This window comes from Bufo gargarizans, chromosome 5, assembly GCF_014858855.1.
Source record: "Bufo gargarizans isolate SCDJY-AF-19 chromosome 5, ASM1485885v1, whole genome shotgun sequence".
NCBI classification, from domain to species: Eukaryota; Metazoa; Chordata; class Amphibia; order Anura; family Bufonidae; genus Bufo; species Bufo gargarizans.
The window spans coordinates 5,135,821-5,409,967 of NC_058084.1; the positions used below are offsets into that span (position 1 = coordinate 5,135,821).

The window sequence follows — 274,147 nt, forward strand, 5'->3', positions numbered from 1 at the left end:
TAGACCTTTTGGTCCCAAAGCTTTTCAGCGTACACATATAAAAATTCCCCATCATTCGTGACATCTCCTCCAGCCTTGTTTAGATGCTCACACCATCCTCTGGTGGAATCAATACTTTATCCTCCGGGCATGCTGACATAGTAATTCAAGATTAAACTCTAAGTGTCAATCCTCTGATAATTTCCTTCACCAAATTTTCTCACTTTGTGATGCTCTATAAATTAAATTACAAAATGCGGCCACGGCTCCATCTCACGGGCACATTAAATACATTTATAAGGCTAATTTGCTGTCTTTATTAGCTGCTCTGAGCAGACACTGAAAAAATGCAATGTTTGCAGCCTCCTGATCCTCATTGAGAACCTGTTAAAAAGACATTCCGAAGCCTAATTCATAGGACATTTTATGGGATGTAAGTCTATCCTGCCAGCGGCGTCTGCACCCCTGACTTTTACTGCACAGTAACTGCCACTCAAATAATTACAGTGGTTGAAGCTGGAAGCAGAAGAATTGGCATGGCTATTGCTGGGGCAGGCACTGAAGTGTAGTGTGTAGTACTGAAGCTCTGCTCCCATTCAAGTGAATGGAAGCTGAGCCAGACTATACATTACCAGAACCTACACAGTGGATGGACACTTCTGCTTCCAGCTCCAACAGCTGCATAATTTTGGGCTGCATTGGAACTACGTGGAGCACCGGAGCTACTGCAGAACAGCTGATCATTGGGAGTGGCGGGTGTCGGACCCCAACCAATCTGATATTTATTACCTCTCCTGAGGATAAGCCATCAATATCTAAGTCTCTGAAGACCCTTTAACATATTAAAAGCTAAGCTCCAAGTCCCTAAAGCATAATCAGATTCATAACTTAGAGTTCCAGTGCCCATATGTAAAATATGTGACAGAGCCCCCACTTTCCATATATTATTTGAAATATTGGTTTCTTTTTTGTGTGGCAGATAAGCCTTTGAGTCCACTCAGAGCCCATGTGTGACTACTATGCCAGTACTCCCTATAGACAATGCATACATTTAGAAATACTTGGGTGCCCATGGACTATGCTAAGAAGCTCATCAATCCACCAGGTTTCATTTTGGCATGGTATGGTCAAGGAAATGTGGAGACTAAATGGTATAAAGGTATGAAGGACCAATTTGATTGTTTTACTTATGTGATTACTCATACAATTGGAGGAATAACTTGAGCCTTCTGGGTCCTAATGCAAAATCTGAAACAGGGCTTACTAAGCAGTACATGTGTAGTGTCCCACTAGGTAAATGTGGGCACTACACAAGGGTTAATATGACCATTGTACTTGATATGATGTTTTATGTGTATCTGTGTAACAGGCCTGTTAAGGTGTAGTTCCTCCTCCTAGACAGTAGAGGGAGCTAGGGAACCCCTAATATATATATAGTTAGGCCCAGACAGGAAAGGGTAGTGTAGTCCAGGAGGCTAGTGAGTGCAGTCTAGCCTGCCTGAGGTTCCTGAGCCAGAGTTAGCTCAGAAGATTGTCACCAGGGGAAGTGTTACCTCCTGAGAAACCAAGTTCCCACAACAAAGCAGAGCAGAACCAGTATTCCAGCCAGACAAGAGAGCTGAAGGGAAGAAGGATTTTACCTAAAGCAAGGATATATACAGTATATACCTGAGGAAGTTTTCTACCAAGGATAAAGCCATCACAGGAATAGTTCTGAGGAATAGTGCACAGGATTTCTGAGGAAAAGTGCAGCCTGGTCTGTAAGTGTTTTTACCCTCTGTGTATCTTGCAAGAACATTGTGCCTGCCATATATATAAAGCCTGCTTATATCTGCTGCTGTCATATGGAACTTTACCAAAGACTGTATAAAGTTAACTGTTTCCACTAAAGGAAGTTTTGGTTCACAACAACAACGTGTTCCTCAATTATTACTACTATAAATCGGTGTGCCACCGTTACAGGCACTGGCGTCACGAATCTTAAAGGGACCTTGCCCCCGGCACATTAAACATCTGCAACATCCAGGGCACCTCACCCAACATCAGGCCTGGTACCTATACACCGAGAGTGCCCCAGAGGACCCCTGTGCCAGCCTCTCCATCACTGCTGTACGCCTGTCCAGGGTCTCCCATGAACTGTGAATAACCAAGAGCAACCCTCGTTTGCCTATTAACCGTGATCTCACAATCGCAATACCCTGCAGGGCTGCGTACTGCATATGCCTTCTAAAGTTATGGTGTCCTTTTACATTGCAAATCATCAGGGCCAAGGTGCGGCTGCAAACTCTCCACTCCCTGTAATAGAGCCCATGCATGTAACATACTGTGACTGTGCCAGTTTCACATTTTAACTGATTCTTCCAACTTAATTTTCCAAACAAACAAGAGAAAGTAGACCCCACATCCGTTTGTGCCTGTTGTTGCATATTATACCCCATTCCAAGTGTTTATTATGTGTCCATGGCAGGTTGGGTCCAGGAGTGCACCACCAATTAGACCAGGTGAGGCGATTGCCTCAGATGTCAAGACCTAAAGACAAGTGGGGGCAGTGGCAGGACTGTGGGAATATCTTTCTATATTCAACTGTATCACAGAATGCCTTAAACAGAAGGGCTAGGGTGATTGGGCGCCGTTTCAATTTGCATCTCACGCAGCAGAAAGGCTCGGTGCATCCCTGTTACGGATTTTGCATTAATGCCCAGAATCATGTTTTTCTTACCTTGCAGACTTCTTCCTGTACCACTGCTTGAAGAAGGTGTCTTCCAGAAACTGGCAGTAGGACTGGGAGTTGAGGTTGACTCCATCCTCAACCCAAAAAGGCCCCACAAGCTCATCTTTGATGATACCAGCCCAAACCAGTACTCCACCTCCACCTTGCTGGCGTCTGAGTCGGACTGGAGCTCTCTGCCCTTTACCAATCCAGCCATCTGGCCCATCAAGACTCACTCTCATTTCATCAGTCCATAAAACCTTAGAAAAATCAGTCTTGAGATATTTCTTGGCCCAGTCTTGACGTTCAGCTTGTGTGTCTTGTTCAGTGGTGGTCGTCTTTCAGCCTTTCTTACCTTGGCCATGTCTCTGAGTATTGCACACCTTGTGCTTTTGGGCACTCCAGTGATGTTGCAGCTCTGAAATATGGCCAAACTGGTGGCAAGTGGCATCTTGGCAGCTGCACGCTTGACTTTTCTCAGTTCATGGGCAGTTATTTTGCGCCTTGGTTTTTCCACACGCTTCTTGCGACCCTGTTGACTATTTTGAATGAAACGCTTGATTGTTCGATGATCACGCTTCAGAAGCTTTGCAATTTTAAGAGTGCTGCATCCCTCTGCAAGATATCTCACTATTTTTTACTTTTCTGAGCCTGTCAAGTCCTTCTTTTGACCCATTTTGCCAAAGGAAAGGAAGTTGCCTAATAATTCTGCACACCTGATATAGGGTGTTGATGTCATTAGACCACACCCCTTCTCATTACAGAGATGCACATCACCTAATATGCTTAATTGGTAGTAGGCTTTCGAGCCTATACAGCTTGGAGTAAGACAACATGCATAAAGAGGATGATGTGGTCAAAATACTCATTTGCCTAATAATTCTGCACGTAGTGTAGTTCTCTGACTACACTTCTAAGAAGGATTAGTGCATCCAACGTGGATGTTCACCTGCTCTTTCCTGCAGATGTAGATGTTGTTCTTGACTAGACACAGGTCATAAACCTTAACTCATCCAAGAAAGAGAAAACTTTCCTGACTTCTTCTTCATTACTAAGACTTCAGCCATAAATTAAGATGATTATTTGTTGGAATAAGGAAACTCTCCCAGGTCCCTGTGTAATTGTATCTTCAATATGCAACAGAAACATCTCCCACATCCTTCAGGAAATTGTCCTAGATGACCTCACAGAAAAGTATTTACTGGCCCGTTACGTGTAGAAGTCCTGGATTATTATACCATTCACATCCTACTGTAAAGCTAGAAATAGGATATCAAGCGTAATCATGAAGTTCTTATGCCTAGAACAAAGAAAAACTTAATATGACCATAGACACAATGAGCCGCACTGTGCTATAAGGCCATTAAGCAGCTAATGTGCATCCACAAGAAAATCATTGCGTCTCTTGGAAAGCAACTGATTCAATGACTCCAAAATATTTTATTCAATTGTAGCATTTTTTGAATCTTTTTAAAAAAAAATGCCCTCAGATATTGGTTATTGTTATTAAGTGTTATGTAGACGCGACTGTCACAACCAGACAGCTGAGAAGCTCTGACAGAAGCCTTTCAGAACCTCCTCCTTGAGTTTTCTTTGTTTTGCTTTTCAGTTCCTCATCTCGTTAGCCTCTCTCAGCTGTCATGTAGTTGGACTGATTGCATCCCTTTAAATTCCTCCCCATAATGCATTAATGTGCGGTTTATACAGCTTCCTGGAGTGTGTGTGCATGCTGATCCTATTTCCCAGTCTTCTACAAGTTAAGTGTTGTACATTCATTTGTGATTTTCTGTTTGCTGGATCCCAGGTGACCCTGACTCCCTCCGTGTCTAGTGTAGGGAGCCGGTGGTCGTGTCCCTTCACTATTGTAGGGTGTTCAGGTGTTATATAGTCGAGGTACGAGGATATGCGATCATCCACCATTGGTATTATCGCATAGGCTGAGCAGTAAGGGAGAGAGCCAGGTCTGATGCAGGGGTCTCCCTTTTTGTTCCTTAGTTTTGGATCCAGTGAGTCACATATTCATTTTGCATTGTCTTGTTTCCTGTACACCTTCCGTGACAGCTACATCGATGATTTTCATATTTTGTATTACTGATGTCCTATCCTCAGGATAGGCCATTAATATCTTATCAGTGGAGCTCCAACACCTGGCACCCACACCAATCAGTGCTGGAAGTCAGTGGTGGAACTCAACAGCTCCATGAGTTCTGGTTACTACAGTGCTACTTCCATTCAAGTGAATGGTAACCAGCCTCTAATGTACAAGAATATAACTACTATAATTCTGCCCTCTATGTACAAGAATATAGCTACTATAATACTGCTCCTATGTACAAGAATATAACTACTATATTACTGTCTCCTATGTACAAGAATATAACTACTATAATACTGCTCCTATGTACAAGAATAAACTACTATAGGGGCGGAGCCGAGCCACGCTGCTGAATGGCCGCACGAGCTTGAGCTCCTCCAGCATTCCGGCTCATTTACCCTATAAAAGCTTGGATTTTACCTGATTATGGGGAAACCTGGCAAAGAAAAGACAAGAGGAAGCTCAGAGTCTACCCCACAGCGCTCCAGACAGCCTGAGATGGAGAAATTTCTCCGAAAAACGCCGAGAGCTGCCGCACAGAAAGGCGCCAATATGGCGGCGTCTACTGCTCCAGACTCCGACGCAGGAGACCTATCGGATGCGGGCAGCGGCTCTGATATTTCGGATAGGAGGCCTAGAGATCCACCGCTGTCGGAACGAACCCTTCGTCGGGTTCTTGAATCTGCCCTCACGCCACTCAAGCAAGATTTGGCGGACATTAAGGACGATATAAAACATCTCGGCCAGAGAGTGGTCACGCTGGAAAGCACGCAAGAAGCCATACTGACCTATGAGGGCAAAGCTGCGGAGGTGCTTGCTTCTCACAAAGCCCTATTGAATGATGCCTTCTTGAAATTGGAGGATCAGGAGAACCGGAGTCGCCGGCGCAACATACGCATTCGCGGCCTACCTGAATCGCTAGCGGCGGAGGCCTTGCCGAAAGTGGCGCGAGAACTGTTCTCCACGATGCTTGGGCCTGATAGAGCGGAGGGGATAGTGGTGGAGCGCATCCACAGGGCATTGCGCCCTAGGCCTAAACCCCAAGATCCGCCACGCGATGTAATTTGCGGCCTATTGAGCTACGTGGACACCGTAGCTCTTCTGAAAAGGCAAAGAGAGATGGAAGTGCTGGAGTATGACAACGTACCGCTACAGATGTTCCAGGACTTGGCGCCATCTACCCTGGCAAAGCGACGCTTGTTCAAGCCTCTCCTGGATGTTCTTCGCAAGACGTCTACTCCGTTCAGGTGGCTGTATCCATTCGGTCTGTCGGTGTCCAGGAATGGAAAACTGCTCACGGTGCGGTCACCTGCGGATCTGGAATCGGTCTGGAGGTCCCTAGATGTCCCTCCAGTGGAAATTCCCTCGTGGTTGCCAGCCGACCAAGATGGCCCCCTGCCTTTACCGCCGCGAGTATCTGCCTGGCAGACGGCATCTGCGGGCAGGCCGGATCGATCGGGACGCAGCAAGTCGGACAGGGCTCTCACCTGAGCCTGTGACAAGGTTTTTGGCTGTTTGTATGAGCATGAACTGCTAATGCCATGCTTTATCTCACTCCGTTAATGTGAAGAGTTGGTTACCTCTACCTCTGTGCAAAATGTTTTGTTTAGCGGACTCTGGCCTTTCCCTGATGGCCCTATGTTTCGCTGCTACTCAGCTCATAGTCTATGTTTTTTATGAAACGTTATGTCTTGAATGGGATGATTCCCTGCTGAAGCAGGCCTCCAAAAAGGGGTCTCTCTCCCCTCATGTGCAGGGTAATGACCGGATGATCCCGGTGCTGGATGTGTTTTCTTTCACTTTTTTCGTTCTTTTTTGGTCTATATGTTAGAGACCATAAGCGCTTCACTTGCCCCCTCACTAGTCCATTTCTATTTGGACTGGTGATAAGTGAGGCGCTCGTCACCTCTCGGATGGGTTGCTTGTCCGAGCAGGTCATGTGTCTGTCCACTATGTTCCATGTTGTTCCCCTTATTTTTTGTTCCTTGACCTCTTTCCCTCCCCTCCTTTCCGCTGCTCTTCTTATCTTGGTGCTTCTTTATGTGACCTGGTGTACCATATGCTCATATACAGTTGTATGTATACAAAAATGTCCTCCATAACTGTAGCCTCACTTAATGCACATGGTCTGAACGAGCCATGCAAGCGGGCTCAGACACTTTCCCTCCTCCTGAAGGATAAGGTGTCAGTGGTCTTCTTACAGGAGACTCATTTTAGGACAGGCAAAATTCCCAAGTTACCCCCTAAGAAATTTGTGCAATGGTTTCATAGCACACATGATTCGGCTAGTAGGGGGGTTAGTATTGCCATACATAAGTGCCTTCCTTTTAAGCCCCAAACTATATCCGCTGACCCCTGAAGGCAGATTCCTGTTTGTAAAGGGCGTCTTGGGGGACTCCCCGGTAACGCTCGCCAATTTGTATGCACCTAATAAAGGCCAAATCCCATGGCTCGTTCAGACCCTAGCTGCACTCTCATCCTTCTCTGAGGGGTTATTGATTCTGGGGGGCGACTTTAATGTTGCCATGGAACCAGCGGTGGACACTTCGGCGGGCAGACCCTCTGTGTCTTACAGGTTATTAAAAAGGCTAAAAATTTCGCTGAGGAAACTAAAAGTTTTAGACGTCTGGCGGATCATGAATCCCAATGGACGGGACTATACGTTTTACTCCCATGCTAAGACGTCCTTCCACAGATTGGATTATTTATTCATATCTGATTTATATATACGTAATGTCTCTGGAGCCCGGATAGGCAATATAACGTTATCTGATCATGCCCCTGTTTTTATAAGCTTTTCTTTGACAGGCCCGCAAAGGAAGGAACGTGTGTGGCGCCTTAACGACACTTTGGTCTCAGACCCCTCACACGCAACCAAACTTAGGGCCTCGATCTCGGAATTCTTTAGTATTAATGACACCCCAGATTCCCCCCCCTCACCAGCTATACTTTGGGAAGCCCATAAGGTGGTCATTAGGGGAGAACTTATTGCCCTGGGGGCTTATGTAAAAAAGCAAAGGACAAAGGCTTTAGACGCTTTGTTAGCTACTATTGCTCGTTTGGAATCCTCCCACAAGGAGTCACAGGCTATTCATACCCTAACGGAATTGACCGAAGCCAGAACGCGTCTTAAAAACTTATTAAACGTCACTTCTGCAAAATTAGTGTTGAGATCCAGGTTCAGGGCCTATGCCCATGGGAATAGGGGAAACAAACTGATGTCGGCTATTGCCAAAAAACAGTTTTCTGACTCCTTTGTTTCCTCTATTAAGGATCCCAAGGGGTTGTTACATAAGTCCACCCCAGACATAGCCAAGGCATTTTGTTCCTTCTATGAAGCCCTGTATAATCTACCCCCGCCGGCAGGAGCTACGCCTGGTGACCTAGCGGAAGCCACTGATAAATTCCTGCAGACCCTTAACCTCCCTTCTATCTCCTCATCTAAGGCCTCTCAACTAACTAGGCCTATTTCAGAGTCAGAAATCCGCAAAGTTCTTATGTCAATCCCGTCAGGCAAGAGTCCAGGGCCTGATGGTTTTTCCATCGTGTATTATAAATCATTCCAAGATGTTTTAATCCCTCGTTTTCAGAACCTGTGTAACTACCTCCTGACTGGTGGTTCGCTTGCTCCCCACTCCTTGTTGGCACACATTACTGTCCTCCATAAGGAAAATAAGGATCCGACTTGCTGCAGTAATTATAGGCCGATATCCCTGCTTAACAATGATGTGAAGTGGTGGGCGAAGATTCTTGCCTCTAGGCTTCAGGATGTTCTTCCTGACGTGATTCATGAGGAGCAGGTAGGCTTTGTCCATGGCAGACAGGGGTCGGAGAACACGGTGCGGCTTCTTCATCTGGTGAATTGGGCAAAGAAAGCTTCAAAGCCTCTGGTTCTGGTAAGTACAGATGCGGAGAAGGCCTTCGATAGGGTTAGCTGGCACTTTATGTCGCGGACCCTGGCGAGGTTTGGCTTCCCAGACCAGTTTGTTACTGCTATCCATACCCTATATTCGGCCCCCTCTGCCATGGTCAAGGTCAATGGAGCACTGTCCCCACCATTTCGCATCACTAATGGGACGAGGCAGGGATGCCCCCTCTCACCCGCACTATTCGTTTTAGTGATGGAGACCCTACTGTGTAAAATTAGAGATGATCCAGATATTATGGGCCTAAGGGTTGGCTCTGGCTACCATGTTACTGCAGCATTTGCGGATGACCTTTTAGTTCTGACCTCTAACCCTTCGGAGTCCTTGCCCAAATTGTTAGATATATTTGAGGACTTTGGATTCGTGTCCAATTTTAAAATAAACTATGGGAAATCCATGGCTCTCAATATTTCCTGCCCCAAAACTGTGATTAATGACCTTAAACAACGTACCCCGTTTGCCTGGGCCTCCAGAGACATTACGTTCTTGGGGACGCGAGTCTCGGCTAATGTCCAGGACTTAGCCTCTCTCAACTTTGCTCCACTTTTGCAGGATGTGCGTAATCATTTACAAAACTTGAAGCTTCCATTTGTATCTTGGGTTGGAAGGAAAAATTACCTTAAGACATTCATTCTCCCCAAATTTCTATATATGCTGCAATCCCTCCCTATTTGGTTGCCGAATTCGTATTTCACAGAGGTCCGCCGAGTGTTCACGCGCTTTCTATGGAATAGCAAATCCCCGCGCATTGCCTACCATGTTCTGACAAGGGATAGAAGGTTTGGAGGTTTTGGGATGCCGGATGTAAAATTATATTACACTGCTGTTCAATTATGCAGATGTGTAACAGCCTTGTCCCGGCCATCTAGCTCACTATGTTCAAGCCTTGAGTCTGCATTGATCTCCAATCAGGAATGGCTTACCCTGTGGGGTGTTCGGCCCTTTTCAGCCAATCACTGCGCCTCTTCTCCGTTTTTGAAGGGGATGCTGGTAGAATGGTCCAAGATGGTCCAATCCCACCTGTTCAACTTTCCAAACTCCTGTATGCCACTCAAATTTTTGCAATCTCATATCCACCCCTCCGTGTCAAACCCCTCTGGGATTTGGTCCAAGCTCGCTGACCTCACTTTGCGAGATGTCCTTCTTCCAGATGGTAGTTTGGACTGGAATTTGATACTGAACCGCCCCGAAGTCAAAACTGCTCCCTTCTTTCACCTGGCAGATTTTAAGAGAGATTCAGTTAAGTGTACTGGATCCTTTGCGGGGAATGGTTCTTCTTCCTGGCTGGAGAAGAAAGTCCTAGCGATTAAGCCCCCCAATAGGCAACTTTCTCTGATGTATAAAGAAATGCTCTCCAGCTTGCCTCCGGAGCTCAGTTATATGGCCTCTTGGGAAAAGGAGCTATCTCTGTCCTTTACAGAACCAGAGAAAGCCTTTGTTTTAGCTCATTCACATGGGTTTAACCGATGTGTTAGAGTCCAGGAGAATTCTTTTAAATTACTCAGCAGGTGATACAAGACGCCCGAATTCCTGCATAAATTGAACCCAGAAATTCCTGAAACATGTTGGAGATGTGGCATAGAAACTGGATCCCTGTCTCACATTTGGTGGCTGTGTCACAAGATTCAGCCGTTTTGGAAGCAGGTGGAGTCTCTGATTAACACTATTTGTAAGACCAAGATTGTACTAGATGCTAAACTTGTTCTGGTATGGTGCCCTAACGATACCCTTACTCCTGCTAAGAATAACCTCCCGACAATGCTACTTACCGCAGCGAAGCTGCTTATCCCCTTTTTGTGGAAAAATGATTCCCCACCGTCTCTCCATATGTGGTCAGATAAGGTTGACCAGATCTACCGTTTTGAGGAGTTGGCGCACTGGGAGAGTAACTCACGCTCTCGCTTCTTAACACTGTGGTCCCCATGGAAAGTATATAGACACTTTGCTTGATAGAGCAGAAATGTATCACTTCCTGTTTCCCCTCCCTCCTCCCCTTCCTGACTTTTCCTCCTTTTCCCCCCCCCATCTTTTTTCATATGTCATGTTTGTATGATTTGCTCATTGACAATGATAGCTTGTGATGCCCTCACTTGACATGTATGCTGGATGACTATTCTGTATTTTTGGCCATTGCCTCGGCCTTGATTTTCTTTCAATAAAAAGAAATATGGTTAAGAATAAACTACTATAATACTGCCTCCTATATACAAGACTATAACTACTATAATACTGCTCCTTTGTACAAGAATATAACTACTATAATACTGCTCCTATGTACAAGAATATAACTACTATAATACTGCTCTTTTGTACAAGAATATAACTGCTATAATACTGTCTCCTATGTACAAGAATATAACTACTATAATACTGCTCCTATGTACAAGAATATAACTACTATAATACTGCCTCCTATGTACAAGAATATAACTACTATAATACTGCTCCTATGTACAAAAATATAACTACTATATTACTGTCTCCTATGTACAAGAATATAACTACTATAATACTGCTCCTATGTACAAGAATATAACTACTATAATACTGCTCCTATGTACAAGAATATACCTACTATAATACTGCTCCCATGTACAAGAATATAACTACTATAATACTGCTCCTATGTACAATAATATAACTACTATAATACTGCCTCCTATGTACAAGAATATAACTACTATAATACTGCCTCCTATGTACAAGAATATAACTACTATAATACTGCTCCTATGTACAAGAATATAACTACTATAATACTGCTCCTATGTACAAGAATATAATTACATGTAAAATTCATTGAAGGTATTTTTTAAACCCTTTATGGGTTTAGGGAGTTTGTGTTTGTGTTAGGGCTCTTCATTTGTGATTTTCTGTTTGCTGGATCCCAGGTGACCCTGACTCCCTCCGTGTCTAGTGTAGGGAGCCGGTGGTCGTGTCCCTTCACTATTGTAGGGTGTTCAGGTGTTATATAATCGAGGTACGAGGATATGCGATCATCCACCATTGGGATTTTCGCATAGGCTGAGCAGTCAGGGAGAGTGCCAGGTCTGATGCAGGGGTCTCCCTTTTTGTTCCTTAGTTTTGGATCCAGTGAGTCATATATTCATTTTGCATTGTCTTGTTTCCTGTACACCTTCCGTGACAGCTACATCGATGATTTTCATATTTTGTATTACTGATGTCCTATCCTCAGGATAGGCCATTAATATCTTATCAGTGGAGCTCCAACACCTGGCACCCACACCAATCAGTGCTGGAAGTCAGTGGTGGAACTCAACAGCTCCATGAGTTCTGGTTACTACAGTGCTACTTCCATTCAAGTGAATGGTAACCAGCTCCTACCACTACTCGATGGATGGACCTGTCTAATTCCAACACCAACTATTATAACCGCAGCTACTGCAGAACAGCTGATCAAAGGGAACGCAGGGTGTCAGATCAGATATTGATGCCTGATCAAATAAAAATAAAAAATAAATTAGAAAAAAGCGAATGGCAGAAAAGTGAATCCACAATGATCATTTGAGTTTCAAAATATGCCACTAGGATATTCTGAAATAGTAGAGGAAGAATAGCGGGAAGCCAGAGTGCATACAAAGAATGTCTCTCACTCTGGAGGACCCATCATATCCAAGCATTACACAGCGAGTCCATTTGCATCACTAAGCACTATGCTGTTTCCTTTCCCTGCAGATGCGTTGAAGGGCAAAAGAACGCTTGTTACCAGGTTTTCTCCCAGATCACTGCTGAGCCCGAATTATTACTAAGACAAGTGATCCAATTTTACTCCTATGTAGACAACAGCAGTGCTTTTTCTGAGACATTACATGAGGAAGAACAGAAGACTAAGATAGCCAAGATTAGTGATGGAGGAGGACTCAAAGATGGGCAACCAATAATCTAAAATGAATGCCCTGGCTTTCATAAATGTTAGTGGAAACCAACAGGGGCCACCCTTACTGCATCCATGAAGGTTGTCTGCCATCTTTCCTATACTTCAAAATGGTAAATCAGCCAACTCATAAATGTTTCTTTCCACACTGGTGCATGGGAAGAATAATTTACTGTTCATGCATCTGGACTGCTGGGTGTGACCCCCTCCCCCACAGGATCAATGAAATAGTAGCCATGTCTGTTGTCAACAAGATTTACAAGAAGCAGCTAAAATGATTTTTTTAAATTGTTCTCCACTTTGGACAATCCCTTGTTGGTAGAAGGATCTCTTGACAACAAGTTGATCCCAAAGTGTCCTCCTGCCGGGACCTCCAGCGATCAGAGTAAACCTGGTAGTAAGTATTAAATTTCCCTACAGCACCGACACAGAAGAAATGAGGCATTACACAATGTCTAAAAAGCAGAAGAGGACAGGTCCTCCAGAAGGAGGGACTATCTTTTCAACTATCCTGTAATTTGCTCAATAGATGAAGATCCTAAAAAGAGGGCACCTTCTTTTAACTCAAAAATTGCAGGTATTTTAATTTTAATTTTATTTTTTAAACTGGACAACCCCTTCAGTTTGAGAAAACTTACTCCACATTCTGTAGTTTTCTCACTTATTTGACCATTGATGGATAGAGAAAAACGGGCAGCAAACCTCCTCGTCATTGGCCAGTTCTCTATTCTCCAGGTCCCTTTGTTAACTTCGAGAGACAGGAGGATATGAGCCGGCCAGGAGCGATCTTTATAGAAGGGCATAAGGTTACTTTTTCAAACACTGATTTCCTATTTAGGCTCAGTTTGTTCACTTGGAAAAGTCTGAAAGACAGTGGAGGTCTGTAAAATAAACTGAAGGTAGTCTGTCAGAGGTCCACAAATCCTACGGCTCTGAATAATGGAGGTTCCATTAAACGCCATGATATATTGACAGAGAAAATAGACTCTTCATATATTAATGTTCATATAAATGTGAAAACTTCTTGAAAGCGTCCAAGTATTTATGCCACCAAGAATGTGGTAACCAAAATGATACAGTAGCACATGTTGTTATAGAGGTATGCAGCCGATGTAAGTAAAGTGTAGCTTAACCACACAACCTTGGTCAAAAAAGAACAAAAACACTCTTACTAGAGGAAGCTCAGACAGTGTTGGTGGATAGTATATAAAAACATACCACAAATATGCAAGACTGCCGAAAAGTCTCCTGCCGCCACACGGGAAGGCCCTTTAATTGACACCAGACTGTAGTGAAGGTTTAGAAAACTGCACACTTATCCTCACATAAGCCGCTGCCTACTGACATTGCTGTGGTTTTTAGCCTACACTTTCACAGACTTTTCTGTATGTAACTAAAGACTCTCTTTAACACGGTCATTCATAATGATTGTGTCAGGCCAAATTATGTTAATCTGAAATTTCTAGATGGGAATTCCACTTATACCTGATATATCAGTGATACAGGAAAAGTTCCTAAATTATATAGACAAGCTGCTATCAATAAAATATCATAAATAGAATGCTACCACTTATGTACAAGAATATACTGCAACTACTATAATACTGCTCCTATGTACAAGAATATAACTACTATAATACTGCTCCTATGTACAAGAATATAACTACTATAATACTGCTCCTATGTACAAGAATATAATTACATGTAAAATTCATTGAAGGTATTTTTTAAACCCTTTATGGGTTTAGGGAGTTTGTGTTTGTGTTAGGGCTCTTTCACACCTGCGTTCTTTTCTTCCGGCATAGAGTTCCGTCGTCGGGGCTCTATGCCGGAAGAATCCTGATCAGTTTTATCCTAATGCATTCTGAATGGAGTGAAATCCGTTCAGGATGCATCAGGATGTCTTCAGTTCAGGACCGGAAAGTTTTTTGGCCGGAGAAAATACCGCAGCATGCTGCGCTTTTTGCTCCGGCCAAAAATCCTGAAGACTTGCCGCAAGGCCGGATCCGGAATTAATGCCCATTGAAAGGCATTGATCCGGATCCGGCCTTAAGCTAAACGTCGTTTCGGCGCATTGCCGGATCCGACGTTTAGCTTTTTCTGAATGGTTACCATGGCTGCCAGGACGCTAAAGTCCTGGCAGCCATGGTAAAGTGTAGTGGGGAGCAGTATACTTACCGTCCGTGCGGCTTCCGGGGCGCTCCAGAGTGACGTCAGGGCGCCCCACGCGCATGGATGACGTGATCGCATGGACACGTCATCCATGCGCATGGGGCGCTCTGACGTCATTCTGGAGCGCCCCGGGAGCCGCACGGACTGTAAGTATACCGCTCCCCCGCTCCCCACTACTACTATGGCAACCAGGACTTTAATAGCGTCCTGGCTGCCATAGAAAAACTGAACGCATTTTGAAGACTGATCCGTCTTCAAATGCTTTCAGTACACTTGCGTTTTTCCGGATCCGGCGTGTAATTCCGGCAAATGGAGTACACGGCGGATCCGGACAACGCAAGTGTGAAAGAGGCCTTACTTAAACAACCCCTTTTCATATGCCATATTAGAACACCTTGACATCAGAAGGACAGGGAGGGGAGTCATCCCTAAGATCTCATCCCTCCATTGTAGACTTGGCCCCCAGGGATTACCAAAGCGGGCCCCCAGCCGTCATCCGATCACCAGGACAGCTTTGATTGCAGTGTGATCTTCATCAGGCTCACCCTTTATGCATGACATAAATTTGAATATTCCGCACCCTCCGTTTAGAACATTTCTTAAATAATGGACATTTTTTTGCACCTCTGGAATATTTGGTCGCAAATCCATCAATAAAACCACAAGCCAAATGCTTCTTATTGAGACGCAGCTTTATAGAAGAAATTGAACCGGACAGATCTGTTCTGTGCTCGTCGTGTTTTATCATCGTCTTAATGATGCGTTATAGCCGCGCAGGCAAATTACTCCTGATCGGCTCATTTCAATACTGTACGGCACAAGCTCAATGTAACTTACGAAAGGGAGAGGACGCCACCAAGGGGATTTACATAAAACTGCTGAGAAAAACAGAAATTTTTACCATAATATTATTGGAAAATTTTGTGATATTTTTCAGAATTTCTGAAACATTTAGAATTTCTGACCGTTATAAAAACCTATTTCTGTAAAATTGTATATCCAGGACATAATGCAGATTGGTGGCTTGTTTGACTGGATGCATTTTTTGGACATTTTCTATACAAAAAGTATTTCAAATTAATTACCCCTCCACACACACAAACTTTTTTTTTTTTGCATTTTGTATCTGGATTTTCTTATATATTGCAGACATAAACATGGATGTAACACGCATGTGGACATGCAGCTGCCGTTTTAGCTCCGTCAGACAAGAGGGCTGAAATTTCTGGAAATTATGCAAACTGTATTCCCTATTATGGATAACCCTTTTAAATTCATGCCTGGGGGTGAGCAGAGCAGGAAGTCTATGAGGTGCAGCCCAAGCTGATAGCTGCAGAGCAGGAAGTGATGGCAGAGAAGGAGGAGTCATGTTGGAAACTTCTCATCGGCGGTAGTTGTTATGGCCTGAGGTGTTAAAAGCAGCGACCTCTCTTGACGTGTCTGTCTTAGTAACTACCTGCATACCCCATGTAATGACAAGTCTGAAGCATCTATTCTAATGAATCCTCAATTATTCCTACTAGAAATGTATAAATACTTTTTCATCAGTCAGCAATAAATGTCTAGCTGGGTTTTACCAGTTGAGGGGGTGTCCCTACCCAGTCTAATACAATTTAATTAGTGCCAGACTGTGCAGGAACAAACCCCCAACTGGAAATTTGTTGCAGAGTACTGGCAATTCAATCATAAACATCTAGCAGGAATAATAGAGGAATGGTACAACATAGACATAAGGACAAGAGGAATGCAAGCAAGTACTAAAACAGACATGTCAAGAGAGGTGACAGGTCCTCTTTAAGAACCTACGGGGCAGCTTGGAAATTGATGGATTGATTGATGGAATGAATGAAAATTTGCTCCAAATTTCACTTTAAGTGAAAGAAAAATAAATCTGTTGCAGTACCCTTCCTGTCCACACGGTGTGCAGTTAAAAGAAAGTGCAGCCAGAAGCAACACAGTAGGTAGGACAACTCTCCACAGCATCACCTGGTGGTAGAAATAGGCATGACAGCAAGTAAGACTTTCAGCCTTTCTGCTATTGTGTACATACGTTGTGCTATTTCCTGACAATCTCAGATTTCCTTCATCTCTGCAGACGCTTGTTATACTGCAAACCCCCGCCATTATTCGTCAGGGCATAACTCACTTCTAAATTACACGGGAGCGATTCCGGTAAGGGCAATTGCCAGAAAACAGAACAAGACACATATAGAATTATGTAACCGGGAGCGGCAGCCAAGAAAGTTAGGGCGGGCTACCATACATTTTTCTTGAGAAACGGAGGAGAAGAAATTGGCAGGAGCTAAGGATCCCTCGGCCCCGTCTGCCCTGCTCAGTCCTAATTTAAAACTTCAGACCTTATTTAGACTTCTGTTCAGTTCGGATATTTTCATGTCAATCCAAAGCCTCTTATATTGTCTGGTTTTATTTGCATCAACTGCTTCGAATACGCTTTCCAGCCTGACTCGCTGCTTTACCTTGGCTTGGATTTCAGTATCTGGGGTTTGGTTGGAAATGCTGATTGCTCCTTTGAAATGGGTCCAATCGCCCCCTCAGCTTCAGACGTCACCCCCTGGAACTTGATACATAAACCGGGCATTATTTACCAACAAAGGGTTCGCTATCATGGTAGATTTGGCCGGCTCATAGTGTTAGATTGGCCAATTGCCATCAATTAAAGGGCCGGTACACCCACCACTGCAAGATACAGAAGTGCAGGATTATAGGATGATCAGGATATATCACTTATGCCTTCGTGTGACAATGTATCCAGACTCCACATACATTGTCACACATAGGTATAAGTGATAGAGGTTCTCGGCATGTGCCATAAAGTATTATGGCGTCTTGGGGGCGGGAATGTTCATGGCTTTCCTGTTGGGCATCCATACAATCGGGGTTGATCAAATTTTGAATGTATGTTGCCTTAAAACGTCCAACAAATAGAGATAAGATGGGCTTTAGGTTTAGTGTTCCTTTAAGAAATGTCCCTCTTATATTAGATCTGTATGGAAGTATTACGGGCAGAGATGGATGCAGGTATCAGATCTTTACCTTAAAGGGGCTGTAGACGATTAGACAAAAGTGGCCTTTTTTTCTGAAACAGCGCCTCTCTTGTCCATTGGCTGTGTCCGGTATTGCAGCTTTTACTTGAATGGGGCTTAGCGGCAATAAAAGTTTCGAGCTATGGATAAGGGGGGTGCTGTTACTTTAAAAATACATTTCTCAACTGCCTCTAACCCTTTAGACCATGCTATGGACCCCAAAGTCGCTGTCTCTGGGGTCCAGCAGAACGTACAAGAGAACTCTAAAATGAAATGTTGGCAGGTTAGTCAGTGGCAAACATGGGAAGTAGCTGTTGCAACGGGAAAGACAGGGACAGGAAGAATTATGTTCAGTCTATATACAGATGTAGTCGTAGTCAGGCCCAGACTAGAAAGAAATCTCACAAAAGAGGATAAGTTGTCACACGGCAAAGCACGGCATCATAAATCTCAGGAATCCACAAACGTCCTATTCAATAATGTACTAAGGAAAAAGTTCAAGACTGGACCGATCACATAATCGGAACTGAACTAGAAATTTTTGAATCATGGTCCCTTCAGACTTTGATATTTTTGTTTCCTGTGGAAATATGGAATCCTAGATTAAATGTTAACTCCCAATGTCGGATCCACGTATATGAAGTCTTAGATGTACGATCAACATCTCTCTTCTCGTTATATTTGTGTACTCTCAATTTCTTAAAGGGGAATTTCACTCTTAAAGGGGAGGTTCACTTTAAACAAGCAGAATGTTTTACCCTAGGCACCTGTTAAAGCGTTAAATGTTTCCACGACAAAGACGTCTCAGGATCAACCTCAAGTCTTGGGGACCCAGGCTGAGGAGACATCCTGCGCATATAGAAAGCAATGCAGACCACTTGTGAACTTTCCCTTTAATTTGTTACAACCCTGTAGTTATAACACACAGTAACTTATCAAATACATTGCCTGAAATGACCTGTAGGAATATTTACTCTGTGGCTTTCTCTGTGGACAGCTAATATAACCTGATAATGGCAGCGTAGAGTCAACTTTTACTGTGGCTTTTTATCTGTTGACTATTTCAAGTGGTAAATAACGGTAAGGGTGTGTAGTTATCCGGGTGTACAGTTGGGGCGTTCTCCATGAACTAGGGGTGAATGATGAATTACTACAAAATCCGTCTTTCTTCTGTTATTGCCAATTGATAGAACATTTTATAGGGGTCCTCAGGAAATAGAATATACATTGCCCAAGCTAAATACTAAACTACTACTGCGTCACAGGGGGTGCACGACTAGGAGACCCTACAATGTCCTGGTATTGTAAGGGATGGGAAAATCCACCCTTGAAGATGCCAGAGATGCTGCCGCTCCAAAGCCATTGCCCCAAACAGAACACCATAGCCCCTTATAGAGCTGAATGGCTTGAACAGCAGAGGGGAGTGGTGCTGTCCCCATTACTGATGCTGTTGTCTGCTCAGTGGGTGATAGGACATGTTGGCTATGTGAAAGGCGATGCAGGTAGCATGTCACCCGTTTTGAAGAGAGGAAGGAGGATCTCTATAAAAACTCAGGACAGGTGCCAGGGTGACGAGTGCAGTCCATGCACTCCTCAACATGGGGGTGAGTTCCGAAGAAGGCCTGCTGCAGAAAGTGAGAGCAGAACAGCACTTACAGGAGGAGAGGGCGCTGCCCTCCTAGCAAACCTGTGACTAGACATCTGTGTAGAGAAAGGCTTCTGAAAGCTGTGGCATGGGTGGAGCGGGAGTCTTCCTTACAGCGGGGTGCCACCAAAGATGACCTGCAGATGAGACAGCTACATAGGACAACTGATGAACTGACAAGGAGAGTGACCAGAGTGCTAAAGTGCCAGTTGAGAGTCCATAAAAGAAAAGAAGCAGTAGTGCCATAATGCCTGAAGAAGAGTCAATGACCATTTGTCAGCCACTGGGAATATAGAACAGGAACAGGAGGAAAAATGCCATTGGACAAGTGTGTCAAGCTGCAGGAGGCCCTAGCATGTAGAGGGAACACATCAACATATTGTACTGTGAAGTGTTTGTTTCCCTCTGCCTGCTCCTGTGCCATTCAAAGAACCTGCATTTGCGCCTCCCACACCCCACAGTATCACAGGGGAACCTCTGTTTAATCACCTTGGAATTTGGCAGGGCCAGCTTGTCCATGCAATGCATGGTTAGATATGTCCATTGTTTCTGAAGATAGACCCTTGGCTATTCAATGATCACTGGCCAGCTTCAAGTTATCAAGGGGTTATAATGATGAGACAACTCCTGCTTCAATAAGGTTCTTGGCTGTAACTAAGCAAAGAGATGTGGATCTTGAGAAAGGTAGCCACCATCCATGTCAGTGTTTACATACATACATACATACATAACTGAGGTCCTGAGTAGGGTGCTACCTTCTAAGACATTAGTATGCCCTAATAGACCCAATTAAACGCGGTTGTCCTGGTGTAATAACCTGCCATGAGGTTCTACGTTCTTGATGTAACTACCACTATTCAAGCCATGTAGGATGTAGATTTGGATCCGTAGAAGGTCATTGACACCAACAAGACTTTAGATATTCTTCCAATAGTTCTCACAGGAGCTTAAAGGCTATGTACACCTTTGGAGGCAATTTTTGTTTATGATTGCATTTTACAAATTTTGGGCTAAAAATCATATTTTCAATTGGCCTTTAATAAAAATATTGAGCCATTCTGTCACAAAGAGTTAACTCTTTTACTAACTTTGACTTTGTGCAGGTCATCTAATAAACCTTATCTGTAAACTACTTAAGAGGTCATAAACACTTATTGAAGCCACATTCTTATCAGTAAGATATGAACTGAGCTATGATGAGTGTTTAAAATGTCAGAGAGCAGAGATAAGGAGCCCATCAGCTCCCCAACTGATGGAAAGTGAGAAAATCCAGAGGCTGCTACTAGAACATTTCAGCCGTGTACACAAAAAAGGACTCCATATTTTTAATAAACCAATTGAAAAAATGATTTTTAACTCAAATTGAGTACAATGCAATAATAAATAAATTGCCCCAAAGTTATACATAGCCTTTAAGTAGTAGGAGACTAATGGGGGACTGGCTGTTGGGGGGGTGCCAACAAGCCATTCTGCCGTGAAAAGATATTTAAAGGGATGGGGCAGAAAACTGAATCTTTGCCCAAGGTAAGAATAACCTTTAAAGGGTGTTATCCTTACCAGACAATCCACATAACTATCCCTTGGTCATATGTCTATTGTCCGTAGTGTCTACTTCACCATGTGTTTTTACATTCCCAAGTTTTTGTTAAATTACTAAGTATTTCATGATTGTGAATTATGTCTTTTAACGAAAACCTTTACTACATCATCTGGCAAAACACGATGTTCTTTTCCAATGTTGGCTTGTGAAATCCTAAATAACCGTTTACTTTTTTCAATGCTTTTTTTCTGTTTAAAGTTAGAATTAATTTTTTACATTTTTTTTTAAATAAAACTTCCTTCTTTTAGAAATGTACTTTGTGTTCACACTTGTAACTTCCGTTTTACAGCCAACATGGGAAATATATCCATCCGGTCATGATGAGCATGAAAATCTCGGAAGAAATTAATGTACCTCAGCTTAAAAAAAGGAAGCCAAAAGTTACAAGTTTCAAAACTCATTCAATAAAAAAAAGAATGATGTTTCAATGCAAAGATCTGCACAATGTCAGTTTGGCTGGACAATGGCTAAAGTACTGTGAAAATGTTTTTCCAAGTTAACCAAGATCCATGTTAACAACGTGAACACATTGCTGCCTTCTTAATCAGTGGCAAGGGTATGTCTGTGGGCCATGCTGAAGACCATACAACTGCGATTGAGTTTTGCAGAGAGATGGCCCATGTTGGCTTTATCTCTTATTCTAATGCCTGGATGTCTTTCTCCAGTTTCTACAAACAAGGAAACAGAAATAGATGTGATAATAAGGTCTTCTCTCTGCTAGGTGGTTGAGGTTGCAGTGGTGTTAATTAGCACCAGAGATGGTGCACATTTGTATTTATATTAAACCCCCTTTATGTACTTCCTTAGTTACTCAACAAGTTGGTCAAATGTTATTGATAATTGGATTATGCAGAGTCCATCAAAACGCAAGAAATATAACCTCTGGATGAAGAACACTTGGAGCAGTGGTGACTTCCCTGGAGTTGTCCTCAGGAACAACTCATCCAATAAGCCATAAAACAACCCAGAAAAAACAAGCTGATGTTCACTGAAAGACACGATACAATAATTACACATGGTAGTGTGATGGTGTGGAGATACCTTGATGGTTTACCTGGACATTATAGAAGGAACCAGAAACTACGACCAAAAATACTTGTGAAGAATATCTGTCATCTGTCCATAATTTACAGAAGATCTGCTCTTTGCAGCAGAACAATAATGTAAATCAAACTGATCCAAACATTTTCATTGTGCTTCTCCTCAGACATTCAGATGAGCAAGTCTTCATTTGAATGGCTGAGGAGAAGTACAGTACAATGAAAAGTTTTGGCTCATGTATTTTTGTGCACAGTGTTGCTAATAATTGTCGACAAAGTTCAGGGAGTATGAGCAGAAAGGCAAGAAGGCAATGCCCAAGGAACTAGCAGCAAAGAAGGCCCAAGGGATTTCCACCAAATCACAAAGCATAGTCAATAGGCTGAACTTCCAACTTCTGACATCAGATGATTTCACCGAGACTGCTAGCCTTAGTTGGGTTTTCCGAGATGGAACCTAAAACTTATCACAAGCAAAATCAGAACACAGCAGTTTGACCCAGGTGCCTATAGAGCCAACATGTGGAAATGGGCAGATAAATTATGCACAAACATCTACCTAGTTTATGTGTAATGCAATACATTTGCTAAAAACCCTGTAAAGCGTTGTTCAAAAAATCTGCTGAGAATATTCAAAGTCTGATGTTTTGTAAGTTCTTGTTTCCGGAAAGATCTGTAGGCTGCGATGAACTCTATCACTAAAAGGAAACCATAATGGAGTAGGAAACCATAATGAGGATGTCACAAGCATGCATTAAGGAAGTCCACACCATGTACTATGTTGTCCAAAAATGTTCATGGTGGTGGCGGCAATGACAGTGAACAAATACTGATAGCATTTGGGTAGCCAATTTTTATGAAGGAAGACATGTTATAATCCAGTGAAACCCAAATTACATGAATCAGGGTTTCTCAGCTCCCTGACTTTCTTTTGCAAAGATCTATCATGCAACCATTGAAGGTGAGAACTGAGCTGGGTTTTAAACATTTGTCTCAAAAAGACCGGTCCATGATGAATTGTCATTGGCTATATAAATTGGTTTTCGAGATTGCATTATCATTTAACTGACCCAGTTTGTGGAGACCATTTTTGGTGTATTTTTTGAGAACTTTTTGACTTTCTGTCATCAGGAACCTTCTCCATCCCATTCACGTTGTCTGATACCATCAGCTTCTCCCACTCAATACAAGATTTAGTTCTTTTGCTCTATGAGTACCCACTTATAGTTTTGTTGGTCACTATAGGTGGTAGGTTTATTCAGGCATGGACTAGTCCATGACCATAAGATGTAAAAGACCTTAACTGAGTTAATCCAGTAAACAGAATATATCAGAATTCTGACACCTCATAATCAAAACATCCTGAGGGACTATATAGATAGCTTGTGGACTAACAAACACTTTCAGATCTTTAATACTACATTTTGTGGACTATTGGATTTCCTGTATCTGAAAGACCCATGGTGGTCTTGTAGACTGTATTTTTGCTGTAGACATCACCTATTTACCGATCTCCTCTAGCTAAAGTGACAGTAAATAGCCTCAGTCACTATAAACCCTATTTATTGTAAACAGGGGAGAGGGAGGAGGGGGATGCAGCTGCAATTTTTCATTTAGAATTTTAGTAGAAATGGATGGCTGTAGGGGGCATGAATAGCTCAGAGAGTAGAGTATAGTTCTGGTATCACACTAGTAAAAAAGCATACATAGAAGTGGCAAATGTCCTGGAGCCATCACCACCTTTGGGACCCAAGGGGGCCCATCCAATTCCCCTCTCTGATGGCTACTAGAAGGGCCATTGAGGCTTATAAGGGATGAAAGGAGTCCAGACATTCATGTTGCTTTCTGTTTAAGGGCACTGCTGGTTTGGCTGTCTGTATAACTCCCATAGACTTCAGGAGAGAAGGCCACCTCTGCTACATGTGGCTATGTGGTGTCCGGTGGGCTTTTGTTCAGGGGCCTCCACCAATCTTAATCTGGCTAGGATGTTATATATGGTTTAAAGTGGACCTATCCCTTCTCCTGACGTGTCTGTTTTAGTAACTACTTGTAATAATCTTTGTGCCTCTATTCCTATAACTCTATATTGCGCCTTTCCTTCATTATTCCTGCTAAAAATGATGACTCAATTATTAGCAGTTTGCAAGTAGTGCCGTGTCCTTGCACAGTTTGACATTATCCAATCAGTACTGTCAGTGTCAGAGTATGCAGGGATACACCCCCAACTGGTAACCCTCATCTGGACCTTCATTACAAACTGATGGTAATCCATTCATAAATCCTGGTAGAAATAATAGAGGATCAGCACAACATCATAAGAATAGATACTGCAGAATTGTTACTACATGGGGGACACAAGTAGTTACTAAACCAGACACGTCAGGAGAGAGGATATCTCAAGGAACAGAGGTAATTTGGGGTCGAACTGCTAAATTCTAATCGCAGCTCTTGCTGTGACTAGAGAACAGAAGTCAGTGTAACTAAAATGCAAGCAAATAATTCTGAAACTACAGATGTAGCTGAGCTAAAATGGATGTTAACGCATTAAGTAAACAATGGCAAGAAAATGTTAACCCCTTAAGCCACGGTGGTGCAGGGGATGTATGGAGCGGGCCCGCTCCATACACGGCGGGTGGCGGCTGTATCATACAGCCAGCACCCCGCTGCACTGACAGGGAGTGGCGATCACGCCGCCCCCGTCATTTAACTCCTCAGGTGCCGTGATCGGAACCCCCGCAGTGAATAAGAGAATAAATCCCAGATTCTAGCCCTCTAAGGGGGCTAATAGTTAAAAAATAAAAAGTGAAAAAAGTTTAAATTTTTTTAAAAAGCATTAAAATGTTAAAAGTCTATATCACCCCCCTTTCCCAATTTTACATATAAAAACATATATACAAAAAATAAATAAACATATAAGGTATCGGAACGTCCGAAAATGTCTGAACTTTTTAAATATTTTTAAAAAATCCTGTCCGGTAAACATCGTAACAGAAAATAAATGAAAAACACACAATTCGCCATTTTTAGGTCACCTTTACCCCCAAATTGTTTTAAAAAACGGTGATCAAAAGGTACTAATAAAAACTACAGTTCATTACGCCAAAAACAAGCCCTCATACAGTTCTGTAAACTAAAATATAAAAAGTTATGGCTGTCAGAAAATGGCGATGCAAAGAAAAGTTCGATTTTTTCAAAGTTTTTTTTTTTTTTTAAGTAGTAAAAAAATAAATAAATACACAAGTTTGGTATCGCTGGGTTCGTATTGAGCTGCAGAATATAAACGTCATGTCACCTTTAGCGTACCGTGAATGCTTTGATGTCAAAACCCGAAAAACCTTGGTGGAATTGTGTTTTTTTTTTTTCAATTTAACCCCACAAAGAATTTTTTTCACTGTTTTCCAATAACAGAAATGGTATATTAAATGGTGCCGTTAAAAAATGCATCTTGTCTCGCAAAAAAATAAGCCATCATATGGCTATATGAACGAAGAAATAAAAAAGTTATCGCTATTGAAACGCGGGCAGGAAAAAACAAAAATGCAAAACCAAAAATGAGGCCTGGTACTTAAGGGGTTAATTGACTCTTTCAATGGATTTCAATGGCTTTTGTCACGAGATAACACAGCGTGCAATACGTTAGGCCACTTTCACATCTGCGTTTTTGCTGATCCAGCATACGATCTCAAAACCGCAGCAAAACGCATCTGTACGAATAATACAACCGGCTGCATCCGTTCAGAACGGATCTGGTTGTATTATATTGAAAATGAAGAAACCGTATCCGGCACTAAAACTATTGTAAGATAATGGGCCAGGATCCATTTTTTCGTGTTCTAATGTTCTAAAAAAAAAAATATGATCCTGCACCATTGACTTACATGGTTTTTGATGCCCGATCTGGCTTGTTCAGTTTCCCATGCTGCGCACAAAAACGTTGCTTGCAGCGATTTTTTTTATCCGACATGGGAACGCAACAAATCGCAAAGGAATGCATTCTGGTGCCCTCCGTTCCGGTTTGTTCAGTTTTGCCCCCATTGACAATGAATGGGGACAAAACTGAAGCGCTCGCTGTGCTGCGGTTTTGAGAGAAAGTAGCCTTATCAGTCAATTATCGCTCGGCTACATCTTTATTTTATACTTTTCGATTTACATTTGTAGCAACCACAGCATGTATGATCTTCTCCTGCTCGACTTAAAAATCCTAAGTCACCCTGTGATTTTCCACCGGGGTGTATCGTTTCATCATAACACCCGAGTCCTAAATTCACCCATGGAAAATATTCTCCAGGAAATCATGTGATGAGGTATGAAATGTTATTATGATTTCCATTAGGCATTCCGATCCGACGCTCATGTACAGTTACAGTACAGACCAGAGATTTTGATCCGTTCACCTTTTCACATCCTCTACAAATTATCCTCCTGCGCGGTGCTGACGCCAGTCTGCTGCCTCCCATTATGTCAGGGCACAGCCAGGAAAACAAGCAGAAACTGATATTTTTTATATATGAGAATAAATATTCTTTTATGTTTAGCCAATTTTATTTTATTTTTTTCTTCAGCATTACCCATTGACATGTCCCCTGCAGGGCCAAATTATAGGGAGGGCAAAGGGAGCAAATACCTCAGTGCCTCACCCATCTCTGGGCCTCCCCTACCCTCCACATGTAAAGGGTCAGTATTGTGTGAGGCCCTTGACCCTGACATTGGAGCCCACTCAATGATGGCGAAACAAAGGGACGGACACTTTTACTCATGGCATAACTCGTTTCTGCATATTGAAGAAGTGCTGTATTTTGAAGAATTTGTAGATTACCTGCAGGCTGGTAAGCTCGGTGCACCTGAGAATAACCATACGGTGTAGTCACTTGTGGTAGTCGGTAAACGCTAAGTGCGCATTTCATAGTGTTTGAGGGTTACACGCATAGGCACTTGCCTTGGGGGTTATAGTTGCACATGAGTACAGAGTTTGGAAGTTAGAATGGTATATGACTTAATGGTTACAGTTCTCTGGTGGACACACAGCTTAGTGGTTATAGTTCCCTAGCAGGCACATCGTTTTGTAGTTCCAGTTAACTAGCAGGCACACAACTTAGTGGTTACAGCTATCCAGAGGTACAGCTTAATGGTTACAATTATGTAGCAGGCACACAAGTTTGTGGTTATAGTTCTTTGGCAGGCACACTGTTTAGTGGTTACAGTCCTCGGCTGGGCACACTGCTTAGTGGTTATGGCTACCCAATAGCCAATATAGTTTTATTGTTACAGTTATGAGGCAGGCACACAACGTTGTGGTTGCTGTTCTTTGGCAGGCAAACCTCTTAGTGGTTACAGTTCCCTAGCGGGCACATCGTTTTGTAGTTACAGTTAATTAGCAGGCACACAACTTATTGGTTACAGCTATCCTATGGCCACACGGCTTGATGGTTATCGTTATGTGGCAGGCACACAACTTTGTGGTTGCAGTTCTTTGACGGGCACACAGCTAAGTGGGTACAGTTCTCTGCTGGGCACACAGCTTAGTGGTTACGATTATCCAATGGCCACAAAGCTTGGTGGTTACAGTTAAGTGGCAGGCACACAGCTTAGTAGGTACAGTTCTATTGAGGCCGCGCATCTTAATGGTTACAGTTCTTGGGGTACACAGCTTAGTGCCAAAATAAGAAATAAGCAATGCAAGTAATAATGGTGTCCTGGGGCAGATAAAACAAACAATGATGGCAAGGGTGGGGGGGGAACTCTGGCCTGTTTTCTCGGTAGGAACGACAGGGCTTCTCACAACCCCATGGAACCACAACCATTTTTGCACCATGTTCAACACATTAATAGTGACCACCATGTTATGTACTATTCAATGAGTGAAGTTCAGTTCATCTTCAATTGGGAAGGAAGTCTATTACAAAACACCTCTCGAGTTTTATCGGATGGGAGCGCGCTGCAGTTGGAATTGTGTTTTGCCTCTTCATGAGAATTTTGCGGCTGAGCTGTAGGATAAGGTTGTAAGAACTGTAACCTAAAACCACAATGTAAAGGTGCAGGGAGAGATTGGACGCTTCTGTTACCGACCACATGCTGTCGTAATGTCATTTCTTAGAACAAAACCTAACAAGAAGCACAAGATGAAGTTCATTTTCGTTAGTTTTTTTTTGTATTTTTTACTTCTCGTCCTTTTGTCCAACCGTCTGATACGTTACATAACTCAGCAGCGCTTCCCCGATTGCTTCTGTCGCCGTTAAATTAATTGCTTTCCGTTTCAGAGTCTGTGGCTATTAAATTGATAACAAGGTTTCCTGGAGAATAAGGAAGAAGGTTTGTACAAAAATGATTCATGTGCTCTGGGATGGTGCCTTAAAGGGGACAAGATGAAAGTCTGGGGGGTTCCAGTAGCCAATGTGTTCAGGTTAGAAATTGGGGTTCTTAGGATTTTGGGGGTTCTGGAATAACTTGAAGGGGTTGTCCCATCTCAGACATGGATGTCATATCGCTAGGATATACCATCAATGTGGTGGTTCCCACCTCTGGGACATGCTCCTATCTCCAGAATGGGTCCCCTGAATGGAAGGGGAGCCCACTACGTGAGCGCTACCACCCTCCATTCACTGCTATGGGTCAGCTATTTCCAACAGTCCAATAGCGGTGAATGGAGAGGTGGCCGTGCATGTGTGGTGCGCTCTCCATTCACTTCTTTGGAACTTCACATGGTAGATAGGGGCCCTGTTACATATTTTGCATTGGGGCCGCATAGCTTCAAGTTAAATGCCTCTAGTACTGGTCCTTTGGGCTCCAGGGTGTCTATACCCCTTCTAGATACATTTCTACTGTCATTACACTTCCCACAAGTGATGTAACCCAGCTTTTCCACACTCCTGTAAATCTGAACAGCTGACACAGAACTACAGATTTGCTATTCCCCAAATAAAAACTATCTGCCTGTAGCCACCACTAGAGGGAGCTTTCTGTATACAGTTCATACATTCAGCTTAATATTGAAACAGTATACAGTACACTCCTTCTAGTGGTAGATGCAGGCAGAAGGAATTTTATCCTTTAAAGGGGTTGTTCAGCTGGTAAAATTTTTTTTTTAAAGGATAGTTTAAAAAAAATCACCTGACCAATCCCCTATTCAGATGCTTCTCAGGTCCCCTGATGGTCTCTACTTCCGACAAAGAAATATGATTGCTTAGCCAGTTACTGTGACCTGTGATTGGCCCGAACGCTCACATTTTCTGTGTTAAGAGGGACGAGGCATCGCGGGTGACGCTAGGGAGGCTCGTCCCCGTCCCTGCCTGCCATTGGCTTCTCCCCCCGACCCTGAATGTTTTTATCCATGTACAGGGAGAAGCAGCAGCGGCGGTGCAGGGACCAGGAGCGGCGCAGGGAATGGGGAGCAGGGTAAGTATATTCCGTGTGAGGGGCCCGGCACATGAGGGGGGGGCTGTTTATGACATTGGATAACCCCTTTAAGGCTGGACTTTTAACTTGTCCGCTTTAGAAACTGGGGTTGTCCAATTTAGAAAAACTATTTTTATACACCCTATCACATGGATGTCAAACTCATGGTCCTCCAGCTGTTGGAAAATGACAACTCTCAGCATGCCCTGATAGCTGTAGGCTGTCCAGGCATGATGGAAGTTGTAGTTTTGGAATAGTTGGAGGGCCACAAGTTTTTGGTGATTGGGGGGGTGTCCCCTGTTCGGGATCCTCACAGCCGTATTGGACAGCGGCTACTAGACGTTTCCCTTGCTCTGGAGTACCTGCCCTGTCCTGTAGGACACACGCAACCCCTTGATTTGAATGGACACTGTGTAATACTTCATTTCTCCTATGGGGGCGTTGTAGGGAAATTGAACACTTACTGCCAGGTTTTCCCGCAGATTACCGCTAATTACTGGGGACATCTCTGCCGCACAGGTCGCCTTATCTAATGATCTCTGCCTAGAGGAACTATCATAGTAAAAAAAATATAGACATAAGACGCTAATAAAAAATAAAATTCATTCTCTGGACGTAGAGCGCCAAGCTGTCGTCAAGAACTACTACCGCCTGTACTAACAACTAAGTATTGATCGGGCTGGAGCACAAGAAAACTAATTAAGGTAACAAATATCAGTCAGGATTTCTCCTAAAGTCACAGGAAACTGGAATCTGCCGCTGATTAAGTGCAGAGGGATTTTTTCTGAACTTCTCATTGATCCTAAGAACATTCCACCGGACTTTATAAAAGAAAACTCAGAAGCTTCCGAAATACATTTATCTGTCATTAATCATAAAGCAGCCATCGCTGAGATTAGAGCCGCGCTCTCCGGTGATACAAGAGCTCCCCCTGCTGTTGGGGCGCCGGAACTCTCTGCTCTGCACACAATGAGAACCATGACAACTGATATAACATTCCTTTATGGGGTATTGATCCGGTAAAGCTATTTATCCTCTTTAGGATGAGGACAATTTTGTCCTTAAGGACCAGAGAATTACTTAGTTTTTATCTCCCTGTCTTCTGACGACCATAACTTTCAGATTTTTCCTTTTTTCGTTCATTTTCATGCTGGGGTTTTATACGTTTTTAAGCATTTTATTTATATATTTTGTTATTGCTGCAGAAATTTTCTTTTAAGCCTTAGGACAATCCCTAAAAGTGACCCTTGACTATAACCTGATCACAAAGCGCCCCCAGCAATCTGTGGAGCAACCTGGCAGTGCTTCATTTTCCTGCAGCACCCCTACTGGTGGAATTAGTTTTTACACTTTGTTCTTGCAGTGCTCCATGTCCTCCGTGTGGCCATATGTGGTACTGCAGCTCAGCCCTAGTTCACTATTTCTAGAGCACGACAAAATTCTGGCCCACCTTCAGAGGATGACCGCTGGTCCCCTGCAGCAACAGGTGAGATCGGAGATTGCTTCTAATCTTGGCTGTTTAACCACTTAGATGCCTCAGTCAATGATGACCGTGACATCAAAGTGATCAAAGCAAAAGGGAGTGGACCTCTATGATGTTCTCATGAGGGGGCAGCAGTTAAAGGGGTTTTCCCATCTCAAAAAATGGGGACATATCGCTAGGATTTGCCACCAATGTCTGATAGGCGCGGGTTCCACCTCTGGGACCCGCACCGACACTAAAAAACGGAGCCCTGAAAGTGGTGGAGGGCGCACTGCGCATGCCTAGCTACCCTCCATTAGTTTCTACCAGGTCGTCGAAAATACCACTGGCTCGGATATTTCCGTCGGGCCCACAGAAGTGAATGGGAGTGGCGGCCTCGCATGCGCAGTGCGCTCCCATTCACGTCTATGGGGAGAAAGTTTGATGGTGGCCAGACCCGGGGAAACCTTGGGTTCTCCAGCCACCGCTTTCCCCGCTCCTATCAGACAATTGGCACATATCCTAGCGGTATGCCCCCCATTGTCTCTGATGGGAATACCCCTTTAAATATGGCAGCCAGGAGTCTAAGAAAAAAATCCATGGCTGCCTTATGTAGTTGCCTGGTATTCTGTGGCCGACAGTTTTTCACTGACGGACTCTAATGCCCAAAACAATATTCCAATATTCCTACTCCCTGCTGCTTGATTCCAGTTCCATGGACTTCTGGTAGATCCCTAATGTATATGACAAGCCTTGCAGTTGTTACAATGTATCTAGCTGATGTGACATTCGTAATTCATGATGATACATTCAGCAAGTGATACTTTCTGTCCAATCATTCCGTCCATCAGCGAAAGTCGCACTGAGAACAAAGAGCAGCGACAATCTATAGGTCCGGGATGGATGGTTACAGGTTATAGGTTAAGGTCAGCTGCCGATGCGGCGCTCAGCAGTCCTGTCACCATCTTGCGTAATCCGGTGCTGTAATAAAATGTCCGTTCAAACAAGTGCAACACGAGAAAGTATGGAGTGATCCGTACAAGTGGAAACACATAGCTCGAGAGCAAATATATCAGTTTCAAAAGGACATCTGCTGAAGTGATCGTCAGAGGCGCAACGCTGTGGACCTGCTGTACGTCAACAAGCGGCAGAGGAGCCAGGTGCATGATGGGAAATTCCCACAGATGAGAGGAAAAAGAAAGCGTATAAAATGCAAAATGAGACATAAAAAATATTATTATTTCCCATTGTCAAACTGTTGAGGAGACATTGACTAATGGAGGATTAGCACGGGACTGCGACATATACCGACACTGCTAGTAGTTATAATGTGAAATATAGTCATCGATCCGACCCTCCAGAAAATAGATTTTACTTGGATTGGAATAAATCATCTCACCATGCTGCGTTGTGTAGTTCTGAGATAATAAGCCAGTGCCTTGATATATCTCAGAGATTTCGCCTTGCATTACTTAGAGTACTTTCACGCTTGCGGCAGAGTGATCCGCCAAGCAGTTCCGTCGCCAGAACTGCCTGCTGGATCCAGGAAAAACGTATGCCAACTGATGGCATTTGTAAGACTGATCAGGATCCTGATCCGTCTCACAAATGCATTAAAATGCCGTCCGTCTTTTAGGTGTCATCCGGAAAACGGATCCGGCATTTATTTTTTTCCACCTTTTTTTCGGTCTGCGCATGCGCTGACCAGAAGGACGGATCGGGCATTCCGGTATTTTGAATGCCGGATCCAGCACTAATACATTCCTATGGAAAAAAATTCAGGCAAGTGTTCAGTTTTTTTGGCCGGAGATAAAACCGTAGCATGCTGCGGTATTATCTCCGTCCTGATCAGTCAAAATGACTGAACTGAAGACATCCTGATGCATCCTGAATGGATTGCTCTCCATTCAGAATGCATTAGGATAAAACTGGTCAGTTATTTTCCGGTATAGAGCCCCGAGGACGGAACTCAGCGCCGGAAAAGAATAACACTAGTGTGAAGGTACCTTAGTGTAGCTATGAGACAATAAGTCAGTGTCCTGATAGTATCTTAGATATTTTGCCATACAATACTGACCATGACTGTTAGATAATAAGTCAGTGCCATGATGTCATATGTCAGAGTTTTTGCCTTACAATACTGAGTATAGCTGTGAGATAATAAGTCAGTGCCCTAATGTCATATCCCAAAGATAATAATTAGGCCTCATGCACACGACCGATGTTGTGTCCGTTGTTCCGTTTTCCCTGATTTTCTGCGGCCCTATTGACTTTCAATGGGTCAGTGGAAAACTCGGCTAATGCACCGTTTGTCATCCGCGTCCTTGATCCATGTTTCCAGTCCGTGAAAAAAATATGACCTGTCCTATTTTTTTAACGGACAACGGTTCGCGGACTCATTCAAGTCAATGGGTCTGTGAAAAAACACGGAGGCACACAAGATTGTCGTCCGTGTCCGTTTTTTTCCTATCATTTGCATGGCAAACTTGACTTAGATTTTTTTTTTTACTTTCCTTCATGTCTGGAGATCCTCCAAAAATAAAGGAGGACACACGGAAACAAAAACGGACACGGATCACGGAACAACGGAACCCCATTTTGCGGACTGTCGTGTGCATGAGGCCTAACTCTGATGTTCTATCACAGAGATTCTGCCTTACAATACTGAGTATAACAATGAGATAATGGGTCAGTACTCTGATATAATATCTCAGTTCTATGACATCTAGCCCTGACATATTATCTCACAGGGCAGAGATATTGAGGTACAGTATGAGATGATAAGCACACACATATAAGACCTTTTACTTCACTTTGAGCTATGACATGTCACATCTGTCATATGATATGATTTATTAGTTGTGTGACCAATATGGCTTTTATATATTGCCTCACAATTATTGAGCTATGGGATAATAACTCAGTGCTGTGATATAATATCTCCCGACTCAGACTTATTTACCTAACTGCTATTAAGTTATGGATCCTTAGGATAGTGTATGTCTTATGATGTTTCAGCTCTGTGACTCATTTAGATCCAGTGTAGTATCACACAGTGCTCCTACTGAGCTTTGAGATAATAAGTCAGTACCCTGATAACATTTAGCGCTGACACATTATCGTGTAGTGCTCACTGATAATTTAGTTGGCACCTTGATATAATATCTGTGTCCAGCTTCATTTTATCTCTGATATCTGGCCTAACAGCTACTGTATGAGATAGTAAGTCAGTTCTGTGACCTGCCTGAGGCTACATTCACACGACCGTATGTATTCTGCGGTCCGCGGACAAAAAAATATGGATGACGTCCGTGTGACATCCGTTTTTGTTTTTTTGCAGATCCATTGTAACAAAACGGACAAGAATAGGAGATGATCTATATTTTTTTGCGGGGCTACGGAACGGACATACGGATGCGGATATCACACAGGTGTCCTGTCCGCATCTTTTGCGGACCCGTTGAAATAAATAGGTCCACATCCAATCCGCAAAAAAACGGAATGGACACGGGAACAAAATACGTTCAGTGAATGTAGATTTACTGTTGCCCTATTACATCTTTTAGTGCTGACATAGTACCTTGGAGTGTTGGTGTATTGGATCTATGCTACGTTTATAAGCTGTGAGACAATAAGTCAGTGTCTTGATACAGAACACTTCAGACGCAGTTGAAGTTCAGACTTTCAGCTTTAATTCAGTGGGTGAACAAAATGATTGCCTAAATATGTGAGGAACTAAAGCATTTTTTAACCCAATCCCTTCATTTCACGGGCTCAAAAGTAATTGGAGAAATTAAATAATTGTAAATAAAATGTTACTTTCTAATACTTGGTTGAAAACCCTTTGTTGGCAATGACTGCCTGAAGCCTTGAGCTCATGGACATCACCAGACGCTGTTTCCTCCTCTTTAATGCTCGGCCTTTACTGCCGCGGTTTTCAGTTGCTGTTTGTTTGTGGCCTTTCTGTCTGAAGTTTAGTCTTTAACAAGTGAGATGCTCTATTGGGTTCAGATCCGGTCACTGACTCGGCCATTCAAGAATATTCCACTTCTTTGCTTTAATAAACTCCTGCGTTGCTTTGGCTTTATGTTTTGGGTCATTGTCCATCTATATTATGAAACTCCGACCAGTTTGTCTGGATTTGAGCGCACAGTATGTCTCTGACAACCCCAGAAGTCATCCGGCTGCTTCTGTCCTGTGTCACATCATCAATAAACACTAGGGCCCCGGGGCCACTGGCAGCCATGCATGCCCAACCATCACACTGCCTCCGCCGTGTTCTACAGATGATGCGGTATGCTTTGTATCGTGAGCTGTACCAGGCCTTCGCCACACTTTTTTCTTTCCATCATTCTGGTAGAGGTTGATCTTGGCTTCAACTGTCCAAAGAATGTTCTTCCAGAAGTGAGCTGGTTTTTTAAGATGTTTTTTAGCAAAGTCCAATCCATCCTTCTTATTCTGGAGGCTGATGAGTGGCTGCACCGCGCAGTGAACCCTCTGCATTTACTTTATACAGTCTTCTCTTTATGGTAGATTTGGATATTGATACGCCTGTATCCTGGAGAGCGTTGGTCACTTGGTCGGTTGTCGTGAAGGGGCTTCTCTTCACCGTGGTAATTATTCCGCGATCATCCACCACTGTTGTCTTCCGTGGGCGTCCAGGTCTTTTTTGCATCGTTGCGGTCACCAGTGCTTTATCTCTTTCTCAGGATGTTCCAAACTGTAGATTGTACCACTCCTAATAGTGCAGCAATTTCTCAGATGGTTTTTTTCTGTTTTCGCAGATGAAGGATGGCTTGTTTCACCTGCATGGAGAGCACCTTTGACCGCATGTTTACTTCTCAGCAAAATCTTCAAAATGCAAGCACCACACCTCAAATAAACTCCAGGCCCTTTATGTGCTTAATTGAGAATGAAATAACGAAGGAATTGGCCACACCTGCCCGTGAAACAGCCTTTGAGTCAATTGTCCAATTACTTTTGGTCCCTTTAAAAACATGGTGCCCCATGTAAAGGAGCTGAAACTCCTAAATCCTTCATCCAATTTTAATGTGGATACCCTCAAATGAAAGCTAAAAGTCTGGACTTTATGTCCAAGTCCATTATATAACTATAACTTGAATATATTTTAGTAAACAGGTGATTAAAAACAAAATGTGTGTCGGTGTCCAAATATATATGGACCTAACTGTACATTATTTCTGTGGGTCTGATTTATGACTCATTGATCAGTTAGTAAGCTGAGATAACTCAGTGCATGGATATAATGATGAGATAATAAGGCAGTGCTCTTATATAATATCTTAGATCTGTGGCTCATTCAGCTCTGCTATATTACATTATAAATATGAGATAGTAAGTCAGTGCTCTTACATAATATCTTAGATCTGTGGCTCATTCAGCTCTGCTATATTACATTATAAATATGAGATAATAAGTCAGTGCTCTGATATAATATCTTAGATCTGTGGCTCATTCAGCTCTGCTATACTACATTATAAATATTGCATAGTAAATCAGTGCTCTGATATAATATCTTAGTTTTGTGGCTCATTCAGCTCTGCTATATTACAATATAAATATGAGATAATAAGTCAGTGCTCTGATATAATGATGATTCATTTGGCTCTGACATATTATCTAACAGTGTTTTTATAACGGAGAGTTATAGAGTTCTGAGATACTAAGTCGTGCTCTGATATAATATCTTACTTCTGCGTCTCCTTCAGAATTGATATACCGTATCACCTTATAGTGGTGATTTATTGGACCTATCAATGTAGCAGAGGAGATGTAGCAGAGCTGAGTTTCTCACGTGTCACATGCTAGGTCGCATTAATGTGACATTATGGTTGGCACAGCTTACTCTGTGATAATAACTTATTGTATTGTCACGCCAGGACTTCTTCATCAAAATTGATAGGACACAATACCTCTCTGCTCCTAAAGAGTTAAATTACAATTTCAGCTCTACTACACCAATCCAGAACCAGAAGATGCGGTCAGAATATGAAACCGCAATGAAATATATCTCTGATTAATATAGCCGGCGCTCCTTTACACTGTACGTTTCATTCCCTGTCTCATTCTGCAGGTCAGGTTTCAGAGCTGCATGGGGTCCACTTGGATGTCTAGGCCTCATTTCTATGAATCTGCATATGCCTTGCCATGTGCACAGTGTCCTTCTCGGTTTGCACATATCCAGTGATTGGCTCTGCTTTCACGCTGAGCACACACTGTAGATTCCTCGCCCCTATTCCTAGGATGACTTCACCTAAAAACCTAATAATAGCTTTCCTGACAGTTTGAAAGTACGTGACTAAGGCGATGGTCAGGAGAATCCTTCTAAGGGGATTAGATAACGATTACAAGTTATTGATACGGGAGAATGTCTGCCCTCCACCATCAGAGAGAAGTCCTGGTCAGCAGAAACTGAAGCACTAACCACCAGACACCAGGGACTTGGTGGACACCTGGGAAAAGGTCTCTCTAAGCCACCACCAGGGAAGGAATCTAGCAACAAACCAAAGGAAACGTGATTATGATTAGGTATAGCTATAGCGGGTGAAAGAAGTAAGAGTTGTACCAGGACCCTAGTGGCCAAAGGGGCCCAAAGCATCCACTATCACATAAAGCATGCCATGTCATATGGTAGGCAGAGGCCCTTTTACGCCTCTGGTTTTATGTTGTAGGCACTGGGCACCAAACCAATAAACACAGTGCAGTGAGACATTAAACAAATCGACTTGAGGGACTGGGCACTAAACTAGGGCCACTCAATGAAGCATCAGTCTACTGGAGATCAGGGTTTGGAGTACAAACCACAAGACTCCATGGCCTGTGATGCCAAATCACTAGACTCCCGGGACCAGACAGAGAACACAAGACCAAAACATCAGCAACCAACCCAGGAAACCAGGAATAGGGGCATGATCCCACTAGGGTATCAAGCCACAAGGAACTAGAGACAGGCCACTAAACTTTTTTTTTTTGTGATGGACTGTCCAACTTAACAAGGAAGTCAGGGATGGTGGCACCAAACCAGAGTTTAGGAACCCAACACCAGGACACCTGAGACCTTACCACAATGCATTGGAGTAAATGTGGGTTACACTTCTATGCATCTATTTGCTGAGGCTTATTGTTTTATAGACCTATAAGATGAGAGGCATTAGTGATCAGAAAGGATTTACATTTTGGACTGGAAATATAATCATGGGCTTGAATGAGAAAACATCTCAAAGGAGTTTGAAAGTTCTTTTCAGAGTTTTCTTTAAAGAATATGTATGTTCAGGTATGTATGTTCTCCTAATTTTCCTTCAAGAATATCCATCTACATTGGGTTTGTATGTTCTTCTCCCAGTTTTCTTTCAAGGATGTCCATCTACAATGGGTTTGTATGTTCTTCTCCCACTTCGCCTTCAAGAATGTCTATCTACATTGGGTTTGTATGTTCCTCAACCAGTTTTCCTTCAAGAAATTCCATCTACAATAGGTTTGCACATTCTTCTTTCTGTTTTAATTCGATAATGTCAATCTACAAAGGGGTTGCATGTTCTTCTCCTAGTTTTTTTTCAAGAACATACAACTACAATGGGTTTGAATTTTTTTCTCCCAGTTTTCCTTTAAAAACATTGGTTTGTCTTTGTGTTCTGAAGGCCGGCCATACACATTACAAAGCTGTTGATCAGCTACTTCTTCAGCCAACCATTATTTTTACTTGCTCTCCTGGTCCTCTCAGAGGAGAGAGTTCAATAAGCCACAGCCAGACATCTCTCTGGCGGCGGGTTAGCCACTCAAGAACAAAAAGATTGGCCATGTTAAAATTCAACAGTCCAATCAGCATCTATCTTGACATTTGCCATCAGGAGAGAATCATGAGGCTCCCATATGCATTAGATGGTTGAGTTGGCAGGTCCCAGTAATACTAAAACAGGTATGGCTTCAGTGGCCTTATTATGTCTACAGTTGAGGTCAGGAACCTACTTGATGTCATCAGCAGACTGAAATCATAATAATCCATCTAAAGTCATGGGGTTATCTATTGGGTCAAAGCCTGGGGCCATTGAAGGGTTTGTGGGGCTAGTCCAACCCTGGATGTGAGGAAAAGAATAGGTCAATTCTATACAACTAAAGGACAGCAAAAACAAAAATATGACTCATGCATGCCCTACATAAATGGTATCAGCCTAGGCCTTAGGGTCGGCCACTCGTAACTACAGACACCAGACCCCACTGTTTCTCGGAAGTAGGTTTACATTTGCGGATGATGATTTGATTTAACCCTGATTAGAAAGCAGACATGTTTATTGCCCTTTAAGTAAAGGGTCCGGCCTTATATAACCCCTAGGCACTCTGCCGATACCATATCCCATAAACATATTACACGTCCATAAAAGCGGCCCCAGTGATCGCGTCCAGGCCTCACAATCGGTCCTTGTGCCATATCTATATTGACGCAGAATCTGATAGGCCACATAATGGGCCGTCTACTCTCCACAAGACACGAGCAGCTGTATTAGATTTTCTCTGCATTTTCCTCCGCGCTCAGAATGTGACAACAATCAATTGGGCGTCTGTTCTCTAAGCAGCTGCACAAAGAAGAAATGGGGGTTGGGGGGGGGACGTTTATTTTTTTATTTTATATATTTTGTTCACTTCATTTTCAGAGGGGGGTTGTGGCTGAAGATCCCAGGAGGGAGGGCACACGACACGACACCCATCTTGGGAGCAATTTCAGCTTCATTTCTCGGAAAGCACTGATGGATAAAAGGATCTGCCCTGAAAAAAAAGACAAACCACATCCTATATTCGTTAACTGAACTGGTAGAACAAGATTATTTCTACATTAGACCCCCCCCCTCCCCTCATGCCCTGAGGGGCACTGCACCATGACGAGGCCGAAAAAGAGCAGCCCCATATTACCAGGTTATGTATGTGTACTACAAACTGGACTGTCTTTGTCTATACTGGCCCTGTGCCCGGGGGGCCCAAAGGCACCTCTGCCACATAAGAAGACGACAGGGGTGATCTCCCAGGTGGCAAGAAGAGCAGGCCAATCTCCAGGCGGTTGTCCCATGTTCTCTTTAAAATAAACTCCCCTCGTCCCGTTCCCACAGTCCTCTTCATTACCGTCCTCTCCCACAATGTCCTAATGCTGGGACCAAGGTCAGGGCATTATGTCCCTAAGGGGAAGAGGGCTGCAAGCTGTCTGGACTGGAATATGTATTACTTCATGGGGTACATCTGGGTCTGCATTACTTTAAGGAGTCTGGTCTGTGGGCCTTTTACTTTAATCGGTCTGATCTGGGGTCTGTATTACTTTAGGGAGTCTGGTCTGGGGTCCTTTTTACTTTAAAGGGGTTGTGTCACTAAGCATATTTTACATTTTTCAAACCAGCACCTTGATCTGAACACTTTTGTAATTTCATGTAATTAAAAAATGTAGTATAGCCAGTAAGCTATTCAATAAAATGTATCTGTATAGCGCCACCTGCTGTTTGCTCTTTTCCTTAATTTTGTCCATCTCACTGAGCTGGTCGAGCGTGCTCAATTTAAATTTTCAACTGCCACCAGCTATATGCTCTGTTAGAGGCTGTGGCAGTTACGGGGAGAGAGCTGCAGCAGAAAGAACACGCCCGCTGAGCTGTGGTGGGGAAGAGCTGCAGTAGAAAGGACACGCCCACTGAGGTGTGATGGGGAAGAGCTGCAGTAGAAAGGACACGCCCACTGAGCTGTGATGGGGAAGAGCTTCAGTAGAAAGGACACGCCCACTGAGCTGTGATGGGGAAGAGCTGCAGTAGAAAGGACACGTCCACTGAGCTGTGATAGGGGAAGAGCTGCAGTAGAAAGGACATGCCCACTGAGCTGTGATGGGGGAAGAGCTGCAGTAGAAAGGACACGCCCACTGAGCTGTGATGGGGAAGAGCTGCAGTAGAAATGACACACCCTGCTGAGCTGCCAGGCTGAAGGTAATCTAGCAGAACAATTCGAGAAGTGAATGTGGAGATCTCTGGACCCAAGAAAGATATTGTCATGTTATATATGATTTCTGGTCATCAATATCAGATTGGGGTTGACTCTTGGCTGTTTAAAGAGAAGGCAGTGCTCATACAAGAACTGCTTTCTCTTCTATGTTTACCTGCTCGCTGTTGCAACTGCAGCAGCGAGCAGTGTAACTACAACCATGGCATCCCGTTCACTTCTATAGGAAGGCTCCGTCTTAGTCACTTGACCAAGAAGAAGCCGTCATACTGACGTGAATGGGGACGGCAGAGTTGTAAATACACAACTTCACATGGAGAAGAGAAGGCAGGGCTCGGATGACTGATGTATTCTCTTTAAACAGATGATCGGCGGGTGTGACGGGAGACGGACCCCCGATGATTTGATATTAATGACCTATCCCCAGGATAGGTCATCAATATAAAAAAGCGGACAACCACTTTAAGGAGTCTGTTCTGGAATCAGTATTACATTAGGGAGTCTGGTCTGGGGTCTTTCTTACTTTAAGGAGTCTGTTCTGTTGTCTTTATTACTTTACAGAGTCTGGTCTGGGGTCTTTTTTACTGGGGTTTGGGGAGGTTTTTGTCTGGGCTCTGTATTTATTTAAGTCTGGTCTGGGATCAGTATTACTTTAGAGGGTATTTTTCAGGATCTGTATTTATTTAGGGAGTCTTGTCTGGCGGTCTGTATTATTTTAGTGAGTCTGGTCTGGGGTCTTTTTCACTTTAGGGGGTCTGGTCTGGGGGTCTGTATTACTTTAGGGAGTCTGGTCTAGGGACTGTATTACTTTAAGGAGTCTGGGGTCTTTTGTACTTTAGGGAGTCTGGTCTGGGGGTCTGTATTACTTTAAGGAGTCTGGTCTGGGGTCTTTTGTACTTTAGGGAGTCTGGTCTGGGGGTCTGTATTACTTTAAGTAGTCTGGTCTGAGGTCTTTTGTACTTTAGAGAGTCTGGTCTGGGGTCTTTTTCACTTTAGGGGGTCTGGTCTGGGGGTCTGTATTACTTTAAGGAGTCTGGGGTCTTTTGTACTTTAGGGAGTCTGGTCTGGGGGTCTGTATTACTTTAAGGAGTCTGGTCTGGGGTCTTTTGTACTTTAGGGAGTCTGGTCTGGGGGTCTGTATTACTTTAAGTAGTCTGGTCTGAGGTCTTTTGTACTTTAGGGAGTCTGGTCTGGGGTCTTTTTCACTTTAGGGGGTCTGGTCTGGGGGTCTGTATTACTTTAGGGAGTCTGGTCTAGGGCCTGTATTACTTTAATGAGTCTGGTCTGGGGTCTTTTGTACTTTAGGGAGTCTGGTCTAGGGTCTGTATTACTTTAAGGAGTCTGGTCTGGGGTCTTTTGTACTTTAGGGAGTCTGGTCTGGGGTATGTATTTACCAAGGAAATATCCTATTTAAAGGGGTTGTCCAGTCTGATCATTAAATCTTAATCATTGTTTAATAAGAATTTATGCAACTTTCTAGCAAAATGTTTACATACTATCAATGTCTGTTGTTGTCAGTGAATGGATACATGCAAATTGACATTCAGAGACTGAAAATCTACATAGACCCGACACTTGTCAAAGCTGAGGGTTGTATCCAGTCTAAACAATCTATAGCAGACAGGGGAGACATTTTGTCACACACTTCTGTGACCCCAGGGGTTGCAGCGTTTTGACAGCGTTTTTAAAACAGAAAAATACTGAGGAAAATGAAAAAGATCCATCCAGATAGTTTGCTACAATGTATCAGGGCAGTGAGATGTATCAGCCTGGAGTCCAGACTGTTTATTTCAGAGACGCGAGGTAAAAATTTCCCAAAAATGCTCAACAGCAAGAATTCTTAGATCCGGGCAGGTTTTCATTTTTTTGTCTGAAAACTACAATATTCCATTGACTGGCAGCAAGCAGAGATCTTGAAAATGGTGAAGAACTGAAATAAAAAGGCCCCTTTCACACGGGCGAGTTTTCCACGCGGGTGCAATGCGTGAGGTGAACGCATTGCACCCGCGCTGAATCCTGACCCATTCATTTCTATGGGGCTGTGCACATGAGCGATGTTTTTCACGCATCACTTGTGCGTTGCGTGAAAATCGCAGCATGTTCTATATTCTGCGTTTTTCACGCAACGCAGGCCCCATAGAAGTGAATGGGGCTGCGTGAGAATCGCAAGCATCCACAAGCAAGTGCGGATGCAATGCAATTTTCACAGATGGTTGCTAAGGAGATGATGAGATGAGCCCCCGGGACCCCATTAAAGTCCATTTACTGTATTGTTTTCTATTATAACATTGTTATAATGGAAACTAATAGCATTCTTTAATACAGAATGCTAAGTAAAATGTCCATTAAGGGTTAAAAAATAATAAAAAAATTACTCACCTCATCCACTTGATCACGCAGCCGTTATCGTCTTCTTTCTTTTTCTTGCAGGACCTGCAAAAGGACCTGCGCTGACGTCATCACAGGTCCTTTTGCAGGTCCTGCAAGAAAACGAAAAAAGACGATAACGGCTGCGCGATCAAGTGGTTGAGGTGAGTAATTTTTAGAAATTATTTTTTAACCCTTAATGGAGATTTTACTTAGCAAGAATGCTATTATTTTCCCTTATAACCATGTTATAATGGAAAATAATAAAATCTACAGAACACCGATCCCAGGCCCGAACTTCAGTGAAGAAATCCAGGTTCGGGTCTGGGTACCACATTCAGTTTCGTATTACGCGCGTGCAAAACGCATTAAAACGCTTTGCACTTGCGCGGAAAAAACTGAACAACGCAGTCGCAGACAAAACTGACTGAAGTTGCGTGAGCACTTGCGCGGGTTTCCCCACGACGCACCCGGACAAAATCCGTGACGCCCGTGTGCAGGGGGCCCAAAGAACATTGCAATTGTTCAGCGCTTTTCATAACAATAAAGTTCTGTTAAAACCACATCTCATGATTCATAACTAAGGCCTCATGCCACGACCGTATGTATTTTGCGGTCCGCACAAAACGTCCGGGTGCATTCCGTATTTTGCGGAACGGAACAGCTGGCCCCTAATGGAACAGCTCTATCCTTGTCCGTAATGTGGATAATAATAATTGGACATGTTCTATTCTTTTGCGGAAATACGGACATACGGAAACGGAATGCACACGGAGTAACTTCCGTTTTTTTTTTGCAGACCCATTGAAATGAATGGTTCTGTATACGGTCCGCCAAAAAAACTGAACGGACACGAAAAGAAAATACGTTCGTGTGTGTGAGCCCTAATTCTGAATATTTGACAAACCATCAACTGCATATTCTTTGAGCATCTGATATTCCAGAAAATCTGATAATCCAGCAATTAAATATCCTTGGAGCATTTGATAATCCGGAAAATCTGGTGATCTTTGATGTCAGATTAAAGTCATTTTACTATACATTGATTTATTTTTATTTACATGCAGCCAAAAATCCCTTGTAATCCAACATTTGATAATCCGGCAGGTGGGTCCAGCCCACAACCGACACTAGAACAGAAGCCCGGGACTGAAAAGAATCTCCTTGGGTTAGAAACATAATTATTGCAGCAGATGTTATGTTTCTGCTTGTTTTTCGGGGGAGGGGTACACTTTCTGCCTCCTCTGACCTAACTGGTAAATTGTGTAAACTTCCAATAATGCTGAATATCTGATAATCCAACAGGATTTATTTTATTTTTATGTTTGTTTGTTTTTTGCATTTCCTATATTTTGCATGAAACTTCTGATGTCTGTGAAAGAATAACACATGGGGATTTATCGTCACATCAATGCCAACTGGAGAGGGGCCGAGCAGATAGAGGTGCCTCCGCTGACAGAGAGAGCTCTGCTGTGCGGCGCGGAGTGACCTCTGCTCTGCTTGGAACGCGTTCAGGGAGTTAAATTAAAGGACAAATGCGAGGACGCGAGGACGCGCTCCGGCCATGACTAGTAGGCACATACATATGGCATTCAATGGCTGAACTTGCCCTCTGTGGGTTTGTACCTCTATAATTTTTATTATGAGGCAGCAGAATTCCTAAAGACAGATGTAGCAGAGCTGGATTTGTTGTTTCGCTTACTGTTCTGCATTGTTTCTGCTTTGCAACAAGAACTCGTAGTTTGTCCACCGCCAAGGCTAAGCGAAACCTCTGGGTCATACTAAATGACAGATTCAGCTCTGCTACATCTGTATAAGTCGCTGGGAAGTTCCAGTGAAGGGAGATCTTAAGGCCTCTTTCACACCAGTGAGTTTTCGCGTGTCGCGAACATACTGTATAGCGTCCATTCTGAATCCTGACCTATTCATTTCAATAGGTGGGTGCACATGAGCCTAGTTTTTCACGCATCGCGTTGGCGTTCAGGAAAAATCGCAGAAATACCTATATTCTATGGCTCCATAGAAGCAAATGCCTGAAAAACGGAAAGCGTCCAGATGGAAATGCGTTTTTCACTGATGGTTGCAGGAGGTGTACAGATCGTTATTCTTCAGTTTTCCTCCACGTGCGTGAAAAACAGATCAAAACTGATTGCACGAGATCTGCACGGAATAAACGCAAACGCTGAACGCAATCGCAGACAAAACTGACTGGACTTGAGTTTTCCGGATGGAGGACTCACTCATGCCCCTGCAGCGTATACTGACATCGTGTGCTGCCAGCTCGGTGGGAACGGTTTGGGGAAGGCCCATTTCTGTTCCAGCAACGTCCATAGAGATGTGGTCGGGGGCGTCTGATGTGGGAGAACTTCAATGGTCACACAGAGCCCCGACCTCAACCCCATCCGAAACCAGAATGGAGATTGTGAGTCAGGTCCTCTCCTCCGACATCAGCGTCTGACCTCACAGATGTTCTTCTGGAAGAATCACCACATACAGTCCTACATCCAGAACCAGAAGAGTAAAGGGGAAGAACTCCAGATAAATGACTATGGACTTCCATGTATAATGGGATATCATAAAATATCCGGGAGATGGAAGGTGGAGGATCCCCAATAGTTTTCTCCATGTAGTCTGTCTATTATCTATTATCTATCTATTATCTATTTATCTGTCTATCTATCTATTATCTATCTATCCATCTATCTATCCATCTATCTATCATCTCATATCTATCTATCTATCTATCTATTATCTATCTATCTATCTATCTATCTATCATCTCATATCCATCTATCTATCTATTATCTATCTATCTATTTATCTATCTATCTATCATCTCATATCTATCTCAGATCTATCTATTATCTGTCTATTATCTATCTATCTCATATCTATCTATCTATCTCATATCTATCTCATATCTATCTATCTATCATCTCAGATCTATCTATTATCTATCTATCTAGTATCTATCTATTATCTATCTATCTATCTATCTATCTATCTATCTATCTCATATCTATCTATCTATCTATCTATCTATTATCTATCTATTATCTATCTATTATCTATCTATCTATCTATCTATTATCTATCTATTATCTATCTATTATCTATCTATCTATCTATCTATCTATCTATCACATAGCTATCTATCTATCTATTATCTATCTATCTCATATCTATCTATCTATCTATCTATCTATCTATCTATCTCATATCTATCTATCTATCTATCTATCTATCTATGTCATATCTATAATTTAAAGGTCCACATTTCATTGACTTCAGTGTGGGAGATAACACATGACACATTTGTCAAAGTGAATAATCATGGAAGAGTTTTCCAGGATCGCGGATAGATCCACCAATACAACTCCTGTTGATATCACATTGTGTCATCTGTGGTTTTCCACAGGACGGCAGGTGACCCTACTGCATTACATGCACCTTTAAAAAACAAGTTCAGCTCTGCTGCATCTGCACAAAGATCAGACGTTACATGTCCCATTAAAAGAGTGACAACCCCATAACAGCCGTACATTGCAGATCATGATTGATCACCCCGACGCCTAAGACATGGAGTCACCCCAGGGACATGGAAACCAACATGTAAGTGCTTTCAGGCCTGAAAGCCTCTGTGCCGCTCTCTGGGGGTTGGTGAAATTGATCTAATTTTGGGTTTGGGTGTGCGCTCCTCGGCTCCGGGTGGAGGAGAAGATGCCGCACCAGTCACATCCATCATCAATCAACCCAAATCTGACAGGTTTCAGGAGGAAGGGAAAGAAGAAGTGAAGATAATGAATAGTGCGGGCCACACGTTACCATCTGTACCCGGGCAGCGACCGCAGTCATTGTGAACACCGATGACAACATCAATATATCTAAAGAGGTGCTCGAAAGTTTGTGAACCCTTTAGAAATTTCTATATTTCTTCATAAATATCTCAATACCTAAAACTATGAAACTCAAGAGAACGTGGGGTGGGTCGTACAGCAAGACACCGACCCGAAGAACGCAAGGCCTTCCACCAAAGAATAGTTGAAAGAGAATAAAGCTAAAGTTCTGGAAAAACATCTGACCTGAATCCAATAGAAATGTGGAAGGAGCTGATGTGAACAGATCATAGAGGACACCACCGACATAGCAGAGCTGAAGTGAGCAGATCATGGAGAAAACCACTGACATAGCAGAGCTGAAGTGAGCAGATCATAGAGGACACCACCAACATAGCAGAGCTGAAGTGAGCAGATCATAGAGGACACCACCGACATAGCAGAGTTAAAATAAACAGGTCATGGAGAAGACCACCAACATAGCAGAGCTGAAGCTGGTGTGTACAGAGGAATGGACTACAATTCCTCCAAGCTGATTTGAAGGACTAATCAACAATTACCGGAAGGTTTAGATACTGCTGCACAAGCGTCACACCGGACACTGAACACAAAGGTTCACTTACTTTTACCTCTCACAGACATGTGATATTAGATCATTTTCCTCAATAAATAAATTACCAAGTCTAATATCTGTCACTCATTTATTTGATTATCTTTATCTACTTTTAGGACTGATTAGGTTTTAGGTCAAATATAGAAAATTCTGATGGGTTCAAAAATTTCAAGAACCACTGTATTTATCTTACATGTTTCTATGTATCTATCTATGTATCTCTATCATATCTATCTATCTATGGGCACTTTCACAGTAGCATTTTTCTTTTCCAGCACTGAGTTCAGTTCTAGCGGTTCTATACCGGGAAAGAACTGATCAGTTTTATCCTAATGCATTCTGTATGGAGAGCAATCCGTTCAGGATGCATCAGGACGTCTTCATATCAGTCTTTTTGCCTTTTCGGGATGGAGATAATACCGCAGCATGCTGCGGTTTTATTTCCGTCCAAAATTCCGGAACACTTGCTGCAATTTTTTCCCATTGAAATGCATTAATGCCGGATCAGGCATTGCGGTCTGCGCATGCTCAGGCCGCAAAAAAGGAAAAAACAATAAATGACGGATAGGTTTTTCCAGATGACACCGGAAAGACGGTTCCGGCATTTCAATGCATTTGTCATATGGATCAGGATCCTGATCTGTCTGACAAATGCCATCAGTTTGCATACGTTTTGACGGATCCGGCGACGTAAAGATCTATATCTATGAATGTATCTCTCTCAAATCTATGCTTTGTCTCATACACTTTTAGTTCATGCCTGCCCAGTCTTTGCTTTTCTTTGCCTTTCTATAACTGATTACATCTACAGTCAGGTCCATAAATATTGGGACATCGACACAATTGTAACATTTTTGGCTCTATACATCACCACAATGGATTTGAAACGAAACTAACAAGATGTGCTTTACCTGCAGACTGTCGGCTGTAATCTGAGGATATTCACATCCAGATCAGGTGAACGGTGCAGGAATTACAACAGTTTGCATATGTGCCTCCCACTTGTAATGGGACCAAAAGTAATGGGACAATTGGCTTCTCAGCTGTTCCATGGCCGGATGTGTGTCATTCCCTCATTATCCCAATTACAATGAGCAGATAAAAGGTCCAGAGGTCATTTCCAGTCTGCTATTTGCATTTGGAATCTGTTGCTGTCAACTCTCAAGATGAGATCCAAAGAGCTGTCACAATCAGTGAAGCCATCATTAGGCTGAAAAAACACAACAACCCCATCAGAGAGATAGCAAAAACATTAGGCGCGGCCAAAACTACTGTTTGGAACATTCTTAAAAAGAAGGAACGCACCGGTGAGCTCAGCAACACCAAAAGACCCGGAAGACCACGGAAAACAACTGTGGTGGATGACCGAAGAATTCTTTCCCTGGTGAAGTAAACGCCCTTCACAAAAGTTGGCCAGATCAAGAACACTCTCCAGGAGGTAGGTGTATGTGTGTCAAAGTCAACAATCAAGAGAAGACTTCACCAGAGTGAATACAGAGGGTTCTCCACAAGATGTCAACCATTGGTGAGCCTCAAAAACAGGAAGGCCAGATTAGAGTTTGCCAAACGACATCTAAAAAAGCCTTCACAGTTCTGGAACAACATCCTATGGACAGATGAGACCAAGATCAACTTGTACCAGAGTGATGGGAAGAGAAGAGTATGGAGAAGGAAAGGAACTGCTCATGATCCTAAGCATACCACCTCATCAGTGAAGCATGGTGGTGGTAGTGTCATGGCGTGGGCATGTATGGCTGCCAATGGAACTGGTTCTCTTGTATTTATTGATGATGTGACTGCTGACAAAAGCAGCAGGATGAATTCTGAAGTGTTTCGGGCAATATTATCTGCTCATATTCAGCCAAATGCTTCAGAACTCATTGGACGGCGCTTCACAGTGCAGATGGACAATGACCCAAAGCATACTGCAAAAGCAACCAAAGAGTTTTTTAAGGGAAAGAAGTGGAATGTTATGCAATGGCCGAGTCAATCACCTGACCTGAATCCGATTGAGCATTTCACTTGCTGAAGACAAAACTGAAGGTAAAATGCCCCAAGAACAAGCAGGAACTGAAGACAGTTGCAGTAGAGGCCTGGCAGAGCATCACCAGGGATGAAACCCAACGTCTGGTGATGTCTATGCGTTCCAGACTTCAGGCTGTAATTGACTGCAAAGGATTTGCAACCGAGTATTAAAAAGTGAAAGTTCGATTTATGATTATTATTCTGTCCCATTACTTTTGGTCCCGTAACAAGTGGGAGGCACATATGCAAACTGTTGTAATTCCTGCACCGTTCACCTGATTTGGATGTAAATCCCCTCAAATTACAGCTGACAGTCTGCAGGTAAAGCACATCTTGTTCGTTTCATTTCAAATCCATTGTGGTGGTGTATAGAGCCAAACATGTTAGAATTGTGTCCATGTCCCAATATTTATGGACCTGACTGTAGATGTAGTGGAGCTGATTTTTTTTTTACATTGTTTGCCCCATCTTATGGTCACATCACAAAGTATTATTACCTGTGGTTTACATAGGACTGCTGGTAAGCCTACTGAGCTATGCTCAAAAGACAGAATCCTTCAAGAGTCGAACAGCAAACTCATCTCTGCTACATCTTTAGAACTCATCTGTATCCAAATTGTTTGTCATGTTAACTTGTTCTCTTCACACATTCCATCACATGGGTCTGAAATGCATCATGAATAGAATTAGGAAATATGAAGGGGAGGCATTAACCATTAACCCATTATTTTATATACCACCCTCCCCCCTTTATAATCTGTCATTCAGTTTTAGCATGGGAACTCATGTTAAAAGGATAGGAGTGAAATAAGAAGAGAAAGGGGGAGCCGGCGCTTTTATCTGCCGCACAAAGACCTCACAAACACTGGTCATTATGGGGGATTAGGTCTTTGAGTTGAAGGGACGTGAAGGCTGCGGTCAGCCCCCTACCAAGGTAGCATTGTCATCAACATCCTCACTAGTCGTGGCCCATCCTGCCCCCATGTCCTGATCCATCACCAGTCCACCGGTTATGCCAAATCTGCGCAGAAATAAAATAGAGGGGAAGGAAAATCTAAAATTTTCTAATTGGTTCTTAAAATAAAGGAAAATCATGTTCGATGGGAGATAAATATTTTTTTCATTATCTTCTACTTGCTTTGTGATAGTGAGATCACAGGCGTCCATGCAAGCGACACACATTACACAAGTCTGGAATGGTGGCAAGAAAAAGGTCATATCCCTACCTTGAATTCAATATCGTCATCAGAGGTTTGCAAAAAAGTACGAACACGGGTGATTTGGAGCGATGAGACGAAAGTCAATAGATTGGGCTCTGATGGGTGCAAATGGGTCTGAAAGGAACAAGGGAAAAGGGGGCTAACGGGTCAGGAAATTGAAGGAACTGTTAACTTCGGTGGAGAAAGCCTGATGATATTGGGTTGTTTCAACGCCAAAGGCGTTGGATACTTGACCAGGATCAATGGTGGTCTCAATGCTGAGCAATATGTGAGTATCCTACAAGACGAGTTACTTCATACACTCAAGTACTATGGGTATAAAAAGGACAACATATTGTCCCAGGAGGACAACGACCCGAAGCATACATCGAGATTGGTGAAGAAATGGTTCAATGACGGTGAAGTAGAGGTGCGGGATTAGCCCCCACAGTCCCCAGACCTCAACCCAACCAAACACTTGTGGGTAGATTTGTAGAAAAAGCTGTATTCACACCAGGGGCATTGCTAGAAATGACTGGGCCACATAGCTCAAATATTTTATTGAACCCCCCCCTCCCAGATCTCCCACCCCCACATACCTCTCGGACCTTGCCGCCACATCCGCAGCTCCTCATGCACTTGCGACGGTTATGTGTAGGACTGAGCACAGACAGTTGGTCACTGGCAACGCATTTGTGCCAGTGTAGGAAATGTATGAATCTAAATGTCTGTGTATTAAAGAAGATTGTTACATTGTACAGGGGTCTGTAACACAAGAAGGTGAAAGTGCATATCGTGGGGTGTGTATGTGTATTAGACAGAAGGTAGGGATATGTATCTTGTGTAGTTTGGGTATAAGGGAGAGTAAGGGGTATATACAGTTGCAAGAAAAAGTATGTGAACCCTTTGGAATGATATGGATTTCTGCACAAATTGGTCATAATAAAATGTGATCTGATCTTCATCTAAGTCACAACAATAGACAATCACAGTCTGATTAACCTAATAACACACAAAGAATTAAATGTTTCCATGTTTTTATTGAACACACCATGTAAACATTCACAGTGCAGGTGGAAAAAGTATGTGAACCCCTAGACTAATGAGAGCTAATTGGAGTGAGGTGTCAGCCAACTGGAGTCCAGTCAATGAGATGAGATTGGAGGTGTTGGTTACAGCTGCCCTGCCCTATAAAAAACACACACCAGTTCTGGGTTTGCTTTTCACAAGAATCATTGCTTGGTGTGAATGATGCCTCGGACAAAAGAGCTCTCAGAAGAGCTACGATTAAGAATTGCTGACTTGCATAAAGCTGGAAAGGGTTATAAAAGTATCTCCAAAAGCCTTGCTGTTCATCAGTCCATGGTCAGACAAATTGTCTATAAATGGAGACAGTTCAGCACTGCTGCTACTCTCCCTAGGAGTGGCCGTCCTGTAAAGATGACTGAAAGAGCACAGCGCAGACTGCTCAATGAGGTGAAGAAGAATCCTAGAGTGTCAGCTAAAGACTTACAGAAGTCTCTGGCATATGCTAACCTCCCTGTTAGTGAATCTACGATACGTAAAACACTAAACAAGAATGGTTTCATGGGAGGATACCACAGAGGAAGCCACTGCTGTCCAAAAAAAACATTGCTGCACGTTTACAGTTTGCAGAAGAGCACCTGGATGTTCCACAGCAGTACTGGCAAAATATTCTGTGGACAGATGAAACCAAAGTTGAGTTGTTTGGAAGAAACGCACAACACTATGTGTGGAGAGAAAGAGGCACAGCACACCAACATCAAAACCTCATCCCAACTGTGAAGTATGGTGGTGGGGCATCATGGTTTGGGGCTGCTTTGCTGCGTCAGGGCCTGGACGGATTGCTATCATCGAAGGAAAAATGAATTCCCAAGTTTATCAAGACATTTTGCAGGAGAACTTAAGGCCATCTGTCCACCAGCTGAAGCTCAACAGAAGATGGGTGTTGCAACAGGACAACGACCCAAAGCATAGAAGTAAATCAACAACAGAATGGCTTAAACAGAAGAAAATACGTCTTCTGTAGTGACCCAGTCAGAGTCCTGACCTCAACCCGATTGAGATGCTGTGGCAGGACCTCAAGAAAGCTATTCACACCAGACATCCCAAGAATATTGCTGAACTGAAACAGTTCTGTAAAGAGGAATGGTCAAGAATTACTCCTGACCGTTGTGCACGTCTGATCTGCAACTACAGGAAACGTTTGGTTGAAGTTATTGCTGCCAAAGGAGGTTCAACCAGTTATTAAATCCAAGGGTTCACATACTTTTTCCACCTGCACTGTGAATGTTTACATGGTGTGTTCAATAAAAACATGGTAACATTTAACTCTTTGTGTGTTATTAGGTTAAGCAGACTGTGATTGTCTATTGTTGTGACTTAGATGAAGATCAGATCACATTGTATGACCAAGTTGTGCAGAAATCCATATCATTCCAAAGGGTTCACATACTTTTTCTTGCAACTGTATCTAGTGCTGATACACGTGTAGGTGAAGAGCGGCTCTGTATCAGCACTAGATATATACCCCATACTCTCCCTAATACCCAAACTACACAAGATACATATCCCTACCTTCTGTCTAATACACATACACACCCCACGATATGCACTTTCACCTTCTTGTGTCACAGACCCCTGTACAATGTAACAATCTTCTTTATTACACAGACATTTAGATTCATACATTTCCTACACTGGCACAAACATACTAACCATCTGTTAGCTATCTTCAGAAATAAACAGCTCCGGTAAATAAGGTTACAAGCTGCTGGGGACTACACCCCGGTCATGAGGAGCGAGCAGGAGACGCCGCCGGCTGTGCTGAGGGGAAACAGGAGCAGCCAGTGACAGTGTCGAGATGTGGAACTGAGCGGAATGGCGACCACCGTGAAACAGTGGGAAGAACGGAAGGCGACTCCGAGCAAGGTGAAGATAGGTGGCTGTGTCTTCGCCATCAACCACACTAATAAATAATGCAGCTGCCAGCTGGTATACCGTACATGGGCTTCGGACACACCGCTACAAGTCCCCACTCCCCAGCCAGAGTCAGCCAGAGCCAGCCCTCAGCTCAGCCACTTGAACCGTATGTCTGCGCGCCAGCCGCCCACACTCCAGCAGCGCGCAGCTTCGCTGTACGCTCCGAGTCAGCCTTCTCCACTTCCGGCCAGTAGGACTAGTCAGAACTGCCGCCCAGACTGCGGGACCACTCCATGGGTCAAGTCCTGGGAAAAAAAGTGTGGGAACTCACCCAAGATCCACTGCCACCCCGACCCCCCCCCCCCAAAAAAAAAAAATATATATATATATATATTTCGCAGTGCCCCCAGTGCCTCTCACCAGCCCTTAGTGCCTCTTCATCATCCCCCAGTGCCTCTCCATCAGCCCCCCAGTGTCTCTCCATCAGCCCCCAGTGCCTCTCACCAGTGGCCCCCCAGTGCCTCTCCATCAGCCCCCAGTGCCTCTCACCAGCCCTCAGTGCCTCTCCATCAGCCCCCAGTGCCTCTCCATCAGCCCCCAGTGCCTCTCACCAGCCCTCAGTGCCTCTCCATCAGCCCTCAGTGCCTCTCCATCAGCCCTCAGTGCCTCTCCATCAGCCCCCAGTGCCTCTTCATTAGCTCCCAGTGCATCTCACCAGCGGCCCCCCCAGTGCCTTTCCATCAGCCCCCAGTCAGTGCCTCTCCATCAGCCCCTAGTCAGTGCTTCTCACCAGCCCCTAGTCAGTGCACCCTCCCCCCCCCTCCACTGTATTAAAATCATTGGTGGGCAGTGCACCCTCCCCCCCTCCCCTGTATTAAAATCATTGGTGGCCAGTGCACCCTCCCCCCTCCCCTGTATTAAAATCATTGGTGGTCAGTGCACCCCCCCGCCCCTTCCCTGTATTAAAATCATTGGTGGGCAGTGCACCCCCCCCCCCCTCCACTGTATTAAAATCATTGGTGGGCAGTGCACCCTCCCCCCCTCCCCTGTATTAAAATCATTGGTGGCCAGTGCACCCTCCCCCCTCCCCTGTATTAAAATCATTGGTGGTCAGTGCACCCCCCCGCCCCTTCCCTGTATTAAAATCATTGGTGGTCAGTGCACCCCCCCGCCCCTTCCCTGTATTAAAATCATTGGTGGGCAGTGCACCCCCCCCCCCCTCCACTGTATTAAAATCATTGGTGGGCAGGTCTGTGCGGCGCATTGCTTATGCTTATAGCAATGCGCCGCACAGACCTGTGAGTAACAAGAAGGAGGCCACAGCGCAGGTAAGTATATTGCTGCAGAGTAATTGGCCATGGCCGACTGGGCTTCAGTAGCGTCCTGGCTGCCATGGTAACCGATTGGAGCCCAGCATTACACTGCTGGGACTCCGATTGGAACTGCCGCTGCCACCAATGATGGGGGAGGGTAGGGGGGCGACCCCCTATCGCACCACCACTCGCCACATGATTTATTTATTTATTTAATCCTCAGCCGGCGGCCACGGGCCCCCAGTGGCGTGAGGCCCCATAGACATTGCTATGGCTGCTATGGCGATCCCTATGCCACTGATTCACACCCAAGTGAGTCGACCAGTATGCACCAACATTGGGGACGTGTAGAAGAGACCTGGAAACAGATTTCGGTCAAGACAATCTTGAATCTAATTGAAAGCATGTCCAGAAGGATTCAGGCAGTGCTGAAAGCCAAAGGTGGATTTACAAAATACTAACAAAATAATAAAAATTTAAATTTAGAATTTTAGGAGCAAAACAGTAACAATGCAGTTACATGAGAAGAATCTGCAGGACGAATCCTTTGCTAAATAGTTACAAGTCCAAGTTATGTATGAGATAGCCAAGATGCTTGTCTATAAAATGATGGGACTCTCACATTCCAAGCTGTAGTGGATGGTGAGATATGGAGCCTGAAAGTCAAAAGTGAAAACTTTGTTACCCTTTTGCTTGTCAGTGTACTGTATATATCTTAAAATCTTAAAATATATCTTAATCTTTAAAAAAAGCAGAAGATTAAATTGTCATCAGAGAAACAAGAATCCCTCACAGATCACTCTCTCTGTACTTTGTATATTAAATCATGTATTTGTGAGTATCAAGGACCTGGAAGGGAAACAGGTTCTTGGCAATACCCAAAGACAATTACCTCTCCCAACTGGTTCAGGACCTGACTAGAGGGACGGCCATACTGGACTTGGAGTATTAACCAATAGACCTGACAGAACAACAGATGTGCAGGTTGGGGGACTCCTGGGAAATAGTGACCATAAAGTAATAACCTTCCAATTATCATTCAAAAGAGCGTTTCTACAGGAAGGAACAAAAATACCAAACTTCAAAAAAGCTAAATTCAGCCAACTAAGAGAAGCCATAGGCCTAACTAACTGGGACAAAGTCCTCAAAAATAAAAATACAGCCACAAAATGGGAAATCTTTAAAAACATCCTAAAATCTCATTGTGAGAGGTACATACGGTATTGGAATAAAAGGTTAAGGAACAAAAAGAATGTGGATAAATAGAACTGTAAAGAAAGCAATAAATGACAAAAAGAAAGCATATAAATCACTAAAACAGGAGGGTAGCACAGAAGCACTAAAAAACTATAAGGAAAAAAATAGAACATGTAAAAAACAAATAAAAGCGGCCAAACTAGAGACCGAGAGATTAATTGCCAAAGAGAGTAAAACTAACCCTAAAATGTTCTTCAATTATATAAATGTTAAAAAGTATAAATCTGAAGGTGTCGGCCCTTTAAACAGTAATGAGGGGGGAGTCGCAGAGAGCGACGAGGAGAAAGCAAAGCTGTTAAATATTTTTTCTCCAATGTATTCACTGAGGAAAATAAACTGTCAGATGACATGCAGAATGTAAAAATAAATTCCCCATTAAGTGTCCTGTCTGACTCAGGAAGAAGTACATCAGCGACTTAAAAAGATTAAAATAGACAAATCGCCAGGACCAGATGGCATACACCCACGTATCCTAAGGGAATTAAGTAATGTCATAGCCAGACCCTTATTTCTGATATTTGCAGACTCTATACTGACAGGGAATGTCCCACAGGATTGGCGCATAGCAAATCTGGTGCCAATATTCAAAAAGGGTCCAAAAACAGAGCCTGGAAACTATAGGCCGGTAAGTTTAACATCTGTTGTGGGTAAACTGTTTGAAGGTTTTCTAAAAGATGCTATCTTAGAGCATCTCAACGGAAATAAGCAAATAACGCCATATCAGCATGGCTTCATGAGGAATCAGTCATACCAAACTAATTTAATCAGATTCTATGAGGAGGTGAGTTCTAGACTTGACAGCGGCGAATCAATGGATGTCGTATATCTGGACTTCTCCAAAGCATTTGACACTGTACCACATAAAAGGTTAGCATATAAAATGCTCGGACTGGGAGAAAATGTCTGTAAGTGGGTAAGTAACTGGCTCAATAATAGAAAACAGAGGGTGGTTATTAGTGGTACACACTCAGATTGGGTCACTGTCACTAGTGGGGTACCTCAGGGGTCAGTATTGGGCCCTATTCTCTTCAATATATTTATTAATGATTTTGTAGAAGGCTTGCATAGTAAAATATCAATTTTCGCAGATGACACTAAACTGTGTAAAGTAATTAACACTGAAGAGGACAGTATACTGTATATATACTACAGAGGACAGTATACTGTATATATACTACAGAGGACAGTATACTACTACAGAGGGATCAGGATAGACTGGAGGCTTGGGCAGATAAGTGGCAGGTGAGGTTTAACACTGACAAATGTAAAGTTATGCACATGGGAAGGAATAATGCAAGTCACCAGTACATACTAAATGGTAAAACACTGGGTAACACTGACATGGAAAAGGATCTAGGAATTTTAATAAACAGCAAACTAAGCTGTAAAAACCAGTGTCAGGCAGCTGCTGCCAAGGCCAATAAGATAATGGGTTGCATCAGAAGGGGCATAGATGCCCGTGATGAGAACATAGTCCTACCACTTTACACATCACTAGTCATACCACACATGGAGGACTGTGTACAGTTCTGGGCTCCTGTAAACAAGGCAGACATAGCAGAGCTGGAGAAGGTCCAGAGGAGGGCAACTAAAGTAATAACTGGAATGGGGCAACTACAGTACCCTGAAAGATTATCAAAATTAGGGTTATTCACTTTAGAAAAAAGACGACTGAGGGGAGATCTAATTACTATGTATAAATATATCAGGGGTCAGTACAGAGATCTATCCCATCATCTGTTTATCCCCAGGACTGTGACTGTGACGAGGGGACATCCTCTGCGTCTGGAGGAAAGAAGGTTTGTACACAAACATAGAAGAGGATTCTTTACGGTAAGAGCAGTGAGACTATGGAGCTCTCTGCCTGAGGAGGTGGTGATGCCGAGTACAATAAAGGAATTCAAGAGGGGCCTGGATGTATTTCTGGAGTGTAATAATATTACAGGCTATAGCTACTAGAGAGGGATCGTTGATCCAGGGAGTTATTCTGATGCCTGATTGGAGTCGGGAAGGAATTTTTTATTCCCCTAAAGTGGGGAAAATTGGCTTCTACCTCACAGTTTTTTTTTTGCCTTCCTCTGGATCAACTTGCAGGATGACAGGCCGAACTGGATGGACAAATGTCTTTTTTCGGCCTTATGTACTATGTTATTATGTTACTATGTTAACACGTGCAGATGCTGATGATGACAGGGACCCAGTGATAAGGAGGAGCAGCTGCCGTCACAGTCCTACTCCTAACAAATGGGAACATTGAATTTTCATTCTCACCCTTGGCACTGGAGGTCATAAAACGTAAAAGTGGTTCCGGCATTACGCCACGTAACCTAGAAATTGAGCAGGTGATCGTCTGTGATCACTGATAGGTAACAAAACATTGAATCGGCATTCAGAGATGAGCAAAAATACAATGTTACATCTGTTAGGTCATACAATTCATCTATAAAGTGAGGACTTATAGCTTCTATATGCTTTATCTCCCTGCTTTACAAGGTTAAAGAATATAACTACTATAATACTGCCCTATGTACAAGAATATAACTACTATAATACTGCCTCCTGTGTACAAGAATATAACTACTATAATACTGCCCTATGTACAAGAATATAACTACTATAATACTGCCTCCTATGTACAAAAATATAACTACTATAATACTGCTCCTATGTACAAGAATATAACTACTATAATACTGCTCCTATGTACAAGAATATAACTGCTATAATACTGCCTCCTATGTACAAGAATATAACTACTATGCTCCTATGTACAAGAATATAACTACTATAATACTGCTCCTATGTGCAAGTATATAACTACTATAATACTGCCTCCTATGTACAAGTATATAACTACTATAATACTGCTCCTATGTACAGAATATAACTACTATAATACTGCTCCTATGTACAAGAATATAACTACTATAATACTGCCCCATGTACAAGAATATACTACTATAATACTGCTCCTATGTACAAGAATATAACTACTATAATACTGCTCCTATGTACAAGAATATAACTACTATAATACTGCTCCTATGTACAAGAATATAACTACTATAATACTGCTCCTATGTACAAGAATATAACTACTATAATACTGCCTCCTATGTACAAGAATATAACTACTATAATACTGCTCCTATGTACAAGAATATAACTACTATAATACTGCTCCTATGTACAAGATATAACTACTATAATACTGCTCCTATGTACAAGAATATAACTACTATAATACTGCTCCTATGTACAAGAATATAACTACTATAATACTGCTCCTATGTACAAGAATAACTACTATAATACTGCCTATGTACAATAAATAACTACTATAATACCTCCTATGTACAAGAATATAACTACTATAATACTGCTCCTATGTACAAGAATATAACTACTATAATACTGCTCCTATGTACAAGATAATACTACTATAATACTGCTCCTATGTACAAGAATATAACTACTATAATACTCCTATGTACAAGAATAATACTATAATACTGCCTCCTATGTACAAGAATATAACTACTATAATACTGCTCCTATATACAAGAATATACTACTATAATACTGCTCCTATGTACAAGAATATAACTACTATAATACTGCCTCCTATGTAAAATATAACTACTATAATACTGCTCCTATGAAAAATATAACTACTATAATACTCTCCTATGTACAAAATATAACTACTATATACTGCTCCTATGTACAAGAATATAACTACTATAATACTGCTATGTACAAGAATATACTACTTAATAATACTGCTCCTATGTCAAGAATATAACTACTATAATACTGCTCTCTATGTACAGAATATAACTACTATAATACTGCTCCTATGTACAAGAATATAACTACTATAATACTACTCCTATGTACAAGAATATAACTACTATAAATACTGCTCCTATGTACAAGAATATAACTACTATAATACTGCCTCCTATGTACAAGAATATAACTACTATAATACTGCTCCTATGTACAAGAATATAACTACTATAATACTGCTCCTATGTACAGAATATAACTACTATATACTGCTCCTATGTACAAGATATAACTACTATATATACTGCTCCTATGTACAAGAATATAACTACTATAATACTGCTCCTATGTACAAGAATATAACTACTATAATACTGCTCCTATGTACAAGAATATAACTACTATAATACTGCTCCTATGTACAAGAATATAACTACTATAATACTGCTCCTATGTACAAGAATATAACTACTATAATACTGCTCCTATGTACAAGAATATAACTACTATAATACTGCTCCTATGTACAAGAATATAACTACTATAATACTGCTCCTATGTACAAGAATATAACTACTATAATACTGCTCCTATGTACAAGAATATAACTACTATAATACTGCTCCTATGTACAAGAATATAACTACTATAATACTGCTCCTATGTACAAGAAATAACTACTATAATACTGCTCCTATGTACAAGAATATAACTACTATAATACTGCTCCTATGTACAAGAATATAACTACTATAATACTGCCTCCTATGTACAAGAATATAACTACTATAATACTGCCTCTATGTACAAGAATATAACTACTATAATACTGCTCCTATGTACAAGAATATAACTACTATAATACTGCTCCTATGTACAAGAAATAACTACTATTAATACTGCTCCTATGTACAAGAATATAACTACTATAAGACTGCTCCTATGTACAAGAATATAAACTATATAATACTGCTCCTATGTACAAGAATATAACTACTATAATACTGCTCCTATGTACAAGAATATAACTACTATAATACTGCTCCTATGTACAAGAATATAACTACTATAATACTGCTCCTATGTACAAGAATATAACTACTATAATACTGCTCCTATGTAAAGAATATAACTACTATAATACTGCTCCTATGTACAAAATATACTATATACTGCCTATGTACAAGAATATAACTACTATAATACTGCTCCTATGTACAAGAATATAACTACTATAATACTGCTCCTATGTACAAGAATATAACTACTATAATACTGCTATATGTACAAGAATATAACTACTATAATACTGCTCCTATGTACAAGAATATAACTATAATACTGCTCCTATGTACAAGAATATAACTACTATAATACTGCTCCTATGTACAAGAATATAACTACTATAATACTGCTCCTATGTACAAGAATATAACTACTATAATACTGCTCCTATGTACAAGAATATAACTACTATAATACTGCTCCTATGTACAAGAATATAACTACTATAATACTGCTCCTATGTACAAGAATATAACTACTATAATACTGCTCCTATGTACAAGAATATAACTACTATAATACTGATCCTATGTACAAGAATATAACTACTATAATACTGCTCCTATGTACAAGAATATAACTACTATAATACTGCTCCATGTACAAGAACTAACTACTATAATACTGCTACTATGTACAAGAATATAACTACTATAATACTGCTCCTATGTACAAGAATATAACTACTATAATACTGCTCCTATGTACAAGTATATAACTACTATAATACTGCTCCTATGTACAAGAATATAACTACTATAATACTGCTCCTATGTACAAGACTATAACTACTATAATAATGCTCCTATGTACAAGAATATAACTACTATAATACTGCTCCTATGTACAAGAATATAACTACTATAATACTGCTCCTATATACAAGAATACAACTACTATAATACTGCTCTTATGTACAAGAATATAACTACTATAATACTGCTCCTATGTACAAGAATATAACTACTATAATACTGCTACTATGTACAAGAATATAACTACTATAATACTGCTCCTATATACAAGAATATAACTACTATAATACTGCTCCTATGTACAAGAATATAACTACTATAATACTGCTCCTATGTACAAGAATATAACCACTATAATACTGCTACTATATACAAGAATGAATTGAAAATGAATTTTAGAATTATGAATGGGATTATGAGTCAGTAGAGAAGTTACGTGAGGTAAACGGTTGGTGTCTTATATGGAGGAAGCACACACATCTTCCTTGTGAATCTATCACCAGTCCAGTTTCCGACCTTTTCTTGTGAATTATGTAACTCGTGCAATGGTTTCCTGTCCCTTCTTCACTTTACCATTATATAATTGACACTTCACGTTGATGTGGCCAACGACATTCCTGCAGGGGCTGAGTCGGTGACAGAAGATTTATGGCCTCCTTGCGGCTTCTTCTTCCTCCAGCAGAACATTTATGTAACATGCATAGATAAGCTGGAATTTATAATGAGGTGGAGATTATAATAAGAAGTGAACGTTATTACAGAAAATGTGTGGTAACTTTCTTCAGAAACACAAACCACAGTAACCTCCATCCATGAAGGGTCCGTTATACAACCAAACCCTCCTCACGGCATTCGGATTAGAGTGCTAGTTCTGAGGACCACAAGTAGACTTGATGGAATTTATCTAGGGGATCTTTAACTATAAAGTCCTCCAACATGTAGGACTGGATTAAGTTTGATGGATGCCTCTGAGCAAAGATCTTCTTGGGGGCCTCCATCTTACCTCTAGGCCCTAGACCATACCAGGTATAGGAAAGGTGGCCGTACATGCATAGTTCCACTGCACTGAAGCCTATGGGAGTTATGACAAGGGTTGTGGCCACTGCTCCACCTATTCTTGGATGGATATGATTGCTACACAAACATCATGGAACCACCATTTTCTTAAGAGGTGGTGGTCCCAAAGTGGGAGCAGGTTATACACTATACAGTATATTGACTGCCAGGGATGCAGCTAGAAAATGCTGGGTAGGGCAGATCTGAATAAATGGCCTTGGCAATCACTGGTGAAGGCACCCTGTATCCTTAAGATGATAAAGGCTCCGAGGAACATGCCCCTTTTCGTTCAAGCCCTGTTGACGTGTTGAACAAGATATTGGTTAGCTTAATGTCTATGTAGGATTCTTATATAGGAAGAACCAACTGGACACCACAGTTTTACTTTTAGCAAATTCAGGTTTTTTGGGACCCACTATGGTCCATCCAAAGTCAGTAATGAGACCCCTGATCCAACAATTGCCAGTTATAGAACTGTGGCCCTGAGTGGTTTGGGTTCTCATCAGCCACCAGGAACCATGTCCTACTAGATCTACCAGTTCATCAAAGGCTTTATGTAAGAAAAGCTAGCCTCCTTATGGCCGCTACAATGGCCGGTATGGGTAGAGTAGGATCAAAAATGTGCAGCATTAGAGAAGTTCTGGAGTAACTGGAGAACTTCTTGACAGTGTTTCCAGAACTATACATTTCTATCTTATGGTAAAGGTATGTAAATAGTCGTAACGTGAAGCTCCGGGGCAAAATCAAAACCCATCTCCCATTTATAATGACTACTTATGTAGCTGAGAGGTCCCTGATCCCCTATAGCTATGCTCCCGGGTCACCAGCATAACCACCACCAGAGCAGTGTCTGGTGGTCAGGGTCTGCACAAATCTCCCATTTATAATGACTACTTATGTAGCTGAGAGGTCCCTGATCCCTTATAGCTATGGCTCCTGGGCACTGGCGTATCCACCACCAGGGCAGCGTCTATAGAGTCAGGTGGTCAGTGGCCATACAAATAACTTCCTGACAATGGCCAGCTCCATGAGTTCCGGCGGGTCTGGAATTTTTGATGGGCAAGAAGACCTGAGACTGGTAAGTATATTTGGGTGAATTTTTTTATTGACTAGTCTGAGGTCTGGTACTTTTATAATAAAGGGGTCAGACCTGGAGTAGGGCCCCTAAATTACTAGACTCCAGGTCCCTAATTAATCAGACCCCAGATATTTTAGTGGTCTGGGGTCTGATAATTTATAGTTAAGGTGTGATAATTTAGGAACCTGTGGTTTGAAAATTAAGGGGTCTAGGTTCCTATAATTTAGGATCTGATAACGAAAGGGTCTGGTCTGGGGTCTGATGAATTTAGGGGTCATAACTTTCACGTGGAGCTGGTAAATGTTCATGCCATAGAAGGGAAGGGGACCCATGATAAAGTTCGCTATGGGGCCCAGCCTTTCTCTGTTACGCCCCTGACCTGGGTATATACATATCACATACAGTGTATATATCGCTCCTCTACAGTGCGCCGTATATCATATTACCAAACATATGAAGGAGGGGATCAGACTCCATCACTCACCAGTCTCAGCCCCCTGAAAATAGTGCCCCATGTGTGGCCAAGAGCCTGTGAATATGCCCCAAAAAATGTGAATATGCCCCAATAATTTACAGCTTCAGCCTTAATATCAATGGCCCCAAAAGAAACATTCTTTCACTGAAATACTCTGTGCTGCTGTGGCCCTTATTATATTTTAGCTACTGTCATCCGGTGATGAAAAGTGCCCAGAGCTGGTAGCATCGGATGCCACCGAGGGCATGACTAACAGATATATAGTCAGATACACTGAGGCATCGTGCAGAACTGGTGCCCAGCGCTGCTCGGGTCTTATGTCCTGTTTGCAAACAGGTTCTGGTAACGTAAAAATTTCAGAGCGGAACAAAAATATATAAATTCTACTCTACTCCTAGAACAATAAAGGTTTTCTCTGCGTATTTCACTGTCAGGCTGACCTTGTAGAGGAGGCAGCTGATGTGACATACACATTGCATGATGAAACCTGCTGCAATAGGAGCAGGAGACATGGATGGGATCAGACTGCCATCTGCTGGCCATGACAGGAACTGCACCAAAGGTTTATCAGCATTCAATAGAGCTCTCTAAGGAATGGGGGTAAGATGCATTAGCAAACACCGCCTGTGCACAAGAGGGGCGCTGTTTCTAAAACAAAAAAATATATATATATATCCTGGACAAGCCCTTTAAAAAACAGATGAGTGGGTTTTTTATTGATTTCTACATTTATATTAAATGAGAAGGCTTTAAAATGTTGCACCGTGTTCACACAAGGCAGATGTGTTGCAGAAATTTCTGCACCTGAAAATCGGTTAAGTGCAAGGTTTTTTTCTGCAGGGGTGTAGATTTAGGTATGGGACGCTAGCCGAAACTTCAGTAACAAATCTGCTAGGTTGGAAGAGATGCTAAGGGTATGTTCGCACGGTGCACTTCATAACCCCATAAAAGAAGACATGGATATTAACTGCATGGCTTTAATCATTTTAATCAGATAAAGCCCCCCTCCCACCCCCATATTAATAATGCTAAGCAAAGTACCCCATTAACAATAACAGCACAGTGTCACCATATCAGATTCAAAAACAAGCTGCTTCCGTTAAAAGGTTTACCAAAAACAGCGCCACCCCCGTCAACAGGTTGTGATCAATATTGCAGGTTAGTTCCATTCACTTTAATAGAGCAGAGCTCTGGATGGGGTCACATATTTTTTTTTATCCTCCCGGAGAACCCCTTTATTAACGCCCCCATGTATAGTGCCTCCATTAGTGAGCCTCACAGTGCCCCAACAGCATAGTGCCCTATATACAGTGCCAACGAGGGCCTCTATGAATAATTCCTTCACAGGGGCCCCCATTTACAGGGCCACCGCATCAGATTCCCTCCGTCATATAACCGCCCTATATAAATGCTTCCACGGGAGAATATGGCGGCAATGACCCGAGAAACAATAGCAATGACCTGAGCATCATGATAGAAAGAAGAGTTCTGCACCTTTCTATTGTGTACAAAGGGGGCAGATTCCTAAAAACCTAATTTATTATCTATCTCATATCTATCTATCTGTCTTATATCTATCTATCTATCTATCTATCTATCCTGTATTATCTATTTATTATCTATCTATCTATCAATCTATCTCTTATCTATCTATCTGTCTATCTTTTATCTATATATCTATCTATTATCTCCTATCTATCTATCCTGTATTATCTATCTATATTTTATCTATCTATCTATCTATTATCTCCTATCTATCTATCTATCTATCTATCTATCTATCTATCCTGTATTATCTATCTATATTTTATCTATCTATCTCATATCTATCTATCTTAGAATGGGGTCACCCTCTCAGGACCCCCCAGTGAGACTGGCTGCTGTGTAATACTACATTTACCCAGTAGAGGCCGCTGTGGGGGAAAGGTCTGGCTGGTTGCAGCTTTCCCTGGTAAAATGAACTGACCCTGCAGCACTGAAAGGGTTAACAGCTACACTCCTGCCCTCTGCTGACCGACAGCTGGCAGCGCCCGCAAGATTGTTATTATGAGAATGCATAATGAGATACGGAGGGTGGTCCCTCAGGGGAAAATGGTGCAGTGGCCCTTAACCCCAATACTGCTCGGCAGTTTAGACAATGTGAAATCAAAGGGGCAGCAACGTGTTAAAACCTAACTTTTAATCTTATCAGTTAAGATCCCTATGATGAGAATATGAACCCCTTAGGCCTCTTTCACACTTGAGTTGTCCGGATCCGTCTTCAAAATGCGTTCAGTGTTACTATGGCAGCCAGGACGCTATTAAAGTCCTGGTTGCCATAGTAGGAGCGGGGAGCGGGGGAGCAGCATACTTACCATCCGTGCGGCTCCCGGGGCGCTCCAGAGTGACGTCAGAGCGCCCCATGCGCATGGATGACGTGTCCATGCGATCACATCATCCATGCGCGTGGGGCGCCCTGACGTCACTCTGGAGCGCCCCGGGAGCCGCACGGACGGTAAGTATGCTGCTCCCCTGCTCCCCACTACACTTTACCATGGCTGCCAGGACTTTAGCGTCCCGGCAGCCATGGTAACCATTCAGAAAAAGCTGAACGTCGGATCCGGCAATGCGCCGAAACGACGTTTAGCTTAAGGCCAGATCCGGATCAATGCCTTTCAATGGGCATTCATTCCGGATCCGGCCTTGCGGCAAGTGTTCAGGATTTTTGGCCGGAGCAAAAAGCGCAGCATGCTGCGGTATTTTCTCCGGCCAAAAAACGTTCCGGTCCGGAACTGAAGACATCCTGATGCATCCTGAACGGATTTCTCTCCATTCAGAATGCATTAGGATAAAACTGATCAGGAGTCTTCCGGCATAGAGCCCCGACGACGGAACTCTATGCCGGAAGACAAGAACGCAGGTGTGAAAGAGTTACGGACATACAATACAGACAACAACAAGGAACCTGGTGTACCAGGTCACCTTTGGTCGAGTCCACAATGCCACCTTAGGGTAGGGTGGGAGTGGGACTGAAGGACCAAAAAAACGTAAATGTAAGACCACGGCGGTGTGCCAAGCTCTATAGACATGCCAGTAGGCAAAGAAAAGGGTCGGTCTTACCTGTGGAGGACAATCTGGACCCGCACACAGAGGTAGTTCTTAAACTTGAAAGAGTCCTCAGATAGACGGCACACCGCCGTGGTCTTACATTTACGTTTTATTGGTCCTTCAGTCCCACTCCCACCCTACCCTGAGGTGGCATTGTGGACTCGACCAAAGGTGACCTGGTCTGTATTGTACGTCCGTAAGGGGTTCATATTCCCATCATAGGGATCTTAATTGCTAAGATTAACAGTTAGGTTTTAACACATTGCTGCCCCCTGTTATGAGAATGCACATCATTTTGTGATATACGGTATATAATATCCTCTCACCAGAGTGCAAGGAGAGGTTAAAGGGTTTCTACCACTTAGGCGTCACATATTTGGCTGTCAGACACTAGCGATCCGCTAGTGTCTGCTCTGGCCAACCATCCTAATATAATTGCTTTTGGGGCGGTGGTTTGGCTAAAAAAACTACTTTTATTAATATGCTAATGAGCCTCTAGGTGCTATGGGGGCGTCATTAGCACCTAGAGGCTCCGTCTACCTTTAGAAACTGCCGCCCCCAGCGCGTCCCTCCAGCCCGCCCATCTCCTCCTGAATGCGATCCTCGTATGTATTCTGCGCATGCGCAGTAAATGTCTGACAGCTTCCCTGCTCAGACATCTCCACTGCGCCTGTTCCTCGGAGCACTATGGCGTCATCGCGCAGGCGCAGTGGAGATGTCTGAGCAAGGAAGCGGTCAGACATTCACTGCGCATGCGCAGAATACATACGAGGATCGCATTCAGGAGGAGATGGGCGGGCTGGAGGGACGCGCTCGGCGGCGGCAGTTTCTGAAGGTAGACGGAGCCTCTAGGTGCTAATGACGCCCCCATAGCACCTAGAGGCTCATTAGCATATTAATAAAAGTAGTTTTTTTAGCCAAACCACCGTCCCAAAAGCAATTATATTAGGATGGTTGGCCAGAGCAGACACTAGCGGATCGCTAGTGTCTGACAGCCAAATATGTGACGCCTAAGTGGTAGAAACCCTTTAATCTGGCATCCAAAAATTCTGAAAACCTAATAATGTAAAGATTTCCTCCTGTTCTGTGTTTTTGACCCGCACCTGGTTTGGTCTTACGTACAATAACTGAAGTGTGAACTGGGCCTAACGTGTTACTTCTCTGGTAACCGCTACCATTTTACACTTTGTGCACAAGGTGGAGTTTTTAACAATAAAGTCAATGGAGAAACTGTCGGTGAGTTTTAAAATGCGAATTCAGCAGAAAATGCCAGTTTTGTCGCTTCTGAATCAGTGGCAGATTTTAGCCGAGTGACTATTCTCTTAGGGCTCATGCACGCGAACGTGTGCTGGCCGGGCCCGCGATGCGGACACCGACTATAGGACCGCTGTATGTGGACACAGGTCCCATTCGCTTGAATTGGGTCCATGATCCGCATTCGATGGTCTGCACCACAAGAAGGTAGCGCATGCACTCCGTTCTGCACCGCACTTTCCGGATTGTGGACCCATTCAAGTGAATAGGTCCGCATCCGTGATGCGGTGTACAAACGGCTGGTGCCCGTATATTGTGGACCCACTATTTATGGGCCGCAATACGGGCATGGCCGGGCAACCGCCGTGTGTATGAGCCCTTAGGCTGGTTGCCCATGATGAAGCTTTATGTGCAGAAAATACACATAAAATCCGCACTATTTATCGTGTTTTTTTTTTTTTTTCCACACCAGGTCAATTTCCGCACCTTAGAAAACAGCAAAACACTTTGCTGGGACTGGATTATGCTCCAGTTTTTCCGCTTGAAAATCTGTGTAGGAAAACCGCACTGTGAGCAGTCAGCCTTAGGGCATGTTCACACAGAGCTTTTTCTACGTGGATTTTGGAGCGGATTCCTCACCTCAAAACTGCGCCAAAAACTCTTGCAAATCATGACTATCAATCTCAATAGGGAAACGGCTTGTTAATCTACGCGCCGCTGTTTGTTCCGCTTGTGGTTTTCAAAACCCTTGGCATAAAAAAAAGAAAAGAAGAGACACGTTCCTTCTGGTGCGGATTTCACGTTCCAATCCACATCCAAACTTCCCAGTGAAATGGGCAGGATCAAAAATCGCATCAAAAGCCACGTCTGTATAAAAAACAAAACCAACAAGCAATCCTGAAAGCGGATTTTGTATGAGCCCAGAGCCAGTCATTGCAGCCCTGAAATCAAGGCCAGCTGAGCTGCAATACCCGACACAACCTATAGAGAAGGGAGGCGCTGCTTCTTGGAAGGGCAGTCCCCATTTCTAACCTCAGTTATCTTCTGCATCTTTCATATTTCCCGTACTGAGACGAGCGGAGGCCTCAATTCGTAGCTATTCAGGTGCTGCTGCCTCATCTTCTGCAGGTGTCAGGGGCCCCGGCGGTTTTTCCAAGTATTTTTACAACCCAAAATGTATTATTAGATCTTTGATTCATATCCGAAAACTGCTGCTGATTTACATATTCACCCAAGTCTGAAATAAGTGTATGAATGCCAGCTGTGCCCAGATGTCAGCGCTGGGATAGTGGGGGGCATACAGAACATCCCTGTAAGGCCTCATGCACACGACCGTTTGTTTTTTTAAGGTCCGCAAAAACGGGGTCCGTAGGTCCGTGTCCGTTTTTTCTTCCGTGGGTCTTCCTTGATTTTTGGAGGATTCACGGACATGAAGAAAAAATCGTTTTGGTGTCCGCCTGGCCGTGCGGAGCCAAACGGATCCGTCCTGAATTACAATACAAGTCAATGGGGACGGATCCGTTTGACGTTGACACAATATGGTGCAATTGCAAACGGATCCGTCCCCATTGACTTTCAGTGTAAAGTCAGGAGTCTCTATTATACCATCGGATCAGAGTTTTCTCCAGTCCGATGGTATATTCTAACTTGAAGCGTCCCCATCACCATGGGAACGCCTCTATGTTAGAATATACTGTCGGATATGAGTTAGATTGTGAAACTCAGATCCGACAGTATATTCTAACACAGAGGCGTTCCCATGGTGATGGGGACGCTTCAAGTTAGAATATACTAAGAACTGTGTACATGACTGCCCCCTGCTCCCCGATCATTGGTGGCAGCGGAGAGTTCCGATCGGAGTCCCAGTTTAATAGCTGGGGCTCCAATCGGTAACCATGGCAACCAGGACGCTACTGCAGTCCTGGTTGCCATGGTTACTTAGCAATATTAGAAGCATCATACTTACCTGCTGCGCTGTCTGTGTCCGGCCGGGAGCTCCTCCTACTGGTAAGTGACAGGTCTGTGCGGCGCACTGCTTAATGATCTGTCACTTACCAGTAGGAGGAGCTCCCGGCCCGGTCAGGATTCGTTTGTATGAAAGTAACCTACGGCCACGGATCACGGACGCGGATGCCAATCTTGTGTGCATCCGTGTTCTTTCACGGACCCATTGACTTGAATGGGTCCGTGAACCATTGTCCGTCAAAAAAATAGGACAGGTCATATTTTTTTGACGGACAGGAAACATGGATCACGGACACGGATGAACAACGGTGCATTTTCCGAGTTTTCAACGGACCCATTGAAAGTCACGGATGCACACAACGGTCGTGTGCATGAGGCCTAATAGAGATAGAGAGATAGATATGAGATAGATAGATAGATAGATAGATAGATAGATAGATAGATAGATGTACAGTCATGGCCAAAAGTTTTGAGAATGACCCAAATATTAGTTTTCACAAAGTTTGCTGCTAAACTGCTTTTAGATCTTTGTTTCAGTTGTTTCTGTGATGTAGTGAAATATAATTACACGCAGTTCATACGTTTCAAAGGCTTTTATCGACAATTACATGACATTTATGCAGAGTCAGTATTTGCAGTGTTGGCCCTTCTTTTTCAGGACCTCTGCAATTCGACTGGGCATGCTCTCATCAACTTCTGGGCCAATTCCTGACTGATAGCAACCCATTCTTTCATAATCACTTCTTGGAGTTTGTCAGAATTAGTGGGTTTTTGTTTGTCCACCCGCCTCTTGAGGATTGACCACAAGTTCTCAATGGGATTAAGATCTGGGAGTTTCCAGGCCATGGACCCAAAATGTCTACGTTTTGGTCCCCGAGCCACTTAGTTATCACTTTTGCCTTATGGCACGGTGCTCCATCGTGCTGGAAAATGCATTGTTCTTCACCAAACTGTTGTTGGATTGTTGGAAGAAGTTGCTGTTGGAGGGTGTTTTGGTGCCATTCTTTATTCATGGCTGTGTTTTTGGGCAAAATTGTGAGTGAGCCCACTCCCTTGGATGAGAAGCAACCCCACACATGAATGGTCTCAGGATGCTTTACTGTTGGCATGACACAGGACTGATGGTAGCGCTCACCTTTTCTTCTCCTGACAAGCCTTTTTCCTGATGCCCCAAACAATCGGAAAGAGGCTTCATCGGAGAATATGACTTTGCCCCAGTCCTCAGCAGTCCATTCACCATATTTTCTGCAGAAGATCAATCTGTCCCTGATGTTTTTTTGGAGAGAAGTGGCTTCTTTGCTGCCCTTCTTGACACCAGGCCATCTTCCAAAAGTCTTCGCCTCACTGTGCGTGCAGATGCGCTCACACCCGCCTGCTGCCATTCCTGAGCAAGCTCTGCACTGGTGGCACTCCGATCCCGCAGCTGAATCCTCCTTAGGAGACGATCCTGGCGCTTGCTGGACTTTCTTGGACGCCCTGAAGCCTTTAGAACAAGAATTGAACCTCTTTCCTTGAAGTTCTTGATGATCCTATAAATTGTTGATTGAGGTGCAATTTTAGTAGCCACAATATCCTTGCCTGTGAAGCCATTTTTATGCAACGCAACGATGGCTGCACGTGTTTCTTTGCAGGTCACCATGGTTAACAATGGAAGAACAAGGATTTCAAGCATCACCCTCCTTTTAACAGGTCAAGTCTGCCATTTTAACCCAATCAGATAGATAGATATTGTAGATAGATAGATATGAGATAGATGGATAGATAGATATGAGATAGAAGAAAAAAGGCAGCACTCCAGATTAGTGAAAAAAAGATGGTTTATTCACCCATCTAGCAGGCTTTTTCACTAATCTGGAGTGCTGCTTTTTTCTTCTTTATGTACTTGGGACCTTGGTCACAGGCCCCTATAAGGACTTTCACCCGCGTTTAAAGTGTGCTGCTTTTTTTATTTTCTTCTCTAGATAGATAGATAGTTAATGGATAGATAGACAGATTCATAGATGATGACAGATATGAGATACATATGAGATAGATAGATGTAGAATAGACAGAAGATAGAGAGGTGGATATAGAATAGATAGGTGCAGTAGATAGATGACTGATGCGAAAAAGCTATACAGTGATAAATATAAGACAGATTTTAATAAAGCTGAGGTGCAATACCAGACACAACCAGTGGAAGGTGTGGCGCTGTGTTTGTATTGAGCATTGATTCTGATCTTCATTTTAGCTCTAAATTTAAAATAAAATCCTATATAAAGCAGCTGAGGCTTTTCAGGAGATATGTATTCAGATGTAGCAGAGCTGACTTTGTCGTGTCATTATCTCCTGTACATAACTCACTCTAACAATAGCATAATGCAGAAGACTATTATATGAAGGATGCGGTGCTGTCACCATGGGTTTTGGCATCTGTATGAGCCGGCCATCTTGGCCTGCCGGAGGTCACTGGTACGTCGCCAGGTTGATCCCGGGCACTGGGGCTGTGCGTCGGTCTTGCACACTGCTGCATTCCTCTCTGCCCGGGAGGACACAATATGGGGCCACTGGAGAAGATGTCAGGGATTACACGGCGCTCTGCAGCTGTCTGAGAGGAGCCTCTTGCATCGCTGCCAAGTGCTGGTTGTACATTCCTGCCTGTACATAGCGTGACTACTCCTGACTGTGACCATACATAGCCTGGACCTATGTGCAGTATGGGACGGGGCCTTCCTGCCTTACACATCTGTGTCCTGTGCCTCAACGCGAGGACAAGGCGCAGGGACCGTACACAGCGGACACTCAGGCTTAGCAAGGAAGCAGATTGCAGGCAGACATTGCCCCTTCAATGACCCCTACAGCAGTGAACCCCATTCATCACTTATTTCATGTGAACTGGGTGGGGGGGGGTCCCCAAAATAGCTACCTTCAAGGTGTCCAATGTCTGCCGGAATCACCACCACCCCCATCAATGTCCACACATATCCGAGCCAGAGATAATGTAGATATTGATGTGGGTGTGCCGCGCTTTTAGGGTGCTCAGATCGCAGGGGTGCTGCGGTGGTGCCCTGTTGAGGAGGGGGCAGGCAGCTGTTTTAACCCTTTTGTTCCCCGATCATCAGCCCCAGCCAAAGTGATAGCTTGGGCTGACAATTTTAAGTGACAGCCATGGGCCTAAGAAAAGGCGTGCAGGATAATCTGTGAAAGGGAGTCTGTCAGCAGTTTTGACCATAGTAAACTGCTGACAGCACTAGGTAGAAGATGGTTTCCATACTCTGGAACTTGCTACCCCAGCACATCAACCCTGCAGGAGAAGAACCTGGCAGACTAAAACTTCATATTCACACTACTCCTGAAAAAAACGCAGATCCACAAAAAACGGAAGCTGACTGTGTGCCTTCCGCAATTTGCAGAACGGAACGGGCAGCCCATTGTAGAAATGCCTATTCTTGTCCGCAAAACGGACAAGAATAGGACATGCTATATTTTTTTTTGCGGGGCCACGGAACGGAGCAAAAGGATGCGAACAGCACACGGAGTGCTGTCCGCATCTTTTGCAGCCCCATTAAAGTGAATGGGTCGGCACCCGAGCCGCAGCAAAAACTGTAGCTCGGATGCGGACTTGAAAAACCGTTGTGTGCATGAGGCCTAACGCATAAATATTCTAATGCATTCTAATCAAAGAGTAAACAAGACAGTATAATTTAATTTAAAAACGTACTGGAGAGTAAAACATGGCAGATCTACATGCCCCATCTTCCAAATTATAGTTTCCTTGGGTGGTTTCCTCCCCGATAGACACTTCGTAAAGGAAGCAGATCAGCATTGGATTATCTATTGAGATTCTATGCTCTGAAGATCTTATGGGTGGAAGGCAAGGAGATGGGACCTCCACAGAAGTCCTGATCGCTAATCGCCAAAATAAACGGAGTGATGGAAAACCAATAAGATTGTGAACTATTTATGAGATTTTGAACCCCTTCCATTGGAGACATCCAAGCAAGACAAACATCTTGTCAAATATCCTACAATAAAAACCCATAAGAATGGAAATTGCGGCGCTCGTTATCGATCGTGACTTATGGATACCTACAAGTTCTCTCATGTTCTGGCATGCAGAGCCCTAACTGAGGTGGAGACACGTGCTTGACCATCTCCAGATGGAGTAACCAGCTGCCGGGTTGCAGATGTAGAAATATCATACAGAGAGGACTTGACATAACTTTGTGTCAAGAATTTTTTAAATTATCTTGAAGCAAGGATAATTACCCGATTAAATGGACAGATTGTAGTTTGGCAACAGCTGGAGGGCTGCAGGTTGAGCATCCATGCTCTAGAGTACTAGAAAAGGGGTTAATAAAACCTCTTCTACCCTAGACCACCAGGTATTACCCTGCACTTCTACCCTAGACCACCAGGTATTACCCTGCACTTCTACCCTAGACCACCAGGTATTACCCTGCACTTCTACCCTAGACCACCAGGGACCAAATTATTGAATAAACATGCCACATACGTAAAACTGTCACGTTACATCTAGTGCACAGCATGAGGAAGTGGTAAATGGCTTCGTTTCTATAGAATCCCGAAGACAAACCCTGTCCGCCCTTCATTAGGCATAAGGCGGTGTAGCAGCCCTGAAAGTTCCTTTAATACTTTATGTCTCTGGTGCTTGAGGGTAGATGTCATTATCTGGTGGCCTAGTGTAGGGAAAGTTTCATTACCTGGTGGCCCAGGCGTAGAGGAGGTTTTATAACCTGGTGGCCTAGTGTAGGGAAAGTTTCATTACCTGGTGGCCAGGAGTAGAGGAGGTTTTATTACCGGGTGGACTAGTTTAGAGGAGGTTTTATTACCTGGTGGTCTAGGGTAGAGGATGCTTTATTGACCTGATGGTCTGGGGTAGAGGATGCTTTATTGACCTGATGGTCTGGGATAGAGGATGCTTTATTACATGGTTTTCTAGGGTAGATGAGGTTTTATTACCTGGTGACCTAGTGTAGGGAAAGTTTCATTACCAGGTGGCCAGGAGTAGAGGAGGTTTTATTACCGGGTGGACTAGTTTAGAGGAGGTTTTATTACCGGGTGGACTAGTTTAGAGGAGGTTTTACTACCTGGTGATCTAGGGTAGACCTGATGGTCTGGGGTAGAGGAGGCTTTATTGACCTGACGGTCTGGGGTAGCGGATGCAGTATTGACCTGACGGTCTGGGGTAGAGGAGGCTTTATTGACCTGACGGTCTGGGGTAGAGGAGGCTTTATTGACCTGACGGTCTGGGGTAGCGGATGCAGTATTGACCTGACGGTCTGGGGTAGAGGAGGCTTTATTGACCTGACGGTCTGGGGTAGCGGATGCAGTATTGACCTGACGGTCTGGGGTAGAGGAGGCTTTATTGACCTGACGGTCTGGGGTAGCGGATGCAGTATTGACCTGACGGTCTGGGGTAGCGGATGCAGTATTGACCTGACGGTCTGGGGTAGCGGATGCAGTATTGACCCGACGGTCTGGGGTAGCGGATGCAGTATTGACCTGACGGTCTGGGGTAGCGGATGCAGTATTGACCTGACGGTCTGGGGTAGCGGATGCAGTATTGACCTGACGGTCTGGGGTAGCGGATGCAGTATTGACCTGACGGTCTGGGGTAGCGGATGCAGTATTGACCTGACGGTCTGGGGTAGCGGATGCAGTATTGACCTGACGGTCTGGGGTAGCGGATGCAGTATTGACCTGACGGTCTGGGGTAGCGGATGCAGTATTGACCTGATGGTCTGGGGTAGAGGATGCTTTATTACATGGTTTTCTAGGGTAGATGAGGTTTTATTAGGCTGCGTTCATATATTCGCTGTGAACTCCAGCAGTCTGTTCTGGCGGAGGAACAGACTGCCGGAATTCACTGTATTCGGCATATATTCCAGAAAATACTACCTACATTTTTTGTCTGGCCAAAAGCCGGCATATATGGGGGAAAATGGCCGGATTCTATTACAGTGGGTAGGGATCTGCCAGTGCACAGTTGTATACGGCTATGGTGAATACGGTGAACTCCGGCAGTCTGTTTCTTCGCCGGAACAGACCAACAGATTTCACAGAGCATCTGGTGTTATAGGGTACAGCAGATTTTATTACTTGCTGGTCTGAGGTAGAGGCAGTTTTATTACCTGGTGGACCCAGGGTAGAGGGGGTTTTATTACCTAGTAGTTAAAAGTAGGGTGGTTTTATTACATAGTGGTAAAGGGTAGAGAAGATTTAAGTACATGATGGTCTAGGGTAGAGGGTGGTTTATTAACTAGAGGTCTAGGGTACATTAGATTTTACCTGGTGGTTTACGGTAGAAAATGTTACATGGTGGTCTAGGGTAAGTAAGGTTTTATTGCTTAGTGGTCTAGGGTAGAGAAGGTTTTATTACCTAGTGGACTAGGATAGAGGGGGGTTTATTACCTGGTGGACTAGGATAGAGGGGAGTTTACTACCTGGTGGACTAGGATAGAGGGGAGTTTACTACCTGGTGGACTAGGATAGAGGGGAGTTTACTACCTGGTGGACTAGGATAGAGGGGTTTTATTACCTGGTGGTGTAGGGTAGAGAAGGTTTTATTACCTGGTGGTCTAGGGTAGAGAAGGTTTTATTACCTGGTGGTCTAGGGTAGAGAAGGTTTTATTACCTGGTGGTCTAGGGTAGAGAAGGTTTTATTACCTGGTGGTCTAGGGTAGAGAAGGTTTTATTACCTGGTGGTCTAGGGTAGAGAAGGTTTTATTACCTGGTGGTCTAGGGTAGAGAAGGTTTTATTACCTGGTGGTCTAGGGTAGAGAAGGTTTTATTACCTGGTGGTCTAGGGTAGAGAAGGTTTTATTACCTGGTGGTCTAGGGTAGAGAAGGTTTTATTACCTGGTGGTCTAGGGTAGAGAAGGTTTTATTACCTGGTGGTCTAGGGTAGAGAAGGTTTTATTACCTGGTGGTCTAGGGTAGAGAAGGTTTTATTACCTGGTGGTCTAGGGTAGAGAAGGTTTTATTACCTGGTGGTCTAGGGTAGAGAAGGTTTTATTACCTGGTGGTCTAGGGTAGAGAAAGTTTTATTACCTGGTGGTCTAGGGTAGAGAAAGTTTTATTACCTGGTGGTCTAGGGTAAAGAAGGTTTTATTACCTGGTGGTCTAGGGTAGAGAAGGTTTTATTACCTGGTGGTCTAGGGTAGAGAAGGTTTTATTACCTAGTGGACTAGGATAGAGGGGGGTTTATTACCTGGTGGACTAGGATAGAGGGGAGTTTACTACCTGGTGGACTAGGATAGAGGGGAGTTTACTACCTGGTGGACTAGGATAGAGGGGGATTTATTACCTGGTGGACTAGGGTAGAGGGGTTTTATTACCTGGTGGACTAGAGTAGAGGGGGTTTTATTACCTGGTGGACTAGGGTAGAGGGGGTTTTATTACCTGGTGGACTAGGGTAGAGGGGGTTTTATTACCTGGTGGTCTAGGGTAGAGAAGGTTTTATTACCTGGTGGTCTAGGGTAGAGAAGGTTTTATTACCTGGTGGTCTAGGGTAGAGAAGGTTTTATTACCTGGTGGTCTAGGGTAGAGAAGGTTTTATTACCTGGTGGTCTAGGGTAGAGAAGGTTTTATTACCTGGTGGTCTAGGGTAGAGAAGGTTTTATTACCTGGTGGTCTAGGGTAGAGAAGGTTTTATTACCTGGTGGTCTAGGGTAGAGAAGGTTTTATTACCTAGTGGTCTAGGGTAGAGAAAGTTTTATTACCTGGTGGTCTAGGGTAAAGAAGGTTTTATTACCTGGTGGTCTAGGGTAGAGAAGGTTTTATTACCTGGTGGTCTAGGGTAGAGAAGGTTTTATTACCTAGTGGACTAGGATAGAGGGGGGTTTATTACCTGGTGGACTAGGATAGAGGGGAGTTTACTACCTGGTGGACTAGGATAGAGGGGAGTTTACTACCTGGTGGACTAGGATAGAGGGGGATTTATTACCTGGTGGACTAGGGTAGAGGGGGTTTTATTACCTGGTGGACTAGAGTAGAGGGGGTTTTATTACCTGGTGGACTAGGGTAGAGGGGGTTTTATTACCTGGTGGACTAGGGTAGAGGGGGTTTTATTACCTGGTGGACTAGGGTAGAGGGGGTTTTATTACCTGGTGGACTAGGGTAGAGGGGGTTTTATTACCTGGTGGACTAGGGTAGAGGGGGTTTTATTACCTGGTGGACTACGGTAGAGGGTGTTTTATTACCTAGTAGTTAAAAGTAGGGTGGTTTTATTACATAGTGGTCAAGGGTAGAGAAGATTTATGTACATGATGGTCTAGGGTAGAGGGTGCTTTATTAACTGGAGGTCTAGGGTAGATTAGATTTTACCTGGTGGTTTACGGTAGAAAATGTTACATGGTGGTCTAGGATAAGTAAGGTTTTATTGCTTAGTGGTCTAGGGTAGAGAAGGTTTAATTACCTTGAAGGTCTATAGTACAGTTTTTATTAGGTCTATAGTAAAGTTTTTATTAGCTGTAGTCTAGGGTAGAGAAGGTTTTATTACCTGGTGGTCTAGGGTAGAGAAGGTTTTATTACCTGGTGGTCTAGCGTAGAGAAGGTTTTATTACCTGGTGGTCTAGGGTAGAGAAGGTTTTATTACCTGGTGGTCTAGGGTAGAGAAGGTTTTATTACCTGGTGGTCTAGGGTAGAGAAGGTTTTATTACCTGGTGGTCTAGGGTAGAGAAGGTTTTATTACCTGGTGGTCTAGGGTAGAGAAGGTTTTATTACCTGGTGGTCTAGGGTAGAGAAGGTTTTATTACCTGGTGGTCTAGAGTAGAGAGGTTTTATTACCTGGTGATCTAGAGTAGAGAAGGTTTTATTACCTGGTGGTCTAGAGTAGAGAAGGTTTTATTACATGGTGGTCTAGACTAGAGAAGGTTTTATTACCTGGTGGTCTAGACTAGAGAAGGTTTTATTACCTGGTGGTCTAGAGTAGAGAAGGTTTTATTACATGGTGGTCTAGAGTAGAGAAGGTTTTATTACCTGGTGGTCTAGGGTAGAGGAGGTTTTATTACCTGGTGGTCTAGAGTAGAGAAGGTTTTATTACCTGGTGGTCTATTAGTTTACTTACCTCCTCACCCTCCACCTATGTAGATGGCGACTCAGTTTAGCAAGATTTATTCCTGCTCAGAAGGTGGTGCAGGAAATGAGTACGAATGAAAGCCAAGCATTAGAAAAATGAAAGCTGACTTTTATTATTTTAACAGCCATCCATTATGACATAAACATGCATACGTAATTCTGTTACGCACACATCACATTATTTTATGTTAGTCATCAAAGATTAAACATACAACATACATCCTTACAAAAATGAGTCAAAATGCAACCTAAAAACAGTATTTTTTTTCCTAATTCAAAAAATCATTGTGCTGGGTACCAATATTATTTTTCATTTTTCATTTTTTTTTTTACAACAGTTAAGTTAAACACGTCCTCTCATTTATTTTCTTGGTTGCACATGGAAAAAAAAAAAGCCGCAATAGAAACAAATTCTGTTTGTATTTTTTTATATATAACTTTTTTCTCTTGACAGCAGAATTAGACAGTTCCGCCATGCAGTTTAAGCAATATTAAATATTAGTTTATTTTCTGGGAAGGAAAAAAATAAAAAATAAAGTTTAAAAATATTTAGTTCAAGTCACAGAATTTCCTCCCCAACTCGGAGAGAAAAAAAAAATAATGCAATGCATAAATAGCTGCCACTGAAACGGCCATTTTGAAAAAAACGTGTACACTGCCTTCCCAGGTTAGAACCCCATTGATTTTGGCACGAAGAAAAGAAAAAAAAAGACGTCAGAGCTTACTTAAGAACAAGAACACAGATTTAAAAAAGGAAGGTAAAGAAAGGGCCAGTGATAGAGATCCGTAGGAGGAAACTAAAATGAGGGGGGGGAGCAGGACAGAAACGGTCATTGCAATCACTAAAATCCTGTAAGTCTCAGTCATTGCAGAATACGGCCTTGTGTCCACAGCAGATAAGCACCTGACGCCCCACCGTTATTGCAGCATTGCCTTGATTTGCTTCGAGGTAGTCTCGTCATTCAAATGTTTTGTTGTGTACCTGGAAAACACAAGCAGAGGACGACCGTGAGGGCGACTGAGATTACAACTTCTCCAAGAGACATCTGATGTGTAGGAGTATTAATTGCTGATATTTTAAAAGAGTAAAACCACTTTTAACACCACCCACTTTTACACATTAATCCAGAGCTGCACTCACTATTCTGCTGGTGCAGTCACTGTGTACATACATTACATTACTTATCCTGTACTGATCCTGAGTTACATCCTGTATTATACTCCAGAGCTGCACTCACTATTCTGCTGGTGCAGTCACTGTGTACATACATTACTTATCCTGTACTGATCCTGAGTTACATCCTGTATTATACTCCAGAGCTGCACTCACTATTCTGCTGGTGCAGTCACTGTGTACATACATTACATTACTTATCCTGTACTGATCCTGAGTTTTACAGCAAGACACGGAGGCTCATATTGCTTTCTCCTTCTTTACTTTCCACCAATAGCAGCAAAGAAGAAATTTACATAATCATAACAACAAAGGATCCTCCCCTCTCAGATCCTATATCAATCGGCTCCTCTTCAGAATCCTCCTCTTTCTTTGCTGCTCCACCAGCTAAGTACATCTGCATTTTCTCTTGTCATGTTGCTATATTGCTGTGTTTCTTGTAGGATTGTTTGTCTGCGCTGCTTTCATCTAGGGTGACTAACCCTTATGTGCAGCGCTTCCTGGTGGGTTATTTCCCCACTGTGTTTTATCCCCCTTTAGGTTCTGTATTTGCCTTCAGTTTTCACTGTCCCCATTTTGGCCTGTGTTTCATTTTCATCCCCTTGCCACACTCCGTTTCTGCGCAGCGTTCCCCTTCAATTTTCACTGTCCCCAGTTTGGCCTGTGTTTCATTTTCATCCCCTTACCACATTCCGTTTCTGCGCAGCGTTTCCCCTTCCCGACCGCTTTTCTCTACATCGGGAGGCGGGGCCTCCCTCCCCGTCTTCCTCGCTTCACTCTGCCCGCGATTCGGGCCTTGCTCCCCGGCCGGCCGCGAGATCTCGCGAGATCTCGGCGGCCATCTTGGATGACGCGATTGTCCCGCGAGATCTCGGCGGCCATTTTCGTTTTCTTGGTCGCGATTTCTTGTGGGCAGTTCATACCCTGCGTTCCCTGCTTGCTGCTCCTGCCGCCTTCGTGCTTCTAGCTGCGCCCCCCCCCCTGTATTGTGGTACCTTGCGCTGTGCGTTACTAGGCTAGTCATTGCTTGGTTACGTCCCCCTTACTTGCGGCCAGTTATTTTCAGGTCTGATTACCTCATCATGTCCCACCCTGCCCAGTCTCCCACTAATGCCCCCCCCCCCCCCTCTTCTCCTGAGAATCATAGGGCACCTGGGGAGGGTGCACAGGCACAGGATTTTCTGCACTCTGTGTCTGATGCTGTCATGGCTGCCATGGGCTCCATGACCACCATTCTGTCCCAGAGCATTACCTAGGCGCTATCTGCGCGGCCTACAAGAGTAGCTCTGCAGGATACCCAGAACACACCGCAGCCTACCTGTATTAAGCCTTCTGTTTCACAGGAGAACTTGACTGGTGCGCATCCTGCCACCCAAGGTAACGTGCATAGTTCACGTGCAAGGGCCTCATCACGCCAGGCAGAACGGGCGCGAACATAGAAGTGCGCTAGAGCACAATCCCCTAATATGTCTGACTCAGACAGAGCATCGGACGAGGAGGCTTTTGCGGATGTGGATTATGTGTCAGAGGAGGATATTTCTCCCCCATTTGAGGGCCCCTCGGTTTCCGCTCCTGCGACCTCCTCTGCCAAGGACGTTGCTTCCTCCTCCGCCATGAGTCGGTCAGACATTCTGCTGGACTCAGCGGGTGTACCTATGTTCAACCCCGACACTTTGCATCACCCTAGATCGGCGGAGTGGCTTCCCACTGAACAGGTGGGTAGCTATTTGGAGCACTGGGTGCGTCGCCCCCTGAGCTGTGAAACACGGAACAAACTTAGGGCCAAGTGCCCCAGGCCACTAGTCCCCATTAAGGTGTGTGACACCCCTGTGGTGGACCCCAAGATGTCTCAGTTTTTGGCCAAAACTGGTTGGAACCCTTAAAAGGGCCTGGACTCAGCCCTTCACAGCTGCCAGGATAAAGTGCTGGATATCTTCGGCCCGCTGGCCGAGTTTTTCGAACTAGCTGAGGTAGCTAGGACTGAGGGCTCCCCTATTGACCCTGAAGAGTTGCGGGGTTGGACCCAAAGGGCGATCTGCATCTCTGGGAATGCCAACACCACTTTGGCAATCAAAGGCGTAAGGCCATTTTGTTTAAAATTGATCCCAAGTTGTCAAATTTGGCGCGCACAGAAGCGGGTGAGGACGCCCAGGGTCTCCTGTTCGGCGATTCCTTTATTAAGATATGGGGAAATTTGTTGGCACCTTCACCGTGCTAGACAAGGCCCAATAATCCATGCGCAGGGTATTTCAGGGACGGGTCTCTAATCGGGCCGGCAGTAGCAGGGGCTACCTGTCCGGCCATGCAAACTTTCAGGCCCGTGCCGCAGGTAGAGGTTCCTTTGGTCAGCGACCTCCCTTCCAGGGTCACGGCGACCCATCTCCTTTCTTCTCGTCCAGAGGAGGCCAGTGGCGATTTCGCTCCGTCAGAGGCAACCCGACCTCTCGCAGACCCTTCGGTAAGTTCTCCTCTGATTGGGGATTCTATGGCCCCTTGTGTAGGGGGCAGACTCCATCTTGTTTCTCATGTTTGGAGCCTCATCACATCAGACCCATGGGTGCTGACCACAGTCAGTTTTTTTGTATAGGGCTCACGGGGTCCCGTGCATGCTTCCCCTCCCCCCCTGCCCATACCAATGTCGCGCCCGGATTACGCACTAGTAGATTCGGAGCCCTGTATACGGTGGTGCGCTACCGTCATTTCAAAATGGAGGGGATTCACCCCCTTCGAGATCTTTTGACACCAGGAGATTGGATGGTACAGCTGGATCTAAACGATGCTTACCTGTCAGTCCCGGTGGACCCTCGTTCCAGGGACCTTCTCCGGTTCTTTTGGAGAGGAGGGATCTGGAGGTTCACTTGTCTCCCGTTCGGGTTGTCTTCGGCTCCTTGGTGCTTCACCGAACTGCCGCGTCCGGTCGTGTCAGGTTGAGAAGTCGGGGTGTTCGCCTCATCATTTACCTGGACGACATCCTCCTGATGCACGAATCCAGGGCGGGTCTTCTGGAACATCTGCAGTGGACGGCGGACCTACTGACGGACCTCGGTTTCCTCCTCAACGCGGAAAAATCATGCCTCATCCCATCGAAGAGGATGGAGTTTCTGGGCTTTAGGGTGGATTCGTTCTCGGAATCCCTCAGCCTTCCAATGACGAAGTTACGTGCGATCCGCAAGGAGTTGAGACATGCTCGTCTTGTCCCTCACCTTTCATTACGTCACCTGGCCCGCATCATTGGACTCCTAGCATCTTCAATTCGGGCCGTGTTTCCAGCGCCGTTGCACTACCGTGCTCTCTAGAGGCTGAAGATTGCGCATCTTCGGATCGGTGCCTCCTTTGCGGACGTGGTGGTCTTGGACTCGTAAGCCCGGGAGGAGTTGCGTTGGTGGATCGCCAATCTGTGTGGAATGGCAGGGCGATCTTCGGCTTCCTTCCGGAGTTGACCATCGAGTCGGATGCGAGCCTCCAGGGATGGGGGTCTCATTGCAACGGAGTCTCCACGGGAGGATCTTTGTCGGCGGAGGAGTCTCTCCTCCACATCAACGCCTTGGAGCTCCTGGCCGGTTCCTTCGCGGTCAGGAGTTTTTCCAGTGGGATCGCCAATGCATGCATCAGGCTGCGGATGGACATCGTCTCGCCAGTCCGTTACGTCAACCGGTTGGGAGGTACCCACTCGGCAACCTTGGCGCGGTTAGCCAAGGAGTTTTGGTCGTCTTGCCTCTCCAGGGACATCAGGGTGCAGGCGGAATACCTGCCGGGTCTGAGCAACGTCTGGAACTCTCGCTACCTGTCGGATGGCAGCGTTTGGCAGTTGGATCCGGAGGTGTTCTCGGCAATTTCGAAAATGTGGGGCCCGATGACCATCGATCTCTTTGCTTCGCGGCTCAACCGGCAACTCACCCGGTTTTACAGTTGGCGTCCGGATCCGGAAGCAGTGGCGGTGGACGCGTTCCTCCAAGACTGGTCGACTTCCCGCCTTTACGTTTTTTCCCTGTTCGCAATGATCCCGCGGACTCTCCTTCAGGTTCGTCGCCATCGGGCGGATTTGGACGTTGCTGGGGATCATAGTGGAGGTACCTGGTCTTCTCCCGTCTCGCGTGGACCTCCTTCGCAACCCTCAGGATCTTCACCATCCTCTCCTGCTCGACGGTTCCCTTCGGCTGTTGGCGTGCTGGATCTCCGGACGCCTGGAGCTGTCGATGGCATTTCGGAGGCGACTCGACAGTTACTGGGCAGCGCATGGGCTCCCAGCACCAGAAGGTCTTATCGGGCAGCCTGGAGAAATTGGGCTAGCTGGGGCTTGGAACGGGACTTGGATCCCGTTTCGGCACCTGTAGCTCACCTTTTGCAGTTCCTCACCTCCCTTTTTGAGGCAGGTGAGGCGTACCGGACCATCAACCTCTTCAGGTCAGCTATTTCCTCTACCCATCGGGTTATAAAGGCGTCCCTGCGGGTCTACATCCTTCGGTTTCTCGCCTTTTGAGGGGTTCTCGGTTGGTGCGCCCTCCTCGGCCTCGTTTTTCGACTACCTGGGACGTCTCTCTGGTGTTTCCTTTTTGTCCTCTTGGCCGGAGAATTCGGCTCTCTCTTTGAGACAGTTGTCCGCTAAATTGTTGGCGTTGTTTTGTCTTATTTCTTGCAGACGGGTCTCGGATGTTCGGGCCCTCGACTTTGGCGCACGTTCTTTTACCCCGGAAGGCGTCACTTTCAACATTTCGCGTCGCACCAAGACTTACATCAATTCTGTCTCCTATCCCAGTTTTCCTTCTGCTCTGATTTTGTGTCCTGTGGCTTGTCTGAGAGAATATGCGTCCAGGACTGGAGCCCATCGTTCTTCGATTGGAGGACGTTTTGCGGTTGGCTGATTGGTCTCATGTTACCACGTTTAGGGAATTTTATTTTCGTCCCCAGTCTCATTTGTTTTCTTCTATTATAGATCGGCTTTGAACTTGCAATATGAGCCTCCGTGTCTTGCTGTAAAACTTAATGATTTTCCTATTCCATGACGTAAAGTCATAGTTTTATTAAAGACACGGAGGCGAGTATTGCCCGCCCTGTTCCCGCCCTTGGGTCTCCTCACGGTTTTTTATTGCAGTGGATTTTTTCCTTGTTTTTCTGATGATGGTCGTTTTTTGTTAATATTGTTATTATTATTGTTGTACCTTTTAGTGTTACTGTTATCAGATCTTTTATGCTCTTGTTATTTATATTATTATTATAATGCTTATTATTATTATCGTATATTGTTGATCTGTCATTTTATCCCTGTCATGTATGTTTGAGTACTGGGATTTCCGGATGTGACGGGTCTTGACGTGTATGTTTCACCTGGGCCTATGGTCTGTTCTCTTTTTCAGGTTGAAGGTCGATTCGGAATTCGGTGCCGTTTTTCTGGCTGAGTTGCCACGGTGTCTATGGTTCTACGTCGTTCTGAGTTTACAGAAGTTAGCCAGGGTGGCTCGATTTTGCGGTTTGGTGGACCTGAATGGTGGTCGTTCCTCGGGTCCAGTTCCGGTTCCAGTTTCAGTTACGGTGTTATGGATGGTGTCGGATACAAAGAAAGAGGAGGATTCTGAAGAGGAGCCGATTGATATAGGATCTGAGAGGGGAGGATCCTTTGTTGTTATGATTATGTAAATTTCTTCTTTGCTGCTATTGGTGGAAAGTAAAGAAGGAGATAGCAATATGAGCCTCCGTGTCTTTAATAAAACTATGACTTTACGTCATGGAATAGGAAAATCATTAAGTTACATCCTGTATTATATTCCAGAGCTGCACTCACTATTCTGCTGGTGCAGTCACTGTGTACATACATTACTTATCCTGTACTGATCCTGAGTTACATCCTGTATTATACTCCAGAGCTGCACTCACTATTCTGCTGGTGCAGTCACTGTGTACATACATCACATTACTTATCCTGTACTGATCATGAGTTACATCCTGTATTATACTCCAGAGCTGCACTCACTATTCTGCTGGTGGAGTCACTGTGTACATACATTACATTACTTATCCTGTACTGATCCTGAGTTACATCCTGTATTATACTCCAGAGCTGCACTCACTATTCTGCTGGTGGAGTCACTGTGTACATACATTACATTACTTATCCTGTACTAATCCTGAGTTACATCCTGTATTATACTCCAGAGCTGCACTCACTATTCTGCTGGTGCAGTCACTGTGTACATACATTATATTACTTATCCTGTACTGATCCTGAGTTATATCCTGTATTATACTCCAGAGCTGCACTCACTATTCTGCTGGTGGAGTCACTGTGTACATACATTACTTATCCTGAACTGATCCTGAGTTACATCCTGTATTATACTCCAGAGCTGCACTCACCATTCTGCTGGTGAAGTCACTGTATACATACATTACTTATCCTGTACTGATCCTGAGTTACATCCTGTATTATACTCCAGAGCTGCACTCACTATTCTGCTGGTGCAGTCACTGTGTACATACATTGCATTACTATCCTGTACTGATCCTCAGTTACGTCCTGTATTACAGTGCACGGATACAGTTATAGCTGGAGACAATCAACAAGCTATGACCCAACACTGAACCGTCGAGAGTGGAACAGGATGAGGCGGCGACATTCGCCAGGCTGCTGATTGGCCGGCTGTATGTACGTTCCTGTAAAGAGCAGTGCAGGACCAAGAAGGATCTAGGCGTGCTTGTATTAAAGAGATGGAACAATTCCAACAGGTCGCCGTTTCTGTTACTAATTTGGGGCTTTAAGGCCTAGAACAGGTGATTGCCTTTAGGATACAACTAGGATTAGTTTTGGAGGTGTGGCCAAGATAATAAGGGGAGTGGTTAAGGAAACATACGGTCCCATTGTGCTTCCATAAATATAGTTGTCATCATTGTGCTTCTCATAAGGTAGTCAGACAGCCACTAGAGGGAGCTACACTTTAACACTGAATTCCATAATAACACAGTGAGCTCCGGAGCTCCCCCTGGTGACAGCTGTCAGTAGCTGTAATATTATCATTTAATGGGACATCAATGCAGGGGATCTCGAGCTCTGCATCACAAAAATGGAGCTCTGAAGGCTATAAAGACATAAGAAGAAACTAATCCGCACAAAATGCTGGACGCAAAGATAAAAAGGTGAAGATGAGGAAACCGCCATATGACCATACATGGTTAAAAGGCGGTAATAATTAACGGCGCTGACAGGCTGTAAATAAACTTCTACGCACAGTCTGTTCTCTTCGCATGCTCCATTACCTCTCGGCTCTTCAGCAAGCAGATGCTTCACATCAAGAGCGGAGGTGGTCTTGGGAAAGAAAGACACTGAGGAGACTGCAGAGACTCCCACAGAAGTCTAGGAAGTGAGCCGTCATGGGCCGCTGGCCCTATAACTCACACACCGCCATATATAACACAGGCATGAAGGCTAGGGCCCCGGCTATGGAAATGAATGACCAGATCGTGACTCCTTCATGACGGGCGCTGCTGGGAGTACCATACCTGAGAGCGTTGAGAAGACCTTCTACACTGTTGGGGGGCTGTTCTTTGAGAACCTTGATGCAGCCTTTCATCTGAAACAAGACAAACACAGCTGGGTCAATACCGGACAGACCTAATACTATAGAAGCCAGCTATTTAAAGGGCATGTCCCTCTAAAATCTAAAGGGACAATCCCTCCCTCCATAAACAGCGCCACTCCCGTCTATGGTTGTGCCCGATATTGCAGCTCAGCCTCACTGACTTGAATGCTAGGATCAGAGTTGTGCTGGGTGTCTCTTCCCCGAGCTCACTGTGCATGCGCTGGAAGCCAAGGCAGGTACATCTGAAGTAGTGATGAGCAAATCGATTCATTCATTAGAAGAAGCTCTTGACCTATGAAAGGCGCCCACCTGGCGTCTGGTTGACCGGGACCGACATTTAGCCCGGCCCTGTCATTCTTCCGCCTGTGCTGCCACTCAGTGTAGCGGTGCAAGCATAGAAGCACTCATTCAGCTTTGTAAGCAGCGACCGCGCATGCGCTGCTACACTTACAGGCGCATGCGCAGTGGCTAAACCCAACTACACTGAGCAGAGGTGCAGGTAAAAGATTTATAGGGCATAGCTAGATGTCCGGCCATGTCAATCAAGCAGCAGGTGGGCTCTTCTTCAGCTGCAGGGACGGACCCTCACAGGTGAAGAGCTCCTGCTAATGAGAATGAATCGATCTGATAAAACTGACTTGCCCATCTCTAATCTAAAGCTTTACCCGTTGACGTCCTTGAGTACAGGATACGTCATCTGAAGCAAGTGCCGTTCCGGTGCACGTGCAGTGAAGATGGATTCATAACTAGTAGACAATGGCGGTAGGACATGAGAAGACGTATCCTGCACTCGGGGACATCAATGAAGCCAGTGTGGGTAGGTTTAGGGCACGGCCCCTGTGACTCTTCTGCCGAGTGGGTCCACTTTCTTGACTCCTGCGCAGTAATCCGCCTACAGGCCATCTACTGTGTAGTTTCAGGCGGCAGCGCACTGCAGCTCAGTTCCCGTTCACATTAATGGGAGCTGAGCTGCAGTACCCTGGCAGGGCCACTACACGGCGGTGAAGCCTTCTGCTTCCAGCATCACCCACTGTATAGTATCTGGCATGGCGGCTGCCTGAAACAGTTGATGGTTGGGAGTGCAAGTTGTTGGACCCTCACTGATCTGGTATTAATAATCTATCCTGAGGATAGGCCATCAGTAGCAAAGTACCAAAAATCCCCTTTAACTCACCCTGCCCATCCTTCTTGGGGATATGCTGGTGCGGCCTAGTGGCACCTATACATTTTGGGGGGATTTTCCTACTAAAGGCAAAGACCCTGAAGTGGGATAGAAAAGCAGAGGATGCACCACCTACGGCTCCCTGCTGAGTATAAGCACCCTGTAAAAAACATGGCTCCCTGAGAGGGAACCACAAAAATGTCCCCCGTCATTAGGGGGATTCATATTTTATTTCACTTCGTTGTCTAAGAGGGGGCTTTAAGGGTTAAAGTAGAAGGGGCTTCGATAAATGGTTGTGTCATACGCCCACTGCTTGCTTCTTTCTGGAAACACAAGGTCAGGCCATTGAGTCTGTAGGTAGCACTAAGAGGGCGCCCAGGAACCTCCGCTGTTTGCAGTGCCGGGTGATGACCTGTCCTGAGTATAGGTTAATAATAGCTAAAATTTAGGCAACTCCTTGGGGCTTAGTAAATATGGCGTCTGGCTAGAAGCCTGTTACATACAATAGGCTGACATTTCCTACTTTCTGAAGCTCACTCATCAAGCTTTGCTGTACAGATTGAGTCAGAGCATGGGCAGAGCCATTTCATCCTGCTGGAGGATAGTAAGACTACACACACACAGATAAGGCCCTGTAGGCAGCCTCCCTGTTGCCCCCTGGGGGTGTCTGAGGAAAGGGCTGCATTTGATCACTTCCTGCAGACTTCTGTTTCAGAAATAAGCATACATGTTTTTCTAATTCTGTGCAATCCCTTTAAATAACATCACCTACCAGTTTCCCTAATAATACTAAGCCCGTAGGTGAAATAGGCCACCAAACGGGCATCATGACTCCTTTAAAACATTAAGCAGATGAGGCGTTCACTCTCAGCCAATTAGCTAAGGGGAAGGTACTAAAGCTCCACCCCTGAGCAACCTGGGATTTACAGACTGGCCTTTGTTCAGAGTGCATGGGATTGATCTGCAAAACTAAGCACATCCACTATATAGTGTATGGTGCTGTGGCCCCTTCAAACAGCAGGGTCGGAGGGGATGCCATGAATCGGGCACCCCACCGATCTGATACTGAATATTTAATTCTCAGAAAACCCCTTTAAACAGCCAGGAAAATGTCTATGTCCAGGTTAGGAGTTCAACGCATGTGAAGACAGAAGGTGTGATGACAGCTTTTTTCTAGAGCAGCTTAAAAATGATTTTCTAAAAAATTGCTGTCCTGGTTTTCCCGTCATCAAGCCTTCAAATTTCAGGTCAGCGTTTTTTTTTGTTTTTTTTTAAAGGCCTTTCAAGCAGTGGTCACGGTGGGGTGACGCAGAGCTGGCAGCCTGAGTGCCCGCCACCGCACCAGCTTAGTCTGTCATTTTTGATCAGGTCTCTTGACACCAGCGAGTCTTTGAGAACTTTCCTGCTGACTCTGTGTTGTGCTAATGGCACAGAGTGCGCGGAGCCGTGGTGCTAATGCACTTCCTGATGCCGGAGGAGCCTCACCACTCTTTAATATTCAAAGAGAACAAACGTACATCAATCTTTGACATTTTGGCGAAGGCTCCCACGGGATGCACGTGGTCGTACAGTATGATGACTCCCACCATCACTCTCAGACAGAAGGACACGGTCTCTTCATTTGTAAACCGACTCCTGTATTCCCTGTGGTGAGGAACATACACCATATGAAATATTCAACTAGATGGTTACTGTATATAGTATATGGAAAAAACATAAATTAAATTGTAAAAACTGTAAAATATAAAAATAATTATTATTTTTTTAAATGTATTGCCAATTTTCTGATACAGAGCTTCAAATTCCCTGTAGAGACAAAGAAAGTAGCACAAGAATAATTTTGGTTTCCTGCAGAGACCACTAGGGGGGGCTTAGGAGCTAAGTGCATACTGTGCTATTATAGTGTACAATGTATAACCGGAGGCAGTCAGCTACCTCTAGTGGTGGCTACAGGGAGCCAGAGATTTATCATTTAAACTGAAAATTCTGGGCACATTTTCATAGTTAAAGTAAAAAGGACATAATAAAGTAATTTAACATACCAGGACTATACATTATTTCATTGCAAGTTATGCCATAGGTTCTTGGCACCACAGGAATCTAACAAACCGGCCACACATTACTGGGCTCTACAGGTAAAGTTGCCAAAACGATGCCCCTTCACTCTAGCAACTACTGACTGCAGCTTCATCCCATAAACTTTTTCCTGTAACTACTGATTACCGCTACACCTCACAGACTTCCTGCTCTCCAGCTATTGGCTGACTCTGCACCTCACAGACTTCCTGCTCTCCAGCTATTGGCTGACTCTGCACCTCACAGACTTCATGCTCTCCAGCTATTGGCTGACTCTACCTCACAGACTTCCTGCTCTCCAGCTATTGGCTGACTCTACACCTCACAGACTTCCTGCTCTCCAGCTATTGGCTGACTCTACACCTCACAGACTTCCTGCTCTCCAGCTATTGGCTGACTCTACACCTCACAGACTTCCTGCTCTCCAGCTACTGGCTGACTCTACACCTCACAGACTTCATGCTCTCCAGCTATTGGCTGACTCTGCACCTCACAGACTTCCTGCTCTCCAGCTATTGGCTGACTCTACACCTCACAGACTTCATGCTCTCCAGCTATTAGCTGACTCTACCTCACAGACTTCCTGCTCTCCAGCTATTGGCTGACTCTACACCTCACAGACTTCCTGCTCTCCAGCTATTGGCTGACCCTACACCTCACAGACTTCATGCTCTCCAGCTACTGGCTGACTCTGCACCTCACAGACTTCCTGCTCTCCAGCTATTGGCTGACTCTGCACCTCACAGACTTCCTGCTCTCCAGCTATTGGCTGACTCTACACCTCACAGACTTCCTGCTCTCCAGCTATTGGCTGACTCTACACCTCACAGACTTCCTGCTCTCCAGCTATTGGCTGACTCTACACCTCACAGACTTCCTGCTCTCCAGCTATTGGCTGACTCTACACCTCACAGACTTCCAGCTCTCCAGCTATTGGCTGACTCTACACCTCACAGACTTCCTGCTCTCCAGCTATTGGCTGACTCTACACCTCACAGACTTCCTGCTCTCCAGCTATTGGCTGACTCTACACCTCACAGACTTCCTGCTCTCCAGCTATTGGCTGACTCTACACCTCACAGACTTCCTGCTCTCCAGCTATTGGCTGACTCTACACCTCACAGACTTCTGCTCACCCCCTGCATGCACTCTGCACACAATACTGATAATGCAGAGAACTCTCTGATCCATTTTAGATTCTTCCTTCTACATTTGGACCTGTAAATAAAGAGAATGACCAGATATGGTGCTCTCTGTATTACCAGTTTAATATGCAGGGCATTGTGTGATGTCAGAGAATGGGACGTCACTTTGGTCACTTCTGTACAGCTCAGTAACATGCAGCCATTTTCTTTGGGGTACCAGATCTATAAAGCAGTGTGGAAATTTGTAGATAAAATCTAGATGCAACTTTTTTTTTTTTTTTTTTTAAAAAGGTCTTTTTCATCAGAGACAACCTCCTTCAAAACTCAGCTGCCACCACAAGATCAGCAAATGCCGCAGGTCCTGCTTCTGGCAATCCTCTGGTAGAAAGCTGTGGCCAGCCAACAATTTTCCCTACAGTGGCCGCTGTAGGGGAAATGTATTACAGCATGGTGGCCATTCAAATCGCATACGTCTGCCAAAGCTGCTCTCTGCTCTGGCTCATAGAAGCCAGGGACCCCCGTATATGATGTCCATACACCCCAACAGGACATATGGGCTGGAGATGCCTTCCTGAGACAACTGTTAGGACTTACAGTAGGAATTGTACTTTTATATATTTATTTATACAAAGAAATCAACTTTTTGTAAGCTGCTATAATTGCTATATCCCCCTTGATTTACACTGCAGCTCCGTGTATAGATAACCCAAATTTCAATATCCTGGTACCTCGAACTTACAGCGAGCTCTACAATGAATTACCCTATAATGAAAATTAATCTGCATCAGGTTGTCTACTTTTAACCCCTTTCTGAAATTACAATTACAATAATGAAAAAATACAAAAAAAAGCTAAGAACTTACGGTGTTTCCAGCATTACCCGACACACACTGGCCATGGTGCTTAGACAATCAGTGGTATTTTCTATAGGTAAGTTCTTGTTCTGTATGGGTAATAAGAAAAGAAAAACGTAAAATTAAATCAATGCAAAAACTCTTGCAATGAAATTTGACGATCAGGAATTATCTGGGCCTTGGGAGGTCCAGAAGACCTATTAGAACAGAGATGCCCAACCTACAGCCCTCAAGCTGTTGCAAAACTACAACTCTCACAATTCCCTGCTGTAGACCGATAGTTGTAGGCTGTCCAGGTATGCTGGGATTTGTAGTCTTACACCAGCTGGAGGGCCGCAGGTTGGTCATCCCTGTATTAGGAGATAAGGAAGCTATAATGGGTCTCCAGCTCCATACCTCTACCTAAGAGCCGGAGCAGAGAACTGTTGAGAAGAGTGGCATCTGCTCCGGCGGACTCAACTCCTCCAAGGAGTACACAGTCAACCATCCATTTGCATTGGAGTCCTGTAATACCACATTTCTCCTGTAGTGGCCACTGCAGGAGAAATGAGTAGCTGCACTGAGCGTCCTCTGGACGATCGCCTGGAAGATCATTTTGCAGCAGTATTTGCAGCGCTCTCTTACCTCCGATACAAACTTTGTTGTGGCGTCACTTAAGGTTTTCAGCATGGGCGTGGCCTCAGCGTAGAACAACGACATTCTATTGGCCAGTTCATTATTTACTTCGTTTTCTCCTTCTGCCTATAAATAGAGGTTTGTGAGAGGTGTAAAGACGCTGCATACGGCAGATATTGATTCCGATGCTCCTACATCCCTACACCAGTGTATACAGTGCATGAGGTAGGGGCCTGACATCTATTATACATTACTAAGCAATGAAAAACAAGCGACGACCTCTGAGACCTGCGCTCGCTCTGGGGGATGGAAAGGTCATTAATGGCGCCATCTGGTCACCTAATGAATAATGGTAAATTTGAATCACTGATAACCTGAAAACTCAAAACCATGCAGACAATTGTCAGGTTTCGTTGGGCTTTTTGGTACAATAAAAATTTTTTAAAAAAATGTCCCCCAAATAAAAAATAAAAAAACAGAGGTTACAGCCATTACACGATATGGAGGGTAAATCTTAATTCCCATATTTTTTTTGTCATTCAGGCTGTATTCATGTGTTGCATTTAAAAAAAAAAATCTAAGACAAAAATAATCTCAAAATAACAGTTATTATAGGATCTGTCAGCAGTTTTGTCCCTATGACACTGGCTGACCTGTTCCATGTGCAGCTGAAGACATCTGTGTCGGTCCCATGTCCATATGTGCTCGCATTGCTGAGAAAAATGATGTCTTAATATATGCAAATGACCCTCTAGGAGCAACGGGGGCGTTACCATTACACCTAGAGGCTCTGCTCTCTCTGCAACTGCCATGTCCTCTCCACCTTCATTGACAGGACCAGGTGTGATGACGTTTACACTGCCTGGTCGTGTCAGAGTGCAGAGGGCGCAGGAGTTACAGAGAGAGCAGAGCCTCTAGGTGTAATGGTAACACCCCCGTTGCTCCTAGAGGCTCATTTGCATATATTAAACCATCATATTTCTCAGCCATGCAGGCACATAGGAACATGGGACCAACACAGATGTCTTCAGCTGCCATGTGCACATGGAACAGGTCAGCCAGTGTCATAGGTACAAAACTGCTGACAGATGCCCTTTAAGACGCCAAGCAACTAGGAGGCATTATATGACAGTGTGCATGAAGTTCCTGGAAAAACTTACCGGGACATTGTTAATCCGCATGCGGCTCAAAGTTCTTCTGTAATAGCTGAAGTCGTTCTGTATGGCAGGGTTTGTCATCTGGAGAAAGAGAAAGTATGATGTAAAGCACCGCATCTGCATCCATGCAATGCCTCACTTCCCCTGTGGTGGCGCTGCAGGGAAACTGAACACTTACTGACCAGTTTCCTCAGAGAAGACAGACTGTCACTGGAGGTCCTAGCAAGGGGACACTTTTTTAATAATATATAATATATATCCATACACACATATATATATATATATATATATATATATACATACACACATACATACACACACACACACACACTCACCTAAAGAATTATTAGGAACACCATACTAATATGGTGTTGGACCCCCTTTTGCCTTCAGAACTGCCTTAATTCTACGTGGCATTGATTCAACAAGGTGCTGATAGCATTCTTTAGAAATGTTGGCCCATATTGATAGGATAGCATCTTGCAGTTGATGGAGATTTGAGGGATGCACATCCAGGGCACGAAGCTCCCGTTCCACCACATCCCAAAGATGCTCTATTGGGTTGAGATCTGGTGACTGTGGGGCCATTTTAGTGCAGTGAACTCATTGTCATGTTCAAGAAACCAATTTGAAATGATTCGAGCTTTGTGACATGGTGCATTATCCTGCTGGAAGTAGCCATCAGAGGATGGGTACATGGTGGTCATGAAGGGATGGACATGGTCAGAAACAATGCTCAGGTAGCCCGTGGCATTTAAACGATGGCCAATTGGCACTAAGGGGCCTAAAGTGTGCCCAGAAAACATCCCCCACACCATTACACCACCACCACCAGCCTGCACAGTGGTAACAAGGCATGATGGATACATGTTCTCATTCGGTTTACGCCAAATTCGGACTCTACCATTTGAATGTCTCAACAGAAATCGAGACTCATCAGACCAGGCAACATTTTCCCAGTCTTCAACAGTCCAATTTTGGTGAGCTTGTGCAAATTGTAGCCTCTTTTTCCTATTTGTAGTGGAGATGAGTGGTAGCGGTGGGGTCTTCTGCTGTTGTAGCCCATCCGCCTCAAGGTTGTGCGTGTTGTGGCTTCACAAATGCTTTGCTGCATACCTCGGTTGTAACGAGTGGTTATTTCCGTCAACGTTGCTCTTCTATCAGCTTGAATCAGTCGGCCCATTCTCCTCTGACCTCTAGCATCAACAAGGCATTGTCGCCCACAGGACTGCCGCATACTGGAGGTTTTTCCCTTTTCACACCATTCTTTGTAAACCCTAGAAATGGTTGTGCGTGAAAATCCCAGTAACTGAGCAGATTGTGAAATACTCAGACCGGCCCGTCTGGCACCAACAACCATGCCACGCTCAAAATTGCTAAAAATCACCTTTCTTTCCCATTCTGACATTCAGTTTGGAGTTCAGGAGATTGTCTTGACCAGGACCACAACCCTACATGCATCGAAGCAACTGCCATGTGATTGGTTGACTAGATAATCGCATTAATGAGAAATAGAACAGGTGTTCCTAATAATTCTTTAGGTGAGTGTGTATATGTCCATAAGCATCGCTTCTAGAAGATTAGGACTGATCGTGGCTACGTCAGACGTGGTAACCCCTCGGCAGATGGTTAGAGACTGCAGCAGTCATTGGCCAGGATGACTTTCAGATACTCTACCTTAAGCTCATCGAACCGCAGAGTAAAGTGAAGGATTTCGGCAAACTGTTTGGCAAGAGCCTGCTCTCGCTCCAGGTGCTGTGTCGGGGAGTAGGGAGTGCTAGTGAGTGCCCCGAGGAGACCACGCAATGCCGCCTCTAAACACACAAGGAAACAAATATAAAATATCATCAAGAAAAATCTGTCACATATGACAGCATAAGAAAGGGACTGATATCTCCAGTCAAACCACAACAGACCTTCATATGGCTCCAGTACATGGTGCTGGTGCCCAGTATGATATAATGCACACAGAAAGCTGAGTCACTAAGTGCAGATGAAGACTATTATATTTCAGAGCTGCATTCACTATTTCACAAGCCTCAGAGCTGACATTTCTGAGCATTCCATGCGGGTTCGGCATCTGTACAGATCTGTTCTCTGGGTAGGGTCATCATTACATCAGATGCTGCAAAGACAGGGCTTTGGGCTGTTCCCAGTTATATCCAGCAGAATAGTGAGCGCAGCTCTGGAGTATAATACAGGATGTAACCCAGGATCAGTACAGGATAAGTAATGTAATGTACGTGCACAGTGACTGCACCAGCAGAATAGTGAGTGCAGCTCTGCAGTATAATACAGGATGTAACTCAGGATCAGTACAGGATAAGTAATGTAATGTATGTACACAGTGACTGCACCAGCAGAATAGTGAGTGCAGCTCTGGAGTATAATACAGGATGTAACTCAGGATCAGTACAGGATAAGTAATGTAATGTACGTGCACAGTGACTGCACCAGCAGAATAGTGAGTGCAGCTCTGGAGTATAATACAGGATATAACTAAGGATCAGTACAGGATAAGTAATGTAATGTATGTACACAGTGACTGCACCAGCAGAATAGTGAGTGCAGCTCTGGAGTATAATACAAGATGTAACTCAGGATCAGTACAGGATAAGTAATGTAATGTATGTACACAGTGACTCCACCAGCAGAATAGAGAGTGCAGCTCTGGAGTATAATACAGGATGTAACTCAGGATCAGTACAGGATAAGTAATGTAATGTATGTACACAGTGACTGCACCAGCAGAATAGTGAGTGCAGCTCTGGAGTATAATACAGGATGTAACTCAGGATCAGTACAGGATAAGTAATGTAATGTATGTACACAGTGACTCCACCAGCAGAATAGTGAGTGCAGCTCTGCAGTATAATACAGGATGTAACTCAGGATCAGTACAGGATAAGTAATGTAATGTATGTACACAGTGACTCCACCAGCAGAATAGTGAGTGCAGCTCTGGAGTATAATACAGGATGTCACTCAGGATCAGTACAGGATAAGTAATGTAATGTATGTACACAGTGACTGCACCAGCAGAATAGTGAGTGCAGCTCTGGAGTATAATACAGGATGTAACTCAGGATCAGTACAGGATAAGTAATGTAATGTATGTACACAGTGACTCTTCCAGCAGAATAGTGAGTGCAGCTCTGGAGTATAATACAGGATGTAACTCAGGATCAGTACAGGATAAGTAATGTAATGTATGTACACAGTGACTGCACCAGCAGAATAGTGAGTGCAGCTCTGGAGTATAATACAGGATGTAACTCAGGATCAGTACAGGATAAGTAATGTAATGTATGTACACAGTGACTGCACCAGCAGAATCTCAACGCAGATCCTATTGTACATTCTTGCAGATGAAAATAGGCCTTTCTATTGATGGGAATATAAGAAAACTGTAATGCAAGTGGAAGCTATCCATTTTTAAGGATCACATTTTGCAGACTGAAAACTGGATATGCATAACAAAATACTCACCTAGCCTTTGAGAGAATTCATAAAACTTTTTTAGTTTTCCGACTAGAGGGACCACTGCTCCCCAGGCTTTCTCCTGTAATTTGTCATCAGTAGCATGCTGTATTGCCTACAGAGGAAGAAACCAAATAATAACACATCAGGACGGAGGGGATTACTGCCTTACAGGAGCCGCGGCAAGGGATAGCTGCTGGTCATTTCTAATGTATACTGCCTAAACCTGCCCTGTATTATCCTGGGTACACCTCCAACATTAAGCCTAATTTTCTTTGAATCCAGTCATCTGACGGCTCATGTGTAGCTCTCATCTCTAATCTCAAGACCTCATAAACACTTATTTAATCCATATTTGTATCATTTTGCAAAGAACTAAGCTATCATTTGTGTCAGAAGATCAGAGATGAGAGCTACACATGAGCCTTCAGATGACGGGATTCAAAGAAAACAGAACATGACAGCTTGTAAACAGACTGATTTCTAACCCCTGTATCTCAGAAACGGCTGAACATTTTTAATAAAGACCAATTGAAAAGGTGATTTTTAGCTGAAAATGAGTAAAACGCAATCATACAAAAAAAATTCCCCTGAAGATTTACATAGCCTTTAAAGGGGTTATCCAAGACTATAAAATGTCCCCCATATACCGTGCTCCTCACACTGAAAACATCCGGTGTCGGAGGGAGCAGCCAATGGCAGGCGGGGACAAGCTTAACTCTCCCACGACACATGTAAAGTCCGCTGGGCATATCTCGAACACAAAAGCGCCCTGCGATCTTGGCACTCATCCTGCCCCTGCGTCCTTTGACACACCAGATCCCTTTCCAGTGAGCCCACACCTCAGGTGCCCACCATATACTAGCGCCCTGGCGTGGACAACGCTTCACATCCTGAACCGGTACACAGGCAATAGGAATGTGAAGCCGATGCCCAGGCGGTCTGCGGCACACGTGCAGGACTTCCAGCTGCGAGGCGAGGATACAGGCGGTATTTGGCACCGCAATCAACATCGCCAAGAACTAAGAAACTTCCCTGTTCAAGATACACCCATTGGATCTGGGTATGTACTATACTCCTGTCACATCCAAAGCTGCAATCAATTTGCTTCAGTTGGAAACCTTAAAAAGGAGTCGATTTCCATAGCTGTGTAGCGATGGGTACTTTGTAGACCCATGTGTCATGCTCATTATGGACACGTAACCAGCAAGTTGGAACCAGGGAGTGGTGAGGTCCTACAGCCTGCAAGCTAACATTCTGCAAACGCAGCTTTGGATGTAACTGGAGCATAAAAGATGTTAAAACAAGTAGAGCAAACTACACATGTATAGAGAAGAAATAAATAAAAAACCACGTACCTCTCGGATCTCCAGACCTGCTCCTCGGTAGGACTGTAAGTCATCCAAGATGCCCTCCGCGTCCTTTAATACTACATTCACCTGGTTATAAATATCTTTCTCGGACTCTGTAGGTTGAGCATCTAAATGGCGTGAAATCAGAATGACGGTTAACAAGGCTATAAAGACGGGAAAGAACAGGGGGAGGGGAGACAGAGAGGCGGAAGAAGCAAATGCTGATTACACAGGAGCTCAAGGACTTCAGCACAAGGTCTCAGGAAAGCTGCCACGATTTAAAGGGCTTGTCCACAATGGACCTGGTTACAGCAGGCTGATAGACGTGGGTACCGACAGAGGCACACCCCGTTATCACCCCCATATAACCTAACTGGTCACATAGAAAAGGGAAATTCAAGGTGGACAATCCCTTTAAGATGTGTGGGTGGGGCTACAAAGCTTCATACGGTAGTGACTAATGCTATATACTCACTAGTCACTATACAAGCTGTGCCCTCATCCTATATACTCACTAGTCACTACACAAGCTGTGCCCTTATCCTATATCCTCACTAGTCACTACACAAGCTGTGCCCTAATGCTATATACTCACTAGTCACTACACAAGCTGTGCACTCTTCCTATATCCTCACTAGTCACTACACAAGCTGTGTCCTAATGCTATATTCTCACTAGTTACTACACAAGCTGTGCCCTCATCTTATATCCTCACTAGTCACTACACAAGCTGTGCCCTCATCCTATATCCTCACTAGTCACTACACAAGCTGTGCCCTCATCCTATATCCTCACTAGTCACTACACAAGCTGTGCCCTCATCCTATATCCTCACTAGTCACTACACAAGCTGTGCCCTACTGCTATATACTCACTAGTCACTACACAAGCTGTGCACTCTTCCTATATCCTCACTAGTCACTACACAAGCTGTGTCCTAATGCTATATTCTCACTAGTCACTACACAAGCTGTGCCCTCTTCCTATATACTCACTAGTCACTACACAAGCTGTGCCCTCATCCTATATCCTCACTAGTCACTACACAAGCTGTGCCCTCATCCTATATCCTCACTAGTCACTACACAAGCTGTGCCCTCATCTTATATCCTCACTAGTCACTACACAAGCTGTGCCCTCATCTTATATCCTCACTAGTCACTACACAAGCTGTGCCCTCATCTTATATCCTCACTAGTCACTACACAAGCTGTGCCCTCATCCTATATCCTCACTAGTCACTACACAAGCTGTGCCCTCATCCTATATCCTCACTAGTCACTACACAAGCTGTGCCCTCATCCTATATCCTCACTAGTCACTACACAAGCTGTGCCCTACTGCTATATACTCACTAGTCACTACACAAGCTGTGCACTCTTCCTATATCCTCACTAGTCACTACACAAGCTGTGTCCTAATGCTATATTCTCACTAGTCACTACACAAGCTGTGCCCTCTTCCTATATACTCACTAGTCACTACACAAGCTGTGCCCTCATCCTATATCCTCACTAGTCACTACACAAGCTGTGCCCTCATCCTATATCCTCACTAGTCACTACACAAGCTGTGCCCTCATCTTATATCCTCACTAGTCACTACACAAGCTGTGCCCTCATCCTATATCCTCACTAGTCACTACACAAGCTGTGCCCTCATCCTATATCCTCACTAGTCACTACACAAGCTGTGCCCTCATCCTATATCCTCACTAGTCACTACACAAGCTGTGCCCTCATCCTATATCCTCACTAGTCACTACACAAGCTGTGCCCTACTGCTATATACTCACTAGTCACTACACAAGCTGTGCACTCTTCCTATATCCTCACTAGTCACTACACAAGCTGTGCTCTACTGCTATATACTCACTAGTCACTACACAAGCTGTGCACTCTTCCTATATCCTCACTAGTCACTACACAAGCTGTGCACTCTTCCTATATCCTCACTAGTCACTACACAAGCTGTGCCCTCATCCTATATCCTCACTAGTCACTACAAAAGCTGTGCCCTCATCCTATATCCTCACTAGTCACTACACAAGCTGTGCCCTCATCCTATATACTCACTAGTCACTACACAAGCTGTGCCCTCATCCTATATACTCACTAGTCACTACACAAGCTGTGCCCTCATCCTATATCCTCACTAGTCACTACACAAGCTGTGCCCTCATCCTATATCCTCACTAGTCACTACACAAGCTGTGCCCTCATCTTATATCCTCACTAGTCACTACACAAGCTGTGCCCTCATCCTATATCCTCACTAGTCACTGCACAAGCTGTGCCCTCATCCTATATCCTCACTAGTCACTACACAAGCTGTGCCCTCATCCTATATCCTCTCTAGTCACTACACAAGCTGTGCCCTCATCCTATATCCTAACTAGTCACTATGCAAGCTGTGCCCTAATGCTATATACTCACTAGTCGCTACACAAGCTGTGCTGTAATCCTTTATACTCACTAGTCGCTACACAAGCTGCGCTGTAATCCTATATATTCACTAGTCACTACACAACCTGTGCCCTAATACCATATACTCACTAGTCACTACACAAGCTGTGTCCTAATACTAAATACTCATTAGTTGCTACACAAGCTGCGCTGTAATCCTATATATTCACTAGTCACTACACAAGCTGTGTCCTAATACTAAATACTCACTAGTTGCTACACAAGCTGCGCTGTAATCCTATATATTCACTAGTCACTACACAACCTGTGCCCTAATACCGTATACTCACTAGTCACTACACAAGCTGTGTCCTAATACTAAATACTCACTAGTTGCTACACAAGCTGCGCTGTAATCCTTTATACTCACTAGTCGCTACACAAGCTGCGCCCTAATACCATATACTCACTAGTCACTACACAAGCTGTGTCCTAATACTAAATACTCACTAGTTGCTACACAAGCTGCGCTGTAATCCTATATATTCACTAGTCACTACACAACCTGTGCCGTAATACCGTATACTCACTAGTCACTACACAAGCTGTGTCCTAATACTAAATACTCACTAGTTGCTACACAAGCTGCGCTGTAATCCTTTATACTCACTAGTCGCTACACAAGCTGCGCTGTAATCCTATATATTCACTAGTCACTACACAACCTGTGCCCTAATACCATATACTCACTAGTCACTACACAAGCTGTGTCCTAATACTAAATACTCACTAGTTGCTACACAAGCTGCGCTGTAATCCTATATATTCACTAGTCACTACACAAGCTGTGTTTTTCTATCTAATCTTTAGCACCCCTAGTGGCCATTTGTGTAATTATGTCTAACCCTGCCAGGTACATCACCGATTACTGTCTGCACTTTCGATAATGATACTTGCCCCCTCATCTCACAAGGACATGCCCCCAGGGTAATAACACATCAGATATGACTGTAGCTGGGAGCACTGGTGACTGCTGGTGAGCAATGAGATGGACACATGAATGGATCGGGCGGTCACGGCCCGGTGACATGTGATATTATTGTGGGTCCTTTGTGATTAGAATTGAGAGGTCGGCGCCTCTAAGGAAGGAGTGGAAATTTGTAAGCTGCAGAAGACTGCTGTGTAAATGGAACAGAAGCCAGTAAGAGGGTACAGTAAGTAGCCACCGGTAAGTCAGCCCAGGTCATGCACAGCACGATGCCATCACTATGTTAGACCAGTCAGGTAATCAAGACTTGTCTTACCCCAGTTTATAACATCCAGCACATACTTATCTGCTCTAGTCAGACACAGAGCTGCATCCAAAATTTGGTTCATTTCCCCAGAGAATTTTGCCCCCTGCTGGTTCAGTGTCTGCGGTGAGCAGGCTATTCTGTGGGAGGTAGTATTATGGGAGACCAGCCAAACTGTCAAGACAGTGCAGATACGAGGTGACTGTGGATCTTTACATCCAGAGTGCAGGCGGCCATAAAATGTGTCTGCAGCTCTGTATGCAGAATGCAGGCTGCTATAAATCACTCTGCAGCTCTGTATGCAGAATGCAGGCTGCTATAAATCACTCTGCAGCTCTATGCGCAGAATGCAGGCTGCTATAAATCACTCTGCAGCTCTATGCGCAGAATGCAGGCTGCTATAAATCACTCTGCAGCTCTGTATGCAGAATGCAGGCTGCTATAAATCACTCTGCAGCTCTGTATGCAGAATGCAGGCTGCTATAAATCAATCTGCAGCTCTGTATGCAGAATGCAGGCTGCTATAAATCAATCTGCAGCTCTGTATGCAGAATGCAGGCTGCTATAAATCACTCTGCAGCTCTGTATGCAGAATGCAGGCTGCTATAAATCACTCTGCAGCTCTGTATGCAGAATGCAGGCTGCTATAAAATCAATCTGCAGCTCTATGCGCAGAATGCAGGCTGCTATAAATCACTCTGCAGCTCTGTATGCAGAATGCAGGCTGCTATAAATCACTCTGCAGCTCTGTATGCAGAATACAGGCTGCTATAAATCAATCTGCAGCTCTGTATGCAGAATGCAGGCTGCTATAAATCAATCTGCAGCTCTGTATGCAGAATGCAGGCTGCTATAAATCAATCTGCAGCTCTGTATGCAGAATGCAGGCTGCTATAAATCAATCTGCAGCTCTGTATGCAGAATGCAGGCTGCTATAAAATCACTCTGCAGCTCTGTATGCAGAATGCAGGCTGCTATAAATCAATCTGCAGCTCTGTATGCAGAATGCAGGCTGCTATAAATCAATCTGCAGCTCTGTATGCAGAATGCAGGCTGCTATAAATCAATCTGCAGCTCTGTATGCAGAATGCAGGCTGCTATAAATCACTCTGCAGCTCTGTATGCAGAATGCAGGCTGCTATAAATCACTCTGCAGCTCTGTATGCAGAATGCAGGCTGCTATAAATCAATCTGCAGCTCTGTATGCAGAATGCAGGCTGCTATAAATCACTCTGCAGCTCTGTATGCAGAATGCAGGCTGCTATAAATCAATCTGCAGCTCTGTATGCAGAATGCAGGCTGCTATAAATCAATCTGCAGCTCTGTATGCAGAATGCAGGCTGCTATAAATCAATCTGCAGCTCTGTATGCAGAATGCAGGCTGCTATAAATCACTCTGCAGCTCTGTATGCAGAATGCAGGCTGCTATAAATCAATCTGCAGCTCTGTATGCAGGATAAAACTATCATAAACATGTCTGCTGCTTTGTATGCAGAATGCAGACTGCCATAAACAAATGTACTGCTCTGTATGCTTTAGAAACTACCATAAACATGTCTGCTGCTCTATGTGCAGAATGCAGGCTGCTACAAATGTGTCTACTGCTCAGTATGCATATTACAGGTTGTCATAAATAAGCCAGCTGTGCTACATGCTGACAATTCTGTAGCTTTATGTGCATAATACAGACTGTGATAAATCAGCTGCTCCGTATTCAGATTACAGGCTGCCATAACTGTGTCTACTGCTCCGTATTCAGATTACAGGCCGCCATAACTGTGTCTACTGCTCCGTATTCAGATTACAGGCCGCCATAACTGTGTCTACTGCTCCGTATTCAGATTACAGGCCGCCATAACTGTGTCTACTGCTCCGTATTCAGATTACAGGCCGCCATAACTGTGTCTACTGCTCCGTATTCAGATTACAGGCCGCCATAACTGTGTCTACTGCTCCGTATTCAGATTACAGGCCGCCATAAATGTGTCTACTGCTCCGTATTCAGATTACAGGCCGCCATAAATGTGTCTACTGCTCCGTATTCAGATTACTGGCCGCCATAAATGTGTCTACTGCTCAGTATTCAGATTACAGGCCGCCATAAATGTGTCTACTGCTCCGTTTTCAGATTACAGGCCGCCATAAATGTGTCTACTGCTCCGTATTCAGATTACAGGCTGCCATAAATGTGTCTACTGCTCCGCATTTAGATTACAGGCCGCCATAAATGTGTCTACTGCTCCGTATTCAGATTACAGGCCGCCATAAATGTGTCTACTGCTCCGTATTCAGATTACAGGCCGCCATAAATGTGTCTACTGCTCCGTATTCAGATTACAGGCTGCCATAAATGTGTCTACTGCTCCGTATTCAGATTACAGGCCGCCATAAATGTGTCTACTGCTCCGTATTCAGATTACAGGCCGCCATAAATGTGTCTACTGCTCCGTATTCAGATTACAGGCCGCCATAAATGTGTCTACTGCTCCGTATTCAGATTACAGGCCGCCATAAATGTGTCTACTGCTCCGTATTCAGATTACAGGCCGCCATAAATGTGTCTACTGCTCCGTATTCAGATTACAGGCTGCCATAAATGTGTCTACTGCTCCGTATTCAGATTACAGGCTGCCATAAATGTGTCTACTGCTCCGTATTCAGATTACAGGCTGCCATAAATGTGTCTACTGCTCCGTATTCAGATTACAGGCTGCCATAAATGTGTCTACTGCTCCGTATTCAGATTACAGGCTGCCATAAATGTGTCTACTGCTCCGTATTCAGATTACAGGCTGCCATAAATGTGTCTACTGCTCCGTATTCAGATTACAGGCTGCCATAAATGTGTCTACTGCTCCGTATTCAGATTACAGGCTGCCATAAATGTGTCTACTGCTCCGTATTCAGATTACAGGCCGCCATAAATGTGTCTACTGCTCCGTATTCAGATTACAGGCCGCCATAAATGTGTCTACTGCTCCGTATTCAGATTACAGGCTGCCATAAATGTGTCTACTGCTCCGTATTCAGATTACAGGCTGCCATAAATGTGTCTACTGCTCCGTATTCAGATTACAGGCTGCCATAAATGTGTCTACTGCTCCGTATTCAGATTACAGGCTGCCATAAATGTGTCTACTGCTCCGTATTCAGATTACAGGCTGCCATAAATGTGTCTACTGCTCCGTATTCAGATTACAGGCTGCCATAAATGTGTCTACTGCTCCGTATTCAGATTACAGGCTGCCATAATTCAATTGGCTGCACTGTATGCTGAATGCAGGCTGTCATAAATGAATGTGTTGCCTTATATCATGAATACAGGCTGCTATAAACGTGTCTGCTGCTCTATTCACAGAACAGCGAGTCAAATGCTTTCTGCCCTGTGTAGAAAGCCAATAAAACAGGACGGCCGACCTCCCGACACATCCGCTTTCATTACTAATGAGTATCCTGCGCAGAATCCGTTCTATAAAGGCCCGGGCACTGCTCCCACATCGGGGACACAAGTCTTGATTCTGAACGGTCTAAAATAAGTGCGTAATATTGAAATAACACAAGAAATAAAAAGTAACAATGCAATACACAGAGTAACACAATGCAATACACAGAGTAACACAACGCAATACACAGAGTAACACAATGCAATACACAGAGTAACAATACAATACACAGAGCAACACAATGCACTACACAGAGTAACACAGTGCAATACACAGAGTAACACAACGCAATACACAGAGTAACACAACGCAATACACAGAGTAACACAACGCAATGCACAGAGTAACACAACGCAATGCACAGAGTAACACAACGCAATACACAGAGTAACACAATGCAATGCACAGAGTAACACAATGCAATACACAGAGGGACAGAGCAAGGGCAGGATGGAGGCAGAGATAAGCGGCACACGTTACCCCCACAGCAAGCCAGACACAGAGGAGGAAAGACAGAGGCACGAGGTTTCCCAAGTTTTCACCCAGAATCAAAATGTATAGAAACGTATATTCTGTGGTTCCCCGTTATCAGCCATCTAAGGGGAAAAGTGGATATTAGCGTCCATTAATTGGAAATTTGAGGAAATCCCCCCCCCCCCCCATGGTCACTTCTTGGACGGGTGAAGTGCTGTCAGAGATCAGGTTGAATTTTCTCTTTGAGAACTAAACTCAATCTGGATTTTTGAAGGGTAGAGGTTTGTCTAGTCATGTGACCGCGGTACAATACACACGGAACCACCCTTGTGACGCAACGTCATAGCTCTGTGCTCACGTGGAGTGACAGCGTGTGTCCCCTCACACTTGAGAAAAGCCAGTGACACCCAGAGGAAGGTGAACATGATGCAAAATATATGGATAAAGTGCGGGCCCCCCAGTCTTGCACAACCCCTTTAAGGACTGCTTTTACCACCCGGCCTGTTGATTCTCCCGCCACACATCTTCCTTTTTGAGCACTTGGCAGTGATGTGATGTCATATAGCGCCAAGCAGTAAAAAAATAAAATAAAATAAAACACACTTTAAGGGTCCATTCACACGTTAGTGTGTGTTTTGCGGATCCACGGATGCGCAAAACACGGACATCGGCAATGTGCGTTCCGCATTTTGAGGACAGCACATCGCTGGCACTTAATAGAATATGCCTGTTCTTGTCAGCAATTGCGGACAAGAATAGGACATGTTCTATTTTTTTTTTCGGGAATGGAATTGCGGACCCGGAAGCGCGGATCCGCAATTCCGGATCCAGGCAGCACATAGTGCGGCCCCATAGAAATGAATAGGTCTGCAATTCCGTTCCACAAAATGCGGAACAGAATCGCGGACGTGTGAATGGACCCTAAATGGGATTTCTGGGAATTTGATATTGATGACCTATCCACAGGCCAGAAAACCGGTAACGCGCCCTTGGCATGTTTTAATAGTTTTTCATTAAAGTGTGATTTAAAGTATTTTTTTTACAGAACGGCGCTATGTGACATCATAAGCGAATTACATAATGGATTCCGTTCTCACGGAATCCATCACGTAATTCAATGCCGGCATAGTGTCATAATACAAGTGAATTACGGAGTCCCTTACGTAATTCCGAACTCGTACCGGGCAGAAGGCAGGTTCGCTCAACTCTAATCACATCAGTACCAAGTGCTCAAAAAGAAGGATGTGTGGCGGGTGGTAAAAGCAGTCCTTAAAAGGGGTTGTGCAAGAATGGGGGGGGGCCTTTGGGCAATTATCGGACCTGTAAAGAGAAGACAACTTACCTGGCTCCCGCTCCTTCTCCTCCCGACCTGCGATGCTCCTCTAGGTTCCAGTGATGTCATCATCCATATTGACATCGCTGCAGCCCAGCACTGGCCGCGGCGCTGACCGACTCCCCTTACATCATGAAAAATGGTCACATGACGCAAGTGGATCTGGTCTGTGCCGCAGCAAGGGATTGGCTGCGGTGATGTGAAACCGGATGCTTACAGCAAGGCAGCAGAAGGAGCAGGTGGCGAGCACCGGGGAGCAGGTGGCGAGCACCGGGGAGCAGGTGGCGAGCACCGGGGAGCAGGTGGCGAGCACCGGGGAGCAGGTGGCGAGCACCGGGGAGCAGGTGGCGAGCACCGGGGAGCAGGTGGGTATTCTTACCTTTACAGGACCAAAAAAAAAAAACATCCTTGTAGAACCCGTTTAAAGAGCACCTGGCAGCAGGATCAACCCCATTAACCAAGATACACAGTTCCATGGGGTTGGTCCTGCTGATAAGAATGAGGCCTGTTCTATGAAAACCAGTTGTGGCGTTACCGAGATAAAGGGCAGGAGTTCTTTAAAGGGGTTTTTCCAAAATTTTGAATTTTAAATCACTGGGAGAGGATTATAAAAACTGCGGCAAAAAGAAAACTGGAGAAAAACGAGGGAAACCCAGGAAGCAAAGACTGCAGAAGTGAAATCCCTCCCTTCACAGCAGTCATTCAGCACCATTAATCCCCAGACTAGACATGCTGCTGCTGCAGGGCTTTATGTACCGCACATGGACTGCGGCGCCCCCTGCAGGTAATAGCAGGTAACAGAAGTCATCCTGAGCACTAGACATTAACACAAACATCATAGGACCATAGAAATCTTCCACTCGCAGAATGGCTCCATCAGAGCTCTGCAACCTGAGGCTTTCCAGGTGTTTTGAAACTACAACTCCTAGAATAATGCGAAAGCTGTACACTCATACACCATGCTGAGAGTTATAGTATGGTAAGCCACAGGTTGCTGGACCACAAGTGCATCGCTGATTTAAAGTATTTTAAAGTGTATCAGAATAGAATTTGTGTATTGTACATATTCTGAAGAAAATAAATAATGTATGTTGCAACCAATAGTGGAGCTGCACTCACTATTCTGCTGGTGGAGTCACTGTGTACATACATTACTTATCCTGTACTGATCCTGAGTTACATCCTGTATTATACTCCAGAGCTGCACTCACTATTCTGCTGGTGGAGTCACTGTGTACATACATTACATTACTTATCTTGTACTGATCCTGGGTTACCTCCTGTATTATACTCCAGAGCTGCACTCACTATTCTGCTGGTGGAGTCACTGTGTACATACATTACATTACTTATCTTGCACTGATCCTGAGTTACATCCTGTATTATACTCCAGAGCTGCACTCGCTATTCTGCTGGTGGAGTCGCTGTGTACATACATTACATTACTTATCCTGTACTGATCCTCAGTTACATCCTGTATTATACTCCAGAGCTGCACTCACTATTCTGCTGGTGCAGTCACTGTGTATATACATTACATTACTTATCCTGTACTGATCCTCAGTTACATCCTGTATTATACTCCACAGCTGCACTCACTATTCTGCTGGTGCAGTCACTGTGTACATACATTACATTACTTATCCTGTACTGATCCTCAGTTACATCCTGTATTATACTCCACAGCTGCACTCACTATTCTGCTGGTGCAGTCACTGTGTACATACATTACATTACTTATCCTGTACTGATCCTCAGTTACATCCTGTATTATACTCCACAGCTGCACTCACTATTCTGCTGGTGCAGTCACTGTGTACATACATTACATTACTTATCCTGTACTGATCCTCAGTTACATCCTGTATTATACTCCACAGCTGCACTCACTATTCTGCTGGTGGAGTCACTGTGTACATACATTACATTACTTATCCTGTACTGATCCTCAGTTACATCCTGTATTATACTCCACAGCTGCACTCACTATTCTGCTGGTGCAGTCACTGTGTACATACATTACATTACTTATCCTGTACTGATCCTCAGTTACATCCTGTATTATACTCCACAGCTGCACTCACTATTCTGCTGGTGCAGTCACTGTGTACATACATTACATTACTTATCCTGTACTGATCCTCAGTTACATCCTGTATTATACTCCACAGCTGCACTCACTATTCTGCTGGTGCAGTCACTGTGTACATACATTACATTACTTATCCTGTACTGATCCTCAGTTACATCCTGTATTATACTCCACAGCTGCACTCACTATTCTGCTGGTGCAGTCACTGTGTACATACATTACATTACGGTACTTATCCTGTACTGATCCTGAGTTACATCCTGTATTATACTCCAGAGCTGTACTCACTATTCTGCTGGTGCAGTCACTGTGTACATACATTACATTACTTATCCTGTACTGATCCTGAGTTACATCCTGTATTATACTCCAGAGCTGCACTCACTATTCTGCTGGTGCAGTCACTGTGTACATACATTACATTACTTATCCTGTACTGATCCTGAGTTACATCCTGTATTATACTCCAGAGCTGCACTCACTATTCTGCTGGTGCAGTCACTGTGTACATACATTACATTACTTATCCTGTACTGATCCTGAGTTACATCCCGTATTAGCCTCTAGCTCTACACTCTGGAATTGTGAATGCAGCTCTGGAGTATCACCAGATAAAAAAACATTTTCAACCACATTTATGAATCGGATTTTGTTGGCTGGTGGAAAATTTCATGGTCTCCATAATCAGACAGACAAGTAGTAGCAGACAGACGCTGAGTGCGGAAAGACGGGTGCAGTCTACGGCAGGCAGAGAGAAATAGATATATAAAATCATATTCTCACATTCAAAATCAAGGAAAAAATTTGGCCCTTGCTCAAGATCTGTGCATGTCAAAACTTTAAGAAGGTTCCCCATGTTAAGATACCTGTCGAGACAAGAATGAGAGAAGACAAAGCATGTCTCTATCAGAGAGTACACCCTAGACACACAAGGAGAAAATATATAAGTAAGTGGAGGACAAAGCTTAGCCGACATGGCTATCCGCTCCCTGGAGAACCTGAGGAACATAAACATGGAGGACATCACAGAGATTTTCACTGATTAGTTCCTTGACGTGTCAACAGTGGTGCTGTGCGATGCTCATCTTATCTCAGGAGGGCTTTAAGACCACAATGAACCTACCGACATCTAATGTATTATAAACCCATACGGGTAGGGACTCTAGGGACCATCAAGACCCACCAATGGTGGTCCAAGATAAACTAGGCCTGAAATTTGCTGCAATGCACGGACATCACTGTTGACTACTTGTCTCCCATTGCCTGGCATCGATCACAAAGGACCCTCAATGAAAAAAATGAAGATAAATGAAGACCAGGGGTTGGCAAGCGATGGCAGCTGAGAAGTTACCTCCAACTCCAACCAATGGTGGGACCTTTGAGTTGGCCCAATTCTGAAAGCTATGAGGTTGCCTATCCCTGGTCTTCTGGATGATGAGGATGTCCTCTCATACAACCGGGTTGGGTTATGCCCAACGACATTTCCCACTGCTTTTTGTCTTAGGTGGTGAGAATGAAAGGACCACATGGGTTACCAGCGCCAGCTGCGGAGGAAGCATCTGCCAGACTTACTTTCAAAATCCAAGAAAAAATGAGCAGCATTGTGGTCTAAGTCTCTGGTTAGCACCTTAATGAGATTACCCATGCCAGCCAAACCTAAAAATAAAAAATGGCAGTGTCATTCATTTCCAGTAAACGAGAGGCATGAAAGCCGGGTGTCAGTTACAGCTTCCTCCCTCTTGTGGTTTCCTACGTGTGTGTGTGTGTGCACATGGACAGAGCGGAAGACTGGGCTTGTAGTTCTCTGCACTGTCTTCTCAGGTGGCCAAAAAATAAAAGTTATTACACAACGATGTGAGAGTCACACCTGACACTGATCCAGACGCCTGAGCTGGTAATATGCTCGACAAATCTCCCGAACACATATCTAACAATCCAAAAAGTTCACACAAAAGCAAAAAGTTACAAAACATAATAGGGTCAAAACATTGACTGACGGTTGGTCTGACCACGGAGACCTAGCATGGATTTCTTAACCAGTCCAGTTTGAAGGTGGTCAAACACGTTCAATAAATTTTGGCTGCGCCAGGGCAAACAAAGTGTAAGGGTAAAGGGCATTGAAATGTTCCCCCGACTGTAGATGTTGGGCCAATAAGATGTTGGATTTCATGTCCAAAGATAAGAGGTAGAACAAGCATGCTAGTATGTGAAGGGTCGGAGGCTGTACGGCCTCACTAAGCCCACACTTGCAGTATCCTTCCCCCCAATGAAGACCACCAAGATCTCGAAACCACTGGCCTTGTGCTCCAGCAGGACCAGAAACACTGGAGGTCACAGCAGTCTGATCACCACAGAGAATCATCCCACAGTGGTCTCCAACATGTTCCTGTCCAGCTGTTGCAAAACTACAACTCCTAGCATGCTCTGCCTGTGTTTTGCAACAGCTGGAGAGCCACAGGTAGATGCCCATAAAACATTTCATTGGTTCACAGGTATCACAGCATCATTTCAGCCATTAGTAGGACACATGGAGCGCCCCACCCATGGGATTAACATTTTCTCAGATCTCAACAATCGGTCCAACATTCACCTGAAGTTGCAGCTTCACTGTATCCAGTGCAGAACAATTATTCCTGAAGTGTAAACCTGGTATCGTTATATCACATTATCTTTACCTTTTTGCTTACTTATTTTTTAATTATCTGTTGTTGCAGTGACATGGAAACCATCAGCAAGCTGCCTATGACTGGTCTACTATTTCTATTGTGCATCTGCGCTTTGCTGTATGAAAGCCTAATAGTGTCCTGCTTGCACATTAACACAAGTCTGATTACTTTTCATACTCCAAATACCCCCTGCAGCCTGCCCGCTAACACCCAGGCATCCAGTGCAGCCTGCCCGCTAACACCCAGGCATCCAGTGCAGCCTGCCCGCTAACACCCAGGCATCCAGTGCAGCCTGCCCGCTAACACCCAGGCATCCAGTGCAGCCTGCCCGCTAACACCCAGACATCCAGTGCAGCCTGCCCGCTAACACCCAGACACCCAGGCATCCAGTGCAGCCTGCCCGCTAACACCCAGGCATCCAGTGCATCCTGCCCGCTAACACCCAGGCATCCAGTGCAGCCTGCCCGCTAACACCCAGGCATCCAGTGCAGCCTGCCCGCTAACACCCAGGCATCCAGTGCAGCCTGCCCGCTAACACCCAGGCATCCAGTGCAGCCTGCCCGCTAACACCCAGGCATCCAGTGCAGCCTGCCCGCTAACACCCAGGCATCCAGTGCAGCCTGCCCACTAACACCCAGGCATCCAGTGCAGCCTGCCCTCTAACACCCAGGCATCCAGTGCAGCCTGCCCACTAACACACAGGCATCCAGTGCAGCCTGCCTGCTAACACACAGGCATCCAGTGCAGCCTGCCTGCTAACACACAGGCATCCAGTGGAGCCTGCCTGCTAACACCCAGGCATCCAGTGCAGCCTGCCCGCTAACACCCAGGCATCCAGTGCAGCCTGCCCGCTAACACCCAGGCGACCAATGCAGCCTGCCCACTAATATACAAGTACCCAGTGCTTGTACAGAGTATCTACATGTTAATCAGACTGACGTATGTCTGTCTGTCTGATAATCCGTCAGCAGAGGGAACAGAGTTCATTGAAATTTACAGTAAAATGTTGGGTCGTCTTATCCAAACAAGAAAGTCACAAAATAATAAAAAAAAAAAAGTCTGTGGGATAAAAATACCATCGACGTGTGAGAACGGAGGCACATCCTGAACTGTTACACCACCTGCCATCCCCCCAATAGTCACACTGCCTGTATATTAGGACACCTGGCGGGCGGAACGGCCTCCTGATAACATCTCCCATCATCACAAGGCGGCTGTGCGGTTCTAGGAATGGGTTAATAGGTCAATGAAAAATTCATGTGACCGGTGCTGTGTTACTGGCAGAACACATGCAAACTGTAACTTCACCCTCTGGAAGAAGTCCCTGCCATCATGGCTTCCATTCTTCATTGGTAGGATAGACCCCTTTGGAAGTCTGAGATCCAATTTTCTGATACACAGCTCCAAATCCCCTGCATAGCCTTAAGGTTCCATGATCAAATATCGTCTACTTGCAGTCTCCACTAGAGGGAGCTCCCTGCACACATTTACACAACTCCAAATAAAATAGTCTCCAATAAGCTCCCTCTAGTGGTGGCTGCGGGAAGCAAAATGTATCATTTTAAAGGGTTGTCCAAGGTTAGAAATCACAGCTGATTTCTTCTACAAAGAGCACCACACCTGAAGTGCTGCATGAAAATGGAATAACGCCCTACTTCCCATCCAAAGGTTGAAAAATAAATCCATCCACACCTATTACTTCTCACGGCTGAGGGTTTGCTACAATTGACAATCCTGTGAGCTACATACTGCAGCACCAATATCTCTCCTGTGCTGACAGCTTGTTACAATGTATCAGTGCAGATGAAATGTCACCAGTCTGCAATCTAGGCGCCTAGACTGGATACAATGGTAGCAAATCCCCAGCTGTGAGAATGTTTAGAACTTCACAGGTTTAGTTTAGGATTGGTGGGGGTCCAACAGTCCTGAGAATGAGGGGGGCAGTTTATTTCCTCCCATTCTAACTGGCGATGTAGCAGAACTGAGATTGTTAAAGGGGAAAGGGGGGAGGGGGTCCCTTCTTATAAAGTGAATGGCATATCACCTGGGTAGGCGTCGGACCTCTGCTCTGGGACCCCCACCAGTCCGGTCCTGAGAATGAAGGGGGCACAGCCTTGATTGCACCCCCTACTAATGTCACCTGGCCACGCAGAGAACTGCAGCCAGCATCCTTCACTTGAATGAGGCCATGATACAACCCCCTGCTTAGCGCAGACCCCCACCATCATGTCCTAGCAAGACGGCAACCAGTATAATAGCTCCTACAGGGTCCGTCACCCTGATCAACGGCACTGGTATGGGAGAAGGTAAAGGGTCGCTACACGCCGGGCTGGGCTGGCATTCAGTACTTTAGAGAAGCTGGGCGGCCATATTGGCAGTCACCCAGCTTTCCAGGAAAGTGCTGAAGCGTCTTACAGGACAGGATCACAATCTTGTCTATAATTAATATTTTTCTTAAAGGGGAAGTGTTCTTTCAGAGTGAGGTGAACCAGACGTTCGATGCACTACATGCCCTCTGCTATGCTGGTGCCTGTGGTCAGTGGGGTCTTTCCTAATGACAGTAATCGTCTTCTCTTTGGGGGGGCGATGAAGGTTTGGAGACGGGTTGTGGGAACGTGACCCGCCGGGCAAGGACACAATGATAAACTTGACCTACTTCTGTTGAGTAAGACACACGGAGTGCCACGTCCTATTAGGATCACATTCCTCGCCGCAGCCTTATGGGGATGGATGATGGCCGGCTCCATGTCAGGACCGGACAGGCGGAAAGCAGATACACGAGCCGAAAACAAGCCTTGCACGCATGCCCTTCATGCTGCCAGCAGCACAGCGTGATACTGGGGCGGGGGGGGGCGAGTTCACTGCTGAGCCGGCCTGGGGTCAACTGCGAGTGAAACGGAACACAAGGGGTTAACCAGAGGCTGCAGTCACGTGATGAAAGGGGGGTGCACTAGAGAGCCCCCTCCCAAATTATTGGTCACAGCAGGAACCCACAGGCAGGAAAACAAAAACATGACTACTTCCTTGCACAATGCTGCCACCCCTGTCCAGAGGCAGTGTGTGGTATTGCAGCTCAGATTCATTCACTTTACAAGAGCTGAACAGCAATACCGGACACAGACGAGGCGGTTTTCTCATTTTTGAGATGTTTTTCTAATCCAGGACAACCCCTTTAATGGTTGAGCACAGCAGTAACCCTGTGGATCGGCAGATGCTCCTAAAATAATCCTGCCTGGTAAAAATGATTCAGGTATGGGAATCCCACCGGCGCTGAATCACACAGGGGAGCCCCCAGCTCATGGTGCGGTGGAGGAACACTGACATCTAGTGGAGAATTTTGAGAAGACAGGACAGAGTCTGTAAACTGCATGATAATAGATTTCTAGTGGAACCTGTGACATGACGGCGATAAAACAAGCCATTATTCAATAGGACCGAGTTCTGCAATTACTGAACTGGAAAAATAATTAGAAGAATTTACTAGGACAGCCGGTCTTATCCAGCAAGTGCTGAAATAGGATGCAGCAAACTTAATAAAAAAGCCCTGGCTCCTAAAATAATTGGCCGCATGTCCGTGCTATGAGCCGGGGAAGATTTGTGCTGTCATTTACACCAGTGACAGGCATAAATGACATTACCGTCCGGCTAAGCCCCGCCCACTTGGACTAAAAATCATTGCCAAAAAAAAAAAAAAGGGACAGGGACCCATTAACCCCTTGATTTGGTCCCAGTGTATATCCATAGGGGCTGGCGATCACGGCTACAAGAGGGTCCAGGTCCGCTCCCCCCTTGTAGAGTGCTGTGATCAGGCTTGATTGCGGTACTGAGAGGGTTAACCCTCCAGAATCGGCATTTGCTCTGCTCCACGAAGCTGCAGAGGACTTGATCACATGGTCACAGCGGCAGTAGAGCAAGGTGCGTCAAATACCTGAGGTCTCTGATATATTATCACTATTAGGCCTCATGCACACGACCGTGGGGTTTTTTTCGGTACGCAGCGCGGATACGCAAAAAACATAAGCCGCCCGTGTGCCTTCCGCAATTTGCGGAAAAGAAGGCCCATTGTAGACGTGCCTATTCTTGTCCGCAAAACGGACAAGAATAGGACATGCTATATTATTTTTTTCTGCGGGGCCTCGGAACGGAGCAACGGATGCGCACAGCACACGGAGTACTGTCCGCATCTTTTGCGGCCCCATTGAAGTGAATAGGTGTGCATGAGGCATTAGGGGTTAACCAACATCCGAACCGCAATCTGCTATGTACTAAGTACTCTCGACTTCCCAACAGCGCCCCCACAGGGGAAGTAAAGCATTGCACACCTCCCATTAAAATAAATGGCTTCTCTACACACTGCCGTCACACGCTGGGTCCTAAAGGAAGAGACTGCAAGCGTCAGTCCTGAAGGGACTTCCTGGATGACCCCCTGAGTGGGTGCGTGAAAATGAATGTTCTGCAGCAGGTGCCCTCTTCAGCTGTACAGTATCCTGTACTGCGGGCATATGATGTAACTACTTAAGACTTCTGTTTGCTGTCACTGACTAGAAACATTCTTGTTTACATCCAGCGGGTGAAACCTTGGACAGATTGAAGACTAAGTTCACATTCGGAGTCTCCATCTCGAAAGAAAAAAAAAAAGGTTGAAGTAGCGCCGCATGCTGGATTACTTTGGTAAAACGATGGGCAGTATTACGGAAACCTTACAGATACCATAAAAGTTATGGTAACACCCACCGTACACATACGGCGGATGTCGGCACTTTAAAAATGGTGCCCGCTACAGAGTGTAGCGGATGTCACATAGCACCCAGGTGATTGCTGTTTTAAACAGCAGATCCCTGGGGATAAGGTCTGTAATCGGTGATAACGCCAATCACAGACATTCAACCCCTGTGCCGGTGTACACTGCAGACATGGGGAGCTCCGGGTCCTGTGTCCGCTCTGCACCGTGTTCGTCCTGATGGCCGCGGGATCAGGTACTTCAGAGGCTGCTTGGGTGGGCGGAGGAGCCTTCAATGGGGTTGTTAATGACAACCGCACTTTTTTATGTATGTAATTCTGCTCTCCTGGAGATTTACCTTTTTTTTTAAATTTGTATTTTACTATATCTTATAAAGTGTATTTTTATTATATATATATATATATATATATATATATATATATAGTGACTACCCCTACTGTGCAGGACACAGGCAGTGGGACGGAGGTGACGTTCCGTTAGGAGTGTTCGCTGGGTTTGGGGACCTGGTGACAGTCCCTACAGTCAGCCCCTCGATAGTCCGGTCACAGCCCAAGCTGCCCTCTGCCCTGTCTGATAGTCTGGTCACAGTCCAAGCTGCCCTCTGCCCTGTCTGATAGTCCGGTCACAGCCCAAGCCGCCCTCTGCCATGTTTTTTAGTCCGGTCACAGCCCAAGCTGCCCTCTGCCCTGTCTGATAGTCCGGTCACAGTCCAAGCCGCCCTCTGCCCTGTCTGATAGTCCGGTCACAGCCCAAGCTGCCCTCTGCCCTGTCTGATAGTCCGGTCACAGCCCAAGCTGCCCTCTGCCCTGTCTGATAGTCTGGTCACAGTCCAAGCTGCCCTCTGCCCTGTCTGATAGTCTGGTCACAGTCCAAGCTGCCCTCTGCCCTGTCTGATAGTCTGGTCACAGTCCAAGCTGCCCTCTGCCCTGTCTGATAGTCCGGTCACAGCCCAAGCCGCCCTCTGCCATGTTTTTTAGTCCGGTCACAGCCCAAGCCGCCCTCTGCCCTGTCTGATAGTCCGGTCACAGCCCAAGCTGCCCTCTGCCCTGTCTGATAGTCCGGTCACAGCCCAAGCTGCCCTCTGCCCTGTCTGATAGTCCGGTCACAGCCCAAGCTGCCCTGTCTGATAGTCCGGTCACAGCCCAAGCTGCCCTCTGCCCTGTCTGATAGTCCGGTCACAGCCCAAGCTGCCCTCTGCCCTGTCTGATAGTCCGGTCACAGTCCAAGCTGCCCTCTGCCCTGTCTGATAGTCCGGTCACAGTCCAAGCTGCCCTCTGCCCTGTCTGATAGTCCGGTCACAGCCCAAGCCGCCCTCTGCCCTGTCCGATAGTCCGGTCACAGCCCAAGCTGCCCTCTGCCCTGTCTGATAGTCCGGTCACAGCCCAAGCTGCCCTCTGCCCTGTCTGATAGTCTGGTCACAGTCCAAGCTGCCCTCTGCCCTGTCTGATAGTCTGGTCACAGTCCAAGCTGCCCTCTGCCCTGTCTGATAGTCCGGTCACAGCCCAAGCCGCCCTCTGCCATGTTTTTTAGTCCGGTCACAGCCCAAGCCGCCCTCTGCCCTGTCTGATAGTCCGGTCACAGCCCAAGCTGCCCTCTGCCCTGTCTGATAGTCCGGTCACAGCCCAAGCTGCCCTCTGCCCTGTCTGATAGTCCGGTCACAGCCCAAGCTGCCCTCTGCCCTGTCTGATAGTCCGGTCACAGCCCAAACTGCCCTCTGCCCTGTCTGATAGTCCGGTCACAGCCCAAGCTGCCCTCTGCCCTGTCTGATAGTCCGGTCACAGCCCAAGCTGCCCTCTGCCCTGTCTGATAGTCCGGTCACAGCCCAAGCTGCCCTCTGCCCTGTCTGATAGTCCGGTCACAGCCCAAGCCGCCCTCTGCCCTGTCTGATAGTCCGGTCACAGCCCAAGCCGCCCTCTGCCCTGTCTGATAGTCCGGTCACAGCCCAAGCTGCCCTCTGCCCTGTCTGATAGTCCGGTCACAGCCCAAGCTGCCCTCTGCCCTGTCTGATAGTCCGGTCACAGCCCAAGCTGCCCTCTGCCCTGTCTGATAGTCCGGTCACAGTCCAAGCTGCCCTCTGCCCTGTCTGATAGTCCGGTCACAGCCCAAGCCGCCCTCTGCCCTGTCCGATAGTCCGGTCACAGCCCAAGCCGCCCTCTGCCATGTTTTTTAGTCCGGTCACAGCCCAAGCCGCCCTCTGCCCTGTCTGATAGTCCGGTCACAGCCCAAGCCGCTCTCTGCCATGTTTTTTAGTCCAGTCACAGCCCAAGCTGCCCTCTGCCCTGTCTGATAGTCCGGTCACAGCCCAAGCTGCCCTCTGCCCTGTCTGATAGTCCGGTCACAGCCCAAGCTGCCCTCTGCCCTGTCTGATAGTCCGGTCACAGCCCAAGCCGCCCTCTGCCCTGTCTGATAGTCCGGTCACAGCCCAAGCCGCCCTCTGCCCTGTCTGATAGTCCGGTCACAGCCCAAGCCGCTCTCTGCCATGTTTTTTAGTCCAGTCACAGCCCAAGCTGCCCTCTGCCCTGTCTGATAGTCCGGTCACAGCCCAAGCTGCCCTCTGCCCTGTCTGATAGTCCGGTCACAGCCCAAGCCGCCCTCTGCCCTGTCTGATAGTCCGGTCACAGCCCAAGCTGCCCTCTGCCCTGTCTGATAGTCCGGTCACAGCCCAAGCTGCCCTCTGTCCTGTCTGATAGTCCGGTCACAGCCCAAGCTGCCCTCTGCCCTGTCTGATAGTCCGGTCACAGCCCAAGCCGCCCTCTGCCCTGTCTGATAGTCCGGTCACAGCCCAAGCTGCCCTCTCTGATAGTCCGGTCACAGCCCAAGCTGCCCTCTGCCCTGTCCGATAGTCCGGTCACAGCCCAAGCTGCCCTCTGCCCTGTCTGATAGTCCGGTCACAGCCCAAGCTGCCCTCTGCCCTGTCTGATAGTCCGGTCACAGCCATAGCCGCCCTCTGCCCTGTCTGATAGTCTGGTCACAGCCCAAGCTGCCCTCTGCCCTGTCCGATAGTCCGGTCACAGCCCAAGCTGCCCTCTGCCCTGTCTGATAGTCCGGTCACAGTCCAAGCCGCCCTCTGCCCTGTTTTTTAGTCCGGTCACAGTCGCTATATCGGGTGACGCCCCTCTTCAGGACTAAGGTCCTCATACACATTAGATGCCAGTGGCTGCACCCATGGACTCCTGTCTGCTTCCCTTGCATTATGTTAAATGGTCATGTGATGCAAGGGGAGCAGATCTCCAGATCTCCACTGTGACCAGTGATTGCCTTGATGCCACTGCAGCCAAGATAAGCAGCGGAGGCCGGGAAGCGAATCAGCCGGGACCCAGCACCTAGGGATCACCAACGCATATCTGGCTAGTCTGACAGGTCATGGAAATGAGTGTACAACTCCTTAAACTGCGTGCGCTTTAGCTTAGAAAACCCCATGCTCCTAAGCATCCCAGCTATATTATATGTATTTTAAATTTGGCAACTAAAAATTTAATTTGGCTCCTAAATTTTTCAGGTTAGGAGCCAATAACTCCTTGATATTTTTTTTTTTGTCTGGGGCACTGGGGCTTATAAAAAGTTTAAAAGATGAAAAAAGTAAAAAATGTATATATATAATTAATTCAAAATCATCTCCCTTTCCCCATACAAAAAAAAAAAAAAAGCATTTGCACAGTTGCGTCCCAAAATACCTGTTCGATTAAAAAATATAAATATTTAATCCATATGGCGAACGGTGTAACAGAAACAAAAACAATCGAAATGGCAGATTCGCTGTTTTTCATTGTTTTGGCACGCACAAAAAAATATATTAAAAAGTGATCAAAAAAAGTTACACATCCCAAAATGGTATCACTAAAAACTACATTGCCCCAATAAAAAAAATAATGAGCACTCGCACAGCTCCATTGACTTATATAAAAAAAAATAATAATAATTACGTGGTTCAAAATAAAGCCATGAAGAGAACAAAATAATTTTTTCAAAATTTTTCCCTATGACACTGGCTGACCTGTTACATGTGCGCTTGGCAGCTGAAGGCGTCTGTGTTGGTCCCATGTTCATATGTGCCCGCATTGCTGAGAAAAATGAAGGTTTAATATATGCAAATGAGCTCCTAGGAGCAACGGGGGCGTTACCATTACACCTAGAGGCTCTGCTCTCTCTGCAATTGCTTGGTCCTCTGAACTTTGATTGACAGGGGCAGGTGTGATGATGTTTTCACTACCTTGTCCTGTCAATCATAGTGCAGAGGGTGTGGCAGTTGCAGAGAGAGCAGAGCCTTTAGGTGTAATGGTAACGCCCCCGTTGCTCCTAGAAGCTCATTTGCATATATAAAACCTCATTTTTCTCAGCAATGCGGCCACATAGGAACATGGGACCAACACAGATGTCTTCAGCTGCCAAGCGCACATGTAACAGGTCAGCCAGTGTCATAGGGACAAAACTGCTGACAGATGGACTTTAATACAATCAGACTGAAACTCAGCAATTACATCGTCAGAGAAAAGGATCTGCTCCCACCAGAAATACTGCCACTTGGACATGTCCTGTGTCGGGCCAGTAGAGTCGCTCTATTTGGTTCAAAAGAGCAAACATTTTCTACTAATCCCAACAATCTCTATAGGGCTGGGTTCACACGGGCGTCATGTTTTGGCTCTGGATGTGTCTTGGGTGCATTGCGGCAAACCCGCGCGAGTAGGTGCGCAATTTCAGTCAGTTTTGACTGCAATTGCGTTCTGTTGTTCAGTTTTTCAGTACAAAGCGTTTTGCACGCGCGTGAGAAAAAACTAAATCTGGTACCCAGACCAGAACTTCTTCCAAGAAGTTCGGGTTTGGGTTCAGTATTCTGTAAATTTTATCATTTTCCCTTATAACATTGTTATAAGGGAAAATAATAGCATTCTGACTACAGAATGCTTAGTAGAAGTTCAATTGAGGGTTAAAAAATAAAAAAATAATTAACTCACCTCCTCCAATTGATCACATAGCTGCCGTGGTGTGACGTCAAAGGACCTGTGGTGACGTCACTGAGCTCATCGCATGGTCCAATCACATGGTCCATCACCACGGTGATGGACCATGTGATGTGACGTCACCACAGGTCCTTTAGCCGGCAGCTCATGATTAAAGAAGTAAGAAGAGATCGGCAACTACGCGATCAAGAGGAGGAGGGGAGTTAATTTTTATTTATTTTTTTAACCCTCAATTGAACATCTACTACTTAGCATTCTGTATTCAAGAATGCCATTATTTTCCCTTATAACCATATTATAAAGGGAAAAATACAGTGAATAGACTTTCATCCTAGCAACCATGCGTAAAAATCGCACCGCATCCGCACTTGCTTGCGGATGCTTGCGATTTTCACGCAGCCCCATTCACTTCTATGGGGCCTGCGTTGCGTGAAAAATGCACAAAATAGAGCATGCTGAATTCACCGCTCATGTGCACAGCCCCATAGAAGTGAATGGGTCTGGATTCAGTGCGGGTGCAATGCGTTCACCTAACGCATTGCACCCGCGCGGAAAACTCGCCTGTGTGAACCCAGCCTAAGAGGTGAACAGTCAGGGAGCAGAGGCTTTATCCATCAGTGCAATTATCAGTCACATCTGCCCCGAGTGTAATCACTAGAGGACCAATGATCCTACTATCTGAACCTCCCGATGCTGTACATGCTGTCTTATAGGAACAGGTGAAGAGTGCTGAAAGGTGAGAACCCACTGAATGTCCACTTCTACCTCCATCTTATAGTACAGATAAAGAACTAATCCACATAAAAAAGGGCAGTCACATTACTTATCCTGTACTGATCCTGAGTTACATCCTGTATTATACTCCAGAGCTGCACTTACTATTCTGCTGGTGCAGTCACTGTGTACATACATTACATTACTTATCCTGTACTGATCCTGAGTTACATCCTGTATTATACTCCAGAGCTGCACTCACTATTCTGCTGGTGGAGTCACTGTGTACATACATTACATTACTTATCCTGTACTGATCCTGAGTTACATCCTGTATTATACTCCAGAGCTGCACTCACTATTCTGCTGGTGCAGTCACTGTGTACATACATTACATTACTTATCCTGTACTGATCCTGAGTTACATCCTGTATTATACTCCAGAGCTGCACTCACTATTCTGCTGGTGCAGTCACTGTGTATATACATTACATTACTTATCCTGTACTGATCCTGAGTTACATCCTGTATTATGCTGCAGAGCTGCACTCACTATTCTGCTGGTGGAGTCACTGTGTACATACATTACATTACTTATCCTGTACTGATCCTGAGTTACATGCTGTATTATACTCCAGAGCTGCACTCACTACTCTGCTGGTGCAGTCACTGTGTACATACATTACTTATCCTGTACTGATCCTGAGTTACATCCTGTATTATACCCCAGAGCTGCACTCACTATTCTGCTGGTGGAGTCACTGTGTACATACATTACTTATCCTGTACTGATCCTGAGTTACATCCTGTATTATACTCCAGAGCTGCACTCACTATTCTGCTGGTGCAGTCACTGTGTACATACAATACATTACTTATCCTGTACTGATCCTGAGTTACATCCTGTATTATACTCCAGAGCTGCACTCACTATTCTGCTGGTGCAGTCACTGTGTACATACATTACATTACTTATCTTGTACTGATCCTGAGTTACATACTGTATTATACTCCAGAGCTGCACTCACTATTCTGCTGGTGCAGTCACTGTGTACATACATTATTTATCTTGTTGTACACCAGCAGAATGGCGGACGCAGCTCTGGAGTATAATACAGGATAAGTAATGCAGGACTGATGTTCTTATGTAGATTAGTTCTGTATGGTGGACATTCACACATGGAATGATCAGTAAGTAATCGGCTACACATGAAGATGTTGTGTCCAGCAGTATATATCAGGAGACGTGCCGCTCACCTACTCCCAGTGTTGTAGTTGATATATCGGCTCCCAACCTGCAAAACACAGAACATTTCAGTTACTACAGAGAAACGGGACAGAGACCAGAAGCATCACAGAACGAGGGGGACAACAATCCTCAGCATCCTCAGCACTACTGATCCCACCGAGGTGGTTACACCCTCACATGAGCCCAGAGCGCTGTCTCATCCTCGCTACATTTATAGGAAGCTGAGTTAATTATGAAATATTTTTCTTTTGCACTTAGAATGAGTTACATTAGACCCCAGTCACATCCAGAGCAGCATTCAGAATCTCCCTGCTTGGCCCCCACTCTGCATAGCCTCATAACTCCCCGCTTTCCTTGCGGATTCAGTCTATCCTTCCACAATGCAATACACGCAGATTACACACATCAGGGGACCTCAGCTGAGCTGTCCGCTGCGTCTCCACCAGCACAATCGTGAGAAGTTCCAAGCCACAGCCAGCAGAACTCTAATTGCAGATCTGTTAACATTTCTATACCTTATACTCCAGTCGCATCCATAGCTGCATTCACAATTCTGCTAACTGCCATTAGACAACAGTGCAAGGCACTCTGCTAACCACTTCCCTAACATTACATTACTTATCCTGTACTGATCCTGAGCTACATCCTGTATTATACTCCAGAGCTGCACTCACTATTCTGCTGGTGGAGTCATTGTGTACATACAGTACATTACTTATCCTGTACTGATCCAGAGTTACATCCTGTATTATACTCCAGAGCTGCACTCACTATTCTGCTGGTGGAGTCACTGTGTACATACATTACATTACTTATCCTGTACTGATCCTGAGTTATATCCTGTATTATTCTCCAGAGCTGCATTCACTATTCTGCTGGTGAAGTCACTGTGTACATACATTACATTACTTATCCAGTACTGATCCTGGGTTACATCCTGTATTATACTCCAGAGCTGCACTCACTATTCTGCTGGTGCAGTTACTGTGTACATACATTACATTACTTATCCTGTACTGATCCTGGGTTACCTCCTGTATTATACTCCAGAGCTGCACTCACTATTCTGCTGGTGGAGTCACTGTGTACATACATTACTTATCCTGTACTGATCCTAGAGTATTTTATAACCTGTACTACACAACAACGACCACAAGGTGCCAGCAGAGTACATGTAAAGGCTTTGGTGTAAGTCTGTGGGTGAGAAAGCAAAAACTAGAGCAAGTGGTTGTGTCAGCAGCAGCCCCCGCCACCTTACCGCTTGTCACAGCGGGCTCACCTCCTTCCTCGGCAGGAAGGAACAGCAGGGCTCCTCAACCCACCTGCGTCCCTCCTTAATTGTCAAAGTAAGAAATCCCCCATTTTCTGGTAAGTACCAACCTACCTACAGCATATAGCTGAATGGCGTGTGGATCAGCGTGCGCAGCACATAATGCCGTTGGATCTGACACTGATTCCCGGAGGGGGCCCCGCAGTCAGCAGTGCTATGTACTACTTTGGGTTAGGGCCCCCACTACAGATTAACATCAGGACACCCAATATCCTCACACTAATGACTGGCTATTGGAGCAGTACCTGAAACTGACAGCAGGGGGCAGTGTCCGCTGCTGCTCACACCCAGGCTGGAGACTGTACACCGGATAGGCTTAGATACATTGTCTCAGCAAACAGATATTAGGATTAGATACTCTAACTCAGCAGACAGTATCACTCATGATAGGATTGGATACACAGCTAAGTACACAGTATCACACAGGATAGGATTAGATACGCAGTTCAGCAGACAGTATTAAACAGGAAAGGATTAGATACGCGGTTCAGCAGACAGTATCACACATGATAGGCCTAGATACATCGGCTCAGCAAACAATATAATATTTTACGCTTAAATACACTAACTCAGCAGCCAGTATCACACAGGATAGGATTAGATACGCGGTTCGGCAGGCAGTATCACTCATTATAGGCCTAGATACATCGGCTCAGCAAACAGATGGTGTATATAAGCCTATCATGTGTCATACTGTCTGCTGAACTGTGTATCTAATCCTATCATGTGTGATACTGTATACTGAGCTATGTATCTAAACCTATCATGGGTGATACTGTCTGCTGAGCAAGTGTATCTAATCCTATCCTCTGTGATACTGAGCTGGGTGATCATGGGCGATACTTTCTGCCAGACTGTGTCTCTAATCCTATCCTGAGCGATACGGTTGATCAGCTGTGTATCTAAGCCAATCATGGGCGATACGGTCTGCAGAGCAAGTGTATCTAATCCCATCCTCTGTGAAACTGTAATTGGTATCTAAGCCCTTCATGTGTGATGCCATCTGCTGAACAGTGTACCTAATCCTATCCTGTGTGATACTGTATACTGAGCTGGGTACCTAGGCCTATCATGGGTGATACTGTCCAAAGTGTATCTAATCCTATCCTCTGTGATGTTGTATACGGAGCTAAGTATCTAAGCCTATCCTCTGTGATGTTGTATACAGCGCTAAGTATCTAAGCCTATCCTGTGTGATACTGTATACTGAGCTGGGTACCTAGGCCTATCATGGGTGATACTGTCCAAAGTGTATCTAATCCTATCCTCTGATGTTGTATACGGAGCTAAGTATCTAAGCCTATCATGTGTGATACTGTAAACTGAGATGGGTATCTAAGCCTATCATGGGTGATACTTTCTGCTAGAACGTGTGTCTAATCCTACCCTGAGCGATACAGTTGGTGAGCTGCGTATCTAAACATATCATGGGTGATACTGTCTGCAGAGCAAGTGTATCTAATCCTATCCTCTGTGATACTGCATACTTAGCTGGATATCTAAGCCTATCACGGGTGATACTGTCTGCTGAACCGTGTACCTAATCCTATCCTCTGTGATATTGTATACAGAGCTGAGTATCTAAGCCTATTATGGGTGATACTGTCTGCTGAACCGTGTACCTAATCCCATCCTCTGTGATATTGTATACAGAGCTGAGTATCTAAGCCTATCATGGGTGATACTGTCTGAGAGACCAGTGTTTCTAATCTTATCATGAGCGATACTCTTGGTGAGCTGCGTATCTAAGCCATTAACAATGATACTGTATACTGAGTCGTGTATCTAAGCCTAGTATACCTTCAGATTAGCTGGTGAATCTACATCTCCCTAATGTGCTACTGCTCCAGTTAGTATCACAATGATAGGCTTAGATACACCATCTAAGAAGGACAGTAGCGCACAAGGTAGGATTAGATACACCGTAACAGGCTTAGGAACCCAGCACAGTATACAGTACCTACACTGGCTCACTGACAGTATCACAGAGCAGAGGATTAGATACACTGGCTCAGCCGGTACTATCACACATAATAGGCTTAGATACACTTATTGCCCGATTTATATTACATTGTGATTGGTAACAAAACCTCCTAAAAAATGTACAAACTAAAAGTTCGGACCGTTTCCCGATACCGCCAGGATATGACACTGAGGGGGCGGGGCTCTCACAACTGTCCAATGACAGAAGAGATGACACTGCTCTGTGCACACAGCTTCCCTACAGACCTATGGGTCGCCATGGTTACAGACTACAAACAAACCCAATGTAGTCTGACCTTACATATTAATAAATAATAAAATAAAATAAAAAAAGAGGTTCTGCAGTAGCTGTGGAGTGTATAGATGACTACAATACAAGGAGTCACCTGTATTAACGTCCTCTACATCCGCTACCAATCTTAGAACTTCCCGTTATCCCATATAAAATGAATTATTCTGACACTTTCAATACAATTTATGGTTCAATTTCTCCCCATTTTCAAGACCTCTGCTTGCTTTGAGATAATACATCCCTGGCTTAAAGGGGTTATCCTGGAATTTGATATTTACAGCCGGATAACGCCTTCAATACTGCTCACAGCTGAGGGTTTGCCACAACTGTATCCAGTCCCGCCATTCCTCTGTGAGCTAGGCCCATACGCAGCACCCATCTCTCTCTCTCTCTGGTCCTGATAGGTTTGTTACAATGTATCAGCGCAGGTAAAAATGTATCTGCCCGGAGATTCACAGGAGGAGGGTCTAGACTGGATACAACGGCATCAAACTCTGAACTGTAATCAGTCAGTACAAGAGCGCTCCACATTCACTGACAGCAAGCAGGGATCTTGATAACGGTGAAGAAATTAAACACAAAAAGGGGGAGATTTACCATCTCCCTTGCGCCAGAAAAGTGCCTTTAAAAAGTCGCACGATGTGCGTTTGAATTTTTAAATGTGACTCCCCGCCCCCCAAAAAAAGTGGCAAGTGTTCTAGATCAGGCATCCTCAACCTGCGGCCCTCCAGCTGTTGTAAAACTACAACTCCCACAGTGCCCTGCTGTAGGCTGATACCTGTAGGCTGTTCGGGCATGCTGGGAGTTGTAGTTTTGCAACAGCTGGAGGGCCGCAGTTTGAGGATGCCTGCTCTAATGTCACCTGCGCGACTTTTCCAAATATTAACCCCTTTTTACGGAGGTTATTGAGCAGTTACCATGTTTTTACCGCACTAAGTGCCACCCTAGGGCGGGTGCTGGGCTCCTGCTCTAAAGGCAGAGATCACAAGAATCTCCCACGCCGAACAGTTAACCCTTAGGGTACGTTCATGCAGATCTTCCCTATTGAATTCCGGTTAGAATAAGTTATCCCCTATCCACAGAATAGGGGATAGCTATCGGATCAGTTGGACCCCCACTGATCACGAGAATGTAGGCTCTGTACCCCGTAGAGTCCCCCTGAAATGGATGGAGCAGCTGTACTCCGGCGTTCCCATTGAAACAAATGGAGCAGCGGCGCATTTCTGACCAGCCGCTCCGTCCGTTTCAGGGGGGCTCCAAGAAGAACATGGCCATCATTTGCGTGATCGGTGGGGGTCCCAGTGGCAGGATCTGATGATTATTCACTATCCTGTTGATAGGGGGCAACTTGTTACAACCGGAATACCCCTTAAATTCAACCACCACTTTTTTCTCTCCACTTGTGGTTTTTAAAAACTGCGCTGCAAAAAAAGAAGTGTCCTGTCCATTCTTGACACCGATTCCGGGTCCAGAATTCCCAGGAATTGAAATCTGCACTAAAACCGGGTTAAAAGACAAGCCATGAAAAAAAAAACGCCTAAAAAAACCCGATGCGGATTCCGCATTAGGTTTTTTTCAGCGCAGAAAACGCAGCGCAGTGTGAACATACCCTCAGATGAGCGGTGGTGAACAGTGACAGTCTGTCAGGGGGACCTAGAAAGGACGCCATAGAGGTCTGTACGCTAAACTGGGTGAGAAGCCGCCCCCACTGTGATCCTGCCGCCATATCATGCTCTCTTAAAGGGGCTGTGCCAAGTTTAAATTATCCCCTATCTACATGATATGGGATAACCTCCGATCGCTGGGGGTCCGTCTGCTGGAGACCCTGAGGACAGGGGTCCCATTCTGAGAGAGCAGCAGGTTGTGCCGCGCTGAACTCGGCTATCTTCACCAATCCCATGGACCGGGAATGAATCGGCAGTGCACATCAGAAGGGGGAATGGGCTTGGTGACCAGGGTGCCGCACTGAAGGCTAGACTGTGGGGTAACCCCCCCCCCTATAATGAATTTCCATGTAGGCCACGAGGACGGAGAACATTCCCTTCTCCTCCTACAGACCTTACACAGAGACGGGAGGGCGACGCTCTGCAGCCGGCTGACACCTAGCGCTGGACAAGTCCCTTCACGCCGTTTTCAGTACGCAGCCCGACTGATGGAGAGGAGACAGCTGAGCAAATATTTACCCGCAGATGAGAGGCTCTTCAAGTGCTTCCCAGAATCGCCCGAACACCCGGCTCCGAGGTGCGGCAGCTGAAGAATGAAGACCTGAAAGGAAGCAGAACGGCCAAATCGTCAGTCACCGGGATCAAAGACACAAACGGAGCAGCCCTGGATTCCCCCCGAACTGGAAAAATCAGCATGAAAAGTGTTAACTGTATTCTTCTGCTCCTGGGAAAGCTAGGTGACCACCAACGGGGAGGCAAGGTTAGCTCTACCAGCAGTGGTCACTCAGCTTTCCCTGTCATCTCTCCCTGACAATGTGACTGTCAAAAATACTGAACAGCAAACATTCCTAGGTGTAGTATGATACCGAGAAGAGGGATGCATCATGGGATAACTAGGCTGATAGACCAATCAGGACTATAGGAAAGCTGGGTCAACATGGCTAAGCAGTAGTCATTTGGCTTTCCCAGTCACCTGAACAGCTAACATGCCTAGTTGTAGGGTGCTACTGAGCAGAGGGATGCATCATGGGATAACTAGGCTGATAGACCAATCAGGACTATAGGAAAGCTGGATCAACATGGCTAAGCAGTAGTCATTTGGCTTTCCCAGACACCTGAACAGCTAACATGCCTAGTTGTAGGGTGCTACCGAGCAGAGGGATGCATCATGGTATAACTACGCTGAAACACCAATCAGAACTACAGGAAAGCTGGGTGATGTCAACATGGCTCAGCAGTAGTCACTCAGCTTTCCCAGTTGCCAGAATGGCACATACACTGAGCTATGCCACCATACACAGAAAGCCAGGCTGCAGACCAAGGAGGAAATGCAAACTGCATGTGGCCAGTGCTCCTTGTCTACATCGCAGTAGGGTTGTCACGATACCCAAATTTTGATTTGATTTCATTCCATAAAATAATATTGCGATACTCTATACCACGAAAAAATATTTTTTTTATTTAAATTTTTTTATGGAATGTCCGGCCCAAGGACTCCCTCCTTCTCCACTGTGCTGGTGAAGAGAACATGGGGCGCGCTGAGAAATAGCAAGACCAGGTATCGTATCGATACTTCGACACCCGGTGCAACTCTACATCACAGGCACCATCTTGTCAGTTGCTCCTTAGCAAGTCACTTGTCATGTTAAGTGCACTGCCATTTTGTAAAAAGTGAAGGTATATCGCTAGGACATGCCCTGCTTTATAAATGGTGGGGCTGCCCACCGATCCTAAGGATGAAGGGGCTGCACTGCCCGTTGACTGTCTTTCCCTGCACAGCAGTGCCACAGCCGCCCCTACGTCAGGGAAAGAAACATCCAAGAGAACGGGGCCGTTTAAGGAAAAAAATAAATAAATAAGTGGACCTCATGCTCAGGATCGGTGGGGGTCTCAGAGGTCAGCCCCCATTCCTCCTAAGTGATCACGTAGTGATATAACATCCCAATAGCGTTCTAAGATAATACCCCTTTAAAGGCCTTTGGCCTCTGTATTGTAGTCCTAGACAGTCCCTTTAAGGTCTGGGTTCTGCCACCGCCCAATTGGGCTTTGTGGCCTTTTGTTTCTGATATCAAATGACATGTCGCGGTTCACCGCAGGCCGCACACCCTGTCGAATATACGGTACTTTTATTACCCACTAGCAGAAGGACCCAGATTGGCACAGGTAGATTTCATCTATTTCATTTATTGTTTGTGTGCGTCGTTTAAAGATATCGACAGTATCCCCCATAACAGTGACCTCTACAGCCCCCCACCCCTTAACACTGACCCCCCCACAGTGCCCGCCCCTTTAACAGTGACCTCCACAGTGGTCTGCCCCCTTAACAGTACCATGCACAGTGCCCGCCCCTTTAACAGTGACCTCCACAGCGCCCGCCCCTTTAACAGTGACCTCCACAGTGCCCTGCCCCTTTAATGCTAGGGCTACACGACGTCATGTGTCACGCGACATTGTGTCTCAACAATTTTTATACTGATAGTCCATGGTGTCACACTGCGACATGTGACGAGATGGATTTTTCTGTGAATGTCGCAGTATGTCACATGTCGCAGGGCGACACTATGGACTATCAGTATAAAAATTGTCGCGCACCATTGGTGCAACATCGATGTCGCGCAACACATGTAGCAGTGCAGTTGTGCCCTACGTGTCGTGCGACTTATTGTCGTCCTGTAGCCCTAGCCTAAAGCTGACCTACAGCAGTGAAGGAAAATGGCTGGGTTGTTATGGAAACCTGGAGTAAAACTGTGTGTATGTGGAGACTAAGGGCCTGCGAGCTTCTATTGGCTGATAAGGGACATGTGACCGTGTGTATGGCAGTTGGGATATGAAGAGAAAGGCTGGCAGGCTTGTATTGGCTGATGGAGGTCATTTTTTGGGAATATCTCAGGAACGGTACGGCCTAGAGCTGAGACCCCACAAGATTTCTTTTCAGGTAGCAGGGGATGTGTAGTGCCAAGTTTTGTTGAAATAGATGGTTGCGTTTTGGAGTGATCGTGGAACATACATACATATATATATATACACGTCCTTTATATAGATATAGATTTTGTAAGTCTCTGACAGTCGGACTCCAGGTGACGGCTCCAGCAGAATACCTTGCCCCAGGAGATGAAAAAATCCCAGTGAACAATCCCAGTTATGAAGGAGAACCGGTTCCTGTCTCAGGGCAGCCTCACCCGCAGGGGTACTTATCTGTAACTTCCCCCGCAGGGCGACAGACGAGGAACGTGCTTTTACTGAAGAAGAAACTACACAAATCCTTGAGAAGCCGGGGGCAGCTCGGCTCAGTCACAGCCCAAAAGTGAGCCTCAGTCTACCCCCCACCGGTTCTTTAAATGGATTTCTCTTCTTTTCGACAACACTTCAAAAGCTTTCTTCCCCCCTCCCTCCTTTGAACATCAGTTTGAGTTGATTCATTTTATAATATCTTTTTTATAGCAACCAGAGATGTTTTTCCTGATACAAGGCTCCGAATCCCCAGCAGTGATGTATTCCACCCCCCCCCCCCCCCGATCTGATATGGAGGACCTAGGATAGGTTAGCAATATATAAAAATGCGGACACTTCCTTTAAAATGATGAAATCCTCACTACCTGCAGCCACCACCAGAGGGAGCCCACGGTATACTGTTTATACATTGAACTCAATGAACGGAACCACTGAGCTCCCTCTAGTGGTGGCTGCAGGCAGTGAAGATTTTATCACTTGCCGCTATATCTCTGCAGGGGATTTGGAGCTTTCTGAAGGCTAATCATTTTAAAAACTTTAATCAGCCCAGAATTCTAGACCTAAACACAACATGACAATAAAAGAAGGGACTTGCTTTAAAGGGTTTGGGCCATGACTGATATAGTATATGACACTCTAACAAAGCTAGAACCAGCCCTGTACCTCACACGGATCGAAAGATCTCCATATTCATTGCGCCAATTACACTGCTAGATTAATTTCAGCCTAGCAGCTTAGGGGGGGTGTCCTTTCTCAGGGGGCGTGTCAATTCTACTGCAGCTCTTCCCCCATCACAGCTCAGTGGGCGTGTCCTTTCTGCTGCAGCTCTCTCCCTGTAACTGCCACAGCTTCTAACAGAACATATGGCTGGTGGCAGTTGAAGATTTACACTGAGCATGTGCGACCACCTCAGAGACATGGACAGAGAAATAAGAAAGAGAACAAACAGCAGGGGGCGCTCTACAGATACACTTTATTGAATAACTTAGTGGCGATGCTAAATTTTTAATGAAATGCAAAAAATGTTGAATATTTTTTGGGACACAACCCCTTTAAATGTTCTCACAATATGGTGTCCACTAAGGCCTCAGTTATAGCTGCAAAGGCTGGAGAGTCACAGGTCAGAGCGCATTGTATTTTAGACTGTAAGCCTTTATGGTCAGTCTCCTCCTGCAGACAGTAGGCTCCCTGGTTTTAGATCCTTCCTGTCAAATCCAGAGCTGCATTCAGAATTCTGCTTTTAACTTTCTTAACACAGAGCAGTGCCTTGTGGGAGCTGTGGTGAAAGTGGCACCGCCCAGACATCACAGGCCTGATAAACCTCTGCCCATGTCCAGAATTTTGAATGCAGCTTTAGAGGTGAACGGAGTATAATTCTCCGCTAGGGTACCAACACAGAGATTAGATTACAATCTCTTAACTACGCCTTACAACTCTGTGCCTGACGAGGCATGCTGGGAGGAGTAGTCCCCGCGCAACAGGTTACGTAAACACTCTCCTGCCGAGACTTCCTTGTTCGGAGGCTTCGTATCTCGTGCAATCACAGAAAGAGGAAGCGCTCGCACAACGCCTTCCTATAAACGCCATGCAATCAGCTCACGCTGCATCCTGTGCCCAGTAATGGAATGACAGCGCTGCCGGCAGGGAAGGGGTTACAAGAGTCTGTGACGGATTTAAAGGGGAAGTAGACGAAGGTCTATGGCCGGAGATAGCGAGGACCCAACCTGGTTGAAGGCTTGAGCTGCGTGCCATTTTTATGGGGGATAAAAGTCCCCTGTTCTGGTGATGGCGGGGGGGTCCCAGCACTCAGATCCCCCCTAATAAGGGATAGCTTCTTCTAACCGGAATACCCCTTTAAATCACTGCACAATAAAATGTTATCCACAATCCTAATATACCTTGTGTTTCAATTCCTCATAATTTTCAAAACCTCTGCATTGCTGTCCATGAAAAATAGCATATTTGCTTGCATACAGAGGCTAAAAAACCCTACCAGACCGCATACTTCTCTCAGCTGAGACTTTGTTACAAAGGTATCTGTTATAGACAATCCTCTGGGAGATACATACATCACTAGCACAAATCCCTCTCCTGTTTGCTACAATGTATCAGCGCAGGTTAGGTGTATCAGCCTGGACTACAGATTACTTAACAGAGGACAGTCCTAGCAAACCCTCCGATGTCTAGTAGGCCTCCGGATCTAAACAAGAAATTTTCCCATTTATTTACAGCAAGCAGAGATCTTGCAAAACGGTCATGGGTCTCCTTGACGCGCACTAATATTTTTTTCATTTACTTGGGGAGAAAGGGGGGGGGGGTGATTATTCCATCTATGATTAAATATTCTGCTATCTTCTCACATACTCTCTGTTTCCGACACCTCAGCATTTTCAAGATCTCTGCTTGCTGTCTGCCATATTTTATTTAGCTCATCCTGAAAAATCATTCGGAGCTAATGCTTTTCACGGCTGAGGGTTTGCGACGACTGTATTCAGTCCACACAACCACGTCTGTGAGTTCAGCAGCACGACGGTTTGCTACAATGTATCAGCGCAGGTAAAATGTATCCAGGCGGAGGCTCTAGACTGGATTCAGGGGCAGGAAACCCTACGCTATATTCAGTCAGTAGAGAGGTTCAGCACATAAAAGAGGGATTCCCTTCACTGACAGCAAGCAGAGAGGTCTTGCTTGGGAACCAGTGAGGAAACAAAGCACAAAATACATCAGAAGGAAGGCTGCTGTTCATTACAGGACGTCTCCGTGGCAACGGCATCAAATGAGAGTTCTAATCCCAAATCCCTCCATGCTGATCAACCCTTTCAGCGGTGTCTGCGTCCGAGCCGCATTTTGCGGAATATAAGCGAACCCATTCATTCCTATGGGTGAATAAAATGTGCGGACAACATTCAGTATGTTGTCCGCATCCGTGTGTCCGCAAAAATATGAAGCATGTCCTAGTACTGTCCGCACAGATCAGTCCGCAGCACCATTCAAGTCAATGCATCAGTTTTTTGCGGATCCGTTTCCAGTATTTTTGAAGGCCTTACAATCTTTTTTTTTTCCTTTCGTTTTTGGCGGACCGTAAAAAACGGAAGACATACGGAAGTCACTTGTCCGCAAAATGCGGACACACGGTTCCGTTATTTGCGGACCGCAAATCGGAAAGGATTACACACGGTCGTGTGAATGTACCCTAATAGACCATTAGAGGGTTAAACTACGGAAAAAATATAAATACTGAAAAAATTACAGCAAAATTCAAGCCATCCCGTCCCATTGGCTGTCCCCGATTCGTCAGCGCTGGTCTCTTGTGCTTAATTAGCCGGGTCCTTGGGGGGAGCTCAGGCCCGACTTCAAGGCGATGGGAGCTCGTCAGCGATGTAAATTAAATATGCGCATATATTAATGTCCTTCCTTTCATGCCTTTGGACCGTTCAGGGAGAAAATCTCTGAAAGTGGCGCTCATGGGGCCAGGCCGCGCCCGGGTCATTGAGCAGGGCCGCCGCCATATCGAAACCTCTAATAGAGGGGTTTGGCGACGTCAGGCGCTCACTACAGGACGTGAAAGCAGCGCGGAAGATTCTGGTGTGCAAAATACGCAGCCGAGGGCTAAGACGAGGCGAGGAATATTAGATCTGTGAGTAATAAGCACACAGAACATTAGCGGCTCACATCAAGAAATACAATGCGACGACAGCTTCTGCGGGGCGGCAGACTTAAAGGTACAGTGGTCTCTATCCCAGGATGAGCCATGTCCTCCCTGCCTCCTCACTGTCCTGTGTCTGGCTGTAAGGCAGCTGGCTGCAGCAGAAACCTCCCACCCTCTGCAGAAATACACAATGGTTAAAGGGGTTGTGTAAGAATGGGGGGGGGGGTAACTTACCCTGCTCCTTCTCCAAACATCCGGTTTCACTGGCAGTGGCGGTGACCAGATCCCCTTACGTCATGTGACCATTTGCCATGACATAAAGGGGATCTGGTCTCCGCCGTGGCCAGCGATTGGCTGCAGCGATGTCAAACCGGATGTTTACAGCGAGGGTGCCTGGAGGAGGAGTCAGAGCCAAGAAGCAGGTAAGTCGTCTTCCCTTTGCAGGTACGGCCAAGCGAGGGAGTTTGCCCCCCCCCCCCATTCTCGCACAACCCCGTTCACACAGAGTTATTTGGTGCCGATTTTAATTTCAATGGGAAGCAGCACGTCGAAAAAAAAGAAGCACCGTGTCCCATCTCGGGGCGTAATCCGTCCTGAGTCTCCCATTAAAATAAATGGGAATTGTACAAAAAAAAAAAAGGTTTTTTGTTTTCGTTTTTTTTATGCACTTTTTTCCTCTGACAAGTTTAATGCATTTTTTCATGCGGTTTTGGCAAGGATTTAACATTCCTGCCCATTTTCAATGGCTATTGCACACGGATTCCGCACAGGACTTCTTTCCCATATAGCGGTTTTTAAAACCATATGGTTTAACATGCGGATTACGCACTGAAATCAATGGGAAGGCTCCGTATGATTTTGGTAGAATCCCCACCAAAACTGTAGCAAACACCCATTGGTTTAACAATAAATAAATAAATATCATGAAATAATAAACACTGAAAAAGCCCCGATTCCTCGCCGATTTTTGTAGGCGGAGTTTTAAAATCCGTTGAGTGAACATATCCTTAGCCCCGCCTATTTTTAAGCTCCACCTATTCAGCAGATTTCTACAAGACTGATTGCTTTATACTAAACCCATCCTCTGCCGACAAGTCCGTACGATGCAGTACGCCATAATCGAGAATTCACCTATAACCTTGGGTCTACCAAACTGCAGTGAAGACTGACACAGGACAGGGCAGTAGGAGAGAACCGAAATGAGGAACCTAACCTAAAACAAGGCAGACTTATAGGGCCATGCAGGGGATGTGGAAAGCTGGGTGATGCCCCAGATAAGTACTATCATGGCTGCCTTTCCCGCAGAATCGTTTTTGTGTGAATATTTTGCACCGATTTTTTTTTTGGTGTGAAGTTGAATGTGATAAAATCTACAATTCTGTACCATTGGAACCTCCTGGTCTTCATCTAATAAGATCCCGAGTCTCCTAGTCCATGAATAGAATTCTAAAACCCCAGTGAAGACTGACACCTACCAAGCAGTTCAAATCAGAGAGAGGAAGTAGAAAGGGGAACCATTCCGCACAGCTTTGGAGACTTCTAGGCCGTGCAGGGTCTGTGAGAAGCTGGGTGATGGCCCTGATAGAGGTAGTTAAGGTCGCGGACGCTTCTAATGGGCAGGGTCATTGAAGGGGTTGCACTTCTGAGGCCATCAAGCAGAGGATTTCTGCAGAGCAATGCCAAGAGAATAGTGTCAAAGAGCAGAACATTGCAGACACAAGCATGCTGAGGCTCGCCTCCGACCCGCGCGCTCCCCCCCACCACCACCTGCTCGCTCAGAGTTCACCTCCAGCAAAATCCACTGCTATTCCGAAACAGCTGGAACGCTCTGCACCCCACACCAACATGAGGAACGTGACAAAGGCATCAAGGAGATGACTTGTCTCTGAAATCTGTGGAACGTGCTGGAAACATGTCCGACTCATGGAGGCCACACCGAGCAACTTAAAGGACCTCAATATGATCGCCCACAAGGGTCACCACCCAGCTTTCCTAGTGACCCGCACAACAAATCTCTCCTAGCTATACCGCAATATGGTAGCAAGGAATGTATTTCTGCAAAACCAAGGCGGAGGATGCTGGGTGACAGTAGGCGGCGGCCATGCTGGTCGTCGCCCAGCTTTTCTAGATAGGAGTGTGATACTAGAAGTCGAGGAAGAAGACATCGCAAGGATTTCTAGTGACTGGGAAAGTAAGCTTCATGGAAGGCACGGTCCTGAGTAATCTCTACATTCCTCACCGTGGTGTCTGGTGTTTGTCTGGAACTTATCGTTATGTAAATTCTGGGAGATCCGCGCATTATATATCCTCACCCCAAACCGCAACGCCCTAATTATCACACACTGGAGACAGATGAGGAAGGAGCCGCATATAAGGCAGCAGCTCTCAGGTCAGACGTCCATAGTACCAGCAAGTGCTCTGCTGTTAAGACTGGTGCAGGGTCCATGGGGGCCACAGGACCCTAAGGTTGGGAGTGACTGTGCAGACACAGTGGCCTGTAAGTTGGGGAACGGTGTTAACACAAGGCCCTGTAGGTTCAAAGAGGGTGCTGACTTAAGGCCCTGTAGGTTCAAAGAGGGTGCTGACTTAAGGCCCTGTAGGTTCAAAGAGGGTGCTGACTTAAGGCCCTGTAGGTTCAAAGAGGGTGCTGACTTAAGGCCCTGTAGGTTCAAAGAGGGTGCTGACTTAAGGCCCTGTAGGTTCAAAGAGGGTGCTGACTTAAGGCCCTGTAGGTTCAAAGAGGGTGCTGACTTAAGGCCCTGTAGGTTCAAAGAGGGTGCTGACTTAAGGCCCTGTAGGTTCAAAGAGGGTGCTGACTTAAGGCCCTGTAGGTTCAAAGAGGGTGCTGACTTAAGGCCCTGTAGGTTCAAAGAGGGTGCTGACTTAAGGCCCTGTAGGTTCAAAGAGGGTGCTGACTTAAGGCCCTGTAGGTTCAAAGAGGGTGCTGACTTAAGGCCCTGTAGGTTCAAAGAGGGTGCTGACTTAAGGCCCTGTAGGTTCAAAGAGGGTGCTGACTTAAGGCCCTGTAGGTTCAAAGAGGGTGCTGACTTAAGGCCCTGTAGGTTCAAAGAGGGTGCTGACTTAAGGCCCTGTAGGTTCAAAGAGGGTGCTGACTTAAGGCCCTGTAGGTTCAAAGAGGGTGCTGACTTAAGGCCCTGTAGGTTCAAAGAGGGTGCTGACTTAAGGCCCTGTAGGTTCAAAGAGGGTGCTGACTTAAGGCCCTGTAGGTTGGAGGAAGGTGTTGACATGAAGCCCTGTAGGTTGAAAGAGGGTGCTGACTTAAGGCCCTGTAGGTTGGAGGAAGGTGTTGACATGAAGCCCTGTAGGTTGGAGGTCGGTGCTGACGTGGGGCCCTGTAGGTTGGGGGGACCTGACGTGGGACCCTGTAGGTCTGAGGAGGGTGCTGACGTGGGACCCTGTAGGTCTGAGGAGGGTGCTGACGTGGGACCCTGTAGGTCTGAGGAGGGTGCTGACGTGGGACCCTGTAGGTCTGAGGAGGGTGCTGACGTGGGACCCTGTAGGTCTGAGGAGGGTGCTGACGTGGGACCCTGTAGGTCTGAGGAGGGTGCTGACGTGGGACCCTGTAGGTCTGAGGAGGGTGCTGACGTGGGACCCTGTAGGTCTGAGGAGGGTGCTGACGTGGGACCCTGTAGGTCTGAGGAGGGTGCTGACGTGGGACCCTGTAGGTCTGAGGAGGGTGCTGACGTGGGACCCTGTAGGTCTGAGGAGGGTGCTGACGTGGGACCCTGTAGGTCTGAGGAGGGTGCTGACGTGGGACCCTGTAGGTCTGAGGAGGGTGCTGACGTGGGACCCTGTAGGTCTGAGGAGGGTGCTGACGTGGGACCCTGTAGGTCTGAGGAGGGTGCTGACGTGGGACCCTGTAGGTCTGAGGAGGGTGCTGACGTGGGACCCTGTAGGTCTGAGGAGGGTGCTGACGTGGGACCCTGTAGGTCTGAGGAGGGTGCTGACGTGGGACCCTGTAGGTCTGAGGAGGGTGCTGACGTGGGACCCTGTAGGTCTGAGGAGGGTGCTGACGTGGGACCCTGTAGGTCTGAGGAGGGTGCTGACGTGGGACCCTGTAGGTCTGAGGAGGGTGCTGACGTGGGACCCTGTAGGTCTGAGGAGGGTGCTGACGTGGGACCCTGTAGGTCTGAGGAGGGTGCTGACGTGGGACCCTGTAGGTCTGAGGAGGGTGCTGACGTGGGACCCTGTAGGTCTGAGGAGGGTGCTGACGTGGGACCCTGTAGGTCTGAGGAGGGTGCTGACGTGGGACCCTGTAGGTCTGAGGAGGGTGCTGACGTGGGACCCTGTAGGTCTGAGGAGGGTGCCGACGTGGGACCCTGTAGGTCTGAGGAGGGTGCTGACGTGGGACCCTGTAGGTCTGAGGAGGGTGCTGACGTGGGACCCTGTAGGTCTGAGGAGGGTGCTGACGTGGGACCCTGTAGGTCTGAGGAGGGTGCTGACGTGGGACCCTGTAGGTCTGAGGAGGGTGCTGACGTGGGACCCTGTAGGTCTGAGGAGGGTGCTGACGTGAGACCCTGTAGGTCTGAGGAGGGTGCTGCTGACGTGGGACCCTGTAGGTCTGAGGAGGGTGCTGCTGACGTGGGACCCTGTAGGTCTGAGGAGGGTGCTGACGTGGGACCCTGTAGGTCTGAGGAGGGTGCTGACGTGGGACCCTGTAGGTCTGAGGAGGGTGCTGACTTGGGACCCTGTAGGTCTGAGGAGGGTGCTGACTTGGGACCCTGTAGGTCTGAGGAGGGTGCTGACTTGGGACCCTGTAGATCTGAGGAGGGTGCTGATGTGGGACCAATGTAGGTTCGGGAACGGAGCTGATGTGAGACCCTGTAAGGTTGGAGGTCAGAGCTGACGAGAGGCCCTGTAGGTTGGGGGACTGTGCTGATGTGAGGCCCTGTAGGTTGGAGGTTGGTGCCGACATGAGGCTCTGTAGCTTGGAGGTCGGTGCCGATACAATTGGAGGGATGCATCAGACACTCTTAATGAAGGCACTGTAGGAGGCAGGCCCGCCTTGGGTGCCAACACACCTTGCCTGGCAATGCTAAGGATAGCAGATTAGGGGAAATGTATTCAATTTCAATTTTGTTGTGTAAAAAAAATAAACGAAAAAAATAAATCCAGAGGTGAATTAAAATTCCAGAAAAGGAATGTGAAAAATTGAAAGGTTACCGCATGTTTCCTCCCATACAGAACCGTGGTAAATGGAGGAGAACTGGAGTAATTGGCTTCAGCTACGGTCAGTGACTATGAGTGCAGCTGTCAGACACAGCACTGCACATGAAGGGGCTGCGGACCGGCGCCGAGCACAGAACCCGCTGCACGGCTAAACCTAGGACAAACCTGACGGTCATCAGCTGGAACCAGTCAGCATGGTGTTGAGATGTTACAATTCCTGATACATCTCCCACAAGGCGACGCAGTGGGGAATCCTAGATATAATCTATGGTTAATGTTATGCATGCAGCTCTGGATGTAACTGGAGTAGAACTGAGTAAAGATAATGGTGCCACCTCCCGTCATCCTGTGATCAGGCACAACACTGGTCAGATAACAGTACCACCTCCCGCCATCCTGTGACCGGGCACAACACTGGTCAGATAACGGTACCACCTCCCGCCATCCTGTGACCGGGCACAACACTGGTCAGATAACGGTACCACCTCCTGCCATCCTGTGACTGGGCACAACACTGGTCAGATAACGGTACCACCTCCTGCCATCCTGTGACTGGGCACAACACTGGTTAGATAACGGTACCACCCTCGCCATCCTGTGACCGGGCACAACACTGGTCAGATAACGGTACCACCTCCTGCCATCCTGTGACTGGGCACAACACTGGTCAGATAACAGTGCCACCTCCGCCATCCTGTGACCAGGCACAACACGTCAAATAACAGTGCCACCTCTTGCCATCCTGTGACTGGGCACAACACTAGTCAGATAACAGTGCCACCTCCCGCCATCCTGTGACCAGGCACAACACGTCAAATAACTGTGCCACCTCCTGCCATCCTGTGACCGGGCACAACACTGGTCAGAAAATGGTGCCACCTCCTGCCATCCTGTGACCGGGCACAACACTGGTCAGATAATGGTGCCACCTCCTGCCATTCTGTGACCGGGCACAACACTGGTCAGATAATGGTGCCACCTCCCGCCATCCTGTGACCAGGCACAACACGTCAGATAACCTTACCACACACCTCCATCATGTGACCAGGCACAAAACATCAGATAACTGTGCCATCCACCGCCACAACGCGTCAGATAACCATGCCACCCACCGCCTAGAACAGTAAACGGGCAGAGCAAAGCTGCTCATTCCTCCCCTCATATGACCCCTTCCCTATCAGCAGCGACTAACACGTGGCTGACCTAATTCATTCGACGGCACGTTATCTACAGCCCCAGATCAATATACCGTCCCCGCGACGGCCAGCGGCAGCAGACAAAGGGTTACACGCATTAACAGCCTCCGGGCGACACTCTGCGAAGGTAAAACGGGACATTTAAATGGGTAACTCTTAGTTTCAGTTCATCGCCATTTTAAGATCTCCGTTTGTGGTCAGTGAATGGAAACATTAGGGTGCCTTCACACGATCGTATGTACTCTGAAGTTCTGAAATGCGGATCCACAAAAAATATGGATGACAGATTCATCAAGTTCAACCTAAAATCCTACTGTGTTGATTCCAACTGAATGTGAGAGGGGTTGCAGCACTTCATTATGGCAATTCACTCTCCGGATCGGACCCCCTTGAATTATGCCATGTCCGCTGCTGCTGCTCTAATCAAAATTGCTGTAAAGGAAAACTGGCTTAGTTGCCCATAACAACAAATCAGATTCCACCTTTCATTTTTCAGAGCTCCTTTAGAAAATGAAAGGTGGAATCTGATTGGTTGCTAGGACCAACAAAGACATTTTTTTTTCCTTTAGAGCAGCTTGTCTTTGTTGCCCATATCAACCACAGCAATTTCTTATGGTGCTCTCTGCAACCAATCACACCTGAGCTTTCATTTCCTGCGGTGCAGAGAGCAACCAATCCCATCAGAGCTCTCATTTCCTGCAGTGCTCTCGGCAACCAACCAAAGCGCAACTCTCATTTATTCTAGTGCTTGTGAAAAATGAAAGCAGTTCTGTTATTGGTTGCTACGGGCAACCAGTTTTTCCTTTCATTTTCAGAACTGCCCTTCGCCCCGATACTCTAGTTACCTCCAGAGCTGCAGTGGAATCCGTCAGCATCATGCTAACAGAAACAGCCACAATATGCTGCAATGCATTCTGGGATAAACTGATCACCCGGCATTAGATTACTGTACACATCATCTCCCACAATGCAATGCAGCAGGGCATATCCCGCACAGTGAGGTTACGCAGTCGGGGGCTTATCGCTTTGGATGTTACTTTATAAATCAGGCCCTCTGACAACCACACACTTTTCACAGTGGTTGTCAGCCAGCTTTCCCACACTCCTGAATGTAGTGACACATCCATAAACTAGTGCAAAATATCTAGGCCGACCTGCCATGAAGGAGCCTGGGAAAGCTGGGTGACGGCCCCACGTGGAAGCCATAATGAAGGCCATAGAAGTGGTCACCCAGATTAGCACCAATCACGTACAGATGGAGCAGAATGAGGTTTAGTAAATACCAGATGCAGCAGAGCTCGTCTATCATTCGACACTACTCCTAGTGATATTATGTACAAACAACACAACTGCAGCAAATCCAGCTCTGCTACATCAGGAGAAAATACAGCATGGAGACGTCCACGTTACTCTCCTTATAACTATACTCCTAGTCAATAACTCCCACTTCCCGCGGTCCAGACACTAACCCATATACTCAAGTAAGACGAAAACGGCCAGAAGCGACGCGGGGAGCACGATGGGCACAGCGACGCCACAGAGGTCCTCCTAACTCTACACTAAATATTAGAAAATGGTAAGGGGACTGTGCAATAAATTGCTGATACATTTCTCCTGCACTGACACATTGTAGCAAACCTCAGGGCAGGAGAGAGATTAGCGCCTCTGCTGTATTTAAGACTGGATACAATAGTAACAAACCCCCAGCTGTGAAAAAGGATTATGAATGTGAACAGAAACGTCCCCATTCACTGACAGCAAGTACATATTTTGATAATGATATTAAGCACCCAGCGTAATAGGAAGTGGCAGGACTTTCATTACCCAATTCTCTTCGGAGACAGGGGAGCGCCTCGCCTTCACCCCGTGCGGTGCGGGGAGTGACAGCGAAAGTCACACGACGCGATCTGGATCTGACAGGGTCAGTTCCTCATTCACATAAACTCCAGAAGACGACTCTCGCCCCTCCTGTATCGGTTACGCAGCAATATGAATCCCTATTGAGGGGGGAGGGGGGTCCATACTTAAAGGGATTGTCTGCAGGGAAGATATTAATTATATATGGGATGCAAAAAGGGTTACGCATGTCCACCACATCAAACCCGCCCCCCCCGCTGCCCTCTGCTTCTGGCTCGACACACAGGAGACGCCCGCTCATCCAATCACTTGCCAGGGGCGGGTCAGCACTACGGCCAGTCGTTGGTCCAATAAAGGCTGGATTGGTGATAAATCTGGTGACCGGGCAGCCGAGGACGCGCTGTAATCTGGAGGAGACATTCCTGGGAAACCCTTGCTGTGTGAACAATGCCAGTTGGAAGCCCTGCCATGAGAGCAACACACGTGTCCTCCGGATGTCCTGCACATACCGCTGAGATGTTAGTGTCCCTCGTACCACTGCCAGGGGTGACCGACTGTCCGCAGATCATTACACCCGCAGTTGGGGCAGTGCGTCGTGTCGTTCCACAGCATAGGTAGGACAGGAGCGCTCACCACGAGGCCTCCATACTGGAACCCTGACCGTCGTCAGATCCAAGCAGAACCTGGAGCCATCACTAAAGACGATACAGTTCCAGTCCGAGCAGTCCAGGCTTCACATTCACGACATCACTGCACGGCCTCACGGAACCACTGCTTCCGACATCTCAAATCCGCAATGTCGCATTTTCCGCAGCATGTGAATGAGAATCCAGAAATTCTCATCTGCTTTGCTTTACCGGGTGCAAATCCGCAGCTAATCAGTCACGTGTGACCCCGGCCTAAATGTCATTCAAGACATTACTATTATTACATTAACATCAAGTTTATTAACATATTGTTCGCCCTACGACTATATATAAAAGTGGGGGGAAATGTCAGCGCGTCTTATAGGCCATATACTGGAAGCGCTCATTAGTACAGTAGGATTGGGGAGCAGTGAATTCAGCGCTCGTTGTGCGGTCAGTACTTACCGCTCCCTTGGATTCTTCTGTTGGTGCCATGACGGCACATAGTGTGAGGACAAAGACGCACTTTGTGAAGAGCTAGAGAAGAGCTTGATCTCAGGAGCACCGGCGCCCGATACAGGAGAGGCAAGGTGATTTACTTTTTATGTCTAACATTGGGGGTCTGATCGGGGGCCTGATCCGAGGTCTGATCGGGGGCCTGATCCGAGGTCTGATCGGGGGCCTGATCCGAGGTCTGATCGGGGGCCTGATCCGAGGTCTGATCGGGGGCCTGATCCGAGGTCTGATCGGGGGCCTGATCCGAGGTCTGATCGGGGGCCTGATCCGAGGTCTGATTAATATTGGGGCTTTGATCTGAGGTCTGATTAATATTGGGGCTTTGATCTGAGGTCTGATCGGGGGCCTGATCTGAGGTCTGATCGGGGGCCTGATCTGAGGTCTGATCGGGGGCCTGATCTGAGGTCTGATCGGGGGCCTGATCTGAGGTCTGATCGGGGGCCTGATCTGAGGTCTGATCGGGGGCCTGATCTGAGGTCTGATTGGGGGCCTGATCTGAGGTCTGATTGGGGGCCTGATCTGAGGTCTGATTAATATTGGGGCTTTGATCTGCGGTCTAATGAAAATATATATTTTATTTTTATTTTCCTTCTCTAAAACCTAGGTGCATCTTATAGGGTGAAAAAGACAGTAAATTTATACTAATAGATCATAGTAACATAGTACATAAGGCCGGAAAAAGACATTTGTCCATCCAGTTCGGCCTGTTATCCTGCAAGTTGATCCAGAGGATCACTGTAATTTTTTTCTTTACGGTATACACTAATCCTAATGTATGATGCTAAAAATGCATTACGCAGGTTAATACGGTTGTGACGACACCAAACATGGGCATAAAATGTTACATTTGTATACCATTTACTATATGGGCGAGATGGTTGACTGATTTTTTTAGTAATTATTATTTAGAAAAAAAATTGTTTAAGTTTTACTTTTTTTCCCTTTCCAATCCCCATGGGCAGATTATTTCCATTTTTTTATCTAATGTATAAACGTACTGGTAGAGATCTCTGTATAGGCCAGACTCAGATTACACAGGCAGTTGTCAGGGCGTACCCCAAGTGTGCCCCAACAACAGGAAATCTGGTCAGCCAGCTCTAGGGTCCTTCACTATTACGTCACAAGGTTTTGTCTCAGCCTTGATCAAAGCAGTCAAAGGGTTAAACAGCGGCGATCCCGGGATCCTCTGATCTGGCACAACATTGCAAATCAGAGCATTTCAAGCCCCAGATTACAGGACGGCACGGGGCTGGGGCTGCGCCGAGGCCTGAGCCCGGGGCACAGCGGGTAATGACATCTTCCATACAAACGGAGAATCTCAATGAGTATGAACGGCAGAGGCTGAACGCGAAGGAGAAGGCTGCCATTATCTCACCAACCTGTAATTGGGTAATAATAACGTCAGGACAAAATGAGAGATCTGACCAACATCACACAGCGGGTGGTCGGCCCCGGAACCTGTTACATCTAGTCAGCTCCTGGGATGGACGGGAAACCAGAGGAGACAAACAATGGCGCAACCAGGAGGACGCTCTAAGAGGGATGTAGGAATACAACCTTATAGTCAAGTATACAAAAGTCAAAGTCGAAATTAGTAAAAAAAATATATATAGAGAGAATATCATAATCATTGTCATACTACACAATGAGCTGCATCTCCATAGACGAGCATAGTCATATTCTATACTACAGAAGAGCTGCTGACATCTATAGTACAGTGTTCACAAGAATAAAAGTACCACAATTTAATCTGCATTGTACAAGAATATAACTACTACAATACTGCCTCCTATGTACAAGAATATAACTGCTATAATACTGCTCCTATGTACAAGAATATAACTACTATAATACTGCTCCTATGTACAAGAATATAACTACTATAATACTGCTCCTATGTACAAGAATATAACTACTATAATACTGCTCCTATGTACAAGAATATAACTACTACAATACTGCCTCCTATGTACAAGAATATAACTGCTATAATACTGCTCCTATGTACAAGAATATAACTACTATAATACTGCTCCTATGTACAAGAATATAACTACTATAATACTGCTCCTATGTACAAGAATATAACTACTATAATACTGCCTCCTATGTACAAGAATATAACTACTATAATACTGCCTCCTATGTACAAGAATATAACTACTATAATACTGCTCCTCTGTGCAAGAATATAACTACTATAATACTGCTCCTATGTACAAGAATATAACTACTATAATACTGCTCCTATGTACAAGAATATAACTACTATAATACTGCCTCCTATGTACAAGAATATAACTACTATAATACTGCTCATATGTACAAGAATATAACTACTATAATACTGCTCCTATGTACAAGAATATAACTACTATAATACTGCCTCCTATGTACAAGAATATAACTACTATAATACTGCTCCTATGTACAAGAATATAACTACTATAATACTGCTCATATGTACAGGAATATAACTACTATAATACTGCACCTATGTACAAGAATATACTACTATAATACGGCTCCTATGTACAAGAATATAACTACTATAATACTGCTCCTATGTACAAGAATATAACTACTATAATACTGCTCCTATGTACAGGAATATAACTACTATAATACTGCTCCTATGTACAGGAATATAACTACTATAATACTGCTCCTATGTACAATAATATAACTACTATAATACTGCCTCCTATGTACAATAATATAACTACTATAATACTGCTCCTATGTACAGAAAAAAAACTATTATAATACTGCCCCTATGTACAATAATATAACTACTATAATACTGCCTCCTATGTACAAGAATATAACTACTATAATACTGCACCTATGTACAAGAATATACTACTATAATACGGCTCCTATGTACAAGAATATAACTACTATAATCCTGCTCCTATGTACAAGAATATAGCTACTATAATCCTGCTCCTATGTACAAGAATATAACTACTATAATACCGCTCCTATGTACAAGAATATAACTACTATAATACCGCTCCTATGTACAAGAATATAACTACTATAATACTGCTCCTATGCATAAGAATATAACTACTATAATACTGCCTCCTATCTACAAGAATATAACTACTATAATACTGCTCCTATGCATAAGAATATAACTACTATAATACTGCCTCCTATGTACAAGAATATAACTACTATAATACTGCCTCCTATGTACAAGAATATAACTACTATAATACTGCTCCTATGCATAAGAATATAACTACTATAATACTGCCTCCTATCTACAAGAATATAACTACTATAATACTGCTCCTATGTACAAGAATATAACTACTATAATACTGCCTCCTATGTAGTAGGGGTAGACGTGAGTGACGGTATAACTAAGGGCATTTGCCATGTGTGGAGACAATCCTAATACTTCTGACTATTGGTTATCACCCAGCTTTCCCAAAGACAGAATATTTCACTTGACATAAGTATTTTGGTAGAATTCAGGCCAATGAAGTCAGAACAGATACACAAGGTGGCAATGCCAAGGCTAGAGAAGGCTTCCTGTGGTGGCACGGCTCAGGAGGTGTGGATGGACACTAACCTGTGAGGATACTATGGTGATGGGGGCACAGGGGGTATTCGAAGAGGCGGGGAGCATATCAATAGGGTTGGGGGGTGAAGGTGCCACTAATGAGGTACTAGCAGTATAGAAAAGATTGCATTCAGTAAAGGAAGAGCGGTGGCGCTGCCAAGGCGGTAACTGAGCACAGATAAGTAAGAGAACTGAGGAGATGGCAGTGAGGCTGGCACAGCTGGATAAGACTGATCGCGCAGGGGAAGGGAAGGATTCTGAGCAAAGTGAATCTGACGAAGCACGATGGGTATGCTGAAACTTGGAAGAAGAAGCAATAATGAGTAGGCTGGCACAGAGGAGGATTGCCTGGTAGACTGACAAGAAGGGTAAGATGTCAGGATGAGTAGGCTGGCACATGGGAGGAGAGGGGGGATTACAGGTAAACTGGGAAAAACAGGGAATGACTAGTAGGTTGGCACAAAGGGAAATTACACTGGACTGGAACACAAGGAGAATAACGGGTAAGCTGGCACACAGGGTGGAATGATGGGATAGCACACAGGAGGTAATGATGGGTAAGCTGCCACACAGGGTGGAATGATGGGTAAGCTGCCACACAGGGTGGAATGATGGGTAAGCTGCCACACAGGGTGGAATGATGGGTAAGCTGCCACACAGGGTGGAATGATGGGTAAGCTGCCACACAGGGTGGAATGATGGGTAAGCTGGCACACAGGGTGGAATGATGGGTAAGCTGGCACATAGGGGGTGGAATGATGGGTAAGCTGGCACATAGGGGGTAAATGATGGCTAAGATGGCACATAGGGGGTAAATGATGGCTAAGATGGCACATAGGGGGTAAATGATGGCTAAGATGGCACATAGGGGGTAAATGATGGCTAAGATGGCACATAGGGGGTAAATGATGGCTAAGATGGCACATAGGGGGTAAATGATGGCTAAGATGGCACATAGGGGGTAAATGATGGCTAAGATGGCACATAGGGGGTAAATGATGGCTAAGATGGCACATAGGGGGTAAATGATGGCTAAGATGGCACATAGGGGGTAAATGATGGCTAAGATGGCACATAGGGGGTAAATGATGGCTAAGATGGCACATAGGGGGTAAATGATGGCTAAGATGGCACATAGGGGGTAAATGATGGCTAAGATGGCACATAGGGGGTAAATGATGGCTAAGATGGCACATAGGGGGTAAATGATGGCTAAGATGGCACATAGGGGGTAAATGATGGCTAAGATGGCACATAGGGGGTAAATGATGGCTAAGATGGCACATAGGGGGTAAATGATGGCTAAGATGGCACATAGGGGGTAAATGATGGCTAAGATGGCACATAGGGGGTAAATGATGGCTAAGATGGCACATAGGGGGTAAATGATGGCTAAGATGGCACATAGGGGGTAAATGATGGCTAAGATGGCACATAGGGGGTAAATGATGGCTAAGATGGCACATAGGGGGTAAATGATGGCTAAGATGGCACATAGGGGGTAAATGATGGCTAAGATGGCACATAGGGGGTAAATGATGGCTAAGATGGCACATAGGGGGTAAATGATGGCTAAGATGGCACATAGGGGGTAAATGATGGCTAAGATGGCACATAGGGGGTAAATGATGGCTAAGATGGCACATAGGGGGTAAATGATGGCTAAGATGGCACATAGGGGGTAAATGATGGCTAAGATGGCACATAGGGGGTAAATGATGGCTAAGATGGCACATAGGGGGTAAATGATGGCTAAGATGGCACATAGGGGGTAAATGATGGCTAAGATGGCACATAGGGGGTAAATGATGGCTAAGATGGCACATAGGGGGTAAATGATGGCTAAGATGGCACACAGGGGGTAAATGATGGCTAAGATGGCACACAGGGGGTAAATGATGGCTAAGATGGCACACAGGGGGTAAATGATGGCTAAGATGGCACACAGGGGGTAAATGATGGCTAAGATGGCACACAGGGGGTAAATGATGGCTAAGATGGCACACAGGGGGTAAATGATGGCTAAGATGGCACACAGGGGGTAAATGATGGCTAAGATGGCACACAGGGGGTAAATGATGGGTAGGCAGGCACACAGGAGGTAATGACGGGTAGGCAGGCACACAGGAGGTAATGACGGGTAGGCAGGCACATAGGAGGTAATGACGGGTAGGCAGGCACATAGGAGGTAATGACGGGTAGGCAGGCACATAGGAGGTAATGACGGGTAGGCAGGCACATAGGAGGTAATGACGGGTAGGCTGGCACATAGGAGGTAATGACGGGTAGGCTGGCACATAGGAGGTAATGACGGGTAGGCTGGCACATAGGAGGTAATGACGGGTAGGCAGGCACATAGGAGGTAATGACGGGTAGGCAGGCACACAGGAGGTAATGACGGGTAGGCAGGCACACAGGAGGTAATGACGGGTAGGCAGGCACACAGGAGGTAATGACGGGTAGGCAGGCACACAGGAGGTAATGACGGGTAGGCAGGCACACAGGAGGTAATGACGGGTAGGCTGGCACACAGGAGGTAATGACGGGTAGGCTGGCACACAGGAGGTAATGACGGGTAGGCTGGCACATAGGAGGTAATGACGGGTAGGCTGGCACATAGGAGGTAATGACGGGTAGGCTGGCACACAGGAGGTAATGACGTGTAGGCTGGCACACAGGAGGTAATGACGGGTAGGCTGGCACACAGGAGGTAATGACGGGTAGGCTGGCACACAGGAGGTAATGACGGGTAGGCTGGCACACAGGAGGTAATGACGGGTAGGCTGGCACACAGGAGGTAATGACGGGTAGGCTGGCACACAGGAGGTAATGATGGGTAGGCTGGAACATAGGAGGTAATGATGGGTAGGCTGGCACACAGGGGGCATTGATGAGGCAGGGGTAAACAGGTGAGATACCCAGGCGGCACAGTACACCCTGCTGCCCCGCGGCGTCCTCACCTGCAGTACCGGCCCGGGACACGGTAAGGACGGACGCTCTTCGGGCCTACAGTCCCCGCTGCCGCATCTCCATTCACTGCTTCCTCCTCATTGAAGCTCCCGGCTCTGACACACACTGCAGCAGCGGCGGGGGCGGACACTCATCATCTCCCCGCCCACTCCTCAGCCTGCCAGGAAGGGCGGCCTCAGAGAAGAGTAGCAACATGGCGTCCGCAACGCTACCACTTCCGGGCGCCATATTGTGGTTGGCAAATGCCAAACTGAGCACTGGATGGCAAATTTAAAGGGATCACTGATCATGACGTATCGCTATCTATCTGGCACCTATTATGTATGTTTTATTGAATAATATGCAAATTATAACAGATTTCATCTTTAACCCCTTCATTGACAAACTGTTTTATGGACATCATTTAACTATTTCTTTTTATTATTTTCTTCTGGCTGTAAAGTCTATGGTAGGTGGTCTCAAAACTGGACCATGATATCTATAGTGCAACAAAGCTGTCAATACAATGGACGGTTAGCAAAAAATCTGGACAAGATACAATCGGATACTCATTATCTGGTTAAATAAAAGAAAACTTAGCTGGTCCAGGTAGATAAAGAACCAAGTCCAGGCCTCTCTCAGGTGGAGATGTGCAGCCGGGGGGCTCCAGGGGGCATGAAGACACCTCCAGGTAATGAGTATCCGATTGATATCGAGTACATACTGGGGTTTATATGGTATCTGGTCCAGATTTTTTTTGCATTTTTGGTATTTTTAATTGTATGTGGATTAAAAGTAAAGTTTTAGGAAGTTGCCCTCAGTGATGTAAGTGTTGTTACAGCATCTATGGTAGGTGGGATCAAATATTATTACGTAATTGTTTTCAGACCCCCAAAAATGTGGAAGATGTTCTAGAACAGGAATCGGCAACTCTCGACACGCCAGCTGCCTATGAAACTACAACTCCCAGCATGCACACAATAACTTGGCTGTTCTTGAAAAAAACAGATCCGGCATTTATTTTTTTCACATTTTTATCGGTCTGAGCATGCTCAGACCGCAATACCGGATCCGGCATTAATGCATGTCAATGGAAAAAAAATGCCGGGCATTCCAGCAAGTGTTCCGGAATTTTGGCCGGAGATAAAACCGTAGCATGCTGCGGTATTATCTCCGTCCTGAAAAGGCAAAAAGACTGAACTGAAGACATCCTGATGCATCCTGAGCGGATCGCTCTACATTCAGAATGCATGGGGATAAAACTGATCAGTTCTTTTCCGGATTTGAGCCCCTAGGACGGAACTCAGCGCCGGAAAAGAATAACGCTAGTGTGAAAGTGCCCTAACCCTAACCGGTTCAAGAAGTGTGTAATTTTGATTTTAAGAACCAGACACCATTTCACCATTTTTCGCACACGTCAGTTTAACGGCTATAACTTTTTTATCTGTCGGGCTAGCAGCGTAATTTACATTTTTGCATTTTTTTGCTGGTTTTCATGAACACTGCAGAGTTCTTTTTATTTCTTTTATTATTATTATTTTTCTTTTTTACAGTTCTTGGGCTTATAGTTTGAAAAAATAGCAAAAAGATATGCTTTTTTTCATTTTTAAGTGATCTTTTTTGGTAATAACATACTATTACCCCATTTTTTTTTTATTTCGCCATTGTCTACTGGATTACATGCCCAGTTTTGGGTAATCAAGTTTTGGATGGCCTTATGACAGCGATTATGGTGTTTTTGGGGATGGGTTAGGCTACTTTCACACTTGCGTTCAGAGCGGATCCGTCTGGTGTCTGCATTATCTTTCAGAAAAAATTCTAAGTCTGAAAGTTAGTCAGATGGATCCGTCCAGACTTTGCATTGAAAGTCAATGGGGGACGGATCAGTTTGAAATTGCACCATTGTGTCAACTTCAAACGGATCCGTCCCCATTGACTTCCATTGTAAGTCTGGACGGATCCGTTTGCCTCCGCACGGCCAGGCGGACACCCGAACTCTGCAAGCAGCGTTCGGGTGTCCGCCTGCTGAGCGGAGCGGAGCACAAACGGTGCCAGACTGATGCATTCTGAGCGGATCCGCATCCACTCAGAATACATTGGGGCCGTACGGATCCGTTCGGGGCCGGTTGTGAGAGCCTTCAAACGGAACTCACAAGCGGAACCCCGAACACAAGTGTGAAAGTAGCCTTAGTTAGTTTTTAATTATTGTTATTTATTTATTTATTTTTGTTTGTTTTACTTTTTTTTATCTGAACAGTTGTGACGATTATCACTGCTAGAGCTGTTAGACCCAGCAGCAGCCTCCTAGTACTGGCATCCCTGCCACCCAGTCTCATGTCCACCAGAACCGACAGAGGCAGCAGCAGCACCTCCATGTACAGTGCGGACAGCACCAGAGCTCTGGTTTACTGCCCATTGGGAATGAAGAACCCTTGACTGTGCATGGCTACAAAAGCAAATCAGGATCTGAAACTAACGCCAACAATTGCTCTGGAATAGGAGGCCAAGGAGAAGAAAACGGCATCAGAATATGTGAAGCGGCGACTGCAGCAAAGTAAAGGTAGCTGCCATTATGGGAGAAAGGGACAGGTCCTCTTTAACAATCTTTGAAGGGCATAAGATCCTCTTTAACGGGTGAAAACCATTGTTGGAGAATGTGGCAGGTCCTTTTTAATGAGTGAGAACCATTGCTGGAGGATGTGGCATGTCCTCTTTAAAAGATGAGAACCATTGTTGGAGAATGTGGCAGGTCCTTTTTAATGAGTGAGAACCATTGCTGGAGGATGTGGCATGTCCTCTTTAAAAGATGAGAGCCATTGCTGGAGGATGTGGCATGTCCTCTTTAACGGGTGAGAACCATTGTTGGAGGATGTGGCAGGTCATTATTAACGGATGAGAATCATTGTTGAAGGATGTGGCAGGTCATTATTAACGGATGAGAATCATTGTTGAAGGATGTGGCAGGTCATTATTAACGGATGAGAACCATTGTTGGAGGATGTGGCAGGTCATTATTAACGGATGAGAATCATTGTTGAAGGATGTGGCAGGTCATTATTAACTGATGAGAACCATTGGAGGATGTGGCAGGTCATTATTAACGGATGAGAACCATTGGAGGATGTGGCAGGTCATTATTAACGGATGAGAACCATTGTTGGAGGATGTGGCAGGTCATTATTAACGGATTAGAACCATTGTTGGAGGATGTGGCAGGTCATTATTAACGGATTAGAACCATTGTTGGAGGATGTGGCAGGTCATTATTAAAGGATGAGAACCATTGTTGAAGGATGTGGCAGGTCATTATTAACGGATGAGAACCATTGTTGGAGGATGTGGCAGGTCATTATTAACTGATGAGAACCATTGGAGGATGTGGCAGGTCATTATTAACGGATGAGAACCATTGTTGGAGGATGTGGCAGGTCATTATTAACGGATGAGAACCATTGTTGGAGGATGTGGCAGGTCATTTTTAACGGATTAGAACCATTGTTGGAGGATGTGGCAGGTCATTATTAACGGATGAGAACCATTGTTGAAGGATGTGGCAGGTCATTATTAACTGATGAGAACCATTAGAGGATGTGGCAGGTCATTATTAACGGATGAGAACCATTGTTGAAGGATGTGGCAGGTCATTTTTAACGGATTAGAACCATTGTTGGAGGATGTGGCATGTCATTATTAACTGATGAGAACCATTGTTGGAGGATGTGGCAGGTCATTATTAACGGATGAGAACCATTGTTGGAGGATGTGGCAGGTCATTATTAACGGATGAGAACCATTGTTGGAGGATGTGGCAGGTCATTTTTAACGGATTAGAACCATTGTTGGAGGATGTGGCAGGTCATTATTAACGGACGAGAACCATTGTTGGAGGATGTGACAGGGCCTCTTTAACTGGTGAGAACTGGTTATTTATTTTTTATACGATTTTGTGCCTAGACCAAATTTCAAAAACCCCTTTAAGGATTTTCATTTATGCATTTAATAAAAATATTTATTTTATTTTTTTCATCGATATAGCCATATAGAGGCTTATGTTTTGTGGGACAACTTGTATTTTTCATTTGCCACCATTTACACTCTTTGCTCCTGGGTCCTTTCACCTAGGAGCACCACCCAAGTTCTGATGATGGCTGGAGTGAGGACCTAGTCTGCGAGTGCCCAGAGGTGTAAATTAAGCAGAAGTGAGAAGCAGTAAGTAAATGGCACAGTTTAATCTGGGGTCTGAATTTACTTTGCTCTGATCTGGGGTGTGTATATAATTTAGGCCGGGGTCTGGTCTAAATTTGCCTCTGGTCTAAGGTCTCCCTTTTTTGAGAGCATCTGGTCTTAGGACTCCATTTCTTGAGTGAGATTGATGTGAGGTATCCATTAAATGAGGGGATCTGGCCTAAGATCCCTCTTAATTTAGGGGTCTGGTCTTAAGTCCCCATTTATTGATGAGGTCTGGTCTGAAGTCTCCATTGAATTAGGAGATCTGGTCTGAGGTCTCTATTTATTTCGGGATCTGGTCTAAGGGATCCATTTCTTGACAGCATCTAGTCTGAGGCCTCCAGTTACTGAGGGGTCTGGTTTAAGGTCTCCATTAAATTAGAGGACCTGACCCTAAATCTCTAATAATTTAGGGGTGTGGTCTGAAGTCTACATTTATTAAGGGTGTCTGGTCTGAGGTCTCCATTGAATTAGAAGATCTAGTCTGAGGTCTTTATCTATTGATAGTGTCTAGTCTGATGTCTCAATTGCTTTTGGGGATCTGGTGCGATATCTCTATATACTCATGGATGTGGTCTGGGGTTTAACTTAATGTAAGGGTTTGGTCTGTGGTCTTATTTATGTAGGGTTCTGACCTGGGTGTATATTTATTTATGGGTGTGATGTGTGATCACAATTAATTCTAGAGCCTGGTCTGAGGTCTACATTTATTAAGGAATAAAGGGAGGATCTGGTCTGAGGTCTGAATTTATTTAGAGACCTCTGTTGCCGGCGTCCTACATTTTATACTTATGCAGCTTATAATGTGTGTGGTACCATTATGGCTAGCTTCAGCATCTCTCCTCTTCAGCCTCCACAACTAATTCGAAGTAGAGGAGCACAGACAGTGGCTACCAGTGCTGACCACAGAGAAGGAATAGGAGGCTACCTAGTCCTCCCGACGTATACCTCCGACGTACAAAGCAAATGCAGTGAGATACACCCTTAGTAGAAGGAAGGAAATCCCTGGTGACCACAATGTTTCCTCCAGGTCACGGGGACAGATGAAGCAGTTCTGTAGTTTAAAGTACCCCATAAAACAGCTTCCTAGACCCCTGAAACTGTTAATTTCTTTTAGGTTTTGGTCTAAATATTCCAGTATTTCAGAAATTCCATATCAGCTCAAAACGATATTACTGTAAACCTATAAAACAAGAAGTAGAGAGGAAATAAAGGCGTCCTCTGTGCTGCAGTCTCCTTGTCCCCTGCACTTCCCTGACCTGTGAAATGTCTATATACGGTCACATGTAATATAACAAAAAAGCAGAAGACGTGTCTCTTATTAACGTTCTGTGGGAGCGGCCGTCACGGTTCCCTGCTCCCTTCTAATCTTTATGACAGAAGCAGCTTCCATGGAAGATGGATATGGCTAATAATCCAGAGCCCGGCCTCAGCTCCGCTTCGGACATAGCAGGTGAAGATTTGCTTTTCTACTGTAGGGACTGCCAGAAGATGCGCCAAATTTATTAAGAGATTTTTAATAAATGTCCCCCCCCCCCAGTGCATCTATCACGAGACTGGGTGTCCTTAAATCATCTCAGACATTGGTGGCATATCGCTAGGATGAGGGTCCCCGATGGGGGATCGCTAGTTGAGGGTCCCCGTCCCACGTCTGAGACCTGCACCTATCTCCATAACGGTGCCCCAAATGAAAAGGTGAGTGCACTGTACATGCGCAGTGTGCTCTCCATTTACTTCTATGGGAGTTACGAAAATGGGCAAGTGAGTACGCCTCAGCGATTTTCGGAAGTCCCATAGAAGTTAATAGAGAGTGCACCGTGCATGGACAGCCACCTCTTTATTCACCGTTATGGGACTGTCAGAAATAGCCAAGCTGGCACTTGGCTGTACTTGCAACTCCAATAGCGGTGTATAGTGGATGGCCGCGCTCTCTCCTTCACTTTGGGAGGCCCCTTTCTGGAGAAAGGAGCAGGTCCCAGAAGTAAGATCTGCAGCTATCTGACACTGGTAGCATATCCTAGTGATAGAGATGAGACAGCCGCTATAAAGTGCAATACTGATGGTCTATCCTCAGGTCATCAATATCAGATTGGTGGAGGACTGACTCCCAGCTCCCAAGCTGGTCAGCTGCTGGAATGGGCCTCTGCATCCTCACAGCATACCAAGCACAGGGCCGTACATTGTATAGTGGCTGGAAGGACCTAGGAAAAAGCAGCAGTTCTCAAAGGAGCATGGTGGCTTCTTCAAATAGCTGATCGGTGGGGATGCTGGGAGTTGGACCCCCACCAATCTGATACTGATGACCTATCCTGAGCAATATTCTACTCCTGGAGAACTGCTTTATCCCATCAGGACATATAATGTCCCCAAACAGGACTCCCTCTATGAGCAAGAATTAAGACCACTAATAGACAATCATTCATCTCAATGGCCACCAAAACACATAGGCATCTTCCCCTTGCATACAGGTTGAACAGAGTGCAAAGGGGGCACGGGATTCCATTTTCAACATTGGTGGAGGTCCCAGTAGTGGGAACCCCCCACAATCAGATCCTGCAGATAGGTGATACGTCTCAAAGTTGAGGCAACCCTTTCGGGCCAACACCATACTGCGGCGCCCATAGAATAAGTGGGGAAATCAGAGACCTCCAATCCATGACTGAAGACTCATGTCTACTAGGAGATGCATCAAGTTGATTGTTTCGGTGGAGTTACCCTTTAAGGCAATAACCTTTGTAGCTCAGATAGATTTGATGTGTTTCTTTCCAGGATTATGGAACTGGTTGTCAACCTTCAAATGACCTTTGGGAAATATGGTATGAAATGCTGGAAACCGATCTGTCAATGACAGCTCTGTGTGCACAGGACTCATCCCGGGAAAATAACACTCTAGAGCCCTTAGTGACATGGCCGCAGGTTGTCTAGTCACTATTGTGCTCAACATAGGCCAAACGTACACTATTTTGGCCTCTATCGAGTGAACGGGAACCTTTGGCTATGTTTGCCGTATACAGCCGCAGCTTTCCCAATGCTTACACTGTGAAAAAAATCATAACATTTTGTGCATGCAGCTCCCTTGCGGACCTATGTGCCTCCATGGTTATTCCTTTCCCGACCAACGCCGTAAGAAAACGGCGCTGGCCGGGTCTTTAAAGACGGCGACCGCTCCTGAGCGCTGCGGGCTCCATAGCCGCAGGTGGCCGCCTGCTTCTTATAGCAGACACCCATGGTTCATGTCCGCAACCGGCAGTAATGCTGATCGTGGACATTTAACCCCTCTGATGCCGTGGTCAATCCTGACCACTGCATCTGAGCGTGCTGAAAACTGAAAGTGCGTGCTCTGGCTCCCCCGTGTGGCGATCGGAGGAGCCGGGGCGTGTGTGCAGCAGCCCCAGTCTTTGTGAATGACAGGAGGCTGCTGCATAGTATTTTCTATGGAGCCCTTGCCTGTAACAGGGCTCCATAGGAAAGTAGTAAATTCATCATAGACTCCAATGCAAGTGCATTGGAGTCTATGATAATAGCAATCAGATTATTGATTGTTATAGTTCCCTATGGGAACTATAAAAAAGTGTAAAAAAAAAAATAAAGTTTAAAAAATAAAATAAAATAATCACCCCCCAGAATAAACATAAAAGAACAAAAAAAAATAAGAAAATACACATCATGGGTGTCGCAATGTGCGAAAATGCCCATACAAAAAAAAACTATAAAAATATAGTCCCGATAGAGGCAAACAGCAAAACGGAAAAAAGCGTCAAAATGGCCGATTCTCAGTTTTTAGTCGCTTCATTCTCTCCAAGAAATTAAATAAAAAGTGATCAAAAAGTCATACACACCCAAGAATGGTATCAATAAAAAAGTTCAGATCGCCCCGCAAAAAATGAGCCCCCACACAGCTCCGTACACATAATTACAAAAAAGTTATAGGGGTCAAAATATGGCGACAAAAAAATAAAACAGATTTTTTTCCCACTTTAAAATGTTTTATCACTATCAAAACGCAAGAAAAACTATACATATAAGGTATCGCCAGATTCGTACTGACCTGCAGAATAAAAGTAACTGGTCAGTTTTATCACATATCGAACGTCGTAAATAAAAAAAAATACATAAAACTATGGTGGAATTGCTTTTTTTTGCAATTTCACCCCATGTGGAATTTCTTTCCCGCTTCCCACTACCATCATATGCAATATTAAATGGTGGCGTTAGAAAGTACAACTTGTCCCGCAAAAACAAGCCCTCACATGGCTCTGTGAACAGACAAAGAAAAAAGGGAAGGCAGGGAGCGCAAAACGAAAATGCAAAAAAAAAAAAAAAAAACTCTGGGGGTGAAAGGGGTAAAGTCTTTGTAGCATGATCCTGCATTCATACTCCCATCAGTCACATACTTCTCGCCAGCATACATTGGGCTGGTTAAGGTAAGAAGTAGGATATATGGTTAGTTACCATGGAGACACATCGTTCTGCATAGGAATCGTGGACAGAATATGGTTGAATATATTTTAGCTTCATCAGAGCAATTAATTGCTTGCAACAGTGATAAATCACAACGTAACAAGCCTCATGAGCAGCAATCAACTATGTATCTTTTCTTTAAAAATAATAATAATACAGTGTTATACCAGAATATTAACACCGCTGTGACCGTCACTGGTCCCGGAACAGAAAAATCCAGAGGCTTTACAGAGATGTCAGGATATCCCGGAGCTTGTGACCTAAATCCAGTGTCATAAAAAGGGATCTGGAGGAAGAAGAGATTTAATGCACAAGCTGCAAATACACCCACCGTACCTCTAACAGTACTATAGAGCAGGACGTGATCAGAAAGCTATAGATGTATATTAGAGGGGGGGGGGGGGGGCGCAACACTGCCCAATCTTCATGCAGGAAGGAGCCGGAACACCATGACCTTTTTGAATCCAAGGTACTGCCCATATACCAGACAGAGACTGGACCCGACTGTTCTCTCTGCTGTTTGTCCTTCAGACTTTCCATGGGTGAACATGGGGTGTACTCTCTGAGAAATAAGTGGATGTCGCCTGCAGTCCTATGTAACACCACAGATTACACAGTGATACCTCTCTGAGTACAGCTAATGTAGTAGATGTTACCCGCAGTCCTATGTAACACCACAGATAACACAGTGATACCTCTCTGAGTACAGACAATGTAGTAGATGTTACCCGCAGTCCTATGTAACACCATAGATAACACAGTGATACCTCTCTGAGTACAGCTAATATAGTAGATGTTACCCGCAGTCCTATGTAACACCACAGATAACACAGTGATACCTCTCTGAGTACAGCTAATATAGTAGATGTTACCCGCAGTCCTATGTAACACCACAGATAACACAGTGATATCTCTCTGAGTACAGACAATGTAGTAGATGTTACCAGCAGTCCTATGTAACACCACAGATAACAGAGTGATAACTCTGAGTACAGATAATGTAGTAGATGTTACCAGCAGTCCTATGTAACACCATAGATAACACAGTGATACCTCTCTGAGTACAGCTAATATAGTAGATGTTACCCGCAGTCCTATGTAACACCACAGATAACACAGTGATACCTCTCTGAGTACAGCTAATGTAGTAGATGTTACCCGCAGTCCTATGTAACACCACAGATAACACAGTAATAACTCTCTGAGTGCAGATAATGTAGTAGATATTACCTGCAGTCCTATGTAACACCACAGATAACACAGTGATAACTCTCTGAGTGCAGATAATGTAGTAGATATTACCTGCAGTCCTATGTAACACCACAGATAACACAGTGATAACTCTCTGAGTGCAGATAATGTAGTAGATATTACCTGCAGTCCTATGTAACACCACAGATAACACAGTGATACCTCTCTTAGTACAGCTAATGTAGTAGATGTTACCTGCAGTCCTATGTAACACCACAGATAACACAGTGATATCTCTCTGAGTACAGATAACCTAGTAGATGTCACCTGAAGTCCTATGTAACACCACAGATAACAGTAATAATTCTGAGTACAGATAATGTAGTAGATGTTACCAGCAGTCCTATGTAACACCACAGATAACACAGTGATAACTCTGAGTACAGATAATGTAGTAGATGTTACCTGCAGTCCTATGTAACACCACAGATAACACAGTGATAACTCTGAGTACAGATAATGTAGTAGATGTCACCTGCAGTCCTATGTAACACCACAGCAAAGTCCTGAGATATTCGCAATTAAAACCTGGTCCAGAGCTCTGGACCTCAGACTTGGCCGAAGGTTCACCTTCCAACAAGACAACGACCCTGAGCACACCGCCAAGTCTAATACTGCCTCCAAATGCCCGATGAATGTCCTTGTGAATGGCCTTGAGTGGCCCAGCCAGAGCCTCGAACATCTCAAAGGAACTTCCTCTGGAGAGACCTGGAAACAGCTGTCCACCGATGGTCCCCATCCAACCTGACTTAGCTTGAGAGGATCTGCGGAGAGGACCTCTTTGGATTTTTAGCTTGAAAATACAAGATAATAAGTTTGAAAAAAAAAACTGGTACTTTCTGCCCAAAACAGCGCCACCTCTGTCTACGGATTGTATATAGTATGGCAGCTTAAACCCATCTAAGGCCTCATGCACACGACCGTATGTATTTTGCGGTCTTCAAAAAGCGGATCCGCAAAAAATACGGATGCCGTCTGTGTGCATTCAGTATTTTGCGAAACCAGGACAGCTGGCCCCTAATAGAACAGTCCTATCCTTGTCCGTAATGCGGACAATAATAGGACATGTTCTATTTTTTTGCGGAACGGAAATACGGAAATGGAATGCACATGGGGTAACTTCCTTTTTTTTGCGGACCCATTGAAATGAATGGTTCCGCATATGGTACGCAAAAAAAATGGAACGGACACGGAAATAAAATACGTTTGTGTGAATGAGCTCTAAGTCAATGGATCTCAGATGCCGTTCCCGACACAGCCTATGGGCAAAAGTGGCCCTGTTTTTGTTTCCTTCAAATGAGGCTGAGCCGCAATACCAGATGCAACCTTTGAAGAAGAGTGGCGCTGTTTCTGTGGGGGGGGGGGGGATGCTCCTTTACTAATCCTTGGCAATTCTTGACCCAAAAGATGCTGCAATTGGTTACAGCAACCAAAGAGACTTGGCTTCTATAGTCATCTCTCAATGCAGTTTTCCAGGACAGAAGGGATGGCGGAGTCGCCCTCTAGAGGACGGTTTGCAGCCCCTGTACATTATATTGTCACTAATAACAGTCGCGCGCTCCCCAGACCTGCGCTCCGAGTGTTTATACCGCGTTATTCGTCTGTGCAGACGAGTAAATTGTGTCAAAAGACAGAGCGCTGCAGCTGTGCGTGGGAGCCGCCGTCCCCTGGCTGCTGCGCTCTGCTGTGCAGTGAATGAGGCACCAGCCCCATCTCCAGTCAGGTCTTGTCATATACCGTAATAAGTCGTAATATAAAATCCAAACCCAGCACCGAAAAAACAGCCCCAGATTAGCAGATTACTACATTGCTCAATATATCCATCCTGCAGGAAGTATGCCCATTTCATCAGCCTCCCTCCAGGTGTCATATTTGTGGTCTGAATCCCGACACCCCCATCATTCAGTTCTCTGATGGGAGTACACATGGCTCGTTCTCTTCCTTCTACACCAAGCACAGCGCCCTACACAGTATAGTGGCTGTCGTAGGTACTGCAGCTCGATCCCCTTCACTAGAACGGGACGTAGCTGCACAAAGGCCAACAGAGACAATGTCACAGGCTAGGGCCCAACAGAGAGGATGACGGGAGTCGGAACCCATCGATCACATATGGATGACCTATCTGGAGGACTGGCCGTCAATACTGTACTCCTGCAAAACCCCCTTGAACATGCCTGATCTTTTCTACAAGCAGGAGATAAGCGTTATCAGCGGCATCTGGCAGACGCTTATCCCTGATGCCGCTAAACATGGATGCTCAGCCACATGATGTCTTCGAGCTCGCAGTGTCTTGCTGCGGGAGTCTCAGGAAGAGCTGACGGAGGCTGCTGTTGGCTTCACCCCTAATTCCCTGCCTTGGCTTCAGTAGCCGCCAGCAGCAGAGGGGCTGTTATTGGCATGACATGGGCACAGGGGCAATTGACTCATTGGGGCGTTGCGCTGGATGAGGCAAGTCACCCCGACATTCTCCCGCCCATCTCCCTCTCACAGACCGCCCCTTGACTTCCTGACACCAGCACTTGGCTGTGAGAAAACTTGCGCAGGCGCAGAAGACCTCCTGGTGCTACTGCGATCCTGACGGGAGCAGTCAGTGGAGATCAGGGGTGTAGCTATAGGGGGTACAGAGGCAGCAGTCGCTACCGGGCCCAGGAGCCTGATGGGGCCCAAAGAAGACACCTGTATTATAGAAAGTGCATGCAGGTCAAGTTACACCTCTGGCTGGAGGGAAGGGGTTAGTGCCGTTTCAATTTTTGCCTCAGGCCACATGAAAGCTGTGTACTCCCCTGCCCCTGACCACAAAGCACTGAGGGAAGCGGGGCCCAAGCTGAACTCTTGCACTAGGGCCCATGAGTCTTTAGCTACGCCCCTGGCGGAGATGTATACACCTTGGCTTCAAGAGATCACGGCACATGCGCCGTGATCGCTGTGATGCGGGAGGATCAGAGATGAGCTGTCTACGGTCCTGTGGCTCCAGATGCACCAGTGTCACAACAATTAGCTGACATCTGCCCCGGCGCATGCGCAGTGGGCACTTTTTGCTTAGCTGTATACTGTGCATATCAGGATCACAGCAAAGCAAGGAGGTCTCCTGCGCCTGCGCAAGATTTCTCACCGTCAGGCTTTGACGGTGGTCTGTGAGAGCGAGATGTGGGGAAGAGCAGGAGGACGATTCGTGACTCGCCTCATCCAGCGCATCCTTCCAATGCCTCCATGAGCTTCCTGTTGAGGACATCAGGTACATTTTCTACTTACATTTTCTGAATTTTTTACATAAACGTGCTACTTTTAAATGTAAACCAAACCATTTTATGAATAAAGGGCGCATGAACAGTAGGACAGGGGCCTCACCAGCTCTGCCCTGTACAAAGCCTCGCCAGGAGGCTGGTTTTCCCTTTGGATGCTCCAGTTACAGTGGAAATAATGCAAAAAAAAGTTGGTGTCCCCAAAGGTCTTTTATGGACCTTTTGGGGACAAATGATGTGGCAAATATATATATATTAAAAGTAAAAAAAAAAATTGAAAAACACATTAAAAAAATACAAATAAAAGCAAAAAAAAAGTACAAAAAAAAGAAAGTAAAATAAATAAATAAAATACAAGTAAAAGAAAACTATAAAAAGATAAAATTAAGTAAAAAAAAAAGAAAAATTGTAATAATACATAAAAGAAAAAAACGCCCACACCAACCAAAACCATTACAATTATCACCCCATTCATGTTAAACTATACATATTGTATAATAAAACGATCCAACTCCACATAATTTGCATATTTAAATAATGAGCTTTAGGGCTCGTTCACACGACCATTGGTGTCCCGTTCCCGTATTGCGGATCCGCAATAAACGGGCACCGTTCCGTTGTCATTTCGTATCACAGATGCGGACCCATTCACTTCAATGGGTCCGCGAATCTAGAGATGCGTAACGTTGCGTAACGGAACACTACGGAGTGCTTTCTGGGGTTCCGTTCCGTGCCTCCGCACCGCAAAAAGATAGAACTTGCTCTATCTTTTTGCGGAACAGAGGGATCGCGGACCCGTTCAAGTGAATGGGTCTTCGATCCCCATGCGCCCACTCCACGGATGGTGCCCATGCATTGCGGACCGCAATTTGTTTCCCCCTAATAAAACTAAAAAAATAATAAAAATAATAAAAGCCCTGTGTTATGTAATAAAAAGCTGCAAAAGTTATTTGGTCGTCCAAAAAATAAAAAAGTTACCAGTGTTTGAACCATGTGCGCTAAATCACAAATAAAGTGACTGGTCATTAAGACCTTTTCAGGCCTGGTCCTTAAAGGGTTAACCAATAGGTGCTTTCCCGGCTAGTAAGGCCTCATACACACGACCGTACCTTTTCTTTTGGTCCGCAGGACACCAGCCATGTGTGTTCTGCATTTTGCAGAACGGAGTAACGGATGCGGGCAGCACATGGAGTGCTGTCCGCATCTTTTGCGGCCCCGTTGAAGTGAATGGGTCCGCACCTGAGCCATATTAAAAAAATGCGGCTCAGATGCGGACTAAAACAATGGCCGCGTGCGTAAGCCCTCAGGGAAAATGCTTACTGGTTATTGCAGGGCACCTACAGTATATCTGGTAATAACCAGTGAGCGCCGTCCTCTGCGCTGATTTGTGAAGAGGAGGCAGGAAGGAAACCTCGCCTCGTTCTGCAGCATAGTCCCTGAAACAGAAGACTCCTACTTTCCGGCTCCGTGCTGCTCTCGCTGTCTCCATCCTCCGGTCCCGGAGCACCTCTCTATGACTGACTTTAGCGGTGACACGCTGCTTGTGGCCACATCACCACTGAAGCCAGGCATTGGCTGGAGAGGTGCAAGTGACTATGGCCGTATCCAACTGGATGTGAACAGCGCCGGAACCAGAAGATGGAGACAGCGGGAGCGGCGGGGAGCAGGAAAGTATGAATCTTCTGTTTCAGGCCCATGCTGCAGGAATGTGTTAAAAATCAGTTTTTTTACCAGAAAATCTCGAAGCCCCTGTTACACGGCCCGATATTCAGGACAATTACTGGAACAAGTGTTCATAGGAGCGATCATTCCTGATATCTGGCCGGTATAATCGTGCCGCGAATAAACAAGGAGTCACTCGTTTGTCGGCTGATTTGCATACTTTATCAGGATGAAAGACGTACAGTTATGGTCAGCACATCTCACCGTGTAATCAGGGATCTGCTGCCGATAATCGATAGAAGTGAGCGAGGGAGGAATGACTGCGGTAGTGATCATTCCTCCCCAGTCACTTTGCATTAGGCCTCTTGCACATGAGCGTTGTGCATCCGTTCCGTGCATTGGAGACCGCAATTTGCAGTCACCAATATGCAGTCCCCAATGTCCCCAATGTCGGGCAACATCGGGGCGGATCGAGACCCATTCAACTTTAATGGGTCCGTGATCCGTCCGCACAAGTTCTATTTTTTTGCGGTGCGGAGGTACGGCCAGAAACACCTCGAAAGCACTCAGTGGGGTTCCGATCCGCATCTCCGTGATTGCGGACCCATTCAAGTGAATGGGTCCGCATTCGTGATGCGGAGTGCACACGGGCCGGTGCCCGCATATTGCGGACCCGCCATAGGCAGGCCGCAATATGGCCTTGGGCACACAACGTTTGTGTGCATGAGGCCTTAGCCTGTGTAATAGGCTGATGCAAACAGGTGCTGATTAACTTATTTTATTTTTTTGCAGCCCCTTGAAATAGTGCAATGTGACAATGCGGCCCCAAACCAAAAAAGATTGTGCACCACTACTTTAGAGGGTAGAGTCCTGAGCAAGAGATCACCCCCAGTAGAAGAGGGGATTATCCCAAATGGACCCCATTGCAGTCGCATGGTCTGCCACAATGGTATGGCGATGTCATAAATAATAATACGTGGGCATCCCACAGTGGAGAGTGCTTGAAGGGGTTGGCCCATCACACACATTGGTGGCTTATATGCCACCAATGTCAGATAGGTGCAGGTCCCACCCAGGTCTCTGCAGCGGGGTTCTCAGCGTGAACGATGGCACACTATGCAAATGTGGCCACCTTGAATTCACTTCAATGGGATTGCTAGAAATAGCTGAGTCTTTTTCTGGAACTCCCATAGGGGTGACTGGAGAGGCGCCTGCGCTTGCGCAATGTGCTCTCCATTCACTTCTGTAGGAGTTCTGGAAATAGTCGAATGGACTTGGTCAGTCCTTTTCAGAATTCCTCTGCTTGTGAATAGAGGGCATGCAGTGCATGGCACAGTGAGCTCTCCTTTGCTTTAGGGACCCTGTTCTACCCTCCCACCTCTAGGACCCAATGGTGGCACATCCTAGCAATATGCGACCAAAGTATGAGATGGGACAATACCTTTAAAAAGAGTCTCTCTCTCTGTCCCTGGAGGACCTCCCCTGTCCTGCCTTACGCAGACAACCCACTGATATGACTAGACACTTTGTAATACTTAATTTCCCCTGTGGTGGCGCTGCAGAGAAACTGAATATTTAATGCAAGGTTTCCCAACAGATTATGGATGATCAAAGGAGGTCCAAGCTGAAGGACACGTTGTGATCAAGTTATGGTCAGGGGGCTCTTCTAAGAATTAGGGATTGTTCAAAGCGGAGAACCCCTTTAGTGTACTACCCAGTGGCGGATTATAATAGGGGCGTTTGGGTCGGCAGCCCTGGGCCCAGGGTAAGTGAAGGGCCCATCGCCGGTTTGCCATCCCAAACGCCCTATTTGCGCCACCACAAAGTTCAAGAACACCCCAATTTGTACAAATGACTATGTCTGACTCTGCATCACTCACACGCTGCCTGCTGCAGAAACAGCCGGGCCCTCGACTCTCCAACTGCAGATGTCGGGGAGACAGGGTTCGAGGAAGTTATACTGCAACATCCTCAATCCTTTTGCTCTTGAGGAGATAAACCATCACCAGGCTGGCACCAGTCTTCTCCCCTGTTTACTACCAAGAGCACATGCATGCTCAACACAGCCAAGTGTGCATGTTTATAAAAACATCAGAGCATCAGCTGTTGGCTGACAGCTATCTTCTGCGTATGGTCCTCCTCATATACAAAAGTCACCTGTATTGCATTAACTTCATAGAACGATATACGACCACCTAATGGAAAACCGATATCACTGGGCTAAACCAAAATTATCCAGGATATATGATTCATAGCCCTGGATGTGGCAGATTTTAGTTATTAGTCACCGTACGTTAACTAGCAATTGATGACAAATAATGACTTTCCTATAATGTTTCCTGTGTTGTAAGAAAATCCTCCATAACAACTGTCGTGTGATTTGTTAGTAATTCTGCAAAATGTAATCTGCAGCTAATAACCGTTATATTACACATCTGTATCATCACTGAGAGACAGGGCAGTCAGAGGACATTCACCCTCCTGTGCAAATCATGTCATTGTCTATAGGAGCAGTATTATAGTAGTTATATTCTTGTACATAGGAGCAGTATTGTAGTAGTTATATTCTTGTACATAGGAGCAGTATTATAGTAGTTATATTCTTGTACATAGGAGCAGTATTGTAGTAGTTATATTCTTGTACATAGGAGCAGTATTATAGTAGTTATATTCTTGTACATAGGAGCAGTATTATAGCAGTTATATTCTTGTACATAGGAGCAGTATTATAGTAGTTATATTCTAGTACATAGGAGCAGTATTATAGTAGTTATATTCTTGTACATAGGAGCAGTATTATAGTAGTTATATTCTTGTACATAGGAGGCAGTATTATAGTAGTTATATTGTTGTACATAGGAGCAGTATTATAGTAGTTATACTCTTGTACATAGGAGCAGTATTATAGTAGTTGTACTCTTGTACATAGGAGCAGTATTATAGTAGTTATATTCTTGTACATAGGAGCAGTATTATAGTAGTTATATTCTTGTACATAGGAGGCAGTATTATAGTAGTTATATTCTTGTACATAGGAGCAGTATTATAGTAGTTATACTCTTGTACATAGGAGGCAGTATTATAGTAGTTATATTCTTGTACATAGGGGCAGTATTATAGTAGTTATATTCTTGTACATAGGAGGCAGTATTATAGTAGTTATATTCTTGTACATAGGAGCAGTATTATAGTAGTTATATTCTTGTACATAGGAGCAGTATTATAGTAGTTATATTCTTGTACAGAGGGGCAGTATTATAGTAGTTATATTCTTGTACATAGGAGCAGTATTATAGCAGTTATATTCTTGTACATAGGAGCAGTATTATAGTAGTTATATTCTTGTACAGAGGGGCAGTATTATAGTAGTTATATTCTTGTACATAGGAGCAGTATTATAGTAGTTATATTCTTGTACATAGGAGCAGTATTATAGTAGTTATATTCTTGTACATAGGAGGCAGTATTATAGTAGTTATATTCTTGTACATAGGAGCAGTATTATAGTAGTTATACTCTTGTACATAGGAGGCAGTATTATAGTAGTTATATTCTTGTACATAGGAGCAGTATTATAGTAGTTATATTCTTGTACATAGGAGCAGTATTATAGTAGTGTCACAACCAGACAGCTGAGAAGCTCTGACAGAAGCCTTTCAGAACCTCCTCCTTGAGTTCTCTTTGTTGTGCTGTTCAGTTCCTCATCTCGTTGGCCTCTCTCAGCTGTCATGTGGTTGGACTGATTGCTTCCCTTTAAATTCCTCCGCATGGTGCATTACTGGGCGGCTTATACTACTTCCTGGAGTGTGTGTGCATGCTGATCTTGTTTTCCAGTCTGCTACAAAGTTAAGTGCTGAACATTTATCTGTTATTTTCTGTTTGCTGGATCCCAGGTGACCCTGACTCCCTTCGTGTCTGGTGTAGGGAGCCGGTGGTCGTGTCCCCTCACTATTGTAGGGTGTTCAGGGGTTATATAGTCGAGGTACGTGGATATGCAACCATCCACCTCTGGGATCTTTGCATAGGCTGAGCAGCCAGGGAAAGTCTCAGGTCTCGTGCAGGGGTCTCCCTTTTGGTTCCTTAGCTTTGGATCCACTCAGTCATATATGCATGTTGCTTTGTCTTGTTGCCTGTACACCGTCCGTGACATTATAAGCATGGATCCGATTTCACTTTTGGCTGAACGCTTCCAGGGTCTTTCATTGGAGGTAGCTGATCTCCGCAGGACTTTTTCTCAGCTTTAAGTGACCGGTTCAGCTTGCGTTCATGGAGTTTGTTCTGAGCCTAAGATCTCGCTCCCGGATACGTTCTCCGGGGGTAGTGAGAATTTTGTGCGTTTTAGAGAGGCTTGCAAACTCCATTTTCGCCTTCTTCCCCATTCCTCTGGTGATGAGGAACGGAGGGTGGGGATCATTATATCGCTGCTCAGGGGTAACGCTCAGTCATGGGCCTTTTCACTTCCGGAGGGGACACGGCCTCTCCGTTCAGTGGATGAATTCTTTTTAGCCCTGGGTCAGATATATGATGATCCGGATCGTATTGCTCTGGCTGAGTCTAGACTACGTCTATTATGCCAGGGTAAACAATCAGCAGAAATATACTGCTCAGAATTTCGGAGATGGGCAGCTGATACTGGTTGGAATGATGCTGCACTCCGAAGTCAATTTTGCCATGGTCTTTCAGAGGGATTGAAAGATGCATTTGCCTTTCATGAGAGGCCTATTTCTTTGGACTCTGCTATGTCTCAGGCCGTTCGTATTGACAGGCGTCTTAGAGAGAGAGGAGAGATGTCCCCTTCCTGTCATACTCAGTCCCAGGACAGTGCAGCGGTCTCATTCTGTGCGCAGGGGTCTCGGTCGCTGTCAGCCCCTTCTGAGCAGGAGCCCATGCAGCTGGGGTTGATTGCTTATGACAATAGAAGATTCAGCTCGCATGGGAGGGTTTGTTTTTGTTGTGGAGGTATAAATCATTTGGCAAATATTTGTCCCTCTAGGAGATTCAGGCAGTTTTATGGGAGTAATAAAGAAACAAACAGTAAAAAATCTTTTAAAAATGTTCCGTCTGTTACTATTGGCAGGGTTGAGGCAGAAATTGAAGGTTTTCCGTTTGCTTGTAGTTCCCGTTTTGTCCTGCCGGCTAGGGTGGCGCTAGAGAGCAAGAACATTTTTTGTGAGATTTTTGTGGATAGTGGAGCAGCGGTCAATCTCATTGATAATCAATTTGCGATAACTCATGGTTTCCAGGTGCGCACTTTGGGAAAGGATATTCCTGTTTTTGCTATTGATTCCGCTCCACTTTCTCAGAAATCATTAAAGGGCATAGTTCACAATATCCGTTTAATTGTGAGTGATGCTCATGTTGAGGATGTGTCATGTTTCGTCCTTAGCGGTTTGCCTACTCCTCTAGTGTTGGGGCTACCCTGGCTCACTAAACATAACCCCACCATTGTTTCACGGACGGTGTACAGGAAACAAGGCAAAGCAACATGCATAAATGACTCGCTGGATCCAAAAGCTAAGGAACCAAAGGGAGACCCCTGCAGAAGACCTGGCACTTTCCCTGGCTGCTCAGCCTATGCAAAGATCCGAATGGTGGAAGTTTGCATATCCACGTACCTTGACTATATAACCCCTGAGCACCCTACAATAGTGAGGGGACACGACCCCCGGCTCCCTACACAAGATACGGAGGGAGTCAGGGTCACCTGGGATCCAGCAAACAGAAAATAACAGATAAATGTTCAACACTTAACTTTGTAGCAGACAGGAGAACAAGATCAGCATGCACACACACTCCAGGAAGTAAGTATAAGCCGCCCAGAAAAGCATTCTGGGGAGGAATTTAAAGGGAAGCAATTAGTCCAACACATGACAGCTGAGAGAGGCTAACGAGATGAGGAACTGAATACCACAACAAAGAAAGTCAAGGAGGAGGTTCTGAAAGGCCTCTGTCAGAGCTTCTCAGCTGTCTGGTTGTGACAGTACCCCTCCCTCTACGAGTGGACTCCGGACACTCAGAACCCACCTTCTCAGGATGGGACCTATGGAAAGCCCTGATGAGACGAGAGGCCTTAATGTCCGTCACTGGGACCCACATCCTCTCCTCAGGACCATACCCCTCCCAATGAACAAGGTACTGAAGAGAACCGCGGACAAGACGAGAATCCACAATCCTAGAGACCTGAAATTCAAGATTCCCATCAACCATAATCGGAGGAGGAGGCAAAGGCGAGGGTACAATGGGTTGAACATAAGGTTTCAATAAGGACTTATGAAAAACATTATGGATCTTCCAAGTCTGAGGAATGATCAAGACGGTATGCAACAGGATTGATGACAGACAGGATTTTGTAAGGCCCAATAAACCTAGGACCCAACTTCCAGGAGGGAACCTTCAATTTGATATTCTTGGTAGACAACCACACCAGATCACCAACATTCAGGTCCGGACCAAGCACACGTCTCTTATCTGCCACACGCTTATATCTCTCACTCATGCTCTTTAGATTATCCTGAATCTTTTGCCAAATAGATGACAAAGACGAGGAGAATCTGTCCTCATCAGGTAAACCAGAAGACCCCTCTCCCGAGAAAGTCCCAAACTGCGGATGAAACCCATATGCACCAAAAAATGGTGACTTATCAGAGGACTCCTGACGACGGTTATTTAAAGCAAACTCAGCAAGGGACAAAAAAGAACACCAATCCTCTTGATTCTCCGCCACAAAACAGCGCAGATATGTCTCCAGATTCTGATTGACGCGCTCTGTCTGGCCATTCGACTGCGGGTGGAAAGCAGAAGAGAATGACAACCGAACCCCCAAGCGAGAACAGAAAGCCTTCCAGAATCTGGAAACAAACTGCGTGCCCCTATCAGAGACTATGTCTGAAGGAATACCGTGCAATTTGACAATGTGATCAATAAATGCCTGCGCCAGCGTCTTAGCATTGGGCAAACCAGGAAAAGGGATGAAATGCACCATTTTGCTAAAACGGTCCACCACCACCAGAATCACAGTCTTCCCCGAGGAACGAGGCAGGTCCGTTATGAAGTCCATGGACAGATGTGTCCAAGGACGGGAAGGAATGGGTAAGGGAAGGAGAGGACCTGATGGCCGTGAATGAGGGACTTTGGCACGAGCGCAAGTCTCGCAGGCTGCCACAAAACCCTCAACCGACTTACGAAGCGCAGGCCACCAGAATCTCCGAGCGATGAGATCCAGTGTGGCTCTTACCCCCGGGTGCCCAGCAAGGACCGTATCGTGGTGTTCTTTAAAAATCTTGTGTCTTAAAGCGAGAGGCACAAACAACCTCCCAGGAGGACAAAGATCAGGAGCCTCTGACTGGGCTGCCTGCACCTCTGCCTCCAATTCAGGAAAAAGAGCAGAGACCACCACACCTTCAGCCAAAATGGGACCCGGGTCTTCAAAATTCCCGCCTCCCGGAAAACAACTGTGACAGGGCATCTGCCTTCACATTCTTAACTCCAGGGCGGAACGTGACAACAAAATTAAACCTAGAAAAGAACAAAGACCATCTGGCCTGTCTCGGGTTCAGACGCTTGGCTGACTCCAAGTAGGCCAGATTTTTATGGTCAGTAAATACGGTAATAGGGTGTCTGGCTCCCTCTAGCCAATGGCGCCATTCCTCAAAAGCCAACTTGATGGCCAACAATTCCCTATCTCCCACATCGTAATTTCTCTCTGCGGAGGAGAGTTTTCTTGAGAAAAAGGCACACGGTCGCCAATTGGCAGGAGAGGAACCCTGAGACAAGACCGCCCCCACACCCACCTCAGAAGCATCAACCTCAACTATGAAGGGTAAAGAAACATCAGGTTGCACCAAGATGGGAGCGGAAGCAAAACTCTCCTTGATATCAGAAAAAGCCTTACGCGCCTCTACTGACCAAGAAGAAAAATCTACCCCCTTTCTGGTCATATCAGTGAGTGGTTTAACAATAGAAGAATAATTCAAAATGAACTTCCTGTAATAATTGGCAAAGCCCAAAAAACGCATCAGCGCCTTCTGATTCTCAGGAAGCTCCCACTCAAGCACAGCGCGGACCTTCTCGGGGTCCATGCGAAAACCAGAAGCGGAGAGAAGAAACCCCAGAAATTGAATTTCTGGAACCGCAAACACACATTTCTCCAGTTTCGCATATAATTTATTCTCCCGCAGGATGAGCAAGACCTGACGTAAATGTTCCTTATGAGTTTTGAAATCGGGAGAAAAAATTCAAAATGTCATCCAAATACACCAATACAAATTTTCCCATCAAATGATAAAAAATGCTGTTCACGAAATGCTGAAAAACGGCTGGGGCATTCATCAAACCAAAAGGCATAACCAAATTTTCAAAATGGCCCTCAGGGGTATTGAAGGCCGTCTTCCATTCGTCCCCTTCTCTGACCCTGACCAGGTTGTATGCCCCTCTTAGATCTAATTTGGAAAAGACTTTAGCCCCAACAACCTGGTTAAATAGGTCCGGGATCAGAGGAAGCGGATAAGGGTCACGAATAGTGATACTGTTCAGCTCCCTGAAATCCAGACAAGGTCTTAAAGAACCATCTTTTTTCTTAACAAAGAAAAAACCAGCGGCAACAGGTGACTTCGAGGGTCGTATGTGTCCTTTTCTCAGACTCTCAGAGATATAAGCACGCATAGCGATCCTCTCAGGTTGGGAAAGATTGTATAAACGAGATTTAGGCAGCTTGGCGTCTGGGATGAGATTAATAGGGCAATCGTACTCCCTGTGCGGGGGCAAATCCTGAACTCCACTCTCAGAGAAGACATCCGAAAATTCAGAGAGAAAAGATGGTACAGTCTTAGTAGCAACCTCAGAAACAGATGTCATGAGGCAATTCTCTCTGCAAAAGTCACTCCAACCATTTATTTGCCTCGCTTGCCAATCAATGGTGGGGTTATGCTTAGTGAGCCAGGGTAGCCCCAACACTAGAGGGGTAGGCAAACCGCTAAGGACGAAACATGACACATCCTCAACATGAGCATCACTCACAATTAAACGGATATTGTGAACTATGCCCTTTAATGATTTCTGAGAAAGTGGAGCGGAATCGATAGCAAAAACAGGAATATCCTTTCCCAAAGTGCACACCTGGAAACCATGAGCTTATCGCAAATTGACTATCAATGAGATTGACCGCTGCTCCACTATCCACAAAAATCTCACAAAAAATGCTTCTTGCTCTCTAGCGCCACCCTAGCCGGCAGGACAAAACGGGAACTACAAGCAAACGGAAAACCTTCAATTTCCGCCTCAACCCTGCCAATAGTAACAGACGGAACATTTTTAAAAGATTTTTTCCTCTTTGTTTCTTTATTATTCCCAGAGAACTGCCTGAATCTCCTAGAGGGACAAATATTTGCCAAATGATTAATACCTCCACAACAAAAACAAACCCTCCCATGCGGGCTGAATCTTCTATTGTCAGAAGCAATCAACCCCAGCTGCATGGGCTCCTGCTCAGAAGGGGCTGACAGCGACTGAGACCCCTGCGCACAGAATGGGACCGCTGCACAGTCCTGGGACCGAGTATGACAGGAAGGAGAGATCTCTCCTCTCTCTCTAAGACGCCTGTCAATACGAACGGCCTGAGACATAGCAGAGTCCAAAGAAATAGGCCTTTCATGAAAGGCAAATGCATCTTTCAATCCCTCTGAAAGACCATGGCAAAATTGACTTCGGAGTGCAGCATCATTCCAACCAGTATCAGCTGCCCATCTCCGAAATTCGGAGCAGTATATTTCTGCGGATTGTTTACCCTGGCATAAGAGACTGTAGTCTAGACTCAGCCAGAGCAATACGATCCGGATCATCATATATCTGACCCAGGGCTAAAAAGAATTCATCCACTGAACGGAGAGGCCGTGCCCCCTCCGGCAGCGAAAAGGCCCAGGACTGAGCGTTACCTCTGAGCAGCGATATAATGATCCCCACCCTCCGTTCCTCATCACCAGAGGAATGGGGAAGAAGGCGAAAATGGAGTTTGCAAGCCTCTCTAAAACGCACAAAATTCTCACTACCCCCGGAGAACGTATCCGGGAGCGAGATCTTAGGCTCAGAACAAGCTCCATGAACGCAAGCTGAACCGGTCACTTGAAGCTGAGAAAAAGTCCTTACGGAGATCAGCTACCTCCAATGAAAGACCCTGGAAGCGTTCAGCCAAAAGTGAAACCGGATCCATGCTTGAGACGGTTATGGCGGCTTATAATGTCACGGACGGTGTACAGGAAACAAGGCAAAGCAACATGCATAAATGACTCGCTGGATCCAAAAGCTAAGGAACCAAGGGAGACCCCTGCAGAAGACCTGGCACTTTCCCTGGCTGCTCAGCCTATGCAAAGATCCGAATGGTGGAAGTTTGCATATCCACGTACCTTGACTATATAACCCCTGAGCACCCTACAATAGTGAGGGGACACGACCACCGGCTCCCTACACAAGATACGGAGGGAGTCAGGGTCACCTGGGATCCAGCAAACAGAAAATAACAGATAAATGTTCAACACTTAACTTTGTAGCAGACAGGAGAACAAGATCAGCATGCACACACACTCCAGGAAGAAGTATAAGCCGCCCAGAAAAGCATTCTGGGGAGGAATTTAAAGGGAAGCAATTAGTCCAACACATGACAGCTGAGAGAGGCTAACGAGATGAGGAACTGAATACCACAACAAAGAAAGTCAAGGAGGAGGTTCTGAAAGGCCTTTGTCAAAGCTTCTCAGCTGTCTGGTTGTGACACATTGATTGGCAAGCGAGGCAAATAAATGGTTGGAGTGACTTTTGCAGAGAGAATTGCCTCACGACATCTGTTTCTGAGGTTGCTACTAAGACTGTACCATCTTTTCTCTCAGAATTTTTGGATGTCTTCTCTGAGAGTGGAGTTCAGGATTTGCCCCCGCACAGGGAGTACGATTGCCCTATTAATCTCATCCCAGGCGCCAAACTGCCTAAATCTCGTTTATACAAAATTTCCCAACCTGAAAGGGTCGCTATGCGTGCTTATATCTCTGAGAGTCTGAGAAAAGGACACATACGACCCTCGAAGTCACCTGTTGCCGCTGGTTTTTTCTTTGTTAAGAAAAAAGATGGTTCTTTAAGACCTTGTCTGGATTTCAGGGAGCTGAACAGTATCACTATTCGTGACCCTTATCCGCTTCCTCTGATCCCGGACCTGTTTAACCAGGTTGTTGGGGCTAAAGTCTTTTCCAAATTAGATCTAAGAGGGGCATACAACCTGGTCAGGGTCAGAGAAGGAGACGAATGGAAGACGGCCTTCAATACCCCTGAGGGCCATTTTGAGAATTTGGTTATGCCTTTTGGTTTGATGAATGCCCCAGCCGTTTTTTTAAGCATTTCGTGAACAGCATTTTTTATCATTTGATGGGAAAATTTGTATTAGTGTATTTGGATGACATTTTGATTTTTTCTCCTGATTTCAAAACTCATAAGGAACATTTACGTCAGGTCTTGCTCATCCTGCGGGAGAATAAATTATATGCGAAACTGGAAAAATGTGTGTTTGCGGTTCCAGAAATTCCATTTCTGGGGTTTCTTCTCTCCGCTTCTGGTTTTCGCATGGACCCCGAGAAGGTCCGCGCTGTGCTTGAGTGGGAGCTTCCTGAGAATCAGAAGGCGCTGATGCATTTTTTGGGCTTTGCCAATTATTACAGGAAGTTCATTTTGAATTATTCCTCTATTGTTAAACCACTCACTGATATGACCAGAAAGGGGGTAGATTTTTCTTCTTGGTCAGTAGAGGCGCGTAAGGCTTTTTCTAATATCAAGGAGAGTTTTGCTTCCGCTCCCATCTTGGTGCAACCTGATATTTCTTTACCCTTCATAGTTGAGGTTGATGCTTCTGAGGTGGGTGTGGGGGCGGTCTTGTCTCAGGGTTCCTCTCCTGCCAAATGGCGACCGTGTTCTCTCCGCGGAGAGAAATTACGATGTGGGAGATAGGGAATTGTTGGCCATCAAGTTGGCTTTTGAGGAATGGCGCCATTGGCTAGAGGGAGCCAGACACCCTATTACCGTATCTACTTACCATAAAAATCTGGCCTACTTGGAGTCAGCCAAGGGTCTGAACCCGAGACAGGCCAGATGGTCTTTGTTCTTTTCTAGGTTTAATTTTGTTGTCACGTTCCTCCCTGGAGTTAAGAATGTGAAGGCAGATGCCCTGTCACGTTGTTTTCCGGGAGGCGGGAATTTTGAAGACCCGGTCCCATTTTGGCTGAAGGTGTGGTGGTCTCTGCTCTTTTTTCTGAATTGGAGGCAGGGGTGCAGGCAGCCCAGTCAGAGGCTCCTGATCTTTGTCCTCCTGGGAGGTTGTTTGTGCCTCTCGCTTTAAGACACAAGATTTTTAAGGAACACCACGATACGGTCCTTGCTGGGCACCCGGGGGCAAGAGCCACACTGGATCTCATCGCTCGGAGATTCTGGTGGCCTGCGCTTCGTAAGTCGGTTGAGGGTTTTGTGGCAGCCTGCGAGACTTGCGCTCGTGCCAAAGTCCCTCATTCACGGCCATCAGGTCCTCTCCTTCCCTTACCCATTCCTTCCCGTCCTTGGACACATCTGTAAATAGACTTAATAACGGACCTGCCTCGTTCCTCGGGGAAGACTGTGATTCTGGTGGTGGTGGACCGTTTTAGCAAAATGGTGCATTTCATCCCTTTTCCTGGTTTGCCCAATGCTAAGACGCTGGCGCAGGCATTTATTGATCACATTGTCAAATTGCACGGTATTCCTTCAGACATAGTCTCTGATAGGGGCACGCAGTTTGTTTCCAGATTCTGGAAGGCTTTCTGTTCTCGCTTGGGGGTTCGGTTGTCATTCTCTTCTGCTTTCCACCCGCAGTCGAATGGCCAGACAGAGTGCGTCAATCAGAATCTGGAGACATATCTGCGCTGTTTTGTGGCGGAGAATCAAGAGGATTGGTGTTCTTTTTTGTCCCTTGCTGAGTTTGCTTTAAATAACCGTCGTCAGGAGTCCTCTGATAAGTCACCATTTTTTGGTGCATATGGGTTTCATCCGCAGTTTGGGACTTTCTCGGGAGAGGGGTCTTCTGGTTTACCTGATGAGGACAGATTCTCCTCGTCTTTGTCATCTATTTGGCAAAAGATTCAGGATAATCTAAAGAGCATGAGTGAGAGATATAAGCGTGTGGCAGATAAGAGACGTGTGCTTGGTCCGGACCTGAATGTTGGTGATCTGGTGTGGTTGTCTACCAAGAATATCAAATTGAAGGTTCCCTCCTGGAAGTTGGGTCCTAGGTTTATTGGGCCTTACAAAATCCTGTCTGTCATCAATCCTGTTGCCTACCGTCTTGATCTTCCTCAGACTTGGAAGATCCATAATGTTTTTCATAAGTCCTTATTGAAACCTTATGCTCAACCCATTGTACCCTCGCCTTTGCCTCCTCCTCCGATAATGGTTGATGGGAATCTTGAATTTCAGGTCTCTAGGATTGTGGATTCTCGTCTTGTCCGCAGTTCTCTTCAGTACCTTGTTCATTGGGAGGGTTATGGTCCTGAGGAGAGGATGTGGGTCCCAGTGACGGACATTAAGGCCTCTCGTCTCATCAGGGCTTTCCATAGGTCCCATCCTGAGAAGGTGGGCTCTGAGTGTCCGGAGTCCACTCGTAGAGGAAGGGGTACTGTCACAACCAGACAGCTGAGAAGCTCTGACAGAAGCCTTTCAGAACCTCCTCCTTGAGTTCTCTTTGTTGTGCTGTTCAGTTCCTCATCTCGTTGGCCTCTCTCAGCTGTCATGTGGTTGGACTGATTGCTTCCCTTTAAATTCCTCCCCATGGTGCATTACTGGGCGGCTTATACTACTTCCTGGAGTGTGTGTGCATGCTGATCTTGTTTTCCAGTCTGCTACAAAGTTAAGTGCTGAACATTTATCTGTTATTTTCTGTTTGCTGGATCCCAGGTGACCCTGACTCCCTCCGTGTCTGGTGTAGGGAGCCGGTGGTCGTGTCCCCTCACTATTGTAGGTTGTTCAGGGGTTATATAGTCGAGGTACGTGGATATGCAACCATCCACCTCTGGGATCTTTGCATAGGCTGAGCAGCCAGGGAAAGTCTCAGGTCTCGTGCAGGGGTCTCCCTTTTGGTTCCTTAGCTTTGGATCCACTCAGTCATATATGCATGTTGCTTTGTCTTGTTTCCTGTACACCGTCCGTGACAAGTAGTTATATTCTTGTACATAGGAGCAGTATTATAGCAGTTATATTCTTGTACATAGGAGCAGTATTATAGTAGTTATATTCTTGTACAGAGGGGCAGTATTATAGTAGTTATATTCTTGTACATAGGAGCAGTATTATAGTAGTTATACTCTTGTACATAGGAGGCAGTATTATAGTAGTTATATTCTTGTACATAGGAGCAGTATTATAGTAGTTATATTCTTGTACATAGGAGCAGTATTATAGTAGTTATATTCTCGTACATAGGAGCAGTATTATAGTAGTTATATTCTTGTACATAGGAGCAGTATTATAGTAGTTATATTCTCGTACATAGGAGCAGTGTTTTAGTAGTTATATTCTTGTACATAGGAGCAGTATTATAGCAGTTATGTTCTTGTACATAGGAGCAGTATTATAGTAGTTATATTCTAGTACATAGGAGGCAGTATTATAGTAGTTATATTCTTGTACATAGGTGCAGTATTATAGTAGTTATGTTCATGTACATAGGAGCAGTATTATAGTAGTTATATTTTAGTACATAGGAGCAGTATTATAGTAGTTATATTCTTGCACATAGGAGCAGTATTATAGTAGTTATATTCTTGTACATAGGAGCAGTATTATAGTAGTTATATTTTAGTACATAGGAGCAGTATTATAGTAGTTATATTCTTGTACATAGGAGCAGTATTATAGTAGTTATATTTTAGTACATAAGAGCACTACCACATTTCTCAATATCTGATGATCACACAGCCTAATAGCTTGATGCAGTTGCGGTACCGTGTATCTGTGTGAACATCCGATCAACAGGACATATGAAAATTATCCATCAGAAATAGACAATGCAGGTTCCAGTGAAGGACAGCAAGAAGAGATCTTGAAAACCATGAAGAAGTAATAGACCATTTCCCAATAGCTTTTGTTTAACTTTTCATTACACATTAATTTGCTGTACCCAGCATATTCCATTAATGATATTGATATCAAATAATTTTCTTAATTTGAAAGAAAGAAACTGGAGTTACTTCTGACAAAGATCTCAGCAGACAAACTGTTGGTGAAAGTTCTGACAAGTCCATTGATTGACTCTGCTCCGACAATCGATGTGTTTATTCAGTCCATGTACTTTCAGCGCAGTGTATATCCCTATTTGCTGTGTGTGCTTGGCACTAAGCTGAGCCTGCGAGCTCCTCTTAATTATTCATGTACAGCTCGACTTCAATAAGCTTCCATGACCCTCTCTGCTTTCTAATGATCTCTGTGAAAATCAATTTCTCTAGTCAGGAAAAAGCCAGAGAACAGACAGATCCACTTAAAGAAGCCGTTACTTTATAGAACGGTATCAAAGAAAACCTCCGCTTCTGAGCGTCATCGGGCAGTTCATTAAAATAAAGCTTTTCCACTGAATCATTTAGAGTTCAGTAAATAGCTAAAATACTTTGTCCCCGTTCACTGACAGCCAGCAGAGATCTTAAAATGGGAAGGAACTGAAACAAGTTCTTGTGAACACCCAGTGGCTAAAAACCTGTACAAACCTGATATCTTCTACAGGGGATGGTTTGTTACAATTGTAAGCCTAATCAATCCTCTAAAAAGCTGAGACTCCGGGGTGATACATTGTAACAAACCATCAGCACAGCAGATCCTTTGTGTTGTTTTTGTGTTTAGCTTAGGTTTTTGAAAAAGTGTATACAATTGTAGAAGACTCCGAAATGTAAGTAGTTTTAGGTTGGGATGTGAACAGCAGTACCTCTAGATAGTGACAGCAAGCATTGTTGGAGATTTACTAGAACTAACCTGTTTATGCCACAAGAAAAGTTGCACATTTAAATGCAAATATGAAATGAGCCAAAGGAGGAGCCACATTTAGGAAGCAATACTATAGTATTTATATTCTTGTACATAGGGGGCAGTATTATAGTATTTATATTCTTGTACATAGGAGGTAGTATTATAGTAGTTATATTCTTGTACATAGGGGGCAGTATTATAGTAGTTATATTCTTGTACATAGGGGGCAGTATTATAGTAGTTATATTCTTGTACATAGGAGGCAGTATTATAGTAGTTATATTCTTGTACATAGGGGGCAGTATTATAGTAGTTATATTCTTGTACATGGGGGCAGTATTATAGTATTTATATTCTTGTACATAGGAGGTAGTATTATAGTAGTTATATTCTTGTACATAGGGGGCAGTATTATACTAGTTATATTCTTGTACATAGAGGGCAGTATTATAGTAGTTATATTCTTGTACATAGGAGGCAGTATTATAGTAGTTATATTCTTGTACATAGGGGGCAGTATTATAGTAGTTATATTCTTGTACATAGGAGGCAGTATTATAGTAGTTATATTCTTGTACATAGGAGCAGTATTATAGTATTTATATTCTTGTACATAGGAGCAGTATTATAGCAGTTATATTCTTGTACATTGGAGGCAGTATTATAGTAGTTATATTCTTGTACATAGGAGGCAGTATTATAGTAGTTATATTCTTGTACATAGGAGCAGTATTATAGTAGTAATATTCTTGTACATAGGAGCAGTATTATAGTAGTTATAGTCTTGTACATAGGAGCAGTATTATAGTAGTTATATTCTTGTACATAGGGGGCAGTATTATAGTAGTTATATTCTTGTACATAGGAGCAGTATTATAGTAGTAATATTCTTGTACATAGGAGCAGTATTATAGTAGTTATAGTCTTGTACATAGGAGCAGTATTATAGTAGTTATATTCTTGTACATAGAGCAGTATTATAGTCATTATATTCTTGTACATAGGGGAAGTATTATAGTAGTTACATTCTTGTACATAGGAGCAGTATTATAGTAGTTATATTCTTGTACATAGGAGCAGTATTATAGTAGTTATATTCTTGTACATAGGGGGCAGTATTATAGTAGTTATATTCTTGTACATAGGAGGCAGTATTATAGTAGTTATATTCTTGTACATAGGAGCAGTATTATAGTAGTTATATTCTTGTACATAGGAGCAGTATTATAGTAGTTATATTCTTGTACATAGAAGGCAGTATTATAGTAGTTATATTCTTTGTCAAATTTCTTTTTATTGACAGCAATAAAAACCATCAAAACATTGTCAGAACATTTCATCTCCATTAGTTGCCAGACAGACTCAAGTATTGCATAGACAGAATACTTCGTTACAGGTAATACACGCGATCAGATACAAAATACAACCAGTTAAGTTGCTGAGAAATTTAACATAAACAGCACCATTTATACCTGGTCATAAGTATCTTAGATCCTATGAAAACTCATGGTGCAATTGCATACACGTGTTCGACATATATAGGCATTATGTACTCCTGTGCAGGTTAGACAACACTGAGGGACACTGATATCTCCTAAATTGATCCTATGTGTACCCTTATAATTTTCAACGGCGAGGAGGAGGTAAAGTTCTAAACAAGAGAAAAAAAAGGGGGGATAAAGAGGGGAGGGGGAGATGAACTGTGGTCCCCCAATGTGGAGGGAAGGGGAGTTTGGGTGATAAGATCTCCTTGGGGAGACCCTCCTGTACACACATACTTCAAATGCTTTCTATATGCATTCTACCAATGAGCGCTATATAATAGTAGTTATATTCTTGTACATAGGAGCAGTATTATAGTAGTTATATTTTTGTACATAGGAGCAGTATTATAGTAGTTATATTTTTGTACATAGGAGGCAGTATTATAGTAGTTATATTCTTGTACATAGGAGCAGTATTATAGTAGTTATATTCTTGTACATAGGAGCAGTATTATAGTACTTATACTCTTGTACATAGGAGCAGTATTATAGTAGTTATATTCTTGTACATAGGAGCAGTATTATAGTAGTTATATTCTTGTACATAGGAAGCAGTATTATAGTAATTATATTCTTGTACATAGGAGCAGTATTATAGTACTTATACTCTTGTACATAGGAGCAGTATTATAGTAGTTATATTTTTGTACATAGGAGACAGTAATATAGTAGTTATATTCTTGTACATAGGAAGCAGTATTATTGTAATTATATTCTTGTACATAGGAGCAGTATTATAGTACTTATACTCTTGTACATAGGAGCTGTATTATAGTAGTTATATTCTTGTACATAGGAGCAGTATTATAGTAGTTATATTCTTGTACATAGGAGGCAGCATTATAGTAGTTATATTCTTGTACATAGGAGCAGTATTATAGTAGTTATATTCTTGTATACAGGAGCAGTATTATAGTAGTTATATTCTTGTACATAGGAGCAGTATTATAGTAGTTATATTCTTGTACATAGAAGCAGTGTTATAGCAGGTATATTATGTCTATAAGTATACAGTTTTGTTGCATTTCTTATCTTTAAATAATCTTGAGTTACATGTTACAGTATGTAAACATATATGCTACCATATGACAGCATAAAATTAGCATATGCATTCATGACCATCCTTTAAGCAGTGTTAAAAATCAATTGTTGATAAATTCATAGCCATTCATTTAAAAATGTAGAAATTATTTTTACCAGATCATGTTTAGAACCCATACAAAACATATATAAGTGTACAAATTTACGGTACATACATCTGCAAATGTAGCCATGCGAATATGTATTAAAAATTTTACGGTTGGGCATACGCCTTTGCAAAACATTAAGAAGCATAGTAGACTACACATCAGAATGGATGCACAAATTATGCTTTTTGTGCAGTTTCATGTCTTTAGGTATTAAAGTATATTCTACTGCACACTTTTTTTAGTCATGTAAAGAAATGCATCTTGGGCATAAGACACCCGATCATAAAAATAATCTTCAACAGGATCAACCCAAGTATACTGCCTGGTAGGGTTGACCCTGCTGATTAAAACTATACCTGTGTTGTGAAAATCGGTTCTGACTGTTATTCTTTACACAAATGATAGTTTCAGTGCGCCAGAAGGTGGGGCTTAGCGCCTTGGTGCCCTTTAGCTGTTCAGGGCTGGCCCCACCCCTCAATAAAATAAAGCCCTCATAAAGAATAAAAATCCTTTTTCTCAGGAACACTACAATGGACAGGTATTATTTTAATCAGCAGGATCTACCCTACTAGGTCATATGTCAGGTTTAATAGGGCTGATTTGGCTGACAGGTGTTCTTTAAAGGCAAACTATTGCGGGAAAAGCAGAGCTTGGCGGGTACACAACAGAGGGAGTAATGCAAAGAACCTCTGTGTGGAAGTTAGTACGGAAATGATATCTTGTAGGCCATTTTTCCCCTCATCTTACAGCAAAACTCATCCAATAGGGTTCAGCCTGAGATTTGTTGATTGTGCTGAACAGTCCTCCAGCAATATGTCTACTCACCAGATAGTCTCTGCTGATGGTTTTCAGATTATTGTCCGGCCACATGCTGAAATTTGGATCAGTCAGACAATGACCACGGGGGATTTCATGAGGTCATAAATAGTGGAGGTGACCTTTCTGGTTCAGCATTCCTTTCACTCTCTGCAAATCTATAACCATACAACCCCACATATTATTATAGGAGTTCCAACAAGCTTCACAGAAGGAACCAACGTCTAACTTGTGTTCCTCTAGTTTCACCCATATGTTCCCCTCTTTAACCCAAACCCCTCAGGCTTAGGACTTCTTTCATCCGTCTATATTCCAGAAATCCATAGCCCAATGTCCCTTTGCCTATTAAACCATTTCTTTCTACTGTATGTGGCTTTCTTGGCCCCTGGATCAGTTTGACAGAGGTCACCGATACTTTTTGTGTAGCTAGTTCAGAAAGACGCCAACTCAGGACCAATAAGGTGTCTGTGTCCCAAACGACAGACTCTGACCTCCATATTAATTGCTACAAATAATTCTGCAGTTGAGGATCTAGACCTTTCACTTCTCCTATCCCCTGGTTTACGCACCCAGCATGCAGTCACATTATGGCTTCATACAACCTCAGAGCTTACAGGTGAAACTCGAAAAATTTGAATATCGTGCAAAAGTCCATTTATTTCAGTAATGCAGCTTAAAAGGAATTGTATTAATACAACTTAAAATTCAAATTTTGTGAAAAGGCTCAAAGTGTCAGACTCTAGTCAGCTAATTAATCCGTACCCCCTGAGCAAAGGGGACCTCAAAATTGAGACTTTGGAGTTTCATAAGCTGTAAACCATAATCATCCAAATTTTTGTGCAAATATGTTTTTTACATTTTATTTTGTTTGCAGATTATCATCCAGAGTAAATCATTAGTATGTTGCCACATAAAACATAATTCCTGGACGTTTCGGTCTGGTACGACCTTCCTCAGCGGGGTCTTAGTGGCAGGGCAGTAGGTCTTTCTGCACAAAAATTGGGAGTGCCGTGGATTAACCTTATACTTGTTCTACCACTCTCACGGGCACCCACATTGGATTCAAGGTGTGCGGAGTACACATTTTCTCAATTAGCACTCTGTAGAAGCTTTGCTTCTTTATTGTAAAATCCGTAAAACCAAATCCTACGCGTTTCAGACACAGTATCATGATTTAGGACAAGTCCTACTATGTCCAAAACACTTAGGCCTCTTTCACACTTGCGTTGTCCGGATCCGGCGTGTACTCCACTTGCCGTAATTACACGCCAGATCCGTAAAAACGCAAGTGAACTGAAAGCATTTGAAGACGGATCCGTCTTCAAAATGCGTTCAGTGTTACTATGGCAGCCAGGACGCTATTAAAGTCCTGGTTGCCATAGTAGTAGTGGGGAGCGGGGGAGCGGTATACTTACAGTCCGTGCGGCTCCTGGGGCGCTCCAGAATGACGTCAGAGCGCCCCATGCGCATGGATGACGTGTCCATGCGATCACGTCATCCATGCGCGTGGGGCGCCCTGACGTCACTCTGGAGCGCCCCGGGAGCCGCACGGACAGTAAGTATACTGCTCCCCCGCTCCCCACTACACTTTACCATGGCTGCCAGGACTTTAGCGTCCTGGCAGCCATGGTAACCATTCAGAAAAAGCTAAACGTCGGATCCGGTAATGCGCCGAAACGACGTTTAGCTTAAGGCCGGATCCGGATTAATGCCTTTCAATGGGCATTAATTCCGGATCCGGCCTTGCGGCAAGTGTTCAGGATTTTTGGCCGGAGCAAAAAGCGCAGCATGCTGCGGTATTTTCTCCGGCCAAAAAACGTTCCGGACCTGAACTGAAGACATCCTGATGCATCCTGAACGGATTTCTCTCCATTCAGAATGCATTAGGATAAAACTGATCAGGATTCTTCCGGCATAGAGCCCTGACGACGGAACCCTATGCCGGAAGAAAAGAACGCAAGTGTGAAAGAGCCCTTAGGTCTGTTTTTTTAATCGTTGTACAAGATGTTTTTATGGATTTTTTAAATAAAGAAGTCAAGTTTTTACAGAATGCTGGAGATTGTTTCATTTTTTTATTTGTTCATTGTGTGTTTCCGGCTCAGTCTATCTCCTAGCACCTGTTATTTGGACATCCAGCAGAGACAAGGCGGGCCTATAGAGCCATAATACAGCAGCCACCAAGGTGACCCTGTAGTACTGTATGGTGTCTGCTGACTGAGATCTACACGACCCGCCTCCATCAAGACAGCAGTGGACATCTTTGAAGGAAGCTGTCACATTGAACATGTAGGCCTATCTGCAGGCAGCATATTATAGTACAGGAGGAGCTGAGAAGATTAATATATAGTTTTGTGGGAAAAGATGTATAACGTATCATCGAAGACTGTGCTAATTTGGGGTTTAGGAGTCCAGTGGGTGGGCCTACTCACTGGTTAGAGTTACACCTATACTATACAATTAGATAAGTTACACCTATACATCTCCACCAGTAGACACAAGACGCGACACCACAGACCCAGCCTGTAGGAGTCCTTTGTCCTAATAGCCCGGCTTATCCAGCTTCGTAATGATAATATTTCCGTGTCTCATTCACTGAAATTCCCTCGTAGATCAGAACATTTTCCTTTTATATTTTTCTAATAAAACCATTCACGCTGAGGTATCTTCAAAGCCTGGTGTCTGCTGCAGTCGCTCTCACATTACCATAATACCGTATTACATCTGGCGGCGTGACCTGGATTCTAGAGCAAGTATTACGTTCTTTGCAGGAAAATGAAGGATTCAGGACAATGTTCACACTGAGCTCTCCCTGAAACTCAACGATGAAGACAGCATCCGGAGACCTCTTGTAGACGTGTTCTCGTCTTAGCAGGTACAAGAACAATACAAAGTTCTACCCTGACACCTTTGAAGCAAAGTTTCTCCACTATTTCGGCCAAGATACCCATAGAGGGACTACAAGGTCATCAGGTACCCACAAGACTTGACATTACAACATGCTAATAGCTGTGTGGGTTTGCTTAAAGATGCAGCAGAGCTGAATTGGTCATGCGGAATAGTTTATAACAGTACCAGATCCCTTGGACACCACCAGCACCACTTACAATGCATGGACACGTGAGGTCCTCCAGAGTATGAGAGGCACTCCTTGTAGCTACTTTCTCCTTTGACAAATATAGTCCTTGAGCTTGGGACACCTCTCTGTCAAGGTCCTTCATCAGACCTTAGGAAAGCCAGCAAGTCTCCCAAGCCTTCCCGATGCTCAGGAGAGCACTGTTCCTGCGATTCCCTCCCTTCCGAAGTGCTACCGCAGAAAATGTCCTGAGGTCAATGACGGACAGCTCAGCGAAACCAAATGCATCCCATTAGAAGTTGATGAAGCGCCAGTGGTGTCCATGGTGGGCAGGATCCGTCAGATCCATGTACTGCAGCTTCTGCTATGAACACAAGCCCGAATGCAAATGTGAACAGAGCCTTACTTTGAGTTTAAAGCACATCTATGCTAATTGTTTTGCATAAATCGGATATAAACATACAGTATGATATGTCTTATCAGAGCAAGTGTCTTCCTCCTCCACTTTCAGCAGCCTCAAGTATTACATCAGCACTGGATGGCGGAATGTACTTTGTGTTGCACTGTACAACATATGACCAGTAAGTAGAATTTCCCTACTAACAGTGCTATAGCACGGTATAAAACTGCTATGCAATTAATATTAAAGGGCATCTGTCAGCAGTTTTGTACCTATGACACTGGCTGACCTGTTCCATGTGCGCTTGGCAGCTGAAGACATCTGTGTTGGTCCCATGTTCCTATGTGCCTGCATTGCGGAGAAAAATAATGTTTTACTATATGCAAATCAGCCTCTAGGAGCAATGGGGGTGTTGCCGTTACACCTAGAGGCTCTGCTCTCTCTGCAACTGCCATGTCCTCTCCACCTTCATTGACAGGACCAGGTGTGATGACGTTTACACTGCCTGGTCCTGTCAGAGTGCAGAGGGCGCAGCAGTTGCAGAGAGAGCAGAGCCTCTAGGTGTAATGGTAACGCCCCTGTTGCTCCTAGAGGCTCATTTGCATATAGTAAAACATAATTTTTCTCAGCAATGCGGGCACATAGGAACATGGGACCAACACAGATGTCTTCAGATGCCAAGAGCACATGGAACAGGTCAGCCAGTATCACAAGGACAAATCTGCTGACAGATGGCCTTCAACATTAATTGCATTGCAGTTTTATACCATACTATAGCTCTGTTATTAGGTTACTTTAGGTGTTATTATTTGGTCATGGTATGATGGTCTTATTTAAGCACTCTATGAAGGTATTTGCATTGTGTGTCATTATACCGTGTATTATTATTGCTATGTATGGTGGTGGCAGAAGTACATCGGATTGTTATTTACCCAACCTAAAGAAACTTTTGGGTATGTTATACACTACAGGAAAAGGGGAGGGGTACCAACAGAAGATGCCACCTGGATGGCAAAAAATGAACTTCAGATATTCAAAAGTATTGATAATGCCAGTCGAAAGAAAGAAAGGTGATGCCCCCAAGTGTACCATCTCCACCAAGGATGGGCATGATGGACAGTTCTAGTATACCTCATCTCCCATCGTTCTTGGTGAGACATTTTCTCATGTAGAAGAAGAAAGTGCATTTCTGTCTGTCTGAAGATGAGTTCTTTAGATTGCTCCATAGGAGAAATGTAAATTTTATCTTAGGGCTATAGAGGACGGCGGACATGTACATTGTATTCTCTTGTATAAGCCTTGATAAAAGATTCAGCACAGATCTTCTCTCTCCGTGGATCTCAGCTCTATCCAGCTCGTCTACCTCTGGGCTGAGGATCGGGCTAAAACACTTTTCTATTGTTCCAATATACTGAGCAAGAACAAAAAAATAGGACATAAAAGCAGCAGAACCTTGTAAAGCACATCACATGGATTCAGCGGAGATAAAGGCATACAGCTCTCAGGCAGAACTGAAAGCTTCTCTATCACAATGCACAACAGTATGGAGAAGAGGTTCGTTTCAGGGCATAGGAGAGGTCATAGAGGTGACTGGACCTGCCAGTCAAGCAGAGCTCAGCTCCTACTAAAATGAATAATGCATCAGTAAATATCAAAAAGTTCTCCTCTGTGAACCTGTAAGGTCACCACCACAGCTCCAAAGTCAACCCACGATTGATACTGGAGCAGCCAAGGAAGTTGTGCACAGCAAACATGGCCTCCCCTGATTTACTCTCCAAGGACACCAGTCTTTGGGTAGAAGTGGATGGGAAAGTAGTACGCTCCCTTTTTTCAACAGAAACCATCCATATTAGATTTGCCCCTAACCAAGATGCGCTTGCCCGTTTGCTGGTCAGTGGTAACGCCCCTTGTTGCCTACTGGGTGCAGATTTGTTTGCAAAAGTATATGCTGGTATCTCACGTCAGGAGGACGGCACTGTGAAGCTTACAGGTGCTCTCAACGACCAGGAACTGTGTTTGTTGGCCATTAGTGATAAAATTCCCTGGTCCATGTTTGTATCAGTACTCCCAGAGCTGAATTCCCTGGTCCATGTTTGTATCAGTACTCCCAGAAGCTGAGAAAAGCAAACCACTCACCATTGGATGGTACATGACCTACATGCCGTTAATGAAGCCACAGTTTCTAACACCCACATCGTGCCCAACACACACAGACACCTTGTCGGCTCAGGTTCCCATTACCTCTACTCACTCCACTGTGATTGATTTGTCCTTTAGTCCCTACCGCCTCACAGATGAGGTGGTAGATGCTTTTTATGCCTAGAACTGGCAATTTTGTGTTCCCCCACACTGAGCCTATCAGATTATTACATTTAGATTGTATTGTTCTGAAGTGAGTGGCCATGACCCAGCAATCCTCACCCAACTGCATGGCCAGCAATAACGCCCCGTAGCATATTATTCAGTCAGACTTGATCCCGCGGCCAGAGGTGCCCCTTTCTGCATCAGAGCTGTAGTAGTTGTACTAGCTATGCTTGATGAAAGCTCTGAGATAGTTCTGAACCACAAAGTGATGTGATGGTGATATTACATCTATCCTCATGAACGTACAATCCAAATGATTATTTTGTTGCCCATTATTGTTCCATTTTGTTGCCTGACAATGTTGCTCTCCAAAGGTGCAATACTTTGGACCCAGCCACCCTGTTGCCTCTGGACCAAGGGGGGAAGGGAAGAGTTAGGGCACCGCACTTTAAACCTTTCTTTCAGATTCAAAGGAAGAGGCTCCTGACTGTTTGCAGATGATGTCACAAGAGGTAGTGAGATTTGGTACATCAGCCATTAGGTAATCTAGATCATGTGCTCTTTGTGGATGGATCGAGGTATGGCCAGTATGGCAGGTAATACACAGGTTGGGCAGTGGTGATTAAACGTGAACTACCACACATGTCTGCTCAAGAAGTGGAGCTAAAAAACTCTGAAGATGGCTTGCAGATATGCAGATGGAAAAACAGCCAACATTTACACTGATTCCAGGTGTGCTTTGAGATAGCCCATGACTATGGGCCCATATGGAAAGCCAGAGACTCCTTGATCGCTTCAGGTAAACCCATCGAAAATGGGGAAGCAGTGAGGTCTCTGATGGAAGCCCTCTTGTCACTAACATGAGGGGTGATGATAGCAACGAAAGGCCACTGTAAACAGATGCAGAGGAGGCAAAGGGGAAAGCCACGGCAGTTCAGGCGGCAGAAATGGCTGCCAAATTACCTAAGCAGACCCCTGTCTTAAGTGGCCACAGTTCAGGTCCCTGAAATAACTCCTCCTGTCTCCCGAAAGTTCTTAAGACCTTACAAAACCAGATGGGGAAGGAGGAAAGGGACTGGTGGATGGAAAAGGGGGGACTACTAATAAGAAGGGAAACTTTACCTTCCCAGGTCCCTCTACTCCACGATGGCACAGGCAACCCATGGAGTGATGCACCAGACAAAAACTGCTATGTGTGATTTAGTACGTAGCATATGGTACGCCCCAGGGTTCAGCACTGTAACAGTCAGACATACTCAAGGATAAATGACTTGTGCCCAGAACAACGTGGGCAAGGTGGTTAAGGTACCCAAGAAACACGTCTTGCTTTTTGTATCTGTTTCAACGTTTGCAGACTACCTTCAAATACCCAAGGTGGGCATGTATGAGTATGTATTGATATGTGATGACTTGTTTCCAGGATGGCCAAAACCGTACCCAAAGAAGTAAAGAAGATTATGGCCGAAGTTGTGTGCAAGTATAGGGTACCTTAGATCATTGAAAGTGACACAGGTGTTCACTTCACAGGTGAAGTGATGCAGGAGATGATGAAGGTTTTGGGTCTAGGACAGGCCTTACATGCTTTGTACCATCCACAAAGCAGCAGTAGAGTAGGAAAAAGGAACTGAACGGGACACTAAGTTAAAGATTCAAAGCCTTAATAGAGTGCCTGCTGGTAGCCCTCTTTTAGTAAGGTATACGCCTAACCGTGAGACAGGCCTTTGTCCCTATAAGGTCCTTTTTGGGTCAGCCCCTAGAATAGGATTTTATTTCCCACAGCAGCTTCAGATGCAACATGGTTGTCTGACAGATTATGTGATCAGTTTTGTACAGTGGCGGAAATAATTATTTGACCCCTCACTGATTTTGTAAGTTTGTCCAATGACAAAGAAATGAAAAGTCTCAGAACAGTATCATTTCAATGGTAGGTTTATTGTAACAGTGGCAGATAGCACATCAAAAGGAAAATCGAAAAAATAACTTTAAATAAAAGATAGCAACTGATTTGCATTTCATTGAGTGAAATAAGTATTTGAACCCCTACCAACCATTAAGAGTTCTGGCTCCCACAGAGTGGTTAGACACTTCTACTCAATTAGTCACCCTCATTAAGGACACCTGTCTTAACTAGTCACCTGTATAAAAGACACCTGTCCACAGAATCAATCAATCAAGCAGACTCCAAACTCTCCAACATGGGAAAGACCAAAGAGCTGTCCAAGGATGTCAGAGACAAAATTGTAGACCTGCACAAGGCTGGAATGGGCTACAAAACCATTAGCAAGAAGCTGGGAGAGAAGGTGACAACTGTTGGTGCGATTGTTCGAAAATGGAAGGAGCACAAAATGACCATCAATCGACCTCGCTCTGGGGCTCCACGCAAGATCTCACCTCGTGGGGTGTCAATGGTTCTGAGAAAGGTGAAAAAGCATCCTAGAACTACACGGGAGGAGTTAGTTAATGACCTCAAATTAGCAGGGACCACAGTCACCAAGAAAACCATTGGAAACACATTACACCGCAATGGATTAAAATCCTGCAGGGCTCGCAAGGTCCCCCTGCTCAGGAAGGCACATGTGCAGGCCCGTCTGAAGTTTGCCAATGAACACCTGAATGATTCAGAGAGTGACTGGGAGAAGGTGCTGTGGTCTGATGAGACCAAAATAGAGCTCTTTGGCATTAACTCAACTCGCTGTGTTTGGAGGAAGAAAAATGCTGCCTATGACCCCCAAAACACCGTCCCCACCGTCAAGCATGGGGGTGGAAACATTTTGCTTTGGGGGTGTTTTTCTGCTAAGGGCACAGGACAACTTATTCGCATAAACGGGAAAATGGACGGAGCCATGTATCGTGAAATCCTGAGCGACAACCTCCTTCCCTCTGCCAGGAAACTGAAAATGGGTCGTGGATGGGTGTTCCAGCACGACAATGACCCAAAACATACAGCAAAGGCAACAAAGGAGTGGCTCAAGAAGAAGCACATTAAGGTCATGGAGTGGCCTAGTCAGTCTCCGGACCTTAATCCAATCGAAAACCTATGGAGGGAGCTCAAGCTCAGAGTTGCACAGAGACAGCCTCGAAACCTTAGGGATTTAGAGATGATCTGCAAAGAGGAGTGGACCAACATTCCTCCTAAAATGTGCGCAAACTTGGTCATCAATTACAAGAAACGTTTGACCTCTGTGCTTGCAAACAAGGGTTTTTCCACCAAGTATTAAGTCTTTTTTTGTTAGAGGGTTCAAATACTTATTTCACTCAATGAAATGCAAATCAGTTGCTATCTTTTATTTAAAGTTATTTTTTCGATTTTCCTTTTGATGTGCTATCTGCCACTGTTACAATAAACCTACCATTGAAATGATACTGTTCTGAGACTTTTCATTTCTTTGTCATTGGACAAACTTACAAAATCAGTGAGGGGTCAAATAATTATTTCCTCCACTGTATAAGCATTTGACTAAAGTACATTTTCGAGTTTTTGCTTCACTTCCAGGTTTTGATAAACTACCAGGTACCCACCCACTTGTGTCTAGAGATTGGGTGGTAGAAAAAGAAAAGTCCTAAAACCTTGGTTTGATGGTCCATTCCGAGTGTTGTTGACCACATGCACAGTGAAGCTCAAAGACAAGGATAATTGGATTGATTTCAAGGAAGTGTTGGGACTGGTTTTCCCTTGTGTGACTGTTGATCATGACTCAAAAGAATAAGGAAAATTGTATGAAAACTTCGGTCCAGTCAAATCAGAAGCACTGATGACCTCCAGTCCCCCCCATATAATGTCAACGCCAGTTAGGGAAAGATCATCTGACTTCCCCGTGCTCAAATCCAGTGTCACGGGAGGCTGTTCGCTAGGAATGGCTTGTCGTGGAAGCTGGTGAAGAGGAGGCGGAGCATTGGGACAGATGTTTAGGTTTAGGGAGAGAATGCAATTCAAGGGGGGACTGTTAAAGATGTGTGAATTTTATTCTATATTTTTTGTATATCTAGGACTGTAATGAGTTAACTTTTTCTTTTCCAAGTGCCTTCCTCCCACCCCTCTCTTTGTTTCAAGACTGGAGAGGAGAGAGGGGGGGCAAAGAGCTGTGCTGTGGGAAGTGTCTGATTTTTCATCTTCCTACAGGTGTCCCATAGAGTGTGGTGGAATGCGTAAGCCAATCATATGGCTGGATGATATGTATATATTATTCACTGCCTATAGAGAAGCACCTCTTTGAAGTGTCACATATGACGTAGGCAGTATTCTTGTTAGAATAAACTCCATTACAAAATGGCGATGGTAACCAGATGTTTACATTAGTTCACATTCCAAAGTAGGACCCAGTGCGCAGAAGCCAGGGTGCTATCTCCTCTCTCTTATCTCTTCTTCCTTTTTGACCAATGAAACAATGTTTTAAGCCTCAGTGAGGACTGCCCTCTTCTGAAGATGTATATACACTTACCCCATGTAATAAAAGTTAGAGATTGCTTTGACCAACTTCTGTGCCAGTGTCCAGTCTCTCAGCCACGCGTGGATATTAACCCCCTGGGGGTACATTGATTTGGAACACCAGAGTGTATCTTAAATGCCCTAATTTAGGGCGGTTTCAACACCACCTTGCCTGACCCAAACCATGGACATTAGTAACAATGGTGAGTAACAATGTAACATGGGAGGGGAGCATAGATCGAAAAGCACTGACTTCAGAGAAAGATGAAAATGGGGGTTAGGGTACTTTCACACTGATTAGAATCCGGCAGGCAGTTCCGGCAACGGCAGGCCTTATACAACGGATAGCCTTATTTTCCGGATCCATTAGACGGATCCGGTGATATACCGGATCCATCTCATCCGGTATCATTCGGAATAACGGATCGGGTATTCACATTTTTTCAAAGATCAAAAGAGAAAGTAGATCCTCCTATATCCCGGCGCATGCGCAGACTGGAAAAATCGTATCCGGCGATGCAGCAATTTCTGGAACACTTGGTACCGGATCCGGCATTAATACATCTCTATGTAAATTAATGCCGGCAAGTGCGGTATTGTTCCGGTATTTTGTCCGGTCAAATACCGTACAAGGGACGGAACAGAAGACTGATACATACTGAATGGACTGATTTCTATTCAGAATGCATTAGGACAAAACTAATGCGTTTTTTTCCGGTATTGAGACCCTTTACCGGATTTCAATACTAAAAAAGAATAACGCTAGTGTGAAAGTACCCTTACTTAGTTTGGGCTGACCTAATCCTTATGGGTAATTATATCCAGCTCTGGGGGGTACTAGTTCCCATTGAGGAGATGGAGCTTTATAGACAAAGCTTCATGGGAAAAGTATGCAAAATAGTTCTCCTCCAGAAGATAGAAAACGTTCTAGTATCACCAATAGGTAACTATCCTGTACGTCATGGGCCAGACATTGACTTACAGGCTAGGTACCTCTAGGTGGCACGAGAGAGACAATTCACCTAAATATATCAATGGACAGCACACAGACCTGTCGAATGATGTCTTATGACCAGGCCTATAATCGTCACAAGGGGGCATGTACTATGTTAAGATGGAAGCTGCCTCTACCACTGGACTGGACAGAGCAATGAGGATAGCCTAGTGCTCGGGTAGAACACTTTGCGATGCTCGGGTGCTCTACAGAGCCCCCGAGCACAATGGAAGTCAATAGGAGAAACCGAACATTAAACCAGGCACCCCCTGCTCTGAAGAGGGGAGGGTGTCGGGTCCCACTGAGGTCTATGCAGAAGATCACTGTACAGTGAGGGAATCCCCCAGTGTGAGTCCACAGCTTAGGATTCCCTGCTCTGATTCTATATATAGCTATGTCTATATATAGAGTCAGTGTATTTAAATCTAATTTAGCCTCTATTTCTGAAAGTTTCTGCCAGGATTTTAACTTACAACCTTCTACATTAGAGGCAAGGACTTTTACCACTCAGCTATAAAGCTGAATGATAAACTATGTCAGAAAAACCTCACAGTAGTTTGTCATGTAGTAAGTATTCTTATACAGCAGAAGTATAATTTCATATTTCAGTGCAGGTTAACATGTATCTGTATAGCGTAGTGGTTAAAGTTCTTGGCTCTAAGATAGAAGGTTGTGAGTTAAAATCCCAGCAGAAACATTTCAGAAATAGAGGCTAAATTAAATTTATATATTTAATTTTTTTTTTGTAATTGTAAAAAATGAATGGCACAAAATAAATGTGTAATTACAAAAAAAAATTATAATATATATATATATATATATATATATATTCATATATTCATACTTCTGATATATATGAATGCATAATATGTGGGAAACTACTATTTCAGAAATAGAGGCTAAATTTAATTTAAATATATATATATATATATATATATATATATATAAATATAGAAACATAGAAACATAGAATGTGTCGGCAGATAAGAACCATTTGGCCCATCTAGTCTGCCCAATATACTAAATACTATGGATAGCCCCTGGCCCTATCTTATATGAAGGATAGCCTTATGCCTATCCCATGCATGCTTAAACTCCTTCACTGTATTTGCCGCTACCACTTCTGCAGGAAGGCTATTCCATGCATCCACTACTCTCTCAGTAAAGTAATACTTCCTTATATTACTTTTAAACCTTTGCCCCTCTAATTTAAAACTGTGTCCTCTTGTGGTAGTTTTTCTTCTTTTAAATATTCTCTCCTCCTTTACCGAGTTGATTCCCTTTATGTATTTAAAAGTTTCTATCATATCCCCTCTGTCTCGTCTTTCTTCCAAGCTATACATGTTAAGGTCTTTTAACCTTTCCTGGTAAGTTTTATCCTGCAATCCATGTACCAGTTTAGTAGCTCTTCTCTGAACTCTCTCTAGAGTATCTATATCCTTCTGGAGATATGGCCTCCAGTACTGCGCACAATACTCCAAGTGAGGTCTCACCAGTGATCTGTACAGCGGCAAATATATATATATATAAAAGTTTTTAGCCATAATATATTTACATATATTATAATATATTATAATTTCTAAATATATAATAATATATGTAAATATATTATGGCTAAAAACTTATATATACAGTACAGACCAAAAGTTTGGACACACCTTCTCAAAGAGTTTTCTTTATTTTCATGACTATGAAAATTGTAGATTCACACTGAAGGCATCAAAACTATGAATTAACACATGTGGAATTATATACATAACAAAAAAGTGTGAAACAACTGAAAATATGTCATATTCTAGGTTCTTCAAAGTAGCCACCTTTTGCTTTGATTACTGCTTTGCACACTCTTGGCATTCTTATGATGAGCTTCAAGAGGTAGTCACCTGAAATGGTTTTCCCTTCACAGGTGTGCCCTGTCAGGTTTATTAAGTGGGATTTCATGCCTTATAAATGGGGTTGGGACCATCAGTTGCGTTGTGGAGAAGTCAGGTGGATACACAGCTGATAGTCCTACTGAATAGACTGTTAGAATTTGTATTATGGCAAGAAAAAAGCAGCTAAGTAAAGAAAAACGAGTGGCCATCATTACTTTGAGAAATGAAGGTCAGTCAGTCCGAAAAATTGGGAAAACTTTGAAAGTGTCCCCAAGTGCAGTCGCAAAAACCATCAAGCACTACAAAGAAACTGGCTCACATGCGGACCGCCCCAGGAAGGAAGACCAAGAGTCACCTCTGCTGCGGAGGATAAGTTCATCCGAGTCACCAGCCTCAGAAATCGCAGGTTAACAGCAGCTCAGATTAGAGACCAGGTCAATGCCACACAGAGTTCTAGCAGCAGACACATCTCTACAACAACTGTTAAGAGGAGACTGTGTGAATCAGGCCTTCATGGTAGAATATCCACTAGGAAACCACTGCTAAGGACAGGCAACAAGCAGAAGAGACTTTTTTGGGCTAAAGAACACAAGGAATGGACATTAGACCAGTGGAAATCTGTGCTTTGGTCTGATGAGTCCAAATTTGAGATCTTTGGTTCCAACCACCGTGTCTTTGTGCGACGCAGAAAAAGTGAACGGATGGACTCTACATGCCTGGTTCCCACCGTGAAGCATGGAGGAGGAGGTGTGATGGTGTGGGGGTGCTTTGCTGGTGACACTGTTGGGGATTTATTCAAAAATGAAGGCATACTGAACCAGCAAGGCTACCACAGCATCTTGCAGCGGCATGCTATTCCATCCGGTTTGCATTTAGTTGGACCATCATTTATTTTTCAAGAGGACAATGACCCCAAACACACCTCCAGGCTGTGTAAGGGCTATTTGACCATGAAGGAGAGTGATGGGGTGCTGCGCCAGATGACCTGGCCTCCACAGTCACCGGACCTGAACCCAATCGAGATGGTTTGGGGTGAGCTGGACTGCAGAGTGAAGGCAAAAGGGCCAACAAGTGCTAAGCATTTCTGGGAACTCCTTCAAGACTGTTGGAAGACCATTTCAGGTGACTACCTCTTGAAGCTCATCAAGAGAATGCCAAGAGTGTGCAAAGCAGTAATCAAAGCAAAAGGTGGCTACTTTGAAGAACCTAGAATAGGACATATTTTCAGTTGTTTCACACTTTTTTGTTATGTATATAATTCCACATGTGTTAATTCATAGTTTTGATGCCTTCAGTGTAAATCTACAATTTTCATAGTCATGAAAATAAAGAAAACTCTTTGAATGAGAAGGTGTGTCCAAACTTTTGGTCTGTACTGTATATGTTTAAATAAAATTTTGCCTCTATTTCTGAAATCGCGCTTGAGCACATGAGGTATTCGGCCGAACACTGCGATGTGGCGAGCATCGCGATGCTCGAGCCGAACTGGTGTTCGGCCAAGCATGCTCGCTCAACACTACCTAGTGCCCATTATATTTCGGGAACATGTTACAGGACTCAAAGTAGCATGTACGGAAATGCATATTTTTGGATCGAATGATGTCTGGCACCATTGTTGGGAGCACCATGACACTATTTTGATGCAATGTATGGGAGAAATTTTAGGGCACTATGTGGCACTATTGCTGGGGGATGACTGATAGCAGTAAATAATGTGATGGGTAACATGTAGAAGGAAGGGGCATCTTAACATGAACCATATGACTACCCTAGACTACCAAGGATGCTCACGTTAACCCTTTCACTGCCCGATACCACCACAAAACCTTCCCTTAACCCCTTTATTACCCTATACCACCAGGGATACTTTAGTTAATGCATTTGCTGCACTAGACCACCACAGATTCTAATATTAACCCCATTACCACCTTAGACTACCAGAGATTCTGCCATTAACATCTTTACTGCTATAGACCATCATGTATTCAGATGTTAACCCCACCATTACCCTACACACCAAAGATACTGGAATGAACACACTTTACCATCCAAACAGGCCACAAGGTATACTGACATGAACACCCTCAGGCCACCAGGGATACAGTCATTAAAGGGGTTTTCTAAGACTTTACTACTGATGACCTATCCTCTGATCAGCGTTTGAGAAGGCGCCACTCGCAGTAGTGCCATTGCCTTCTTGCAGCTTTTTCCTAGGCCATGTGACATCATGTTCATTGGTCACATGGCCTAGGTGCAGCTCAGCTCCTTTGAAGTTAATGGGGCTGAGCTGTGATACAAAGCACAGACACTAAACAATGTACGGCGCTGTACTTGGTGAGCAGAGAAAAGGCCAACAGATATTGCAAGCGCCCATGCCTTCACAAAGAGCTGATGTCACGGCTGTGTCACGGTTTTGTTGCTGTACGCCGTGACACGTTAGCCATGCATGCTGTTGCCAGGGGCAACGTGTCGGTATTTATGCATGTGGGTACACTGCCCCTTATATCTTAGTTCCTTCCCTGTCTGGTGCTGAATGGGTTAACTACCTTGCTGGGTGTGGTCACTAGGTGCTGCTTATACCTGTGGCTGGAGGCAAGGATTCAGTAGTACTTCAGCCTTGGTGTGTGCTGGAGTTAAGCTCCTGGTCTGGATGTGCCATCTTCCAGTGTGAGGGCCACCTAGTGGGACATCAATGTCATCCCAATGTTTTCCCATGTCAACTCCCCTTCCTATTATGTTTCCATGTGTGGTGTTGTTTGTATGGGTTGGTGTTTGATGTCGAGTCGTTGTTACATGTCTGGTGGTGTTTGTTGTCCAGCATGTTTGCTAGACATCCCCCTGTCTATCTGTTGTGTTCCTCCGGAAGGGGGTGTCAGGGTTCCCCGGAGGGGGAACTGCAAGTCTGTATGCAGCTCTGCCTGGGGCCGCCATGCGTCCTGTTTGCATGGGGTCCAGGCAGTAACTGGTATGCTGGATACCTGGGTGTGGTTGTTTGTACTGTGTCCTGTATGGTGTGGGCACCAGTACTCATGCTAGGGTTCCAGTCGGTGTTGCTGCGGCAGGTAAGTGTGTTGTATGGTGTGCTTACCTGCCGATCCAGTTACTGTATTCAGTCTCCACTTTTTCCCTGCAGCTAGGCCAGTGGAGACTCCGGTTCATCCGTGTCTGGGATGAACAGGTCGTCTCTGCCCTTTCTTTATTCGAGGAATTATCAGGACGACTCAGGGTCCTAGGTTTCCTGGGTATGAGCTGCCCTACCATCCAGGTCCGCTCATACAGTGAGGAGTTAGGGTGAGTATTAGGGATGTCATAGGAGGTGACCTGCTCCCTTATCCCAGCCTCTGGCCTAGTTGCTTTTCCGTTTGCTCCACATTGTACGGTGGGGAGTTTCCCACACTCCCCACCGTAACAGCTGATTGGCGGGAGTCCCAAGTGTCGGACCCCCACCAAGCAAATACTGATAATCTATCCAAATGATAGGCCATCAGTAGTAAAGTCTTGTAAAAACCCTTTTAAGCCCTTTGCTGCACTAGACCAACATGGATACTGATATTAACCCTTTTACTACCTTAGACCACCATATATTTTGGCATTAACCTCTTTATTGCCCTTGACCACCAGGGATTCAGACATTAACCATGAATCACCATAGATGTTGACTTTAGCACCTTTTCTGTCATAGACCACTATGGCTGCAAACATTAACCCCTTCAATGCCATAGACCACCTGGGATGCAGACAATAACCTTCACTGCAATAGACCTGGATGCTGTTTAACACTATTTGCCTTGACGCAGTGTGCCCAGCATATCCGGCTGATTATTAGGGTGCTGCACGCTAATATTTTCTTGATGCGGTTCTGTACTGCCTGGCTTATAGGGAGCAGCTGACCCGCTCACCCATACAAAGGCTTAGAGGGTACATTGGGTCTTGAGCCCAAGAACATTCAGTAGCAACCAATGAATAACGGATAAATCCTACAGGGCTAATCCAGTTTTTTTTTTGCCAGATATTGGTCAGATGTTGCCCTTGATAAAAATTGTTAGGATCCATTATGAACGGGCAATAATGATTGTTATGGAAAAAATGTAATCCATTGGGGGCTCAGCTTTTGCTTCACAGTCGATAAAAATAATGTGTTCACTGATACGTGCCGTGTAAGTCATCAGAACCCACAAGTTTCCACCACAACCAATTCACATACGAGCTTTCATTACTGAAGTGCAATGTGTTACTTATCTTCCTCATGCATGCAGCTCTACAAAACCCGCTATGAAGCTTGTATAATGAGCAACCAATGTTCCGTTACATATAGATTCCCATCCCAGACTCATACACTACACAAGCTCTTATCTTTCCATCATCCTAGATTTGCTTCTGATCACTTCCATTAAAGCAATTGTTAGTAACTTATAGGACTATTATGTGCAGCTCAGTAATATTCCAGCCGTCATCAGTGGGGTGTAACTGATAGACCACATTGACCCCAAACCCATTATACCCATATAGATCCTATAAAGAGATTTTATCTAATCCTGCAAATCAAACAATTTTAGTCCAGTTAATGGACTAAAGCTGCCCATACGCATTCATGCTGCCAAAAGGGTCGAGATGCCCTATACAACGTGTATGAAGGCTTCATGATTGTCCCCGATGGCCTAAGTCGGGGGCAACTATAATGGAGAGTGTTGGGCTTCCACACACTGACACAGACAGGCCAGCGGAGAGATAGCTGCCCACTGCTGCTGCTAATGGATTTGGCTTGGGGCTAAACTAAGAATTACATGTTTTTCACCTTAACCCCCCACTCAATGCTCCCGCTATGTCTTTGTAGCTATTGAGCAGGGGATTTTGGGACCCAGGCACCTTTCCTACTAGGAGTGTGTTCACATTACGATTGTACAGTATATTTACGGCATATGCAGAATATATACCGTACATAGAGACCAGACGTATACCATGTGCCATGTGTCAGGGTGGTATATGCCATATACTTTTTCTTACTGCATTAGCCTGTGCTATTTCATACAGAGGCATCCAGTAAAGTAACATATGTATATTCACAATGGACCTTATGGTTGACATATGGCACGGTATGCTTACTGTATACAGGTTACATATGTCCGAGGTACAGGTCCTGACATATACAAGATGTGAACTGAGCCAGCAATGCAAAATAGCATCAAAAATATTAACCCACAAGGGCCTAATAATTAGCAGGTCTTGGGATGTGAAGGGGTTAATGTCATTATATCTATTGTTCTATGGCAGTGAGTGAGTTAATGTCAGGATTCCTCAGATTCTAGTTCAGTAAAGAGATTAGTTTCAGAATCCCTCATCATTTTGGGCAGTGAAAGGGTTAACTTCAATATATCTGTTGTTTGACAGCACTAAATGTGTTAATGTCAGAATTCCCCATAATCAGGAGCTGTAAAGGGGTTAAAGGGGTTATCCAACCCCTATAATACCCCCCAAAATGCCCGGGCACCGCATACAAGTTATACTTACCCCGGCACCCGCGTTGCTCCTGATGCCCGCACTGCCACCGCTAGATCTCCCCGTCACACGGATCAAAACATCCATTAACCGTGGGGGGTAGCCAATAGCAGGCTGCGACGGGGATGAGTCTCCCTAGCATCGCGGGTGACGCTAGGGAGGCTCATTCCTTTTGCGGCCTGATACTGGCTAAGCCCCCCCCCCCCACCACCACCACAGTTTCCGGATGTTTTGATCCGCGCAATGGGGAGATGCAGCGGCGGCCTTCGGGCATCAGGAGTGACGCAGGTGCTGGGGAGCGGGGTAAGTATACCCTGTATGAGGTGCATTTTGGGGGGCATTATAGGGGGTTGGATAATGTCAGAATCTGTGGTGTTGTAGGTCACTGAATGGATTAAGATGTCAAGATCCATGGTTTTCTTGGGCAGCAAAGGGATTAATGTCAGAATCCTTGGTGATCTAGAGAGGTGAAGAGGTTAATATCATAATCCCTGCTGGGCCAATTATTGAAGGGGTTAATTTTAGAATTCCGCATGTTCTAGAGCAGAGCAGGTGTGGAACCCAAGGTGGTCTAGGGCAATAAAAGGGGTTAATGTCAGAATCCCTGGTGATCTAGTGCAGTAAAGGGGTTTAATGTCAGGATCCCTGTGGCAGTAAAGGGTTTAATACTTTGTACCTGGGGTCCACTGCTTCAGCGTGGTCCTGGCTGTAACTAAAGGTTGATCACTGATGAATTAGCTTTCTTCCTGCATTCATTGTGTGCTGGAAAGTGACAGAGAGGACTGTGCAACTGTAACTGTGCAGATACACACATATCTCTCTGTGACCAGGCAGAGTGCTGCACGATCACTCTGCTTGATCATTAATGGGAGATTTCAGGGATTCTGCCCTGGCGGAGAGCGCTCGTAAGCTGTGCGGCCACGCTGCTGCACAGCTTAAAGGGAACCGTGTCCTCATGGTCTATAGACTTTCCCGAAGAAAGACTCTAGTGGCTTCAGCTGACTGTAAGCAGATAGGAATCCCGGCCTATGTGAAAGTTGAAAAAAAGCAGGAGAAGTTTGGTTGTACACATCAGAGGTCAGGGAGGAAAGCCCGCAAAAATAGGGCAAAGGCAGAAACAATCAGCGTCAGAACCAAGTAAACAAACAAAAACACTTTCACGCTGGTTATATCTGCCAGATCCTTTAGTTCTGCCGGGAGATAAGCCACTGCCAGAGATGTCAGCAAACTGAGCTTATAGAGAGAAGTGGGGATATAGTGGTTGGCCAAACGAGTCCTGGTCAGACTGCTGGCTTATGTGTAAGACAAGCCTTAAAGGGGTTCTCCCACAAAAAAAAATATTCTACAGTTGTCAAACCAGCACCTGGATCTAAATACTTTTCTAATTGCATGTAATTAAAAATAGCCACTGAGTTATGCAATAAAATGTATCTGTATAGCGCCACCTACTGTTTGTTCTTTTTCCTATTTCTTTGTCCTGCTCACAGAGATGGTCGCACATGCTCAGTTTCATCCTTCAGCTACTTCCTGAGCTGTGATAGGGAGATCATGGACACACCCCTTGAGCTGTAGTAGAAAAGACACTCCCCTGAGCAGCCAGCTTGATATAAATCTAGCAGAGCAATGAATGGGGAGATCTCTGGATCCATGTGAGGTACAGGGCTGGCTCTAGCTTTGTTAGAAGGAGATTGTCACTATATGACATCTGATCTTCATTTTTTACATTAGTCATGGGATAACCCCTTTAATATCTGTTGTGTCTTTACAATCTTCAGTCTTCCTATAAGAGAATGTCACAGCTTTATTTTTTTGTTCATATGACTATGAGTTGGTTGTCCTTGTTCCTGCCATCATTACCAGTTGGTGCCCAGTAAGATAAGGAAGATTTTGGGACCAGAAAAAATTTAAGATCCTTTTGCATACCAGTCACTAAAGGGTACCATTAGAGGCAACAACCAACTCTCCTTCCTCAGAGGTCATAAAGGCAAGTTCCTCTCCTCAGAAATACCTCCCTGGATGTGTAAAGGAGTGTAGCTGAGGACTGCTAAAATTTCTTGGAGGAAATATAGAAATTCTTTCTACTTTCCTAAAAGAGAATCTTAAAAAATTAATAATAACATTTGACCCAAACTCAGGAGTGGACTCAAGGTGATTCAGAAGAATTTGATGATGCTCGAGTTTGCTGTAAATCTCCAAGTAAAGCTGGTCATACGTGGTGGACCCTGTCAATTTCAGCTGTAATGTAAAAGGAGGCTTCCCAACAGTCCGTCTATTACAGCAGGCGAGGAAACGAGGATGGGAAGTATTTGATTGCAGCAAGCCAATCCATTCCCCTGCCAGGAAATAAGCCGATGGCAGTGGCTTGTGCACCATCAGGGGGAAAAACGTTGTCATGTTTTGAGGAATTTGGAGGAGATGAATGTTTTACTTATATCTATATGATGTGTATGGCCAGCTTAAAGGGAATGTGTTTGATTTTAGCGTAATTTATTAGATTAGTCTGTAGATAAGAAATGATGCTTTTTTTAAAAAAAATAGTAGATATTTACGCATTTTTTTTTTTTTTTTAACTCCCCTGGTAGCAGCCATTCCCTGAATTTAATGGAGGCCAGTGTGGCACCCAAGAGGTTTAATATAATGTCGGCTCAGCATGCATTTGGTATCTGCATTCCCCATATTTAACGGAGGCCATTGTGGCACCAAAATTGGCATAATATAGTGTGGGCTGAGCATGCATGTTAAACCTGCATTCCCTGAATTTAATGGAGGCCAGTACAACACCAGCGGAGGTAGTATTTAGTGTAGGTTCCTGTACTACAGAGATCGCCTTGTCGTTGGCGGACAGGCAAAAATGATTTTGTACAAAATGCATTTGCCAAGAATCTCACATTTATAATGTAACATTAGCACAGTACATTCTCTACAGGGAGTGCAGAATTATTAGGCAAGTTGTATTTTTGAGGATTAATTTTATTATTGAACAACAACCATGTTCTCAATGAACCCAAAAAACTCATTAATATCAAAGCTGAATATTTTTGGAAGTAGTTTTTAGTTTGTTTTTAGTTTTAGCTATTTTAGGGGGATATCTGTGTGTGCAGGTGACTATTACTGTGCATAATTATTAGGCAACTTAACAAAAAACAAATATATACCCATTTCAATTATTTATTTTTACCAGTGAAACCAATATAACATCTCAACATTCACAAATATACATTTCTGACATTCAAAAACAAAACAAAAACAAATCAGTGACCAATATAGCCACCTTTCTTTGCAAGGACACTCAAAAGCCTGCCATCCATGGATTCTGTCAGTGTTTTGATCTGTTCACCATCAACATTGCGTGCAGCAGCAACCACAGCCTCCCAGACACTGTTCAGAGAGGTGTACTGTTTTCCCTCCTTGTAAATCTCACATTTGATGATGGACCACAGGTTCTCAATGGGGTTCAGATCAGGTGAACAAGGAGGCCATGTCATTAGATTTTCTTCTTTTATACCCTTTCTTGCCAGCCACGTTGTGGAGTACTTGGACGCGTGTGATGGAGCATTGTCCTGCATGAAAATCATGTTTTTCTTGAAGGATGCAGACTTCTTCCTGTACCACTGCTTGAAGAAGGTGTCTTCCAGAAACTGGCAGTAGGACTGGGAGTTGAGCTTGACTCCATCCTCAACCCGAAAAGGCCCCACAAGCTCATCTTTGATGATACCAGCCCAAACCAGTACTCCACCTCCACCTTGCTGGCGTCTGAGTCGGACTGGAGCTCTCTGCCCTTTACCAATCCAGCCACAGGCCCATCCATTTGGCCCATCAAGACTCACTCTCATTTCATCAGTCCATAAAACCTTAGAAAAATCAGTCTTGAGATATTTCTTGGCCCAGTCTTGACGTTTCAGCTTGTGTGTCTTGTTCAGTGGTGGTCGTCTTTCAGCCTTTCTTACCTTGGCCATGTCTCTGAGTATTGCACACCTTGTGCTTTTGGGCACTCCAGTGATGTTGCAGCTCTGAAATATGGCCAAACTGGTGGCAAGTGGCATCTTGGCAGCTGCACGCTTGACTTTTCTCAGTTCATGGGCAGTTATTTTGCGCCTTGGTTTTTCCACACGCTTCTTGCGACCCTGTTGACTATTTTGAATGAAACGCTTGATTGTTCGATGATCACGCTTCAGAAGCTTTGCAATTTTAAGAGTGCTGCATCCCTCTGCAAGATATCTCACTATTTTTGACTTTTCTGAGTCCTGTCAAGTCCTTCTTTTGACCCATTTTGCCAAAGGAAAGGAAGTTGCCTAATAATTATGCACACCTGATATAGGGTGTTGATGTCATTAGACCACACCCCTTCTCATTACAGAGATGCACATCACCTAATATGCTTAATTGGTAGTAGGCTTTCGAGCCTATACAGCTTGGAGTAAGACAACATGCATAAAGAGGATGATGTGGTCAAAATACTCATTTGCCTAATAATTCTGCACTCCCTGTATAGTGAGTATGGCATGACAGTATTTTTCAATATTTTTGTTTGCATTGGGCTGTTGCATTGTTTGTTTGCCTAATAAAGTTCGGAAAACTAAACTAAGGGATGAATGCATGAAGCATATTTAAAGGGGTTTTCCAGGATTTTCATATTGATGGCCTATCCTCAGGATAGGTCATCAACATTAAATCAGCAGGGGTGCTAGGAATCGGACCCCCGCCAATCTCATATTGATGACCTGTCCCGAGGATGGGCTATCAATATGAAAATCCCTTTAAAGCAAATATTCAGGGTCTACATTTTTGAGGGTCAGCTGAGTCGGTGTGTGTTCCATTATTCTTCTACCAGCGCGGAAGCAAAAGAGATTACAGCTTGTAAGTGTTAAGTCTTCTGTAATTTCTCGTTTTTATTTTACAACGGTGTGGCTTGCTTTTTCTGTCATTTTATTTTGTCTCTTTTTTTACTATTGCATCCTTTCCAGTAAAGCATAAAACTTTAATAAGTTTAGTTCTTGTATGCGCTGAAATAATCCATAGCCTTTCTAAGAGTGCTTAACCATTTTCCTACTGGAGAGCAGCATGTATAAGTTGGATTTCCCACTAAGCCTAGAACTCGGTCTGGCGGTGTGTTTTGGGGGTGTGGACTGTGTTGGGTAGGATTTAGGCTCACTTTGTTCAATAAGTTAAAGCTGAAAGCAAAACTGAGTGGAAACAGATTAACCCCTTGCAGTTATGTCCACATGCTGGGATGGTGCATATACGACAAGGCAATTATGCCAAGATACTTTATTATTAGGATATCCAGAACAATGGGGAGCTGGACTAACATAATCCCACTGTACAGAGAAGGCACCAGAACCTCTCAGATGGCTTTTAGTAATAAAACAGAGTCATTTCAGCCAAAAATAAGGGCTGCACATTGAGAAGCTCGGTAAAAGTACAACTGCTCTCTGTAGCATAGCCAGCCCAGCTGTTTATCAGCATGATATATGGATCACATGCCGATAAGCTTTTGGTGTAGCAGATTCTGTTCCTCTGAATAAACAAGTGCAATATCTAGAACAGAATGAATAAAAAAAGCCAATTGTGTTTCTAAACATCGTGTTGTGGCGTCTATCTTGCTGGAGGGAAAGGCTGGTCTTTATGCTTTGCAAAGTAGATATTAATTAAAAACGAGTATAAAATTAAAATATGGCTAAAAGCTTGAAGAGAAACTCCCAAAAGAAAACAAAATGAGGAATTACCCTTTGGCCGGTCTTTAATGATGGGGGTGATCCATTACTGGAAAATTGGGAGAGCAGTTAACTGTACAGGATGGAAATTGGTATAGTCAAGGGGGCCTAATCGAACAGCTATACCAAATGTGGAGACTAATTGTTTTATGTGTCCCAGGAGAGCAGTCATCTAACCTCTCAGTAGTCTTTAAACTGAAAATGGGAAGTACAGTTAGGTCCATATATATTTGGACACTGCCACAAATTGTGTTTTTATTACCTGTTTACTAAAACATATTCAAGTTATAGTTATATATTGGAGATGGACATAAAGTCCAGACTTTTAGCTTTCATTTGAGGGTATCCACATTAAAATTGGATGAAGGGTTTAGGAGTTTCAGCTCCTTTACATGGGGCACCCTGTTTTTAAAGGGACCAAAAGTATTTGTAAAATTGACTCAAAGGCTGTTTCATGGGCAGGTGTGGCCAATTCCTTCATTATTTTATTCTCAATTAAGCACATAAAAGGTCTGGAGTTGATTTGAGGTGTGGTGCTTGCATTTTGAAAATTTTGCTGAGAAGTAAACATGCGGTCAAAGAAGCTCTCCATGCCGGTGAAACAAGCCATCCTTCATCTGCGAAAACAGAAAAAAAAACATCCGCGAAATTGCTCCACTGTTAGGAGCGACAACATCTACAGTTTGGTATATCCTGAGAAAGAAAGAAAGAGATAAAGCACTGGTGACCTCAACGATGCAAAAAGACCTGGACGCCCACGGAAGACAACAGCGGTGGATGATAGCAGAATAATTACCATTGTGAAGAGAAACCCCTTCACAACAGCCGACCAAGTGACCAACGCTCTCCAGGATATAGGCGTATCAATATCCAAATCTACCATAAAGAGAAGACTGCATGAAAGTAATACAGAGGGTTCACTGCGCGGTGCAGCCACTCATCAGCCTCCAGAATAAGAAGGCTAGATTGGACTTTGGTAAAAAACATCTTAAAAAACCAGCTCACTTCTGGAAGAACATTCTTTGGACAGATGAAACCAAGATCAACCTCTACCAGAATGATGGAAAGAAAAAAGTATGGCGAAGGCCTGGTACGGCTCGTGATCCAAAGCATACCACATCATCTGTAGAACACAGGCGGAGGCAGTGTGATGGTTGGGCATGCATGGCTGCCAGTGGCCCCGGGGCCCTAGTGTTTATTGATGATGGGACACAGGTCAGAAGAAGCCGGATGATTTCTGGGGTTGTCGGAGACATACTGTGCGCTCAAATCCAGCCAAACTGGTCGGTGTTTCATAATACAGATGGACAATGACCCAAAACATAAAGCCAAAGCAACGCAGGAGTTTATTAAAGCAAAGAAGTGGAATATTCTTGAATGGCCTGAGTCAGTCACCGGATCTGAACCCAATAGAGCATTTCACTTGTTAAAGACTAAACTTCAGACAGAAAGACCACAAACAAACAGCAACTGAAAACCGCGGCAGTAAAGGCCAAGCATTAAAGAGGAGGAAACAGCATCTGGTGATGTCCATGAGCTCAAGACTTCAGGCAGTCATTGCCAACGAAGGGTTTTCAACCAAGTATTAGAAATTAACATTTTATTTACAATTATTTAATTTGTCCAATTACTTTTGAGCCTCTGAAATGAAGGGATGGAGTTTAAAAAATGCTTTAGTTCCTCACATTTTTATGCAATAATTTTGTTCACCCACTGAATTAAAGCTGAAAGTCTGAACTTCAACTGCATCTGAAATGTTCTGTTCAAAATCCATTCTGGTAATGTACAGAGCAAAGATTAGAAAAATGTTTTCTCTGTCCAAATATATATGGACCTAACTGTATAAGAAGAAGGTTAACCCCTGTGCTCCCTGCACTCTCTCTACAGGAATGTCTGTTAATTACTAAATACTGTCCTGCATTGAATGCAAACGCTGCCTCCTACACTCCATCTAGTGGATGCTGCAGGTACCTAGAACTGCCACTAATCAGTCCACAGTCTTATGTAGCAACACGGCAGGTCAGTCCACAGTATAGTATAAATGCTGCTGCCAGTCAGCCATCAGTCTAGTGTATTAACTGCCACTGGTCAGTCCACAGTCTAGTCTAGTGTAGTGTAAATGCTGCCACTGGTGAATCCGAAGTCTAGTGTAAATACTGCCACCAGTCAGTCCACAGTCTAGTGTAAAATTTGCCATTGATCAGTCTGTAGTGAACTATATGTCCCTGAGACTGTGTTTGAGGACAGCAATGGGTTCCTGGGTTACTGGTGCTAGGTTGGGCTGGTGCCGCCCCTTCCTCTAGGAGAGGAACTTGCATCAGTTCAGTTTTAATTTAGCTGTTAGTGCAGAAGCAGCAGACCTCCAGGGAAATCAGCCCTGAGGATTAAAAAGCAGCAACGTGACAGTATATGTGCTAACCCTTGAAGGAAAGAGTTACTGGATTCTATTTCTACATAAGGTTGAGCAGCCATAGAAAAAAAAAGGCAGTGGAGGTAACACATACCTGCCTATTGTGGACTTCACTGCATGTGGGTGGGAGTAATCAGCTCCAAGTTCCCCATCATACTAAAAGAACAGACCGGCCATTTGTTGATAGACTGTATTCCTCTGAGCATACCACGAAGATACCTATTTAGTGAGAGAGAGACTAGCTGCTTGGTCAATTTGGGAAAATTGTGCAGATTATATAAAAAGAGGCTTCAAGAGAACTTCTATTGACCCCACTACCCTACCTGGGGAAACTGCACTTAATGTATTCAGTGCCTGTGTGAACAATCTACTGAACCTCGGCAGTAAAGTGCAGTCTATCTGTGGCACTACAACCTGCCTCATCATCGTCTCCCATGACCCATACAAGAAACTTCTGTCTTGCACCCCCAAAACTCACTAATACCAAAGGTCACCTTCACTACCACCTGGCAGAGGGCCCCAGAACCAAAGTGTACTCTGAAGGAAAGAAAGGGTGAGCCCTTCCCATTACTGCATGGCCTAGGGAGCATTCGAACGAGAACCACCACTGTGAGTATGACTAAACAGATTTAATTACATTACATTGAATTCTTTAGTTATGTAACACAAAATATAATTTGCCTCCTATGTTTTTGGTTTAGAAGTCAAAGGTTTTTTCTTTAGCCTAAAACCACGCAGCGAGCTGGTTCTTTTTAAATACATCTGTGAGGGATACCACCCCTTGTGCCCGCTTGATGTCAACTGCGTCGAGCTCACGAGATATGGTATGGTCACTGGTTACCAAGGCGTGACGTTACACCCTCCTGGAGGAGCAGGTAAGGTCAGTCTTGGTACAGTTTTCACAGATTCCTCCTGTCCACACGGGCACAGAGAGGCAACAAGCTGAGAGAGCTTTTTCACTGCCCCAAAACGGCGGTAGCGTCTAACTAGGCCGAAACATGGACGTGGGGATTCGTGATCGAGATACAAGACAGCACAAGATTAAATTATATATTGAATTGCCTTAAGGGTGCACTAGACGCAGCACAATATACACAAAGAATATATACAGTGGTCTGAGGTTACAAATACAGGTGGTATGGTACAAACAGGATTAAACAGAGCAAAAGTCAGTTTACCAGATGGATGAGTCCTTTTGGGGTGTGAGGAGTCCTTTGCTGTAGTCACATGGAGGGCAGTGATGTCAGCAGGTTGCAGGTCCCTCTAAACACATGGCTTGATCTGACCCTCCTTCAGAGAAAAGACACGCCCGCTTGCTGGCACAAGCCTTTTAACCTGTAGCCTGCCCCTCCCCCTCTTCTGGGATGGCAGCAAATGACCCACAAAACCCTCTAGGGTTTATAGCTTCAGACAAGAAGGTCGCAGGGAGATGGTTCTGGGACCAACTGACCCTCCTGGGTTCCGGCTACAAGTAGAGCCCAAACCTGGTACCGTTATGTGGTTTCTGTGGGGAGATATACATATCTCCCCTCCCTGGCATCCCACCGCCAGACTATGACCACGGGCCTGTTCATCGTGGCCACAGGGACACAAATATGTATCCGTTTTGTGCCTGTGATGGCCGGGCGATTCATAATTCCATAATTCCATGCTGTCTGCTAAATTTGATTGAACTGGGAAATGGCGTGGTTTTTCCTGTCCATTAGCTGGGTTCCTGGCTGGCTGAATGGAATGGAGGTGAGAAATGTAAACAAAGGTGGACTGCTAGAGGCTTTCTGCCATCTGGCTGGCTTTAAAGCAGCCCCCCCCCCCCCCCCCGTGGAGCTCACTACCTCTGCTACCTTTCAGCAGATGGTTGGTGTGGGAACATGGCTGACAGTAAATATTAATCCATATTCCTCACAACATCTAAAATATGATAAATTATCTGTCTGGCCTGAAGTGGAAGCTTTTGTTTTTTTTTTTGTTTTTTTACATTCTGTGTCATTCACAGTACTCTCAAGAAGTCCATCCATGTCCAAAATGCACAAAACTGTCAGTCAAAACGTAACGGAGCTTCCTTTCCTCCAGCAAAGTGGCTGCAAAATGTGCTTTAAATACGTAACCACCGTTTCCTGCACTGGTCTGAATGACTTCTCATACACGCCTGCAACAAAGTCTCCTGACTGATGGAGAACAAGCCCGTCTAGAGCTGCCCATATTTACTCTGCCAGAAATAGAATAAATAAATATTCATGAACTGTTTCTCCAGCAAATCCATAAAGCCGGCAAGGAATCATGTTTAAATCATGCTGCTTGTATTCTGCGACTCATCAGCAATAGATTATAAAACTATCAGCCTGGCCAGAACGCAGGGAAATGATACTGGATACACATCAAGGGATCTAGCTACCGGCCAGGAGATTTAGCTGCATGATAAATATCCCTCGGCATTCTGGTTTTCAAGAGCGTTCTTCTTGCACAGTACAGTAATTACCGGCTAATGAATAAAGACACAATAATAGGATGCAGCAAGAATACTGAAAATGAGAAATGCAGGTGGAATAAGGTAAAATGTAATATGATGGCTGGTGCTATTTTTCTTTAAAGTGTAACCGCCATTTTTTATTTATTTTTTGCAATGTGTAGGGACAGCGATGCTGACCATTTTTGTAATATACTTTAATTACTGAAATCATACATTTCTATTAGAAAATTAGCTCTAACGTGGCCCATTTTGAGCCTTATTAGCAATGCTCCTCTGTCTTCTGTTTACATAACACAGTCAATGTTCAGCAAGCCTCCACTGTTATGTAAACAGAAGACAGAGGAGCGTTGCTAAAGCTCAAAATGGGCCACTTTAGAGCTAATTTTCTAATAGAAATGTATGATTTCAGTAATTAAAGTATATTACAAAAATGGTCAGCATCACTGTCCCTACACATTACACAAATATAAATAGAATGACAGTTACACTTTAAAGGGGTTGTCTCATGTCAGCAAATTACATTTATCATGTAAACAAAGCTAATACAAGGCACTTACTAATGTATTGTGATTGTCCATATTACCTCCTTTGCTGGCTGGATTAATTTTTTTATCACAAAATACACTGCTCATTTCCAGGGGTTACGGCCACCGCTGCAGCGCAGATGCGAGGTGGCTGGGATGGGAGCTGCTGCGCATGCGTGCCTATGTGGGCTCCCACGGTCCGGGCCAGCAGACAGGCCGACGCTTTCCTATAGTGTACAGTACGACCACCGCTGCAGGATTACAGGGTGGTCGTAACCCCTGGAAATGAGCAGTGTATAATGTGATGGAAAAATTATTCAAACCAGCAAAGGAGGCAATATGGAGAATCATAATACATTAGAAAGAGCCCTGTATTCACTTTCTCTACATGATAAATGCCATTTTCTGAAGGAGTCTTACAGTGAACTTCCACCTAATTAGAACGGACATCATAGGGCTTTATAGCAAAACTAGTAAAGGCAAGAAATTTTTAGATATAAAAAAAACCAACACCATATTTCTCAATAATACCAACAAGAATACTTTGATAAATCTTCCCCATACACTCTACATCCTTCCTCTCACACAGTATATTATAAAACTGCCTTCTTGCAGCGGCCACTAGGGAGAGCTCAGTGCATAGGAATTTTATACGGTTACCATTACACTCAATAGAAGCTGTAAAAACCTTTATGCAGAAAAATGCAGTGGTTTAAAGTCAGGAAGCAACAGAAGGTAATGACTGTACCAGTCAGGTACTGGACCGTATACATAGCCTCTGACATTTGTACCTGGAACAATCCACCATTCATGAGGACTTGTATGTGGTTACTTTAATGTGTGCTAGCCAATAAAAAAATATTGTACTATTGCCATTGTGTAGTAGATTATTTATTTTTAGAATTATTATCTTTTTCCTATACATTTTGGTTTGGGTTTCTAGCACTATAATTTGCCTGAGAGTGCTGATATATAGGCACAGAATAAATTGGTTGTAGTTTATGGGACAACGAATACATTCTTGAATGGACTACTGATATATCTACACGAGTAGTCTGTGCATACATGGATGTCCCAGTCTCCCATATGGATGCTATATTGAAAAGGGTCTGTATAGTCTCAATGCTAACAGAATATATATTAATTGTGCTTTTCAAGGTGCTGGCAGCAGGGTTTCAAGAGGTGGGCTGCAGGTCTGTGGTCTACCCACGGTGGACACCTCTTTGATGGGTTGCCCACTTGCTGCAGCATCTCAACGTTCCTCTTGGGGCTGCCTCAAATACAAGGATGGTGTGTGGTGGAAGGGAAGGGATTCTTGCTCCATTTACCATTGTCATTTCACAATTTAATTGATTAATAATCCTGCCTGAGCTCCTCCAACACAGGCAAATGTGCCAGGAGCTTCACCAAGCACCACCTATCCATGGGGCTTTCTGCTGCTATACCCAAGGTGATCATCTGATTGCCAGCAACGGTTTGTTCAGATAAGACAACCCCTTTAAGGGTAACTGCAGTACCCCAGACCTGGGGGTATCTGCAATTGCTTGTCATGTTATACTGTATGTTATGCAATATTATGTTCTACCATGTACTCCAGCAAATGAGGTATGGGTAACATTTTCTTTTTATTGAAAATTTTGTATTAGGCATAATAATTTCTTATGTCAATACGTTTATAACTTTCAAGGTATATAAACAGTGGTCAGTGTTATAATAAGAACATATCAATATAAGCTACTTGTAACATAGTATATACATATCCTTTAACTAGCATGAGCAAGTAGCAATTTGATTTAAGTATCTCTTTATTTCTGAGTCAGTAAAGGACGTAAGTCTTTATTAATGACCTCAGTATTCAGGAGTATGTACTCTAAATCAGAATAGATTTAAAACTTCTGAACTCGTCTTATTTCTAGGTTAAAGGAAATCAAGGGCCTTATTAACACAATTATAATATGGCGAATAAACCAAAGGACAAAAGGCACAAATATCCCTATATGTTATGTGTGAGATATCATATCTTATAAGTGTAGGAAATATATAAATGTTATATGCCATTTCAGTTTGTCTAACCAAAACAACAGGGGGGAAGGTAGGGATGACCTTAACATATTTTTTCCGGACCTAGGACTCACAGATAAAGAGTATATACATTTTGAAAGATGCATTTTAAGTTCTGAGGCCTATAACTCTCTCTCCATACCTATGACGCCCATCCAAAAACATATCAATTCCGGTTCTCCAATCAAGAGACCGATCTCGACCATATATAGTGTAATAAACCAATCTGACCTCCCTCCCTCCTACCTCCCCAAATGGTCTTCTGAGTTAGGGATTACCTTCAACGAAGTGGAAACTAGAGATATCGTGTTGAATGCTAGATCAAAATCTGCATCGCCTAAAATCCAAGAGATGCATTTCAAACTAGTATCAAGGTGGTACAGGACCCCGGTTTTACTGCAGAGAATGTTCCCAAGTATGTCCCCCTTATGCTGGAGATGTGAAGAAGAACGGGGTACACTTTCACATATTTGGTTGACATGTAAATGTATGAAACTGTTTTGGAAAAATGTTACGGATATATTAGGTCACATCTTTGATACACATACTGAAATACCACCTAAATTGCTCTTTTTTAGCATCTTTGATCATCGCTCCTCCGACATTAAACACCCCCTCACGCTTCATATACTCAATGCTGCCAAACTCATAATCCCTAGATTATGGAAGGAGAAGTCACCCCCCTCAATTCAAGATTGGCTGAGGAAAATGCACCTACTCCACAATCTGGAGAAATCGAGACTTCTAAGAGAAGACAGACTACATCACTATCACACGACTTGGGACAGATGGAATTCGTTTATCAAAAGCGATTTCATCGTAAAGTTTCTATAAATCCTTTAGACTTAGAACATAAATACAGTTATGTCAAGCTTTTATATTGAGCCCTGATACCCCCCCTTGCCCTTAGTTTACTCCAGCAAATGAGGTATGATTGGCAATGGATGTCAGGAACAGGACTAACCAATCTGTTCTTCCCGTCTTGGTAGGAGTGGGCTGGTCCTACTTCCTGGGGGAGTTTGAGTCCAGCCAGAGTGAGAGGACGCACACGCGAGAGCTTCTTCTCCAAGGGACCATAGTCAGTACTCCTGTGAGACCTCCTCTCCAGGAAGATTATCTAGAGTCAAGAATACCGCTTGCAAAGAACGTCAGATTGTCAAAGTCAAGAATAACGCTTGCAAAGAACTTCAGTGTGCTTAGAAAGCAGAGTGATCAGGAAAACCTCAACTTTACAGACGCTGCTGCTGGTGAGGGACTACGGCTAGGACACCCATCACCTAGACCACTGCTAGGCCCGTCTAAATCCAGGCCTGTATCATACAGCGGACACCTATATTCACAAGTGTCTGCAAGTGCCATTTGATTGCCACCTAACCAGCCACCATATCTCATCACTTCGTGACCGAGACTGCACTTTGTAGCTGCTATTGCTAGAAGTACCACAACTTATATTTTGCTGTATAGTTTACTTTTGCAAGTAAATAGAGACTTTTATACTTTAAAACCACCGTTCCACTACACCGATCCCCAGGGAGCAGCAGCCTGAGAGATTACACCGTGACATAACACCTCATCAGGGCCACTACCACTCCCATCATCTGCACCAGCTCCTTGGGCCCACTGCCAATAGAAGCCACCATGGTCACCTTACCATTTCTCCTCTATAAATCCTTATACTTCTGCTCATACTAAAGCACAGCAACACAAACATGACTAAGGATTCTCAACTAGTTTTCTGGAGACAGCAAATGAATGAAATGTCTACTTTTATAAAGAACATATAAAAAAACATAAACAATAGTATAAAGATATAGCCTAAGACACCACTGCCCGAATAGATAAGTTACCCAAAATGAATTTTGCAGCCGGGAGTACAGCTGCCGAGACACCGAACCACAATAATCCGCTGTTCATTAATATGATAATCCTTCTTACTGGAAGAGATTTAGAAAGTAAGAAATTAACTTCACACCTACAAAGGAAGAGACGTCTGTAAAAACTGCATTCAATTTCTACAGAAAACGTCAAGGAAACAAAGGGTGGTAAGGCGCTGAAAATGTTGTAAATATGCCATTGTATTTCATACGATTTCCATATTTGGAGCCCTGCAGCAACAACTTGTAAAACAGAAAGTGAATGAAGCAACTCTCTCTCTCTCTCAGTAGGAAGTCCCAGCACCGCCTCAACCACTAACGGTGGAACTTCATTTCGCCAATAGGCTCTATGCAAATAGGGCATTGGAAACTACTTACCTCAGAGCTATTTATCACCACCCACACCAAATTACAGTATCTTCTACTACAATACGTAGATGTCGGACATATCTGGGCTCAGACAAACTTGCAGCTATTACTGTCAGAAAGTATGGTTTTCAATAGTCAATATAATGGTACCTTACTATAAACAGCTATTTTAGCATCTTCAGTGTGATTTTTTTTTCTTTCTCTTGCGGACATTGGAATTTATCAGCCCATTTATTTAAACCCCTTAAAAGCAATTTATCTGCATGTAAATATGAAATAATGCACTAAACCCGCCCTTTAATGGGACATTACTAAGCTAAGGCAGCATTCGCATTACCACTAGTGGTTTCTGTTAGAGGAGCAGAACAATTAAAATAATGGAAACTTTCATTACAGCACATACTAAGACTTATGGCATTGGAAGACCATCAGGTCCATCAGGTTTCCATTCACTATTACGTCACTTTATGGTAAAAAAAAAAATTCTAAAAAATGCTTCTGACGCAGATGTCAACAGCTGCGAAGTGTATTTATTGCACAATGCCTCATCTCAGCTGAATAATGCTCTCTGTATAAGCTGCCGAAATAGGTGGAGATCTACTATAATACTGCCTCCTACAGAAAAAAAAGGTATAACTACTATAATACTGCTCCTAACTACAAGAATATACAGTCAGGTCCATATATATTGGGACACCAACACATTTTTGGCTCTATACACCACCACAGTGGATTTGAAATGAAGCTAACAAGATGTGCTTTACCTGCAGAGTGTCAGCTTTAATTTGAGGATATTTACATCCAAATCAGGTGAACGGTGCAGGAATTACAGCAGTTTGCATCTGTGCCTCCCACTTGTTAAGGGACCAAAAGTAATGGGACACTTGGCTTCTCAGCTGTTCCATGGCCAGGTGTGTGTTATTCCCTCATTATCCCAATTACAATGAGCAGATAAAAGGTCCAGAGTTCATTTCCAGTCTGCTGTTTGCATTTGGAATCTGTTGCTGTCAACTCTCAAGATGAGATCCAAAGAGCGGTCACTATCAGTGAAGCAGCCATCATTAGGCTGAAAAACACAACAAACCCATCAGAGAGATAGCAAAAACATTAGGCCTGGCCAAAACAACTGTTTGGAACATTCTTAAAAAGAAGGTACGCACCGGTGAGCTCAGCAACACCAAAAGACCCAAAGACCACGGAAAACAACTGTGGTGGATGACCGAATAATTCTCCCTGGTGAAGAAAACACCCTTCACAACAGTTGGCCAGATCAAGAAGACTCTCCAGGAGGTAGGTGTATGTGTGTCAAAGTCATGAATCAAGAGAAGACTTCACCAGAGTGAATACAGAGGGTTCACCACAAGATGTAAACCATTGGTGAGCCTCAAAAACAGGAAGGCCAGATTAGAGTTTGCCAAACGACATCTAAAAAAGCCTTCACAGTTCTGGAACAACATCCTATGGACAGATGAGACCAAGATCAACTTGTACCAGAGTGATGGGAAGAGAAGAGTATGGAGAAGGAAAGGAACTGCTCATGATCCTAAGCATACCACCTCATCAGTGAAGCATGGTGGTGGTAGTGTCATGGCGTGGGCATGTATGGCTGCCAATGGAACTGGTTCTCTTGTATTTATTGATGATGTGACTGCTGACAAAAGCAGCAGGATGAATTCTGAAGTGTTTCGGGCAATATTATCTGCTCATATTCAGCCAAATGCTTCAGAACTCATTGGACGGTCTTCACAGTGCAGATGGACAATGACCCAACGCATACTGCAAAAGCAAACAAAGAGTTTTTTAAGGGAAAGAAGTGGAATGTTATGCAATGGCCGAGTCAATTACCTGACCTGAATCCGATTGAGCATGCATTTCACTTGCTGAAGACAAAACTGAAGGGAAAATGCCCCAAGAACAAGCAGGAACTGAAGACAGTTGCAGTAGAGGCCCGGCAGAGCATCTCCAGGGATGAAACCCAGCGTCTGGTGATGTCTATGCGTTCCAGACTTCAGGCTGTAAATGACTGCAAAGGATTTGCAACCAAGTATTAAAAAGTGAAAGTTTATTTATGATTATTATTCTGTCCCATTACTTTTGGTTCCTTAACAAATGGGAGGCACAGATGCAACTGCTGTAATTCCTGCACCGTTCACCTGATTTTGATGTAAATACCCTCAAATTAAAGCTGACAGTCTGCAGGTAAAGCACATCTTGTTCGTTTCATTTTAAATCCTTTGTGGTGGTGTATAGAGCCGAAAATGTTAGAATTGTGGTGATGTCCCAATATTTATGGACCTGACTGTAACTACTATAATACTGCTCCTATGTACAAGACTATAACTACTATAATACTGCTTCTATATACAAGAATATAACTACTATAATACTGCTCCTATGTACAAGAATATAACTACTATAATACTGCTCCTATGTACAAGAATATAACTACTATAATACTGCTCCTATGTACAAGAATATAACTACTATAATACTGCTCTTATGTACAAGAATATAACTACAATAATACTGCCTCCTATGTGCAAGAATATAACTACTATAATACTGCTCCTACGTACAAGAATATAACTATTATAATACTGTTCCTATGTACAAGAATATAACTACTATAATACTGCTCCTATGTACAAGAATATAAGTGCTATAATACTGCTCCTATGTACAAGAATATAACTACTATAATACTGCTACTATGTACAAGAATATAACTACTATAATACTGCTCCTATGTACAAGAATATAACTACTATAATACTGCCTCCTATGTACAAGAATATAACTACTATAATACTGCTCCTATGTACAATAATATAACTACTATAATACTGCTCCTATGTACAAGAATATAACTACTATAATACTGCCTCCTATGTACAAGAATATAACTACTATAATACTGCCTCCTATGTACAAGAATATAACTACTATAATACTGCTCCTATGTACAAGAATATAACTACTATAATACTGCTCCTATGTACAAGAATATAACTACTATAATACTGCTCCTATGTACAAGAATATAACTACTATAATACTGCCTCCTATGTACAAGAATATAACTACTATAATACTGCTCCTATGTACAATAATATAACTACTATAATACTGCTCCTATGTACAAGAATATAACTACTATAATACTGCCTCCTATGTACAAGACTATAACTACTATAATACTGCCTCCTATGTACAAGAATATAACTACTATAACACTGCCTCCTATGTACAAGAATATAACTACTATAATACTGCTCCTATGTACAGGAATATAACTACTATAATACTGCTCCTATGTACAAGAATATAACTACTATAAAACTGGTTTACAGAAATCAGTCCATTCAGGAGGAGTTATCAGTTAATCAGACATGCCAGGTCACTTGCCAGCTCCCATTCCCTATGTTAACACCAGACTATTACTGTATAACAGAAGTATAAATCATATGTTTGCAGGTTTCAGGTAGAATTGTCATTTACTGACATGTGAAAGGGGAAGTGACGGGCTGTAACTTCCTCTTCTGTTGTTCCCCCTGGCTTCACACTTACCTGATATCACATTTTGGAGAAGCTGTCAAAGAACTTTCCATAGCGTTCAGTTCGTCCTGATCTCTGAAATCTGTTCATATTTAAATGTACACAAAAGCAATTGCTACTTCAATTCTCGGCATATGGACAGAGGTGGTCTTTGTTGCAGTCAAAGATGACATATGAGACCCCACAATATGTTGGGGTGAACACATTTGACCTGAGCCAAAATACCAAGAATCTTGATCCCTTCTTCCCTTCATATATGGTTCCCCTAATGCAGCCTATATATTTTCCATCATGCCTCTGGTTTGAAAGGGGTGGTGTTTCATCACACTTAGACTATCAGCGATAAATCAGTGACATAGAACTGCTGCCTACCCCTCCTTAGTCACTGTACATATTCTAAGTCTATTCCCTATGTCATGCAGCTTCAGCCTGTCTCCCCGATTTCTGCCTATGATAAGTTTTCCCATCAGTTCTTACCAGCTTGAGGCAGGGAAGACAGACTGAAGTTGCATCTCATAGAAATACCCAAGAGATGCCTCACACAGTATTGACAAATAGCATTGACAAGCAGTGCGAGTCAGGGGATTGCAATGTAAAGCTACATCTCACAGAGATACACTGGAGATTCTGCACACATCACACACAGATAGTAGATGCAGGCAACATCAGTCTGGGGGGAGCAATGTGAAGCTACATCTCACAGAGATACACTGGAGATTCTGCACACATCACACACAGATAGTAGAGACAGGCAACGTCAGTCTGGGGAGAGCAATGTGAAGGTATATCTCATAGAGATACACTGGAGATTCTGTACACATGACACACAGATAGTAGAGACAGGCAACGTCAGTCTGGGGGGAGCAATGTGAAGCTACATCTCACAGAGATACACTGGAGATTCTGCACACATCACACACAGATAGTAGATGCAGGCAATATAAGTTTGGGGAGAGCAATGTGAAGCTACATCTCAGGCTCCATTCACACGTCCGTGGAACACGGTTCGTGAGATACCGGAATGGCATCCTGCCTAGTGCAGGAGCGCACAGCATCATTGGTTGCTATGACGCCGTGCGCTTTGTGCCCCCTCCGCAGTACAGAATGACACTGTGCGCTCCTGCACTACGCAGGATGCCAGTCCGGTATCTCATGGACCGTGTTCCACAGACGTGTGAATGAAGCCTCATAGTGATACATTGGAGATTCTGCACACATGACACACAGATAGTAGAGACAGGCAACGTCAGTCTGGGGAGAGCAATGTGAAGCTACATCTCACAGAGATACACTGGAGATTCTGCACACATTACACACAGATAGTAGAGAGATAGGCAACGTCAGTATGGGGAGAGCAATATAAAGCTACATGTAAAAATACAATGGAGATAAAGAACACAGCAGTCACATATAGTATTGAAAGGCAGTGTGAAACTACATCTGACAGACATGTGCTGCAGGTTCTTCACAAAGTACCCACAGTTAAGTCATAGTGTGAATAAGGCGAGAGCAGTGTGAAGCTGCATCTCATACAAATACACTGAAGATTCTGCATACAACACTCACAGATCGTATAGACAGCGTGAGGAAGAGGAGTTTTATAACTGCAGTTAATCATTTTATGAACTCACCTACTATATCACCGCTCTCCTGGCAGAAATAATATCTATAGCAGCAGATATCAGACCAATAATGGGGTCTTAAAGGGCTTTTCACACAGCCTAATGCAAAGTGACACGGGGAACAAACGATTCTTATTAAGATCCACTTACTTTGCACGAGGTTGGCAGCGCATCCCTCGTTTACACAGGGCAATCTTCTGCCGAAAAAGGGGGATTTTCGGTGCCACATAAAAGATGTGATCACCTGTCAAATGATTTGTCTGGTGATCGGCAGCATTTTGCTTTAAAAGAGTTTTCCAGGACTACAAACTTGGTAGCCTATCCTTAGCGCAGGCCATCAATATCAGATAGGTGGGGGATCAGCTCTCAACATGACTGAGGCTCAGTGCCTGGCCACAAGTGGCAAACAGTGAAAGGGTGCAGTGCTCCGGCGAGAGTTATTTTTAATAATATATATTTTTTTTTTATTGTATCCCCTTTTCATAATGGTCGTTTTGATATTTAGTATACATGGGTTATGGTGCTTGGGGCGGGGCTAGAACCTGCACTGCGGCATGTGGAAGCATTTTTCTTATATTTTTTTTAATTTTATCTTTATTTATTTATTTTTGTTTTATTTTACACTTTGTGCCCCCATAAGGTTTTTTTCACATTTACTACTGATTTCTCCTGTAACTGGAGCTGACAAATTAGCCCCAGTTACAGGGGGAATACACCCCTCCGAGAAGTTGTACAACCTAGCCAGCTCTGCAAACTCCCGGCCCCCTGTGGTCACATGACCACTGGGACCGCTGCAGGAAGCGGAACTGCATACATCACATACCGGCCTTAAACTGTTCTATCCAATCATCATGCAACCAGTCAGTTAGATACCATAAAAGCTGATGACGCGCTCCCTTAAAACGGTAACATGCTTTCTGGAACCACCACTAGAGGGAGCACTGAAGTGTACTGCAAAACAGGTCAATATTCAGGTCAATAAAAAATGATATGCAGTGAGCTCCCTCTAGTGGAGGCTGAGGGGACCCAGAACTTTATCATTTTACTTTATGTCCAGACAGACAGATAGTTTTGGTCTGAACAGTATAAAACTATATTTGGAAATGATTTCCTCTTTCCAATCTTATTGCTGCATTATGGTCAGTACATTTCCTAATCTATGACCTCCCACTGACATAGCATACTTGTATCCCAGCAGAGCTATTACAACACCTAGCAGTGTATACTGTCTGGTATATGGTGCATGGGTAAGACAAGCAGGAACTGACCAGTCATTCTGGGCACACTTGCACAACACATCCTGCCCAACAGCGACTACCTACACCTCCGATGTGTGCAAGTCAACACTGCTCTAGTCTCACATCTCACGATGTATAGAGGAAGTTCACACACCTCAGCTAATGAGGAAGAATGACGGATTAACCCTTTACCCCCTGCAGAGGATATGGCACTCTGATGCAAATAAGGCTAATTTCACATTAGCATTTTTTTAAGATCCGTCATGGATCTGCAAAAGCGCTTCCGTTACAATAATACAATCGCATGCATCCGTCATGAACGGATCCAGTTGTATTATTCTATAGCCATGATGGATCAGTCATGAACACCATTGAAAGTCAATGGGGGACGGATCAGTTTTCTATTGTGTCAGGAAGGATCCGTCTTGCTCCGCACCACATCGCGGACAGGAAAACGCTGCTTGCAACAGTTATTTGACAAATACATTATTTATTCTCTGCTGATTTATCCTGAGTTATATCCTCTACTATACTCCAGAGCTGCACTCACTATTCTGCTGGTGCAGTCACTGTGTACATACATTACATTACTTATCCTGTACTAATCCTGAGTGACATCCTGTATTATACTGCAGAGCTGCACTCACTATTCTGCTGGTGGAGTCACTGTGTACATACATTACATTACTTATCCTGTACTGATCCTGAGTTACATCCTGTATTATACTCCAGAGCTGCACTCACTATTCTGCTGGTGGAGTCACTGTGTACATACATTACATTACTTATCCTGTACTGATCCTGAGTTACATCCTGTATTATACTGCAGAGCTCCACTCACTATTCTGCTGGTGGAGTCACTGTGTACATACATTACATTACTTATCCTGTACTGATCCTGAGTTACATCCTGTATTATACTCCAGAGCTGCACTCACTATTCTGCTGGTGGAGTCACTGTGTACATACATTACATTACTTATCCTGTACTGATCCTGAGTTATATCCTGTATTATACTCCAGAGCTGCACTCACTATTCTGCTGGTGGAGTCACTGTGTACATACATTACATTACTTATCCTGTACTGATCCTGAGTTACATCCTGTATTATACTCCAGAGCTGCACTCACTATTCTGCTGGTGGAGTCACTGTGTACATACATTACATTACTTATCCTGTACTGATCCTGAGTTACATCCTGTATTATACTCCAGAGCTGCACTCACTATTCTGCTGGTGGAGTCACTGTGTACATACATTACATTACTTATCCTGTACTGATCCTGAGTTACATCCTGTATTATACTCCAGAGCTGCACTCACTATTCTGCTGGTGGAGTCACTATGTACATACATTACAGTACTTATCCCGTACTGATCCTGGTCCTGTATTATATCCTGTATTATACTCCAGAGCTGCACTCACTTCTCTGCTGATGAAGTTACCGTATATACACTGATGAGCAAAAGAGTAACAATGTTCTGCACTTTTGACTTTCAGGCTCCATAGTTCTGAAGATTCTTCTCATGTAACTGCATTGTTACTGTTTTGCTCCTAAAATTCTACATTTTTATGACTCCACCTTTGGGTTTCAGCACTGCCGGAATCCTTCTGGGCATGCTCTCGATAAGATTCAATCATGTCTCGACCAAAATCTGTTCCCAGGTCTCTTCTACACGTCCCCAATGTTGGTGCATACTGGTCGACTCACTTGGGTACGAATACAGCTTTTTCTCCAACTCTACCCACAAGTGTTCGGGTGAGTTACATCCTGTATTATACTCCAGAGCTGCATTCACTATTCTGCTGCTGCATATATAATAATATATTACACTACTTACCCTGAACTGATCCTGAGTAACAGCCTGTGCTATACTCAATAGCTGAATTCACAATTTTACAGGCTTCAGAGCTGAAACCTCCCTTCACAACATCTTGTGGAGAACTTCATTTTGGGAAGCATTGTCTTTACACTCAGAGCTTTACAGTAATATGATGTAGGGAAAACTAACTGCTGTCTGCATTATCACAGCTCAGCCTAGGGTGCTTTCACACTTGCGTTGTTGGATTCCGGCAGGCCGTTCCATCGCCAGATCCGGCAATCTGTATGCAAACGGATACCATTTGTAGACGGATCCGGATGCGGATCCGTCACACAAATGTATTGTAAGAACGGATCCATCTCTCCAGTTGTCATCCGGAAAAAACGGATCCGGTATTTATCTTTTTCACGTTTTTAAAGGTCTGCGCATTCCGTTTTTCCGGAACACTTGGGGCTGGAACCGGCATTAATGCATTTCAATAAAAAATAATGCCGGTTCCGGTGTTCCGGAATTTTAGACGGAGTAAATACTGCAGCATGCTGCGGTATTTTCTCCGTCAAAAAAACGTACAGTGACTGAACTGAAGACATCCTGAACGGATTGCTCTCCATTCAGAAAAGTTTTTTTCCGGTATAGAGCCCCTAGGATGGAACTCAATGCCGGAAAAGTTTAACGCAAGTGTGAAAGTACCTTAAACTGCAGCATAATTAATGTCTCTAAAAAGAAACTTGCTGACTGTTTCTAAACTCAACCATACTCATAAACATAACCCATGGGCCGTCATAACTAGATCTGGCATATAGTTTTTCCAACATGTTGCCAACCTCCAGGGGTATTTGCCGCCACTCCCTTAAAGGGGATGTTTTCAAGAAATAACAGAAAATAGTTTTAATCATTTTTTATATTAACCATAGTTTTGTGATTCTTATTTTTCATTTTCCATAACACTCCCTAATTTGAAATCTTTCCTTAAAGTTTTCAGTTTTCACTCTGAGTTCTGAGCCTTACAACAGGCTGACACTTCCTATTCTGTAGAGATAACCTCTCAGCAGTCATCTCATTATAATCATAGGCAGGGTGATGACAGGTAATGCCTATATATAGGTAACACATCATCCACCATTCACAATAGGTGATGGACACTCTCCTTGCACAGCGACCTCTGAACAGGTCACACAGCATGTCCACAACACCCTCCGATAAAAGTGAAAGAGTCATCTTCATGTATGAAAAAAATGTAATAAAAAAAAAAAGTCTACAATCAGAAAAAATAAAATTGAGTCCCATCAGATCCTGCATTCTCGTGATTATTCAGCCTCTGTGATATGAAACTGTTCTCCCTTAACAATAAGCTAATTACATTGTATCTGTGTTATGGGACCGTCATGCCAATAAGTAGTTACTTTCTACGCAGCACCGCCACAGGAGAATTGAGGTATTACACCTTGCCCATTCAAAATAATGGGTTGTCGGTGTATTTCAAGACACAACGGGACCTCCAGGTAACCGCTCTCAACTCTGGCCAAGAGATGACCAACAGAGGACGCCCTCCTCCCCTAAATTTCCCAAAAAGGGCTCATTCACACGACCACATGTCTTTTTAAAGTGTTTTGCATGCCATTTTTCCCGGATCCGTTTTCCCTTTTTTTTTTTTTCAGTAGTGTTTCCAGTTCCATTCCGTTTTTCCGTATGGCATATACAGTAATTACATAGAAAAAGTTGGGCTGGGCAACATTTTCAATAGATGGTTCCGCAAAAACGGAACGGATACAGAAGACATACGGAATACATTCCGTATGTGTTGCGTTTTTTTAGCGGACCCATTGACTTGAATGGAGCCACGGAAAGTGATTTGCGGGCAAGAATAGGACATGTTCTATCTTTCAACGGAACGGAAAAGCATACAGAGTACATTCCGTTTTTTTTGCAGAACCATTGAAAGGAATGGTTCCGTATACAGAACGGAAAAAAACGTTTGTGTATTATATGGGCCTGAAACGCGTGAGCATTGTGCAGCAGTGTATAAGGACGCCTCTGCATTCTGCCATGTACTGATTTGCACAGCAAGAGGAAGCTCAATGTCATCTTCCTAATCGGAACTGTCCATTCAGATTCCTGTCACAGCAACACATCGGCGGCGAAGTAAGTAACCACTAGTCCCCAGGTATTTAATGAGCATCAGCCAGCATGATCAACCCTATTACACTTGGTGAACTTTCCATTGTACTACATCTCGGTCAGCTTTCCCTGATAATGAGATCCGAATGCCATTGTTGCATGCCAGTAGTGAGATATACTGCGCAAGCGCTGAGTGATCATTCGTCAGCGCATGCGCAGTATGACAATGGCAGGTGGGGAGAGAGTGAGGATGCCGGGCCCTGTCTCTTAAGGGGAAGGGAGAGTGGTTAAGCGGGAAATACTGTGGTGAAGCAGTGCTCCGAGCTGCTAGGTAGGCTCCTCGGTGCGGTGAGCCCCTCATTGGCATATAAAATAAACTGCAGATTTTTTTTTAAATGGGGCCACGAATTTCAACAAGACAAGGTTCATTTAACTGAACATGGTCAACCATTACAGTCAGTATGCCTGGTTTAATAGGGTTAATCGTGCTGACAGATGCTCTTTAACCTCCATGCCACCAGGGATTATCTTTCTAAACCAACTGTAACCACCATGTACATTGCTATTCATACCTGTTGTACTGTAGACTACAAGGATGCGCATCTACCTTTTCACTGTCCTAGACTACCAGAGATGACACCATCCACATTTTCACTGCCCCAGACCACCAATGATACCTCCATACACCATTTCTACTCTAGACTGTCAAGGATTCCACCACCTACATTTTCACTGCCCTAGACCACCAATGGTACCTCCATACACCATTTCTACTCTAGACTGTCAAGGATGCCACCATCTACATTTTCACTGCCCTAGACCACCCGTGATACCTCCATACACCATTTCTACTCTAGACTGTCAAGGCTGCCGCCATCTGCATTTTTACTGCCCTAGACCACCAATGATACCTCTATACACCATTTCTACTCTAGACTGTCAAGGATGCCACCATCTACATTTTCATTGCCCTAGACCACCAATGGTACCTCCATACACCATTTCTACTCTAGACTGTCAAGGATGCCACCATTTACATGTTCACTGTCCTAGACCACCAATGATACCTCCATATACCATTTCTACTCTAGACTGTCAAGGATGCCGCCATCTATATTTTCACTGCCCTAGACCACCAATGATACCTCCATACACCATTTCTACTCTAGACTGTCAAGGATGCCACCATCTACATTTTCATTGCCCTAGACCACCAATGGTACCTCCATACACAATTTCCACTCTAGACTGTCAAGGATGCCACCATCCACATTTTCACTGCCCCAGACCACTAGGAATGTTAACATTAACCACTAGCTATTTAACCCTCCCTTCACTGGCCCAACAAGGAAGCTACCATTAAACACTTTACTTTCTTAAACCACAAGATATTTAACCCAACCAATTAAAATCATTGCCCTAAGACACATAGGATGTCTCAGTCATCCTCCTAACTGCCCTTGGCCACCAGGGGTGTTACCATTAACCCCTTTAGCATTCTAAAATAATAGACACCATACTGTAAGCTACAAACAGTCGTGTAGCTATTTAGGGTGCAATGTGCAAAGTTGTACATGGGCCTTACATTTAGGGGCACCAAAGCGAGCAAAACTATCATAAAGGCGCAGCGCAGAGGTGTGGTGGCAACATTTTGATTCAAAAGTACCATTTTATCGCTGTACAGAGACCATGATGGCTCACAACAGAATATAGCGATAGCTCTCTTTATACATATAAAACCCCTATGCAGCTCACACACTGCTATGTCACAGATTGGGTGGGGGCTGTGGTAATGATGTTGCATTGGGGTTCAGGAGCTTCAAGCAATGCCTCTGGCTACAAATATTTCCACATCAAAGACATTTTCCCTTCTATGTTAAAAAATACAGTTGCATAGAGCAGAAAAAAAGGGTTCCTAAAGTGAGATTTCACCTATTGTTTCAATGGACTGGATAGTCTGCAAATACCATGGGTAAGGATTCAAGATCTGGGACCCCATCCATACCCTGACTCATGGGTTAGGGGGGTTCTCAGACCAGTTCCCAGATAACTGCTCTGGTCTCCCCCTCTCCTTATGTTTCTACCTTGTAATCAAGGTATCAAGAGATCAATGTTGGCAGGGGAGTTATAATAATGGGCAGTGACACCTTGGCACAGGTGCTCAAGGGGCTCAAAGGGACATCTGCCACACAAGAAGATACCTGTATTACCAATGGCACATGGGAGGTGGGGACCCAGGACCCAGGGGGCTTCAAGTCCTGCCTCTGACGGTGGCTCCAGATAAGGGTGTAGCCCCACGGACGTGTCCATTTTGCTGAAGGGCTTCCGCGTGCTTCATGTCCCATCTCTGGTTGCTCCACTGAAGTCAATGGGTCCACATAACCATGCAGGGTACACATGGGTAGTGTCTATGTTTTGCGGTTCGGCAAAACGGACGTAGCCGCATGAATGCACCCATGAAGGTAAATCACCCAACCATTAGTGGTCCCCAAAAATCACTGTGTCTGTAGCAACCAAGAGAGACAAGAAAATCGTTTCGACCTCTCTAGATTTGCAATGTGAGCTCCCGATTCATTGGTTCCATCCAAGTGAAATATGAAACACATCACAAATGTTTCTCAGTGTATACTATACTGCATTAGAGGGCATCTGTCAGCAGTTTTGCACCTGTGACACTGGCTGACCTGTTCCATGTGCGCTCGGCAGATGAAGACGTCTGTGTTGGTCCCATGTTCCTATGTGTCCGCATTGCTGAGAAATATGATGTTTTAATATATGCAAATGAGCCTCTAAGAGCAACGGGGGCGTTACCATTACACCTAGAGACTCTGGTCTCTCTGCAACTGCCACACTGTCTGCACTTTGATTTACAGGACCAGGTGTGATGAAGTTTACACTGCCGGGTCCTGTCAATCAAAGTGCAGGGGGTGCGGCAGTTGCAGAGAGAGCAGAGCCTCTAGGTGTAATGGTAACGCCCCCGTTGCTCCTAGAGGCTCATTTGCATATAATTAGACATCATCTTTCTCAGCAATGCGGGCACATAGGAACATGGGACCAACACAGATGTCTCCAGCTGCCAAGCGCACATGGAACAGGTCAGCCAGTGTCATAGGGACAAAATTGCTGACAGATGCCCTTTAAAGGGGCATCCCAATCAGTGAATATGGCTGCCATAGAGTGGGGTCCCTTACTTGGGATCCTCTCTAATAGGCAGAATAGAGAGGCCAATGCAAGCAACCAGGTCTATTACATGGTCGTGTAACAGAAATGTTTTCCCATGGGCACACCGGGAGTTATGTCCTCCGCTGTACACACCCTAATGTAAAGCACATTACAGTACTGGAATACGACTTCAGAGAGGAGAAAGCCAAGCCAGCAGCTGAACAGTTAATAATCAGGACACTTGACAACTGATGATAATGACAAACGACAATTGAGTGATTATTTGCCAATTAGCTACTGTGCCACTTCCAGCAGGAAACAATCATCATGTTCAATGTCACAGAGGTCAATGTTGCATCGTGCGTGCCCAGATCCACAAACGTAGTAATAATAGTAACTGCAGCAATGTATCACAGGCTAAAGATACAGACTGGGGCAAATGCACTGACACCATAGGCGCCAATCGGGGCATCATGTGTTCATTCTCATGCTGATGAATGTGACACTGACGCAGGTTTGCTATGGACAGGGCTACAATGGTGACGTTTTCAGAAGTCGCCCTGTATGTGGCTGTAAAGAAATGCCCACCTTTTTTCTACTTTGCAAATGATAGAGAAAGATTGGTCTGGGAAATTTGGCACCGAGTGTAACGTCGTAACAAAGGGCAGATTTACAGGTGATCTAATAGATATAGAGACCAGCAATAATTATAGTAATATAATACTCTATATAATAATAGGGACGATAATTGGAACATTGTATCACAGGCTGGGTGTGGAAAGCGACACACATCACATAGCACAGGAGGGGTTCACACTGGATACAGAACAGCCATCATCACACATCACATCCTATCCCCTGACACATACAAGGCACATTACACACAGATCCCTGTGTATTCACCGTCCGCCCTGCTGTATCACAGGTACATCCCCAAATCCTCACATTATCACACAGCCTCCATGGCTGGCACCAGAGGGGGCGCAGACAACAACCAGACACTGAGGGCGAAGAGGAGGAATGAAACATAAAGAATATCATGGAAACTAAGGGCAGATTATAATGAACCATCACATACTGTGCCAGGCATGCAGGGAGAGGCGTTCAAGCTTAGCTAACCTGTGTGCATGTATTGTGTGTGTGCGTGTATCATAGAGTATGTATTGTGTGTGTGTGTGTGTGTGTGTGTGTGTATCATAGAGTATGTATTGTGTGTGTATCATAGAGTATGTATGGTGTGTGTGTATCATAGAGTATGTATGGTGTGCGTGTATCATAGAGTATGTATTGTGTGTGTGTGTGTGTGTATCATAGAGTATGTATTGTGTGTGTATCATAGAGTATGTATGGTGTGTGTGTATCATAGTGTATGTATGGTGTGTGTGTGTCATAGTGTATGTATGGTGTGTGTATATCATAGTGTATGTATTGTGTGTGTATATCATAGTGTATGTATTGTGTGTGTATCAGTGTATGTATTGTGTGTGTGTATCATAGTGTATGTATTGTGTGTGTGTATCATAGTGTATGTATGGTGTGTGTATCATAGAGTATGTATGGTGTGTGTGTATCATAGTGTATGTATTGTGTGTGTATATCATAGTGTATGTATTGTGTGTGTATCAGTGTATGTATTGTGTGTGTGTATCATAGTGTATGTATGGTGTGTGTGTATCATAGTGTATGTATTGTGTGTATCATAGTGTATGTATGGTGTGTGTGTATCATAGAGTATGTATGGTGTGTGTGTATCATAGAGTATGTATGGTGTGTGTGTATCATAGAGTATGTATGGTGTGTGTGTGTGTGTGTCATAGTGTATGTATGGTGTGTGTATATCATAGTGTATGTATTGTGTGTGTATATCATAGTGTATGTATTGTGTGTGTATCAGTGTATGTATGGTGTGTGTGTATCATAGTGTATGTATTGTGTGTGTGTGTATCATAGTGTATGTATTGTGTGTGTATATCATAGTGTATGTATTGTGTGTGTATCAGTGTATGTATTGTGTGTGTGTATCATAGTGTATGTATGGTGTGTGTGTGTATCATAGTGTATGTATTGTGTGTATCATAGTGTATGTATGGTGTGTGTGTATCATAGAGTATGTATTGTGTGTGTGTATCATAGAGTATGTATTGTGTGTGTGTGTATAATAGTGTATGTATTGTGTGTGTATCATAGTGTATGTATTGTGTGTGTGTGTGTGTATCATAGTGTATGTATTGTGTGTCTGTGTATCATAGTGTATGTATTGTGTGTGTATCATAGTGTATGTATTGTGTGTGTATCATAGTGTATGTATTGTGTGTGTGTGTATCATAGTGTATGTATTGTGTGTATATCATAATGTATGTATTGTGATTGTATCATAGTGTATGTATGGTGTGTGTATCATAGTGTATGAATGGTGTGTGTGCATCATAGTGCATGTATTGTGTGTGCGTATCATAGTGTATGTATTGTGTGTGTATCATAGTGTATGTATTGTGTGTGTATCATAGTGTATGTATTGTGTGTGTATCATAGTGTATGTATTGTGTGTGTATCATAGTGTATGTATTGTGTGTATCATAGTGCATGTATGGTGTGTGTGTATCATACTGTATATATTGTGTGCGTGTATCATAGTGTATGTATTGTGTGTGTATCATAGTGTATGTATTGTGTGTGTATTATAGTGTATGTATTGTGTGTGTATCATAGTGTATGTATTGTGTGTGCATTATAGTGTATGTATTGTGTGTGTATCATAGTGTATGTATTGTGTTTATCATAGTGTATATCATAGTGTATGTATTGTGTGTGTGTGTGTGTGTGTATCATAGTGTATGTATGTGTGTGTGTATCTAAGTGTATGTATTGTGTGTATCATAGTGCATGTATGGTGTGTGTATAATAGTGTATGTATTGTGTGTGTATCATAGTATATGTATTGTGTGTGTATCATAGTGCATGTATGGTGTGTGTATAATAGTGTATGTATTGTGTGTGTATCATAGTATATGTATTGTGTGTGTATCATAGTATATGTATTGTGTGTGTATCATAGTGTATGTATGGTGTGTGTGTGTATTATAGTGTATGTATTGTGTGTATATCATAGTGTATGTATTGTGTGTGTATCATAGTGTATGTATTGTGTGTATTATAGTGTATGTATTGTGTGTATATCATAGTATATGTATTGTGTGTGTATCATAGTGTATGTATTGTGTGTATATCATAGTATATGTATTGTGTGTGTATCATAGTGTATGTATTGTGTGTGTATCATAGTGTATGTATGGTGTGTGTGTGTATCATAGTGTATGTATGGTGTGTATATCATAGTATATGTATTGTGTGTGTATCATAGTGTATGTATTGTGTGTGTATCATAGTGTATGTATTGTGTGTGTATCATAGTGTATGTATTGTGTGTATATCATAGTGTATGTATTGTGTGTGTATCATAGTGTATGTATTGTGTGTATTATAGTGTATGTATGGTGTGTGTGTGTATGTACAGTATGTATGAATGTATCTGTTTTTAGCTGTCTGTGTATATCTACCTGCATGAGTATACAGTATGTACCTAATTGTATCTATTTGTATATCTGTATGTATAAACATATGGTGTATGAATATATGTGTGTATCTAGCTGTATGTGTGTGTAGCTGTCTTTGCATATCCACCCTGTGTGTATGACTATGTGTGCAGTTCTAGCTCATCAGGATGTGAGCACATATATGTACTGTACGTGTTAGTGTATGGCTATGGGTGTAGTTCTAGTTTTGTATCTAGCTGTGAGTATATGTATGTATGGTACGTGTGCATAGCTGTGTACGTGTGTGTGTGTATCTAGTTAGCTGTATCTGCGTATATGAAATGTATGTGTATGCCTACTGTAGTCTGTGTGCATGTGTGTCTATATCTAGTATGTATATGTGTGTGTTGGTATTTATATTTAACATATGTATGTATTTAGCTGTGTGCACATCCAATGTAGTTTGCTGTGCATATGTATGTGTGTATATAGTTGCATGTGCATGTAATATGTATGTAACTGTGCCTGTAGCTGTGAGCTGTATATACCCGAATACATATATCTAATAATGTGTATGTATATGCATGTATGCATTTAGCTTCCTGTATAGGTATGCTTGCATATAGTTGTGTCTGTGTGCATGTATTATTACATACTGATAGGTAGATCTCCTGCCCCTGACTGACACACATGCAGAGAACACACAGTACATATGTATATAGCTGTGTGTGTGTATATGCATGTATGCATTTAGCGGGTATGCATACATATAGTTGTGTGTATGTGTATATATATATTATTTAGCTGTTTATACATGTAATGTGCATTCACACCGTACATACTGATCCTTGCATACAGGTAGATCTCCTGCACCCTGACTGACACATGTATGGCACTCACATCCCATACTCAGCAGGTGCCACCCCAGGAGCTGCCCATCACCCCCTGTATCCATGCACACAGTGCACCCCATCAGTCTGCAGGCACCACCCCCCCCCCCCCCTGGATGCATGGGGTCATGTACCTGGGCTGGACCCCCTCCTCAGGGCTGGGCACAGGGGGCTGCTGGCTGCTCTCAGCTGCTCCTTCTCCTTCTGATTTCTGCTGTAACAGGAGCTTCCGGGTTGGTGAATCTGAGCGTCAGAGGCTGAGATGTGCTGAGCAGCAGCTACTGAGAAATATCTCTATAAAAGGAAGAGACACATGGTGGAGGAAGAGGAAGCTCACCTTCCCCAGTCTGCCTGCTGCAGGGGGTGAGCACTCAGGGGTTCATGCACTGGGCAGGTGGGCTGCACCCCCCTCTGGAGACCTGCAGGAAGGCAATCTGTCCCCCAGTATGTATACAGACCCAGACCCAAATCCAGGGGTGGACTAAATCCTTCATGGACCAGAGCCTCGTATGTAATACAGGATAGGCGATAAATGCACAATCACGGGGAGCGCGACCACTGGGACCAGTGCCCCTGTGTGAACAGAGTGGTAGTGTACATGGGTGAGCACTGCCCCATTCACTGTCTATCTGAATGATGGAAAGAGCTGGACTCAACCCCAAAACAAGCAGAGATTTAAGGGGATTTGTCCCAAGTGTTAACCCTTTCCTGACTAAGCGATTTTCCATCTTTGCGTTTATTTTTATTTTTTTGCTCTCTCCCTTCCCGGAGCCGTAACTTTTTTATTTCTCAATTCACTTATCCGTATGAGGTCTGGGGGAAACACTCCTAACCTGGAAGAGCGCGCTTCTCGTTTTTCTGCACTCTCATATGCCGTGGACACATTTGACAACGGCATCTGAGGGGTTTAAAGTCCACGGTCGGCAAAACCACCAATCGCGGACATTAGCTGAGGGTGAAGCGGGCGCCATCTTTAAAGACCTGATATCCACCGTACATGTACGGCAGATGTCGGAAAAGGGGTTAAAGTTATCCCCTATTCCTTAAACCCAAGGTCAAGCAAGCACCCTGCTGCAACATTCATTGCAGGAAATGTATCAAAAGTGGTGTTAAGGAAAGCTAGCTTATTTGCTCATACCAACTAGTGTTGATCGAGCACCATAGAGCTCGGGTGCTCGAGTAGTACACATTGGGATGCTCGGGTGCTCTACAAAGCACCAGAGAGCAATGGAAGTCAATGGGAGAACCAGAGCATTAAACCAGGCAACCCCTGCTCTGAAGAGGGGAGGGTGTTCATATGTAAAGGTCAGAAATTGATGGAGACACCACCAAAATGGGAACAGCATGGGGAGGATGTCTGGATGCATCTTGGACTCCCAGGTCGCTGCTGGGAGCGATGTTGTCCGAGTAGTGCGCCACTTTTACAGACTGACACTAATACGCACAAAACCGAAGATAAAAACAATTTTAGAGGAAACATCGTTAGGAAACATTCTTTCCTGTATATTTACTTGTATATAAAGTGCAAGTGCTGCCAAAAATTACAAGGAAGATGCACTCCGATACACCCTGTATATCACATAAAAGAGGGCCTCATTCACGGTAGTGGGACTCCTACACTCATAAAGCCTATGCACTAAGGGAAAGGGCTGCCAAAAATTACAAGGAACCGGCACTACAATACACCCTTTGTTACACATAAAGGAGGGCATCATACACAGCCTTGAAAAATTATAATTGATGGCCTGTTGGTGACCCTCAAAAACATTAGGAGCAAGGGCCTGCTAGTGACCCTCTAAAACATTAGGGGCAAGGGCCTGCTGATCTGACCATCTAAAACATTAGGGGCGAGGGCCTGCTGCTGAGCTGACCATCTAAAACATCAAGGGCAAGAGCCTGCTGCTGATCTGACCATCTAAAACATTATAGGCGAGGGCCTGCTGGTGACCCTCTAACACATTAGGGGTGAGGGCCCGCTGCTGAGCTGACCCTGTAAAACATTAGGAGCGAGGGCAGCCTAATAAGCATGTTGATATGATGGAGGAGGAGGACGAGAAAAGGAAGATTGAATCATAGTGGTCAAAGGGGTGCATGGGAATACAGTGTATTCAGTACACCATAAAAGCCACATTTAGAGTGCCTTTATGTTGAGCTGCTTTCCTCTGGTGGAGTAGAGAAGTCAGGGGCAATCCAGGTCTTGTTCATTTTTATAAGAGTCAATCGGTCGGCATTTTCAGTTGACAGGCGGATGCGCTTATCAGTTATTATGCCCCCAGCAGCACTAAATACCTCCAAGGCGTAGAGCGCCATTTCATGCCACGTGTGTAGCTTGGACACCCAAAGGTTGTAAGGCACAGAGGGATCATTGAGGACGCTGACACGGTCTGCTATGTTCTCCTTCACCATCTTCCAAAACTTTTCTCTTCTTTGTGACAGTAGGCAGCTCATCAGGGTCAGGGTGCTGGCGGGGTGTCATGAAACTGTCCCAGGCCTTGGAGAGTGTTGCCTTGCCTCTGTTGGAACTGCTGTGTGTTCCCCTCGTCTCGTCTCCTCGGTTGCCCAAGGAACTACGTACTCTGCAGCCAGCGTTGTCAGCTGGAAATCTTTGGAGCAATTTTTCCACAAGGACCTTCTGGTATTGCACCATTTTGCTAGTCCTCTCCACCATAGGAATGAGAAATGAGAAGTTCTCTTTGTAGCGGGGGTCGAGAAGGGTGAACAACCAGTAATCGGTGTTGGCCAAAATGCGTATAACGCGAGGGTCACGGGAAAGGCAGCATAACATAAAGTCAGCCATGTGTGCCAGAGTCCCAACAGACAAGACTTTGCTGTCCTCATCAGGAGGATGACTCTCAATCTCCTCATCCTCTTCCTCCTCTTCGGCCCATCCACACTGAACAGATGGAATAAACCTCTACGGGTACTACCCTCTGTAGTGGCGGCAACCGTCTCCTGCTCCTCCTCATCATCTAATTCGCACTGAGAAGACGAACTGAGGGTGGTCTTCCCCCATTTCCACCTCTTCCACATGCAAAGCGTCCGCCTTCATTGTGAGCAGCGAGCGTTTCAGTAGACACAGAAGTAGGATGGTTACGCTAATAATAGCGGCATCGCCGCTCACCAGCTGTGTCGATTCCTCAAAGTTGCTTAAAACTTTACAGAGGTCAGACATCCATGCCCACTCGTCGCTTGTGAAGAGCGGAAGCTGACTGGAAAGGTGACGACCATGTTGCAGCTGGTATTCCACTGCTGCCCTCTGCTGCTCACAAATCCTGACCAACATGTGGAACGAGGAGTTCCAGCGCGTGCTCACGTCACACAACAGTCGGTGAGCTGGCAATTGCAAGCACTGCTACAGTGTTACCAGACCGGCGGCAGCTGTAGATGACTTTCGGAAATGGGCACACTCCGGCGCACCTTCACCAGTAGCTCAGGCAAATTGGGGTAGGTTTTGAGAAACTGCTGAACCACTAGGTTGGACACGTAGGCTAGGCATGGTATGTGTGTGAGCTTGCCGAGCTCCACAGCCGCCGCCAAGTTACGGCCATTATCAGACACAACTATGCCTGGTTCTAGGTTGAGTGGCGAGAGCCACAGCTCAGTCTGGTCTGTTGCCGCTTCCCCACTGCAGTGCTGTCACGCTGGACAGGATACAAGATACACAGAATACAACCAAACAAGTGTCTAGGCAAGAAGCTGGGAATAAATCCCTACCAGCTCTCCCTAGACTTCTATGCCCACTGTTCAGACCCTGAAGGTGGGAATGAACGTGTCCCCGTGCCTAGGCGGAAGATACCCAAAAATCCCTAAGATGGTGAAAGGGGGAAAGAGGCAGCCTGCTCCTTCAGGACCTGGAGGGGGCAGGCGTCTCTCTAACAGCCTAGACAGACAATCACAAGAAAAACAAAACCAACTTATCTTGTTAGTGAGCAGGAACAGCAAATCCTTCCTTCCTCTCAGCAAGAGACAGAAGCTATAACCCGCACAGGACACTGGGAGTGGGCAATGGGCGTAATTTAAACTCATACCAACGACCCCACCCAGTGCACCTGAAGGGAGGCGGATACAGCTCAACTCCAAAACAAAAACAAAAGGCTACACACGTGCTGCTAACCTGGCAGACCTCCGCACATAACCTGAACAGGGCATGACAAGTGCTACACTGCTTCCAGCTACTGACTGATGTCTGACTGGTGCAAGATAATGCAGAGGTGGAAGTGGAGGAGAAGTGGGGGTGTCAGCCACTAATGTAGGTGGTGGTGGAAACCCTGATGGAAGTAAGGCCCGCAATACTTAGCTTCGGTAGCACCTATGCCATCCCAGGGTAAGACTCGCTCCCAGCCTCCACAACGTTCACCCAGTGTGCCGTCAGGGAAATGTAGCATCCCTGGCCAAAAGCACTTGTCCATGTGTCAGTCATTAAGTGGACCTTCCCAATAACTGCATTGGTCAGGGCACGGGTGATGTTACAGGACACATACTGGTGTAATGCTGGGACTGCACACCATTAAAAATATTGGCGGCTGGGGACAGAGTACCGCGGGACGGCCACCGCCATCAGGCTGCAGAAAACCTCAGTGTCCACAAGCCTAAATGGCAACATTTCCAGGACCAGCAATTTGGAATGGTGCACATTTAGTGCTATGGCCTGTGGGTGGGTGGCTGGGTATTTGCACTTTCGTTCAAAGGCCTGGGGTATGGACAACTGTACACTGCGCTGGGACACAGGAAGTAGATGTGCTAGCTGATGGTGCTTGCGAAGGTCCAGGTGCATGGCGGGAAGCCTCCGGGCCTGCGTCTTGGACAGGGAATTGGCCAGCACGTAACACAGGGGAAGATGAGGTAGTGGTGTGACCCACAGACACTGATTGTGGACCCAGGTGTTCGGCCCACCTATTAGGGTGCTTTGATGCAATGTGGTGGATCATGCTGGTGTTCACACCCCTGCTCATTTTGGTACAGCACAGGTTGCAAATTAAAATTATTTAATTATTAAATTTTTTCCTCAAAAAAGCGCCAGACTTCGGAACACCTACCCCGGGGAACAGTTGCGGGCCTGTTTGGCGTGGCCCACCTTCTCCCTTTTGCCACCCACTGCCTCTTCCAGCCTGTTGCGGTGCTGCGGATTCCTCCCCCTCTGTACTGCTGTCCTTGCTCAGCTTGCCACCTTCCCAGGTTGGGTCAGTGACTTCATCGTCCACCACCTCCTCTTCCACTTCCTCACTCTGGTTATCCTCCTGACTTGTTGACCTAACAACAACCTCAGTTATTGACAACTGTGTCTCATCCTCATCATCAACCTCTTGAGACACTAATTGTAGTTGACTTATTGGCAACTGTGTCTCATCATCATAATCCACCTTGTGAAACACCAATTGCTGTTCCCCACCATCATCTTCTTCTGACTGTGGATGCTCAAGAAGTTTGGGAATCAGTACACAAGATCTCCTCATGTCCCTCGTCAAGCGGGCTTGGGAGACGGCCAAATCAAGGAATGGCGATGAAAACAGCTCCTCGGAATATCCGAGTGTGGGATCACTTGTTTGCCAAGACTCTCCATGGTGGGAGGAAGGAGGATCAGGGTGAGGATTCTGTTGACTAGACTCTTGGCAACTGAGACTGGATTTTGTGGAAGACAGGGTGGTGCTTAACCGACTGGAAATATTATCTGCTGCAATCCAACCGACCACCTGGTCGCACTGGTCTGACGTCGAGAGTGGTGTCCTGTGCCGCCCTGCAAACTGGGACATGAAGCTAGGTATAGTGGATGAGTGTGTTTCTTGCACTCTGGCAACAGGCACAGTTTCATCGCGCCCAGGGCCACGGCCTCTCCATGCACCATCAGCAGCACGGCTACTTCCCCGTCCCTTACTGCTCGCCTTGAGCATATTAAATGGTATATATTCTTGCAAGTATGTCACATGTACAGTAGCGCAGGTTTTGTAAGTGTATGCGCAAATAAATTCCACTGAATGTCACAGATATTTAGGATGAGCAAAAGTTATACAAGAGATGTAGCGCAGGTAATATCGCTTTCACCAAACAATTGCGCAAAGTGTCACAGATATTTAGGATGTGCAAATGTAACATAACAGATGTAGCAGAGGTTGTGTCACTTTTAGCAGCAGCCAAACAATTGCACGCAATTTAATGCAGGTTGCGCTAATAATATATATTGCAGCCAGATAAAACAATAGTCCTTAAAAGGACTTTTGGGTCTCTAACACCTTTCAACACTAAATTCTGCCTAAAAAAAAAAATAAAATAAAAAATTCCTGTCCCTACACTATCTGTCCCTTCTGCTGCAGCTCGCCCTGACTAACACTAAGCCGAACAAGTGTCATTGGGTGCTATATAGCACCTGATGACGCGTTCCGGCCAGCCAATCACTTCAATGCCAGTAACCAACATGGCTACGGCATTAGAGTGAGTGCCAGTACCTCCCCGCACGTTTATTGGCAACAAACGTGCGGGGAGGAGACTCGAGCATCGCGCTCGAGCACACGCGGTGTTCGGCCGAGTCAAAATGGTGTTCAGCTCAGCATGCTCGCCCAACACTTATAGCAACCAATCAGATTCCACCTTTAATTTTTCAGAGCTGCTTTGGAAAATGAAAGCTGAAATCTGATTGGTTGCTACAGGCAACTAAACCAATTTTCCATCATGCCAGTTTGATAAATCTCCCCTTTTGTCTATAGAATTGCCGGAGATAGCTGAGAGCTGTCATTCTGTGGATCAAGAATGGGGCACGTTTACAAAGACAGTGTTTTCACGCCGGTCCTTGTTTCCTCCTGCTCTGCCGGAGAATTAGCCGAATTTATGGCGAGGGGTGCTCCATAGCTGGGGCTGGAGTAAGTTTTAGCCAACATGTAGCCTGACGTACATGTTAGTAAATTTGCCGAGGCCGTACTCCCGGCAATACCCCCCCCCCGCTCCATCCCTGTCCTGCTCAACTGTTGAAAAACTTTTCAACTCCAGCAACTTAACATTTAAAAAAGTATAAAAAATAAAAATAAATTAGTAAATGTCCTCTCTACATTATATGACCCTGAGGCCTCTTGCACACGAACATGTGCTGCCCGTGCACTGACCGTGGGCCAACCGGACAAGTTCTATCTTTTTGCGGAACGAAAGCACAGAACGGAACACCACAGAAGCACTCCTGTAGTGCTTCTGTTCCGTACCTGCACCGCATCTCTGGATTTGCGGACCAATTTAAGTAATGGGTCCGCATCCGTGATGCGGAATGCACACGGCCAGTGTCCTGTGTATTGCGGGCCGCAATACAGCCACGGGGGACACACGGTCGTGTGCAAGAGGCCTTACCTGGTCAAAAACTACATCAGAAAACCTGGAAACAATTAAGTCTGTCGAACCACAAACGTGTACAGGCTGCCCCTTTAAAGATGACCTCACAGCTCACCTGACATTTCTGTTAGGGCTCATGCACATGAACATGTGCCGCCTGTGCAGCCACCGGCCGTTTGTGCACCATTTCATGTGGACACTATCACTTGAATAGGTCCGTAATCCGGAAGATACGGTGCAGAGGCACGGAGCGGAAGGCCACGAAGCACTACCGACTGCTTCCGTGGCATTTCGGTCCGTGCCTGCGCACCGCAGAAAAATAACACATGTTCTGTTTTTTTGTGGTGCGGACGGATCGTGGACCCATTCAAGTTGGATGAGTCTGTATCCGTCAGCGCCAGGCACACGGATGGTGCACGTTTATTGGGGACCTCAATTTGCCATCCCCAATCCACAGCACGGGCGGCACACGTTCGTAAGCATGAGCCGTTATAGTAAATACCTCTATTCCTTGTTAAATACCAATCCTGGACCTTCTTCTTTTATAAATTTGTGTTTTGCCGCTCTGTTATTCCTCCGAGAAATGTATGACTAAATTGCCCAGCCTTAAGAGGCCGTGGCTTTTGCAGTGTATTTGAGGGCAGGAGGATTTTATGAAGGAGGAAAGATGCGAGTTTGGTCAGGGTGCGATCCCTTGACTTGTGTTTAGTTTTAAATGGTATGTAGACTTTTGCAATCAACTGACACAATTCTTGCTGCCTGCAACCACCACTAGGGGGCAAGCATAACACATATGTGTATCCCCCTCTCATTGCAGTCTATGTAGCAAGCTCCCCCTTGTGGTGCATTGCAGGAACATTGCCGGAAGTGTGGCTGATCTCCTCTATTTGGGGGACTCACCTAAAATTTGAGAAAGAAGGAAAATATGCATTAGGCTCTGTTGAATTTTTTTTAACTTTCTGTCGGGAGTATTCTATCATATACCTCCGATCTGAGGCTCCAGTGGTGCACGTTTCCTATAGGCTCCCATGTGGAAAAAAAAATTTAAATAAAAAAAATTATATATATATATACTACCTTTGAGGGATGTTACTGCATACGTAAGAAGGCCGGAAAAGATCTGCACCCCCTTTTCCAAAAAGACAAAAAGAGTTGCATTCTTGGCCTGCTGCCATGGCTACTCAACTCACTGGTGGATCAGATTGCTTGCTGCTCATAGAAGTCTATAGAGAAAGGAGGGACGTATCAGATATATTACAAAGTTTTTAAAAATCACCTGTTCCATTGGTTTATGCAAAGTTTGTTGAAAGGTTAGTGACCACAGCTCGCACAATCCCGGCCACGAGAGGCTGGCACTTTTTCCTATAGTGTGCAATCACGGGCACCACTGCTGGATTGCAGGGTGGTCGTAACCCCTAGATACGGGCAGTGTGTAATGTGATGGAAAAATTAATCCAGCCAGAAAAGAAGGCAATAAGGACAATCACAATACATTAGTAAGTGCCTTGTAGTAACTTTCAGTACATAATAAATGCTATTTGCTGAAGTGACACAGTCCCTTTAAGCATACCATGTACTTCCAGTGATGTTAATGGCTGTTTTATTTGCAACGTGATATGCTACATATGTGCTTTGTGGGTCTTTACACCACTAAGGAAATGCCAGTTGGGATTCCATAAAAAAGGGTACTGCCGTAGGTGGATGAGGTACCCCATGTACACATGCCCTGGACTAGTTGCCTAAGGGCTCTTTCACACAAGCGGATGCCGTGCGGGTAATCCGCTGCATGAAAGAATGCCAAGCCCCGCTCCGGACAGCAGAGACATGGAGCATTAACATGATTGATAATGCTTTACGCTGGGTTCACACCTAGGCGTTTCTCAACCGCGCGTTTCTATGCGCGTTTTTGTCGCGCGTTTTATGCGCGGTTTTTTTTAATAGTGAACGCGCGTTTGACGCGCGTTTGGGTGATTGACAGCAGTGTTGTCCAAAGAGTCTATGGCCAAAAAAAGCTCCTGTACTTGTTTGAGCGTCGGGCGTTTTACAGCGCGATCGTACGCGCTGTAAAACGCCCAGGTGTGAACCCTTCCCATAGGGAATCATTGGTTCTTGCCTGTTGTGCGTTTTACAGCGCGTAGGAACGCGCTGTAAAACGCTCAGGTGTGAACCCAGCGTTATGCCTCTCTGTGATCTTTTTACAGTCCTGATCAAAAGTTTAAGACCACTTGAAAAATGGCAAAAAATCTTATTTTACATTGTTGGATCTTAACAAGGTTCCAAGTAGAGCTTCCACATGCAACAATGAGAGTGAGACAAAACATTTTTTGAGCATTCAATTAATTAAAAATAACGAATTAAACTGAAACAGGCTGTTTTTCAGCTGATCAAAAGTTTAGGACCACATGCCTTTAAAAGGCAAAATCTTTGCCAAGATGTGGATTCATTGTCATTTTCTGTCAGGTAGTCACACGTTGTGATGGCAAAGGCAAAAAAACTCTCCCTTTTTGAACGTGGTCGGGTTGTTGAACTGCATAAGCAGGGTCTCTCACAGCGCGCCATCGCTGCTGAGGTGGAACGCAGTAAGACAGTCATTTGGAAGTTCTTAAATGATCCTGAGGGTTATGGAACAAAAAAGTCAAGTGGAAGACCTAAAAAAATTTCATCAGCACTGAGCCGGAGGATCCAATTGGCTGTCCGTCAAGACACTGGACGATCCTCAACCCAAATTAAGGCCCTTACTGGTGCTGACTGCAGGCCCATAACCATCAGACGGCATCTGAGACTGAAGGGCTTCAAAAACAAAAAACGTCTTCAAAGACCTCGTCTCCTTGAACGCCACAGAACTGCTCGTTTGGACTTTGCAAGAGAGCACCAAACATGGGACATTCAAAGGTGGAAGAAAGTTTTATTCTCTGATGAGAATTTTTTTTACCTTGTTGGTCCTAATGGTTTCCAACGTTACTGGCATGACAAGCAGATCCCACCTGAGATGTTTTCTACGCGCCACAATGGAGGGGGCGCCATAATGGTCTGGGGTGCTTTTTCCTTCAGTGGAACAATGGAGCTTCAGGAAGTGCAGGGGCGTCAAACGGCCGCTGGCTATGTCCAGATGTTGGAGAGAGCATTCCTCATGACTGAGGGCCCTGGTCTGTGTGGTAACGACTGGGTTTTTTAACAGGACAACGCTACAGTACACAATGCCCGCAGGACAAGGGACTTCTTCCAGGAGAATAACATCACTCTTTTGGCCCATCCTGCGTGTTCCCCTGATGTAAATCCAATTGAGAACCTTTGGGGATGGATGGCAAGGGAAGTTTACAAAAATGGACAACAGTTCCAGACAGTAGATGGCCTTCGTGCGGCCGTCTTCACCACTTGGAGAAATGTTCCCACTCACCTCATGGAAACGCTTGCATCAAGCATGCCGAAACGAATTTTGGAAGTGATAAACAATAATGGCGGAGCTACTCATTACTGAGTTCATGTTTGGAAGTTGGATTTCTGTTTTGAGGGGGGTTTTAGTTTTTTTTGGAGGTGTGGTCCTAAACATTTGATCAGCTGAAAAACAGCCTGAATGCTCAAAAAATGTTTTGTCTCACTCCCATTTCTTCTTGTTGCATGTTGAAGCTCTACTTGGAATCTTGTTAAGATCCAGCCATGCTAAATAGGATTTTTTTGCCATTTTTCAAGTGGTCTTAAACTTTTAATCAGGACTGTACTACAAAATCACAGTGAGATAAAGTTGTCACTGTGATTTTGTAGTAAAAAGATCACAGAGAGGCACAGAGCATTATCAATCATGTTAATGCTCCGTGTCTATGCTGTCCGGAGTGGGGCTTGGCTCTCTTTCACGCAGCGGATTACCTGCACGGCATCTGCTCGTGTGAAAAAAAACCCTAACAGACAGAAATGTTGCAAGTGGTCTGACTCATGAGGTCAGCTTGAAGTCAACGCCACTGCCGTCCTCACGCTGTCTATACATCCCCAGAGTGGATAAATATATGTGCAGGGAAACCTCATGGTCCGATGCAGGAGAGAGACTAGATCCCTGACACAAGAACTGAGAGCTGACAGACAGTGCTATTCCTGCGTGTAGTTAGCTAGGAGTAGAGGTGAGTGGCACTAGCTATAAAGGTGTGCAGCCTCCTTCACCCTTACTGCATTATAACGCAGACCCTGCACCACACACACCTAGGGGATATTTTCTGGGAGACACTGGGAAGCTTCTGTTGCACCCAAAAGATTTGCCTGGATTTTTTCTGGAGTCCGGGAGGTCTCTCCTTTTTCCAGGATTCCCCCTGCCAAGTAAAAAAAAAAAAATTGGGGTAAATTTACATGATTAAAATTTTTTTTTTGCAGTTTTGCAATTTTTTTTGTCATAAATAGTTTCAAAACTGTGACTAAAAAAAATATCTCAATCAATCTGGCCTCTATGGGGAAAAAGTGTTCACTACACAAATTTAATGTGACTGATATTGGATATGTTTCTCTAAAATCATAGATCACATGCAGTTTTCCTCTCTATGATGCTTCACATAGGAATGCCCCTTTTAGAACAAGATAGCATTAACCCAGCACCTTTTTTAGTCCTGTTTGCAGACAGTCCTGCAAAAAATCAGGACTATTAAATATGTCAAGTATGGTTTTATTAGCATTGCATGCTGTATTGTGCGATTAAGGTTCCTTCACAAAGTTTTGGTCCAGAAAAAAAATGATTTTATTGTGTTTTTGAGTTAGTTTTTTTGTTCCTTTTTTTGTTCCATATAGTGTGATTTAGCAACTTTTTTTTTTTAAGTATGTGTTCCTGTAATGTCACTTCCTGTGTAGAGCTGTATGGCGGAAAAAAAGCATTGGTAACAAAAAAAAAAGCATGCAAAAATGCAATTAAAAGTGCCTACATGCATTGCAAAAAAATATATAAAAAAATGCACCATTGATGCAAAAAAACGCACCTCAAGGGTGGAAACAAAATGCCACTACTAAGACCGCCTGTTTGTCCTGCATTTAATATTTTCCATAGACTGACTTCCCTATAGCGTTTGGAGCTGGAGTTTGTTTTTGCGTAATAAAAAAAAAGCGACAAAAACTGCAAAACGCCACAAAATAACACCTAGATGTGATACCAGCTTTAAATTGTTATGCAATATTGCAATGAAATTCTGGATTTTTTTCCCCTAGAAGGTTTAAACAGGTTCGATAGCATGTAAGATCTGGCAATGTTTTCTACATCGCAGTATTGCATGGCATTATGCTATAGGCGTATGCGTGGCGTAGCTAGAAATGTCTGGGCCCCACAGAAATGTTTTGAAAGGGGCCCCCCTCCCCCAGTAATTTTTTCGCAACCCCTTCCTTTTATGCCGCCCCCATTCCTGTGGCTAGTAAAGATCGCTCTCTCAGACCAGGGCCGGCAGCTGTTCTATCCGTTTTATACACTGTCTATACTGCCACTGTATATAATTTCATTGTGTAATACTGTTCAGGGGGCCCTGACAAAATCTTGTTGTCCTCCTCCTCCTGGATGGGCCCCTTCTGGGTCAGGGCCCCAAAGCAGCCGCTTCCCCTGCTTACCCTATAGTTACGCCCCTGGGCGTATGTACACACGCATTTTGCACACATTTTTCAAGAATCAAAGCTACAAATGCAAACTGCAATTTCTCTGTGTACTTTCACTTCAGGCTAAGGCCCCATGCCGAGAATCTACATATTGCGGTTATCATAAACACTGGGCCTCATACTGACAGAACTGCAGGCCTTGTTGTTGTCCATAGCAACCAATCACAGAGCTGCTTTCATTTTTCCTCAGCAGGTTAAAGAATGAAAGCTGAGGTCTGATTGGTTGGCTTTGACCAGGGGCAGTTCTCTGTCAGTATTGGTAAATGAGGCCTCGTTGCCCATAGCAACCAATCAGAGCGCCTCTTTCTTTTTTCCTCAGCAGTTTAATGAATGAAAGCTGAGGCCTAATTGGTTGGTTTTGACCAATAAGGCAGTTCTCTGTCAGTATTGGTAAATGGGGCCTAAAAAGCAGGCCTTTTTGCCCATAGAAACCAGAGAGCTGCTTTAATTTTTCCTCTGCAGTTCAAGAAATAAAAGCTGAGTTCTGATTGGTTGTCTGTCAGACAGTGTTGATGAATGAGGCCTAAATAGGGGTACAGCGACACTGGTCACAGCCAGGTAGGCTTGCCACCCGGCTGGTATCTCACCGGCAAGGCCGTTATTTTAGTGGCCTTGCCGATGCTGGTAATTTTTTTCTACCGGTATTTTCCTACAAGGATTGCTACTAATGAGCGCTTCCATTGCTGAGCGCGACAAAGAGGATCCCGGCTGCGCGATCAAGAGATGAGGTAAGTAATGTTTTTATTATTTTTTTACCCTCAATTGACATTTGACTTTGCATTCTGTATTAAAGAATGCTATTATTTTCCATTATAACCATGTTATAATGGAAAATAATAAAGTCAATGGGATCCCGGGTTGCTCATCCCTCGTCTCCTTAGCAACCATCCATGAAAATCGCATCCGCGCTTGCCTGCGGATGCTATGCGATTTTCACGTAGCCCCATTAATTTCTATGGGGCCTGCGTTGCGTGAAAAACGCAGACTGTAGAATATGCTGCGATTTTGACGGAACGCACAAGTGATGCGTGAAAAACATCGCTCATGTACACAGCCCCATTGGAATGAATGGGTCAGGATTCAGTGCACGTGCTGTGCGTTCACCTCACGCATTGCACCCGCACGGAAAACTCGCTCGTGTGAAAGGGGCCTTAGGCCTCATGCACATGACCGTATGTATTTTGCAGTCCGCAAAACATGGATCCGCAAAAAATACAGATGACATCCGTGTTAAATCCGTATTTTGCGGAACTGAACAGCTGGCCCCTAATAGAACAGTACTATCCTTGTCTGTAATGCGGACAATAATAAGACATGTTCTATTTTTTTGCGCAACGGACATACGGAAACGGAATGCACACAGAGTAACTTCTGTTTGTTTTGCGGACCCATTGAAATGAATGGTTCCGCATACGGTCCGCAAAAAAAACGGAACGGACACGCAAAGAAAATACATTCGTGTGCATAAGCCCAAGGATTGCAGTGTAGCAGGGCCGCCTTCCAAATGAATGGAGTGCCAGCGAGACTCGCATGTTTTTTGCAGATTGGATGCGGACCCATTCACTTCAATGGGGCCGCAAAAGATGTGGACAGTACCTGAAGTCTCCCAGTTTTCTCCCCTATGTGCTATCCGCATCCGTATGTCTGTTCTACGGCCCCGAATAAAAAAAATAGAACATGTCCTATTCTTGTCTGTTTTATGGACAGGGATAGGACAATTCTATCGAGGTTCGGGCGTTCCGTTCCGCAAAATGCATGATGCACAGTGCTGGTATTCGTGTTTTACGGAGCCGCAATTTGCAGACCACAAAAACAGCAAAGGCCGTGTGCACGAGCCCTCAGTCTGACCTCTGGTGGTAGTTAGACTGGTCTAATTTTTATTTGCGCATGAAAAAAAAGTTGCATCTTTGCAGAGAAAAGTTGCATATGTCCAGAAAACTGCGACTTTTAATGCAAAAAAAGTCACACTTCACCACTGAAAACAGATGAAGAAAAGTACACCAGCACTGGGGTGGCGCAGAAATTAGACTGTTTTTACGGCAAATTCAGGCGCAAAAAAAGGCGCACCTACATAAATAGGTCGGAAAAAAGTTAGAAAACTTCAAAATTAGCCCCCCAAAAAATGGTCTAAGGCGTATTTCACACTGGCGTTAATGGTAGCAGGAGGGGAACAGCCTGCCGGATCCGTAACTACCGCATGCAGCCGTGCGCTGACGTTAGTCCGTCCGGTCCAATTCACTATAATGGGAACCGGTGGAGATCCAGCTGCAGCTGAATGAGGCCGGCTGGACGGACTAAAGGCAGCGGACGGATGCACACGGTAGTTACGGATATGGCAGGCTGCTGGAATCATTAACGCCATTGTGAAACAGGCCTAAAACAGCATTTTTTAGACTAAACACAGGCACAAAGTATTAGTAAATTTGCCCCATCGTCTGATGTCCTGCTGCATCTATCAGCCAGGCACCTGTGATCAGATTTGCTACACACGAGTGGGGGTTTTGGTCACATTTTTCATAAATTGCAGAAAAACTACAACCTTTTGCAAAGACTGTTGCAGTTTTGATGCAATTATATAAACTGTGACAAATTTGTAAGGGACACATTTATCACACGAGTACAATTTCACACCTTTTTTTTTTGCACCTGTTTTTCATTGTTTTTAAAATATCTGTTTCTCCTATTTATCATGTGTTTCTATTTGAGTTGATAAATCAGTTAGTTGCCATTCTTTTGCGATTGTTTTAAGGTGTGTCGTATTTTCTTGCTCCTAGGGCTCATGCACACAATAGTATGGCTTTTTCAGTGTTGTGTGGTCCGTTTTTTACGGATCCGTTGTTCCGTTTTTTCTTTCGGTTTTTCCGTATGCCATATACAGTAATTACATATAAAAAATTGGGCTGGGCATAACATTTTCAATAGATGGTTCAGCAAAAACGGAACGGATATGGAAGACATACGGATGCATTTCCGTATGTGTTCAGTTTTTTTTGCGGACCCATTGACTTGAATAGAGCCAAGCACCGTGATTTGCGGCCAAGAATAGGACATGTTCTATCTTTTCACTGTACGGAAATACGGAAATACTGAAACGGAATGCACACGGAGACATTTCATTTTTTTTTTTTGCTGAACCATTGAAATGAATGGTTCAGTATATGTACCGCATACTGAACTAAAAAAAGGGCCAGTATACTGAACGCAAAATACTGTCGTGTGCATGAGCCCTTAGGGTACTTTCACACTAGCGTTGTTAGAATCCGGCAGGCAGTTCCGTTGCAGGCAAACTGTATACAAATGGAAATCCTTGTTTTCCGGATCCGTTAGACGAATCCGGTGATATTCCGGATCCGTCTCATTCGGTATCATCTGGAATAATGGATCCGGTATTTAAATTTTCCCAAAGATCAAAAGCGAAACTAGCTCCTCCTATATCCCGGCGCATGCAGAGACCGGAAAACCGGATCAGGCGATGCGGCAATTTCCACAACACTTGGTACCGGATCCAACATTAATACATCTCTATGGAAATTAATGCCGGATCCGGCAAGTGCGGTATTGTTCCCGGATTTTGACCGGAAAAAATACTGCAGCAGGTATTTTGTCCGGTCAAATACCGTAAAAGGGACGGAACAGAAGACATCCTGATGCATACTGAATGGATTACTTTCCATTCAGAATGCAAAAATGTATGCGTTTTTTTCCGGTATTGAGACCCTTTACCGAATTTCAAAACGGAAAAGAATAACGCTAGTGTGAAAGTACCCTTAGGCCTATTGCACACGAACATGGGCACTGGCCCATGTGCACTCCACATCACGGATGCGGACCTATTCACTTGAAAGGGTCCGCAATCACGGAGATACAGAACGGAAGCACGGATCTGAACCCCACGGAAGCACTACGGAGTGCTTCAGTGGTGTTTCTGTCCGTGCCTCCGCACCGCAAAAAAATACAACTTGTTCTATTTTTTTGCGGTGCGGATGGATCACGGACCCATTCAAGTTGAATTGGTCTCAATCCATCCCGGCCGCCGCACGGATGTTGCCCGTGCATAGGGGACCACAAATTGCGGTCCCCAATGCACGTAACGGATGCACAACATTCATGTGCAAGAGGCCTTATTCATATCTGTTGTGGCTTTTGAAAGTCGTTGATCTGATGCTTTGAAAAGTCGCAATTATGTCATCCAAAAGTCGCATAATAAACTAACAAAGTCGCAGTCGTCGCTGGTACATGTAACTGTAGAAAACTTCTGCCATGTGGTTAAGGACAGACATAGGGCTCATGCACACAAACGTATTTTCTTTCCGTGTCCGTTTCGGGGTTTTTGCGGACCGTATACGGAAACCATTCATTTCAATGGGTCTGCAAAAAAAAGGTACTCCGTGTGCATTCCGTTTCCGTATGTCCGTATTTCCGTTCCGCCAAAAAATAGAACATGTCCTATTATTGTCCGCATTACGGACAAGGACAGTACTGTTCTATTAGGGGCCAGCTGTTCCGTTCCGCAAAATAAGGAATGCACACGAACGTCACCTGTATTTTTTGCGGATCCGTTTTCTGCTGACCGCAAAACACATACGGTCATGCGAACAAGCCCTTAGGGAACATTTTTCTAATATATTAGGGGGGAATTTATCATGTGGGGAATATTTGAAGTCAGTTTTGCTTGAGTCTGTGTTGTACTTTATGCCACATTTATGTCTCATGTTACTAGATAAATTTGGCTTGTCCTTAGACCCAACACTTCTGTCTAGAAAAGCTCCTCTAGTTTTCCTACTCCTCTCCCCCCCCCCCTTCCTCCTAGAGTGAGATTGCAACTTTTTTGCGACATTTAGGCTAGGTCTACACGACGACATTTGTCGCACCAATGTCGCGCGCCAATTTTTATAATGGCAGTCTATGGTGTCGCACTACAACATGCGACATGCTGCGACGCGACAGTTGCAGAAAATCTATTTGAGATGGATTTTTCTGCGACTGTCGCATCACAGTCGCAGCATGTCGCATGTTGCAGTGCGACACCATAGACTGCCATTATAAAAATTGTTGTGCGACGTTGTGTAGACCTAGCCTTAAAAAAAAAAAAGCCGCAATGATAAATCTGTAGCGAAAACAGTTCTATCTAATCCCGGAACAACCTGGAAACTAAGGCAATACTATGCATCATTAAACACAAGCCGCAAAAGCAACAATAAATCCGATTAGAAAAAAAATATGCCCCAAATCCTTAAAATACACCCAAAAACAGGTGCAAAAACTCTTGTTAAATGTGCCCCTAAAGGTTCGGCCACACGGTCAGGTTTCCTGATGCCGTTTTTTAAGGCAAAATCAGGAGGGAATTTTTTAACCATCCACTCCTGATTTTGGACCCCAAATTCTGGTTTTCGGTTGCAGCATTCCTCCAGAATCTGCAAAGGCGGCTCCTACATGAACTGCTGCCGCAGATGTGAACCTGTTTACATGGGACGTTTCTGACCACGTGGTCACAATCGCATAAAAAAAACACTGCTCATGATTCCATTGGACTTCACTGACGCAAGCCACGCAGCTGGGAACCGCATTGCAGCAACTCTTGGACCCTGACTGAGGACCCTAACACATCTGACTGTAACTTGCAGAAAAAGAGTCAAGAGAATCCCATGTAAATGCCCACCGGGGGACATTTACTAAGATGGCTTTTTACACCGGTCTTGGTTGTCCCCCCCTGCACTGCCATAGTATATTTTGCCCTAATCATAAATTAGCCACATATTTGGCAGTCCGAGCACTTGTTTTGCATAGTTTTTCATAAATTTTTTATAACCCGAACCTTGTACATCGAACTTGAAAACACAGTCCTCACCATGTGCTGTCCGCATCCACATGTCTGTTCTGCAGCCCCCCAAAAAACATGTCCTGTAGTGTTGAGCGAACTTGTGTTTTAAGTTCGGCTTCTAAAGTTCGGGTTATCGAGGAATCCCGTTATGGATTCCGCTACCACGGACCATAATGGAATTTAGAATCCATAACGCGATTCTTCCATAACCCGAACCCGAACTTTAGACGCAGAACTTAAAACACAAGTTCGCTCAACGCTAATGTCCTGTTGTTATCCATTTTGCGGACAAGGATAGGACAATTCTACACAAGTTAGAAAAGAAATGGCAGCATGCACTCGGCAGACCGTAAAATACAGCCGTGTCTTGTGCATAAGCCCTAAGAAACACCAGATATATCCGTGTAGTCCTGGAATATCAGACAGACTAGACTTCATCATGCATGGAGCCCCTGGCTGCATATCATGGGTTAATGCTATGACTTGTCCATTAGGAGAACCTGGACCTCTTAGAGCAGAGAGGGGGATGCAGGTGAGGTGAGACGAGACCAGGTGATATCACTGTGACTATATAACTCTGCTGGAGGAACCTAGCCTCACCACACAAAGATACAGTCAGGAACTTTGTGAGGGTGTGGAGTGAGTAGAGGAATCATGACTGACAAGGGGAAGATTCATTTGAATGTGGTCATTATTGGCCATGTGGACTCTGGTAAGTCCACCACCACTGGTCACCTCATCTACAAGTGTGGGGGCTTTGACCAAAGATCCCTGGAGAAACTGGAGGCTGCAGCTGGTCAGGTAATGAACTGTGCAGGACATGGGATCTGTGTCTTCTCATCTGGTGGGATTTTAAGAGGTGTCATATGTGTTCCAATTAAGATGTCTGATGCTTTTAGGGTTTGTATCTTTTGTGTAGGCTCTGGGCAGATGTAGCAAAGCTGGAGGTGGTTTATGGTATATGTTGTACTATTCCTACACTTTGCTAAGTGGTTTAGGTTTATCTGAAGTCCTATTTAAGATCTCAGTAGTCCTGTCATGCTGAGTAGTGTTGTGCGAATTTGTGTTTGGCATTATAAGGTTTGGGTTATCTAACAGTCCCATTATGGAATTGATTAACACGGCCCATAATGGAATTCTATGACTGCATGCAACACAGAAGCCAAAAGAGGCGTTCTGTCAATAATAGAAGTCTATGCTGGCCATAGAAGTCCATTATGACGGACTGCACCTCAGTCTGACTCTATACTGCAGTCCCCATCTTCAGGCGTAAGTGTAAATTTTCTGGGGCCAATAGCTCTGCCCCCGCCACTCCCCAGTGGCAAGGACCGCATACAAAAACTTGTTGCAGTGGTGTCTAAAAGTTGCAAAACCGGTCTTATGACTCTTATGCCAAAAATTGGTGTAGCATTCTTAATAAATGACCCTCAGTGTGCCTGGTATAACTTAACTTGTATCTACCAGAATTCCCCTTTATCAGGATAGGGGATAACTTGCTGCTCCCCCTAAAATGACTGGAGCACTGTACTCTATTTCTGGGAGTCGGGACTCCCATAGAAATGGATGCATGTCCTACCAGCAACTACCCTCATTTTAGGGAAGCAGTAGGGGGCCTGCAGGGGGCACAGTCTTGTGATTGGTGGGGGGCCCAATGATGGGACCCACCAATCTGATAGTTATCCCCCTATCCATAGGATAGGAGATAACGTGTACCTACCGGAATACCCCTCTAAATTTCTGGTGACAGACTCCCTTTAACATGTGGGAAAGTGCCCCCCCCCCCCCTCTCATTCTCCCAATGATGAGCTGATCATGGGGTGTCCTGCTTCTGAAACTAGTGATCAGCTGTTAACTGTAGAAGGGGAAAGTAAGTATTACGGTTAAGGCCTCTTGCACACGGCGTATTGCGGCCCGCAATACACGGGTGCTCTCTGCATCATGGATGTGGACCCATTCACTTGATCGGAAGCACTACGGAGTGCTTCCTGTGGTTTTGTCCGTGCCTCTGCACCGCAGAAAAATAGAACTTGTTCGGTGCGGATGGATCACGGACCCATTTAAGTTGAATGCGGTCCCAATGCACAAGCAACGTCTGTGCGGATAGAGACCCAAATTGCGGTTCCCAATGCACGGAACGGACTCACAACACTTGTGTGCATTAGCCCTTAAGTCAATGTGTTTGTATAATACATAAACTTGCTGGGTAGTCCAGAGAAATGATCTGTATCTGCATGTCACTCTGGTTAATAGACAAGGGTCCATCTATGCACCCAGTTCTTTATTGGGGTAATAGTGGTGTCAGCATGGATCACATTAGATAATGAAGGAAAGTAGTAATTCTGACCCTTGTAAGTTACCGACCAGTCTGTCCAGGGGTGGTGTGTGATATATATTTTACTCTCTATTTTGGTGTAAAGGTCTACTGGTAATTGCCATTACAGTGCCTAATGTGTGTGGCTTCAGAACTAGGACTTCATGACTAATGCCGGTTTCTATATGTAGATTGGTAAGGGCTCGTTCAAGTTTGCATGGATCTTGGACAAGTTGAAGGCGGAGAGGGAGCGAGGCATAACCATTGACATTTCCCTGTGGAAGTTCCAAACCAACAGGTTCACCATTACTATAATTGATGCCCCAGGACACAGAGACTTCATCAAGAACATGATCACTGGCACATCCCAGGTGTGTCTCAGAAAGCTGCCATGATCTTGGTGCTACTGTGTGGTTCCTAGATGTTAGGAGAGTTGGCCTAAACTAAGTCTGCTCTTATTTCAGGCTGATGTGGCTCTTCTAGTGGTCTCTGCAGCCACAGGGGAGTTTGAAGCTGGGGTGTCCAGAAATGGTCAAACCAGGGAACATGCTCTTCTGGCCTACACCATGGGTGTCAAACAACTTGTCGTATGTGTGAACAAGATGGACCTGACAGAGCCTCCGTACAGTGAGAAGAGATTTGATGAAGTGGTAAAGAATGTGACTCTCTACCTAAAGAAGATTGGATACAACCCAAATTCTATCCCATTTGTACCTGTGTCAGGGTGGACCGGAGAGAACATATCTTCTCCAAGCCAGAAGGTAAGACTCTGTAGAAGCCATGTGGTGTGTGTTCCTCCCCACCCTCCTTTCTGGAAACCAGTGGTACTAATAAGGCCTGTTGCACACGACTGTGGCCGTATTGAGGTCCGCAATACACTGGGTGCGGAACGGAAGCACTACGGAGTGCTTTAGAGGTGATGCAGCTTCCATTCCACAAAAAGATAAAACTTGTCCTGTCTTTTTGCGGAACGAACAGATTGCGGACCCCATTCAAGTGCCTGTGCATTGCAGACTGCAATTTGCGGTCCGCAGCACAAGTTTGTGTGCAAGAGGCCTAAAGGTGACTTTCCTATGTTGATTTGGGAGACCTTACTTCACTGGTGTCTTTAGCATGGTTATCTTCTACTTGCTGACTACTCTTCATAAATACGAATATGTTGTGGTCTACTCCTCAGATGGGTTGGTTTAAAGGATGGAAAGTGAAACGAAAAGATGGCTTTACTAAAGGACAATCTCTGCTGGAAGTCATGGATAACCTCATACCTCCCGTCCGACCAGCCAACAAGCCATTACGACTGCCACTGCAAGATGTATATAAGATAGGTGGTAAGCAGTTTGCTACTTGCCAATTTCTAGAAATGCTGGTAGACTGTAGATAGGATTTGGAAATAGTTAACCTTCTAGAATTGAGGGCAGGTGGAAAAAAGGAAATGAGAAACCTCTTTAGAAAACGCTAATTAAAGCTATGTTCCTTTTTATCTAAGGCATTGGCACAGTGCCAGTGGGTAAAGTAGAAACTGGGATCCTTAAACCGGGTATGACCATCTGCTTTGCACCATCAAACTTTACTGCAGAAGTAAAGTCTATAGAGATGCATCATGAGCCTCTCCAGACTGCGTTTCCAGGCTATAACATAGGATTTAATGTCAAAAACATCGCTGTGAAAAGTCTGAAACGGGGAAATGTTGCTGGAAACTCAAAGAGCGATCCACCCACTGAGGCCACAAGCTTCACTGCCCAGGTACATAATGTTCACCAAAATGACAGTTTTTAACGCAGACTAACTTGTGTGGTTGGGAAAGTGATGGTTTGTCTCTCTGTAGGTGATCATTCTGAACCATCCTGGATTCATCAAAGCGGGCTACTCCCCAGTCATAGACTGCCATACCGCCCACATCACCTGCCAGTTCTCAGAGCTTCAGGAGAAGATTGATCGGAGGTCTGGCAAAAAACTGGAGGACAGTCCTTATCAGCTGAAGTCTGGAGACGCAGCAATTGTGACCATGAAGCCCATTAAACCCTTCTGCGTGGAGAGGTTCTTCGACTATCCCCCTTTAGGTAGGTTTAGTCTTCAATCTGACATCCAGCAGACTAGATTGGTCACTGGCCTTCATAATTCAGATCTTTATCCAGTAAAGAACATGCATTGTGGCCAACACAGTCTTTATCTTTTAATTTATCCAATGCATGTTGTGCTTCATGTCTGCCTCTTGCTTCTGACAGGACGCTTTGCTGCCCGGGATTTGAAGCAAACTGTTGCTGTAGGTGTGGTTAAATCGGTGGAAAGAAAAATGAGCAACTTGGCCAGGAAACAAGCCCAGAAGCCCATCCTGGTGACATGAAGATCTTGCCGTCTGGCTTTCCTTCAGTTTCAGTCGTGCAGTGATTTCTGCCACAACAGTGAAGTGTAACTGTTGCTTTATGTTACCCTGGTCTTTCTAATAAAATGGAGAAGCATTCAGTCGTGTGTACGTGGTCTTGCATAAGTGACCTGGTAAATGTTGGCAGCTGCCTCTAAGGTATGTGGCATCCCTAGGTGAATGAATGGCCTGCAAGGGTTGCTGCAATGGAATAATAGGTTTTGGGTTTTTCTCTTGTGAAAATTCAAAGTATTGCAGATAGGATACCTAACTAATGAGTACAAATAGAAGTGATGGTAAGCAGGGCCGGTGTGAATTTTTGCTAACGCCAGCATCCCACCCGGACCCCACTCCAATGGCCTGAATGCCTGCCTCGCAAAACCCTGCAGTCCACCTACCACATAACCTAAATACAGGCAGCTGGTCAGATGCCCTGGAAACTTTAGCCTAAGAGGGTCTGTGCAGACTTTGCCCTGATTCTCTTTACCAGCATGGCCACATATAACTAACGGTCAGAGCTCCAAATCCCCTGGGTTGTCAGACATGATAAAACCACTAGAGAGAGCACATGAGCTTGCTGTATACAGGGACTGTAATGTATAAATTGTAATCTCCGAAGTACCCCAGGGGTTGTAGGGCGCCAGCATCTCTGTACAGGGCAATTGTAGCCCTGTCAACTGAATTATTCATTCACTGTCAAATTTCAGTATTCTACCTTTCCCTTCCTTGACTCGTATTGAAACATTCCAGTACAAAGTAAACACTCGCATTTACCCCCCCCCCCCCCCTTAAATGGCATCAGCAGATTTGTACCTATGGCACTGTCTGACCTGTTACATGTGCACTTGGCATCTGAAGGCATCTGTGTTGGTCCCATGTTCATGTGTCCGCATTGCTGAGAAGTGTTACTGTAGGCAAATGAGCCTCTAGGAGCAACGGGGGCGTTACCATTACACCTAGAGAAAGTGTAGAGGGAGCAGTTTCTCTCTAGGTGTAATGGTAACTCCCCTGTTGCTCCTAGACTCACTGTCATGTCTTAAAACCTCATTTTTCTCAGCAATGCGGGCACATATGAACATGAGACCAACACAGATGTCTTCAGCTGCCAAGCGCACATGTAACAGGGTCAGCCAGTGTCATAGGTACAAAACTGCTGACAGATGCCTTTTATTGACTATATTGTAATCTCCCTGCGCCACTTTTCTGATAAAGTCGCAAGCCTAACTTTTGCTAATTTTATAAATGCAACAATTTTTTTTTTTTACTAGAAGTGGTTTCTATGTCTCCACTTTCTGAAAGGGGGGGGGGGGGGGGTGGAACCAGCACCTTATCTTCATTTACACCAGTTTTCTACAGCTGCTCTGAATTGCCATAGATTTTAGTTTGGGTGCAGTGACTGCCGGCGGTCTGTGCCTTGTCACGTCCTCTGGAAGAGAAGGAGCTATCGGACTGCCCTCTTATTTTCTCCCCAAGGGCTCATGCGCACAAATGTATGTTTGGACCCTTTCACTTCAACAGGCTGCAAAGAATGTGGACAGCACATGAGTACTGTCTGCATCCGTATGTCCGCTCCACCTGCAAAAAATAGAACATGGTCTGTGTTACGGACAAGGATAGGACTACAGAATGCGCACGGTTGGTATCCATGTCTTGTAGACTGCAAAACAGGCTACGGTCGTGTGCATGAGCCCTAAGTCTTAGGCCTCTTGTGCACGAACGTCTTTTCTTTCTGTTTCCATTCTGCTTTTTATTTATGCAGAACCATTCATTTCAATGGGTCCGCAAAACGGAAGGTACTCTGTGTGCGTTCCGTATCTGTTCCACTAAAGGATAAAACTTGTCCTATTGTCCGCATAACGGACAAGGATAGTGCTTTTGTATTAGGGGGCAGCCATTCCGTAAAATATGGAATGCACACTGACTTTTTATATTTTGCGGACCTCAAAAACATGCGGTCGTGTGCAAGAGGCTTAAGCAGTAGTTTACCAGTTACTGGCTCTGAAGGTGAAGCTTGAGGCCAGCTGTTTAGGGTTACAGCCTGTAGTTCAGGGATGGTCACTTCCAGCACTTGTAGGAGACTGGTCTGGCTGTGTTACACTGGCCGATGGTAAGACAGATCATCGCTAACAAGCGCTTGTACGAACGCTTGTTGGTGATCTGGCAGTGTAAGGTCTCATGCAGGGCCGGGTTAAGAGCATGATGGGCCTGGTGCTGAAGATTTTAATGGGCCTTTTTTTATATAGAAAATAAACTCAATGCAGAGCAATTAATTTTTTTTTTTTTTATAACCAAGTGCATCTGTCCTATGTTTTATGCATATGAAATCACCAGCATAGCTGATTAGATGTTGATGTATTGATACCTTGCATACATTTTTTTTTTTTTTTTGTAAAACACTTATGGGGGCCCAGAGTGTCAAGAGGTGTGGTAAGGGATCCTCTGTGCCCTCGAGACAGTAACACCTCTCCATGTGAAGTCACGGCCGCTCCTTTGACGCTTGACCGCAATGTGAGATCCTGCGCATGTGCCATGAATGGGGTACAGAAATGTGGAGTCTGTAGGAACCTGAGACTGTGCAGTCACAGCGCATACAGGATGTGTGTCAAAGGAGGTGCAGGCATGAACTCACAGGGCAAAAACAACGGTGCTTATAGAACAGACTACACAGTGTAGAGGTATATTGTAAGACAGTGTATGCTATGCTAACGTATTTCACATGAAAACTTACAATTACTTGGCTTGGGGAACCCGGGGGCTCGGTGGAACTGATGTTGTGATTTATCCTAATAAGAGATTTTATAAGTATTTGGAGAAGGGGCAGAGGGATAGCAGGGAGAGGCTGGTGCTGCTACTAGGGGGTCATACCATGGGGGAGTAATAATGCCCCCCCCCCCCAGTAGAAATAATTCTCCTTATAATGTGACAGTGCAAAAAAAAAATGTCCTCATAGTGCCCCCATAATGTGCCAGTATAAAATACCCCTATATAGTGCTCCTCTCCCCCTTCTTCCTAGTGCCCCCATAATGTACCAGTATAAAATGACCCATACATGGTGCCCCAGTAGATGCTGTGTCCCCCATAATTTACAAGTATAAAATACTCCTTCTTAGTGCCCCCGTAGATGACCCCATAGTACTCCTCGCCCCCCCAAAGTACCCACCATAATGTGTCCTAGTATAAAATGCTACTGTACAGAGCCCCCCCATATAAAAGACCCCTTCTTTGTGGCCTCAGTAGATGCCCCTATAGTGCCCCCAATAATGTGCCAGGAACAAGAGCCCCCCCAGGCCCCCTAATCATGTGCCAGGAACGAGAGCGCCCCCCCAAATCATGTGCCAGGAACGAGGGCACCCCCAGGCCCCCAATCATGTGCCGGGAACAAGGGCACCCCCTCCAATCTGAAGAGTTAAACAGAATTAGCTGTATAATCTGTATGAAGGACAAGAGGTTGGGTGACATCATATTGAAGGGTGACTATGTATACATTTACCTCCTGTCTTTATAAGGAAAAGTTTCTAGTCAGCATTATTGTAATGAGAGCTGCAGCTATTCTTGTATGTATGCTTGAAAGTATATAAGGCCCTGTATGATAAACAGAACTGTTACTGACATCATACTGCTTTTGTCACTGACACGTTCTCCGGGCCTGTCTTCGGGGACAAAGGAAGGAATCAAGGTGCATAGAGAAGGATAATACTCTATCACAATCATGTGCCAGGAACGAGGGCACCCCCCCTCCAATCATGTGCCAGGAACGAGGGCACCCCCCCTCCAATCATGTGCCAGGAACGAGGGCACCCCCCCTCCAATCATGTGCCAGGAACGAGGGCACCCCCCCCCCCCCTCCAATCATGTGACAGTAACGAGTGGACTCCCATCATGTGCCCCAGTTTCTATGAGAATATTTAAAAGAAGAAAAACTGCTACAAGAGGACATAGTTTTAAATTAGAGGGGCAAAGGTTTAAAAGTAATATCAGGAAGTATTACTTTACTGAGAGAGTAGTGGATGCATGGAATAGCCTTCCTGCAGAAGTGGTAGCTGCAAATACAGTGAAGGAGTTTAAGCATGCATGGGATAGGCATAAGGCCATCCTTCATATAAGATAGGGCTATCCATAGTATTCAGTATATTGGGCAGACTAGATGGGCCAAATGGTTCTTATCTGCCGACACTTTCTATGTTTCAGTAAAAGTATTGTAATTGTACATATAAAAAAAAAACACTTAGGGTCCATTCACACGTCCGTTGTTTCTTTCCTGATCTGTTCCGTTTTTTGCAGAACAGATCTGGACCAGTTCTGTACCCATTCATTTTCAATGAGTCCTGAAAAAAAAAAAAAATCGGACATTGTGCTGTCCGATTTTTTTTTTTTTTTTTTTTTTTTTTTTTTTTTTTTTTTCAGGACCCATTGAAAATGAATGGGTACAGAACTGGTCCAGATCTGTTCTGCAAAAAACGGAACAGATCAGGAAAGAAACAACGGACGTGTGAATGGACCCTTAGACTTACCTCCATGTCAGTGATGCGATGCAGGCCTCTTCCGGCCTGTGTCCCGCGCTGTACGGCCTCTGATAGGCTGCTGGCCTAGTGCCAGCAGCCTATCAGACATAGGGAATGGACACTCCTCTCCCTCCCCTGGCCCGACCGCAGCACAGCCATCTGTATCGCCGTCCTGAGGACAGCGATACAGATGACTATGGAGATGAGCGCTTCTCCCTGTGCCCTGCCGCCGCACCCTACTTTTCACCAGGGCCACGCTGTCAGCTCGGGGGGGGGGGGGGGAGAGGCAATTGTCCCGTTGCTTTCCCCCTGGATTCGCCAGTGGGTCGAGGCGGCCTAGCGGGCTGCTGGGCCTATTTTCACGCAGGGGCCTGGAGCTGCAGCTCCATCCGCCCCTACATTAATCCGACCCTGGTCTCATGCACACAAACATATTTTCTTTCCATGTCCGTTCCATTTTATTTTGCGGACCGTATATGGAACAATTCATTTCAATGGGTCTGCCAAAAAAATACCGAAGTTACTCCGTGTGTATTCTGTTTCCGTTCCGCAAAAGAATAGAACATGTTCTATTATTGTCCACATTACAGACAAGGATAGGACTGTTCTATTAGGGGCCAGCTGTTCCATTCCGCAAAATACGGAATTCACACGGATGTCATCTGTATTTTTTGAGTGCAAAATGCTTATGGTTGTGTGCATAAGGCGTAATACTGCAGCCAATTACCCGATGAATGAGCTGGTTATCAAGATTTTTACCCATTTACAGGCGGCAGATTGTGCTGTCTAATCACGATCTGCTGCCGGCGAACAATGATTCAGTACGGGGACACACAATGGCATTAGCGATTACTCATCCCCATACTGTGGAGGAGATCGCTGCATGTAATAGCAGTGGTCTCCTCCGCTGACGAGCATGCGATTGCTGGGAAGGAACACTTCCCTCCTGACATCAGCAATCAAAACACCACCAACAGTTTCCATTGACCTCAGTGGGAAAAAATGATAGTATTTTTAGCAGCATTTCTACTGCCAAAACTAGTTAATTATCCCCAAAAACTGTTGTAAAACTTCTACCAAATTACAAATCTGCTACTAAAAAGTGTAGCATACCAAACCACAGGGGAAACACAGGAGGCTCACGGTGGGCCAATGGGTGTAATAGTTCATGTACTCACGGTTAGCAGATGCCTCCCTGGGCCGGCGTACAGTGAATGGGAAGACAGCACGAAATCCTCCAGGGCACTCTTGGTTGCAGGGAACACCAGCCAGAGAGGAAGTTGAGGTGCCCTTGATGGTAATTGGTGTTAGGTGCTTTTGCAGCTGGGCCCATGGTTCGTGACGCCAGCACCGTTAGGTGCAAATGTTGAGAGTAGTAGTAAGAATGAGGAGTCGGTTGTTGTAAACCAGTTGAACATTTACTGAAGAATCAAGTCTCTGGACAGTTAGTACAGTTCATCAATGGAAAACGTTTTGTATAGCACAAATAACAAGTTCACTGGTAATTCCTATTATCAGGTAGTGGCAGTTGTCAATGGAGGGATTCTTCTAACGCTGATACTTTACAGGCAAGGTAATCCTAAGTTCACTCTTTACAGCACCCTGGCACTAAAGATACTATTAACTATTTATTTAGGAGTTATCCTTTAAGGCGTCCCCCTCACGGCAGGCAAACACATCTGCTTTATTCTTTGGCAGGAAACTCTTCTAGAAAGGTTTCTGGTTTTCACTACTACCTGGAAGGTTTAGTTAGTGATAAAGACAATTCTGCACATCAATTATCCATTTGTGTCCAGGTACTCGGAAAGCTACTCCTGGTCACTTGTGCTGATGAGGTCCATAAGCTATAGTTAGCTGTTACCCTCGCTAGGCTCTCTGCATCTTGGTGTATAGACTTACTGTCTGGTGCTTGGTTTCTGTAGTTATCTTCTCCATGACTTGATCAGGGCCCAGAGGAAAGGAACACAGCTACATGGTGACTGTAGCCTGTTTCTCTCCTCCATGAACTTGCTTCTCCTCCTCTCACCAACTACTAACTAAAATTCTGCTTTCAGCTAAACACACCCCACTATATATACTATGTGGTGCCAGCACCACCTAGGGGCGAATGGATGTAAATGAAATTGCCAGCCAGATAATGGAGAATACCATAATATGCAAATAAATACATGTATATACATTAAGATGTTTGAAGTGTCCCATTTACACACATATGTGGGACACTGCATACCCACCTGCTAAAAGGTAAGTCGTCCTCGATGTTTGCAGTGATTAAAGCTGTGGATCTCTACGCCGTCACCTAAAATACACCAAGTACACGCCACAAAAATACAAATATGGATATAAATATTGCAATGTACTATCATGAGACTTCCATAACCTCCTATAATAAACAACACATTCTAGGCAATTTATCACATATACATTTTGCATATTTCACATTAGATAGCAAAAGGGAATAATGGGCGTTGTTGTTCTTCTTTACTTAATGGGACAAAATGGGCGGTGATCTCACATTTGGGGCAAAGCGGTCCATGACATAATCCTGAGACCAAGTCCATCCCTAATTTGGGGTATAAATAATTTGAAATCCAAAGGATTAATTAAAGTGCAAAGTTTCTGATTTATAGGAAGCTGCGCATTGCATAGGATAGGGCACAGAAAAGTCTCTCTGGGTATATTTGTTTTATGTTCTAAAAACTTTTTAGTTTAAAGTCCCAGATAACCTGGGAAAGGGGCAAAAAGGGGGTAATGGCACAAAATAAAGTGCAACTGGGAAACGTCAGCAGAAAAACATCACTGGAGTCCTGGGTAGAGTCTTACAAATGAGCAGAGAGCTCTTTAGTGGTTTTGGGAACTACCATTTGGTAACAGAAAACGGATAAAGTTCCTCTGGCAAACAATGTCTCTCTCTCCATTTTTATATTGGCCAACCGGCCTACTTACGGATATGGGTCTGGACTGGATGGGGCATCAGTATCCAGGGGGCTCCCTGAGTCATACTCATCAGGAGACCATGTGGGTACAACCTGGTCCGAACCTTTCGGCTTGAGTGATGACATAAGCAGGGGTTGAGGATGGCTGACCTGTAACATTGATGATGGGGGAAGGCCTAGGCGGAGGGTGGGTCCATGCGTCTCTCTCGCCAGTTTCGCTCCTGTACATCTCTGATTTGGGCCTGTAGCTCCTCATCTGTTGCGGTAGAAGTCGGCCCAACAACAACGACGGAAGTGGTGAGGGTCTCTGTCTCCTTTTTCCCGAGCGAGGCCTCCGGTGCTTGCGCTGCCCTCGGTAGTCGCTCTGTGTCTTTCTCGGCCATGCTGCTGGTCTCTTGCACGTTTTTCTTTCTCGTGTGCTCAGCGTCATCTGACGTGTTCAGCGTGCACATGTACGTCACACTCCTCTGGTGAGCGACCCTCCCACTGGGTTCTCTTTGCATAGGGGAGGTTCTCTTTGGGTAGGGCATCTTTGGCACAAAACAACAAAGGTGGGAGGTATATTTTGAATTGCTTTGCATAAGGGGTGGCGCAATAGCTTTTCCCGCTCTGAAGGGGGTGTACCTCTACTTTTCTCCGCCACTAGCTGGGCGTAGCTCACAGTAATGGCGCAGAAAATCAAAAAGCCCTTCGCCGGCCATTTTAAGTTCAATGCACAAGTCCATTCACTGCCAGCAAGCAGTGTTGTTGACACAAAACATGCGATTTTTCCACTTTTAATACAGCGATTTGATTGCAGGTGACTTGTAGAATACGTCCATGCAATTTTGAAGCAACTTAAACAGTTCTGCAGCCCAATAAAGTGTTTAAAGTTTGCACTGTATTAAAGTACATTGACAGTCCCTCAGGCAAGCAAGTGGGGCTTATTCTCATAAGGCAATGGCACACGGTTATATTGCACGAATCCTGTTTGTATATAGTTTGCATAAGGCGCAAAGGATTTTATATCTTGTTCGTTGTGATGCCAATTCTTTTTGTAGCATACCAAACCACAGGGGAAAACACGTGAGGCTCACGGTGGGCCGATGGGTGCAACACTTCATGTACTCACGGTTAGCAGATGCCTCACTGGGCTGGCCCACAGTGGATGGGAAGACCCTCTGGGGCACTCTCGGTTACAGGGAACACCAGTGTAGCTGGCCAGCTAAGACCTGTCCTAGGTTGCTAGTATAGCTTACAGTTGCAAGAAAAAGTATGTGAAGCCTTTGGAATTATATGGATTTCTGCACAAATTGGTCATAAAATGTGATCTGATCTTCATCTAAGTGACAACAATAGACAATCACAGTCTGCTTAAACTAATTACACACAAAGTATTAAATGTTACCATGTTGTTATTGAACACACCATGTAAACATTCACAGTGCAGGTGTAAAAAGTATGTGAACCCTTGGATTTAATAACTGGTTGAACCTCCTTTGGCAGCAATAACTTCAACCAAACGTTCCCTGTAGTTGCAGATCAGACGTGCACAACGGTGAGGAGTAATTCTTGACCATTCCTCTTTACAGAACGGTTTCAGTTCAGCAATATTCTTGGGATGTCTGGTGTGAATCGCTTTCTTGAGGTCATGCCACAGCATCTCAATCGGGTTGAGGTCAGGACTCTGACTGGGCCACTCCAGAAGGTGTATTTTCTTCTGTTTAAGCCATTCTGTTGTTGATTTACTTCTATGCTTTGGGTTGTTGTCCTGTTGCAACACCCATCTTCTGTTGAGCTTCAGCTGGTGGACAGATGGCCTTAAGTTCTCCTACAAAATGTCTTTATAAACTTGGGAATCCATTTTTCCTTCGATGATAGCAATCCGTCCAGGCCCTGACGCAGCAAAGCAGCCCCAAACCATGATGCCCCCACCACCATACTTCACAGTTGGGATGAGGTTTTGATGTTGGTGTGCTGTGCCTCTTTTTCTCCACACATAGTGTTGTGCGTTTCTTCCAAACAACTCAACTTTGGTTTCATCTGTCCACAGAATATTTTGCCAGTACTGCTGTGGAACATCCAGGTGCTCTTGTAAAAACTGTAAACGTGCAGCAATGTTTATTTTGGACAGCAGTGGCTTCCTCGGTGGTATCCTCCCATGAAATCCATTCTTGTTTAGTGTTTTACGTATCGTAGATTCGCTAACAGGGATGTTAGCATATGCCAGAGACTTTTGTAAGTCTTTAGCTGACACTCTAGGATTCTTCTTCACCTCATTGAGCAGTCTGCGCTGTGCTCTTGTGGTCATCTTTACAGGATGGCCACTCCTAGGGAGAGTAGCAGCAGTGCTGAACTTTCTCCATTTATAGACAATTTGTCTTACCGTGGACTGATGAACAGCAAGTCTTTTGGAGATACTTTTATAACCCTTTCCAGCTTTATGCAAGTCAACAATTCTTAATCGTAGGTCTTCTGAGAGCTCTTTTGTGCGAGGCATCATTCACATCAGGCAATGCTTCTTGTGAAAAGCAAACCCAGAACTGGTGTGTTTTTTATAGGGCAGGGCAGCTGTAACCAACACCTCCAATCTCATCTCATTGATTGGACTCCAGTTGGATGACACCTCACTCCAATTAGCTCTTGGAGATGTCATTAGTCTAGGGGTTCACATACTTTTTCCACCTGCACTGTGAATGTTTACATGGTGTGTTCAATAAAAACATGGTAACATTTAATTATTTGTGTGTTATTAGTTTAAGCAGACTGTGATTGTCTATTGTTGTGACTTAGATGAAGATCAGATCACATTTTATGACCAATTTGTGCAGAAATCCATATCATTCCAAAGGTTTCACATACTTTTTC

The 274,147-nt window shown here is 44.6% G+C and overlaps 2 protein-coding genes across 8 annotated transcripts; one reads left to right on the forward strand and one right to left on the reverse strand.

Moving 5' to 3' along the window:
- Nucleotides 1-80,190: 80,190 nt before the first annotated feature.
- CYRIB (CYFIP related Rac1 interactor B) lies at nucleotides 80,191-240,684 on the reverse strand. 7 transcript variants are annotated; one of them, XM_044294757.1, is made up of 14 exons: nucleotides 154,127-154,258; nucleotides 131,844-131,925; nucleotides 126,064-126,101; nucleotides 113,300-113,383; nucleotides 112,511-112,593; nucleotides 100,695-100,816; nucleotides 99,346-99,451; nucleotides 97,534-97,670; nucleotides 95,860-95,937; nucleotides 94,709-94,825; nucleotides 94,094-94,173; nucleotides 91,527-91,653; nucleotides 88,768-88,838; nucleotides 80,191-81,084 (listed from the first exon to the last, which is right to left on the reverse strand). In XM_044294757.1, the coding sequence occupies exons 5-14, from the start codon at nucleotides 112,581-112,583 to the stop codon at nucleotides 81,021-81,023; spliced, it is 975 nt and encodes a 324-aa protein (XP_044150692.1). In that variant the 5' UTR covers nucleotides 112,584-112,593; nucleotides 113,300-113,383; nucleotides 126,064-126,101; nucleotides 131,844-131,925; nucleotides 154,127-154,258; the 3' UTR covers nucleotides 80,191-81,020. The 7 variants fall into 7 exon arrangements, with proteins under 7 accessions (XP_044150692.1, XP_044150693.1, XP_044150689.1 ...); XM_044294758.1 differs by lacking the exons at nucleotides 112,511-112,593; nucleotides 154,127-154,258 and adding an exon at nucleotides 240,582-240,684; XM_044294754.1 differs by lacking the exons at nucleotides 113,300-113,383; nucleotides 154,127-154,258 and adding an exon at nucleotides 240,582-240,680.
- A 19,159-nt stretch (nucleotides 240,685-259,843) lies between these two features.
- On the forward strand, nucleotides 259,844-263,844 carry LOC122938269 (elongation factor 1-alpha). The gene is made up of 7 exons (XM_044293666.1): nucleotides 259,844-259,990; nucleotides 261,692-261,871; nucleotides 261,965-262,261; nucleotides 262,678-262,828; nucleotides 262,987-263,243; nucleotides 263,326-263,560; nucleotides 263,726-263,844. Exons 1-7 carry the CDS (start codon nucleotides 259,844-259,846, stop codon nucleotides 263,842-263,844), a joined length of 1,386 nt encoding a protein of 461 aa, XP_044149601.1.
- Nucleotides 263,845-274,147: the final 10,303 nt, after the last annotated feature.

Coding starts and splice junctions, on each gene's coding strand:
- CYRIB (XM_044294758.1), bottom strand. CDS start 113,372: ATGGGTAATCTCATTAAGGTGCTAACCAGAGACTTAGACCACAATGCT. Junction 99,452..100,694: donor CAGGTCTGGAGATCCGAGAG/GTACGTGGTTTT, acceptor CTTCCTCTGTAG/GCAATACAGCATGCTACTGA. Junction 94,174..94,708: donor CAACAAAGTTTGTATCGGAG/GTAAGAGAGCGC, acceptor TTACCCATACAG/AACAAGAACTTACCTATAGA.
- LOC122938269 (XM_044293666.1), top strand. CDS start 259,844: ATGACTGACAAGGGGAAGATTCATTTGAATGTGGTCATTATTGGCCAT. Junction 262,262..262,677: donor TATCTTCTCCAAGCCAGAAG/GTAAGACTCTGT, acceptor TCTACTCCTCAG/ATGGGTTGGTTTAAAGGATG. Junction 263,561..263,725: donor CTTCGACTATCCCCCTTTAG/GTAGGTTTAGTC, acceptor TGCTTCTGACAG/GACGCTTTGCTGCCCGGGAT.